The sequence below is a fragment of the Sus scrofa genome, chromosome 1 (genome assembly GCF_000003025.6).
Source record: "Sus scrofa isolate TJ Tabasco breed Duroc chromosome 1, Sscrofa11.1, whole genome shotgun sequence".
Lineage (NCBI taxonomy): Eukaryota > Metazoa > Chordata > Mammalia > Artiodactyla > Suidae > Sus > Sus scrofa.
This window is the reverse complement of record NC_010443.5, coordinates 179,750,778-180,015,972: the sequence shown is the minus strand read 5'-3', so window position 1 is coordinate 180,015,972 and position 265,195 is coordinate 179,750,778. Positions and strand designations below refer to the sequence as shown.

Below are 265,195 nucleotides of genomic sequence, written 5' to 3'. Positions count from 1 at the left end.
AAGGATCCATCGTTGCGCTGAGCTGTGATGTAGGTCGCAGACGTGGCTCAGAACCCAAGTTGCTGTGACTGTGGTGTAGGTTGCCGGCTACAGGTCTGATTGGACCGCTGGCCTGGGAACCTCCATATGCCGCGGGTGCGGCCCTGAAAAGACAAAAGAAAAAAAAAAAAGAGAGAGAAGAAAACAATGCAAAAATATGAAAAGTTTTACAAAAACGATAATTTTGTGAACATAGGGGCTCATGCAAGTGAAGGATTAAGCCTAATTAACGTTGTCATCTGCCCCTTTTGGCCCTACTGTGCGCTAAGGGCTTTCCACGCCTCGCCTCCTTCAATCCCCACACCACCACCGTATGATATAGTTACTATTGCCCATATACAAAAACGCCATGTGGAACACAAGTACGTTAAATATCCTGTCCAGACAGAAAGCCCTTTTCTTTACAAATACCTTTACTGCTTCCCACGACTGGAGTCCTTGGGCTCGAGGAGTAGCACCGACTCAGGATTGTCTGGGGAAGATCAAGAGGGGGGAGAGTGTGTGTAAAACGCAGTCAGCAAGCAGGGAAGTCTATGTGGAACAGACGCCCATTAAGCGTCCAGGACAGGGGCGCTCCTGGGGCAGGGCCCGCGCGCCTGGCCGGCGCCTCTGCCACATTCGCGGCGCGCATGCTCCGTGCAGGACTACTCCGGCTCCCAGGGATGAGTGCCGGGCGGAGGGGGCGGGCCGAGCCGCCGCTGCTGGGATCCGGAGCTCCGCGGCGGCCCTGGGGCGCTGTGCGCGGCTGCTGAAGGGGCGGCGGCGGCGGTCAGCGCTCTGCGCGCTGCAGTGTAGCTCGCTCGTTAGACGCGCACGCCCGCTCGGTCCCCAGGGCCCTCTGGAGGTGACTCGGGCGGGCCGGGCCGGGCCGGGCCGGGCGGCGTTTGCCGGTTGGGAGGGCGGAGGAGAGGCGATGAGGAGACAAGCCGCCGCTGTCGCCGTAGTTCTCCGCCCGCCGCGGCCGTAGCGGGAGTCCGAGCAGGGTCCAGGCCAGCTGAACCCCCGCCGGGCTGCGAACGCAGACAAAGGAGGAGGAGCCGCCCGAGAAGCGGGCCAACGCCGCCGGGAAAGGAGGCCGCCGCGCTTCCTCTGCGGACGCGGCGCGAGGCGAGGCCGCCCGGGCCGAGGAAGCCGCCCCCGGAGCCCCCGCCCGCCGGCGCCGCCTCCGAGCAGCCTCGGCCGTAGCCCCGGCCCGGGCGGGAGGCGGCGGCGGCGGCCGGCGAGGCGACGCAGCCAGAGCCCTGCCTGTCAGGCTACCGGCCCGGCCCATTTCGGCCCGCGGGCCGACCCCGATGTGGAGGCTCTGCGGCCGGGGCCATGCAGCAGGCGCCGCAGCCCTACGAGTTCTTCAGCGAAGAGAACAGTCCGAAATGGCGGGGACTCTTAGTCTCGGCCCTGCGGAAGGTCAGTGCTGGTGTCCGATCGGCCGCGGGGACCGAGGGAGGTGACGGGGCCGAGAAGGGCGCCTGGAGGGCGGGGTGCGGGCCGCGGCCCCTCGGACTCTCTGATGGGGAGCTGTACGTCCTCTCTGCGGGTCCGAGGCCGAGCGCTTCCTCCCCGGCCGGTGGCGGGGCGGGGGGGGGGCGGGGGGAGCTCGCGATTGCCTGTTGCATCCAAAAGGACGTTTATCTCAAGTTTTTGCCTGGCCCCGGAAGGAAGGTTTTGTTGTGATCATAAAACTGGATTTCATGTTGCAGTCATTTCGTCAGGCAACTTCCGCCGTTGACCAATTTGTTGTCCTCAGGCTGGATTCAGGGCAAGAGAAAGTCCCGCTGGTATTTAGTTTCTAAAACAAAAGCACATTTTCAGGCCAGGTAATTAACTTTTAATTAAGTTCTTTGGGGCTGTTCCCTTCGGCAGTTCGCTCGTGAAGGGTGTCCTCTCACTTAAGAGGTAGTCCTTTTTTTTTTTTTTTAACAATAAGATGGATGCGTTTCAGGAGTGCGAAATGTCAGTGAGCCATGATATTTGTAAAAACAATTCTTGAGGTAAGTTTAAAGTGCCTTCTCCGTTCCTGCAAAAGGCATCCCACCTGTTTACGAGCGATTTCCCCTATAAAATTCGGTCAGTTTCTTCACTGAGTGCAGTTTAGAGTTTAGAATCATTTTAAGGGGACAGAAAAGGAGCAGCTCTTAAAAATTAGTCTTAAGGTTGGGTGCATCGCTAGGGTGCATCTCTCCTGTAGATGATGTCAGTTTTCATCTGAATTTAGGTAATAATCATACTGTCATTTTTATATTGAAACCTTTTGTAAGATCAAGACAAATTAAAGACTGTAAATCAGTGCAGGAAAAGATACCAAACCTGCTGAACATGGGTTTTCCGTGCCATTGATGCAGATGCCTTTTGTGCAAAATAACTAAGAATAAATTTTAAAATAATAAGGAAAGAATAAACATTAATTTAAAAGACTGCCCTTGGAAAATAATTTCTTTTCTTTTTGTTTTTTTAGGGCTACACCCACGGCATATGGACGTTCCCAGGCTAGAGGTCGAATTGGAGCTGCACCTGCCACAGCCATGCCAGATCCAAGCTCAGTCTGTGATCTACACCACAGCTCACGACAATGCTGGATCCCTGACTCACTGAACGAGGCCGGGGATCAAACCTGCATCCACGTGAATACTAGTCACATTCGTTTCCGGGTGTGCGACAATGGGAACTCGTGGAAAATAAATCTTTAAACATTAAATTTTTATAAATAAATAAAGTAAGTAGTATATTTTAAAGTTAAAAACATTTTCCTCAGGCATTCAGAGTTTCAGATTTGCCATTATTTTCATAATTTTTGCAAAGAATGCCTTTCTTGGGCCAAACACTAATATCTTTTTAAAGAATTTGGTGGAGGTGGCTAGGAGCAGCTAGACAGTTATCATTTCAAGGTATACTAGGTGTTAAAGTATTAAATTGACCTACTTCCTCTGGACAGCCTGATTCTATAAGGAGAGGGAAAGAATGGAAAGTGTGCTGAGTGGTGATAATGAACACTGCCTGAATTAAAAGCAAAGGGGAAAATACTTAAATGGTAATTGAACCTTCCCCCACATAGAAAGAAGTGTGAGTGCAGTTATCAGGTAGGCCTGTATTATTGGCAGTGTGATGCCCGTCTTTACCTACTAGTGCTTTCTGGCAGCAAATAGTGTTTGAGTATGTGTTGCATAACTTATTTAGTAAGTAGCATTGACCCTAATCCTTTATGCACAGATAGAGATTTATATCTTCAGTTTAGGCTGGAAATAAGGCTAGGGCTAGAATCCAATCCTAATCTATTGCTTTGAGTCTAATTTGCATTTATATGTTGTGCTTGTTTTCTTGGAATTCAGATACCTTGTAGATCTCTACTGTTTTAGTCCACAGTTCTTATATATCCTTTGCTTTTGGAATAGATACAGCTAAGAAAATCTGGTCTTTTAAGGTGAAATCAAAAAGCATTTTCTATTTAATTTATTAATTTACTGTTATTCTAGAATGGAGGTATATTACCATGGAAGACTTTTTATTTTTGGAAAAATTTTGATGTCAGTAGTTCGGATTATGTTCAGTTTTGTGGTTTTTGTGGTATTGCAACAGGTAGGTTTGTAGTGCTTGCTAAGAGTTGTAGCTCTTGGAATTCCCTTCATGGCTCAGTGGTTAATGAACCTAGCTAGGATCCATGGGGTTGAGAGTTCGATCCCTGGCCTCGCTCAGTGGGTTAAGCATCTGGCGTTGATGTGAGCTGTGGTATAAGTCACAGATGTGGCTCGGATCCCTAGTTGCTGTGGCTGTGGTATAGGCTGGCAGCTGTAGCTCTGGTTTAATCCCTAGCCTAAGAACTTCCTTATGCAGTGGATGTGGCCTTAAAAAACAACAAACAAACAAAAAAGAGTTGTAGCTCTTAAGGAGCTCATGGTTCACTCTTTCTTTGTATAAAATTCTGTTATGTACCTGCCACCTGTGTCTTTGTACCGTGAGAATTCCTGTCACGTAAGTGGAGTCACTGTCTTCACATTCAAGGCATCTAGAATTTGGATTCTCTTTCAGCTGACCAGATTGTTACAGGGCATATTAGAATTAATAGTAGAAGCAGCAATAGTAGGATTTTTCTCCTCCAGTTGGTGTTGCCATTGAACATGAACATGTGTGCACTAGTTTCATTTAACATTTATTGGAGACATTTTATTTAGGTACTTGGCACCCAAGCTGAACCCTAAGAATACAAACATGAATAAAAGCAAAGGCCTTGTCTAAAGGTGATTATCACCTAGACTGAATATTCTAAACTTTGAGGTTTTGGTTTATATAAATGAGATAGTAATTATGAGCTCAAAGTTCTGTAAAGAATATCCGTGTGTATGAAAAAAGCAAGCTTGTTTAATTAGCTCTGTTGGGTTTAGTTCACTTGGACATCTTGGTATAACCTCTACAACTATTAAAATATGATTTTCAGAAAGGTAAAATCATGGCTTTTATGCCAGTATAAATGAACATGTATTAAGTTCTTTAGACCCAGCTTATTAGTGAAGATGTTAAAGCCACTTTATATGAAAATTGGAGGAGGTAGGCATTTAAAGGCAATTTAATAAAAGAATATTAAGATTGTTGTGTTGAATGCAAAATTTATTAATAACCTATAGGAACATAAGCAGTAAGTTTTGGGTTATCTTTCCTGCTGATTAAATTTTACATCTATACCAGACAAAAAAATTTCTAAGTTAATCTTACAGATTTGGAAATTAAGTCAACAGACAGTAATCAAATAAATGTTCAAGCATAGGTGCACCAAAGAACACCTAGTTAAACCAAAAAATACATATATTTGACAAAGTTACTGTTGCTGACTTTGAAAATGCAAGGGATTTTTTAAAACCAGCATTAAATATTCATTTCACTATGTAGAACATTGAGAAATAGATTTAAGGAAAAATAATTTTGGAAATAGAAATGTGTTGTTTTGTTATGCTTTTGTTCTTTGACTTTTAAAACAGACTTCACGTAGAGCTTTTAAATACATAGAGTACTATAAAGGGTAAAGTAGAGCAAGATGACGTTACTAATGGATTATATGTGCATTGTTAACCTTACTGCTAAATTATGTATCTTACCTAAAAGAGCCAGAGATGTAAATGCCTTCATCACTACTCCCCAAGAACACTGAAGCTATCATATTACTTGGAGGAAAAAAAGAGTGTGGGATGTAATTGTAAATGGAGCTTTTTACGTGTGTCTTTGAAATGCCTATGGTACTTTGGGCATGTGCTATTTGATTGTATGCTAAAAAAAAAATCATTGTAAGCGTTCTACCTATGGGAAACATCCCTTATAATCATTTCAGCAGGTTTTTTTAGTCCCTGATATTTCCCTTGTAGATGCCTTTTCTGTAAATGATACCAGGCTAGCCATGGAAAAGAAAATGCTTGTTTTTGTTTGTTTGTTTGTTTGTTTGTTTGTTTTTATCTGTAGTTACAAATGTCATAGAGAGCTGGAGAGAATTGGTAGAATTACCTTGTTCCTGAGTCTAATTTGATTCAGATTAAATACCAACTTCACACCTCAACCATTATAGTTTGCTCTTAGGTATCAGTTAAAATTCAAGAGGTGTGAGAGAATGTCTGGGTTAATTAATAATGATGTGTGGTAGGGAAAAATAGCGTGGAGCATTTTGATTCGGAAATGCTCTTGTGAGATCTTAAAGATTCTAGTGTTTATGCCTTAGTGCTAAAAGCTCTTGGAACTGTTTTAGAGAATTGCACTGGATTTTTCTTGGGGCCCAGAAGAAAAGTATAGAGGTCCTTTGAGAAAATGAAATTGGTGTCACCGACATAAGAAGGTCAAGAAAGTCATCTTTAAGGAAGTAACACTTGTGAGTTCTGGAGGGTATATTCAAATGTTTATTCTTGATATTAAGGTACCAGCAAGGCCCCTGCTCTCATAAAGCTTCCGTTCTAAATGGCTGTGGCAGAGGGGCCTGGAGCAGATAGACAGTAAACAATTATCTGAAAGATCAAGGAATTAAGGAAACAAGGGAAAGGGGAGAAAGGACTCACAAGGCCTAGGGACAGGTAGGAACATGACTTAAAGAGTCAAGACTAAGTGAAAAGAAGATCAGCTAGTTTAGAGACTATGGTGTAGACCCAGGCTAAGTTCTCTGTCTGAGAATAGAAGTCCTATAGGGTTGTTTATGTTACGAATTAATTAGATTAACTTGATAACAATTGCTTTTTTGAAAACATGACTCCAACAGAAGGAAGTAGGAGAAACTATGAGTTTTGTGACATAAGGCCTCTTCCGAATTTCCTAAAGCCACTGAGTATAACAATAGAACTCAAGGGAGTTATTTGGAATTATCCAAACTAATAATGACCCAAACTGACCCAGGGCATTTAACCAAACTGGATGAGCATAGGAATGCATTTTAGCTTGTTGCATTTAGCTTCCTGTCAGCCATGATTTAGTAGTTGTCTTTTGTTTTCAGTTTAATTTGGTATGGTATATTTGGAGCAATAATATTCCATTAAAGTGTTTTATGCAGAATATCCAAAGCATTACCTGTGTTACCACTTGATATAAATCAAGTATATATCTTTAATATTAACTATGGCCTTTCTTTCAAGGGAACAGTAGTTTGATTATATTCTCTGTTAGCCTGCATATTTGAATCAGGGAGAAAGTTTGATGGAACTAAGGGATATAGCATTATCTCATTTAGTCATGTTAAAAATTAACAACCTAAAATTCTTTTCCTTTTTTATATATAAGAACACAGTATAGTAAGTAGAAAGCTTTTGAAATATGTAAGGTGTTATACACTTCACATTTTAATGTGTAGAAATAAAGTAGCACAGTGAAAATAACATTGAGATCTAGATGTATGCACTTGTCTCCTCCAAGTTTTAATTACTCCAGTTTTCTTCATTAAAACATTTTGTGAACTCAAATACTACCTGTTACTTAATACCACTTTGTAATTCTTTCTAAATTGACCCATTAGCAGCAGTTGATAGTTAATCCCTTCCTCCTTGAAATCCTTTCCTCATTTAGCTTTCAGGACACCAAACTCTGCTAGTTTTTTCCCTGTTTCTTTTAGGTCTCCTCCTTTGTTGATCTCTTCCTGACTACATCATCCTGACCTCCCCAGAGTTTAGTCTTTGGACTTCTGTTTCTATTTACTGTGTCTGTTTCTATTTCTATTGCTAGTAGATGTCTTGGTAATACCACCAGGCCTCATTGCTTCACACGCCATCTGTATCTGACAGTTTCCAGTTTATATTTCTTGCTCAGACCTCTCTCCTGAGCTTGGATGTCCACTTTTTTTCTTGACACTTCCACAAAGATAGGGGATAGGCATCTCAACTGAAAATGAGCTCCTTCTCTTCTCCTGAAAACTTGGTCCTGTTGTAATATTTCCCCCATTAGTTAATGGCTTACTGCATCATTCTAGTTGCTATAACCCATATCTAATCTGTCAGCAAATCCTTTTAGCTCTACTTCACACTATAGCAATATTCAGTCACCATTTCTTACTCTCCCACTTATACCAGCTGGGAACAATTCATTATCACCAACCTCTGGGAGTATTAAAGTAGCCTCTTAACTGGTCTCCTCTCTTCTACTCTTGCTCCATTCAGTCTTTCTCAACACAGTAGAAATAAGGAGGATCATGTCATTCCTTTGTTCAAAACTTCATTTAGTGCTTCTCAAAATAAGAGTTCTCTCAGTGGCCTGCTAGGCCCTCTGCAATTTGATGTTGTCTTTCTCTCCACTTTACTTCACTGACCTCATTTACTGCTGATCTTTTTTTTTTTTTTTTTTTGCTCTACTCCTGCCCCCACACCAGCCTCTTCATACCTGCAACACATGGACGTGCTCTAGTCTCAGGGCTTTTATACTTGGTGTTTCTTCTGCCTAGAACAATTTTCCTGCTGTTAAAAACATGAGTGGCCCTTTTACCTCCTTTAAGTTTTCAGACATCTTCCCGAAGAGGCCTTCTCTTGCATCCTGTCTAAAACTGGTGCTACTCCTGCTTCCCGGACTTTCCTATGTAAATGTTCAGGGCATGTCCTAGTTCAAACTTATTTTCATCTTCTATAAAACTTTGTCTCCAGTATAAATGATACACTATTCAGTTCTCAAGCCAGAACCTAGGCATCATCTGTCCCTTCTCTCTCATACCAGGTTCATGTCTAATCAACATCGTCTTGCTTCTTTCTCCTAAAAGGAATTATCTAACTTTTTTGCTATGTATCCCAAAAGAATTTTGAAAAATTAGCATATTTTTTACATATTTAAAAATTTTCATCTCTAAGTTCAAATAGTTTCAGAGGATATACTTTCGTATGTATTCTAAATACTGATGTTTTAAAATAAAAGTCTTTATTTTTTGTTGTTTTTAGGCTGCACTTGCGGCCTATGGAAGTTACCAGGCTAAGGGTCTGATCCGAGCTGCAGCTGCTAGCCTATGCCACAGCCACAGCAGTGTGAGATCTGAGCTGCATCTGCCATCTCCACCACAGCTCACGGCAATGCTGGATCCTTTAACCCACTGAGAGTGAAGCCAGTGATCAGACCCACCTCTTCATAGATACTAATTGAGTTCTTAACCCAAGCCACAATGGGCACTCCCCATTGGTCTTTTAAATGTACCCAATGAAATCTAAATACTATAACAATTTGATACACACCGTTCATCCTTTTACAATATACATGACAGTGTGCATTTTTAATGGTTGCAAATTTTACATTGTTCTTTCTTCTCTGTGAACTTTTCTTTCTACTTCCCCCTCCTGATTATATTCATTATATCTTTAGGTTTAAAAGTCTTTGATCTCTCCTTTGTATTTGTACTTATTTGCAACAACAAAAATGTGTATATGTTGATTTTTTAAAAAATTCCCCAGTGATCATAAAGCTTTTTAAAAAACCTTCCTTTTGGTTATTAGTAGTGCATAGTTGAGCAAAATAACAAATTATCATGAATTTTGAAAAACAATCATAAGGCTTTATTGAAGCACATTGCTCAGTGACATCTATATAGCCTTTTTTTTTTTTTTTTTTTTCTTTTCAGTCTGGGGGAACCAGGACTTTAGTGCCTCCTCTTTTTTTTTTTTTTTTTTTTTCACTTTTAAGATTTTTTTCCATTATAGTTGACTTACAGTGTTTATGTACTGTTTGCATTATGTTTAAATTAGTTTATGTTTCATAGGTAAATATTATATACTGCTAAAACTAGATAGATTCTTGCTGTAGTGAATCAGTTCAGCATCAGTTCCATTCCTGTTTTCCGTTTCTGTAAATAAAAGTCCTGAAAATTTTAAAGCAGTCAAACTCATTTTATAAACTTCTTCAAATTATATGCCAAAATTGTATTGTGATCTATCAAAAAATTACTCTTAATGATCTTTCAGCCAGAAACTCAATTAGGTTTTCCTTCAGTTTTGTTTAAGGCAAAAAGTTGGAAAGCATCTAACTTGGAAAATGATTTGTTATCTGGTCTTTAGAGGGACTCACTTTTTCATTTTCTAGCTTTTCCAGGACTTGTCAAATGTGAGTAGTTATTATTCCTCTTACTTTTTCACTTTTTTACTCAGAGGTACTTTTTTTTTTTTTTTAAACATTTTTTGTTGGTTTATTTGTTCTTTTTAGGGCTTCACCTGTGGCATATGGAAGTTCCCAGGCTAGGGGTGAATTGGAACTGAAGCTGCCAGCCTACACCACAGCCACAGCAAGCCACTGAGCAAAGCCAAAGATTGAACCCACATCCTCATGGGTACTAGTCAGGTTTGTTACTACTGAGCTATGACAGGAAATCCCACTCAGAGGTACTTTTTTAGCCCAATATATCCAAGAAAGATTGGGAAAATAAAAACAGTATTAATGTCAGTATACCTTAGCTGTGTGACAGTATTTATTCATAAAATGTATTTTACCTTATTTCATTCTTTAAATATATTTTTATTAAATCTTTGGAGTTTAAGAACTAGCTCATTTTATTAATTTTCTGCTGCTGCATAACAGATTATCAAAAACTTCATGGCTTACTACAGCACACATTTATTATGTCACAGTTTCTGTAAGTTAGCAGTCCAGATATGGCTTAGGTGGATTCTTTGTTTTGAGTCCCATAGACTGAAATCGAGGTTCTAGCTTGGGCGTAGACTCATCTGAGGCTCAAGGTCCTCTTCTAAGCTTATGTGGTTATTGGCGGAATTTGTTTCCTTTCAGTTTCCAGAGACTGCTGCCATTCATTGACACATGACCCTCCCTCCCTATAACTTGTTAGTTTGCTTCTTCAAGACCAACAGGAGTGCATCTGCTGCTGTTAATGTATCACACTTGTAAACCTTCTTTTAAAGGATTCACCTGGTTTAAGTCAGGCCTACCCAGAGAAATTTCCCTTTTGGTTAGCTCAGAGTCAGCTGATCACAGACCTTAGTCACCTTTGCCATATATGGTAGTATGATCATAGAAGTGATATCTGATGATATTTACAGGTCCTGCCCACATTCAAGGCAAGCGAAGTATACAGGGCATGTATACCTGGTGTGGGAATCTGGGAGCCACCCAGCCACCTTAGAATTCTGCCTACCAAACTCATTCATTTTCTGGGAAATATCCCCACATAACCTAATTGGTAAGGTCAGTTTTAGTTGTCAAGCCACCCAGCCTATCATATTTATCTTCTTTCAGACAAAATCTGACTTAATTTTTCAGTTCAAATGAGTATGTTAATACATGTCACATGCCAACCATGTCACTTCTGAATTCTAATTATAACATAGAAAGGTAAATAAGGTGTGAAAACTTGCTTTAAGTTTTTTCTCCTGAATAAAATGAGGTAATATTGCCTTTATTTAGTATTTTTTAAAGGTGGAGAAAAAAAAGTCTTTATTCTCCTGAGCTTTTTCCTTCATTACGGTGTATTTTTTGACAGTAGGCTAATGAATTGAAGAAGGAAGGTGGTACTTAAATGAAAGATATTTATCATTGTCTGTTTTGTGCCCTAGAATTTATTTATTTACTTTTTATTGCACTGGAGGGTAGCACACGACAATGAAACTGAGGATAAGCAAGAGATCTGCCTTTCTTCAGTAGAGTGGGAGGAGGGCAGTTGTGAAGGAGAAGTAGACAAGGAGAACGTGCTTTATTTATTCCTTGAGTACAGGCACTTTGCAAGCAGATGTTCTTTAAGAAAGAGTGCATGTGGTAGTTTTAGAAGTATGCTAAATAAAGGTCATGGGTATTTTTCCCAGGCAGTCTAAAACTTTGACTGAATAAAACATATTTAGTAATAGTGATCTTTTTCCCAGGTCACAGGGGAAAAAAAAAAAACAGTGTTAATTTTTTTTTTAAATTTTACTTTTTTCTCCCAGGTTTTTCTTAAGTCAGTGGTGCCTGCTGCAATTTACTTGCTAATGAGTAGTGCAAAATTATAAAATAAAGGAACAATGGAGTTCCCGTCGTGGCGCAGTGGTTAACGAATCCGACTAGGAACCATGAGGTTGTGGGTTCTGTCCCTGCCCTTGCTCAGTGGGTTAACGATACGGCGTTGCCGTGAGCTGTGGTGTAGGTTGCAGACGCGGCTCGGATCCCGCGTTGCTGTGGCTCTGGCGTAGGCCAGTGGCTACGGCTCCGATTCAACCCCTAGCCTGGGAACCTCCATATGCCGTGGGAGCGGCCCAAGAAATAGCAACAACAACAACAACAACAACAACAACAAAATAAATAAATAAAATAAAATAAAGGAACAAGAGATAATACAGGTTTTATGGGGTAAACAGCTTATGATACTTTTGTTTACTTAGAAATATGTGCCTATAGTTTTAAGTTTTATAGTCATTTTTATTAATATTCTTGCTGTCTGTGATGAAGGATAACTATCTTAATATTTCATATTCTTCTAGGAGCACTGTGACTTCCAAATGCTCTGCCACTAGAACAAGTTGGGAACCTTTGATTTAGCCTGTACTTTCTTGGCTTTACAGGCTAATGGCCTGACTGTATGGAAAGGTTCTTAGAGATCATATACCATTTCATTCCAATCAAGGAAAGTTTTAATGACAAAACTTTAAGTTTCAGTTAATAGTCTTTCCTGCATGTTTTGATTATTTTAGGGTAAGCCCTTACCTGATATTAAGCTAAACAGAATGAGATTCCTAACTTGTATTTTCTATATTTTAAATAAACCTACCTTGAAAGCTTGTCAAGAAAGAACCTATGTAAGAACACTAAATCTAAGTGAGAAGTGAATGTTAGCGGACAGTGGGAATAGAGGAACGTAGAGTGGGAATACCCTCATTTCTAATGTTATATAGAATATCTGGGTCTCTGGGTACATATCCAATGAAATAAAAACAACTTTTATGGAGTTATTAATTTTTCTCAGTCTGCAGGTATCAGCAAGTCTAAGAAATCTGTTTGTTACCATGAATTATTTAGCAGCTATTTACTCAGTGCTTTCTTTATGCAAAGCATGGTGCTAAATTACCTGTGTGTTAGGAATAAAGGAGTGTGGAAATAGGAAGAAACAAAAAAACATAAGAAATATGTTTATGGTTTACAACTGTGGTTTCATTTTTTGATTATATACCTTTATCAGGAAAATGCCAGCTTAGGATATTATGTTTTTATATTATTTTAAATAACTTAATTGGGAATGTAATTGACATACAATAGCTGCACATATTTAAAGTGTTTAGTTTGGTAAGTTTTTATGTATGTGTACTTCAGTAAAATATTTATAATAAAGATAGTATATCCTTCATCCCCATAAATTTTCTCTTGACTGTTTATAATTCTTCCCATCCTCCTGATCCCTTATCTACAAGCAATCACTGGTTTTCATCCTATCACTGTAGATTGCTTTTTTCTAGAGCTTTTTAAGTAATGGAATCACACAGTATATATTCTTTTCTTGCTTGCTGCCTTTGACTCAGCATAATTCTTTTGAGATCTGTTCATGTTGTTGCATATAGCAATAGTTCATTCCTTTTGATTGCTCAGTAACATTCCAGTGTGTGGATATACTACCTTTTTTTTTTTTTTTTTTTTTTTCTTTTTCTTTTTTTGGCCACCCCTTGGCATATGGAGTTTCTGGGCCAGGGATCAAATCCACGCCACAATTGTGACCTACGCTGCAGCTCAGCAATGCCAGATGCTTAACCTAATTGTGCTGGGCCAGGGATTGAATCTGCTTCCCAGTGTTCCCATCCCATTGTGCCATAATGGGAATTCCTATTGCTGGTTTTTTTTGGTTTATTTGTTTGTTTTTAAAGTCCATTCAGGTGGTGATGTACATTTGACTTTCATATCTTGGCTATAACAAATAAAGCTGCTCTAAACATTTCTGTACAAGTCTTTGTAAGGATAGATATTTCCTTTTCTCTTGGGTAATTACCAAAGAGTAATTGGATCAGGTAGTAGATGTGCTGTTTAACTTTTTAACTATCAGTCTGTTTTCTGTTCAAACTGTTGTACACTTGTACATTCCCAACAGCAATATATGAAAATTTCAGTTCCTCCTGCCAACACTTGGTATTTATTTTCAGTCATTCTAATGGGGAATACTAGTATCTTATTGTTTTAATTTGCATTTCCCTGATGACTAATGACACTGAGCATTTCTCATATTTTTATTTGCCATCTGTATGTCATATTTGGTGAACTGTTTGTTTAGATCTCTTGCCCATTTTTGTTGAGTTGTTTTGTTTTTTTTATGGCCTCACCCACGTAATATGGCTCCTGGGCCAAGGATTGAACTTGAGCTGAAGCTGCAAGCTACATCACAGCTCTGGCAACTCTAGATCCTTTAACCCACTGTGCTGGGCCAAGGATTGAACCTGTGCCTCCGCTGTGACACAGTGGGAACTCTCTGTTTAGTTTTTTTATTGCTGAGTTTTGAGAGTTCTTTATGAGTCTGAATAAAATCCTCTATCAGATAATTGATCTACAAAGATTTTCTTTTAGTCTGTAGCTTTTTTATTTTTTTAAAATATTGTCTCTTTTTTTAACAGCAGTGAATCTTTATTGGGATTTTTGTCTCCATTTTTGGCCACCCCATGGCACATGGAGTTCCCAGGCCAGGATCAGATCTGAGCTGCAGTTGCAACCTAAGCCACAGCTGTGGCAACACTGGATCCTTAACCCACCGTACCGAGCTGGGGATCAAACCTATGTGTCCCAGCACTCCCAAGATGCTGCTGATTCCATTGCATCACAATGGCAGCTCCAATTGGGATGGTTTCTTTCCTTTTTTTTTTTTTTAACAAAATAATTTTTAAAAACAAAAAACCCATATGTAAACAAGAAAGTATAAAGTATACATCCAAGAATCAAAATGAATTCTGGGTTAACATTCCATAATTCTGTAAAATATTTTTGATCCAGCAGTGTTGAGGGTAATTAATGGAAGCTTTTCTTTGAATACTCTAAAACAGTTTATGGATTATAAACTATATATAGTTTAGGTTTTCATTCTTCCCATGAATCCACCTGCAACGTATATACTAGTCCTAACATGTTTATGTTGTTAGTACTAGTCCAAAATATCTGTCATCTGAGATTAAGTAGGTTACAACTATCTGATCTCCAGAATTTTTATAAGGAAATATTCTAGAACCCATATACTACAACATCATTTTTCAAAACTAACTTAATTTTAAATTCTCTCTAACTAGTCTGCAGCCTATTTATTTCTTCTCGCTTTCTATATATGCATTAAATACCATAGCAGCTTTACCTTTAAAAGTATAGCTAATACATTAATACATATTTAGGCAGTAATTCCTGATAAAGCTGTTTATTTGACAAGAAAAAAATGCTATTTTTTAAAAAATTTATTTCAGAGTTTGCATTATAGCTCAGCGGTTAAGAACCTGACATAGTGTCTGTGAGGATGAGGGCTCAAGTCCTGGACTTGCTTAGTAGGTTAAAGATCCTGTGTTGCCACAAACTGTGGCATAGGTTGCAGATGTAGCTCAGACCCAGAGTTGCTGTGGTTGTGGCATCATTCGGTACCTACAGCTCTGATTTGACCCCTAGCTTGGGAACTACCATATGCCAGAGGTGCAGTTTTAAAATAAATAAGTAAATAAATAAAAAAATAAAATTTACTTCAACTATTGTCATACTAGTGTTATTTATTAAAAAATGATGGCTTCAATTTATAGGATTCAGTATACACATTAATATAGTTTAAAATTAAAGATATTAAGTTATAACTCATATGGAAAAAAGCCTCAGTTCTTGAAAGACCAAAATGCATTGTTTTATTACTATAAAATGTTATTAATTCATCGGTTTTGCCGATTATATTCAGTTCATTCTTGGTATTATCTTTTGAAGAGCAAAAGTTTAAAATTTTTATGAGGTCCATTTTATCCATTTGCTTTTTTACAGACTGTTCTTTAGTGTCATATCTAAGCAGTCTTTGGGTAATCCAGGGTTACAATATTTTTCTTCCTGAAGTTTTTTAGTTCTGAGTTTTACATTTAGATCTATAATCTATTTGAGTTAATTTTTATATATGAGGAGATAATTTTGCATACATTATGGGGTTTTTTTGCATATGGTTATCTGCATCATTTATTGAGAAAGCTATCCCTTTTCCTTTGCTAAAGGCCCTTGCACCTTTATCAAAATAATTTGTGTGTGGTTTTATTTCTGAATTCCCTGTTTTGTTCTATTGATCTTTTTTGCTTATCTTTACATCAATACCACACTATTTTGATTATTATAAACTTTATAAAAATCTTGGAATTAGGTAGCTTTAGCCTTTTGACTTGTTCTTTTTCAGAGTTGTTTTGGTTATTCTAGGACCTTTGTATTTTCATAGGAATTTTAAAATTATCCTGTCAATTTCTATGGGAAAAAAAAAACCTGTTGAAATTTTTATTGGGATTGTGTTGAATTTATAGATTATTTGAAGGGAATTGACAACAATATTTGTCTTTCAACTCATAAAGTTGATCTTTTCATTTATTTAGGTTTTTAAAAATTTCTGTCAGCAATATTTTGTAGTTGTTAGTGTATATCTTCAGAATGAAATTTATTGCTTTTTCTTTTTAAATTGAATTTTAACTCTTTCGTAACAAACAAAACTTCCATTATTCTTAGCTGGTGTTGAGGCACTTGCAGAAATCTTGGAAGTGGAGTAAAGAATTTGGCATAAATAAATGCACACACTGTGTATTGAAAGGTATTTCTACATTGTACCAGAAACTCTAATGTTAGTTGATTGAACAAGTACACTAGCATGATTTTTTTATTTGATTGTGAATATAGGGAACTGAAATATATATATATTGGGAAATAACATTTCCAAAATTTGTCAAATCTAGTGTTTATAAATTTAAAAAATAAAGTTTTATGCTTTTATATGTGTCTGTGCATGAATCATTAGTATTATGACTATTTTTACAGCATATGTGTAAGAAAGTACATTCTGGTAATGCGAAAATACATTGTAACTAAAGTATAGATCTGACTTGTTAATCTACTGTTAAAGACTGAAATTTATTTTAATTGCTCTTTTTCTAACCTTTCAGAAAAATATGAAAAGTGGGTTTCTTCTGATGTGGTAATTTTATTTTACTGTCTGAGGGTGCTGAGATAAATTCTGTGCAAGTGCAAAGTATGGCTAATTTTCTTTGTCATATTAATGTCCTTATTAATATTTATGGGAGGAATTTTAACATTGTATAGTTGTTTTATGACTTTTCATATCAGAATCTTTTTCAGGACTTCAGTGGATTGCATGAGGTCCACCCACATTGGGGAGGGCAGTCTGGTTTATTCAGTCTACCAATTCAAATGTTAATCTCATCCAGAAATACCCTCACAGACACTCAGAAATAATATTTAACCAAGTATCTGGGTACCCAGTGGCTTAGGTCGCTTCAGAGGTGTGGGCTCAATCCCTGGTCTGGTACAGTGGTTAAAAGGATCCAGCATTGCCACAGTTGTGGCCTAAGTTGCAACTTTGGAGTGGGTTACAGTCACAGCTTAGAATCAGTCCCTGACCGGGGAACTTCCATATACCATGGGCATATAAAAAGATAAATAAAGTAAATACATAAATAAAGTTAAAGATAAAAACCATTTGGAAATTAGAAGTTATTTTTGAATGGATGACTGCAAAAATTTCCCATATCAAGATTTCTGAATTTTTTACAAATATAGTTTTTAGACAAAATGTAAATATTACAAAAGAAGAAAGGTTGAAAATGATGGGCTAAGTATCCAGCTCAAAAAGTTAGAAAAAAAGAATAAAAAGCAGAAGAAAAAATGAAGATGAAACATATAAATAAAATATAAAGCAAACAAAGCCAAAAAAAGTTGGTTATTGAAAAGATTAATAAAATTAATAAACCCATGAGAGACTGATCAAGAAAAGAAAGAACACACAAAAATAACTGATATTGATGAAAAAAAGGACTCCACTAAAGATTCTATGAACTTAGAAAATGCAAGAGACTATAGTGAACAATTTTATGCTAAATTTTGAGAACTTAGATGAAGTGATCAACTTCATGCTGTTTTTTTCTTTGTGGGAATATTTTTAATTACTGCATCAGTTTTCCAAAATAACTGTAAGACTATTTAAATTTTTTATTACTTTTTATGTCAGTGGTACTGGACCATGGAATAAAAAGTTAGAACAGTACTTATTTGTCTTGATCATTCTTTTTTGTTTTAAGGGTCGCACCCCACCGCATATGAAAGTTCCCAGGCTAGGGGTTGAATTGGAACTGCAGGTGCCCACCTACACCACAGCCACAGCAACACAGATCCGAGTCATGTCTGCAACCCACACTATAGCTCATGGCAACGCCAGATCCTTAACCCACTGAGCAGTGCTGGGGATTGAACCTGCGTCCTCACTGACACTGGTTGGGTTCATTACTGCTGAACCGTGATGGGAAATACTCTTAATCATTCTTTCAATAAATACTTACATGATACCTATGATAATGCTAGGCACTATTTTTTACCTTTTTGTACCTGATGTTCAGTTTGACTAGCTTATTTTTAGGGTGTATTACTAGGTTCAAACTTTAAGAAATTTAACAATGAAAGAGCCCAGCACAGCTATGTGGTGAGAAAAAAGGAGCATATTTCACTATAAAAGCAGTGTGACTAGCACCTACTTCATAGAGCACCTTCGTCACTTGTTAAGTGATTTTAATTTTTTCCGTTGTAGCTGGTTTACAGTGTTCTGTCAGTTTTCTACTGTACAGCAGAATGACCCAGTCACACATAATGTATACATTCTTTTTCTCACATTATCCTCCGTCACTTGTAAAGTAGTATGGTTACAGAGATACCTCTGTTGCTAGGATTCATGACGTAGTGTTCATATTTTCTAGTAGGTTTATTAATTAACAAGGGGTATCCATAATTCCTCTGAAATTGTGTAGAATATTTTGTGTGTATATTCTTTTTAACCATTCTGGTAAAATACTATTAATTATATATAATATTCTCTAATTTTTGTTCAGTAAATATCCTTTTGCCTGTACTTATATTGAGAACTTTTTCTTTAAGGTTCAGGAACAAGTACATCCCAATCTCTCAGCAAATGAAGAGTCTCTCTATTATATTGAAGAGCTGATTTTTCAGCTGCTTAATAAATTATGCCTGGCCCAACCAAGGACTGTTCAAGATGTGGAGGTAAAAATTATTTTGTTACTTCAAAAAGTCATTGAATTACTGTACAAAGTAATTTTTATATCTAAATCTATATTATTCTAAATTATTATGGAAACTAAAACCATTGAAGTCATATGGGGGATATATGGTCAGTTCATTATTATTTTTTTTTTAGCTGCACCCATGGCGTGTGGAAGTTCCTGGGCCAGGGATCAAACTTGTGCCACAACAGTAACCAGAGCTATAGCAGTGACAATGCTGGTCCTTAACCCACTGAGCAACCAGGGAACTCCTGTGGTTAGTTCATTTTTGTCAAAATGTCAAGGCAGGAGTTCCTGTTGTGGCTCAGCGGGTTAAGAACCTGACTGGTATCCCTGAGGACAGGAATTCGATCCCTGGCCTTGCTCAGTGGGTTAAAGATCTGGCATTGCTGTGAGCTGTGATGTAGGTTGCAAATGTGGTTTGAATCTGATGTTGCTGTGGCTATGGTGTAGGCCAGCAGCTACTGCTCCAGTTTGACCCCTAGCCTGGAAACTTCCATATGCCACAGCTGCAGCCCTAAAAAGCAAAAAAAAAAAAAAAAAAAAAAAAAAAAAAATTAATTCAAGATGTATAATCTTAAAAGCTAAAACTATAAAGTTTCTGGAAGCAAATGCAAAAGAATATCTTTATAAGCTGGGGTTAAATATTTTTTTAAAGAGGACTCAAAACATGGTATCAAAGAATAAAAGAATAAAATTGGTGCAAAAATAAAAAAGGTGAAAGTCACTGACTCGGAGAACATGTTTTCAATATGTATTCCTTACATAGAACTTATATCCAGAATATGTTAAAAACTCCTACAAATCGATAATAAAAAGATACCCTGCTCACCCAAATAGGCAAAAGTCTTGAACAGACACTTCATAAATGGGTATATACTTATGGCCAATAAGCATATTAAGGTACTCAAGCCCATAATTTATCTGGAAAATAGAAATTAAAACAACAATAAGATACTATTTCACACTCACTAAAAGGAATGAAATTAAAGACTGATAACAGAGAATGTTGATGAGATGTAGAGCAGCTAGAAGTCTCATACATTGCTAGTGGCATAACCACCTTGGAAAATTGTTTGCAGCTTCTTATAAAGTTAAAAATATATCTAACCTATGATCTAACAGTTTTACCCCTGATTATTTAACTCAAGAGAAATGAAAATATAGCTTCACAAAGAGATTGACACATAATTGTCCAAGCAGTTTTATTCATAATAGGCGAAAATTGGAAACAACTAAAATTTCCATCTGTAAGAAAATGGGTAAACAAATTGTGGTAGATTTATAAAATGGAATACTACTTAATAATAAAATTAAAGAGCAAGCTATTGATATACACAGTAACATAGTTACAATCCACAGATAACACATAGAGCAAAAAAAGTTATACCCCGAAGAGTATATATGGTGTAATATCATTTAGAGGAAAGTCAGATATAGCTAAAAGTAATGGTGATAGAAATCAGGATGGAGGCTGCCTGTGAGATTAAGTTGATAGAAATTTTCTGTAGTATTGATTAGGCTTATGGTTACACAGGTGTGAGCATTTTTTAAAACTTGTTCAGTTGTTCACTTAAGATCAGTGCATTTTTACTCCATATAAATATTACTTCAATAAAGGACTAGTATAAGGGTAATTTACTCATTGATTAAAAAAAAAATATATATATATATAAGAGATCCTGTGTAATTTGGTGCTGAAATAGCTGTTTTGGCCCAGTTACATGAGAGTATTTCTAGATTTTTACAAATATCTGTCAGTATAGCTTTCAGAAGTTACTTTGACATTTTATTGTTTATATCATTTTTCTTTTGAAGGTTGTTCCTTACTAGGCAGCAACTTCCAATATAAAAGGAAATCTTAATTTAGAATAATAAATCTATTAAGATTTTCAGGGACTCTGCTAATTAAAGCATTGGTTTCCCTGTTCTCTGCTGTAAGTGGATATAAATAAATATAATAAAAGCATACTTTTCAGAAGCTGAGAATATAATTTTAAAAATAGGAAATCCTGGTAAATTCGAGGTTAATTCAGTTATTACTTTTCATTATTCGTGTCAATTACTGGTTATATTTTAAATTAGATGAACCATGATAGTAACATAAAAGACTTGGATTATTTTTGCCAGGAGATGTATTTCCTTAAGCCATTCTGAGCTCTTCCATGCACTTTGTCCTCTAAGAGGTACATGAAATTTCTTCTTTTTAAAATTCTTTTCTATATTTGAAGCTCTGAGATTAGCAGGAGAGTGACTGTATAATTGTTAATAACAAGTTAACTTCCGCAAGGTAAACAATTTTGACCTTAGGAACTTTGTTCTTAAAATCAATGATAGAGTATTACATGCTTGCTTTAATCTCTTCTAATATTATTACTTTTTCCAGTTTTATCTTAATAATGTTTACATGTAAAGTTTTCTATTTAAACTTTACCTTTTCTTTACCCATGGGAATTATGTGGAAAAATCTTGATAGGTTGATCTTTTTTTATAAAAATTTTATTTATTACAATAATCAGAACATGTTATGTTACTATTAATTGCTAGTGTTAAAGATGGTAAAAGTTTAATTTAAATGAATTTTCTGTTTATGAGTACCTGTATTAACAATTGTTCTGCTGTGATCTGAACAGGAACGAGTTCAGAAGACTTTTCCTCATCCAATTGATAAATGGGCTATTGCTGATGCACAGTCTGCCATAGAGAAACGAAAACGAAGAAATCCTCTCTTGCTGCCTGTGGATAAAATCCATCCTTCATTGAAGGTTAAAAAAAAAAAAAAAAATTCAAAAAAACCACCACCACCAACAAAAAAAAAACAACAGAAATACCATTGCGGAAGTTCTTAATAACAAATAATACTTTATGTAGTATTTGTATATTTATATATAACATAGCCTGTGTTATTGTATATGTGCATGTGCACTTGAATGTGTGTGTACTTGTATATACACATACATATATAGAAAGATTTCTTCATATGTGTATAAAACAAAAATAAATTTACTTTCCTAAAGCCAGATTGCTTTTCAAATAATATTAAAAGTTAGCAATAAGAACACATCTTCGTGGCAGTCTGATGACTGCTTACCCTTCACTTTCAACTTTTTGTTGATTAAGGAAATATATAATACAAAAGCTACTGAGTTCAGAAATGTTTTAAAATTAATCTGTATCAGATAGTCTTTTTTGTGTGTGTGTGTGTCTTTTGAGGGCTGAATGTGCAGCATATGGAAGTTCCCAAGCTAGAGCTTGAACAGGAGCTGCAGCTACAGCTGCCAGTCTATGCCACAGCCACAGCAATGCCATATCTGAGCCATGTCTGTGACCTACCTACACCACAGCTCACGGCAACACTGAATCCTTAACCCACTGAGCGAGGCCAGGGATCAAACTTATGTTCTCTTGGATGGTAGAGTTTGTTACCCCTCAGCCACAATGTAAACTCCTGTATCAGGTATTCTTACATACATTGGAAAAGTAAGCTAGGAAATATTATTTAGTCTGTAGAAAATAATTGGTGTGCATGGATTTGAATACCTCTTGAGAATAATTTCAAGACCTGTCTAAGGGAGTTCTCTGGTGGCTTAGTTGTTAAGGATCCAGCATTGTCTCTGCTATGGCACAGGTTTGATTGCCAGCCTGGCACAGTGGGTTAAAAGGATCTGGAGTTGCCATACCTGTGGCATAGGTCTCAGCTGTGGCTCAAATTCAAACCCTGTCCCTGGAATGTCCATGTGCTTCAGGTGTGGCCATAAAATAAAAAGAATTACACAACTTTCTAAGTCAACTATACTGCAATAAAATTTATTTGGAAAAAAAGAATTAAAAAAAAAGACCCTTCCCTCAATAGAAACCATTGTAATTTGAGGCTATTAACTAGATTAACCCTTGAACATAGCAGATATTTGACAAATGGATTTTGGATAATGTATCAAGAGGTTTTCAGTGAAGTTCAGCCTAAGATTTCTGTCTTAGAATCAACTATCTCTTCTTGTTTGATACCAAAGGCAGATTTGTTAGATTAGATGTCTCTTTAAAACAAAACAACATCAAATCCTGACACTGGGCCAGATCAGATTTACATCCTGAGGTACCTATGAGTTTAGATATTTGGTTTACAGAAATTTCTTTTTAAGTAAGAATGTTAAATAAAAATTTTAAGTGCTTAACTGTTAGTTGACAGTGCTGCCATTTTTTGGAATTAAATTGTTTTTGTTTTTTTTCCAACAGGAAGTTTTAGGGTACAAGGTGGACTACCATGTATCCCTGTATATTGTGGCTGTACTAGAGTATATCTCAGCTGATATTTTGAAATTGGCTGGTAATTATGTTTTTAATATCCGACATTATGAAATATCCCAACAAGACATTAAAGTGTCAATGTGTGCAGATAAGGTAAGTGTTAAAAGGTATTTAAACTTAACTTGAATGATAGTGACTATATGTGACTTAGCCCTGGTTTTTATAATACGTTTTTATAATACATGATTATATTAGTGACTTTTATAATTCCTGGTGTTGGAAGACAGAAAAATGGTGGCTTTACAGGCTACCATTTACAGGCTATATTTTCAGGTTTTTTAGCATATGACAGGATGAGAGTCTCTTTTTCTTCAAGACATCAAGAATTTTTTACCTATAGGGAAAAACATCCAGAATCTCAAACCAGTTTAAGAAAGGTGGTTTGAGTTTTGTATTTTTAGAAGGAGAGTAAGTACAAGAGCATGTAGATACTTTTAAGTATAAGAGGTAATTTTGAAAAACATAGTTTGGTTTCACAGAATAGTTCAGCGGGGCACAGGTAGAAAAAGAATTTGCAATGCTAAAGTTACTTCCTTCTGATAATTTTTTTATTTACCTTCTTTCTTCCTGACTGTAAGCTACTGAAGAAAGAAATTGAATATTTCATTTTCCTCTCTTCTCCTTTTCTTCCCTATTTTTCCTCCTTTCTTTCTTTCTTTCTTTTTTGCTTTTTAGGGCCACACCTGCAGCATATGGACATTTCCAGGTTAGGAGTTGAATTGGAGCTGTTGCAGCTGTGGCAGCACCAGATCCAAGCCGCATCTGTGACCTACACCACAGCTCATAGCAATGCCGGATCCTTAACCTACTGAGCATGGCCAGGGATCAAATCCACATCCTCATGAATACTAGTTGGGAGATTGTTACCTCTGAGCCACAACGAGAACTCCTCTCTCCTTTTCTTCTTACTTTTTAAGTCAACATTTTTGAATATCTATTATGTGCCAGTCATTGCACTGAGCATTGCCAGTACAGCAGTGAACAAATCAGCAATCCTTATTTTAGAGGGAATTATTTTAGTGGGAAATAAAACTATTATATACAAATAATTGCTGCGCAATTAATTAGAACCATTATATGAATAAATCATAGGTGCAGTGGAGAAAGTGATTAATTCTGGCATGGGGGAGACCAGGAACATTTCATCGAGAAGGTGCCTAAACTAGACCTCTAAGGGTGAATGACCCCAAGGACCTGACAAGGCCAGTGGTTCTCTACTTTGCACATCAGAATTACCATCAAAGATACTGATGGCCTGCATTTCATCCCTAGTGATTCTTTTTTTTTTTTTTTTTTTTTTTTGTCTTTTTGCCATTTCTTGGACCACTCCTGCGGCATATGGAGGTTCCCAGGCTAGGGGTCTAATCGGAGCTGTAGCTGCCAGCCTATGCCAGAGCCATAGCAATGCAGGATCTGAGCCACGTCTGCCACCTACACCACAGCTCACGGCAACGCCAGATCCTTAACCCACTGAGCAAGGCCAGGGATCGAACCCGCAACCTCATGGTTCCTAGTCGGATTCGTTAACCACTGCGCCACGATGGGAACTCCATCCCTAGTGATTCTGATTTGTTTGACCTGTGTTGGGGCCAAACCAGTATTTTCAAAATTTGTGAAGGTGTCCCAGGTATTCTGATGTGCAGTTATGATTGAAAGCCATTGTACTATGCCATAGTTTCAAAAATTATTTTTTCACTTAAATTTTATAGTAGAAATTCCTTGTTATTGTGATGTTGACTTCTGAAATTATGTTTACATGGTGGGGTCAGAGGTGGGGGTGAGGGGTGGACTTTGTTTCTATCTCTGGCTTTTGGAAAAGTTGCTAGTACGATGAAAGTACTCCCCTGTGCCCTAAACCACTTGAGAGTAAGTAGTTTGCCAACATAATCTAGTGTATCCTACAAACAGAAACATTCTTTATGACCACACTATGACAGTCAAAGCCTAGGAAATGAATGCTGATACATTATCTAATCCTCAGACCCCATTCAAGTTTTGCTCTTTGTCCCAGTGATTTTTTTTTTAATAGCAACATGATCCAGTTAAGAATCATGTGTTGTGCTTAGTTGTCATGTATCTTTTTTCTCCTTGTTCAATCTAGAACAGTTCTTAATTCTTCCCCAATTTTGAATGATCTTGAAATTTTTAAGGATAATACAGGTTATCATTTAAAATGCTCCTTTAGGAGTTCCCGTCGTGGTGCAGTGGTTAACGAATCCGACTAGGAACCATGAGGTTTCGGGTTCGGTCCCTGCCCTTGCTCAGTGGGTTAACGATCCGGCGTTGCCGTGAGCTGTGGTGTAGGTTGCAGACGCGGCTCGGATCCTGCGTTGCTGTGCCTCTGGCGCAGGCCGGTGGCTACAGCTCCGATTCAACCCCTGGCCTGGGAACCTCCATGTGCCGCGGGAGCGGCCCAAGAAATAGCAACAACAACAACAAAAGACCAAAAGACAAAAAAAAAAAAAAAAAAAAAAAAGAAGTTTAAAAAAAAAAATAAAAAAAATAAAATGCTCCTTTAGTTTTTTTTGATGTTGTCTCAATAAAATTCAGGTTATGGATGTGTGGCAGGAATATGTTAGAAGTTTTTTTCATTGCATTTTCTCACATGACACAATTTTGATGTGTCCCATTACTGATGATATTCTTGATCACTTGATTAAGAGCTTATTTTCTAGGCTTCTCTACTTTAAAGGACTCCTTTCCCTCTTGTAATTAGTAAATACTTTTTGGAATGTTTTAAGGCTGTATAAATATCTCGTTCTTCATCACACACTTTAAATTTATTTATTTGTTTATTTTAATATGTATTCATTGATTCTTGTTCAAGGGGTATAACCCAGTACTTCATTATTTATATTGATATTCACATTGCCCCAGATTTGACCAACAGGAGCTCCTTCAATTTGGCTTCTCTGCCTCTGTCATTCTTTGAACACTCTTTTTTTTTTTTTTTTTTTTGTCTTTTTGCCTTTTCTAGGGCTGCTCCTGCGGCATATGGAGGTTTCCAGGCTAGGGGTCTAATTGGAGCTGTAGCCGCCGACCTACTCCAGAGCCATAGCAACGCGGAATCCAAGCCAGGTCTGCCACCTACACCACAGCTCACAGCAACGCCAGATCCTTAACCCACTGAGCAAGGCCAGGGATCAAACCCGCAACCTCATCATTCCTAGTCGGATTTGTTAATCACTGCACCACGATGGGAACTCCTGAACACTGTCTTTTGACACAAGATAGTCCAGGTTCAACTTTTTCTCTACCTGCTGCTCAAGTCTGACTGAAATTAGTTGTTTTCTGAAAAGTCCTGGTTCCTCTTAGGTGGGAATGGTATTTATTTGTTTTCAATGTAATTTGTTGTTGTTGTTGTTGTTGTTTTTAATATTATGGCCACACCTGTAACATATGGAAATTCCTGGGCCAAGGTTTGAGTCCGAGCCAGGCAGCTTTGTCAATGCTTGGTCTTTTAACCCACTGCGCCAGGCCAGGGATCAAACCCACATCTCTTCAGCGACCTGAACGACTGCATTCAGATTCTTAACCCATTCCTCCATGGCAGGAACTCTGAGAATGGTATTTAGAAACTAAGATCTTGGTGCTGCGTGAGCACATTGCTATTGGAATGTAACTGCTCTGATCTCTTAGAGGCCAGAATTAGGGAAAGCATGTGTGTTTGTGTGTATGGGGGGGGGCAGGGTTGTGTATTTGTGTGTTTGTGTATGTATACACATATTATATATCCATACACCTCTATATTTATTTCTCTTTGTTTTACTTTTGTAAATGTTATTTTTTTTAATTTTTTTTTTTTTTTTTGCTTTTTAGGGCTGCACATGGAGGTTCCCAGGCTAGGGGTCGAATCAGAGCTACAGCTGCTGGCCTCTGTCACAGCCACAGCAATGTGGGCTCTGAGCCCCGTCTGCGACCTATACCAAGTTCATGGCAACACTGGATTCTTAACCCACTGAGCAAGGCCAGGGATTGAACCCATATCTTCATGGATCCTAGTCGGGTTCGTTAACTACTGAGCCACAAAGGGAACTCCGTACATTTTTTAATGATTTTTATTTTTTCCATTATAGTTGGTTTACAGTGTTCTGTCACTTTCTACTGAAAAGCATAGTGACCTAGTCACACACATATACATAGTCTTTTTCTCACATTATCCTCTATCATGTTCCGTCATATGTGTCTAGATACAGTTCCTTGTGCTATATAGCAGGATCTCATAGCTTATCTATTTCTTATCTATCTTTATATACGTTCACAGATCCTTTCAATCCAGTTTGAATACCACGGGATTCATTTCAGCCTCCCTTTTTTTACATTTGTAACTCCCTTATCTGATGGTGAGAAATATGGCTCTTGTTTTTCTTAATATATTTATTTGATTAATCCTCCCGTATGTGACCAGTCTTCCATCAGGCCTCTCTACCTTCTGGGGTTTCTTTTTTTCCCAAACTCTGAGAAAGTGATTTTCTGCTAGTCTTGAGTATATAATTAAGTAGGTCCAATTTTTCTTTTCTTTTTAAACTATTTTTAATTCTAAAAAGTATGATCGCCTTTTTTCCTGTTGCTTTTGATATACAGCTAGTTCTTGTCTGTTGGTTGACTTCAATCCATAATAGCAATTTTTACTATTTTCTGAAATGGGAAATTGTATAGAAGTTTAATAAGCACCTGTGGATGCTTGATTTTAAGAAATGAACTCAATAGCAGTTGTTGATATAGTAAATATGTATCAGTAAAGCATCATAGTATTAATATACTTTGTGTATCATTATCGTTTTTCTCCTTTTGAACTCTACTCAAGTGCATAAAGTTATGGTAGAACAAAAAAACTACCATTTTGAATGGTATACTATTCTAGTGCCTACTGTTTGCCGGACTTAATAGTATACAATTTATGAATCTTACCTCATTGAATTCTTTTGATCAGTTAAATTTATATATAATGGATCTGACTTTCAAAAGAATAAATAACTTGCCTGAAATCACAAGTAAGTGGTTCAACTGGAATTTTGGCTCAAATTGTTGTTCTCTGAAGGAATACTCTTTTTGCTGTTACATAGAGGTGTTTATGTGTGTGTATGTATGTATATCATACACGCATATGTTTATATATACAGATACATATGTATGTGTATATATGTGTATTTCACTAGAAGATTTATTTTTTCATATCCAATTTTATTTTACTACTATCCCCCTTCAACTTTTAATATTTTTATTATTTTGAATTTTCTCTTATAAATTTAGCCTATAATACAACTCTTTTTTTTTTTTTTCTTTTTTTTTAGGGCCACAGCCATGGCATATGGAGGTTCCCAGGCTAGGGGGTCAAATCAGAGCTACAGCTGCCAGGCTGCACCACAGCCACAGCAATGTGGGATCTGAGCCGTGTCTGCAACCTACACCATAGCTCATGGCAACCCCGGATCCCTAACCCACTGAGGGAGGCCAGGGATCAAACCCACATCCTCATGAATACTAGTTGTGTTTGTTAACCACTGAGCCACAGCGGGAACTCCCTCATTGTTTAATAATGTTTTAATTCTGAGCGCTTTGAAATGGTCTTATAACAGTAAGGAAAATAAGCTTATTATTGATTTATATTTCTTAGGTATTGATGGACATGTTTGATCAGGATGACATAGGCTTGGTTTCTCTCTGTGAAGATGAACCTAGTTCTTCAGGTGAATTAAACTACTACGACCTTGTCAGAACTGAAATTGCAGAAGAAAGGCAGTATCTACGGGAACTAAATATGATCATAAAAGTGTTTCGAGAAGCTTTTCTTTCTGACAGAAAGCTTTTTAAACCTTCTGTGAGTACCGTTTTGGGTTTGAAGTTCTTTTTATGCTAAAAAGTCAGATAGTAGCTTAAAATCATAAATAGTACCTTTATATAGTTTATGTAAAACAAAAATATTTTTTTATATAGTACTGTGGGGCAAGGTTGTTTGTCTGTTTATTTTTTAATTTTTTTTTAGATTTTTAAAATTGAAGTATAGTTGATACACAATATTATGTATTATAGGTGTACAACATAATGATTCATAGTTTTTAAAGGTTATACTTCATGTATAGTTATTATAAAATATTGGCTATATTCCACTGGTAACCACTAGTTTGTTCTTTGTGTCTAGTTTGTTCTATATGTCTGAGTCTCCTTTTTTGTTATAGTCACTAGTTTTTTGTTTTATAGATTCCATGTGCAAGTGATATACAGTATTTGTCTGACTTACTTCACTTAGTCCTCCAAGTCCATCTTTGTTGCTGTAAATGACAAAATTTTATTTTTTATGACTGAGTAGTATTCTATCATATATATATACAGCACATCTTTATCCATTCATCTATTGAGAGACACTTAGGTTGCTTTCATATCTTGGCAGTTGTAAATAACACTACTATGAACATTGGGGAAATTGTGGGTTTTTTAATATGTGAATTGTTAAACTAACATTAAGTGCAGTGACAATGAAAATTAGACCCAAAACTAGGGAGATTAACTGCAATAAAATCTTTTTCTGCTGAGGAGTATTTGAGATTTATAATCATTCATTCGAGGATGGTAAAATAAAGTATGGCCTAGAAAAGAAAGACTTTGCTTTTCCCTGTCTTTTGGTACGGACTTTAAGGCAATAGTTTAAAGTTTTAACAGTGGAACTTTTTAAGAATAAAAGTTTGTAAAGAATGTCATATAAACAAAAGCAGAGCTACACTGTTGGAAAACAGGGTAGGAACGGGGTGAGTAGAATGGGATCCAGGGAGACTTGTCTTTTTATTACCTCTGTAGTTCCTAAAGTTAGCTCTAAGGAATCTAGCTAGACAAATACTGTTTTATAAAAAATATATATATATATGTATTTTTAGATACTTCTTTCCTTCCTTTCTTACATGATCTATTTTTCCTTAGATGTCTGAGTAGCTGTCTTTCACTTTAAATAGTCAGTCTTTCTTTTACTTCTTGAACTCACCCAGGTAACTATTTCATGAGTGAAAAGGAATGATGCTCATACAAAGCTGGCTGAGTGCTTAAGATTAGAAACTGATTTAGCTTTTTCATTCTTTTCCAGAAGAATGAGTTTCAGAAAATGAAAATGCTTTAATTGGTTTTTATCCCTTTTTAAAAAAACACATGTTTATTTTAATGTTTAATAATAACTCCTACTGGACACACTGCCTTAAGTATTCAACATTTTATGTTTTTCAAAGTACTATCCTATTTTGTGTGACCCTTAATAATTCTCTGAGCTAGGTAGAACAAGTATTATCATTTCTACCTTACTATTGAAATTGACACAAAATAGTTTTGACATAAGTTAGTTATACATGTTGAACTTGAATTTTGTTTTTTTTAATACCACAGTATAATTGGTATGAAGAATAAAAACTTAACAAATGCTGTTAGTTAGTAACAATTGCTGGTAGCTGATACTATCCTCTTTGCCTTTTCTGCATCCTATCAGTTTTCATTCCTCAGGAATTAATTTTTATGAGTCTGTTTTCACTGAATTTGTACTGATTTGATAGAAAAAATTTAATATAATATGGAAGGTCAAGAGACAGAATGTCTTTTCTCTATACTACGCTTTTTCAGTGTAAATGAGACTAAATTTCTGAAATAAAACCATCTAAGATCAGAGCGTAGAACTCAGTAAATATTTGATAAAAGAATGAATGACTCTTGATCTTAATTTACTCCTTTGGGGGCTACTGCTTTATCTTTAGTAAGCTCACATTTGTGGAGGGCCTAATATATGCGAAGACCATTGTGTAGAAATCAGCTCATTTAATCTTCCTAAGAACCTTATGAGGTCAGTATTAATAAACCAGCTCTGTGACCCTGGGCAAATTGCTTAACTGCTCTGTGCTCTTTCCTCATTCATGCAATAAGGATGATGGTAGTATCTATCTAATGAGCCTGTTATGAAATTATATGTCAAGTACTTACCGGTAGTACCTGGAATGTAGTAAGTGACAAAGAAATATTAGCTGTCATTATTGTTGTTACAGTCCTAATCCAGGGTCATTCATCTAGCAGGTAGTGGGGCCAGGACCTAAACTCAAGTCTGTCAGGGTCCACAATCTGTGATGTCAAGGATTGAGCCCATGCTATAGCAGGGACCTGAGCTGCTGCAGTGACAAGGCCAGATCTTTAACCCACTGCACCACAGGACTCTAGTCATATGGTCTTCTTGTGTCCAGAGGCCTTAACGTGTTGTAACCCAGATAAAATTCACACTTTTATCTTGAATGAAACCAAGCTCCTCAAATTTAAGAGACAGGCCACAAATTGCAAAACTAATTTGTGTTTGGATTGGGAGTCAGATCTTCATTTTAAGGCCAGCTTTTGTCATTAATCAGCTCTATGAGACCTTGATCAAGACTTTTAGTAACTTAGGCAATTTAAAAATACTCAAATGCCCAGATTCTTTATGTAAAGAGTTACTTAGAATCATCCACGAGATGAGATTTTAGAATTATTGAACAAAATTATTTAGAATCTATATTTTCTAATAAATTTACTCTGTGTAATCCAAGAGGTTTTTTATTCCCCTTTCTTCATGATCGACCTTTTGCTATAATTTAGAATTTATTTTACGTTTTGAAATATACTGGTATGCAGTTGGGGGAAAACATACCCTTACCATTTATAACTTATATTGTAATTTTTAAATGAAATTCTCAATCTCACATATCTTAACCTTCCTTTTGTTTTTTTCTTTTTAGGATATTGAAAAGATTTTCAGTAACATTTTAGATATACATGAATTGACGGTGAAACTTTTAGGTTTGGTTGAAGACACAGTTGAAATGACTGATGAAAGCAGCCCTCATCCCTTAGCTGGCAGCTGTTTTGAAGATTTGGCAGAAGTAAGTTTACAAATATGTTTTTGCATTAAAGTCCTAAGTGCTGTATTAAGACATTTAGTAAGACATTCTTTGTGAAAATTAGAAGATACTGTTGGCTGCTATAAAAAATATCTAAGATTTAACCAATAGTAAACTAAAATTACATTGAATTTATACTGATACTTTATAGTGTATTTATGCTTTGTAAAGTAGTAATGTTTAGGGTCTTTTTTTTTAATGATAGGTGCATTTAAGGTGAAAGAGAAGAAATTTTATTGACCATAGCTGTTTAGCTCTTGTGGATTTTAATTTCTAAAAATGAAAAAGGAAGTTTATATATTTTTCCCAAAGTGAAAATCATATTTTTGTCTTTCAAATGGTTGTAAAAATAATATAGTTCATTGTAAAAGTATTTAGAAAAATATAGATAAGTATAATAAGTCAAAAATCACTTTGTTTTTCAGTAGTCGATTAGTTACCCTTCTGAGATTTATTTATCCTTATAAATATTTGTCTATACATACATACAAACTTGTGTATATTTACAAAAATAAGATCTTACTATTTTATAACCTTTTTTATCATTCAATATCATGAACATTTTCCATGTTGATAAATATACTTCAACACAGTTGGGGTTTTTTATTTTTTTAAATTTCGTGGCAGCACCCAGGGTATATGGAAGTTCCCAGGCCAGGGATTGAACCCATACCTCCACAGTGGCCCAAACCACTTCAGTCTGATTCTTAACCCACTGTGCCATGGCATGAACTTCCTCAACACGGTTTTTAAAGTCTGAAAATATCATGTTATATGGAGACCCTATGACATATTTTAACTATCTACTATTATTGAGTGTGCAAGTTGTTTCAATTTTTTGTTGCTATTGCAAACAACACGGTAGCAAAAAATGTATATAATGCCTTCATGCCTAGTAATTTTAGGACAGTCCTTGAAGTGAAATTGTGGTAGTAATAAAGAAAAGATACATTTTTAGAATTTGAAACATTTTGCCATATTTACTTCCAGATAAGTTCTAGTATATGCAGACCACCATTTTTCTCACATCTTCACTAACTCTGGGCATTCCCACTAGTGGGGAAAAAAACCCAGCATTTCATTGTTTTTAAATTTTGCTTTTTTATTTTTTATTTCTCTTATAATGATTTTTATTGTTTCCATTATAGCTGGTTTACAGTATCCTGTCAATTTTCTACTGCACAGCAAGGTGACCCAGGCACACATACATGTATACATTCTTATTTCTGACATTATCATGCTCCATCACAAGTGACCAGGCATAGTTCTCAGTGCTATACAGCAGTATCTCATTGCTTATCCATTCCAAAGGCAATAATTTCCATCTCTTAACCCCCAATTCCCAGTGACACCCACTTGGCAACAACCACAAGTCAGTTCTCCATGTCCATGATTTTCTTTTCTGTGGAAAGGTTCATTAGTGCCATATATTTGATTCCAGATAAGTGATATCATATGGTATTTGTCTTTCTGACCTACTTCACTTAGTATGAGACTCTCTAGTTCCATCCATATTGCTGCAAATGGCATTATTTTGTTCTTTCTAATGGCTGAGTAATAGTCCATTGTGTATATTCACCACCTCTTCCTAATCCAGTCATCTTTCGATAGACATTTAGGTTGTTTCCGTGTCTTGGCTATTGTGAATAGTGCTGCAGTGAACATGTGGGTGAATGTGTCCTTTCAGGAAAGTTTTGTCCGAATATATGCCCAAGAGTGGGATTGCTAGGTCATATGGTAGTTCTATGTGTAGTTTTCTAAGGTACCTCCATACTATGCTCCATAGTGGTTGTACCAATTTACATTCCCACCAATAGTGCAGGAGGGTTCCCTTTCCTCCACACCTCCTATAGCATTTGTTGTTTGTGGACTTATTAATGATGGCCATTCTGACTGGTGCAAGGTGGTACCTCATAGTAGTTTTGATTTGCATTTCTCTAATCATCATTGATGTTGAGGATCTTTCCATGTATTTGTTGGCCATCTGTATATCTTCTTTGGAGAAATGTCTGTTCAGGTCTTTTGCCCATTTTTCCATTGGGTTGTTGGCTTTTTTGCTGTTGAGTTGTCTAAGTTGTTTGTATATTTTAGAGATTAAGCCCTTGTCCGTTGCATCATTTGAAACTATTTTTTCCTATTTTGTGTGTGATCTTTTTGGGTTTTTTTTAAGGCTTTCCTTTGCTGTGCAAAAACTTGTCAGTTTGATTATGTCCCATTGCTTAATTTTTGCTTTTATTTCTGTTGCTTTGGGAGACTGACCTGAGCAAACATTTTTAAGGTTGATGTTGGAGAATGTTTTGCCTTTGTTCTCTTCTAGTAGTTTGATGGTGTCTTCTGTTATATTTGTCTTTAAGCCATTTTGAATTTATTTTTGCGTGAGGATGTGTTCTAGTTTCATTGATTTGCACCTGCTGAAAAGAATGTCTTTTTCCCATTTTATGTTCTTGCCTCCTTTGTCAAAGATTAATTGACCACAGGTGTCAGGGTTTATTTCTGGGTTCTCTGCTCCGTTCCATTGGTCTCTATGTCTGTGTTGTTACCGTACCCCCACTGTCTTAATTACTGTGGCTCTGTAATATTGCCTGAAGTCTGGGAGAGTTATGCCTCCTGGTTTTTGTTCCTCAGGATTGCTTTGGCAATTCTCTGTCTTTGTGGTTCCACATAAGTTTTTGAATTATTTGTTCTACTTCTGTGAAAAATGTCATGGGTAATTTGATAGGGATTGTATTGAATCTGTAGGTTGCTTTGGGTAGTATGGCCATTTTCATAATACTAACTTTTCCCACCCAGGAGCATGGAATATCTTTCCATTTCCTTGCATCCTCTTTAATTTCCTTGATGAATGTTTCTTAGTTCTCAACATTTAAGTCTTTTACCTCCTTGGTCAGGTGTATTCCCAGGTATTTGATTGTTGGGGGGTGCAATTTTAAAAGGTATTGTATTTTCGTATTCCTTTTCTAATATTTCACTGTTAGTATACAGAAACGTGACTGATTTCTGAATGTTAATCTTATATCCTGCTACTTTGCTGAGTTTGTTGATCACTTCAAGTGTCTTTGGGTTGAGTCCTTAGGGTTTTCTATATGTAGTATCATGTCATCTGCTTACAGTGACAGTTTTACGTCTTCTCTTCCTATGTGGGTGCCTTTTATTTCTTTCGTTTTTCTAATTGCTGTGGCTAGGACTTCAAATACTTATGTTGAATAACAGTGGTGAGAGTGGGCATCCTTGTCTTGTTCCAGATTTTAGTGGGAAGGCTTTCAGCTTTTCTCCATTGAGTTTTACATTTGCTGTGGGTTTGTTGTAAATGGGCGTTTATTACATTAGGGTATGTTCCCTCTCTACCCACTTTGGTAAGAGTTTTTATCATGAATGGATGTTGGACTTAGTCAAATGCTTTTTCTGCATCTATTGAGATGACCATGTGGTTTTTGACTTTTCTTTTGTTAATGTGGTGTATGATGTTGATTGATTTGCATATGTTGAACTATCCTTCTGAACCTGGGAAGAAGCCCACTTGGTCGTGGTGTCTGATCTTTTTTATATGTTGTTGGATTCGGTTGGCTAAAATTTGTTGAGAATTTTTGCGTCTATACTCATCAAAGATATTGGCCTATAGTTTTCTTTTTTGGAGGTATCTTTGTCTGGTTTTGGAATTAGAGTGATGGTGGTGTCACAGAATGTCTTTGGGAGTGTTCCTTCTTCTTCCACCTTTTGGAAAAGTTTAAGGAGGATGGGTATAAGTTCCTCTTTGTATGTTTGGTAGAATTCACCTGTGAAGCCATCTGGTCCTGGACTTTTATTTGCATGAAGTGTTTTTATGACATATTCAATTTCATTTCTAGTGATTGGTCTGTTCAGTTGATCTGTTTCTTCTCGATTCAGTTTTGGCAGGCTGTAAGTCTCTAGAAAGTTGTCCATTTCTTCTAGGTTGTCAAATTTGTTGGCATTCAGTTGTTTGTAATAGTCTCTCATGGTTTTTAGTGTTTCTGTAGTATCCATTGTGACTTCTCCTTTTTCATTTCTTATTTTGTTTATTTGGGTTTTTTCCTCTCCTCTTCTTGGTGTGAGTCTAGCCAGAGGTTTGTCAACTTTGTTTACCTTTTCAAAGAACCAGCTCTTGGTTTTACTGATTTTTTTTCTATTGTTTTTTGAATCTCTAATTTATTGATTTCCTCTCTGATCTTTATGATTTCCTTCCTTCTGCTGACTTTAGGTTTTGTTTGTTTTTCTTTTTCTAATTCATTTTGGTGGTGGGTTAAGTTGTTGTTTGTGATTTTTCTTCTTTTTTGAAGAAGGGCTGTCTTGCTATGAATTTCCCTCTGAGCACCGCCTTTGTGGCTTCCCATAGATTTTGAGTGGTTGTGTCTTCATTATCATTTGTCTCGAGGCATTTTTTTAATTTGTTTCTTGATTTCCTCATTGACCTGTTGGGTTTTTTAGTAGCATGTTGTTTAGTCTCTATGCAGTAAGTTTTTCCTCAGTTCTTTTCCTGTGGTTGATTTCTAGTTTCATGCCATTGTGGTCAGAGAAGATACTTGGCATAATTTCTATATTCTTCAATTTGTTGAGGTTAGCTTTGTGCCCCAGTATGTGATTGATCCCTGAGAATGTTCCATGTGCACTTGAGAAGACTGTATATTCTGACTTTTTTGGATGTAATGTCCTGAAAATGTCGATTAAGTCTAACGTTTCTGTTGTGTCCTTTAAGATCTCTGTTGCTTTACTGATTTTCTATCTAGAGGATCTGTCCATTGATGTGCATGGGGTGTTAAGTCTCCCACTATGATTGTATTCTCATCAATTTCTCCTTTTACGTGTGTTAGTATTTATTGTAGGTTTCTGAGTGCTCCTATATTAGGGGCCTATATATTGATGACTGTAATATCCTCTTCTTGAATGGATCCTTTAACCATTAAATAGTGTCCTTCTTTGTCTTTCTTTATGGCCTTCATTTTACAGCCTATTTTGTGTGATAATGAGTATTGCAACTCCTTCTTTCCTGTCTTGTCCATTGGCATGAAATATCTTTTCCCATCCCCTCACTTTCAATCTATATGTGTCCTTTGCCCTAAGGTGAGTCTCTTGTAGGCAGCAGGTTGAAGGTTTTTCCTTCTTTATCCAGTCTGCCACTCTGTGTCTTTTGATTGGAGCATTTAGTCCATTGACATTTAAGGTGATTATTGATAGATATGTATTTATTGCCATTTTAAACCTTGTTTTCCAGTTGATTCTGTGTTTCTCTTCATTTTTCGGTTGGATGATTTCCATTTATTTTATGCTTGAGTACTTTTTAGTTATTGTGAATGTAATGTTTGGTTTTGATTTGTGGTTGTCCTGATTTTTAAGTATGTTAACCCCTTCCTGTATCTGCTTGCTTTAGCCTGATAGTCATATAGGCTCAAACACATTATTTAAAGAAAAAAAAAAAAAAGAGTCTATATTATCTTACTTTCCTTCCCCACATTCTGTGATTTTGAAGTCCTTTTTTAACATCGTCATGTTTGTGCTTTTGCTGTTCCTTGGGTTTATCATCACTTTTACAGTAGTTCCCCCCCCCCTTTTAGATCTGCATGCTGCCTTATTTAAGTGATTGTTTTCCATTTGTGGTTTCTTCCATCCTATTTCTTCTTATGTCTTTTTTTTTATTTAGAGAAGCCCTTTCAGTATTTCTTTTAGAATGGGTTTAGTGTTGCTGTACTCTCTTAGCTTTTGTTTGTTGGAGAAATCCTTTATTTCCCCTTCTATTTTGAATGATGTTCTTGCTGGATAGAGTATTCTAGGCCACAGATTTTTTTCCTTTCAGCACTTTGAATATATCTTGCCACTCCCTTCTGGCCTGTAGTGTTTCTGCAGAGAAATCAGCTGATAGGTATATGGAGGTTCCCTTATAATTAATGCTTTTTTTTCCTCTTGGTGTCTTAGAATCCTCTCTTTAACTTTTGCCATTTTTATTTTTATTTTTTTTATTTTTATTTTTTTGTCTTTTTAGGGCCGCACCCACAGCATATGGAGGTTCCCAGGCTAGGGGTCGAATCGGAGCTGTAGCCACGCCACAGCCACAGCACGGCTTGCCAGATCCGAGCCGTGTCTGTGACCTATACCACAGCTCTCGGCAATGCCAGATCCTTGACCCACTGAGTGGGGCCAGGGATTGAACCCGCAGCCTCATGGTTCCTAGTTGGATTCGTTAACCACCGAGCCATGATGGGAACTCCCCCATTTTTATTATAATATGTCTTGGTGTGGTCCTATTTGGGTTCAACTTGTTTGGGGCCCTCTCTGCTTCCTGTATCCTGATATCAGTTTCCTTCAGATTTGGAAAGTTTTCAGCCATAATTTCTTCAAATATATTTTCAATCCCCTTTTCTTTTTCTTCTCCTTCTGTAATTCCTTTTATGCCTAGAACACTTTTTATATTATACACTTTATATTATCCCATAGATCTTTTATATTGCTTTCATGCTTTTTCATTGGGTTTTCTGCCTCCTGTCTGATTGGGTAATTTCCATTATTCTATCTTCCAAGTCACTAATTCATTCTTCTGCTTTCTTCATTCTGCTCTTCAGTGCCTTTAGCTCAGTTCGTGTCTCTGAAAATGAATTTTCTAATTTTTATATGTTCCTCCTTATATTTTCCAGTTCCTTTCTAAAGGAACCTGCATTCCTTTAGAAATGCTCAATCCATTCTTAATTGCTTGATATTCAGCCTTAATTCCTTCCATATTGTCACTGCTTCTCTTTTGAACTCAGTGTTTGTCAGACTGCCGAGGTCTGTTTCATTGTTTGCTGCTTCATGTGAATTCTCCTGTTCCTTTAACTGGGAATGGTTTCTGAGCGTCTTCATCTTGCTCGTGTTTTTCTTTTTCTGTGAGTTTAGAGAAGCTAAACTGTGGTCTTGGAGGGCTACTTCTATGCAAGAGCACCCCTTTGTATTATGTAGTGGGTTACTATTTATTTTTGGTGTGAGAGTTTGAATATTTGCTGTCTCTTTCTTCAGTGTGAGCAGGCTCTTATCCCCAGGGTGCTGAGTGTGTTTCTGGGGAGAAGGAGGCAATGGGTAGGGCTGGTAGTCAGTACCTGCTTGCTGGGCTCTTAACAGCAGCAAGGACCTGCAGGAAGGTGGCACAGGCTAGTCGTAGTTGCAGGGTCCTGGGAAGTGGTAATGAGCCTTAGGCAGATTTCAAGGTGTCCAGAGGATTTAGCAGTGGCAGCAGCAGTGTGTGTGAGTTCCCAGGGGAGTGAGAGCAACAACAGATAGTGTTCCATTGCAGTGCCTTCTTCTGAGGTGATTGGGGCCACAAGTGCTACCTGTTCAGGAACCCTTAGCTGTAGCAAGCCACGCCCACCTCTGGAGTCAGTGATAATTGCAGTGGTTTGCCCCCGCCGCCTGCAGACCACCAAGAAGCACCCCGTCTCACTTAGCCCACACAGAAGGTGCTGCCCATGGTGGTCCTAGTTGCAAGATCCTGGGAAGTGACAGAGATCAAGCGTGTGGGCACTGCCCAGAGGGTTTGGCAGTGGCAGTAGCAGGGCCATTGTGCTCCCACGGGTGCAAGATGGTGTTCAGTCACAATGCCTGCCTCTGTGGTGCCCTTGAGGTGATTAGGGCTGCAAGTGGGATCCCCAGTGGTAGTGGGCCATGCTCACCTCTGGAGTCAGAGATAACTGTGGTGATTTGCCCCCCCACTTGCAGACACTGCATGAAATTCCCCATCCCGTTTAGCTCATGTAGAAGGTACTGCACAAGCTGGTACTAGTTGTAGGGTCTTGGGAAGGAACAGTGATCAAACGTCTGGGCTCTGCCCAGAGCATTTGGCAGTGGCAGCTGTAGGGTGGTTGTGTTCCCAGGGGGGTGAGAGCAATAACGTTTGGTGCTTGGTTGCAGTACCCTCTTTTTTTTTGCCAACCTTTGAGGTTACTGGGGCTGCAAGTGGAGCCTACTCACAGGCCCCCAGTGGTGACAGGCCATGCCTCCCTCTGGCCTCTGAGTCAACCATTGAGTTCCGTCCCTGCCACCTGTAGATCACGCAAGAGGCACCATGTCACACTTAACCCCTGCCCCTGCTGCCCTTAGCCCGCACAAGAGGTCCCCAGCCACCTGTAGCCTGCACAAGAAGCTCCCAGTATCCCATAGCCCAGGCAAGTGGCTTCTTGCCACCTGTAGCCTGAATCAGAGCTGCATGGGCAGGGAGATTCCGATGGTGGTCTGCCCCTCCTCCTCTTGCCCTCCCCAGAAATGGCACCTTTCCTCTCCTGTGGTCCCAGACCTTCTCCTGGGTTCCTCTGCTGTGGCATTCCACTTCCTAGCCCGTAGCACACCACTCCTACACCTGTGGCACACTGCTCCTTAGCCTCTCAGGCTGTCCCACACAGCCAACCCTACCCCTCTCCCTGGAACTGACCTCTGGAGCCTAAGTCTCAGGGTCCAGCCCCGACCAGAGCATCTCAGGCTACGGTGTCCGGAGTGGTGGTGCAGATGATCTGTGTGGCTGTCACTCTACTTTGCCCTCCTCAGTTCATCTGCTGCACTTTTCTTGGTGACTTTGAGGTCCCTCCATCTTGGCTGATCTCCCAGTCGGTTAGGTGGCCTCCAAGGATGTAGGTCGTTTTCTCTTTCATAGCTCTCTCTCAGGAATGTTAATCCTGTCCTGATTCCTTTTCTCTCTCTTTTTCCTTTTGTTCTATGCAGTTATGTCAAGAGTTTCTTGTCATTTTTGGAGGTTTAAGTTCTTCTGCCAGTGTTCAGTAGATGTTCTGTGCAAGTTGTTTTACATGTAGTTGTGAGGTTTTTTTGATGTGCTTCTGGAAGAAGGTGAACGTGATGTCTTTCTCCTCTGCCATCTTGATACGCCTCCTAATTTTGCTTTTTTAAAAAAATTAGTGATATTGAACATATTTTTCATACTTATCGGCTATTTTTATTTCTTTTGGAAAACAGGTGTTAAAAGTGCTTTCTTTATATTTTATGTAAATTTCTTAATTTTATGATCTCTTCCTAATTTTTCTATAGGTAGAGATCCACTTGTATTGTATCCATTTTGTAGAGAGTGAAACTGATAATTGTAGAAATATTCAGTCACTGATGCCTAACCAGAATATTCAGGCTTGCTCTTATAAGAAAGTTTTTATATTTTGTATATTCATAGCCTGGTTGCTTGTGTACTCTTAAAGATAATCATGTTTCAAAAACTTAGTATATTTTCTAATTTTTATTTTATTTTAGTGGTAAAACGTACAACAAAATTTGCCATTTTGACCATTTAAAGTATACAATTTAATGGCATTAATTAAATTCACAATATGATATGTTATACCCACTACCATTATCTAGTTCCGGAACTTTTTCATCACCCCACATAGAAACTCTGTACTCATTAAGCAGTAACTCCCCTTTTTTCCCTTCCCCAACCCCTGGTAATCTCTAATCTTTCTATTTCTGTGAATTTGCTGATTCTAGATATTTGATAAAGGTAGAATCATTGCAATATTCTTTTTATCTGCTTATTTCATTTAGTGTAATGTTTTCAAGGTTCATCCATGTCATAGTATTTATCAGAACTCCATCCATTTCTGTGGCTGAATAATGTTCCATTTTGTGTATGTACATTTTGTTTATCCATTTATTTGTTGATAGACACTTGTGTTTTTTCCAGCCTTTTGGCTGTTATGAATAATGCTGCAGTAAACAAACAAGTATCTGAGTCATTGTTTTTATTTCTTTTGGGTATATACTTAGGAGTAAATATATGCTAGGTTGTATGGTAATTCTTTGTTTAGCTTTTGAGGAACTGCCAAGCTGTATTTTTCACAGGGGCTATGCCATTTTCCATTCCCACCAGCAATGGATAAGAGTTCCAAATTCTTTATCCTTGCCAACATTTGTTATTTTCTGGAAAACATACTTATTTTTAATATACAAAAATGAAAAATCTTACTTCTAAGTATTGGGGACATTGATTATTATAAAATAATAGGAATTTATTTTACTATAAGCATCGGACAAAATATGGGCAGTTTCTGTTTTGTTATTTGACTGTTTATTAGTCTTTGCTTTCTTTTTCTAATTTGGAAAAAATGTAGAGTGGATAAAGCAGCAGTAGTATCACTTTTTGTTTCCTTTGAAAGTATTCTAATTGTAAACTCCTTTCAACCTAAGTAACCTTTACTGAAATTTCAAATCCTAGCCTTCTTTTACTATAAATACACCTTTTGTTTACCTGGAGTAAATGTGCATAAGCATTTTAGTAGTTTGATCCTTGTGACCACAAAGTCAGTGACCTGTTTTAAGACCATTCCCTTATATCATCTGTCGCTCGGTGTCATTACTTACATTTAAAAAAAAATTTCAAAGTAACAGCCATAGTTATTATTTGTCCCTAAAATTAAAAAAAAATATATATATATAAATGGATGGAGGACTTGAGTAAAAATTTGCCAGTAATATATGCCATATTAGTAGAAAAGCTGTTCTTTTAAATATAACATGTTTTTCCTTTTTAAAAAAATAGGAGCAAGCATTTGATCCTTATGAAACGTTATCACAGGATATTCTTTCACCAGAATTTAATGAACATTTCAGTAAGTTGATGGCCAGACCTGCAGTGGCTCTACACTTTCAGGTAAATTTAAATTGAATGTTATTTTTTTTATAAAGTAACTAAAGAAATATTTCACCAGTCCTTCAAAATCAGTTAATCGTAAGCCTATTCTAGGTCATTTTTTCTTTTCTGTCTTACTTACTTGTAATTTGTCCTTAATGTAGAACTGTTTTATAGGATTCCATCACAGATACTGGTTGACTAGAAAAATCTGGTACATTCTGTATTTGAAATATAGATATTAATATGGAGAGCTATTTCAGGATCTTATTCCCTATAGGAGATAAAACTGCAATCACAGAGTAGAGAATATCCTCCTATAGTCTCATCCAGATTTCTCTATTAGGCCAGTAATTTAAAGGAGATAGATATATCAGTGGAGAGTATGCAAGTTAATTGCTTTAGTAATGCAGTTAGATAAAACAGGAGTAAGTGGAGAGAGACAAAGTTATATTTTTACTCTCTCAGATTTAATGAAGGTTACATTGGCATTGATGACCCTTGACTACTTATTGAGAAACTTCCTGTATTTAGACTGGCTCTTCTCCTTTAGCATGTGAATATGGTCAAATTGTTATTGTCCCAAAACAAACAAATAAATAAACAAACCTTTGTCACTCTAGCTGCTCCCCCTTCTTTTTTTTTTCCCCATTTGTAACCAGTTGTCTTCATACTACTTTTTATTTTATGATTTTCCATTAATCTGCTGCATCTGTGTTCTAATCAGGATACAACACTAAAAATTGCCCTTGACAGTGAACTTCACTGCCAAATCCCATGGATATTTTGATTTCATATTTATACTGTAGTATTTGTTAGTAGACCTCTTGTCCAGTTGACTCCTATGATACTACTAGTTGTAGGTATTACTCTGATTATAGATAGTAATTTGTTTTCAGCCCCTGCTTTTCTGTTCCTCTGTGCCGTCCTTGGGAACTTTATACATACCCTTTAATTTCTCACTATTACCTATATGCTGGTGACCTCCTTTTTGTATTTTTAAGCCGTAACTCTGTTTTGAGCACTGAACGTGTGTGTATGTATACACTTTCATATAACCAGCTGCCCTTTAAAGTAATTCACTCGGATATCCCATGGGGACTTCAAAAACTGAACTTAGCATCTTCTCCCTGCCTACTCTATTGTGAATTTCCATTCTTAACATCCTCTACTTCTACTCTATTCAAAAATTTGTCAATTCGGAATATATATTACTCCTAAAAATATACTTAAATGAAGGAATAATTTTTTTTTTTTTTTGCTTTTTAGGACTGTACCTGTGGCATATGGAGGGTCCCAGGCCTAGGGGCCAAATAGGAGCTGTAGCTGCTGGCTGCACCAACCCTGGATCCAAGCCACATGTGCGACCTATACCACAGCTCATGGCAATGCTGGATCCTTAACCCACTGAGCGAGGCCAGGGATCAAATCTGTGTCCTTGTGGATGCTAGTCAGATTCCTTAACTACTGAGCCACAGTGGGAACTCCAGGAATAATGTTTTTAAGTTAAATCTTATATATTCATATAAACCATAAAGTAAACATTAGTTAAATACCTAATGATCTAAAGGGCACCATCTAGGGAAAAAAAATGTATTGAATACAAAGCAAAAAGGGTTCCAAAAGCAGGGGGTGGGGTGATTATGTTAAAAACTTTTGGAGTTCCTGTTGTGGTGCAGTGGTTAACAAATCTGACTAGGAACCATGAGGTTGCGGGTTCGATCCCTGGCCTTGCTCAGTGGGTTAAGAATCCGGCATTGCCATGAGCTGTGGTGTAGGTCGCAGACGCGGCTCGGATCCTGTGTTGCTGTGGCTGTGGTGTAGGCCGGCAGCTACAGCTCCCACTGGACCCCTAGCCTGGGAACCTCCATATGCCACAGGAATGGCCCTAGAAATGGCAAAAAAAAGACAAAAAATAAAAAAATAAAAACTCTTGGTGGCCGAAATATCGTATCTGTCTTTGTTTTGTCTGGTCATGTCTAAGAATTAAGAGGTGAGAAGGTTTGAGTTCCCTGGTGTTGCAACAGGTAAAAAGGATCTAGCCTTGTCACTGCTTTGGCTTGGGTTCTAATCCCTGACCTTGGAACTCCCGCATGCCATGGGCATGGCCAAAAAAGTAATTAAAAATTTTTTTTAAATAAATTTTAAAAAGAGAAATGAGGTGGTGTAACAAGGGTGGATATTACCTTTTAAAAAAAAAAAAATACTTTGGTGTTCCCATTGTGGTGCACTGGAAATGAATCTGACTAGGAACCATGAGGTTGCAGGTTGGATCCCTGGCCTAACTCAGTGGGTTAAGGATCCAGCATTGCCATGAGCTGTAGTGTAGGTTGCAGACACAGCTCAGCTCAGATCTGGTGTTGCTGTGGCTGTGGTGTAGGCTGGCGGCAACAGCTCCAATTAGACCCCTACCCTGGGAACTTCCATATGCCTTGGTGCAGCCCTTTAAAAAAAGACAGAAAAGACAAAAAAAAAAAAAAAGTACTTCATCATTCATTGAACATTGTAATAAAGGAGCGAGGAGCCTTGTGAAGTTCTCATATCTGAATGTACTATATTAGAAGCAGTTAGAGGTTCTTCCAGATGCTTCCTATACTTGAGACTGTGACATTAACATGTGTATTTGAATTTAAGAATGAAGTCAGACTTGCTGCAAAAATTAAGTCTGATCTGGCTATTTTATTCTGACAGTGAAGATTACAATACTATTATCAATATAGTTACATGGCATGTTTTTCATAGATTAAGTTTAAATCTGAAATTAATTTAATCATTGTTCGGTGAAATATATTTAAATCACATCTACAAGGTACTACATCCACCAAAACACATTCTTTGTACCTACTTAAACTTAAAACATTTCAAATAAAAGTAACATAAAAAATGTGTGGTGAGGTACTTACATTCAGCATTCCTTTAGGGTATGTGGAAGCCAAAGCTTTTGAAGAAAAGCTGAGAAGACTGTTGTTAAAATTATTTTAGCTATGAAAGATGAAGTGTATTATAAATTTATTTAATAACTTAAAGGAAGAAAAAGCTTGATTTACAGCCCTTTAATTTCAGTATGGAACATGCTTTCCATTTTAGTTTTGATGCATTTGTATCTTGTATCCTTTTCTTCTTGCTTTTTAGGGCCACACCGTTGGCATATGGAAGTTCCCAGACCAGGGGTAAAATTGGAGCTATAGCTGCCGGCCTGCCCCATAGCCACAGCCACAGCTACGCCAGATCCAAGCCGCATCTGTGAACTACACCACAACTCATGTAAACGCCAGACCCTTAGTCCACTAAGTGAAGCCAGGAATCGAATCCACATCCTTATGGATACTAGTTGGATTCATTTCCCCTGCACCCACAATAGGAACTCCCAAAACTAGTCATACTTCAAAATGCTGAAGGAGCCCCATGGGGCCAGTGGCTGCCAGATTGGATGGTGCAAATACAAAATACTTCCATCAATGCAGAAAGTTCTATGGGATAGTACTGATTTAACTGTCACTCTGTATATTGACAAGTTATTTAACTTCTCTAAACCTTACCTTCAACAGCAATACAAGAATAAGTAACACATACTACTTGTTTTCAGAGGCTCCTTCATGGGAGAATTATTAAATGGAATAATGAATGCATAGCCCTAGCACAGGGGGAACTCCCATTGTGCCACAACGGGAACTCCCTAGGTCTTATATTCTGCAAAGCTACTTGTGTTAGGCACTGCTGTTATATAGCCTTGATATCAGAGATAAACTGTTATGTCTTTTTGCTTTGCAGTCCATTGCTGATGGCTTTAAAGAGGCAGTTCGCTATGTTCTTCCCCGCCTAATGTTGGTGCCAGTGTATCATTGTTGGCACTATTTTGAATTATTAAAGGTAAGGTGAAAATTTCCTAAGCCAAAAAAAAACTTGCATTTATGAAACTTACAACTTTTTATCTAATGTTATATTTAATACTTTTTATTCCTAAAAATAAAGTATCTTAAATGTTATTTTGGTTTTGGAGACACACAGTAACAATACTTTAACTCTTATATAAGTAATTAATAACTTTTATACATAGCATTGTTCTGAATTTCCATCTTGTTATAACTTGTCAAGAAAATAAATTTACAGTAAAATCAAAGAGTTTCATTTCACGGATAAGATCTGTGATGTGGTCTCTTTATTATTCATCCTTTGAAGCCTTAAAGCACTACTGTCTATATATATAGATATTGTATCTGTCTATAGCATTCCTATCTTTATCTACATATAGATCCTATAACTATACTGAGTTGTTGGTTTCGGCAGCCTGTTCAGATTTTTTTTTGCAAAGGTTAGTACACATAAAAATATATTGAATTCCTAAAGGTTCTACTATATAGTATTAACTTTATTATGATATGTAACATACTTAGAAAAAAGTGTAAAAATATAAATATGTTTTATGATAAATAAATGTAATTTGTAAGCTCACCAGAAGAAACCACTGCCCTGACTTTAATAGCAGCTACTTTTTTGCTTTTCTTTACAGTTTAGCTGCCTATCTATATATAACTAAAAATATATGTAGCCTGCTTTTGGACTTTATATCAATTAGATCATAGTATATATATACTATTTTATGTCTTGTATCTCTGAATGTTATATTCGTAAGGTTCATTGATGTTATTGTATGTTTTCTAGTTCAATTTTCTTGCATTGTTTGAATAAATCATGACTTGTTTATCCTATTCTGGTTGATGAACAACAGTTTTTTGCTAATAATGATAACTCTTACTATGGACATTCTTTTTTATATCTCATGGTCCACACATGTGCATGCCTTTTGTTTCTCTAGAGCATATACTCAGGATTGAAGTTGCTGGTCATAGGGTGTGCATATTTTCAAATTTAATAGATGATGTCAGGCAGTTTTCCAAAGTGGGTTATACAGTTTACACTCCTACCAGATTGTATGTGATATCTCCATGCATATTTACGTATTTTTAAATTTCTGTCGTATGGTGTATTTATAGTATTTTGAATTTCTATTTTATTGATTATTAATGAACTTGAGAATAGGTTTATTGGTCTTTTGGATAACCTTTTATAAGGCTTTTATCTATTTATAAAATTTTTTCCATCTCACTCATTAGTAAAAATTAAAATAAAAGCCAGAATAACTCTAATAATTTGTAGGCATCTAGGCAAAGAATTCATTTGATGATTTCTTTCTTTTTTTTTTTTTTTTGTCTTTTGTCTTTTGTTGTTGTTGTTGTTGTTGCTATTTCTTGGGCCGCTCCCGCGGCATATGGAGGTTCCCAGGCTAGGGGTTGAATCGGAGCTGTAGCCACCGGCCTACACCACAGCCACAGCAACGCGGGATCTGAGCCGCGTCTGCAACCTACACCACAGCTCACGGCAACGCCGGATCGTTAACCCACTGAGCAAGGGCAGGGACGGAACCCGCAACCTCATGGTTCCTAGTCGGATTCGTTAACCACTGCGCCATGACGGGAACTCCCATTTGATGATTTCTAATGAATCCCTACCTCAAGAATTCTGTTTTTATGAAGTCTTGTTACCCATAATGAGTGAGGCTGGAGTTCACCAGCTTTTGTGCCCATATAGATGGGCAATTTGATTTTATTATATCACTATGGAGACTAATGGATCCATAAAGAACTCATAAAAAGGACTGTAGCCGTCATATGAATAATACATTTGCACCTCCAGATGTATATTTGGATTCCTAAAATTTTTTAGATTATGTTCATGTCTAATTGGAAATCCTATCTATAGTCTTATAGTTGCTTTCTAACAGTTACCAATATTTAAAAATTGTGGGAGTTCCCGTCGTGGCGCAGTGGTTAACGAATCCGACTAGGAACCGTGAGGTTGCGGGTTCCGTCCCTGCCCTTGCTCAGTGGGTTAAGGATCCGGCGTTGCCGTGAGCTGTGGTGTAGGGGTGTAGGCCGGTGGCGACAGCTCTGATTCAACCCCTCGCCTGGGAACCTCCATATGCTGCGGGAGCGGCCCAAGAAATAGAAAAAAAAAAAAAAAAATTGTGGCTTGACTACAATTGATGCTTTTTTTTTTCCCCTATTGGATGATTGGTTTTTAAAGTCCCTGAGGTCTGCGTTTAAAATCAGGATGACCTGACTCATCCTGAAGCCACAGTTTACTACCAGTTAATTGCTGTACTCCAAGTACTCTTAGCCACTGTGATTGGGACTAGTGGTTGATCATTTAATTAAAAATCAAAGCATCAGAAAGAAATATGTACAGTTTAATAAACACATAAAACCCATACGAATGGACATTTATAGGTATTTATATGCTAATTGGTTGACTTAAGGTAAAAACCCTTTTCTTTGAGTATAAATCTTGCTTGTCATAAAAATTGTCATTATGATTTCTATTATCCATTTCTTTTAGGTGGTACATAAACGTGAAGATGCTCGTAAAGTAGTCTGAGGGCAGAATCTAAGTTTTTTATAATTTTTACAAATCTTTTACTATTATCTTCCCTATACCTTTTTTAAAAAACTTGCTTTTTTTAAAAAAAGGAGTTTCTGCTGTAGCATAGCAAGTTAGGGATCCTGTGTTGTCTCTATGTCAGTGTGGGTTCAGTCCCCAGCCCAGCACAGTGGGTTAAGGATCTGGCATTGTTACAGCTGCGGCTTGGATTCAATCCCTGGCTTGAGAACTTTCATGTGCCCCAGGTGCAGCCAAAAAAAAAAAAAAGACTTGCCTTTAAAATTACTTGATTGAGTTTTCCTATAAATATCTTTTTTATATTTCTTTAACTTATATAAGGTGCAATTACATAATTACACCATAAGCACAACTGTCACATATTTGGAAACATATATTGCTGATTGGACATCTGACTCAATTAGTAGAACAGTGTAAACCAACTCTAATGGAAAAAATAAAAATCATTATTAAAAAAAAATGCTGCTTTGAATATCAATGAACAAATATGGCCTTGAGACTCTGCTTTCAGTTATTTTGGATATATGCTCAGAAGTGGAATTGTTGGATCATAGGGTAATTTTATTTTTAATTTTTTGAGAAAGCAGTGTATGATAACCCATAGCAGTTTTATACCATTTTACATTCTCACCAACAGCTCACATGAGTTTCAGTTTCTCCATGTCCTTGCCAACACTCATTATTTTCTAAATTTTTAATTTTGATAGTAGCCATCCTTATGGATGCGAGGTGGTATCTGATTGTGGTTTTGATTTGCATTTCCCTAATGATTAATGAGATGGACATCTTTTCATTTGCTTTTCATTTGCTTGTATATCTTTGGAGAAATGTCTGTTCGGGTCCTTTGGCCATTTTTTTGTGAATTTGTTTGTAGTTTGTGATTGTATTATAGGAGTTCTTTATATATTCTGAATATTAATACCTTATCATCTATATCATTTGTAGATATTCTCTCCATTCTGTAGATTGCCTTTTTGTGATACAGTTTGGGCTTAAGTACTCATCCAAAAGAGATTTCATTTCATGTAAGCTTGTTTTGGGACAAGAACCATAAGAAGGCAGTTTGGACCAGTGTGACTTAAGGCTGTTATGTCCTTTGGGAATAGATAACACAGTCCTGGAGTGGTTTTATGGTAGTTTTAATTGGAGGTGTCTGCCTCAGTCATATACCAAGGGATATGTATTTGTGGACATGGTATTTAAGTATTACTTGAATTTTCTTTCCCAGAATTAGAATTTATGATTAGCAAGATAGAAAAACAACTACATTGTGAGAAATTATAGGATTTGATATGTAGTATGCCTTAAATTATTTTACAGTACATTGTTAGATTATTATTATTTGTAGCAATATTTTAAAGTTTGTATTTTAAAAGGTAATATGTTTCTTTTTTGTTCTTTTCCAATTTAAGTCTCTCTGGGGTTAATCATAAACGGCTTTCATTTGCTTATTTTCCTCAGCTAAATTTTAGATTTTTTTTTTCAATGACCACACCCACGGCATATGGCAGTTCCCAGGCCAGGGATCGAATCCATTGGGTTTGGCAGTGCCATTTGGCAGTGCCAAATCCTTTAACCCAATGAACTGGATGGGGATTGAACCTGCACCTCCACAGCGACCTGAGCTGTTGCATGCATCAGTTATATTCTTAGCTCACTGTGCTGCGGTGGAAATTTCAGTATTTTTCTTAATATATATTTCAATCCTTATGTAAGAGGAAAAAGACTGATTTATAAATCTCTATAGTATACTTCTCATATTCTAAGCAACAAAATCTGTGTTTATCCTTCTGTTACCAAGAACATATTGACTCTCACTTTAGAATTGGTTTATTTAAAACCAAGTAACATTCTTTTATTCTCTAAATCTGGTCATTCCTTGGAAATTTAGTAATGAAAATAAAGATTCTCCTGTTAAGAGTGCTTAATCCATCTTAATTTAGTTTAAAGCTTAACAGGAAGACCTATTATTAATAACTTTAATGAGGTTCATTGGGAAATATTAGCCAATATTTCATTGAGACAGTTGAGTTTCTTTAGGTAATACTTTTAAAACCTACTTTGAGAAACACAGAAAAAAGTTATAAGAATAGTATAGTGAGCTCCCTTCATCTAGATTGACTAACTGTTAACATTATGTAACATTTACTTTGTCCCTGTCTTTGTATTCTTTTGTGTATGTGTGTAAGTGTATTCATAACATCAAGATCTTGAGATAATGTTTATTGAAAGAAATATTCTGACTCTTGATAAAGACTCCAAGGAATATTTTACTACCTAATATTTACTCTTTCATTATTGACACATCACTTAAGGACATCTGGAGGAAGATAATGTACATTTTTTAAAAGCACATAAAGAAAAGTGAGGTTTTGATGAGTTGAATTTCCCACCAAATTGCTAAAATTCTATTTTCATGAAAGTCTAGAGAGAAGTTTTTTGTTTGTTTTGTTTTTTGTTTTTTTAAGGCAGTACCCACAGCATATGGAAGTTCCCAGGTTAGGGGTCGAATCGGAGCTATAGCTGCTGGCCTACACCACAGCCGCAGCAATGCCAGATATGAGTCACATCTGTGACCTACACTACAGCTCACGGCCACACCAGATCCTTAACCCACTGAGCGAGGCCAGGAATCAAACCCACGTCCTCATGGATACTGGTTGGGTTTGTTACTGCTGAGCTGCAACAGGAACTCCCAAGAGAAGTTTATTATTCCTGAAAAAAGAGTTGATCACATATATTACTTTACATCTAGACTGAACTCCCAGCATAATGAATTAGAGACTCCTTCATAATTTATTATAATTTCCCTTGTTTTAGGTACACATATCTATAATAGAAACATCATTTTATAGAAATTCAGGAGAGGAGTTCCCGTCGTGGCGCAGTGGTTAACGAATCCAACCAGGAACCATGGGGTTGCGGGTTCTGTCCCTGCCCTTGCTCAGTGGGTTAACGATCCAGCTTTGCCGTGAGCTGTGGTGTAGGTCGCAGACGCGGCTCGGATCCTGCGTTGCTGTGGCTCTGGTGTAGGCCAGCGGCTACAGCTCCGATTAGACCCCCTAGCCTGGGAACCTCCATGTGCCACAGAGGCGGCCCAAAGAAATAGCAAAAAGACAAAGAAAAGAAAAGAAATTCAGGAGAAGTATCTAAGTATTTTAGTGAAGTCTCATAGAGTTAAGAACTTAGATGAAATGTAAAACCTTGGGCCAGATATACTTAAAGACAACTGAGAATAATGATTACCAAGTAAGCAAGGAATATATTTTTCAGTCAAGCTTGTGAGATAACGACACATTAATGAAAGATCACTTCCACTTTATTACTTAGTATAAAGCTTATATTGTAAGGGCATTTATTCTCTCCAGCGTCTTTTCCAGAGCACATTTACTTCATTTTAGTTCTTTTTTATTTTATTTATTTATTTTTTTAATGTCTTTTTTTTTTTTTTTTTTTTGTCTTTTTGCTATTTATTGGGCCGCTCCCGCGGCATATGGAGGTTCCCAGGATAGGGGTCGAATCGGAGCTGCAGCCGCCGGCCTACGCCAGAGCCACAGCAACGCTGGATCCGAGCCGCGTCTGAGACCTACACCACAGCTCATGGCAACGCCGGATCGTTAACCCACTGAGCAAGGGCAGGGACTGAACCCACAACCTCATGGTTCCTAGTCGGATTCGTTAGCCACTGCACCACGACAGGAACTCCTTTTTTTTTTTTTTTTTTTTTTTTTTAATTATTACTTTTTTAATGTCATTTTTTTTTTTTTTTGTCTTTCATTTTAGTTCTTAAACAATGTAATTATCCAGTTCGTTTTTCACCCCTTTAACTGGTGGTCATCAGATTTTGGTATAGTGTAGTATTTTGCATAGTTGTGTTTGGTGTCATTGTAGAGAGTTAGTGTAATAGTGTACAAAGAATATGAACCCTAAAGTCAGAGTTCCTGGGTTTGACTATAGATTCTGCCATTCATCTTGGGTGCCTCAGTTTTTTCATCTGTAACATGCATAGAATAGTAGTACCTATCTTACAGAGTTGTCACAAATATTAAAATAAGCTAAGGCATAAAAGAATCTGCACAAATTCCTGTTGTGGCACAGTGGAAATGAATCCCACTAGTATCCATGAGAATGTGGGTTCGATCCCTGGCCTTGATCAGTGGCTCAGGGATCCTGCATTGCTGTTTCTGTGGCATAGGCCAGCAGATGCAGCTCTGATTCAACTCCTAGCCTGGGAACTTCCATATGTCCAAGTGCAGCCCTAAAAAAAAAAAAAAGAATATGCATAGAACAAGACCTTAATAAATGTTCATTGTTGCTATTTGTCTAAATACTTAACAAAATTATTCACTCATTCTGATTACGTTATTGGGTACCTACCATTGTGTGGGTACTATGCTAAAAATGATTGAAATATATTCCCAAGCTTTAAGGAGTTCGTGGTTTAGTAAAGAAGATGAACATCAGACAGATAATTACATTATAATAAGTGCGTAACAGAAGTAGTACTGTGGGATTACTGAGGTAGAATAGTTAACTCTGACTAGGAAAGTTAGGAAAAAACTTATATGGGTGTGGATATGCAATGGTTTATCCTACCATTCTGGTATGTAGGTGTTATTTATTTGGGAGAGCCATAACAGACAAGTGTTGAGGAACTACTTTAGCTTAAAAGAGACAGTAGAAGCATGACAGCTAAGTACAGCACTTTGTGGAACCTGTATTGGGGGGAAGATTACCCTAAAGGACAGTATTGGGACGTTAACTGAATTGGGTATGTACTGTAAATTAGATTATAGAACATTACTAATATTAAATTTCCTGAAGTTGATCACTGTATCATAGAAGAATATCTTTGCTCTAAGACACACTGCTGAAATACTAAAGGAGTAAAGGAGTAAAAACTATTTGAGAATAGTTTGTGATATGTTTGAATTTTTCTGATAGTCCAAAAAACAACTCCGTTTAGCAGTGGTTCTCCTTACTCGGCAAGGAACTGAAAGGATTGTATCACAGCCTCTCTCAGATAGTTCAGGGAGGAAGTGCACATTCAGTCACACACAGAATAGTGAAGCATTTGGGGCAAAGTGTTAAAAACTGGTGACTCGGGGAGTTCCTGTTGTGGCTTAGCTGGTTACAAGCCCTACTTGTATCCACGAGGATTTTGGTTCAATCTCTGGTCTCACTTAGTGGGTTAAAGGATCCAGCGTTGCTGTGAGCTGTGGTGTAGGTCCCAGACATGGCTTGGATCCCATGTTGCTCTGACTGTAGGCCAGCAGCTGCAGTTCTGATTCCGATTGGACCCCTAACCTGGGAACTTCCATATGTGGCAGGTGGGGCAGTGAAAAGAAAAACAAATAAAAACTGGTGACTCAGAGTATACTGGAGTTACTTGTATTATTTTTATAGCTTTTCTACAAATTTGATATTATTTCAAAAGAAAAAATTAAGGGAGAGAAAGAAGGAAAAAACTTCATAGGGAGAAGGCATTTGAACTGTATCATAGAGACTAAATTCACCAGGTAGATAAGGAGGGACAGAGGCAGATATGTAGAGAGCCATTTATGTTAAAGGTCATTGCTCTGTATACTTACTTTTATCACTAGGAAGTCCTATGCTTTAAATATCCTGAATTTATTTCTCTTTGAAGACTGTAATTATTCATGGATATTTAGAAATAACATGGCCATTTATATGAAAGAATTTGACAGCCTTAAGAACAAGTGGACAGTAAAAATTTAGTATTCTCTTACACTTAAATTGAAAAGCAGTTCTCATTTTGGTAGAACCTCATTATTGGTGAGTAATTTGGAAATTCGGATCAAAAAAGCAGTAAGAATAAAAAACCTGTAACTAAATAAGCATTTTATATCATCAATACCCATATTTACTAAGGAAGTATTTTAGAATGGAGCCAAAAAAGAGTCTTTTTGTAAGAAATCTTTAAAACAGCAAACTAAATGATTTGGTAGTAATTTTTGCCTCTAGAACTCAGAATGATCAAGCGCTGATTACTTTTCAGATTTCCTGTGGTATTTTATCTTTTTTCTTTCATCCTTTCAATTTTTTATTTCTTAAATCTAAAAGATGAAGGGAGTTCCCATTGTGGCACGGTGGAAACGAATCCGACTAGGAACCATGAGTTTGTGGGTTCGACCCCTGGCCTTGCTCAGTGGGTTAAGGATCCGGTGTTGCTGTGAGCTGTGGTGTAGGTCATAGACGCAGCTTGGATCTGGCGTTGCTGTGGCTGTGGTGTAGGCCAGCAGCTACAGCTCCGATTAGACCCCTGGTCTGGGAACCTCCATATGCCATGAGAGTGGCCCTAAAAAAAAGGACCCCCCCCAAAAAAAGGTGAAGGTTTTAGTTTTGATGGTAGTCACTTTATTTATATGCAAATCTTTGATAGCAAGACTTCTACAAGTATCTTGAAAAATGTAAGATGGCTCTGTGTGCCATATGAAAAATAGTTTCTAGACATATAAAGAAAAGTAATGGACCTAGTACCTAAACAATGTCCATTGATTTCTTTGCTAAGGAAGAACTGTTGCTGAATGGTTTTCAGATTGTTCTTGGAACATAAGGAAAATTTGTCACAGAATTTCTAGAAAGGTAGCTCAAGATCACGAAATAGAGTACATTTCAAACAATTTTCTGAAGCAATTATAATTTTTTCATATTCTCACATAAATGTTATTATATCTGTATAATCTCTATAATGCTCTACTTTGAACACTTCTTTCAAATGAAACACTGGAGCATCCTCCAATCTAAATTATTTATTATAAGGTACGTTTTCTTCCATTTTGAGAGTGAGATACAAGAGAAATTTTTGGATATATGAAATAAAGCCAGAGGTGTTAGAATTAATAGTGCTTTTTTTTTTTTTTTTTTTGTCTTTTTAGGGCTGCACCCACAGCACATGGAAGTTCCCAGGCTAGGAGTCGAATTTGAGCTGTAGCTGCCAGCCTATGCCACAGCCACAGCAACGCCATATCCAAGCTGGGTCCATGACCTATACTGCAGCTCATAGCAACACCGGATCCTTGACCCACTGAGAGAGGCCAGGGATCGAACCCGAGTCCTCATGGATACTAGTCTGGGTTCCTTACCACTGAGCCATGATGGGAGTTCCAACAGTGCAGTTTTTAATTATAAATCTTACTTGTAAGGATCAGTAAGATAAGATATTAACTTTCATGATTTTTTTTTGATATTTACTAGAATAGTTGAATTTTATATTGTAAAAAATATCAGTTGAATCTTAGATGCTACCTGTAGAAAAGTTTATGGTAGATTGAAGTGCTAAAGTTAGCATAGTTGATTGTGTTGTATAACAAAGATGTGCACACCTTTAGAAATATCTAAAACTTAAGAATTTAAATATTAGAGAATGTGAAATAATATAGTTTATCTTACTTTCTCTATTTTTACCTAACAAAAGTAATTTTAATGCTTTATGTTTTACATATTTTAAACTATTTTTATATACACGAAAAATGTCCAAAGGGTTATCACAGTTGGTTTTTTTTTCTGATTTCAATGATAATAATACTTTACATCTCTATTGTATTTACATATGTAGAATGAGGGTTGGTTTGAAGGATCAGGAGGCATACATAATTATATAAATTATAGTTGTTTTAGTCAGTATATTTAAAATGAATTTAAAGTTTATTTGTTGCTGCTTCTAATTATGAGAAAGGGAAAGACTTGAACAATGGAAGTTTAATTTTTCTTTTTGATTTTTCTTAGCAATTGAAAGCATGTAGTGAAGAGCAGGAAGACAGAGAGTGTTTGAACCAAGCTATAACAGCTCTCTTGAACCTCCAAGGTAGTATGGACCGAATTTACAAGCAGCATTCACCTAGACGCCGACCTGGGTAATTGCAAACTGTTGAAAATATAATGCTTCTGCAATACTTCATTTACGTCTGATACCTAGTTTTCTAAAGAAGTGTTACTTATAGTGATAGTTGCATTCTTGAAAGTTATACTTTTGTTTTACATTTTTCTTTTGGTCTTTTAGTTTTTTAAAACTGACTTTGTTTTTTGGGTTTTTTTTGCCTTTTCTAGGGCCTCTCCTGTGGCATATGGAGGTTCCCAAGCTAGGGGCTGAATCGGACCTGTAGCCACTGGCCTACGCCAGAGCCACAGCAATGCCAGATCCAAGCCGCATCTGCGACTTACACCACAGCTCATGGCAACACCAGATTCTTAATCCACTGAGTGAGGCCAGAGGTTGAACCTGTGTCCTCATGGATACTAGTCAGATTTGTTTCTGCTGAGGCATGACGGTAATTCTCATGCTTATCAGTTTTAGGAATGACATCTAGAGTCTCTACTATTTCTCTTTCACAGTAATGAAATTGAGGCATGTATCATTTAGTGGGAAAGTTATCAGAAGAAAGTAAATGCTGTATGCAAAATCTAGTGTTTGGTTATTTAATATGTTTTTTTACTTGATTTGAAGTAGTTTATACTTAAAGCAATTAAGATTGCTTAGCCATTGAATAAGCTAAATTTATCTTGTTCTTTTTTTTAGGGATCCTGTTTGCCCTTTTTATAATCGTCAATTAAGAAGCAAACACCTGGCTATTAAAAAAATGAATGAAATTCAGAAAAACATAGATGGCTGGGAAGGCAAAGATATTGGACAGTGTTGTAATGAATTTATTATGGAAGGCCCATTGACAAGAGTTGGTGCTAAACATGAACGACATATTTTTCTTTTTGATGGCTTAATGATTAGTTGCAAACCCAATCATAGCCAGTCACGCCTTCCAGGATACAGTAATGCAGAATACAGATTAAAAGAAAAATTTGTCATGAGGAAAATACAAATATGTGATAAAGAAGATACTTGTGAGTACAAACATGCTTTTGAATTAGTATCCAAAGATGAAAACAGCATAATATTCGCTGCTAAGTCTGCTGAAGAGAAAAGTAATTGGATGGCAGCACTTATTTCTCTTCATTATCGTAGTACTCTGGATCGAATGCTAGATTCAGTATTGTTGAAGGAAGAAAATGAACAACCACTGAGATTACCAAGTCCTGAAGTGTATCGTTTTGTGGTAAAGGACTCTGAAGAAAACATTGTTTTTGAAGACAACTTGCAAAGTAGAAGTGGAATCCCCATTATTAAAGGAGGAACTGTAGTGAAATTAATTGAAAGGTTAACTTATCATATGTATGCAGGTATGTGAAAGTAATTATGTAGGGCCGAGAATCTAAAACCTTTTCAAGAATGTTCAAAAATGTTAAGGCCTTAAAAAAAAAAAAAAAGATTGCCTTTAAAACATAAAAAGAACGCTGCAGAATCAAAAGAAATAAGTAGTTATCTCTGTAATGTTAAATTCATTAATTATTAGATATAAAAATTTTATTTTCATGAATGTTGAATTTGAAAACAATCCTTTACCAAGAAACAATCCTAGAGTTCCCAGCGGAGACAAATCCAACTAGGAACCATGAGGTTGCGGGTTCAATCCCTGGCCTCACTCAGTGGGTTAAGGATCTGGCGTTGCTGTGAGCTGTGGTGTAGGTTGCAGATGTGGCTTGGATCTCGTGTTGCTGTGGCTCTGGCATAGGCCGGCGGCAACAGCTCCAATTAGACCCTTAGCCTAGGAACCTTCATATGCCACAAGTGTGGCCCTAAAAAGACAAAAAAAAAAAAAAAAAAAAAAATTCTTTATCGAGAAATACCGCAATTGAGAGTTCCTGTTGTGGCTTAGCAGGTTAAGAAACCAACTAGTGTCCATGAGGATGCATAATTAATCTCTGGCCTCACTCAGTAGGTTAAGGAGCCATTGTTGCCATGAACTGGTGTAGGTCACAGATGCAGCTCGGTTCTGGTGTTGTCATGTCTGTAGGTCCATCTACAGCTCTGATTCGACCCCTAGACTGGGAACTTCTGTGTGCCATGGGTACAGCCTAAAAAGACAAAAAAAACCCAGAAATACCACAATTGTCAGGAAGCACAACAGTGGAAGGAGCCAGAATAAAAGGAAAAAGGAAGGCCTCCAAAATATGCTACTTTGAATTAATTAAACTAAATAAATTGAACATGCAACTTGTTTTATGTTCTGCCTTTTCAGATCCCAATTTTGTTCGTACTTTTCTTACTACGTATCGTTCATTTTGTAAACCACAGGAATTGCTAAGCTTACTGATTGAACGGTAAGAATATGTCACATCTATTTGCTTTTGGTTAAAATTTAACTATTTTGTACCTTGCAAAGTGCTAAGAACCTAGTATATATACTCAGTTTTTAAACATAATTTATTTGACTTTAAATTTGCAGTCAAGTTATTCTTCTCCTCAAACAGTTCACTTACTGAAATCCCTGTTTATAACAAAGATCTTTTCAGGTCTTAGCAATTTTTATAGTTGTAATCAGAAAGACCCAGTTTTAGAGGATTAAAAAACTATAATTTCAATGAAACTTTTTCCTTGAATAAAACAATACTTCCTTAAAAGAGACTTTTTACTATTTAAACAAACTTTTTATTGTGGAAAATTTCAAAACATACATAAGAGTAAGTAGAAAAATATAATAAATCCCATTTGTCCATCATCTAGCTTCAGTAATTACCAGCTTGGAGTCCTTTTGTGGCTCAGCGGGTTAAAAACATGACATAGTGTCCATGACGATGCAGGTTCAATGCTGGCCTTGCCTGGTGGGTTAAGGGTCAGGTGTTGCTGCAAGGTGTTGGGTAGGTCATGGATGCAGTTCGAATCAGGTGTTGCTATAGCATGGGGCCAGCTGCTGCAGCTCCAATTTGACCCCTAGCCCCAGGAATTTCCATATGCCTCATTTGTGGCCTTTAAAAAATAAAAAATTATCAACTCATGTTTCATCTGTTTCCCTACTGGTTTGAACACCCTGACCCCTGGATTCTTTTGAAGTAAACCTTTGACAACATATTTCTTTCATCTGTATTTCTAAAAAAATAAGTGTTCTTATTAAAGGCATAGTCACAATATCATTATTAGACCTAAAAAAAATATTTCTTTTATTTCGATTTTATTTTTAAAATTAAGTTTCTGCTTGAGTTTTTCCTTTTTAATGAGTGTATTAGTGGTACTTTAAATGCTTTATAGGTGTCAAAATACAAAATCCAGACTTCAAAATAAGAACATTTTAAAACTGACTACCAGAATTTTATCTTGACGTATGTCATTATGTTGTTCAGTGAAACTAAGTATACCAGACTGAGTCAGTATAATGTGTTATGAGGATTTACTTCATTGCCTATCCATGTCCAAAATAAGGAAAGTACATGGTAGACTTATATTTTAGCTATATTTTCTATAGTTGGGAAAGGGTTTTTTTTTTTAAACTTTGATTTTTTTTTTTTTAACCCATGCACTTAGCTATCTTTTTAAAGTATTATTTAAAATTCAGTGTGGGTCTTCTTTATGGATTAATATTCATTTATTTAAATAAATGTATATTTACTTTCATTTTAATAAATATTAAGGACAGATTATTAGATAAGCTATCTCTGTTAGGTTCTTTAAAAATATCATACTCTTAATAGATTCTTTTCTTGAATCTTTGCCACTGACCTTTTCTGTGTTGGTCAGTGTTAGTTATCGAAGTTTTTTCTCGTAAAAGTAAGAATATAAAGCCTTAGGACTATATAGCCATAGGGTGATTTTTTTTATAATATGTAATGCTTTAAAAGAAATTTATCAGTAATTGCATTTGTCACATAAGTGGTAGGAAGTTTGCTTAAAGTTTTTTCCTGCTGTATTTAAAATCCTTCCCATTTCTACATATAAAAAAAAATTTCTCTCATTTTGCTTTTCTTCTTAGATTTGAAATTCCAGAGCCAGAACCTACTGAAGCAGATAAATTGGCAGTAGAGAAAGGCGAGCAGCCTATCAGTGCAGACCTTAAAAGATTTCGCAAGGAATACGTCCAACCAGTACAACTTAGGTTTGGCCTGAATATTATATTTTTTGTGTACCATTTAATTTTCAATATATAGTTAGCATAAAAGTTCTTACCTCTTAATTCGCATGAAGGTATTATTGTTAATTTCATAGCAATTAAGTTAAACTTCCAAAACTCTTTCTGAATGAAGCTACTCTTAATTTCTTGAAGAAATATAATTAAAATATACTGTGTTATGCATCAGATTTCTCTAGCATGTGGTGGTATGCTTACAGACTAGGATGCCTATTAAGTAAAAATTTTTAAATTTCATATGAATTTGTCTACGGTCAACCTCCCCCCTCCCCTTTTTTTCTTTGTGTCCAATTATGATCATCTAGTAATCCTGGGCTTTTCTACAGTTTGTAATATTTATGAAAGTTCTAGTTCTTTCCCTACTCTTCTCCCATAAGAGAGAGATATACTAGTTATTTTATTTAAAACGTCATTTCAGTAATTTCTAAAGATGTATTTGGTAACAGCAGCTGCCAGTTGTTAAGTTCTTCTGTGTGTCAGAGTGCTTTATCTTTTTTATCTTGTCCTCACAACACAATTACCATTTCCACCTTGTATAAGAAAGACTTGAAAAGGGAGTTCCTGTTGTGGCTCACTGGGTTAAGAACCTGACTAGTATCCATGAGGATGTAAGTTCAATCCCTGGCCTTGCTCAGTGGATTAAGGATCAGGTGTTGTCATGAGTTGTGGTATGGTTTGCAGACGCTGCTCGGATCCTCAGTTGCTGTGGCATTAGCCTGCTAGGGCTCTTCCAAATGCCATGGGTGTGGCCCTAAAAAGGAAAAAAAAGAAAAGAAAAAAAAAAAGACTCGAAATGTAGCAGGATAAAGTAATTTGAAGTAGGTCATATAAAGGGAATGGTAAGGTAGGATTCAAATCTTTAACTAATTTCCTAAGCCAGTGCTTGCTTGCCTGCTTGTTTGTTTGTTTTACCACTAAGCATTGAAAGTTGGATGCTGCTGGAGTTCCCTTTGTGGCTCAGCAGAAATGAACCCGACTAGTATCCATGAGGACTCAGGTTTGATCCCTGGCCTCACTCAGTGGGTTAAGGACCTGGTGTTGCCATGGACTGTGGTGTAGGTTGCAGACACAGCTCAGATCCCAAGTTGCTGTGGCTGTGGTGTAGGTTGGCAGTTACAGCTCAAATTCAACGCCTAGCCTGAGAACCTCCATATGCTGTTGGTGTGGCTCTGAAAAGACAAAAAAATAAAAATAAAAAAATAAGAAATTTGGAAGCTCCTTTGATTAAATTTATTTATAGTCCTAGTGAAAACCAAATATTATCTACCCTTTTCCATGGAAAAACTGAGATATCTTATTAATTGTATATGATCTCAGTTTTTTTGTCTGTAAATGTTAGGTTAATTAATTTTGTCCAATAAATTGCAATTTTGAAATTGCATATATTAATTATTTATTTTCCAGGATAATTGCTACAAACAAATGCAGTTTTGTTTTTTTTTTTAATTTTTATTTATTTATTTATTTATTTTTGTCTTTTTGCCATTTCTTGGGCCTCTCCTGCGGCATATGGAGGTTCCCGGGCTAGGGGTCCAGTCGGAGCTGTAGCCGCCAGCCTACGCCAGAGCCACAGCAACGCGGGATCTGAGCCGCATCTGCGACCTACACCACAGCTCACGGCAACGCCGGATCATCATCCCACTGAGCAAGGGCAGGGACCGAACCCGCAACATGGTTCCTGGTCAGATTCATTAACCACTGCGCCACAACGGAAACTCCACAAATGCAGTTTTAGAGGAATGATAGTGCTCCCAGCTATATGTCTCTCAGCCAAATCTTTTAATATATCATTCTTTGTATAGAAAGATGACATTATTTACCCAGGAGCAGTAAAGAAGTAATTAATTTTTTTCTGTTAGCTATGATGCATTTGTACTACTCTACACTCAAATTAAGCCCCTTAACATGAGGCATACATTTACAAGTTTGCATATTAGGGCAGAATATAATCTTAGACTCTCAGCCATGTATGTTCTTTATTTCTAAGCACTTTATGTGTTCTCAGTTCTGTACTTATAACTATGGTGAATACAAAAATAACAGAATATCACTTTGCCACTGTGATATTATGATTTTATTGGAGATAAGGGTACATGAATAGTTATATATTATTTTACTTTAAAAGTTTAAGTGTTTGGGAGTCCCTGGTGGCTTGGCAGGTTAAAGCTCTGGTGTCACTGCTATAACTCAGGTCACTGTTGTGGCATAGGTTCAGTCCTTGGCCTGGGAACTTCCACATGTAAGAATGGCCAAAAAAAGAAAAAAAAGTTTAAGTGACTTAGAAAAATACATCCCTGTAAAATTTCAGGAATACCTAAGATTAGGCTAGCATAATTGTGGAAAGCATTTTGGAAGAGGTAAAACCTAAAATTGCCCCCAAAGAACATATGGGATTTAGATAGACAGAAAGGTGATTGTTGATCTTCATGGTCATGGGAAATAGTATGAACAAAGGCAAGAGGGCAGAAATGAGAATAAGTGCAGAGGAAATAGGTAAGGAAAATTACTCGATGAATGCAGACACTGTATTGCTAATAGTAGTGAATGAGATTACTATATGGAATGGATAGAGTTGACAGTGGTTTTAAAATCCAAGCCAAGGTGTTAAATTTGTTAAATTGTTAGCAATGATAGTAATTTTTATAATGATAGTAACTTTTTACAACGTTGTGTTACAAAATTTTAAAGTTGAAAGAATTTTATAGTAAACACTCATAAATATACCACCTAGATCTGCTGTTAATAAATATTTCAGTATTTTTTATTGTTCTCTTGTTCTAAAATGTGTATATAATGAAACACACACCTTAAGTGTACTTTGATTTTTTAATAAATATATCTCTACAATCCAAAGTCCTGTCAAGGTATAAAATGTTACTATCACCCCAGAAAGTTCCCTCATGCCCAATCTAATCAATTTTTGTTCTCATTGCCCAATACAGCTTTCGTCTTCCTACGTAGATTAGTTTACCTGTTTTAGAATTTTGTATAAACGGATTCATATGTACTCTTGTTATCTGACTTCTTGTACTCAACATGCTTTTGAGCATGTTGTTTCTTGTATCAGTATTTGTTTTATTTATTGCTGAGGTGGTATCCTATGAATATACCACAGTTCGTTTATTCACTTTCCTACTGAAGGACACTGGATTCTTCTTAGGTTTTGATTATTATGAATTAAGCCATTATAAACTTTATTTTTTTAAGTCTTTCATGAAAATATTTTTCATGTATCTTAGGTAAATAACTTAGAGTGTGATGGCTGGGTCACAGGGTGGGTGTATGTTTCATTTTCAAAGAAACTGCTAAATCTTTTCCCAAAGTGATTATACTATATATTACACTTTCATCAACAATATTTGAGAGTTGCAGTTGTTCTTCATCCTTACCAGCATTTAGTGATGTCAATCTTTATACCCTAGATAAACAGGTAGGGTATAGGGTATAGTGGTATCTCTTTCTTAATTTGTGTTTTTCTGATGAATAATGAAGTTGAGAGCTTTTTATTGTCTGTTATTGGTTGTTCATACTTATTTTGTCAAGAATCTACTGAAATCTTCTGCCTATATTTTTGAGTTGTGTTTTCATTATTGAGTTGTAGTAGTTTGTTGAGTAGGATTGGATGCCAGTTTTTGTTAGATAAATGTTTTGCGTATATTTTCTCCCATTTTCTGGCTTGTCTGTTACCTTTTTTTTTTTTTTTTTGGCTTTTTGCCATTTCTTGGGCCGCTCCTGTGGCAAAAGGAGGTTCCCAGGCTAGGGGTCCAATCAGAACTGTAGCCGCCGGCCTACACCAGAGCCATAGCAACACAGGATCCGAGCACATCTGTGACCTACACCACAGCTCACAGCAACGCCGGATCGTTAACCCACTGAGCAAGGGCAGGGATCGAACCCACAACCTCATGGTTCCTAGTCAGATTCGTCAACCACTGCTCCACGAGGGGAACTCCCCCCCCCTTTTTTTTTTGTCTTTCATCTCTTTAGGGCTGCACCAGCGGCATGTGGAGGTTCCCAGGCTGGAGGTTGAATCCGAGCTGTGCCACAGCCACAGCAATGCGGGATCTGAGCCACATCTCAACCTATACCATAGCTCACAGCAACACTGGATCCTTAACCCAATGAGCAAGGCCAGGGATCAAACCTGTGTCCTCCATGGATGTTAGTGATATTCGTTTGTGCTGAGCCACAGTGGGAACTCCAGGGGTGTGTGTGTGTGTGTGGTCTTTTTATGGCTGCACCTGGGGCATACGGAGGGTCCTAGGCTAGGGGTTGAATCAGGGCATCTCATGGCAATACCAAATCCTTAACCCACTAAGAGAGGCCAGGGATCAAACCCACTTTCTCATGGATTCTAGTCGGGTTTGTTACCGCTGAGCCACAACGGGAACTCCCTGTTACTTTTATTTATTTATTCTTTTATTTTTATTATTATTTTTTTGTCTTTTGTCTTTTTAGGGCCGCACCCATGGCATATGGAGGTTCCCAGGCTAGGGGTCGAATTGGAGCTGTTTCCGCCGGTGTACGCCAGAGCCACAGAACTACCAGATCCAAGCCGCATCTGTGACCTATACCACAGCTCCTGGAAATGCTGGATCCTTGATCCCCTGAGTGAAACCAGGGATTGAACCTGCAACCTCATGGTTCCTAGTTGGACTCGTTTCGTTGTGCCATGACAGGAACTCCTATTTATTTATTCTTGATCACAGCTGCCGGCAGCGTGTCCATAGCAGCAACCCAGGCTACTGCAGTGACAATGTTGGATTCTTAATCCACTGTGGTTTAAGGGAACTCTCTGTCTGTTACTTTTCTTAACAATATCTTTTGATGAACAGAAAGTTTTGATTTTGATGAAATCTAATTATCAGATTTTTTCTTTTGCATGATTTTTAATTTATTTAATTGGACTTAATTTGATTCCAAGAAACTAGGAAGTAGAGAAAGTGGAAGCAAAGTTATTTGAAAACTAGTGCTAGCCTAGAAGCAGACAATTTTGTGATTTCTTTGAAATATTCTCTATGTCACTGAGATAACCAAGCACTTGTTTTATTACAGTAAAGCATTGGTAATGTAAATTTTTTTTTAGTCTGGGAGAAAAACTTGTCTGACAGTTGTGGGGGTGATGGGAAGCTAACCTAGAAATAATCATTCCTTGAAATAATGAAGGAAAAAAAATGCTAATATAATTCATTTACACTGATGTGGTGGAGAATGGAGTGTTTTGTTTAGATTGCTTAAATCTCTGTTTGCAAGGTTATAAGTCATTATTTTTGAGGCATTGCAGAACCAAATAGCTCTATGTCAGAAATATTTTTGTCTTTTGAAATAATTTGAACCTATCTTCACATTACAAAGAAATTTGATAAAAGTACTTGAATTTAGATCCAAGTACACTGAATCTTAGTTGGTTTTCCATTTTATGTGGGAAATACATCAAATTTTAGATCTTTAAAAAAATCCTTTTACAATTTAAGAACTTAAAGTAGCTTTTATACTGAATAAAGTATGAATTTTCTGTACATGAATAAAGAAAATACTTTTCTGGAACATAAATGGATAATTAAGTACAGAAGCCACAATTTTTATGCTTATAAATTTTTTTGAAAGTATAATTTTTGAATATTAAAGTCTGGAGACATGCTGTCTTCCTATTATTGAAGAACTTAAGGTATTAATTTAATACAAATTAGAGACTCTTGAGTTTTATGTTCGTCCTTGTGTGTAAAGGTATCACCACGGCATTAGAGAAGTGAAAGAAATATAATCTAATGCTTGAGTTTCTCTAAAAAGTGTTTCTTTCCTTTTTGTCAGGATCTTAAATGTGTTTCGGCACTGGGTTGAACATCATTTTTATGACTTTGAAAGAGATTTGGAGTTGCTTGAAAGACTAGAATCCTTCATTTCAAGTGTAAGAGGTATATTATTTAAAGGTTTGATTAACTCTTCTGTTGCACATGAGTTTTTTAAAAAATTTGTGACTTTTAATTTAGGAAGCTAAACTATTTTTCACTTTTATTTATTTATTTATTTGCTTATTTATTTATTTGGTCTTTTTTTTAGGGCTGCATCCGCGGCATGTGGAGGTCCCCAGACTAGGGGTCGAATCGGAGCTATAGCTGCCAGCCTATGCCACAGCTCACGACAACGCTGGATCCTTAATCCACTGAGCGAGGCCAAGGATCGAACCCATGTCCTCTTGGATACTAGTCAGGTTCATTAACCACTGAGCCATGATGGGAACTTCTATTTTTCACTTTTAAAAAGCAGAAATAACATTTGGAATAGCTTTTATAAACTCCAGGAAGCTTACATATGAAGTAAGTCTGAAGTCTTAGAACCTTGCCCTTTCAGGTTTTTTAGAAGAATCTTTTCAAGAAGTAAAAACTCCTCTTTAATAAATTTAAGCCTTTTAATTTTCTTTCATCTCATGACTATCATTCCTTTAATTAAATATTTATGTAATTTTATGTTTTATTATCCACCTTAATCTTATTCTTTAGTTTTAAATGGTTAACAGTGTCTTAAATAATATTTATTTCCCTTGGACAAAGTTTTTGGTGTATTTTTGGAGTTTTCTACCTAAAATTCTAGAATACAGCCCATGAGATGAAACTGTAGGCAGGGAACATTACACAAATGTACATGTTATCAAATGTATGTGGTTGAATCAAGAAAGTTCATGTTTTCTCTGGTAGTATAGTGCATTAATTAAGAATATCATTATTGGGAGTTCCCATTGTGGCTCAGCAGAAACGAATCTCACTAGTATCCATGGGCATCCAGATTTGATCCCTGGCCTCGCTCAGTGGGTTGGGGATCCAGCATTGCCATGAGTTGTGGTATAGGTCACAGACCAGGTTCAGATTCCACTTTGCTGTGGCTGTGGTATAGGCCAGCAGCTGTAGCTCCAATTTGACTCCTAGCCTGGGAACTTCCATATGCTGCAGGTGCAGCCCTAAAAAGAAAAAAAAAAAAATCATTAAGTCTAGCTTATTTCATCTCCTGCTTGTTTTTAAGGGGAATTTAACTTAACATAGAGATTGTGATTCCTTTGTTTCAATTTTGAGATGTTTAAAACACATTTTTATCATGTGTCCTTTAAAATTGTTTATAGTACTAAGTTAATTTTTAATTGTTTATAGTACTAAGTTAATTTTTAAATAATATTCTTATTGAAAACACTATATGTGGTCTAAGAGGCTTCTAAAATACAGAGTAAAACAAGTAAATGTTTTTTTAAAAGCCTGTCTTATACAAGTTATACCTCATGATAACCAAATAGTCGATAAGTTTTTATAGAAGTATTGCAGCTAATAAATGAAGAAGGTATGATAGAATATTACCATTTCTCAACTTCTAGTAAAAAGAGAGACATTGTACCTTGGGTTGGAAACATTCTTACAAACATTCTTACAAATATGTTAAAAGTTTATCCTGGGCCAGATCAAATCCCTCTGTGTTAATTTACAGAAAATACAAGGACAGAGAAACATGGCAGATGACTTCATAGGGATGGAATTGGCAAAATTCAGATGGGAAACACCGCAAGTGATTGAATTACAGCAAATAAATTACAAGCATAGGAGTTCCATTTGTGGCTCAGCCAATCATGAACCTGACTAGTATCCACATGGACATGGGTTGATCCCTGGCATGCTTAGTGGGTTAAGGATCTGGTGTTGCCATGAGCTGTGGTATAGGTCACAGACACAGCTCAGATCCTGCATTGCTGTGGCTGTGGGGTAGGCTGGCAGCTGCTTCTCCAATTCGACCACTTGTCAGGGAATTTCCGTATGCCATTTTTTAAGATGTGGCCCTAGAAAAAAAAGACAAAAAGATTACAAGCACAAATGAGAGATAAAAGGGGAACCTGTAGATTAAAGGAGACCTGGAGACACATTGACTCAATGCAATGTGTAGATCTTGTTCAGAACCTAATTCAAATAAACCAACTATAAGAAAACAGAAGTTCCTGTCGAGGCACAGCGGAAACGAATCCGACTAGAAACCATGAGGTTGCGGGTTCTATCCCTGGCTTCGCTCAGTGGGTTAAGGATCCAGAATTGCCGGGAGCTGTGGTGTAGGTCACAGACGCTGCTCGGATCTGGCGGATCTGGCGTTGCTGTGGCTCTGGTGTAGGCCAGCAGCTACAGTTTCAATTAGACCCCTGGCCTGGCAACCTCCAGATGCCCTAAAAAAGACAAAAAGACCAAAAAAAAAAACCGAAACAGGAGACAGACTGAGAAATGTGAATACTAAATTAGATATTTGATGATATTAAGAAGTTATCATATTTATATGTGATATTTTTTTTTAAGTCTTTAACTTTTAGATTTCATGCTTAAATGTGAATGAAATGATGTGACATCTCAGACTTGCTTTGAAATAACAAAAGGAGTGGAAGGAGGCTATGAGTGGGGTTAGAGGAAACAAAAAGTGGCCATGGGTTGATAATTTTTGAATGTGGATGAAATTTAAAGATTGTGTGAAGATTTGAATTTACATCTGTCAAATAAAAGGCATTTTTGTCTGTCTTTTTCTAGGGAAAGCTATGAAGAAATGGGTAGAGTCAATTGCTAAGATTATCAAGAGGAAGAAACAAGCTCAGGCAAATGGAATAAGCCATAATATTACCTTTGAAAGCCCACCTCCCCCAATTGAATGGCATATCAGTAGACCAGGACAGTTTGAAACATTTGATCTCATGACACTTCATCCAATAGAAATTGCACGTCAGCTAACACTTTTGGAATCTGATCTCTACAGGTAGACAACATTAATTTGCTGCTCTGTTTTCAAAAACCTTGAACACCTCTATTTTCAGAACATTTTGAAAATTATTCATGAGTCTTTTTTTTTTAATTCATAAGTAAAAATATCTTTCTTGTGGGCTGAGAAGAAAGCTCATAGCATAGTATTTAACTACTGTCTGTTCTGCAGGTGAAAGTCTTATCACATGTTGGTTTTCTGGTTTTTGGTTTTTGGGGGTTTTTTTTGTCTTTTCTAGGGCTGCACCCGCGGCATATGGAGGTTCCCAGGCTAGGGCTCTAATTGGAGCTATGCCCACTGGCCTACACCACAGCCATAGCAATGCCAGAACCGAGCCGCGTCTGCAGGCTGCACCACAGCTCACTGCAACGCCAGATCCTTAACTCACTAAGAGAGGCCAGGGATCAAACCTGTGTCCTCATGGATACTAGTCAGATTCGTTTCTGCTGAGCCATGATGGGAATTCCACAAAATTCTTAAAGGAGTAAGATTTCTTAGATTTTAAGGAATCTCAAATACTTTATTTGAAGTCAATATCTACTTTAAAGAAAAGTATGTTTTTTCTACATCATTTAAGTAGAATGATGACAAACCATAATACTGAAAATTTCTGAACTATTTTATTTGTAAGGATCACTAGAAATACTCTTGGCTGTTTACTTTTATCTGTATCCCATCATTTGTCTTTATATATAAAGCAGTTCTGGCCATTGCCCTGTGTCTACATGGGTCACTCATTTACAACTTAATCTTTTAGTTTCATGGGTTTATCACTTCCAGTGACATTCTCTACTCCAAGTCAGGCACAAAAAGTGGTCATATTCTAAATCTTACCATCACGCTAAATTTTATTCCAAAATTGCTAACTCACACATCTCATTCCTTTCTAACCACAGTCTTCTCTCTTTTCAGTTTGCTTTGTCAGCTTGTCTTTTTTTTTAAATACTTTCCTTTCCCAGTGCATTAGCCTCTTTCTATTCTCTCCTTCCTCCTAACTTAAGCTTTCTTCTTTCATTTACAACCCAGGCTCCTGTGAAGAGTAGAAGCCTTGCAAAAAAAGAGGGCAAGCCTTGCAGATAACCGTCTGTCAACCCTGGTCGAAAAAGAAACCTGTAACACTATCATTCTACCAAAAACTTTTCTGCATTCAGGAGCTCCTTTTAAAATAAAACACTGGGAGTTCCCTTTGTGGCTCAGTGGGTTACAAACCCAACTGGTGGGTTTGATCCCTGGCCTCACTCAGTGGGTTAAGGATCCGGCATTGCTGCATGCAGCACAGGTCGCAGATGCGGCTCCGATCTGGCTTGGCTGTGGTGTAGGCCAGCAGCTGCAGCTCCGATTTGACCCCTAACCTGGGAGCTTACATATGCCATGGGTGAGGCCCTAAAAAGACAGAAAAAAGAAAAAAAGAAATTAAACACCCTTAAGTTATCCTGATTAGCATCCATTTCTTTTAGAGTTGAGATAACACAGGGAAAAGCAAGAATAAAGTTGAGTGTTAACAGAGATTGTAGGATGGCACTAGATGTAAAACTTCACCTTCTTTAAAACTGGGTTTCTTGAGTTCCTGTCGAGGTACAGCAGAAACGAATCCGACTAGGAACCATGAGGTTGCAGGTTCGATCCCTGGCCTCCCTCAGTGGGTTAAGGATCTGGCATTGGCCATGAGCTGTGGTGTAGGTCGTCACAGACTCGGCTTGGATCTGGCATTGCTGTGGCTCTGGCATGGGCCGGTGGCAACAGCTTGAATTAGACCCCTAGACTGGGAACTTCCATATGCCACAGGTGCGGCCCTAAAAAGACAAAAAGATAAATAAATAAATAAATAAATATTGGGTTTCTGATTTCCTCTGGCTGTGCCATTCAGAATTTAGCACACACGGTATAGGTTGTCAGGATTTGATTCAGTGTCATGTTGTATTTTTTTTTTTTAATTTTTTTTTGTCTTTTTTTTTTTTTTTTTTTTTTGCCATTTCTTGGGTCGCTCCTGCAGCATATGGAGGTTCCCAGGCTAGGGGCCTAATCAGAGCTGTAGCTGCCAGCCTGCGCCAGAGCCACAGCAACGCGGGATCCGAGCTGCATCTGCGACCTACACCACAGCTCACGGCAAAGCTGGATCGTTAACCCACTGAGCAAGGGCAGGGACAGAACCCGCAACCTCATGGTTCCTAGTCGGATTCGTTAACCACTGCGCCACGACGGGAACTCCTCATGTTATAGTTTAAATAATTTGTAGTTTAGGTGTTTTTCGTTGGTATGGTTAGATTTTTTTTTTTAAAAGACAAGAACAGTTTTCTTAATTATAGTTGATAACAATATAGTTTCAGGTATATGTTATAGTGATTCAGTATTTTGTGGCTATTTTATTTAAAGTTATTATGAAATACAGGCTGTATCCCCTGTGCTGTACAGTATATCTTTGTGGCTTTTTTATTTTATGCATATTACTTTAAAAACTTTTTATTGAAGTATAGTGGATTTACAATGATGTGTTATTTTCTGCTATATGGCAAAGTGATTCAATTTTGTATCTGTGTGTTCTTTTTCATATTCTTTTCCATTATGGCTTATCACAGGATATTACATGTAGTACAAAGTAGGACCTTGTTGTTTATCCATCTTGTATATAATCGTTTGCATCTGCTAATCTCATACTTCCAATCCTTCCCTCCACCACCTGTCTTCTCCCTGGGCAACCACAAGTCTGTTCTTTCTATCTGTGAGTCTGTTTCTTTTTCATAGATATGTTCATTTGTGTTTTATTTTAGATTCCACATATTGGTGATATCTTATGGTATTTGTCTTTCTCGTTCTGATTTATTTGGCTTACTCTGATAACCTCTAGGTTTATCCATGTTGCTACAAATGACATTATTTCATCCTTTTTGGTGGCTGGGTAGTGTACTATTTTGTGTATATATTTCATCCTTTTTGGTGGCTGGGTAGTGTACTATTTTGTGTAAATATATTTCATCCATCACATCTTCTTTATCCAGTCATCTGTCAGTGAACATGTAGGTTGTTTCCGTGTCTTGGATATTATGTGTAGTGCTGCTATGAATATTTGGGTACCTGTATCTTTTTGAATTATAGTTTTGTCTGGATATATGCCCAAGAGTGGGATTGCTGGATCATATGACAATTCTATTTTTAGGTTTTTTTTTTTTTTTTTTTTTGGGTCTCTTTTTTTTTGCTATTTCTTTGGGCCGCTCCCACAGCATATGGAGGTTCCCAGGCTAGGGGTCAAATCGGAGCTGTAGCTGCCGGCCTATGCCAGAGCCACAGCAACGTGGGATCTGAGCCGCGTCTGTGACCTACACCACAGCTCATGGCAACACCGGATCCTCTGTGACCTACACCACAGCTCTCGGCAACACTGGATCCTTAACCCGCTGAGCAAGGGCAGGGACCGAACCCGCAACCTCATGGTTCCTAGTCGGATTCGTTAACCACTGCGCCACAATGGGAACTCCCTATTTTTAGTTTTTTAAGGGGCTTCCATACTGTTTTCCATAATGGCTGCTTCAACTTACATTCCCACCAACAATGTAGGAGGGGTCTCTTTTCTCTACACCCTCTTCAGCATTTGTTATTTGTAGACTTTTTGTTGGTGGCCATTCTGACCAGTGTGAGGTGGTACCTCATTGTAGTTTTTAATTTGTATTTCACTGATAATTAGTGATGAGGAGCATCCTTTCATGTGCCTGTAGACCATCTATAATATACATAGTATTTGTACCTCTTAATCCCTTACTAACCCTATCATGCCCTACCCTCTTCTCTCTCCTTACTGGTAACCACTAGTCGGCTATCTATACCTGTGAGTCTGTTTCTGTTTTGCTGTATTCATTTGTTTGTTATATTTTTTAGATACCATATACAAATAATAACAGTATTTGTCTTTCTCTGTCTGACTTGTTTCACTAAGCATAATACCCTCTAGTTTCATCCATGTTGCAAATGACAGAATTTCATTCATTTTTATGGCTGGGTAATATTCCACTGTATGTAAATATCACGTATTCTTTATCCATTCATTTGTTGATGGACGTTTAGGTTGTATCTCTGTTGTGGGATTTACGATAGGTGAGAATGAAGGAACTTATTAGTTCGAATCAGAATCAAAATTTTTCCTTATTGTGTTACATGAATGGACATTAGGGGGGAAAAAAGCACTTAGCCCTATGTGGACAAACTTTCAGAACATAGATATACCTTTGTTAAGTGGTAAATGTATTATGAAAGAAGCACACCATACATAAAACATGACATTGTTTGTAAACTAAATTTTTTAGTGAAATAATAGTAAAACTGTCCCCATTGTACTCAAATCTGTTGAACTCTGTTATTATTATTAATACCCAAGTCTCTAGGACATTGATGGCGATGCCACTGGTTAATTTTTTTAAAAATTATGTTATCCCAAGTCACTGTATACAATAATTTAATCTGCTCTTTGATCTGATTTTTTTTTTTTTTGTCTTTTTAGGGTCGCACCTGCAGCATATGGACGTTCCCAGGCTAGTGGTCCAATTGGAGCTGTAGCTGCTGGCCTACCCCACAGCCACAGCAACACCAGATCTGAGCCATGTTTGCGACCTACACCACAGCTCATGGCAACACCAGATCCTTAACCCACTGAGCAAGGCCAGGGATCGAACCTGTGTCCTCATGGATACTAGTCAGATTCATTTCTGCTGAGCCACGACGAGAGCTCCTTGGTCTGATTTTTTTAATTAAATGTTTAAATATTCAGAAAATGTGGAAAATGATAATGAGGATTCATGAACAACAAAAGCATTATAAATAAAATTGAAATCCTTTGTGTAATTCTCTCCAATCCTATTCCTTTTCTTCTTCCCAAAGAATAGCCACTATCTTGTATTTAGTATTTACTGTTCCTATATATTTTTTATAATGTATATACATGTACACATTCATGAACAATATGTAACATTATTTTGCACATTTTAAAGCCGTGTATACTTATGCATCATTCTGCACCTTGTTTTTTACTTAAATTGTTTCTGGTATTTGTTTGAGATGATGAGTATAACTAACCCTTGGTTTGTTTATTTTAATTGTTGTATGGTATTCCATTTTATGAATACGCCACAGTTTATCTAGTCTCTTGTTGATTAACCTTTAGGTTATATGGGGTTTTTCACTCTTGCAAATAGTGCTTATGTGAATATTCTTGTAAATATTTTTTTATAACCTGGTGATCTAGAGTATACCCAGATGTAGAATTGCTGGATGATTTAGTTTGTGTACCTTCAGTATTACGAGATGTGGTCAAATTATTTTACAAGGTGGTTGTATCAGTTTTTCTTGCACACCCCTTTTTTTTTCACAGTTTTATCCATTTGGTGTTATACTTTTGTTAGACCAAAGGGAATAAAATGGGGTTTCATTGTGTTTTAATGTTCTTTTCCCTGAATAAGAGATTAAGTATTTTTTTGTGTTCGGGGCTATTCAGTTCCATTTCTTCTGTGAATTACCTGCTTGGATATTTGTTCATTTATCTTTTAGGCTAATTGTCTTTTTCTTATTAAATTTTAGGAGACCTTTAAATAATTTTGATACTTATCTCTTGTAGGTTAAGTTGCATTGATTTATTTTTTATTTTTTATTTATTTATTTTTTGTTCAACAGGAAAGTCCAACCTTCTGAACTTGTAGGGAGTGTATGGACCAAAGAAGATAAAGAAATAAATTCTCCAAATTTATTAAAAATGATTCGTCACACCACAAATCTCACCCTCTGGTTTGAAAAGTAAGTTTTTACTTTGTCTTATTACTTAATATTATACTTCTATAATATTGTCATATATAAGCTAAAATTCTGTCTGAAAATATATTCTTCTTTTTATGTGAAGCAAGGAAATCGCTCTCTAACCTGTGACTTTTGTTTTGTTAGGTGCATTGTGGAAGCAGAAAATTTTGAGGAACGGGTGGCAGTACTGAGTAGAATTATAGAAATTCTGCAAGTTTTTCAAGATTTGAATAATTTCAATGGTGTATTGGAGATCGTCAGTGCAGTAAATTCAGTGTCAGTTTATAGACTAGATCATACCTTTGAGGTAAGTTTTAGGCTTAAATATTTTATCCTTTCGGGGGGAAATAAAATTATTGTGGAAGAGATTCCTTCTACCACAGATCTTTTTGAGTAAGTACTTTATAAATTCATTTTATTCTTTAAACACAGTGACATCATCATGTTAGAAAAACACATCACTATATACTAGTAAGCCTAGAATTCATCACAGAATATGGATTAGTGACTATTTAATTTGCTTATCTAAATGTACTGAAGTTCCAAATGAATTTTCTCAATGGTGCATTTGTTGATAGTTTCATATAAATTACAAAGAATTTTAAACATAAATATGCAAAATACTTTAATCACCTCTCATGTATAGCCAAAGAAAGAGTAACATGGAGAGAACCCTCGATAAAACTTAAATAAGATTTTTAAATTATAAAGTAGTCTCTGTTTAGTATTTGTTATCAAAAATTAAGACGATACAGAAATTATAGAAAAGTTAGAGACTTAGCCATACAAATATATTGCCTTTGGGAATGTGAACTTTAAAATCTTAGTGGAAAGTAATCTGACAGTCTAAAATTAAAATACACAGTTTTGGACTCAGAAATAAAAGCACTGCACTGTAAAGTTAAGGCACAGAGATCTAGTTTCTGCAGCATTGATTGTAGTAGCAGAAAACTAGAAGCAAGCTGTATGTTCACAAATAGAACGAGTGACTATGTTATCCTGTATCTATGGTGTAGAGTATTGATCAGCTACAGAAAAAAAGTGAATAGGATTTATATGTATTGTCTGGAAAGAATAGTTGTGATATTTAGGGGGAAAGTCATTTAAAAAATCTTTGGAATAATGAGTATTATGTAATTTCATTTTGATGTAACAAGACAGAGTTGAACAAGCATGGAGAGGAGTATGGAAGGATTCTTTTCTTAACATTGTTCTTTTTTTCCTTTTTTTTTTGCTTTTTAGGGCTACACCCACAGCATATGAAAGTTCCCAGGCTAGGAGTTGAATCAAGAGCTACAGCAGCTGGCTTATACTACAGCCACAGCAATGCGGGATCCGAGCTGTGTCTGTGACCTACACAACAGCTCACGGCAACCACGATCCCCAACCCACTGACTGAGGCCAGGGATCAAACGCACGTACTCATGGATACTAGTCAGATTCGTATCCACTGCACCACAACGGGAACTCCCTTAACATTGGCTCTTACAGTGGATTGTGATTAGAGGGGAGTAGAGGGTTAAATTACTTTCATGTATGTATTTTTCTGTTTGGGTGTTTGCATTTTATTGATTTGTATGGACTTATGTATTAAAGATATTAATAGTCAAATATTAATTATTGTCTAATAGACTAATAATTTCACATCTCATTTAGAAAACTGAATATATTCATTTTGAGAGGTTAAGCTTTAATTTCTTAAAATGTCAAATATAAGACAATATAAAAATATGTAGATGGTATAAAGAATAGAAATACAAAGAACACCTGAGTATCTGCCATCCAGTTTAAGAACCACTCCCAATTCCATCTCCTTCATTGCCACTTCAGAACCAACTACTGTGCTTAAGTTTGTGCTTATCATTCTCTTACATTTTTCTGTAGTTTTATTCTTAGTATCTCTAAACAGTATGTTGTTTCATTCTGCATGTTTCCTAATTATATATGAATATAATTCATCCAAGACTTTTTTCATGCAACATTATATTCCTAAAATTATCCATGTTGTTTCTTACAACTGTAGTTCATTCTTTTTCATAGCTATATCATACTATAAAAATAACCTTACCAAAGTTTATTTACTATTAATTAATGATCATATGACTTATTTCCATTGTGGGGTGGTTATCAGGAATATTATCATGAACATTTTCTGCATATATCTTAGTATATAAGTGCACAAATTTCTCTTAAATTGTAGACCTAAAAGTACGATTATAGGATGATAATCTAGATAATGTCAAGTTGTTTTCTCAAACAACTGTACCAGTTTATACTCCTTCCAGAAACATGAGAGAGAGCTCTTAGTTGTTCTCCATTCAACCCTTGATATTATCAGTTCTTTTAATTTTTCCAGTCTCATGGTTTGGGGTTATAATTCCTTGATTTCTAATGAGTTTGAACCTCTTTTAAGATACACATTGTCTCTTTGTATTTTGGAAGTTTTAAAACTTTTTTTGGTTGAGTTTTTCTCATGAATTTGTGTGAGTTTGGATTTTAATTCCTAGTTAGTTATAGGTGTTGTAAATATCTTTTCAGATTGAAGCTTCTGTTTTCATCATTTTTATAATGTCTTTTGATAAAAACATTCTTAATGTCACATTTACTTATTTTTTCCTTTGTAATTTGTACTTTTTGTGTCTTGTATAATAGATGCTCCTCTGTTATCTTAACATTTTCTCTTTTTCATTTAGTCCTTAATCTAGCGGGAATTGAGTTTTGAGTATGGGGAGAAGTTGGAGTCTGATTTCATTTTTTGTCCTATTTGGCTAGCCAATTGATCCCACACATTTATTGATCCATTCTTTCCCCATTGAGCTATAGTGCTAGCTGTGTCATAAATTGAGTGTCCAGAATATGTGGGCCTGTTTCTGATCCCTCTGTCCTGTTCCTTTGATGTATTCAAGTATTCCTGTGCTAGTGCCAGATGTTTAAATTACCATATTTTTACATTAGTTCATGATAAGGTATAATAAGGCAGGTCTCCGCTAATCATTCTTTTTCAAGAGTGACTTGCTCTTGACCCTTTGCTCTTATAAATTTTAGAATCAGTTTAAGTTTAGGGTTTTTTTGAGTTGTAATTTTAATAGGAATTGTAGTGATCATAATCATTTATGAACTGACATATTTACAATAATGAGCCTTCCTAACTGTGGCCATAGTACATCCATTTATTTATTCATTTAATAAAGTTTTATGGTTTTCTTGATAAAGATCTTACAGCTCTTTTGTTAGAATTATACTGTTTTTATAATGTTTTCTTTATTGCTGATATGTAGAAATGCAGTTGGCTTTTGCCTTTTGGTTTTATATCCAGCAACATTGCTAAATTCTCTCATTAACATTCTATATGTTGATTTTTTTTTAAGGTTTCTTCATGGACAGTGATTTCTTCTGCACATATTGACAGTTTTTCATTTCAGTCCCTAGACATTTATTTATTTATTTTTTATCTATGATAGTTAGGTCTTCTGTATCATGCTAAATAAAAGTTACAATGCAGTCACCAAAACTTAGAGGAAATGAATTCTATCAAGTATAATGTATGCTGTCAATTTGTGTGTGTGTGTGTAGCTATCAGGTTAAAATAATAATTTTAATAAGAAAATGTAATAATGAAAGATAAAATAAATGCTTATTTGGTTTACTAAATTTTTGTTCAGTTCTTATCTTCCTCCAAAAGCCTACTCTTTACCAAAACTTTATTATCCTTAGCCCCCAAAGGTGTTTAAGTGGAAAAATATTTGAATGCCCTGTGATTATGTTTTACTCCTATAGCTGTAACTTGAAACTCTGGCTAATCAAGATTATAACTAATAAGGTTCTGAGGAATTTTTTATTATTTAATCTCTTATTTATATTAGAAAAAACTAAGTTTTAATGTTTTATATTTATAGATAAATCATTTCTAGCAAATGCAGATAAGAATACTACTCATCTCTTAATTTTAAAAAATTATTTTTCAAGTATTTGCAAAATTTAATAGATTTGAAAGCTCTGCATCTCTAAAACATGACTGAATTGTTAAAAAAATTATACTCAATTTATTATTTTAAAGGCATTGCAGGAAAGAAAAAGGAAAATTTTGGATGAAGCTGTGGAATTAAGTCAAGATCATTTTAAAAAATATCTAGTGAAACTTAAGTCAATCAATCCACCTTGTGTGCCTTTTTTTGGTAAGTTACTAAATATAGATATATATTTTGAGGGAGTGTATGTTACATAGCCAAAAGATCCCAACCTTTAGAAGCAAATTGTCCTGATTTTAATATCTGAGCACATCCACTTTTATCATAGCTGTCTATATTGATGAATGAAACTTAAATTCTATGTGTAAACTTTATAAAATGAAGATTATGGTAATTACCTCATGGAGTTGTAAAGAGCTCTGTGGGGGTCTCGTCTGTAGGAGCAATAATCTCATTCATGAGGGCTATCCCTCATGATGTCAACACCTTTCAAAGGCTTCACCTTCTAATTGTCACATTGGGCATTAGGATTTCAACATATGAATTTTGAACATTCAAACATTCAGCCAAAGCATACACCCCAAAATGTCTCCAGACAGTCCCAAATATCTGTCCTCTTGGGGACAAAATTGCCCCCAGTTGAGAGCCACTTATTTAAAAGAAGCAGCAATTAGGAATTCCCACTGTGGCTCAGTGGAAACAAATCTGACTAGTGACCAGGAGGACACAGGTTCAATCTGTAGCCTTGCTCGGTGGGTTAAGGATCCACTGTTGCCATGAGCTGTGGTGTGGGTCGCAGATTGGCTCGGATCTGGCATTGCTATGGCTGTGGCATAAGCCAGCAGCTGCAGCCCTGATTCAACCCATAGTCTGGGTACCTCTGAATGCCGCAGGTGCAGCTCTGAAAAAAAAAAAAAAAAAAAGGCAGTGACTATGAAAGAGGAACTAGAAACTTTCTTCATGTCTCAAAGTGAAGAATAATTCTTTTTCTAAGTCTGAATTTCAGACTTCGGAAGAGCAGAATTAGTTTATAAACCTGTGGTCCTATTAACTAGAATTGGCTTAAAATTAATTTATTGATGAGTAATCATTTAAGATCACTGGCATTAACTATTTATAAGTAAATATTAAAATGGTCAGATTAGATTTAACACATAAATTAGGCTTTGCAAATGAGTCATCCCTTTTATTTCATACTATTAATCTAAGAAATGGCAAATTAAGCTCTTTATAAACCCTAATTTTCTTTCAATTTTGAATTGTTTCTGTGTAAAAAAATATTCTTAATGTAGAATTAATTATTAAGTGTATCAGATTTTAGTAGTAGAACTGCTGGGTTATAGGATGTCTTTCAACTTTACAAACAGTTGTTTTCCCAAATGGTTAAGTAACCAATTTAAAAATTTTTTTAAATACTTTTTTTACTAGGAATATATTTAACAAATATTCTGAAGACTGAAGAAGGGAATAATGATTTTTTAAAAAAGAAAGGGAAAGATTTAATCAATTTCAGTAAGAGGAGGAAAGTAGCTGAAATTACTGGAGAAATTCAGCAGTATCAGAATCAACCTTACTGTTTACGGATAGAACCAGAAATGAGGGTAAATATTTTCTTTCCTGTCTTTAAAAGAAAATGTGTTAAAAACTCTGCCCTCTCTAAGAAGTACCATAATCACACATTATGTGGTATTTTACTATGAAAATAATGTAATGAATTAATAATAGGTAGAAATGTTGAAAATTAGATATTTTGCACTAACAATCTGCAGTTATCAGTGGTATAGGCAGTTTGTCTTGACACAATTGCTTCTTTGTGCAAGTGGTTTAACTAACACTTCCCAAAAGTGATTGACAAGATGGAATGAAAGAAGCTTTCTAATGACCGTGCAGGAAAAAGAAACTCTACTGTCACTGATTGATAGACATTTTAGACGTTTTCATATCCCAATATATACATTAGGTAATTAATCCATTTATAAGACTGTGTTTAAATAGGGGAAGGGATTGGGAGAGTGGTGTATCATATCATATATATCATATATCAATGTATGCTAGTAAAAATGATTTTTTAACATTCTCAATATTCTATTTTGAGCAATATTTTATTGGTTCTGTGGGTACTATAAGATGTAAAATATCTTCTAAATTAGAGTACATTATGGTGTTATATTTGTAGTAAGTGAATTTTACTGTATTATACTTATTTGAAATTCAGAGTATATTAGAATAAGTTCACTTTTTACATTAAAAATGGTGCTACACTTTGAGATGTAGTGTGCAGGTTGGGCATGTTGAGTGAAAATGGTTACCATTGCTCCCACCTCCTAAATTGTTAGATGGTAACTGTTCTTTGTTCCAAGTTCAAAATAAAGAACCCTAAAGTCCTAAGAAAGAGTGACCCAAAATACACCATTATGAAAATAGAGACAGATACTTTTTCTAAAGAAAATGGTCACCTGTTTCATCCCCTTCCCTCACCATTTAGCCAGCCCTCTGGGATGTGGTGCTTCATAACGTTAAGAAATGTTCTTAAAGCCCAGATTAGAGTTCACACAGTACTTCCTCCCAGAAATAATGTTAAATTGTAGTTAAGTGTAATGAAATAGTTCTTTTAGCATTCATGTCTCAGTAATTCCTAAGGGTTTTGTGGTCTGGTATAGACTTCCTACCATCATTTAAAGCATTCTTTTGAGGGTGAGGGGTAGAGAATGCTTTCATTATGATTGACCCAAAGTAAGTTTAAAATGTAGATAAATTAGCTATTCACTTTCAAACCATAGTTAACCAAATTAAATAGTGTTTAAAAATAGAGCAAAGGATGAGAAAGTCAAGATTATAACTTTATAAAAAGTCTTTCAGTTACTCTTGGTTCATATGATTTAATTAGCTAACCTGAATATTAGAACAAATTGTTGCAGTATTATTAAAGAAGTAATATAATTTTCTTGAATTGGCAGAATGTCTGAAAAATGGAAGAATTTTATACTAGAAGTTCTAAAGCTCGTTTTGCCTCTGCTGCTAAAGCCTAGAACTTATTTTTATATGTGCTTCTAAACCACTTCAAAATTTAATCAAGCTAAATCTAGTAATTTGCTTCTAAGGATTTTTTCTAAGAAGGTCATCAGAAACGTACAAAAAATTTTATATACAAAAAGGTGATAATAACAGTAACAATAATTATTATAGCAAAGAATTAGAAAGCACCTATATGTTGGAGTTTCCATCGTGGGTCAGTGGTTAACGAATCCAACTAGGGACCATGAGGTTGTGGGTTCAATCCCTGGCCTTGCTCAGTGGGTTAGGGATCAGGTGTTGCTGTGATCTGTGGTATAGGTTGCAGGCGCAGCTCGGATCTGGCGTTACTGTGGCTCTGGCGTAGGCCAGCGGCTACAGCTCCGATTCGACCCCTAGCTGGGAACCTCCATATGCTGCCGGTGCGGCCCTAGAAAAAGACAAAACAAAAACAAAAACAAAACAAAAAACCTATATGCACACCTAAAATAGAGATTAGTGAAATAAATTCTATTTATTTATTTATTTATTTATTTTTGTCTTTTTGCCATTTCCAGGGCCGCTCCCGTGGCATATGGAGGTTCCCAGGCTAGGGGTCTAATTGGAGCTGTAGCCACCAGCCTATGCCAGAGCACAGCTACGCCACAGCCACAGCAACGCCAGATCCTAGCCGCGTCTGCAACCTATATATACCACAGCTCACGGCAACACCGGATCCTTAGCCCACTGAGCAAGGCCATGGATTGAACCCGCAACCTCATGGTTCCTAGTCGGATTCATTAACCACTGAGCCACAACGGGAACTCCAATTTGTTTTTTCTTTTTTCTTTTTTTTTTGTGAAATAAATTCTAGAACACCCATTTAATGAAATACTATAGAGTTAAAATTTGTGTTAAAGTAAATAAACCATATGAAAAAAGTAACTGAATATTTTTAAAAGGTTAGAAACTATCTTGTGAACACAATTTTGCAGGAAAAAAATTGCAATGTATGTATATGTGAATGTATTCACACATATGGTTAAAACATTGGAAAGATATTCCAATAATAAAATGTTAATAGTGAGATCTCTAGTTGGAGATATTGTTTATTTTTCTTATTGCACCTTGTTAAATGATCTAAGTTTTCTACTTAAATACTTAAATTAGAAAATCTTTTTTTGTTTTACTTTTTTTTTTTGTTTAAGACTAGTTTGGCTGCACATAGAATTTTGAGTTGACAGCGTTGTTGTTTCAATTCGGTTTATTTTATTTTATTTTATTTTTATTTATTTATTTATTTATTTTGTCTTTTTGCTATTTCTTTGGGCCGCTCCCGCGGCATATGGAGGTTCCCAGGCTAGGGGTCTAATCGGAGCTGTAGCCACCAGCCTACCCCAGAGCCACAGCAACACATGATCTGAGCCTCATCTGCAGCCTACACCACAGCTCACGGCAACGCCGGATCATTAACCCACTGAGCAAGGGCAGGGACTGAACCTGCAACCTCATGGTTCCTAGTCAGATTCGTTAACCATTGTGCCATGACGGGAACTCCCAGAAAATATTTTTTAATAAAGACAAAATTACTTTGCTAGAGGCTAGCACAAATATGTTTAAGTTTGAAATTATTCTTAAAATCACTTTTCAATAGACTTTAACCCGATTTATCTCTACTTTTTTTCTAATCATCAAAGTTTCATTGTGGATTATACCTGTAATACTGTGCAAGCACTTTTGGTAGCTAGCTTATTGCTGATGATCATTTTGTTGTTACAAAGAATCAGAATGTTAACTGGGTGATACTGAGCCATTAAGATGGTAATGATGAAAACCTGTTCATCTTCTTATTAGAACTTTAAGACTAGAATATACAAGTTTCATGGAAATGATATGGTTTTATCTGAAAATAGTTTGGAATCAGTAAACCTTGGGGACTTTTCAGACATTAGGATCTATCTGTTAATCTGTTGATATGAATTAAACTGATGAAGTAAACGTTTGAATAAAATTAAAATATGTACTTATGGATATATATTTCATTCCAGAGGTTCTTTGAAAACCTTAACCCCATGGGAAATTCTTCTGAAAAAGAGTTTACAGATTATTTGTTCAACAAGTCACTAGAAATTGAACCCCGAAATTGCAAACAGCCACCTCGATTTGTAAGTCCATTACAGTTTTGGAAAAATTTGTTTTTTAAAACAATGTTGGGAGTTCCCATGATGGCTCAGTGATTAACAACCCCAACCAGTATCCATGAGAATGCGGGTGTGATCCTTGGCCTCACTCAGTGGGTTAAGGATCCAGCATTGCCATGAGCTGTGGTGCAGGTCACAGATAGGTGTCGGATTCTGCATTGCAGTGGTTGTGGTTTAGGCCAGCAGCTGTAGCTTCCATTCCCTAGCCTGGGAACTTCCATATGCCGCAGGTGTGGCCCCAAAAGACCAAAAAAAAAAAAAATGTTATCTTTAATGTTCAACAGACTTATTTCCATTAAAATTGTAATATACTTGAATAGCTATTTTTAAATGTTTTGGTTTGCATTATTATACTATTCTAAAGTTACATATAGGGTGGGGGGAAATGTCAGCATTTTAAAAAAATTTGGTTTATCCTTTATCTTAATGCCACTTAGCTATCCATTTTTTAGAAAATTTTTTTGTTAAAGTATAGTCGATTTACAATGTTGTGTCAGTTTCTGCTGTACGACAAAGTGACCCATTCATTCTTATATACATTCTTTTTCTCATATTACCTTCCATCATGTTCTATCACAAATTGGATATAGTTCCCCATGCTGTGCAGTAGGACCTCATTGCTTATCCACTCCAAATGCAATAGTTTGCATCTACTAACCCCAAACTCCCAGTCCATTCCACTCCATTCCCTTCCTGCTTGGCAACCACAAGTCTGTTCTCTATGTCTGTGACTCTGTTTCTGTTTTGTAGATAGGTTTATTTGTGCCTCATTTAGATTCCACATATAAGGGATATCATATGGTATTTGTCTTTCTCTTTCTGACTTAACTTCATTTAGTATGAGACTCTCTAGTTGCACCCATGTTGCTGCAAATGGCATTATTTCTTTCTTTTTCATGGCTGAGTAGTAGTCCTTTGTGTATATGAACCACATCTTAGTCCATTCATCTGTTAATGGACATTTAGGTTGTTTCCATGTCTTGGTTGTTGTGAATAGGGCCACTTTGAACATAGGGGTGCATGTATCTTTTTTTTTTTTTTTTTAGGGCTGCACCTACAGCATATGGAAGTTCCCAGGCTAGGGGTCAAATTGGAGCTGCACCTGCTAGCCTACACCACAACCACAGCAACACCAGATCCTAGCTGTATCTGTGACCTACACCATAGTTCATGGCAACGCCAGATCCTTAATCCACTGAATGGGGCTAGGGATTGAACCTGCATCCTCATGTCAGGTTTGTTACCACTGAGCCACAGCAGGAATTCCCCCATCTATCTTTTTGAATTGTAGTTTTGTCTGGATATATGCCCAGAAGTGGGAGTGATGGATCATATGGTAGTTCTGTATTCAGTTTTCTGAGGAACCTCCATACTCTGTTTTCTGTAGTGGTTGTGACAATTTATATTCCCTCTGACAGTGAAGGAGGGTTCCCTTTTCTCCACCCACTCTCCAGCATTTGTTATTTGTAGACTTATTAATTATGGCCATTCTGACCAGTGTGAGGTGGCACCTCATTGTAGTTATTGGTCCATTTTTAATTCTTCCTAGTATATGGGGAAAAGCCGTGCGAAAGGGGAACCTAAATGACAAGTAGCTGATGGAACAGAAAGTGAAAAGACCTGGGAAGGAATAAGGAGATATATTATGGTTCTTCTGGCTTGACCATGATTCTGAGCACCACTCTTCGTAGTTACCACTGGAACCCACTTCTTTCCCTAAAATTTTCCACTGCAGTTTCTTGCTGCTCTTGGGTTTTCAGTGACACCAGAAGTAGTAGAAGAGCACTTCTAAGTAGCTGAAAGCAAGCATGATGTGGAAGGAGGTAAAACATTTATAACCCACCAACTTTAGGCCAGGCAATTTCATGTTATCTTATCTCCACAACAACTGTATGATATTGATCTTACTTTCATTTTACAAACATAAAAACTGAGGCTCAGAGGAGATAACTTTTTCGAAGCTGCTTAGCTAGATATGGGTACGCTTGAGGTTTTAGCTCAGGTTGTCTGAATTTTATGCATTTTCATTAGGTTATTACCACTGTGAGAATTTTTTAAAGGGACCTAAAGTTGAAGGTGGGAGACAATGATAGCAATTTTTTCCAAAGACTTTAAAGTGCCATTGTAGAGGTGGGTCATTTATTATTAGGAAGAAGAAAAGGTCTTTTTTTCCCCTAAAGCACCTACCATAATATGTTGCATATATTATGCCCACAGTAAATATTTTAAAATTGATATCATTGTCCTAAAGTTTAGGTTCAAGTGTTTGGGGAGCAGACTGTTGTTTTCAAACAGATTTTCTTTCTGCAGTATGAAAAGAGGTTTTCTTATATTCAAGTCTAGCTTAAAATCAAGCCAATCAAATCCAAAGTGTTCTAGTAGAATGTTACATACGGTCCTTGCAGAGTGGCATTTATTGTAACTCTTTTAACTATATGCTAAGTATTAGTAAGATAGTGCTAAATCATAAAATATAAAGTACATGCAAATTAGTAATGGTAATTGTATTTGCTTTTCCTAGCCTAGGAAATCAACTTTCTCTTTAAAATCTCCTGGAATAAGGCCTAATACAGGCCGACATGGCTCTACCTCAGGTACTTTACGAGGCCATCCAACACCATTAGAAAGAGAACCATGTAAAATAAGCTTTAGTCGGATTGCTGAAACAGACCTTGAATCAACAGTGTCAGCACCAACCTCTCCAAACACACCATCTACTCCACCAGTATCTGCTTCTTCAGACCTTAGTGTGTTTTTAGATGTGGATCTCAACAGTTCCTGTGGTATGTATTTGATATAAACTATTTGGCTAAAAAAAAAAAAGGAATCTCATGTTTCAGATAATTCTTTTCATTATTTTAGTGAGGAAATTGTATTATCCTTTGCAGACTATATTAGTATGAAAAGCGACATCTAAATATGAAAATAGTGATTAACACAGGGGAGTAAATATGATTTGTGCATTGTTTTTACACTTTGTTTTCTAATTCATTCAACAAAGATTTATTTAGAACCTTTTGGGGCCCCACTTCTACTCTAAAGGGAGCAGTAGACAATGAAAAAGAGAATGAAACCAGTAAGTTCTGTGAAGGAAATTTAAAAAGAGACTGATAGGGAACTATTTCTGCTGAGAAAGGAAAAATATTCCTGGTACAAAGTATACCAAGTTCATTCTTTAAAAACTAACACAGCAAAAGATGTTGATGAAATTCCGGACTCTGTATATTAATATATATGTTACTTAAAGCAAATATTTTAAAAATAAAACCAAATTAATTTTTCTCATTCCAATAGGAAGCAATAGCATCTTTGCTCCAGTCCTCTTGCCACATTCAAGTAAGTAAGAATTTGAGTTGAGTCTAATGAAATGACTATAAAGATAATAATTGAGTGATTAAAATTGTATGTGAATATTTTTGATTTTAGCAACATTTTAAAAATTTAAGAAACAAATGAAATTCTTACAAATGAATTATTTGCTTACAACTAGGTACTGTTTAAACTCTACTGTAGTTTGTTTTCATTATTTTCTAACCTATCTATGTTCCAGGGGTTGTATGACATTGAACAAATTCCTTAGCATCTCTTAATTTAAGAATCAAATGAGACAAGTATGTAGAGCACCTAGCATACTGAATGAGCAGCGATTTCATAGCAGTTGCCTCTCCTTTTCCCCACTACTTCTGATTCATTTTCCTGAATGGATAATACTATGTTAATCAATTTCCCAAGATAGCCTTGATTACTTATTTCTTTTCATGAGCCTTTTAGATTAAAGCAGCATTTCTGCTTTTAACTATCTGCCATTCTTAATTATATCATGACATAAATACCGTCACCTCAGAGTTCCCATTGTAGCACAGTGGAAACAAATCCCGCTAGTATCCATGAGGATGTGAATTCAATCCCTTGCCCTGCTCAGTGGGTCGGGGATCCGGCATTGCCATGAGCAGTGGTGTGGATCGAAAACTCTGCTTGGGTCTGGTGTTGCTGTGGCTGTGGTGTAGGCTGGCAGATGTAGATATGATTCGACCCCTAGCCTGGGAACCTCCATGTGCCGTGGGTGCGGCCCTAAAAAGCAGAAAAAAAAAAAAAAAAAATACTGTCGCCTCTTTTCCTGTGGTCATTTATCTAAAACAAAATAACCCAAAGGGACACAGCAGCTTCAGGAATAATTCCCATGGAGAACTTCTGCTTCTATCATAGTAAAATGTGTATCATTTAGATAGTATCAAGAGAGTGCCTGTTTTGTGAGAAAAGTAAGTTTATTCTTTTAAATATTTAATTCTTTTTTTTTTTCCTTTTTAGGGCCACACCCAAGGCACATGGAAGTTCCCAGGCAAGGGGTCAAATCAGAGCTACAGCTGTCAGCCCATGCCACAGCCACAGCAATACAAGATTCAAGCCACATCTGAGACCTACACCGCAGCTCATGGTGACGCCAGATGCTTTACCCACTGAGCAGGGCCAGGGATCAAACCTGCATCCTCGTGGATACTAGTCAGGTTCATTACCACTGAGCCACAAGGGGAACTCCTAAATATTTAATTCTTTAATTTTAAAATGTTTATCATGATGATATATGTGTTGAAAAGGCAAATACTGCTAAAAACTTGAAATTAACAGAGGAGTTTTCTACCCCGTGTCTCCTCACCACTTTTCCTGTTCTCCAGTGATACTTCCACATTTTTAAATTATGTTTTTATATTTCTCTTTCTCTTGAATCATTTATTTTAGGCAGTATTTACCTGTTTCTTTCTGTGATATATGTGTATTTCACTCTTTAGTATATTTACCACATTTGGGGAAAATATTATTCATTGCTCAGTCAAAGAGTGTATATTATGATGATGCTTCATTTCTTATACAGCTGTGTTTCCTGAAGTTAAGAGTAGCTTCATTAATCGTTAGGATTTTTGTTTGTTAGTTTTTTTTAAACCTCTGTTGCTAAGTCCTTCCACATCCTCTTACAGCACAGTTTTCCATTAAGTCAGACCATTTAAGGAAGTTTTCAAGATTTTTTTTTTTTTTTTTTTCTTTTTTGGATGCCCCTCAGCATATGGAGATCTCAGGCCAGGGATCAGATCTGAGATACAGTTGCAACCTACATCACAGCTGTGGCAGTGTCGGATCCTTTAACCCACTGTGTGGGCTAGGGATCAAACCTTCATCTTGGTGCTGCAGAGATGCCAATGATCCCATTGCCCCATAGCAGGAACTGCTAGCAGGAATTTTTTTTTTTTTTGCTTTTTAACTTGGAAACTTCCTTGCTGATACTGTGTTATCATCCTGCTCCAGTTAGGACTGGTTGCTATCCTGTCCTCTGACCCAGCTGAAATCCTTGAACTTTCTTTTGTTGTCATCCCAGAAATTCCCTTCATCTCTCTCTCTCGTGTTGGATCCTTATTTTGGTAGGTACATCCTCCGGTAGCTACTTGAGAAAGGATACATAGAATATAAGTTTTTAAGTTCTTACATTTCTGAAACTGTAATTACACATTTAATTATTAATAGTTTGGCTGGATATAGAATATTAAATCATTTTCACTCAGAATCTTTAAGGCATTTTCCTGCCATCTTCTACCTTCCATACTTCCTGTTTAGAAATCTGATACCAGAGTTCTCGTCGTGGCTCAGCAGTAATGAACATGACTAGTATCCGTGAGGATGCAGATTTGATCCCTTGCCTTGCTCAGTGGTTAAGGATCCAGCATTGCCATGAGCTATGGTGTAGGTCACAGATGTGGCTCGGATCTGGAGTTGCTGTGGCTGTGGTGTAGGCTGGCATCTGCAGCTCTCATTTGACCCCTAGCCTGGGATCCTCTATAAGGGCAAAAAAAAAAAAAAAAAAAAAAAAAAAAAGTCTGATACCATTCACTCATAAACTGTTCGTGCATAATTTTAAATGCCTATTATATGCAGGCACTGTTATAGGTATGAGAGAAATGGCACTGAACAAAATAGACAAAAATCCTTTTGTCAATAACCTTACATTCTTTTTTAAATTATTTTTTCAGATTATAGGAGTTCTCTCTTGGGCACAATGGGTTAAGAATCTGACTGCAGCGACTCAAGTTGCTGTGGAGCTGCCATTTTGATCCCTGGCCCGTGTAGTGGGTTAAAGGACCTGATGTTGCCACAGGTGTAAGTCACAGCTGTGGCTCAGATTCATTCTCAGACTAGGGAACTTCCATATGCCGCAGGTGCAGCCCTAAAAAGAAGAAAAAGTTATAGTAGATTTATATCATTGTGCTAATTTTTGCTGTACAGCAGTGTGACGTAGTTATACATATGTATACTTTTAAAAAAATTCCTTTCCATTATGATTTATATTAGGAGATTGGATATAGTTCCCTGTGCTATACAGCAGGACCTCGTTGCCTATCCATTCCAAATAAAATAGTTTGTATTTACTACCCTCAAACTCTGTTTAGCCCTGTCCCTCCCTTTCTCCCCCTTAGCCACCACAAATCAGTTCTCTGTATCTGTGAGTCTGTTTCTGTTCTGCAGATGGGTTCATTTGTGCCATATTTTAGATTCCACACGTAAGTGATATCATATGGTAGTTATCTTTCTCCTTGATTTATTTCACTTAGTATGAGAATCTCTGGTTGAATTCATGTTGCTGCAGATGGCATTATTTTGTTCTTTTTTATGGCTGAGTAGTATTCATTGTGTATATGTAATCTGTTCATATTAATGGACATTTAGGTCGTTGCCAAGTCTTGACTGTTGTGAATAATACTGCAGTGAATATTGGGGTACATATGCCCCTTTGAATCACTGTTTTGTCCACATATATGCCCAGGAGTGGGATTGCTGGATCATATGTATAATCGTACATTCTTAATCCTCTTTTTTTGAAAACTGGAGTTTACTTACTGTAGTAAAGGGACCCAAAAATACAGTGCCTTAAATGAAATAGAAGGTTATTTCTCAGAATAGCCAGGGCAAGTAGACAAGTCTGCTTTATAAGCTAGCAGGGCAATCCAGGATGCTCAAAACGTGAGTTCCATCTCTGAGTCTTAAGCAACTGATTCAAGTTATTACCCTTTTCCTTCCATCAGGAACATGGAGGGCAAGGAGTTTTGTTAAAAAAAACTTGATCTGGGAGTTGTGCATATCACTCTTGCTCTCATCCCATTGGGTAAAACTTAGTCACATGGGCACTGCTACAAGGGAGGCCTTTTTGTCTTGCTAAAATTCATGGCATTCTCTTACTAAAAGAAGAAAGAGAAGGGTGTGCTGGAGGACAGAAGTCTCTGCCACATTATATTCAAGGAACTTTTAGGATCTTTTCTTTATTTGTAATGATCTATATATATTCACAATGATCTACTTTGATGTGGGTCTTTTTTCATTTTGTTGCCTATTTAATGAACTATGTATGTATGTATTTATGTATGTATTTAATGGCTGGCCCCATGGCATATGGAAGTTCCTAGACTAGGGATCAAATCCAAGCTACAGCCGCAACCTGCTCTGCAGCTGTGACCTGTGCCATGGCTAGGCAATGCCAGTTCCTTAACTCACTTCACTGGGCTGGGGATTGAACCTACACCTTTGCAGTGACTTGAGCCACTGCAGTCAGATTCTTAACCCACTGCACCACAGTGGAAACTCCTTAATGAACCTTTTATATTTAGAGATTCACATCTTTAATTTCTAGAAATTGTTCCTGTATTGTTTTGTTAATAATTTCTTCCTTGCCATTTTCTCCGATTTCCTTTTTGGAGCTTCTTTTCCTTACTGTACATCCTAGATTAATCGTCTGTTTCTTATCTCCTATTGTCCATCTCTTTGTTCTGTTTTCTGGGAGATTTCTAGAAGACTACAATAGCGATAGCACCAGATCCTTAACCTGTTGAGCCAGCAGGAAACTCCATGCTGTTATTATATCATCCTATTCTGGTGTCATTTTTCAGTTTTTTGGTGTTTTTTGTTTATTTGTTTGTTTTTTGTCTTTTGTCTTTTTAGGGCCACACCTGCGGCACATGGAGGTTCCAAGGCTAGGAGTTAAATTGGAGCTGCAGTTGCCAGCCTGCACCACAGCCCACAGCCACAGTAATGCCAGATCTGAGCAGCATCTGTGACCTACACCACAGCTCACTGCAACGCCAGATTCTTAACCCGCTGAGCGAGGGCAGGGATCGAACCCACAACTTGATGCTTCCTAGTTGGATTCGTTTCCGCTGGGCCACGATGGTAACTAGAAAAAGTCCCTTTTTCAGTTTGTGAAAAAATGTTGTTCCTGGGGAGTTCCTGTCATGGCTCAGCGGAAACAAATCCAACTAATATCCACGAAGATGTGGGTTTGATCCCTGGCCCCACCCAGTGGGTTAAGCATCTGACGTTGCCATGCTATAGTACAGGTTGAAATCTCGGCTGGGATTTCATGTTGCTGTGGCTGTGGTGTAGGCCAGCAGCTGCAGCTGCCATTGGATCCCTAGCCTGGAAACTTCCACATGCCACGGGTGCGGCCCTAAAAAAAAAACAAACAATTTGTTTCTGGTATTGTTTCTTCTCTGAGTTTCTTTTCTCTATTAGTTATGGTCTGTTGTCTTCCATATTGGAGGCCTTCCTTTCTTGTTTGGTATTCTTAGCTTTCTGTTCATATTTTAGAGCGAGGCAGTATAAACTGATGGGAAGTGCTATACATGGGCAGAGCTTGTTGACTTGTGCATTTCACTGTAGAGTAATACAGTGATGAGAATTTTTTTACTTAGGTAATCCCCAAATGTCAGAATCTATGAGACCTTTTCTCTAAGAGTATTTAGTTTCTCCAAAGAAAGATCTCTGGATCTTCTGCCTGAGAGGTGTCTGCATTTAGTTGAAAATCTGTGTTTTCAACACAAACAAGTATTCCCAAGTCTAAAATTTCAATTGTCCAGAGAATAAAAACCCCAGCTTTCTGCAGTGGTAGAAACATGGTGGTTTCCTGGCCTAAGTAGAGAATATGGATTTGGGTTCTACTTGCCCCTTATATAGACTTAATCATGTCTTACCTTTTCATACCAATGCCTTCCACTGTCCAAGTGCCTTTAATTCCTGATCCCTCTTTTGGTTCTATGGGGGTAAATATGCTGCTGTTTGTTGGCCCCACTGACTGTAGACATTTGGGCTTCATCTTCCTCCATTTGTCTCCTTCATGTACCTTGTAGTCCACATTCATGTATTAAAGCTTTGGGATTCAGATATTTCCTGGCTTCACTGAAGTTTGTGTATGTTTCTTACTTCCCTTGTTGTTTAGCAGTGGAAATATTTTTGTTATATATGTTAGTTCCTAGTGTTTCTGTAACAAAGCACCACAAACTGAGTGGCTTAAAGTCTAGTTCTCGTGGCTGGAAGCCCTAAATCAAGGTATTGGCAGGGCCATACTCCCTCAGCAGTGTGTAAGATAGAATCTTTCCTTGCCTCTTCTGGCTTCTGGCATTTACTGGCAATCTGTGGCATCCTTTGGTTTGTAGATATATCACTTTGATCTCTGCCTTTATTGTCACATGATCATCTTATTCTTGTATCTCATTGTCTCTTCTGTTTTATTAAAGACCCAATCATACAGAATTAGGGCTCACTTTCATCCTAACTTGATTACATATCTATAAAGACTGTATTTCCAAATACAGTCACATTTATAAGTACTGGGGTTAGGATTTGTTGCGGGGAGAGGGGACGTACAAAATTCAACCCGTAACACTATGTCGTTTTATTTTTAGGTTTTTTTAAATTTTTTAGAAAATATAATGATTTTTTTTTTTCCATTATACCTGGTTTGCAGTGTTCTGTCAATTTTATGCTGTACAGCAAGGGGACCCAGTTACACATACATGTATAGATTCTTTCTTCTCACATTATCATGCTCCATCATAAGTGACTAGACATAGTTCCCAGTGCTACACAGCAGGATCTCATTGCTTATCTATTCCAAAGGCAATAGTCTGCCTCTATTAATCCCAAGCTCCCAATCCATCCCACTCCCTTCCTCTCCCCCTTGGCAACCACAAGTCAATTCTCCAAGTCTATGATTTTCTTTTCTGTGGAAAAGTTCATTTGTGCCATGTATTATATTCCAGAGATAAGGGATATCATATGGTATCTGTTTTTCTCTTTCTGACTTACTTCACTCAGTATGAGAGTCTCTAGTTCCATCCAGGTGGCTCCAAATGGCATTATTTTGTTCTTTTTAATGGCTGAGTAGTAGTCCATTGTGTATATACACCACCTCTTCCTAATCCAATTATCTGTTGATAGACATTTAGGTTGTTTCCGTGTCTTGGCTATTGTGAATAGTGCTACAGTGAACATGAGGGTGCATATGTCTTTTTCAAGGAAAGTTTTGTCCAGATATATGTCCAAGAGTGGGATTGTTGGGTCATATGGTAGTTCTATGTGTAGTTTTCTAAGGTACCTCCATACTGTTCTCCGTAGTGGTTGTACCAGCTTGCATTCCCACCAACAGTGCAGGAGGGTTCCCTTTTCTCCACACCCCCTACAGCATTTGTTATTTGTGGATTTATTAATGATGGCCATTCTGACTGGTGTGAGGTAGTATCTCATGGTAATTTTGATTTGCATTTCTCTAATCATCAGGGATGTTGAGCATTGTTTCAAGTGCTTGTTAGCCATCTGTATATGTTCCTTGGAGAAATGTCTATTCAGGTCTTTTGCCCATTTTTCCATTGGGTTGTTGGCTTTTTTTGCTGTTGAGTTGTCTAAGTTGTTTGTATGTTTTAGAGATTAAGCCCTTGTCCGTTGTATCGTTTGAAACTATTTTCTCCCATTCTGTGTGTTATCTTTTTGTTTTTGGTTTCCTTTGCTGTACAAAAACTTGTCAGTTTGATAAGGTCCCATTGGTTTATTTATGCTTTCATTTCTGTTGCTTTGGGAGACTGACCTGAGCAAGCATTTGTAAGGTTGATGTCAGAGAATGTTTTGCCTATGCTCTCTTCCAGGAGTTTGATGGTTTGTTGTCTTATATTTAAGTCTTTCAGCCATTTTGAGTTTATGTTTGTGCATGGTGTGAGGATGTGTTCTAGTTTCATTGATTTGCACCTGCTGAAAAGACTGTCTTTTTCCCATTTTATGTTCTTGCCTCCTTTATCAAAGATTAATTGACCATGGGTATTTGGGTTTATTTCTGGGTTATTTATTCTGTTTCATTGGTCTGTATGTCTGTTTTGGTGCCAGTAGCACACTATCTTGATTAGTGCAGCTTTGTAATATTGCCTGAGGTCTGGGAGGGTTTGCCTCCTGCTTGGTTTTTGTTCCTCAGAATTGCTTTGGCAATTCTGGGTCTTTCGTGGTTCCATATAAGTTTTTGGGTTGTTCCTTCTATTTCTGTGAAAAATGTCATGGGTAATTTGATAGGGATTGCATTGAATCTGTTGATTGCTTTGGGTAGTACGGCCATTTTCATAATACTAACTTTTCCCACCCAGTAGCATGGAATATCTTTCCATTTCTTTTTTAAATTTAAATTTAATTTTTTTTATTTTTAATATAATGATTTTTATTTTTTTCCATTGTAGCTGGTTTACTATGTTCTGTCGATTTTCTACGGTGAAGCATGGTGACCTAGTTACACTTATATGTATACATTCTTTTTTCTCATCTTTCCATTTCTTTATATCTTCTTTAATTTCCTTGATGAATGTTTCTTAGTTCTCAACATTTAAGTCTTTTACCTCCTTGGTCAGGTGTATTCCCAAGTATTTGATTGTTGGGGGGTGCAATTTTAAAAGGTATTGTATTTTCGTATTCCTTTTCTAATATTTCACTGTTAGTATACAGAAACGTGACTGATTTCTGAATGTTAATCTTATATCCTGCTACTTTGCTGAGTTTGTTGATCACTTCAAGTGTCTTTGGGTTGAGTCCTTAGGGTTTTCTATATGTAGTATCATGTCATCTGCTTACAGTGACAGTTTTACGTCTTCTCTTCCTATGTGGGTGCCTTTTATTTCTTTCGTTTTTCTAATTGCTGTGGCTAGGACTTCAAATACTTATGTTGAATAACAGTGGTGAGAGTGGGCATCCTTGTCTTGTTCCAGATTTTAGTGGGAAGGCTTTCAGCTTTTCTCCATTGAGTTTTACATTTGCTGTGGGTTTGTTGTAAATGGGCGTTTATTACATTAGGGTATGTTCCCTCTCTACCCACTTTGGTAAGAGTTTTTATCATGAATGGATGTTGGACTTAGTCAAATGCTTTTTCTGCATCTATTGAGATGACCATGTGGTTTTTGACTTTTCTTTTGTTAATGTGGTGTATGATGTTGATTGATTTGCATATGTTGAACTATCCTTCTGAACCTGGGAAGAAGCCCACTTGGTCGTGGTGTCTGATCTTTTTTATATGTTGTTGGATTCGGTTGGCTAAAATTTGTTGAGAATTTTTGCGTCTATACTCATCAAAGATATTGGCCTATAGTTTTCTTTTTTGGAGGTATCTTTGTCTGGTTTTGGAATTAGAGTGATGGTGGTGTCACAGAATGTCTTTGGGAGTGTTCCTTCTTCTTCCACCTTTTGGAAAAGTTTAAGGAGGATGGGTATAAGTTCCTCTTTGTATGTTTGGTAGAATTCACCTGTGAAGCCATCTGGTCCTGGACTTTTATTTGCATGAAGTGTTTTTATGACATATTCAATTTCATTTCTAGTGATTGGTCTGTTCAGTTGATCTGTTTCTTCTCGATTCAGTTTTGGCAGGCTGTAAGTCTCTAGAAAGTTGTCCATTTCTTCTAGGTTGTCAAATTTGTTGGCATTCAGTTGTTTGTAATAGTCTCTCATGGTTTTTAGTGTTTCTGTAGTATCCATTGTGACTTCTCCTTTTTCATTTCTTATTTTGTTTATTTGGGTTTTTTCCTCTCCTCTTCTTGGTGTGAGTCTAGCCAGAGGTTTGTCAACTTTGTTTACCTTTTCAAAGAACCAGCTCTTGGTTTTACTGATTTTTTTTCTATTGTTTTTTGAATCTCTAATTTATTGATTTCCTCTCTGATCTTTATGATTTCCTTCCTTCTGCTGACTTTAGGTTTTGTTTGTTTTTCTTTTTCTAATTCATTTTGGTGGTGGGTTAAGTTGTTGTTTGTGATTTTTCTTCTTTTTTGAAGAAGGGCTGTCTTGCTATGAATTTCCCTCTGAGCACCGCCTTTGTGGCTTCCCATAGATTTTGAGTGGTTGTGTCTTCATTATCATTTGTCTCGAGGCATTTTTTTAATTTGTTTCTTGATTTCCTCATTGACCTGTTGGGTTTTTTAGTAGCATGTTGTTTAGTCTCTATGCAGTAAGTTTTTCCTCAGTTCTTTTCCTGTGGTTGATTTCTAGTTTCATGCCATTGTGGTCAGAGAAGATACTTGGCATAATTTCTATATTCTTCAATTTGTTGAGGTTAGCTTTGTGCCCCAGTATGTGATTGATCCCTGAGAATGTTCCATGTGCACTTGAGAAGACTGTATATTCTGACTTTTTTGGATGTAATGTCCTGAAAATGTCGATTAAGTCTAACGTTTCTGTTGTGTCCTTTAAGATCTCTGTTGCTTTACTGATTTTCTATCTAGAGGATCTGTCCATTGATGTGCATGGGGTGTTAAGTCTCCCACTATGATTGTATTCTCATCAATTTCTCCTTTTACGTGTGTTAGTATTTATTGTAGGTTTCTGAGTGCTCCTATATTAGGGGCCTATATATTGATGACTGTAATATCCTCTTCTTGAATGGATCCTTTAACCATTAAATAGTGTCCTTCTTTGTCTTTCTTTATGGCCTTCATTTTACAGCCTATTTTGTGTGATAATGAGTATTGCAACTCCTTCTTTCCTGTCTTGTCCATTGGCATGAAATATCTTTTCCCATCCCCTCACTTTCAATCTATATGTGTCCTTTGCCCTAAGGTGAGTCTCTTGTAGGCAGCAGGTTGAAGGTTTTTCCTTCTTTATCCAGTCTGCCACTCTGTGTCTTTTGATTGGAGCATTTAGTCCATTGACATTTAAGGTGATTATTGATAGATATGTATTTATTGCCATTTTAAACCTTGTTTTCCAGTTGATTCTGTGTTTCTCTTCATTTTTCGGTTGGATGATTTCCATTTATTTTATGCTTGAGTACTTTTTAGTTATTGTGAATGTAATGTTTGGTTTTGATTTGTGGTTGTCCTGATTTTTAAGTATGTTAACCCCTTCCTGTATCTGCTTGCTTTAGCCTGATAGTCATATAGGCTCAAACACATTATTTAAAGAAAAAAAAAAAAAGAGTCTATATTATCTTACTTTCCTTCCCCACATTCTATGATTTTGATGTATTTTTTTTTTAAATATCTTCATGTTTAGATCTGCATGCTGCCTTATTTAAGTGATTGTTTTCCATTTGTGGTTTCCTCCATCCTAATTCTTTGGTTTTTTGTTTGTTTGTTTGTTTGTTTAGAGAAGCCCTTTCAGTATTTCTTTTAGAATGGGTTTAGTGTTGCTGTACTCTTTTAGCTTTTGTTTGTTGGAGAAATTCTTTATTTCCCCTTCTATTTTGAATGATATTCTTGCTGGATAGAGTATTCTAGGCCACAGATTTTTTTCCTTTCAGCACTTTGAATATATCTTGCCACTCCCCTCTGGCCTGTAGTGTTTCTGTAGAGAAATCAGCTGATAGCTATATGGGGGTTCCCTTATAATTAACGCTTTGCTTTTCTCTTGCTCCCTTTAGAATCCTCTTTGTAACTTTTGCCATTCTTATTATGTCTTGGTGTGGGCCTGTTTGGGTTCAACTTGTTTGGGGCCCTCTCTGCTTCCTGTATCCTGATATCAGTTTCCTTTAGATTTGGAAAGTTTTCAGCCATATTTTCTTCAAATATATTTTCTATCCCCTTTTCTTTTTCTTCTCCTTCTGGAACTCCTATTGTGCGTATATTGGCCTGTTTTATATTATCCCATAGATCTCTTATATTGCTTTCATGCTTTTTCATTTGGTTTTCTGTCTGCTGTCCTGATTGGGTGTTTTCTATTTTTCTATCTTCCACGTCACTAATTCATTTCTCTGCATTATTCCTTCTGCTCTTTATTGCCTTTAGCTTTGTTTGCATCTCTGCAAATTAATTTTCTAGTTTTTCTTGGCTCCTCCTTATATTTTCTTATTTTTTCTAAAGGAATCTGCACTACTATTCATATCCTCTCTTAAGTCCTTGATATTCGGCCTTAATTCCTTCTGTATTTTCACTGTCGCCCTTTTGAATTCAATGTCTTTCAGGATGCAGAGGTCTGTTTCATTGTTGACTACTTTAGGTGAATTTTCCTGTTCCTTTAACTGGGAATGGTTTCTGAGCTTCTTCATCTTGCTCGTGTTTTTCTGTGAGTTCGGGGAAGCCAAACTGTAGTCTTGTAAGGCTACTTCTATGCAAGAGCACCCCTTTGTATTTTGGGGGGTGTTACTATTTATTTTTGGTGTGGGAGTTTGAATATTTGCTGTCTCTTTCTTTGGTGTGAGCAGGCTGTTATCCCCAGGATGTTCAGTGTGTTTTCAGGAGAAGGAGGCAATGGGTAGGGCCAACAGTCAGTGCCTGGTCATTGGGCTCTTACCAGCAACAAGGACCTTCAGGAAGTTGGCATAGGCAACTCCTAGTTGCAGAGCCCTGGGAAGTGGTAATGAGCTCTAGGCAGATCTACGAGGACCAGAGCATTTGGCAGTAGCAGCAGCAGGGTGTTTGAGTTCCCAGGGGAGTGAGAGCAACAACAGCTTGTATTCAATTGCAGTGCCCTCCTCTGAGGTGATTAGAACTGCAGGTGGTGCCTGTCCAGGGACCCCTGTTGGTAGCGGGCCATGACTCCCTGGAGTCAGTGATAACTGTAGTGGTTTGCCCCCACCACCTGTAGACCTTGCATGAAGCAATCCATCTTACTTAGCCCACATAGAAGGTGCTGCATAGGCTGCTCTTAGCTGCAGGATCCTGGAAAGTGACAGAGATCAGGCATTTGGGTACTGCCCATAGTATTTGACAGTGGCAACAGCAGGGAGGGTATGTTCCCAGGGGTTCGAGTGCATCAACAGGAGGTGTTTGGTCACAATGCCCTCCTCTTTGGTGCCCTTGAGGTGAATGGTGCTGCAAGTGATGTCTGTTCACGGACCCCTAGTGGTAGCAAGCCACTCCCACCTCTGGAGCCAGAGATAACTGCAGTGGTTTGCCCCCGCCTCCTGTAGACCATGCAAGAAGGACCTCGTCCTGCTTAGCCCCCACAGGAGGTGTTGCACCAGCTGCTCCTAGTTGTAGGGTCCAGTGACCAAGTATTTGGGCACCACCCAGAGCGTTTGGCAGTGGCAGCTGCAGGGCGGGTGTGTTCCCAGGAGAGTGAGAGCAACATCGTATGGTGCTTGTTGCAGTGCCCTCTTTTTTTCTTTTTTGCCAACCCCTGAGGTGACAGGCCTGCAGTGGTGGCAAGCCACGCCTCCCTCTGGCCTTTGAGCCGACTCCTGAAGTTTGTCCCTGCCGCCTTTAGATCATCAAGAGGCATCATGTCGCACTTAGCCCCCTGATGCCCTTAGCCCACACAAGAGGTGCCTGGCCATCAGTGCCCTGCTCAAGTAGTGCCTGGTCTCCCATAAATGAGCAAGAGGCTTCTCGCCGCCCATAGCCTGTGCCAGAGCTGCCCTACCTTCTGAGATCCCTCCGGCACGTGCACTCACACACACTTGGGTGCAGGAAGTTTCCTATGGCGGTCTGCCCCTCCTCCTCTTGCTCTCCCCAGCAATGGCACCTTTCCTCTCCTGCAGGTGTGGACCTTCTCCCGAGTTCCCTCTGCTCTGGCATTCTACTCCCCAGCCAGTAGCACACCACTTCCCCACCCGTGGTGTATTGCTCCTTAGCCCCTTAGGTTGTCTCCACACCGCCAACCCCAGTCCTCTCCCCAGGACTCACCTCTAGAGCCTAAATCTCAGTGCCCAGTGCCACCTGAGCATCTTAGGCTATGGTCCTAGGCCAGTGGTTCAGATGATCTGTGAGGCTCTCATTCTGCTTTGCCATTCTCAGTCCAGCTGCTGCACTTTTCTCGGGGACTTTAAGGTCCCTCTGATTTGGCTGATCTTTCCGTCAGTTAGGTGGCTTCCCAGGATGTGGGTTCCTTTTCTCCTTCACTGCTCCCTCTCAGGAATGCTAGTCCTGTCCTGATCGCTTTTCTCTCTCTCTCTCTTTTTTCTTTTGTTCTACCCATTTATGTCAAGAGTTTCTTGCCCTTTTTGGAGGTTTAAGTTCTTCTGCCAGCATTCAGTTGATGTTCTGTACGAGTCATTTTATATGTAGATGTGTTTTTTTGATGTGTTTTTGGGAGAAGATGAGCGCAACCTCTTATTCCTCCACCATCTTGCTCCTCCTCCTCCACTATGTCATTTTAGAACCAGGAGTTCTAGACATTATTCTGAACGGTTATTATTAAAATACACTTGCCATGTGATAAAGAAAATTTTATTTTGAATTTTAGTAGAAAATACTGAGAATAACTGTATAAGATTCTGAATACCTGAAAGAAACTCTAAGTATGAGATGTGCTCACATAGGAGATAAACAGCAAGACTCCATTAACAGTGGACGTGAATAGACAGTTTACATCTAAGTATGAGCAAGCCTGTGTTAAAAGGTGCTCTCATAAGTAAGGTACCTTACTTATCCCTTGCAGATTGATGTATAGTGTGATCCTTTTGGAAAGAAATCTAAAAACAACATAACAAAGCAAAATATGTTGACACCCTTTGGTCTTATTCATTCAATAGCAAATTGATTATTTTGTACCAGCTACTCTGCTAAGTACTAAGGATTCAGTGGCAAACAACAAAGACAAAGCTTCTGCCTTTGTTAACACCAAATGCCAAAAAATTTTTGTGAAGAAAATGTATACATGAAGATCACATTGTTCATCCCACTCTCTTGGTTTTTTTCTACTTTACTTTTAGCTCCTTAGTTTCTCTTGCTGGGTCCTCTTCATTTTCCCAACCTATTAATATTGGAAGGCCCTAAGCCCCTGAATCTTTTTCTTCTCACTCACTTGGTGTCTCATTCAGTGTTGTATCATCTATATGATGATAATCCCCTAGTTTTTTTCTCTACCCTAAACCTCTTTCTTTACCTTGAGACTTATCTATTCAATGACCTATTCACTATCTCTATTTGGATATCATCCCCTCTAAAGTCGTCCCTCCCGTTGCCTCTTCTTCTCAGTTGTAATCATATTTGTCTAATTTTTTAGGCCAGAAATATTAGAGTTTTCCTTTACTACTTTTTTTTTTCTCTTACCCCAGATGTGATCCATGAGCAAGTCTTATTTACCTTCAAAATATATTCAAGACCTAACCATCTTAACTGCTACCGTCCTGGTCCGAGCAACCATAATCATTTACCTGGCTTATTATAGTAGCATCCTGACCTCCCACCTTCCACACTTCAGTCTGTTTTCAGTGCAGCAGATAGGTCTTTTTAGTATGTAGGTTAGACTTGTCGCACCTATACTTAAAGCCAGTGGCTTACCAACTTTGAGTAAAAGCCAAAGTTCTTTCAAAAAGGACTCATAAAGTGCTATGCAGTTTGGCCTCCTTTGATCTTTCAGACTTCATCACCTACTGTTCCCTCCCATCACTCACTCTGCTTCAGCTCTCTGGCCTCCTGAACAAAACACACTCCCACATCAGGACTTTTGCTCTTGCTATTCCCTCTGCTTAGAGTGCTCTTTACCCATCTGGCCTCATGGCATGCTCCCTCGTTCTTCAGGCTCTTGCTCAGGGTAACCTGAGTGAGTCTTCCCTAATTACCCTGTTTAAAATTATTCCCCCTTTCCTACCTAATAGTTGTTCCTTTATTATAGCAGTTATGCTTTTCCTTAATTATCTTATTCTTTCTTATCAACCTAGAATGTAAGCTCCATTACGACATGAATTTTTGCTTCTTGTTTCCTACATATTACTAGTGGCAGGCACTATAGCAGAGTCCCAATAAATATTTGTTGAATGGATGGATGAATGAATGGTAAAATATTGAAAGTAACTTACACAGCTACCTAACATTACAGAAATTGTGTGCTAAAATGACTTTCACTAGTTTGGAATACTGAAGTTATTTTAAATGTTCACAAGACTTTTATAATCTTGTGGAGAAAGGCTATTTAATAAAAAATAAAGTTGAAGTTCACACTTGAACAAGGGTTATTGAGTGCCTTCTATGGAGAAACGTATGTAATGATTAAGTGGTCTGACTGTAGAGTCAGGCTTAGATTCAGAAATGTTTGTAGCTGTCCCACTATCATTATGATATTTTCTATTTCCACAAGTGTATGTGCTTCTGTTAAGGAAGAGAAGACTCAACTCAGTCTGCCTTAAATACTAAGAAAGTATTCTAACTCAGGTAATTGGAACTCTGGAGGAAGACTTCTTTAAGTCTGGTTGATTCATTGGTTCCATGATATTAAAGACCAGGTTTCTTTCTGACTCTTCATTGTTTTATCCAGGTTATCAGCTTTATCTAAAGCTGTGTTTCCTCAGGATCGTAAGAGTGGTGGCAGGAGTAATAAAGATTATGTACTTCTTTGTTCAGTCAAGTAAGAAAGAAGAGGGAGGTAGAGAGAAAGACTGACAGACTTCCGAAAGAGCAAGGAACTTCCTTTTCAGCAGCTTCTAGCAAACCTCCTTTCAGATTTCAGTAGTCTGAATTAGGTTATATGCCCATAGCTAAACCAATTACTCTGGCTGAGGGAATGCTAATCAGGCCCCATCTCTGGAGTTAAGGGGTAAGGTCAGCTTTTCAATGAAGTACATGACTGCATGCATGAAAGAGAGGTAAATAAACATCTGATCATGTTAGGAAAGTGAGAGGTCCTTTGTCCACTTGACTGGAATTGGAGTACTCTGCTGGAATTGGCTGACTAAATCATATGGGATGGATTCATCATCATCAAAAGGAGTTCTCCAGGTTCAGGCGTGGCCAAAAAAAAGTTCTTATTCTTTGTCTGATTGGCATATTTAGGGGTGATATCTCCTCTAATGCTTTTATTGTTTGGTAAATTTCCTTTAATGTGGTTGTATATTATCAGTGACAGACTTGCAAAGAGAAAAGTTCTGTGGTACAACCCTACCCTATGGAAGGTTTTATTACCTGTATAGAAATGTATCCAATAATAGCTGCTTCAGAAATGCATGGTCTCCCTTTATGAATGATCTTTCTCTGGGATTTACTACAGTTTATATAGACAAATATACTTATTGTGTCTGTTTTAGATTATAAAAAGATTTGGATCTTAATTAAATAGTGTATCTTCATTTAGCTTAGTACCTAACATGCACTACCACTGTGCTGGATGCTACAGACATGAAAATAAGTACACACTGCCCTCAAAAAGCAAGCCTTCAGCTTAATGGAGAGGATGGCTAAACCAATAGTCAGCTGCAATACAGCCTGACTGAGGCCATAGCAGAGGTTGGCCATAGTGGAGGTTGGTTGATCAAAGATTGAAATAAAGTTTTGTCTTATAACTGCTTTGTGAATTGTGGTTAAACTAATCTTTTTTTACCTCCAGAGTCTTTCTTCAGTTCATGTGGTAGTTTACATAAACTAAGTGAAGAGCCACTGATTCCTCCTCCGCTTCCTCCTCGAAAAAAGTTTGATCATGATGCTTCAAATTCCAAGGTAGTCAACAGGACTTAGGTTTGCCTTAACTTAATCAAAGCTGTGAATCCTCAGAACTTGCTTGTTCTTATAAAGAGTCTGTCGATTATACTTTGGCCACCCTTTATGGTTTTTAAACATTTAGGTGGTTTTATTTTAAAAATACTTTAAATAATTGTTTAATCCTCGTAATACTCTTTCTTAAAAAGAAGCTGGGAAGATTCACAGATACTCAGAAGTCCATTTATTTCTGATAGAGATGGAAAGAATTTTAGTATTCAGAGCGTTCGCCAAACTTTAGTCTGACCGGAAGTACCTGAAAGGCTTGTTAAAACCAGATGGCCAGAGTTTCAGATTCAGTAGATCTGGGGCTCAAGAATTTGCATTTCTTTCCTTTTTTTTTTTTTGCTTTTTAGGGCCTCACCTACAGCATATTGAGGTTCCCAGGCTAGGGGTCTAATCGGACCTACAGCTGCTGGCCACAGCAGTGCAGGATCCGAGCCATGTCTGTGACCTACACCACAGCTCATGGCAGTGCCAGATCTTTAACCCACTGAATGAGGCCTCATGGTTACTAGTCGGATTCGTTTCCACTGAGCCACCATGGGAATTCCTGCATTTGTAACAAGTTCCCTTCTAGTGCTGATGCTGTTGATCCCTGGATCATATCATATTTTAAGAACTCCCACTTTGGAGTTCCTGTCATGGCTCAGTGGTTAACAAACCTGACTAGGAACCATGAGGTTGTGAGTTGGATCCCTGGCCTTGCTCAGTGGGTTAAGGATCCGGCATTGCCATGAGCTGTGGTATAGGTTGCAGACGCAGCTCTCAAATCCCGCATTGCTATGGATGTGGCATAGGCCAGTGGCTGCAGCTCTGATTGGACCCCTAGCCTGGTAACCTCCATATGCTGCGAGTACAGCCATAAAAAGAAAAAAAGAAAAACAACTAAAAAACTCCCACTTTCAGCCTCACTGAGGATAGTAGAAGTCAGTGACCAAAAACTAGAATTTGGTATATTAAGATATTTTTGATATACCAAATAAGGTATATTTGGATACATATTAAGTCCTCTTGATATCATGTCCTTTCATGTCTAAAAAGCTATGTATTCTTTTCACTCACTTGCCCATTATTATAATTAAAATACATAAACTTATAAACTGTGTATGCAAAACAAGGTAATCTGAGGCTTTATGTTCTAAGATTTCAATTAAAACATCTCATATATAAAAATAGTAAACTGAGCCTTGAGTGAGGCTGGGAGTAATTTATTCATAAATCTGAACATTAAACCAGATTAATGTATTTTGGACTTTCTAGATTTAACTTGCAAGAATTTTTCAATCTTTTTAAGACTTTTTCTCACAAATTTTTCAGGAGAACAGAAGTATAATTTAATATTTTTGTTTTTGAGGGAAATATGAAATCCGATGATGACCCCCCTGCTATTCCGCCAAGACAACCTCCTCCTCCAAAGGTAAAACCCAGAGTTCCTGCTCCTACTGGTGTGTTTGACGGACCTCTGCCTAGTCCACCTCTACCACCGCCAAGAGATCCTCTTCCTGATACCCCTCCACCGGTTCCCCTTCGGCCTCCAGAACACTTTATAAACTGTCCATTCACTCTCCAGCCACCTCCACTGGGACATCTTCACAGAGATCCAGACTGGTTCAGAGATGTTAGTATGTGTCCAAATTCTCCAAACACTCCTCCAAGCACACCATCTCCAAGAGTACCACGTCGATGCTATGTGCTCAGTTCTAGTCAAAATAATCTCGCTCATCCTCAAGCCCCCCCCATTCCACCAAGGCAGAATTCAAGCCCTCACCTACCAAAACTGCCACCAAAGACTTATAAACGGGAGCTTTCGCACCCCCCATTGTATAGACTGCCTTTGCTAGAAAATGCAGAAACTCCTCAATGACCTTAGCCATATGTAGTCATTGACACTGGAATGGTATTTGTAAAGTTTTTTTTTAATTTATTCAAAAATGCATAGTATTTTAGTACTTTTTAAAAATAATGCTCTTACAAAAATGCTACTGATCAAATAAGCTTTTAAAAATTGGAAAAATGAAAATACAGAAGTCCTTTACCATTATCCTCAGGTGATCAGTAGCATTGCCTTGTCTTAGATCCTCAGTGCTGCCAAAAGGCCAGTATAAAGAAATTATATTTGCACTGTAGACTCTGCTAAAATATGGTTTAAAGTGATAATTGATTGCACTGAAAGGGGATAGTGCATTTGTGGAATTTTTCAAATTTGAGTAATAGATGACTTTTTAAGGCAGTGAATTTACACACGTATGGGGGGGGTGAGTGATACTGATTTTTTAAGCCTCTTTGACCATCTTCTAGTTTTTACATCTAGTTTTTACATTTAGGAAAATTGTGAATAACACCCACTGTTCTTAAACTCTTTAATGCCATGTCTTAAATGCCAGAATTTGCTGCTGAAGACAAAAATGAAAAAGAGAATGAAAATAATAGAATGCACTGTGTTTATTATTTTGTCAAAATGTAAACAGACTACCTAACCCAATCATAGAGGGAAAAAGGGCATATATCTTATACAGATGTGCCTTTTTGTTTTTGCAGACTATGATGTCTTTAGCTAACGAGTTGCCTATTGTTTTGGGATGTAAAGTTAATATGCCATATATGTACAGTTTTGTTTATATTGTATATTTAAAGACAGTGCTAATAATGTATATAAGTTTATGTGACTTAAGGCCTATAATACAATCTGCTACTTTACTAATTCATGAATTCAGAGGACAAGTTTCTTATGGCCTAGGAACCAACTGCATTGCCTTGAAAACCTAATAACTTTCCCTGTAAATCCTGTGTTAATAAAATTTTTTAAAATATTTTTTTAGATTGGTAATATTTAAACCAGCATATACTTAAAGCTTTATTAAACTTTTTAATCAGAAAAGTGAGTAAAACTTTTATTTGCCATTTGATTTGGACTCCTTCCCTCAAAGTGATGAAAAAGTGTGTTTTGCTCTCAGTGCCACAGCAGCAGTTGTAAAGTAGTCAGAAGCCACGTTGTTTATTTACTGGTCAGTGGCCTTTTACTGTGCTTTGTATCAGAGTTTCTAACAAGATTAATAAATCACCCAAGTCTTAATTTTTTAAAGACTTTTAAAATATGTGTTTTCATTATATGGAACAAGGGGGTAAGATTGTTGAGTTCTGTAGAAATAAATTATTTTCCCTATTTTGTGCAATTAAAATTCCATAATCCTAAAGAATTCAAGTGATGTAAACTTTGGAGGGATAACTTTACCTTCACTGTTACTGCATTCAGATGAAAAATTAGCATGTTAGAAAATCTTATCCTCCTAAATTTAAAATTAGTAGGATGATAGCTATCCTCGGTAGAATCTTGGAAGCTGCCTGGATTTAAGGCCGGCAAATGCTGTGTGAATCAGTCTCCAACCAGGTAAAAATACTCAGGTTGGCTTTTTTTTTTTTAAGAGCAGATTATAATACTAGCTTTGTCCGGAAAATTGATCTAAACTGTCAGTTCTTGAAGCCAGACTTGAAATTTTGGGAAGAACGTGTCAGTTCCGCTCCTAGGGGAAGCCCTGGCCACGGGGTAGGCACTTTGGTGGAGCCTTGCCTTCCGGGCTCTCTGCCTTCGCGCATGCGCTCTGGCGCCAACACCTCCGCCAGGAGAAGCGGGGCCCCAAGCCAGTCGAGGAGCGGGGCTGTGCGCATGGTTGTGATGTCACTGTGTGCGCCACATCTTGTTGCCAGGCAGCGATGGCGGCTACTCTGGAGTCATCCGAGGAGGACACGCTGCTGAACTTTGTGCGAGTTTTGGAGAAGCGAGATGGCACGGTGTTACGACTGCAGCAGTATGGCTCCGGCGGCGTGGGTTGCGTTGTTTGGGACGCTGCCATTGTCCTTTCTAAATACCTGGAAACGCCCGGGTTTTCCGGCGATGGGGCCCACACTCTGAGCCAGCGGTCGGTGCTGGAGCTGGGCTCTGGCACCGGGGCGGTGGGGCTCATGGCTGCTACCCTCGGGTAAGAGCTGGCGGGAAGGGACGGCGCTTTGTTGGAGAAACCGCCATTACCGGCTTCCCAACCTTGTGCCTCTACCTCAATCAATGTTATTTTATAGGGCAGATGTCATAGTCACCGATCTTGAGGAATTGCAGGACTTACTGAAGATGAATATTAATATGAACAAGCATCTTGTCACTGGTTCTATTCAAGCCAAGGTACTGAAATGGTTTGTATGGCCTTTAAGCTTTTTTTAGATAACGATTTGTAGTTTGCTTTAAATTGTGTTTCACTGTAAGTACGGTTAATTCGAAGGGAATTTTCTGGGTCTTGTTTATAAAACAAGAATATTTTAAGTTATTAAAGCAACAGTGAAAAATATTTGGTTGACATTTTTAAGGGGGGAAGAAATAGAAGACTTTCCTTCTCCACCAGACTACATACTGATGGCTGACTGCATATACTACGAAGAGGTGAGTAATGAGTGAAATTTCTTCGTTTAGAGGTTGCATACACCGTTTTCCATGGGTTCTAAAGCACACATGTCTAAGCATTTTTACATCTTTTAATGCAAATTTATTCTGTAATTGATGATACAGTAAAGAGAAAATAAAAGTCACCACGGACTACAACTTACACACTCATGATTTTAACATAGAGGCCCATGAAGCATTTTGAGAAAAGTGTTATATGCATTTTACTAGAGGCTTCTATAAAATTTTTAAAGGATTTTGCCTTTTGGATCTCCTATGTAAGGCTAAGATTTTTTATTGTTATTTTTTTTTATTTAGCTATTCCAAGTAAATTTAATATGACATTAGTGATTTTAACTGTTAAGTTGTATTGTAAAGAATTCATTGTTCTGTGGCAAAATTTATTACATTTATAGGATTTTTTTTTAAATATCAGTTTGTGTATATTGTAGACATCACTCATTTTTTAAGTAATGGGCATTGAGCCAACTTATGTTCAAATTAGGGTCAGAATTATAGGGAAATTATTGATTGTTAAATTAAAGAAAAAATTTTTTGTTTTGTTTTTAGTGGCCCCACCTGCACCATATTGAAGTTCCCAGGCTAGGAGTCAAACTGGGGATGCAGCTGCCAACCTACACCACAGGCACAGCAGTGCCAGATCCGAGCCATATCTTTGATCTGCGCCATAGCTTGTGACAATGCCGGATTCTTAACCTACTGAGTGAGGCCAGGGGTTGAACCCACATCCTCACAGAGACAATATCAGGTCCTTAACCTGCTGAGCCACAAAGGGAACTCTAGTAAATACAGTTTTTAAGAGTGCAATTAGGAGTTCCCATCACGGCTCAGTGGTTAACGAACCCCACTAGTATTCATGAGGATGCAGGTTCTATCCCTGGCCTTGCTCAGTGAGTTAAGGATCTGGTGTTGCCGGGAGCTGTGGTGTAGGTTGCAGACAAGGCTCAGATCCTGAGTTGCTGTGGCTGTGGTGTGGGTCGGCAGCTACAGCTCAGATTTGACTCCCAGCCTGGGAGCCTCTATATGCCGCACAAAGACAAAAAAAAAAAAAAAAAAACTGTACAGTTAATTCCATTTGTTTATCCATGGGTACTCCAAAATTCAGTCACTTGCATCCTTTCTCTGAAAACTGAAATTGATACAATTGGATAAATTGTAGAGGAGTTATAATTACCCCTCCACTTCCCCTACCCCTTTTAAAGTAATATAAATTTTTAAAAGTCATAAATATTACATTCCTTTTGAGCAGTCTTTGGAGCCACTTGTGAAAACCCTAAAAGATCTCAGTGGATCCGATACTTGTATTATATGTTGTTACGAACAACGAACAATGGGAAAAAATCCAGAAATTGAGAAAAAGTATTTTGAGGTGAGTATTCTACTAGTTCTATCTTTGTAGCGATTACCCTTCAGAGAGGTTATATGTGATTTTGTGTTCAGGTATATTGTGGTAATTTTGAGTAGGGTTCATACTGTTTGTATGAACCCAATGAGAGGATTCTTCATAGCACATTGTTCTAATAACCCTCCCTCCCCATTTCTCACCTTTTCTGACCTTTTATTTTTCTTTTCTAATTTGTTGGTCTTGTATCTGTAAAACAATGTAAAATAATAAGGCCACACCTTTGTCTTTCCAGAGAAAGTTTTCAGGATTTCTTTATTAAACATGATGTTGGCTTTTGGGAACATATTACTGATGTCTATGTACTTTTTTGGAGACTACATCATAGAAACATGACAGATGTTATGTTTTTATTTCAGTGTTTTCCACTGTATTTTTATGATAGCTTTACCCAAGATATTATACCTCTTTCGGGGTTTTTCTTTCCTTTTTTTTTCTTTTGAATTAAAGGCCCATAGGAAGTTGCAGAAGTAGTATATAGAGTCCCATTTATCTTTCACTCATCTTCCTCCAGTTGTCACTCAAACCCTTTTTATGGGCAAAAATCCATCATATTACAAGTGACTCCTTTTAAGGGTCCATGTGTATAGTCCTGCAGTTTTATCCTGTGAGAGAATTACTTTGGGTAAAGTGACTCTTCATATTATATGGTGAAATGGATTTTTATTCTCATGTTTTTCTTAAATATGAAGAATGTTCATGAATTTTTGAAACAGTGTATAATTTTAACTTTTTATTATTAGTCAGTTTCAATTGAGTTATAACATGGAAAATGCACATGTATCAAGTGCTTAGCTCAGTTTTTCATGTGCTCCTCCTCACTCGGTACTCCAAAGGTAACCACCCTTCTGATTTCTAGCACCACAAGATAGTTTATGTTACTGAATTTGAAATTTATCTCTTTTAAATTTATAGCTCCTTCAATTAGACTTTGACTTTGAAAAAATTCCTTTGGAAAAACATGATGAAGAATATCGAAGTGAAGATATTCACATTTTATACATCAGAAAGAAAAAATCGGTAAATACATTTTCGGCTCTTCATCCTCTGAGAAGATTTCATATGCTGGATGCTGTCTCTGAGTTTATGTGTGATCTAGATGTTAATTTTCTTGTTTTTTCCTTTTTCCTTTTTCTTTCTTTCTTTTTTTTTTTAAAGGCCATACCTGCGGCACATGGAAGTTCCCAGGCTAGGGGTTGAATTGGAGTTAGAGCTGCTGGCCTACACCACAGCTCACTGCAATGCCAGATCCTTAATCCAATGAGCAGGACCACGGATTGAACCTGCATCCGCATGGATACCAGTTGGGTTTGTTACTGCTAGCCACAGTGGGAAATTCCCTCGATGTTAATTTTCATGTGGGGAAATAGCTATGATGATTCCCTGAACTCAGGCACTAAGTCTCAGGGTTAAGATTGCCTAACCTACCTGGCTTTAGGTTCTACCTTTAAAATAAGGCAGCCCTGTTTTGCCCTTTTCAGCTATAAATTATATATACAGCTTTATAATTGAGCATTACCTTAGACAAGTGACTTAGCTATTTATAAGTTTTTGTTATCTCTTAGAGGTTTTAAAATGCCACTTCTGACCTTTGTGAACTTTATCCAACGAGATTTTTTTGTTTTGGTTTGGTTTTTTGTTTTTTTGCCTTTTCTAGGGCCTCACCCGTGGCATTTGGAGGTTCCCAGGCTAGGGGTCTAATTGGAGCTATAGTTGCCGCCTACACCACAGCCACAGCAACTCGGCATCCAAGCCATGTTTTCGACCTACACCACAGCTCATGGCAACACTGGATCCTTAACCCACTGAACAAGGCCAGGGATTGAACCTGCAACCTCGTGGTTCCTAGTCGGTTCGTTAACCACTGAGCCACGATGGAAACTCCTCCAACCAGATTTTTTAATAGTCAAAGTAAACTATAACAAGCAGATTTGTCCAGTAAAGAAAAATGTACTCAGTTAAATAGAATTGATATGTCCCCCTTTTTGGTTGCTTCCTGTTATAGTAATTACATTTTATGCATGTTGTATCTCTGATGCCTAGAGTTTGAAGCTGAAAGAATTTTATCTCCATTTTTGTATCCTAGCACTTCCTGAATATGTGACTGGTATAAGGCAGGGACAAGAACAATTTTATGAATTGAGAGTGCTAAATTTAATAAGTTCCGCTTGTTTCTGTTATCTTTCCTTTGGTTGAATTTGTTTGTGATGAAATTTTCTGATTACGTGAATTCTAGCCAAAAGCAAACAATGTGTAATTTTGGGAATAAAGATTAGATACTGGGACTCAAAGGAACGAAGAGCTGTGGGATTAGTAATTCAAATCGGCCATTATGTGGCATAGTGCTAGAGATAAAAAGATAAATTTAAAATGTTTCATGTCTTAAAAGAGTCAGTTTTAGCTGAAGCTGTTGTGTAGTTTTAAAAGTTGCAATTTTTTTTTTGAGGCATAAAGATTTTATTTTTCCTAAAAACGAAGGCTTTTTTTTTTTCTTGCAAAGAGTAATTTACTTTTTAAAAAACTTAATATAATTTACATATCATAAAGTTTACCTTTTGAGGAGTTCCCCTGTGGAACTGTGGGTTAATAATCTGGCTTGACTCTGAGGAGATGCGGTTTGATTCCTGGCCCAACACATTGGCTTAAGGATCCAGTGTTGCTGCAGCTGTGGCATAGGTTGTAGCTCTGGTTCAGATTTGATCCCTGGCCCAGGAATTTGAGGGTGCAGCTGAAAAAGGGAAAAAAAGGTCTACTCTTTTAAAAAAGTTTACACTTCAGAAAATTGGGCAGCCATTAGCACTTTTTTTTTTTTTTTTTTTTTTTTTTTTTTTGGCTTTTGTTTCTTTAGGGCCGAACCTGCAGCATATGGAGGTTCCCAGGAGCTACAGCTGCTGGTCTATGCCACTGCCACAGCAATGTGGGATCTGAGCCATGTCTGACCTACACCACAGCTCACAGCAATGCTGGATCCTTAACCCATTGATTGAGGCCAGGGATTGAACCCGCAACCTCATGGTTCCTAGTCAGATTCATTTCCACTGCGCTATGACGGGAACTCCCCATTAGCACTTTTTAATTTTAAACATTTTCATCACGCCAAAAAGAAACTTCATACCTGTTAGCAGTTACTTCCTATTCCTTTTTTAGTTGAATAATATTCTTTTGTATGGATTTACCTCATCTTATCCATCCATTCATCAGTTCATGGGCAGTTTCCATTGTTTCTACTTTTTGGTTCTCATGAATAATGCTGCTCTGAATATTCATGTAAAATTTTTTTGTGTGATACATTTTCAAATCTCTTGGGTTTATATATATTTACCTAGAATAGAATTGCTAGCTTACAAGGGAACTCTACTTTTAACTTATTGAGGAATTGCCAAACTATTCCAAAGCTGCTATACACATTCTGTTCCCATCAGCAATGTCTCAGGGTTCCAGTTACTTCATATCCTCACTAACATTGATCATCATCCATCTTTTTTATTGTAGTTACCTTAGTAGGTACTAAGTGGTAATCTCATTGTTTTTATTTCTCTAATGGCTAATGATGTTGAGTACCTTTTCACGTACTTATTGGTCACTTATACATTTTTACCAAAAGCCTTTGCGTATTTTTTTTTTTTTCCACACCTATGGCATGTGCAAGTTTCTGAGCCAGGAATTGAACCTGTGCTATAGCTCTAACCAGAACCAAAGCAGTGACAATGCCAGATTTTAACCTGCTGAGCCACGGGAGATACGTCATCCCTTGCCTGTTTTTAAATTGGGTTATTTATCTTTTCAGTGTTGAGTAGTAAGCATTCTTTATGTATTCTGGATACTAGGCCCTTATCAGATACATGACTTCCGAATGCTTTCTCTCATTCTGTGGCTTTTCCTTTTATTTTCTTTATTATCTGTCCTTTGAAGCATAGAGCTTTTTGATTTTGATGTTGTCCAGTGTATCTGTTTCTTCTTTGGTTGCTCATACTTTAGGCATTAGCAAAGAAACATTTCTAAACACATTGCGTGGCTGTCTTTGAATTGCATTTAGCCATTACTTGGCATATTACCTAATATTAAGTACCCAGTTTAAAAAAAATTAATCTTTTAAAGTTTCCATCTTTTTCTTATAGAAATTTCCATCATGAAATCTTCTGGTAAGCAAACGATTTGAATGGAGCATGTGAATACAACATGGGAAGATTGTGTTTACAGATTTTTCCAGCATGTCCTTAGGGATCTGATACATAGACAACCACCATGGGCTGCCTGCAATACAAAAGATGACTGCCTGCCTGCCTGCCTACCAGTGGGACTGAAATAGCTCAGCATCAAGTTCTGTTTAAAAGAAACATTGTGTGTCAGCCACTCCTCAAATAAAAATAGGTACTGAGGTTAGCCTAAAGTCTGCCAGAAATCGACAGTGAAATAGCATGGTTGACTTGGCATATTTTCAGGAAACTAGAGATAAGTTGATCCAGTTTCTAAAGAGAGGTATCTAGTACTATTTAATAATGTTTAAATTCAAATCAGTAAATTTTAGTTTGTCTTCAAAATAAATTTAAAAGAAGGTTTTCAAACATGTATACAATGCTTTTTATCAAATGTGTCTTCCACTTCATTGCTTTTAAGATAGCTTTAATATTTAAGTGTTCTTTTACTTAAAAAAAAAAAAAAAAAAAATTTTGGCCAAAGTTCTTTTCCTTTCCTCCACCATACATGTCTATGTGAGTTAGTAAATTATACTGTAGTCAGTTGGAAAAGATGAAAATAAGAAATCAGGAGATTGAGAGGGAGGAGACAGTATCTTTACAAAATTTTTTATTTGAGAATAAAAAGCCCATCTTCAGGCTCTTGCACTTTTGTGGCTTATGCACTTTTTCTCATGTATACCTTCCAGGAAAATGTGGCCCAAATCACTAGTGTTAACTTGTGTATGTGAAACCGAGAAAGGTTTTTAAGTAACTACAAGTGTAATTCTTATACATTTACCAAATGATTTTGATTCTGTGTAGTCTGTTTTATGTTCTCGTGATAATCATCTAATCACAGACTGATCTATCAAGATTTCAGTAAGACTGGTTCCAAAGCATAATAATAACCAGATGGAATTCTTATACTTACAGGCATTAGTGCTAGGTGGCACATACTATGTGTTAAAATAAACATTGTTTCTTGAGATCCTGTGACTTTGTGAATATTTCAGAAATAGCTTTGGAGAAAATGAACATTTAAAGCAAGTGACTGCTCTTCAGAAAGAGCAAAGCAGCCCTACTTAGAGAAATTAAAGGTTAACATCAAGAGAACAGCTTTTTTTCCTTCAAGCTTGCTTCAATCTTTAAAATTTGTTCTGCTGGGGGCTTTTTGTTGTTGTTGTTTTTAGTTTTTGGTTTTTTGTTTGTTTTTCAAACTGCCTTTAGCTTTTGACAAAGCGGCATATTACTAAGCAGTTAGTGTAACCTGAGTATATGATACTGTTAGTTACAGATGATGTCAGGTATTATTAGTGAAGTCTTAGAACAAATGATTATTGTCTAGCTTGTTTCATAACAGAACTTGCAAGAAATTAGTTTGACATTGACCAGCTATAGTAGTCCATTCAGATTCCTCAGATCCCTTTCATCCTCCTCCCCTTTTCACTGTACTTCTAAAATGCAGAACCTGAAGGTCTTTGGCCTGGAGTGCCTCTTGACTTTCCTGCAGTGAATGCCCAGCCCCTCACTTTGACAGGAGCACCTTATACTTCAAAACTCAGTGGAGGAGTTGGGCTGAGGTCAGCCTCTGTGCACAGTCACTTGCATGCATGCATCACCGTTGTTTCTGGGGAATTGACTTTGCTGACTATAGAATTAAGTAATCTCTAACAAAGTCAAGTGTAACTTTTTTCTTATTCTGGAATTAGGCTGAATTGGAGGTTAAAAAGTACCAATTCCCACATTATAAGATCAGAGAGCCACATCGGTAGGACCAGAGCTACGCAGGGCTTACTGAGGGTGCCAGGTTATATTATACACCCTGTCGCCAACTAACATCGCAGAGACAGCTGGTGAGGCCCGGAAGTGGTCTTTTGGAGAAATGCGGTGTTGGCGAAAGGGATTTAGTCCTTTGAAGGAAGGAACAAGGTGCGCTTGTACTCAGAAACCACAGGAGGGAGGCCCAAGGAAATAATTCGAGATCCAGGATTCCTGCAAGAGAGAAGACTAGCATTTTTTCCACCTGAGAGTGTTTGTCTTTACCCAGCAGATAAACACATCTGTCATTTAGTTCAGGAGCGTGGGAATGGAATTGGAGAAGTAGTGTAAGACTGTCAGGCAGAGAGGTGTTAAAAATGGATCCTACCATCCAGAGAAGTGATAGATGATTTGGAGGCTAGAGAACTTCTGCAGCAACATGAGGAGGTTGAAAGGCAGGTGAGAAGATGAGTGAGGTGGGATGCCATTGGTTGGAGGTCAGCCAGAGTATAGCTGACTCACAGATTTTAAGAGACTGCCAGTACTAGGAGGGACTGCTCAGGAATGAGTCTCTGGTCTCCCAGACAAGTAGGAGTTGCCAGTGTACACAATAAACCCATGAGCCACTTAGCACAATGCAGTGATAGCTAATTAGAGAGGCTCCCCTACCCCCAGTAAGGCAGTGTTTCTCAAATTAGCTGCATATGGGAAATTAAAAGCAAACAAAAAGCATGTTCAGGCCCCATCCAGTCCAGTTAAATCAGAAGCTATTTTTGTTAAAGGGCCCTGGATGATTTAGCCTAAATTGAGATCTGTTGCAATAAGGAAACCTCTTTTAGCATCTACTTCCCAAGAAGAGAACAAAGAAAAGGTGGGAGAAATACAAAAACAAACTGTGGTTAGAGTGGGTCTATAGTATAAAGGGAGGGAAAGAGATTTTGAATCTGATGTGAAATCGTCTGCAAAATGAGAGGTTTTAAAATAAGCAGGGCTGAGCATTAGAAATCAAATACTTGAAAATTTTGAGAATCTGGCCAAGAAGGTAAAGGTAATGCTGCTCAAGAGGAAAGGAGTTCCCTTGTGGTGCAAAGGGCTAAGGGTCTGGTTTGTCACTGCAGTGGCTCAAGTCACTGCTGGTGTGCAGGTTTGATCCCTGGCCCAGGAACTTAAGCATGCCACAAGTGTGGCCAAAAAAAAAAAAAAAAAAAGCAAATTCATGAGCTGGGAAAAGAAAATTGTTACTGGTGTAGCCTCCAATGATGAATCTCCCCTTTATATCAATTATATCTTTCAAGGTGTTTGAGGTAACATAGCTTTAAATTTTAACCTGCTACAGTTCATAACCAGAAGTCCATGGATCATATGTGTGGTGAATTTGGGAGTGAAGTTAGGTTAAATTATTTTAAAGAAGTATTAACAATCCAGAATAATTGTTAGTGGGGTTTTTTACACAGCACCTTTTTAACTTGTTGAGAAAGGTTTTTTTGTTAAATGTGGCCAAATACAATATTAACTCAGACTACAGGTATTGTATTCATTTAAGAGTGTGGGTCATAGAAATGACTGTTGTTCTAAAGGTTCCCTGTAGATGGCATTGCTTGACTTCGTCTTCAAAGTTTATAGACAGGAAGTTGTTAAAGCAATATTTTGAAAAGGAATCACTTGAATTTTAAAGGCAAACTAAATTAGATTTTTAAAGAATGAACCTAGTTATGAGTTGCTTTGAGAATATAACGTAGTCGTCTCAGTTCGTTTGGGCTGCTCTAACAGAATACTATAGATTAGGTGGCTTATAAACAACAAAAATTTATTTCTTACAGTTCTGGGAGGCTAGGCAGTCCAAGATCAAGTGCCCACTTCCCCATGGGCAGCTGTCTTATTGTGACCTCTCATGGTGTAAGTAAGTGACAAGGAATCTCCCTGGGGTCTTTTTCATAGGACACTAATCCCATTTATGAGAGCTTCACCCTCATGCCCTACTCACCTCCCAGTGCCCCAGCTCCAAATACCATCACATTGGGGGAATAGGTTTCAATATATGAATGGAGGGTGGGTGGGTACAAATATTCAGACCATATCAGTAGTCTTAGTGAAACTGTTTTTTCTTACAAAAGTGTATTTGATTTATCTTTCTGTTTATTGAATTCTGATACACCTGAATTTTTGAATGTTGTTCATAAAGCTACATAAATTGCAATTTATAAACCATTTCTCTGCTATTGTCCTGTGAGAGACAGACATTTAGAAGGCGAATTTAGTTCAAGTTTTGAAAATTAAATTCACCTTGAAAGTGCCTTTTATGTAATGCATGAAGTACTTGAAACTTCTAATTAATTTTAATTAGTTTTTCAAACCAGTATACCTTCTTTGCTAGAGTAGTAAGTAGCTTTCCTATCAAAAGACTGAAGCTCTGTCTTTGGCTATATCACAGTTCTATAGCTTAGGCCACTTCTATAACTTTCAGTTTTACTTTTTCCTCAAGGAACATCAGGATTTGAGAGAATTTTTGATTCATTGATAATACCATAGTGATCTTCAGGCTATATTTTAATTAGAAAAAGTTTGTGGAACAGAATTTTACTGAAAATTAAGTAATGGAAAAACAAATTTTTCACTTTAAATGATTTTGGGTAGAAAAGCATAAATCCTGAAACCCGGTTAAAACTCTTAGGTATCTGGAGTCATTTACAACATTGTGTTAGGTCCTTATGTGTTGTTGAAGTTCTAGTGAAGGCCTGGTGAGTCCATCAGTTGTGAAGAATATTTTATGTAATTCATTATTAATAACAGGATCGTTTTCAAGTAATAGATTTATTTATTTATTTATTTATTTTTGTCTTTTTGCTATTTCTTGGGCCGCTCCCACGGAATATGGAGATTCCCAGGCTAGGGGTCTAATCAGAGCCCTAGTCACCAGCCTACACCAGAGCCACAGCAACGCGTGATCCGAGCCGCATCTGCAACCTGCAGCACAGCTCACGGCAATGCCAGATCGTCAACCCACTGGGCAAGGACAGGGACCGAACCCGCAACCTCATGGTTCCTAGTCGGATTCGTTAACCACTGCACCACGACGGGAACTCCTTCAAGTAATAGATTTAAAAACATGTTAGAGCAAATAATCTCTATGATAATGTTTTTCTCACAGGCATTCTGAAAACTGTATCAGAACACAAACTTTGAGACCAGATTATCTGGATTTAAATCCAAATTCTGCCATTTCCTTAGCTGTGCGTCTCTGCCTCGATTTCCTCCTAGGTGAGGTGAGGATCATAATAGTTTGCCTCATGGTTTGCCATGTAATACACATGCGATACATATTTAACACATGCAACATACTTAGGTACCTGGCACACAGTAAGCCTCCAATAAATGTTGTGATTATAGAAGAGATGGGATTACTTATGTGTGAGTACTGGGAAAATGTAATTAATAATGCAACTCTGTGTTGCAGTGGGAAAGCTGGGCACATTTCTGATAGCATAGGTAGGGCTCATGTGAACATCACTGCCCCATCATGATGGGAATGGCCCCTGGGGTGGGAGGAGTCTGAGAACACTGTTCCAGGGTGCTGTTAGTTGAACAAGCACGTCTAGAAAGAAGAAAACAGGTAGAGGAAAACCTTTGCTGTTCGTTTTTTACAGTTCTAAAGCAAGTGCCATGAGCATTGAGGCCAACAGAAACAGGAAAAACTCACTTCCAAATAAGGAACCTGGGTTTGCTGGCTGGAGCACCAAAATTCCACCATCCTGGACCCTTAGCCAGTTCTTCCTTCTGTGGTTCCTACCTGTGTTAAGCTGAGACCAGATAAGTAGCAGGTAATGTACAGCACCAGGTCATTTTTCTGAAGTCTGGAGCTTGATGTATCTGCCTAATTACTTTCAGAGTTTTTTATGTATTCTCTCTAAAAGAGCAAGGGGCTATAAAATAAATACTTCTGTCACAGCTGCCTCCTAGATAAATGATCTTTTACTGTATGATCAGTATATATGGTGGGATGCAGGAGCTTAGCTTAACTAATCCTTCAGACCGACTCTGTCTGTATCAACAGATAAGAATGAGTCAGAACCATAAATTGTATCTGCTTCTCCATCAGCATAAAACAGCACAAGTGCTTAACTGCATTATATTAAACTTTCAAGGGCTTTTTGTTTGCAATTGATGGAAAAGATTGTCTTGGACACTATGTAGCTGGTCTTAATTTTTAGAAACATTTATTACCTACAATACACCAATTTACTTCGAAGGATAGGTTCACACTTTTTAATATTCACAAGGATAGAAACAATGATATTTCTTCTTTGCAAAACAAAACTAAGGCTTTTAAAAAAGCTGTTCTAGATGCATTTTTTACAGGGTTAAATGTTGAGTACTTAGCACATTTCCTGCATGTCATTAGCTCTAATGAAGTATCACTGGCAGTCTTGAACCTTTGATGGGTCAGTGCTTTTAAACACTTTTGAGTAATTTTTAAAAAGTTAACTTTTATTTCCAGTTTTAATCTACTGAAGTCCAGGCATTAACAGTCTGAGTTCCAGGTCCACATGTTGGCTCACCAGTGCTTTGATAAATCATTGCCAGAGTTATGTGTGTGCAATACAAACAGTCCACGTATCTACATTTAGTACCTGACCTTGTTCTTTTAGGAATGTGTCCTGAAAACCTGCTTGTACTGCATGTGCAGTACAGCTGCAGACTGGGGGGCACCAAATATAACCAGCATGTTTTATCCAAAACTTAGATGAGAAGCTTTATATTTACATTCCAAATAAGTGTAAAGAGTAATCTCATCACATACAATGACATTGAACATGGCATGGCATCTTGAAACTTAAAAACAGGAAAAACAAGTTTTACACTCCCACAGATAATAAATGTTTAACCAGAGAATTCAGTGGATTTCATTAACATTTATGAATACAGGTACAATGTACTTCTAAAGTAGCTGTCATCTTTCTAAATCTTGTCATGAGGATTTTTTTTTTTAATTCTGTCGTTCAGATCTCTTTTTTTATGCTCAAGCATCTCTCCGACACCCACATTCAGTCTGTTACTCTGTCTGAAATAAGTGTCTAGTTTTAACCTGATATTCCAAGGAAGAGAGAAGAGTAAAGGTTTAGAATGGCCCGTAGGAACAAAATTCCCAGTTAGCTCTAGAAGATAGCCCCAGATCTGTTCTAAATCCACTCACCTTCCCTTCTGCTCCCACTCGAACATTCTGCTTTTCTCCCAAGGAGAAAATGGCCCACTTGACTGCCCTCTAATCTCACTGTATGTCCTTGGGCAAGTTAAATTCTCTGAGTGTTAGTGTTCTCTGTAAGACAAGAAGGCCATCTATTAGATAGCACTGTGGTGATGGTTAAACCAGATAATACATGCGGACAAGGGTAGGGAAGAAGGATCTCCCCAGAGTAAGCCTCAACTTTGGGCTCTGAAAGTTCAGACTGGTAAACACTGGCAAACTAGAGGTGCAAAAGATGTCATCCTGAATAAACAACACATAACGTGGTCCAGGAAAAACGAAAGTGTTGACTGTCAGAAAGGAGGGATTCCCAGTGTAGCAGCATGCCTGGCATTTATTCTGACTTGTTCACTTCCTCTTGAGACTCCACCTTCATTACAGGAAGGGAGTAAGAAGTCACAGGGGAAAAGACACGAAAGGTTACTCTTACCAAAAATACCCTGTAAGATGTTAGTAAGATGAAAGGCACCGCTGATTTGGTACTTCCCAGCAGAATGTAATACCAAAACAAAACAGAACAAACAAACGTAGCAGAGAAATAGCTCCCTTCAAAAGAGTCCCCATGCAGCAGACTAACAGAGGCCACAGAGGCACGAACAGAACTTGGCAGAGAAGTTCCTGGAGACTCCTCAGGATACTGTAAAGGGGACAGCAAATGAAATAGAGCTCGTTGCTCTTAAAGTTCTTCCACACTTAACCTGAAGCTGAGGTCACATGTGTAAGGTGACCTCACCTAATGTAAAAGAGCCTTAGTACATTTAAATTCTCTTTACTTCCCTCTCAAATCCACCCTCCATGACTACTGAAACATTTGACACGTTTATTCACTCTTTCAATTTAGTTAAGAAACAGGTACTAGGGCAGGTGTCCTAGATTTACAGTGGTGCTCTACTAGGTGCTAGGAGCAAACAAAATACAGTCTGTATGCTTAAGCTGCTCATTCATCCAGAATGTGGTAGACATATGCAGAAATAACTGCAACTCTGGGGAAAGTGCAGTAATAGAGGTATCAATTACTTACAGCAGCAGTACAAAGGACAGTACGGTTAACTCTGCCTGGGTTGATCAGGGGACATTTTATGAAGGAACCACTGAGTTAACATTTGAGTGATGAATTGGAATCCATTGGACAACCTGTCAGGTGTTCTAGACAGACACATGCAACTGCTTCAGACGTGGTGGTTTCTGTGTTGTGGAAACATAAGGTGTGTGCAGTGAAGGACGTGGAGAGTCTTGGATGCCACATCCATGAGTCAACTGATAGTCTATAGGCAAGGAGAGGATATTAAACAAGTCACTGGGTCAAATCATTTTAGAAAGATTTTGGCAGCAGTCCAGAGGGGGAAAAACATAAGGCAAAGGGATCAGGAAGGAAGCATTAACAACAGTCCAAGCTAGATAGATTGGGGGCAGGGGCCACGGGGAGTTCTGGACTCAAGCAGTAGCAGTGAGAATGGAGAGGAAGGGATGGATTCAGGATCCATTGTGGACTCAGGATAAACAAGAAATAGTCATGTAGGTGTTCCTGGAGCATCCTGGTGGAGTCAGGGCTCTACATCGTGCCCTTGTGCACATCAGAAAGGGTTCCCTTTCTTTAAAATGCTTCTCCCAACTCAGTGATGAAGACCAGATTTCTTAGAACCCACTGAACTGACCCCTCTGCCTGCCCCATGACCAAACCAGCAGTTTAGGGGTAGATGTCACAGAGCCCTCCTGGATAAGAGGCACTTCCTCTTTTCTGGAGTCATTAATGCCAAGGATAAAATAAGACTTCAGCTGCCCCTGAATAAAATCAACACAGACAAGCAGAATCTAGATGCAAAGAGAGAAATCGGAACACTGTCCTGATGATTCAGTTTGAGCCTCTGAAGCCAGCCGTGCCTGAAGCCAACTCCATCCCCTGGACTGTTATATCCCCAGTTATATAACCTAATTACCTTTGTTCTGCTAGTTTGAGGTTGGAGTTCTCTTCCCTGCAGTGGAGCAGGTCCTAACTGGTACAGCCATTAAACTTTTCTGCCTTTCACACTCTACCCCTATCTTACGATCTTCTCAACCACTCCTTTTCCAAAGAAGTAATCTGCTTTTTAAGTCATGATTTTGCCCATAGTACAGCCAAATCATCTTAGCAGTTGATTTACAAGCTTCTTAGAATAATATTGGTCGCTGATCATACTATGGAAATCTCAGCTTATCAAACTACTAAACATCATAAAACCACTCAGAAAGCTAAAATGAAGAAATACAAACCCATTGTGGGAGTGATTTCACTGTGTTACAGAAGCACAGACCCACCACCTTTGCACCTGGAAAATGTTCAGGCTTCCCCCTCTCCATCCCCATAATAGGGTTATTTAGAGTTGAGATGACAAATTGTTGAGAAATTTAATTGCTTAGGAGAGCAGGTGGTTTCTGGGGCAGGACTGACCCCTGCGGTTAAGGGGCTGCCTGAAAAGTGGAGGGGGAGTTACAGTATGTATTAGGTGAGATCTGAGATCTTGAGAGCAAGATTAGGAACAAAAGTTGTAATCTATGAAAGGTTAAAAAACTTCCTTGCTACTTTCCTTGGGTACCGGGAAAAGCCTTCATTTAGTGTAGCATTTTAACTTTGACCTCTTCTATTGTAATTCCCTTTAGTTATACAGCTTTCAGGAAAGCCTGACACCTGGGTCTAGCCTACATGCGTCAGAAAGTGAAGAGGCCAGTGTAAGAAACATACTTGCCCCACTTTGACCCTGCCCACAGGAAGGGAGCAGCATCCTCTGCACTGGGACAGGTCTGGAAGGCCCAGCAGAGCTCAGCAGATAGGGCAGAGCTGGAAAGGCCAGGGAGGGTACCAGCTCTGGAGGGGCCACTGAGAGTAATACTAATGCAAAATAAAACCTCCCCTTCCAGGCATGTGGCAGAGGGGGGCTCTGAAATGGAACAGAGCTGACCCTAAGGGTGCAGACCTTATACGAGATACACGTTTTACTGAACTTTAGATGCAATCATCATGACAGTAAGGGACTTTAAAAGACTGAAGTGAGCCTAGTTTTTTTTTTTTTTAATCACCAGAGTTGAAATTGTCAATTATAATTTATATTCACATCCTATTATTCCAAATAAATGGATAAGATTTTTAAAATTAATTCTTGACTTCTTGTATGGGATATCCAAGGTCCTTATGTTGTGACTATATAGCATCCTAAAACCAAGTTGAGAAAAAAAAATCTAAAATAAGACCATGAATTTTAAAATTTTCTAGAATGATCTCTGACTCTTGCAGGGGCTAATTTATGAAAGATATAAGACAACCATTCACTTACTGCTCCCACAATAGAGACCTTGGTTGATTTTATTTTATTTTATTTTATTTTATTTTTTTACCACTGCATGTACAGCATATGAAAGTTCTGGGGCTGGGGTTTAAATTGGACCTGCAGCTGCAGGCCTATGTCATAGCCACAGCTACACTGGATCTGAGCTGCATCTGTGACCTACACTGCAGCTTGTGGTAACACTGGATCCTTAACCCACTGAGCGAGGCCAGGGATCAAACCCACATCCTCAAAGACACTATGTTGGGTTCTTAACCTGCTGAGCCACAATGGGAACTTCCAAGACCTAGGTTAATTTTAAAGACCTGATTGACAGAAAATTGGCTGTAGTTGTAGGAGAATTAAATTAGCAACAAAGAGGAAACCAGATTAAATGGTGGGGTTGCGTATGGATGGGCTCAGGACTATCAAATTTGATGTCAAGTTCTATCTTATGTGATCATGCTTAATGTGATCAGGGCTAACATAAGACCCAGGCTAATAGCTAATATTGTCACTTGGAGCTTTGCTTTAGATAAAGATCTGTTCCAAGGCCTGTGAAATGTGAGCAGAGAGTAGGATAGTGTGTGTGTGCATAAGGCAGGGTCAAGGCTGTTAAGTAGGTTTGTAATTAATTGATAAAAGGCTGGAGAAATTCTACGACTTTGTCTTACCAGTGTCTCTAGAGCACAGGTATAATTTGCCAGATAGCCTTGAAAAATGAGACAGTTATTCTGTAACAAAAAGAATGGCACTATTGACTCTCCTTCCATGTGGAGCCGGGCAAGGAGAGTGTGACGAGAGAGCCCAGGCCTCTGGCCTGCTTGGCCTTCCCTTGTAGGAATGGGGATGAAATTGCTCCAGTTCATCAGTCGCCCCAGAAGCACATCTCCAAGCCCAGGAGAGTCCCATGACTTCCTGGACTCATCTGTGAGATCCAAGGAAAAAGGTGGCCCAGCCAAGCTGACATATAAAATTAACCCTCACAATGTCTCTGCCCAGAAAAATCAAGAATGTTTAAGAGAGCGCTTGTGTACAGCATTCACCCTAACCCCTCCTGAGATGCACAAAATAAGGTTGTGTCATTGAGCCCTAGTCTCCCATCCTTTCTCCTTCAGAAGAAAAATGCTGTGGTGAAATGAGTTGCTTAGTTTTATTTTCAGTCTGTTCACTTGTATCAGGTGGGTAGGGTGATAGGGGAACTTTTTTTTTTCTTCTGTCATTTTGATATGGTTGCAATTTTTAATTGTATATTAACTATAAGCTTGCATGCAACTTAACTGGGGAAAAATGTGTTTATAATTCCCACTTTAATTATGGTACTTGCTTAAGGTTTGCTTAAGCCTAGCTCGTTTTTTTAAAAAATCAGTTTTATTGTGGTAGAACTGATGACTTCAAAAATAGACTTTTTAAAACACTCTATGTAGAGATGATATCATATGAAAAGATACTTCATAAACTGAAGTATCACCATCTTGAATATTAAGGAAAGGACACACCTTGGAGACTGGTCTAAAGCACAGGAGCAAAAAGCAGCCTCTTAAGTGTTAGAACTACAAAACAGAAACCGTAAGGCAACAGCTTTGTGGCAGTATTAAGATTATTATAATTATGGGAGTTCCTGTTGTGGCTCAGTGAGTTACGAACACTACTAGTACTCATGAAGACTTGGATTTGATCCCTGGCTCCGCTCAGTGGGTTCAGCATCCAGTGTTGCTCTGAGCTGTGGTGTAGGTCACAGATGTGGCTCGGATCCCACACTGCTATGGCTGTGGTGCAGGCCCAGCAGCTGCAGCTCCAATGTGACTCCTAGCCTGGGAATGTCCATATGCTATGGGTGTGGCTCTAAAAAGCAAAAAAAAAAAAAAGATTATTATAATTATTAGGGAGGCTTGCTAAAGTCAGTCAGTAGCAATTCTCATCTAGTATACGATGTAAATAATAATACTCTAGGAATGCTCAGCTGGCCAGATAACCTGAAGCATGTCAAAGGAAAGACTCTAATAAAAATGAAATACCTTATGTTTGCATGACACGCTAAGGTTTTTAAAGATCTATTGTTTACATTAACCTGATCTGATCTGTGCAAACCACACCATGCTGCAGGAAACAGTTCTCCCCTGAGGCCCAGAAAGGTTCTAGGTTATATGGCTGCAAAGTGGCAGGGAACAGAGCAGACAGATGGGCTTTCTTCTGCACCATCATCAATCTAGGATATTTGTGGGTGCCTGGGGCACATAGTCAGGATGCAGGGGTGGGTGGAGGAGAATGATGGACAAAGCACAAATTGTGGCCATTCTTGCTAATTGGCCCACTTCAAAGAAAACTAGTCAGTTCAAAATGGCATTGCCTGTTTTGATTTCAAGAATTGGCATCATATCACTATGCAGGCCTGCCCAGAACTGGTAAAGACAGAAGAGAAAAAGAGAAGGAATGAACACTTCAACACAATTTACAGACTGCTGCCTTTCTCACCACCACCAACAAAAAAAAATCTCCTGAGCCAGGAGCAATGGAAGTAGAGGAGGGGGAGGGGAGGAGCGATGCTGGTGACAGGTTTTCTCCCCAGAGAGGGAATCACACCCTCAGAGTTGTGAGAAATGATCATGTCTTCCCTATCAAGGCTTTGCACAGATTTTCTGGGAAGCTTGTCACTGACGATAAGATAGAGATGACTGTCCTTTTTGATAGCAAAGCATTTTCTGGAGGGAATGGTATAAATCAATTTTGGGATTAAATTGCAAATTAAAATGAAGATTAAAGATGTGTTGTAAGTTCCCATCGTGGCTCAGCGGAAATGGATCTGACTAGTATCCAAGAGGACGCAGGTTCACTCCCTGGCATCACTCAGTGGGTTAAGGATCTGGCATTGCCATGAGCTGTGGTGTAAGTTACAGCTCTGATCTGACATTGCTGTAGCTGTGGTATGGGCCAGCAGCTGTGGCTCCAGTTGGACCCCTAGCCTGGGAGCTTCCATATGCTGTGGGTGCGACCCTAAAAAGACACACACACACACAAAAAACAATGTGTCATGTGGCTTTATGTGCTGTGTTCACATTTTCAGGAGGTCAGCACAGCCACATAATTGAAAGAGAAAATGTCAGATTTGATTGCAAAAGTGTAAAGGAGTGACATTTTTTGCCTAACTTTCACTCTAGGGTAGGGGTCTTCTCTTCAAAAGAGCAGTGAAGAGTATCTATGCAGCCCCTCTCAGTTTACAAAGTACTTCCATGTGCATCATTGTATTTAAGCTTCACTAAAGCAGATTTATGGGGCCTAACTTACCTACAAGGTAAGATAACTTAAGGTCACAGCTGAGGGCACACACCAGTGGGCTTCTAGCTCAAAGGCCACACTCTGTCCACTACATCACTAAGTGGACCTGTCAGTCTAAAGGTTGATGTGATTTCTTGTTGGCCTTATGTTAAGATGACCGACATCTCAATATGCTTGAGACTGAAGGGTTTTCCAGGACAGGGGAGAGTTCTGGGAAAACTAGTCACCTTATGTTATTATGTTTCCAAAAGTCCTCATAGGAGACACTTCAAGAGTCACATTGAGTGCTAAGATTTTTAAAGAGGACACATCTATATGTGCATGAGATTTGCATATAATTTTCTTCTACTCAATATTTGCAGTTACTTTAAAATTTAACGTTTGGCTTTTCTCCAAAGATTGTCATTTTGACTATTTTTCCTTTCTCATTTTTTCTAACTTCCTCATTGTTGTCTCAAATTCCCAACTGGTACATGGGGAGGAGGGGTGGAAATAAGAACAAAATAAGAAAGTCGGAGTTCCCATCGTGGCGCAGTGGTTAACGAATCTGACTAGGAACCATGAGGTTGCGGGTTTGATCCCTGGCCTTGCTCAGTGGGTTAAGGATCCGGCGTTATTGTGAGCTGTGATGTAGGTCGCAGACGAGACTCGGATCCCGAGTTGCTGTGGCTCTGGTGTAGGCCGGCGGCTACAGCTCTGATTGGACCCCTAGCCTGAGAACCTCCATATGCCACTCCCTTGAGTGCGGCCCTATAAATTAAAAAAAAAAAAAAAAGGCTTTGCCTCCCATTTTTTAATTTTTTTTTTTTTTTTTTTTTGGTCTTTTTAGGGCTGTGCCTATGGCATATGGAGGTTCCCAGGCTAGGGGTCCAATCGGAGCTACAGCTGCCAGCCTACACCACGGCCACAGCAACTCAGGATCCAAGCCTCCTCTGTGACCTATACCACAGCTCAGGGCAATGCCGGATCTCTAACCCGCTGCACAAGGCCACAGATTGAACCTGCATCCTCATGGATTCTAGTCAGATTTGTTTCTTCTGGGCCACAATGGGGACTGTCTCCTATTTCTAAAATGTGGTTTTGGTTGCAGTGTGTTGAGGACTAATCTGTAATAGTCATTATCAAACTTGACAGTGGTGGTGGACAGCCTCTAAGACAGCCCCCAAAGATTCCTGCCTCTCAATATGGATAATTTCTCTTAGTCTGGATTTGGATTTGTCTTAAAAAGTCTCAGTCTCTCTTTCTCTCTCTCCCTCTCTCTCTCTCTCTCTCTCTCTCTCTCTCTCTCTCTCTCTCTCACACACACACACACACACACACACACACACCCTAGCTTGGGGGAAAATCCAGCAGAGCCATGTGATGGGGAACCAATGTTTTCAGCTAAAAGTCAAAAAAGACCTGATTGACAGCAGCTTCTCCAGCACAGGCACAGTCTGGAAGTGTTTGCAGCCTGAACCAACACCTTGATTACAGCATCATGAGAACCCCTTAGCCAGAATCCCAAAGCTAAGTCAATCCCACCTTCCTGATGTATAGGAACTTTGGGATAATCAGTGTTGGTTGTTTTTAGCTTCTGTGTTTTAGGGATATTTGTTAGGAAGCAATAGATAACATACACATATGCATCAGAAGCACCTAGATTCTTGGTAAAATGTGTATTTCTGGGTCTTACCACATTCAGTGGATGTGGCCTGAAGTCTTTGCCTTTTCGCCAGGAATCCCAGGAGAATCAGAAGTGAAAACTTTCTGTATGAGCACACACAGCAAAAATAAACACTCCCTGGAAAGGCCTGGGGGGAGAGAAGACTAAGGGGAGTATGGTTGCCAGATAACTTACAGGACACCCAGTTCTATTTGAATTTCAGATAAATAACAAAAAAATGTTTTAGTATAAGCATGCCCCTTGCAGTGTTGGGGACATATTTATACCAAAACATATTTGTTATCTGAAATTCAAATTTAACTGCGTGGTCTGTATTTCTATTTGTTAAAAACTATCTAGAAGGAAAGCCCCACCCAAGTGATGGCCCAGACGGAAATAAAGTGGTGCCTTCTTTTCACAGATGGCAGGATTTTAATCCCTGAGGGATGAGGGGTTTAAAGGTGCTTGGCTGGGCCCTGCCCCTCTTCCACCTGGAAGGCAGACTGCAGACTTAGGGCCCTTAAAATGTTTCTTTGGAGGGTTGGGGTTGGGGGAGGAGTGGTGTGGAGTAGGAGGATGGAGAACTGCTCTGGAAGCCCTCCTCCACGGCCCCGCCCACTCCGAGATGCTGGTGGATCCAAGGAGAGAACAGGATGCAGGGTTGGGTCCAGCCCCTGGTGGCCCAGTGCACCCAGCTCCCTGGAGAAGTTGGTCATGTCTGTGTAGATGTCCCTGCCTGATGGGTTCTACACATGGTGCTGGGAACAAGCTTCTCTGGGTGCAGATGGCATCAGGTTCTTCCAGAGCAGTGAATGAATGCCAGTCTTCCCCCACACCCCTCCAGGAACTCAGATGAATGCAGCTGCTCATAATAAATGTGTGCCTTTCTCATTCTGAGTATGTCTGAGTCTCTGACGAGTTGTATTTATTGTAGCTCTCAGCCTTGTAAAGAGGAGGATGGTTTCAAAGACATTCCCTAATGACTGAGGTTTTAAGAACTCTGGCTTTCACTTCTGTATATGCTTTATTGTCACAGGGAACCGTCTTAATTTTGATGTGTTTATTTTCAACTATGAAACATCTTCAAAGAGATGGGGAATGAATGAGAATATGTGTGGGAGAGAAACGGGGAGAGAGAGAGAGCTTGGCTGGGTAGACTGAAACGTTTAAGGCAGGGATGGAAGAGAATGGCGCAGAAAATGTGCAGCTGCAGTAGAATCAGAGCCTTAAATAAGTGCTTTGAAACCAGACACCAAAAGTGAGGTCACGTCATTCCGAGCTCTGGTTCAGCCTTGCCCAGCGGCCTGACGCAAGCTGAAAAGCCACAGGAGGGGAACTCAGCTGAATCTCTCTCCTGAGTGAAACTGTGGAGGGGACTGAGTTTTTTTTTTTTTTTTTTTTTTTTAGAGGAAGGGAGGAGGTTTAAATCAAATGTACAGAATGTGTTCCCTGGAGGCTCTCAAGGTCTCTAAGCACCTTCACAAGCTGCTTCATAAAACCAGCATGGCCAACACAAAACAAATTTGCAAAGTAGAAGGCCAAGGATGATGTTGCCATTTCATACTTTGTATATCAGGGAGAACCCCACAGGAATTGCTCAGTTCCAGGACCACCACCCCAAATGCGGCTGACTTTGGGGGAAAATGCAATTGACTCTAGACTACAGATGGTTTAAAGCTGGAAGGGGCCTTACCCATCCAGTCCAGGTTCCTCTTTTACAGAGAAGAATCTAGGCTCCCACTTTGGCCTTCCGTTTGGTTCTCTCTGGGTATTTGAAAAATTAATAGCTACCTCAAAGATTTATTGTGAGCATTCATGTAACGATGTATATAAAGCACTTGGTACTTAGTAACTGGGATCTGTTATTATTATTTCACCAGGTCTTTGTATTTAGGCATGTGGCAGTGTTAAGGTCAGAGGGGAGTATTTCAGCATAGGTTAAACAAAACAAAACAAAAAAGAGCCCAGCTTCCTGAGACAGGGTTCATATCTTTGTAGTCTTTTAGCTTGGAAAGAACCACTGCACCATTTAATTCAATTCCTTTGTTTTAGAGCTGATGAAACTCAGGTATAGACAGGTAAGGGCTTGCTCAGGATCCTCCAACTACCTCCTTTTCTGGAACCCCATATCCTGCCAGCAAGGCAGGGAAACTGCCATGTCCTAGAAACTCGACTGAGAGGGTATCTCTTTTCTGCAGGAGCAGATGGGAATTTCTGACACATCAATTCCAATGCTCTGTTGGATTCTTTCAAGCACTGCCACTGCCGCCACCACCAAGGTAAATGAGTGAAAGTGCTACATTCTCAACTCCTGAGAGAAGAGGGAGTAATTAAGTACAAAGGCAAGTCTGGGTTTGAAATTAATGACTGTGGGATTCTGAAATGATTTTGAGATAAAATGAATAGTTTACATTAATTTGCATTGCAGTAGACAACATGGCTAGGAAAAACTGCTCTGTTGAATTTAGGAGACAAAGATCATGTCCATTATTTTCATTCTCGGCCTCAGGGAGCTTGGAGAGGGAGGAGCAGTGAGAGATTTAAAGCTTTTAATGCTCACTGTTCAGAAATATGATTTTTTTTTCTGAAACAGATTAGCTTTTAAGGATATAGTAACATTGGTTAAGTAGTGGTATGTATTTTGTCTGTTTACTTTTTTCATCATCATGGCAAATTTAGGAGATAGGTGCTGGAATTATGTCCATTTCACAGATTAGAAAAGTAAGACCAGAGAGTAACTTAGTCAAAGTCAAATAGCTAATACATGATCATCACCAAGACCCAATCTTGGAAGCTGGCTGTGGAGCCTTTCTCTTAACTCACTATGCTCTATCGCCTTGAGAGAGTTAAGGTACCAAACCCAAGAGACTAGAAACTATTTTGACGTCCCTCATGAGAATATGCTTTTCATCACATTACTGTTCCAAGGTTAAGTGTATGGAGCTGAACCTCATGGTCTCTAATGCACTGGTCCAGCTGCTTCCACCATACTCTTGGTCTGGAAATTCCCTGGAAACATAGGTGGAATCTTTTTCTTTATATACTCTCCCGTATTCACCCCTTAGTTTACACTGCTGGATGAAAATTAGAACCCAGCTGTTTTTCAGCCCACAAATGGCTTAAGAGCTCAGCACCAAACTCAGTATTATAGATTTTTCAAAAGCATACAACCCATCCCCAAGAAGCCATCCGTACCAGCTTAAAGGGAGTAGGATATTTCAGTGAGGAGGATAATGAAGGGACGCGATGGTAGCAATTCTATTCCATTTTTTTTCCTGAGGGTATAAGGAGGCACCAAGATCTTAATCCCCTTTCTCTTTATTTTGACTTGGAGATGATGGCACCATCGCTTCTTAGACCAACATAGATAAAATCTATAATAAACCCAATAAAAGTAAATACATGGAGAGGAGGCACTTACCAGTAATTTAGTTTGAATAAATGAGTGAATGCTTTGATACCTTTTTATATACAAGGAAGCAACTATATGCTACACATACTGTACAGGCTGTACCCACTCCTTTTTCACTTAAGGTATCTTGTAACACATTCCGTATTGAATATTATCACGTACAGATTTACCTCATTCTCTCTCATGACTTTATAAAATCTAAATTTTGGTTGTATCAGAGTTTATTTGACTATCATCTGTTAAAGAACATTTTAATTGTCAGGTCCTGTGCTCTTCCAAATGATGCTGAAAGAAATGTTTACACATATATGTGTGTATTTTTGTTTTGGCTTCACTTTTTTGTTGTTATTGTTAACATTATTATACATGGGGGAGGAATCCTAGAAGTGAAACTGTTAGGTCAAAGAGATTTGTTTTTAAATTTTAATCACTGTTTCCAAACTATCCTACAAAAAGGCTGTACCAGCTTGTTTTCAATGAGAAGGAGTTTGAAAGGCTGAGTCTAGCACCTTTGTTATCCAACTAGATTTTCATATAAAATATGAAAGCTTTGGGAGTTCCTATTGTGGCCCAGTGGGTTAAGAACCCGGTTAGTATCCATGAGGATGTGGGTTCAATCCCTGACCTCACTCCAGCATTGCTGAGATGTAGGTTGCAGATGCAGCTCAGATCAGGCATTGCTGTGTATGTGGCATAGACCAAAAGCTGCATCTCCAATTCAACTAGCCTAGGAACTTTAGTATGCTGTAGGTGCAGCCATAAGAAAGGGGGAAAAAAAAAAAAAAGACTTCCCATCATGGTGCAGCAGAAATGAATCTGAGTAGGAACCATGAGGTTGCAGGTTCGATCCCTGGCCTCGCTCAGTGGGTTAAGTAAGGATCTGGAGTTGCCATGAGCTGTGGTATAGGTCACAGACAGGGCTCAGATCTGGAGTTGCTGTGGCTGTGGTGTAGGCCAGCAGCAACAGCTCCGACTGGACCCTTAGCCTGGGAACTGCCATATGATGCGGGTACAGCCCTAAAAAGCCAAAAAAGACCCCAAAAAAGGAAAAAGAAAATCAGACTTGTGGTCCCCTTGTAAATTTCATTGCTTTTCCAAATACTCATTCATAGCCATGCACATCTATTCTTTCCTCTCTTTGCCCTCCATATTTTAAAAAACCCAGATCTTTGCTGTGTGGTATGACAGGTAAGTCAGGTGATGATGAGTAGTAATCAGAAATGGAGTGGACGCATTTGTCAGAATTTTTGGAATTGCTCTGTGGGCTGAAGGCTGGGAGTCTGGTAGACCCCTGGCAGTGACACTCTCCTGCAAAGAGAAGAATCAGGTGTGGCTTTTGTGTCTGGTAACTGGCAACTGGTCACTTGTGTAGGACATTTACCATGTTTCACTGAGACCTCCTAACGCCATACTCTTCTATCTACACCCAGGTTGGTAAAGGGAATATCTATGATTCAAGCTTGTACACTTTCCTGATTATGTCAGATAAGCACCCAGAACTCATCTCTATGAACTCCACCTTCCCCTCTGAAATGCACATCTTATACAGAGGGCCAACAAACACATGAAAAAATGCTCAACATCGCTGATTATAAGAGAAATGCAAATCAAAACTACCATGAGATATCACCTCACACCAGTCAGAATGGCCATCATTAATAAATCCACAAACAATAAGTGCTGGAGGGGCTGTGGAGAAAAGGGAACCCTCCTGCACTGCTGGTGGGAATGTAAACTGGTACAGCCACTATGGAGAACAGTTTGGAGATACCTTAGAAATCTATACATAGAACTTCCATATGACCCTGCAATCCCACTCTTGGGCATCTATCCGGACAAAGCTCTACTTAAAAGAGACACTTGCACCCGCATGTTCATTGCAGCACTATTCACAATAGCCAGGACATGGAAACAATCCAAATGTCCATCGACAGATGATTGGATTCGGAAGAGGTGGTATATATACACAATGGAATACTACTCAGCCATAAAAAAGGATGACATAATGCCATTTGTAGCAACATGGATGGAACTAGAGAATCTCATACTGAGTGAAATGAGCCAGAAAGACAAAGAAAAATACCATATGATATCACTTATAACTGGAATCTAATATCCAGCACAAATGAACATCTCCTCCGAAAAGAAAATCATGGACTTGGAGAAGAGACTTGTGGCTGCCTGATGGGAGGGGGAGGGAGTGGGAGGGATCGGGAGCTTGGGCGTATCAGACACAACCTAGAATAGATTTACAAGGAGATCCTGCTGAATAGCATTGAGAACTATGTCTAGATACTCATGTTGCAACAGAAGAAAGGGTGGGGGAAAAGCTGTAATTGCAATGTATACATATAAGGATAACCTGACCCCCTTGCTGTACAGTGGGAAAATAAAAATAAAAAAATAAATAAATAAAATAAAATAAAATATCTAAGGTTATTTCACACAGAAAAAAAAAAGAAATGCACATCTTTTTTTAAGCATTTTTAAAATTGAAGTATAGTTAATTTACAATATTGTATTAGTTTCAGGTGTGCAGCAGAGTGATTCAGTTATACGTGTATGTGTGTATGTATTTGGGGCCAGGGATTGAACCCACGCCACAGCAGTGACAAGGCCGGATACTTAACCCTCTGAGTTGCCAGGGAACTCCTATTTGTAGGCTTTTTAATAATGGCCATTCTGACTTTCACAATGGTGTGAAGCAGTACCTCACTGTAATATTGATTTGCATGAAATGTACATCTTAAGGTGTGCATTCCTAGGTCAGGTTAGACTGAAGTTACTTGACTTTCTTCATCCAAGGCACCTGAGAATCCAGCAATTCCATTGACTCGTAGGTAATAAACACCCTGGGGCTTTCTGTCCTCACTTGAAGTTGTACAGCAGTAGGGAAACAGACTGGCTATAGACTCGTCATGGGAGATTAAAGCTGTTGGCCGTGGTAAGTGCTGTAGCTTAGCTCTCAACTTTCTGTGGAAGTTTCATCCTCACCCTTCATTACTATGAATGGTAACAAGTCAACCGCATTACAACCTACTCTGGACCTGGTATGATTTTACTGCATCCTCTCAAGGCGCCCGCAGGTGACACTGATCAAAACTCATATTTAGATGCTAGAAAATAATTTCCTACTGCACCAGACCTATATCATTCTATTAAGAAAATGTTCTAGGAGTTCCCTGGTGGCACAGTGGGTTAAGGACCTGGTGTTGCTACTGCTGTGGCTTGGGTTCAATCCCTGGCCCAAGAGCTAATGCATGTCACAGGTGCAGCCGAAAAAAAACAAACCAAACCAAAAAAACAAAACCAAAATGTGCTTTGTGTCTACTCCAAGTTCAATTCTGAGCCAGGCACTGAAATATAAAGTATTGGACACAGGCAAATTGCAGCAGAAAAGAGCAGATGCAGAGAATAGCTTGGAAGCTGTTACTCCTACCCAGGAGGGAGCTGGCAAAGGCCTGGGCTAGGGTAGCACTAGCCTAAGGCAGCAGAGAAGCAGCAGCCTGGGAGTCACCAAAGGAAGCATAAATCAGGCTGAGCAGCACCGCCAAGAGCAAAGAACTCAGGTTGGTTCTGATCTCTGCCTTACGGCTGTGTGGCCCCACAGCCCTGGATCATTCTGAGTTTGGTTTTTCAGCTGTGAAATTGAGACAGTAATACTTTCCCTGACTCACTGGATTATTGAGAAGATCAGTGAGTTAGGATCCAGCCCCTGGTCTGCCTCATCATTGTGAGGGCTCAAAAATGTGTGTTCCCTTCCTCACCTATCCAGATCTATAACTCCCCCCCACCCCTGATCTTGTGCTCAGAGATTGACTATAGAGGCCAAGCAGTGACGTCTTTCTAGGGGATTCTGTTAAGCAGATGGAGAAGGTTAGAAAGGGGAACTCTTTAGAAGGGGGAGCTAGGTTGATGTTTTTAATTCCAGAGTTTGACGCGATGGTGGTATAGTCATGTTGATGGCTAGAAACCCAAAGGCCGAGAGCTGGCAGCAGAGGACAGGGATGCAGGAGTCCTGAGCTGGGACACCAGGGTCATTCAGCCCACATGTCTCTGAGTTCCTAGAAGAGGCAGCAGCAGCCATGGTTGAGGTAAGCAAGCCAACCTGAGACCTTTGAAGACCCTGAAGAGGAACTCAACATCGCATCACAGTCCAGACCTTGCGGAACCCATGGAAAACTAGACACCCAGCTGAAGGTACCAGCACCACACCACTCTCCTGGCTGCTTGGTTACAGATTTCCATCCATTGTTTTTTTTTTTTTTTCTGTTTGTTTTGTTTTTCATTTTTTTAGGGCCGCACCCAAGGCATATGGAAGTTCCCAGGCTAGGGGTTGAATTGGAGCTACACCTGCCACAGACACAGCAATGCCAGATCCGAGCTGCATCTGCAACCTGCACCACAGCTCACAGCAAAGCTGGATGCTTAACTCCTCTGAGCGAGGCCAGGGATCGAACCTGCATCCTCATGGATTCTAGTCCAATTTTTAACCAACTGAGCCAGAGTGGGAACTCCCTCCATCTGTTGTTGAGTTGACAAGAATGAAGAGACTAGGGTCCAAACCCACTGCTTCTGCTTTCATTGCACATCAAAGTGTGCCTGTGGGTCCCCTGGATTAAGTCCCAGAAATAGGTGTATTTTATTCAGTTGTGTATATCAAACAGGTTTCCTGCTGAGCTAGGGCCAGAAACAAAAAAATCATTCTGTTCATTTAGTGGGTTCCTCCCAGAGGCCAAGCACCTGGCTCCCACAGGCATCTCTATGTTTGAGAACCGGCATTGAAGGAGGTTGTGGGAAACTGAGAGAGGGAAAGAAGTGCCCAGACCATCCCCCAGGAGCCTCTGCTGATAAGCTGGCTGGCACGATGCTGGATCTTGATTACACCATTGGTCTCAGGTAAGAGATCCCCCAGCCGCCAACTCCCTTGAAGACAATCGGGTTCAGTCATGACTCCTGACAGCAGCTGATGTCAACAGAAGGGGCAGCCCAGTTAGAGCGCAGGGCTACCACTTCCTAGGCAAGTTAGTCTCCCTGAGCCTCAGTCTCCTCCTTTATACAGCAGCACAGAGATAGCCCAGCTTTGTGGCAAGGCTCAGTGAGCCACAGGAAAGCATTCTGTATGATGGGAAACTCAGTGAAGACAGTAATTAGTGCTGAATTCCAGGCCCATCGTGTTTGCCCTGAGGGAAACTGAGTCATCCCTCTGCTCAGAATCAGCAGTAGGGAAGGCTACTGGGAGAAAGTGGAATTTCTTTCCCATTCGCAGTGGGTTGAATTGCAGCCCCGCCACCCAAATACATCCAAATTCTATCATCCCCACCCCTATGCTCCACAAACCCGCGACCTTATTTGGAAATAGAATCCTTGCAAATGTGATTAAGTGAAGGATCTTGAGATAAAATCATCCTGGATCCAGGGTGGGCCCAAGATCCAGTGACTGCCCTTATGAGGGAAAGGAGAGGCAGAGATTGGAGCAATTTGTCTACAAACCTAGGAGCCCCAAAGGTGGTCCGGAGTCACTAGAAGCCAGGAGAGAAGCATGCAACAGATTCTTCCTCAGACCTTCCGGGAGGAACCAGCCCCACTGATACCCTGATTTCAGACTTCTGTTCTCCAGAACAGTGGAAGAATAGATGTCTGTTGTTGTATAGAAGTCAGTAAGTTTATTAATTTATTACACCAGCCCTAGGAAATTAATAAACCGTTCAAGTCAAGAAGCCTTGGCAGGTAAGTTTGCTGAGTCACCTGGGCTGTCCACCCCCATCCATCTGTCCCTGAGGGCCGAGGTCTCCCTCAGCTTCTGCTGATGCCTTCGGCAGTTTTTGCACTCTTTCTAAGAAGTTACAGTGAGTTCCACTTGATTCCAAATCACATTTAAGCCCATTCTTACAGGCTTCAAAGTTTTGGTCTTGAGGGAAAGGCCTGGACAGTCTCATTATCTGGAACCATCAAATTGATCTTACTTGGTAATAAACACCACAGATGTGTGATAGCTGACCAGGCAAACAGGGCGCCTGAGGATCTGTCCTCCCTAGCTTGCTGCTTAGAGCGTGAATCTCAAGCTTTAGGGCACATAGAATCACATGGAAGCCTTGTGAAAATGCAGATCACTGGCCCTCTTTGCTTCATTCCCCTCTCCCCCAACTAGCTTCTGATTCAGTAGGTCTGGGTTGGGGCCAGAAACTCTCAGGTCTAACAGACTCCCAGGTGATGCCAATGCTTCTGGACCTGACTACACCTGAAAACAGTAAGAGCTCAGAGCCGTGGTTCTCAAACTTTGCTAGACATGGGGATGACCTGGGCAGCTTCTAAAAACCCCATGCCTGGGCTGTGGCCCATGTGTATTAAATCAGAATCTCTGAAGGTAGATCCTGAGCATCAGTAATTTTTTCCCTTTCTTTTCTTTTCTTTTTAGGGCCACACCTGTGGCACATGGTAGTTCCCAGGCTAGGGGTTGAATCATGGCTGCAGCTGCCAACCTACGCCACAGCCACAGCAAGGTGGCATCTGAGCCACATCTATGACCTACACCACAGCACATAGTGAGGCCAGGGATCGAACCGATGTCCTCATGGATACTAATCAGGTTCGTTACCACTAAACTATGATGGGAATTCCTGCATCAGTAATTTTTAAAGCTCCTCAGGCAATTTTGATACACAATCGAATTGACATTCAGGGGGCTCAGAGGTAGAAGAGAAGTTGGGAGAGATGCCTCTCTCACAGCCCAGCCTGGCGCGCCCCACTCTGGGAGCACAGGAAGGAAGGATACAGAAGCTGGGGTCCTGAGGAAGTATCATCGCCCTGTGGCCACAGCCTAAGAGTGCCATCCAGGACCCAGGAAGAGGCTGAGTCTATAGCTGGGCTCCCACAGGCCTGGGCAGAGACCTCTTTCTGGCACTTTACTTGCTTCATGAATCTGATCAAGTTGCTTCACTTCTCTTGGCTCTGCTTTCCTTATCTGTAAAATGTGGGTAATAAAAATACCTACCTCAAAGTGAAACTGTATAAGATTAAAGGAAAAACTATAGAGTTTAAGTGCCTGGCCCAGGTGCTGTAAATGACAGACACTCAGCCTATGCTCATCGCCCTTCTGCTCGTTTCCTCCTCATTCTCTCACTCGAACCGACAAACTGACGTGGAGAAACAGAGGCCTGGGGGCTGTCCCTTTGTTTCTACTTTCACTACCAGAGGTCAGGACCTAACATCTTAGTCACACTGTTTTTGCTATTAAAGATCTTTGGGACTCCTTCTTTTTTGTTATTTTATTCTTCCAAGATTTCTTTTAAATATACATAGCTATCCCCCTTTCCAAGTGGAAGTATACTTTATACCTTTTGTCCACTTTCCTTTTTCCACTTAACTTTATGTCCTGACTGTGACTCCATAGCAATGTTTGGAAATAGTATCTGTCTTCCTCCACAGAGCTGCAGTTGTGTGTGTGGTTATAGCAGTTTATTCACTTAGTTCTCTATGCATGGCCACTAGGGTTGTTATTAGCCCTTTTCTGTTACAGCAGGGCAGCAATGAACGTGCTTGTGCACGTTTTTCATATTTTACCAGCATATCTTTGGGAGAGATTCCTAGTGCACTTCTGTTCTGTGGCCTCACTTCTGCTCTGGAGCCCCTCTGCCTGGCTATGAGATGCTGAAATGCTAACTCCAGCCTCCATACCTCCTTTCCATTGGATTGATTGGCCAGGCCTGTAGAAAGGGCGACAGGAAGGCGGCCTTGCTTCATTTTTGTCCCCCAGTCTCACACTACAGCGGCTTACCTCAGGGACCTGATTCCTAACCAGAACTCCAGCTGGAAAGGAATCCGAGAAGTGCAGTTTTCCGTTTTCTTGTCGCTGCCACACAGGACAGCTTGAAGAAGTGGGCTGGGTGCCAGTCACCACATCCAGCTCCCCACTTCATTCCTTCGTTACACACATGAGGAAATCGAGGTTTGGGAGGGCTGTGTTCCTTGCTGTGGCTCCCAGCACTGGTTCATGGCTAGCAGCTCCAGTGTTTCCCCTCACCTTCCAGGCCAGTGGGGGTCCTTGTGAAATGGAGTTTTATTGAATCAAATAACTTAGAAAAGCAGAAGCCACTCCATACCCTGTGAACTTTTACTTTCCTCTATAAAACAAAATACCGCCCAAGACATTTTTGGAGGTATTCTTATAATCATTTAGTAACTGTTGTGGGCTGAATTATGGACTTCCCCCAATTTATATGTTGAAGTCCTAACTTCTGGTACCTGAGAACATGACTGGTTTGGAAACTGGGACTTTATAGAGATGCTTAAGTTAAAATGAGGTCTAATCCAGTATGACTAGTGTCTTTACAGAATGAGGTGTGGACACAGATGGGCTGAAGCAAGATGCTGTGAAGATGCAGGGAGAAGGTGGCTGTCTGTAAGCCAAGGAGAGGGGCCTCAGAGGACACCAGCCCTGCCGGCGCCTTGACCTCAGACTTCCCAGCATCCATTACTGTGAGAATAAACTTCTGTTGTTTAAGCGACACTGTCTCCTGTACTTGTTACAGTAGCCCTAGCAAGCTCATGCAGTACTGAGGTCTGATGAGAGAGAAGAAACATGCTTTGGTAGGAGACTAATGTCTCTCCAGTAAGCTGATCCCCTCAGTGTTTCTCACCATATGCCTTTCTCCAGCTGCCCTACCTCTTGATGCTTCCGCCAAGCCAGATACTCTCTAGCATCTTACCCTGTGAGCAGAAGTTTTTTGGGAAAGTGCTTCCTCCATCTTGCACAGTTCGGGAGTCTCTGGAGTGGCGAATCGGCTGCAGTTTTAAATGGTGACAGCCACCAGGCTCCACAGAAAGACCAGCCAAGCCCCTGAGAACTCTCACCTCATTGGGCACTCAGTGAGGACTGTCCCTCGCTTTTCTAACCCACCCTCCCTGGGAGCTGCGGCAATCTGGCCCTGAATGTAATTTCTCCCCATTTTCATTGGAGGTAAATGTGGCATGCAAAATGCATTTTTAGTGACTGAGATCTGCATTTAAGCATTTTTTCCCATCTTTGCTGGGTCATTAAGCCTTTAAATTCATCAATATTTCAATGATTTTTGTAGTCTAGTGATGAATAGAGTTGTTTAGGTTTTCATTCTCTCCATGCTCCCTTGCCTGTAAGATGCTTCAGCAAGAGCTCACCAAAGGGTAACTGAACACATGTGCTGTTCTGAATGGATTCTTTCCTGGCAGCCCAACTCCAGCAGATCGCATCACACCCAGGCTCAGGATCTAAGGACTGTGAGGATGGTTCCAGTGACCCTTGGAAGTCCAGTCAGAAGTTGGCATGTCATAGAGACCGTGACACCATTTCTACCAGGACCACCTTCACTCCTGCCCCTCCTCCCCCAGCCCCGCCCCCAGTGTTAGCACAGAGTCTTGTCTCTACACTGGATCCCCAGGTGAAGGACTGGCCTGTGTCTTAGGGGCTGTGCTAGAGCTGCACTAAGTCTGGCTGGTTCTTTGATGAGAAGGAGGCGGGAGCCAAGACCCACCAGGAACAGCAGATTCATGTCCCTTCACTGAGTGGAATAGCAGGCAGAATTGTCGGCATGATATAAACAACTCTTTCTCTCTGTTAATTTTACTTTTGTTGAACACATGGCAATTTACAGCATGGCTGGACACAATATGGCAGATAGAGCTGCAGATTGGAGTTGCAAAGTCAGTTCAGCCACAAGCATTTTGGAGAATGCTAAGGCAAAGGGACATAGGTCAGAGACTTTTTTCTTTTTATTTGTTTCCACTTGGTCCAAGGCTTGGGCAAGGGCTCCAGGGTAGTTTAAAAGCTGCCCAGTGGCTGCAGCATGAGGCACAGGCAGAAGACCTGACACTGGAATGGGGGGGTGGGAGGTAGGAGTTTGGGGTGCACAGGGGCTCCCCAGAGCTCCCTGGGCTCAGGAGGCTGCCAGTCATGCTTGAGGGTGAGCCTTTAAAGAGCTCCTTGCTCAGCCCCACCTGGATGCTGCCAGTCTGGGAGATTAGTCACCTGGCCGCCCATCTTCTTGATGAGTTTCACCTGCTCATCTAGGACGAGGTTCTCCAGGAAGTCAGAGCTGGGGCTCTGCACAGGCAGGACCCAGGGCAGGCAGACCCAAATGGCCAGGTTCAGGTTCTTCTCCCCGACTGTGGTGGCTTCCATGCTCCATGCTGTCTAGGCTTTCACCTCACTCATCTTGGGGACAGCTTCTGCACGTCCTGGAAGAGGGTGAGGCCACTGTGCTGGTTTTGCATCTTTGAGAGACGCTCAGGGCCCTTACGCTTCTCCTCGACTCACTCATGGAAGAAGTGGCCCAGGCCCTCCAGCACCACATCATTGCGGTGGAAAGACGCCCATGGAGAGGTAGGTGTGGGAGGCCCACATATACCCGTTGACCAGGCGGTTGGCAGTTGGTGACGGCTTTCTTCTCGGTGGAACAATTCTGATGAATTTGGGAGCTCACGGTCGATGGACAATAAGGAACTAACCTCAAAAAATGGTGCTGTCTGGTCCTGAGGGCAGAGGATGTATATTTGGTTGATTCTGAAGGTTGCAACTGGAAAAGAGATCGAAGGCTGGTCGGAGGCTGAAAGAAGGGGCTTGATGGGATCTTATCTGTCCTAACACTGTTGAAGCAAGAGACAGTTCCAGGACACCACCAGGCACACTGCCAGTGATAGACTCTTAAAGCAAATAGAAATTGTTACTTTCGCTTTGGTTCCATTTCCTCACCTGTATGATGTGTGCTTTGGGCTGGAGGTTCCCTTCTCGAGCCCCTGACATTAGTAAGTTTAGGCTCAGGGCTCTCGGCTGAGAAAGACTGGCCATGTAGGACCACCTCAATAACCCCATGGCTTAGGAAAGCAGCAGCCCCTCCCCACTCTACCTGGAAATGACCTAAAACAGAGTTTGGTAATGGAAGGAACAAAGATGAGAAATGGGTTACGTAAGAAATGTCTGGTGGGTCACACTGCTTGCTTCCAAGCAGATCTGAATTTAGTATCTGGTAGGGACAGAACAGGTGCTCTGCATTAGAAAGGTAAAGACAGGAGTTCCCATATCATGGCTCAGCAGAAGTGAATCTGACTAGTATCCATGAAGATGCAGGTTCAATCCCTGGCCTTGCTCAGTGGGTTGGGGATCTGATGTTGCCATGAGCTGTGATGTAGGTCATGGATGTAGCTTGGATCTCACGTTGCTGTGGCCGTGGTGTAGACTGGTGGCTACAGCTCCGATTAGACCCCTGGCCTGAGAACCTCCATATGCCGCTGGTGAAGACATAAAAAGACAGAAAAAAAAAAAAAAAGAAAGATAAAGACAAATTGTTCTTGACATTGTAGAACTCCCAATCTTGGTATAATGTTGAGTGTTTTATCATAAGGCAAAAGCTGAGCCTTTGGGTGGGGTACTATTGAAATCCACTCATAAAAACTTTGATGTATCAGAGCACCTCTTAGCCTTTAATTCCTAGATTCACATGTCTTCAAAGCTGTGACAGTCATTAATGCTGTTCACCAAATATTTTCAGTTCTCCTACTGAGCATGTAGGTGAGCCATATTTTCCTGAGCCACAGAATTGTGGTTCTGTGACTTGCTTTAGCAATGAAACATTAGTAGCACGGTAGGTTTTGCTTCCAGGCAAAAGCATTAAGTATCATCACATGCCACCTCTCCCCGCCACACTTCCAGGGTTCTTTTCCTCTTCAGTGTACCAGCAATGCAGCAGACAGCAGAAGCTCACTAGCCTGTGCCTCTCAGAGAGGACAAATGGGAATCTCTATGGTGGGCATATAGTAGGAACAAGAAACAAAATTTTGTTGTTCTAAGCCATGAAGATTTAAAAAAAAAATTATTACAGAAATTTTCAAACATATGAAAACAGAGACTATAGTGTGTTGAACCTGCCACACCCCTTACTGTAGCTTCAACAGGTATCAAGATAAAACCACTCTGAGCTGGGGTTTGTTTGTTACTACAGCACAACCTAGACTAATCCTGCCTAAAACAGAGGGAAAAGATATTATTTCATAGAAATGCTAAATGAGTGATGGGTAAAGAGAATGGAAACACAATTTATGAGATTCTCTTTTTATGCCATATTTTTCTTAAAGTTGTTTATGCTTTTGCGAATTCAGGCGAGTTGAACAGCTGCATGGATTAGTTGAAGTAAAAGTTGCTGGACACTTAGAATGGGGCTGCTTTGTAGAATCTGTCTTTCATTTCCGCCTCAGTCCCTCTCCTTTTTGGCTCACCCTCCAGCTCCTCTGGCAGGTGGAGCTCACCTTCTCATCAGCTGCCTGATTTTCATGTGGAGAGGGCTGGTCTCCTGTGGTTTTGTGTCCTGGACTGCTTCAGCTTTCTGGGCCTCAACAGCTTACATCTTGTGTTGTTGCTGCTGCCTTTGGGAGGCAGGTCCAGAAAGTTAAGCCTGTGGACATTAAGGGCTATTCTCTTCACAGGGACATTTTCACATAGTTCATTTTGAGTCATGCAGGGACCTCAGGTTTCTGCTATCAAGGCTGTTCCTCAGGTGTGCTTGTTACAATGGTTAATGGGGTCACAGAATATCCCAAAAAAATTTAACTCATGGCTAAACCTGCTGAGGTGTGTTTTTATGTGATGTTGTGATATGTATATATAACACATACTGTCTGTAAGTGTGTTGCAGTGTTTCTTATTCTGTCCCACTGGTCTCTGTGGCACTGAGCCAGTACTCAGCTCTGTTATGATGGGTTTGTAGCCTGTTGGATTGAGCCAGTCTCCCTTCTTTACTCTTCTTTTTAAAAGTTTATTTATTTGTTATTCCTCAAAAAGAAATCCAACTGGAATTTTGATTGTGCTGAATTTATAGGTTAATCGTGAATTCAGTTAGGTCTTTATAGTCACCCAAGAGAGGTCAGCCTATCTTAGGGCATCCAGTTCAAACACATGGAATGGGCTCTATTTACTCAGGTCATTGTCTATTTCCTTTATGAGAATTTTCAAAGTTTCTGTATGGAAGTTCCTGTATAGAATATTTTGTAGTCCTGTTGCTGTCACAAATGGTACCTTTTCAGTAATATTTCCTTGCAGGGATGGCTGGGGAGAGATCCTGTCGATTTGTACCTGGTCGTTTTATATCTGGCAAACTTACTGATCCTTATCAGTTCTAATTTGTTGGAGCCTTCGTTTTTTGTTTTTTTTTTCACGTTGACCTTTTGCTTTTCCATTGCTGCAATAAGAAGAAATCCCCCCCCCCATTTAATATCTGGGGTGGGTGGATGACGGGCAGTGGGGGGATGATGCAGTAGGAGTGGAAAATGTTTCTTCCTCCTACTGTGGGGCGGGGTCGGGCCTCTAGGAGGTGACTATCTGGGTCTCCACAGCGTCACAGACCTGGAGTCAGGCCACAGACCCTTGTGGTGGGAGAAAAGGGGGCTGAATGTTCTGTGGTGACAAAAAAGGGGAGGGGAGGGGATTCTACCCAAAGAGAGAGGGAGGGATTTAGGAGGAGGAAGACAGCGGAAAGGGGAAGACTCTTTTGAAGGGGACTTTGAGGGGGTAGGAGGTCAGTGAGGGGCCCAGAAATTCTCAGAGACAGTATATGGCCAGAGTCTTCAGTGCCAGAAGGGTAGCTGGACCACAGCCCCACCATCCAGTAGTATTGCCCAAAGCCCTGGGGACCACTGGTCACCTGACAAAGGATGGGGGAGGAGCTCAAGCACCTGGGAGCAGCCCTTCCCAGCAGTGGCCCACACTGACCAAGTGGTAGATACCCAACCCCATGCCACCCTCATCACCCACGCTGCTGCAACCCCAGCACCCAAAGCAAGGGGGCCCAGGAACTCCTGGGGTCTGGACCTCCAGGATCCCTAGGACTCCTGTGAGTCAGAGGTAGATCCACAAGGCACAGCCAGGGTGACGGCCCCACACTTGATCCTGAAAGGAAGTTGACAGAGGGTGAGTCGGGTTGAGAACGTTTTAGCCCGGCTGGTTTGCCTTGTTTGATGAATAACTGTGGCCGCCTGTTAAAGTCACTCTGGTTTGGAAACTTCTCCGCACACCTGAGAGGCGGGGAAAGTGGGCTGCCTTCTGCCCCGCACAGCATTTGACAGGCTGCTGGGGCAGGCAGGGCTTAGTGACCCCGATTCCAGTTGTTGGCAAGTGAGGAAGCCCCCCTCCTTCCAGGGCTTCCCCAGGACAGGCTGAGCAGCACGGCCAGGGCACTGGGCTAGGCTGACCTCTGTGCTCCTACTGGCCCCTTCCCTGCCTTTCCACATCCACACACGTGAACTTCAGGAATCACTCCTAGGACTTGCTTTGTTCACACAGAGATTGGGGTGAGCAGAGGCATGCAGGCCAGGGTGTTCATGTGGACAAGTAGCCAGATGCCCTCAGTCCATTCAGATGCTGGATCCCTTGGGTCTCAGAGGGAGATGGGCCTGGCCCTGCTTGTAAGTAGGCAGTGAAGAGGCCAGACTTCCTTTGGAAGTTTATAACCCCAAACAGAGCAGGTTATTTTGGAGGAAAGAAGCCAGAAACGGGGTCAGTGGGATGAGAGCAAGAAAACCTGGTCCAGAAACGCCAGTGTCCTGAGCCTGTCCAGGTGCTTCCAAGAGCGGAGCAGCCGGGCCAGGCTGGACCCAGGGCGTCCCCCCGGCCTGCGGGTGGGTGAGGCCCCTGTTCCTGGGCGTGCTCCTTGTTTCCTGTTACAGCCTGTCTCCACATGCTGGGTGGCTGTGAAAAAACGGCTGCCGTGACTCAGCTTTATAAATAGGACATTCACAGTGAAGATGGTAGGAGATTCCCAAAGTCTTCCTCCTGGGCTTATTTTAGGTGTGCAGCTTACACAAGTGAAGTCCCAGAGACCCTCCTCCAGCCTCCTCCCCACAGCATTCAGGCCTTCGGCTCTGTGACTGGAAACCTCCCCAGGGTGGCCCGAGAGGCACCAGGAATGGAGATGCCCAGTCCCCGTCCTTGTTCAGACACTCCTCCGGAAGAAGAGCTGACCCTTTTCTCCGCTGCTCACATGCTAAGCACGGTGTGTTATCTCACCGATGTTCACTTACTCTCAGGAAGACGTGTTATTCTTCCTGTTTGGTAGATGCAGACTCTGGAATCCAAACCCATGTCTGACTCATTCCAGAACTCAGAGATAAACCACAGACTCAACTTCCCCTGAACAGAGAGTGAGAATGACAAAGGATCAGAGTAAGGAAAGGGGGCCCTCTGTTCTCAGGAGAGAAAGAGAGGAGAGGGTGCCAGTGGGCCGGCCTCTGGTTATATTTCCCTTTCCTTCTTTCCTCCAGTAACACATTTCTAGGTCCCTGGCTGTTTCTGGAAAGCCAGGCTTGAGCTTTAAGTGGCTTGACAGCCCCTGCTGTAGTGAGGCTTGAAGGAGAAGTTGAGAGGGTGCCTACCTCGGGAAGGGGGCTCTGCAACTGGGGGTGCGCAGGTCTTTGAGTTTTAGGACAGAAATGCTGTTAAAGGATTTGCCCAGCAAGTCTCAGTGTACTTTGTAACGAGTAGCCCTCACTGAGTCATTGCTGGCTGAGGCATTAAACAGAAATGTGGATGCGTGACTTTTAACGTCTCCAAGCCACTGCGCCTTCACACCCAGCCAGGGTCTCTCTTCCCCGTCTGTTTAGTTCCCTGCAGTGAAGAAGGGTTCCCCCATCCTTTTCTGATTTCATGAGGTTAGTATTTTTATGGCATAGCCCTTGGTTGGATTTGTTTTTCCTCATCATTAGAATCAAGCTATATGTTTTTTATTTTACTGATTTTTAAGGCCTCATGTACAACATATGGAAGTTCCCAGGCTAGGGGTCAAATCGGAGCCACAGCTGCTGGCCTTTGCCACAGCCACAACAACTGCGAGATCCAAGCCACATGTGCGACCTACACCACAGCTCATGGTAACACTGGATCCTTAACCCACTGAGCAAGTCCAGGGATCAAACCTGCATACTTACGGATACTGGACAGGTTTGTTACCACTGAGCCACAATGGGAACTCCAAGCTATATATTTTTAAACAAGAAAACAGATGGTATTGAGTCTTCTCAGGGCCTTACACTAAGGGCACATGATGTCACTTTGTCCCATATTGGTTGCGTAGGTTGACCCCTTAGTGAACATGGTATTGGCCAGATTTCTTCATTATAAAGCTAGCAGTTTCCTTCAATACTTGGGAATAATGAAATAAATATGCATGTTTATGTTGCTTTCCTGGGCCCCAGTTCCCACAGGTCAATGTCAAGGGGGCCAGTGACACCTGAGAAGGCGGTGGGTTATATTACAGGAGGGAACCCACATATTTCATAATGGTCCATAGGTCCCGACCTCTTCTACAGATGGAAATGTTATCTTTATTATCCTGGACACTCAACACCCCTGCACTTTGCTCCACAAGGAAACACTCTGTCTTCCAGGAAATTCGCTTTACCAGCATCCTTACAAAGATAGTCCAGAAAAAATGCAGCTGGTTTCTCTGCTCATAGGACACCCACAAACATGAGTGACCCATGGAGTCTCAACAGATCTATTAAAATTATCTTTCTACACACAATCCAATCATGTTATTCCCATACTGTGTCTGGTTATTCCCCAGTATCCATTCTCTGCACCTTCAGTAACGGACTTCACTTCCCCACAAGTAGCTGTGCACATGGCTTTTCAGAATGATGCCTGCATTTCCCGTCTTCTCTTGCGGCAAGGTGTGGCAGCTGTGTGACTAAGTTTTGAGCAATAGGCTTTAAGTGTAGTGTGTAACTTGTGGAAAGTGCCCTCAAAGAATGCAGAACATGCCATTTCCTTCTCTTTACTCCTTCCTACAACATGAAATAGCAAGCTCCCTCTTCCATGGTGTTACCTCATCTCTCCTCTGCCCTTTTTTTTCCTTCATTGCACATAAAACCATTGACATACTATTTATTTTGCATGTTTGCCTCCTTTGTAATGTAAATTCCATGAACAGTTCTGGTACATCACAGTATATTTGCACCAGTTGTTAAAATATGCTGAAATCTTTCTGTTACTTGAGTAGCCGCTGCCCCAAGTGCCAAGTCCCCAGGTACCCCCATGGCACCTCCCAGGTATCCCACAGTCTGGTCTGCTCAGGCTGCCACAGCAAAATCCCATAGATTTGATTTCCTCACAGTGCTGGAGCATTGAGAAGTTCAATATCACAGTGCTGGCAAGTCAGTTCCTGGAGAGAGCTTCTGGAAAGGGTGCTCTTCCTCTCTTCCTGGCTTGCAGGAGGCTGCCTTCTTGTACACAGACACAGACACACACACACACACACACACACACACACACACACACACACACACACACGGAGGATGGAAGGAAGGGAGAGACAGAGAAAGTAAGGGAAAACTCTCCAATGTCTTTTCTTATAAGGGTGCTAATTTCAATGGACCCCATCTAATCCTAATTCCCATTCCTCCCAAAGGTCTCATCTCCAAATACCATCACATTGGAAACTGGGGCCTCAACATGTGAATTTGGGGGGAACACAAGCATTCGGTCCATGACACCAACTGAACAGGCATTGATTCATGCAGTTGGGGGCTTCCGGATCCTGCTTGTGCAGTAGGGTCAGGACCTCCTAGTTAATCAGTTCCCAGGCTATGCCCCTGAGGTGCTGCATAAAGACTCACTGAATGAATGCATGGTTGATTCTACAGTGGCCGCAAGGCTTTCCATTGTCCATCATGAACTCAAGAGGAACTAGAGGCAGACATTTCAATAAATAAAAATTGGGGAGACTACCAACCAGCAGTTCTCTGCTATTTTAAAACAAAGAACTTCTTATATCTTTTCTCAAGTCCTTCCTGCTCCCATCCCACCCCAGGAGAAAGTGTGTCACTGAACAGAAACATAGAGGGAATCATTCTTTTCTTCTTGAGACAAGGACCTTCCCTCTGTGCACCGAGAGAGATCGGAGAGGGCAGGAGAGGCAACAGCAAGTGTGAGGCTGGGGAAGGAACTCGGGCGTCAGTCAGCTCAGAGCCACACTCTTCTGCTCACTTACCTTGTCTCCCTGGAGGTCCCCTCTGTGCCAATGAGTGACTTAAAGGGCTGTATCAGTCACTCTAAGAAATATACAAGCCCTGTGAACAAAACTATTCCTTCAAAGTGTGATCTGAAGAAAGCAAAAAGAACAGTTTAGACCTACTTTGGGGAGGGAGCAGGGCAGGATGATCTGAGGGGTGATCTGTGAGCTGAGACCTGCAGGGTGAGAAAGAACCACCCATGGAAAGAGTGGTCCAGGCAGCGGCTCAGGGAATCTCAGAGGCAGAGCTGGCTGTGAAATGTGGTAAGCCTAGTGCAAATGAAAATGCAGGCCCCCAGCCAGGGGTGGGACAGGCAATCTCCCCTTCCCACAGGCTCCCCTCCCCACCCCACAGCGATGGGAGGTCCCCAAAGAACTGCTACCTCTGTCCCAGGACAGGCTTTATACAGGGATGCAGATTGGAGGCAAGACACCCGTCATCACCTGTTAAATGTGCTGTGGGGCTGCCAGCCTTGGTGGAGATGGCTGCTGCATTGTCACATTAGGAGCCTGTCTCCAGCCCCCTCTATTGTCCTGCTCAGGGTGAAGGGTGACAGCAGAATGTGGGCCTCACCTGCCATTGTACTGATCACTGCTTCTGGCAGAAGGTGACAATGGCCACAGGGAGGAAGAGGAGAAGGGGAGCAAAGGGGAGGCCTGGTGGGACCTGGAGACCCTCAGAGCAGGGAGGCAGCAGGGGTTGGGACCAGAGGAGCATTGAGGCTCTAAGCCCAGTGCAGATGGTGTGTTCTATTGTCCCATCAGACTTCATTTATAAAAGACAAATTCAAAGACAGTAACTAAGAAATTCAGGGAGTTCCCATTGTGGCACAGTGGGTAAAGGATCCACGTTGCCACAGCTGTGATGTAGGTTGAAGCTCTGGTGCAGATTCTTTCCCTGGCCTGGGAACTTCCATATGCTATGGGTGTGGCCGAAAAAAGAGAAAATGATGGTTTTTAATAATGGGGTATGAAATGGAAACAGACTTGCAGACACAGAGAACAGACTTGTGGTTGCCGAGGGGGAAGCGGGGTGGGCGAGGGAAGGACTGGGAGTTTGGGATTAGGAGATGCAAACTATTACATATAGGGTGGGTAAACAAGGTCTCACTATATAGCACAGGGAACTATATTCAATATCCTGTGACAAGCCACAATGGAAAAAACTATGAAAAAGACTATACATATGTATGACTGAATTACTTTGCGGTACAACAGACATAGAAGTCAGGATGGTGACCACAGAGCATTAATCCCCAAGCACCAGGGCCCCCTTTCTGAGTACAGGGCCCTTTGTGTCTGCACTGGTCACAGACCCATGAAGCCACCCCTTCTCAAAACTGGTGGGAGGCCAGCATGACTGGGCATAGTGAGCGGTGGGAAGCAGATGACAGGCAGGGGCCAGATAATGCTAGGATATATGGGTCACCGTACAGATTTCAGAATTTGGTCTTCGGCCAATGGAAGACCACCAGTGGGTTCCAGGCAGATGACATTTCAAGGTCACACCAGTTGTGGTGTGAAGAGTGGACTGGCCGTGAAGAGTGGAAGTGTGGCTGACCATCCAGGCAAGAGATGGTGGGGGTTAAATTCTGGCAAAGACCATGGAAGTGGAGAGAAGTGGATGATAGCAGACATTTTTTGGACATGGGGGTCAAAGAAAGGGGAGACAGAGATGAGGGAAGTGAGAATCCAGGGTGTGGAGAGGCTCAACCAGGCAGCTATCGAAGCCACAGAGAAGGAGGACATACTGTGGGGTGGAGGAGGGACTACTAAAGCCTGTGCCAGGTCCATCACAGGCCTGCCTACAACCCTGGTATCTGGGAACCTCAGTTTTGCAAATGGTACACATGGTGGTGGTATAGTTCTTGTATCTGGATGAATCAGGTAGAATGAGCTGAGCTCTTCTCTGTCATCCTAGCAAGATGGACGTCACCACCCAATCTGTCCCACCAGACACTAGCCCAGCGGCCTCAGCTTGTCAGCTTGCAGGACATCTTGTCTGAGGAAGCCAGCAGTGGCTGAGGGTGACTGGCCTTCCCTCCTATGCCTGCATAACAGCCTTGCCTCTTAAAACCCATGTACAAGAACAGGAAAAATGGTGAGCCCCCAGGAGGACGAAGGATGAACAGGAGAGAGAACAGTGTTTGTATCTGTGAAACACTGTGTTTCTGTTTCTGTCTGTGACCAGCCTGAGCTTTGGTCACCTCAAATGGAAAGAGTGGCCTTCCTGCTGGCCCAACCCCTGCCCTTTGTGATTCTGAGGACCTGCCAGGATGCGGGACCCCCCACCCCCCACGCCCCGTTTTCTCCTAAGCAGAGGGCTAAGCTGGGTTTCTCTTTTCATTCAAATATCTGTAACAAAGAAACCTCAAGGTCTCCTTTTTGTAAACTGGTTAGAATTGTCCAACAACAGGGGAGGAGGCACAAAAGAGAAGTGGGGGTGGGAAAACCTGAGGGTGAGGGAGGAGAGGAGGAAATCAAGGCTGGCAGAGCTGAGTGCCTTGTGAGAGCTGCCTGCCAGCTGTCCAGGCTTCTGACAAGCCTTTGAGAAGTAAGGAGAGCATCCTTACGGGCTTTGCTGCTCTGACGCGCATGCAGAATGGGAGGAAACGCAGTCCTGGCTTGACCTCACCATCAGTCCCTCTTTATTTTAAAATTGATTTGATTGAGGTATAGTTGATTTAAAATGCTTTATTGGAGTTCCCTGAAAGCCAAGTGGGTTAAAGATCTGGTGTTGTCACTGCTGTGGCTCAGGTTGTTGCTGCGGCACAGGTTCAATCTCTACCTTGGAACTTCCTCTGCACGCTATGGATGCAGCCAAAAAAAAAAAAGTGTTAATTTCTGCTGTACCGAAAAGTAATCCAGTCATACATATGTATATTCTTTTTCTATTCTTTTCCATCATGGCTTATCACAGGATATTGAATATAGTTCCCTGTGCTATATAGTGAGACCTTGTTTACGCATCATGTATGTAATAGTTTGCATCTCCTAATCCCAAACTCTTAGTCCATCTCTCCTCCACCCTGCTTCCCCCTTAGCAACCACAAGTCTGTTCTCTATGTTTGTGAGTCAGTTTCTGTTTCATATCACTGGTCCCTCTTTAACCATTTTTAAAAGCCATCATTTTATTTCTCTCTGGTGGCAAGGTTAGTGGAAAGAAATGCAACTAAAAGTGATGTTTTAAACCTGTTCATTTGGAATGGCCAAAAAACAAAAGGAGCCTGCTGAAGACGGAAAGTGCCTGCCTTTATTTGGATTAACGGAAACTCTCCCTTTCAAATTGCAGCTGTTCTCATATTCTCTGGCATTCACACAGAGCACTTTCACCGAGGACAAACAGCAAGGTGGGATCCAGGTTTTCTCAGCATGCCTGCAGGAAGTGAATCAGAATTCCCAGGAAAAATAAGTTTGGGAAGCATTGGGTTCAAAGAAGTAAAGTGGGTTTCTCTACTCTTAATTATACAAATGTGTTGTGTGGCTCTTCAAAAAGGGTTTGGAAGACCTGGTTGATTTCCTAATCAGTACCCTTCCCATCCCACTTCTTTGCTCAAATAACCAGGAGTTTGTTTGGTTAGATACCTGCCTGTGAGCTTTGTGATCTCTTCCCCAGCCCTGGGAGGAGTGCTGGTTTAGCCATTCCCTTGGACCCTTTGCTTTATGAAGGGATGTAAGGCATGGGGACTTCAGGAAGGTCTTCCTCATTCTCAAAACAAAACATAAGATGAGTACTTGAATCTTCCTATCTTTGGACATTACCATGGGTAGACGTGACATTGGAGCTGCTGCAGTCATGTTGGGGTCATGAGGGGAAAGCAGAGGAACATCCAGAGATGCTGTTCTCAATCCCAGGCATTATTAACTCACTGCTTTAACTCTTTGGGTTTGTTTCTTCTTTGTTCAGGCCATGGGTATTCTGTGGTGTTTGTTTGTTTGTTTGTTTAGCTCATAACATCCTAAAGCCAAAAGGGACACAACATGCAGATATTCTCAAATTCTTTCCACCACAGGCAGTTCCTCTGATGGGCGCTTACTGAGAATGCTGTAGGAAAGGCCCCTGAGGTGAGGGACGTGGGGCTGGAAGTCAGAAGCTCGGGTTCTGCTTGAGGTTCTGACAGCTGCATGAGCTCCTCAGTCTCATTCTCACCTCTGGGAGAAGACTACATAAGGCAAGTGCCTTCTCTCCTGCCTGGCACATAGGAAGTGTGTCATAAATCCTGGTTAATAAAATGAGGGTGGGGAGGAGGAGAGGATCTCCCTTCCGCCTAGGAGTTCTAACCATTCCAGAAGTAAAGTCTGTGTTCTCTGGCCCCGTACAAGCTCCCAGCACCTTCCAGCACTGCGCCCAGCAGGAAAAAGATGAGATAGACACATAGATGTCCTAGGCGAGCCCCCAAGCTCCAGGGCCTGCAGACCCTTGCTCTTCTGCTAGAGGAAGCTCTGGTTCCACTGGGCAACATCCCTCTGTGCGTGCTGATGGCTCCAGGACACTCCTCGTGGCCCAGCCTGCCCCAGAAGGACAATCGCCAGAGCAGACACTCATGTGGATGCCGAGGGACTGAGTCCCCCCTCGTTCAGAGCTCTGGCTGCAAAGCTGCATTACCCTTCTTGTTCTGGCTGTTTTAGCCGCTGGCAGACGGCGGACCTGGACTTGGCCCCCCTCTCTGTTTCTCCATCTCACTTGTCCATCGGGACATTTTATTTGTATTTGCATGTTACATCCCTCACAAAAGAACCCCAGGATTCTCCCTCCTGTGTACTTTCATCTATAATGCCAACTGAAGTCATTGCTACAATGAAACCAAAGGGATAGTGGCAGATGGTCCTGCTGTTACCCAATGCAAGTTTGCATGCCTGACACACAGTGAGGCCAAAGAAACAGTTGGAGTTTGGAGCAGAGAAAGGTTTATTGCAGGGTCAGGCAAGAAAAACAGGTGACTCCTGCTTAAAAGCCGCGAACTCCCCAACGATTTTCAGGGAGAAGTTTTTATAGGTACACACTTGCGTTTGTTTCTATGTGGGGCTGCGGGGTGTGTGACCTCCCTCTGATTAGTTGGTGGTGGGTAACAGGGCAGTGCTCCTAGACTCGCCCTCAGCTTGAAGTTGCATCCTCCACCTGGGTGGGCACCAAGGTTCCTGTAGAAAAAACTCAGAGATATATTTTTCCATATATTCCTTGAAGAGGAACTGGGACTCCATTTTATTGCACTATTGTTTCTTGGCTGCTCACTCTTTGTTTCTGCATCCCTCCCTTCCCCAGTTAGCAACTGTTTGAATCTGCCCTTTGGAACTCAGGGAAGGTTTAGGAGGCTGAAGCCTTTTTCCAACAAACAAGAAATGGGGGCCATGGGAAGGCTGTTGTATCCAGAGGGGCCCCACAGGGTCCTGCCTGGTTTCACTTGTTCTAGATCTTTGGCTTACACATCACATCTGGGGCTCCACCTACACTTGTTTAACATGCCTTTGAGGCTCATAAAAATGTTCCAGTTCTGTGACCAAATTTGCCAATGTAACTAACCATGCTTCATCATCACAGTTAGAAACCGGGCAATGACTGTGAAGTATGACCTTAAAAGAACCTGGTGTTTGCCTTTCTTTTTGGCATTGTCAGTGCTCTTGAGAGCGTCAGCCTGAACGTTCGTGGGCACCTTTATGGCAACATGGAAGGGTGATGGAAAGACTGAGGCCTTGCTCTGTTTGGTTTGGGCCAATGAATGGCACCGAGAGGGAGCGTGTGTGTGTGTGTGCGCGCGCATGCGCGCGCATTTATGTGTGTATGTACACACACACTATATCTGGGCCTAGTCATGGCTCAGCAGAAACGTCTCATGGAAGGAGTGAGGTAGACTAGGAAAGTATTACTATTTGTCTTTTACAGACCAAGAACTAGAGGTTAAGAAAGGCTCAGGGACATGCCCAAGGTGACATGGCAGTGAGTGGCAGAGCCTTTTATGGGAACAGTACTCTGGCTCCCATGCTGTCTCTCTCCCCACACTGTGAAGAATGTCAGGTGGTCAGCAATGAGCAGGACCCTTGCCATTCAAAGTTAGAGAGGCAGACACGTCAAGAAGCATTTCGACTGCAGCCTGGGGCTCTGACCCACCGAGGGCACACTTCTGTCTGCCCACTCTTTGAGGACAGAGGACACCATGGCACATGGCCAGGTTCTCAGGAGAAGAACTGCATCACCTGAGAGGCCAGGTGAGGCAGGGGACCCAGATGGGTTGGGACCACCTCCTGTGGGGCTGAGCACCGGCAGAGAAGAAAGGGGAGAGAAGTACCAAGACAGGGAATGGGACCATGAGAAAGACAGTGGTGTCCCCTTGACTTTAGGGACACTTGGGAATTGAAATTTCTCTTTGAGCAGTACTTTAAATATGAAAGTTCTCTGCAGCTGGACTGTGGGAATCCTAACTTGTGAACTGTTACAAGTGCATCATGGTGATGCCCAAGTTAGTTTGGAGGAAGAGTGATGGAGGTGTTTCAATCTAGGAAGATTTCCTGGAAGATGTGCTTCTGGAGCCAAATTATAAAGTTGCGCTTCTTCTGTGAAGTGCATAGAAATCACCTGGGGTCTGATCCAGTAGGACTGGGGTGGAGCCTGCAATTCTGCATTTCTTAGAAGCCGGGTAATGCTGAAGATTTGAGTAGGAAGTTGCCAAGTTGAGTAAGATTTACTGGTACTGAGCTGACCTTGGGTCTGCTTGCCTGCTGCAGAGCAAAGCCAATTTTCTGACACTAGGCTGTGGTGAAGGAAACTATGGCATTCATGCAGGTGCCAAGCAAGGAGAACAAGCAGCTGGTGCTCAAAAGATGCAAACTCCCTTATGGCTTTCAGGGACGACTTTGTTCTGATTGGTTGTGAGAGTGATATTTGTAAATCTGGATCATCAACCTTTGGTATCTGATCAGTCTGGTCTATGTGTATGTGGTCAGCACGTAGTCACTATCTTCCACCTGAGTGGTGATGGGAGATATCTTACTTTCTGCAGAACAACTCAAAGATACATGTCAGATTGTTACGTGTATCTCTTGAGGAAGAACTGGGACTCTGAACTATCACTGCTTTTCTTGCTTGACTGCTTTTCCTTTGAGTCTACATCCTCTCACTTTCCTAACTAGTAACTACTTGAATCTGCTCTTTGGAACTCCAGGAAGGCCTGGGAAATTATAAAGTCTTTCTACAAACAAGAAATGAGAACAGAGGGGCTTTTGTATCCAGGAGGGCCCCACAAGGTCCTGCTCAGTTTGCTACTCCTTAGTCCTGAGGAGAACAGGAGCAGGATAAGAAAGTGAATAAAGTTTTGGATAGAGAGGCTAATCATAAACTCAGCAGGGGAACTCAGTTTTAGAGGAATTCGGTGGTTTCGTTACCCAGAGGAATCATTCAGAGAGGACGTTCTGGAAACAGGCAAGACGTAGCCAAGGTCAAAGACGAGAAATACGTTGCACAGCAGGGTGGGTGGGGAGGGAGGTGGTGGGTGAGGCAAGGAAGTGGCCATGACCACACCTATGAAGGAAGGGGACATATGTTAAAGTGAATTAGGAGCTTGGATTCTCCCAGGAATCAAACTGTGTCTTAGGGTGGATCTACCTCAACGCTACCTGAATCCCTGGAGAATTAAGAATGTGAAGAATGTGCATCCCTTTGCTTCATTCAACAGATCCTGGATTTATCAGGTCTGGAATGCAGCTTAAAGCTGCATTTTTAAGAAGTTCTCAAGGTGATTCAGATGCAAACTAAAGTTTGATAACCTGGTTTGGGAAGTTGAAGAGTTTCAGATGGGATGGGACAAGATCAGATTTTCATTCCAGGCAGATCCCCTAGAACCCAGAGAAGGACAGGCCCAGAGCAGGGAGGCTGGTGAAGGGGCTGATGTGGTTGTACAGGCAAGAGGTGCCAAGGCCTTGGGCCAGGATCCTGGCAATAAGAATGAAGAAGAGAGTGGACTCAAATACTTATGGGTGACTCGTTCAGTCACTGATGTACATGATAAGAGAGATGATGAGTGATTTTAGACCTACCAAGCTTGAGGGACATCCAGGAAGAGAAGTCCATCAGGTACTCAGATTTCTGAGTCTGAAGTTCAGTGCAAGGACCAGGACTTGATATAGATTTGAAAGTCAGCAGCTCGTAATATTTACCATTAAACATTACAGTGAACTTTATGTTGGCAGCAGTAGGATTTCAGACTCTCCCAGCAGAAATGCAGCCTGAATTGTCCCAGCAGTCACTACCCTCCTCAACAATGATGTAGATACACTGTGTGTACAGAGGGCAGATCCCTCCTGGAGAATCATGAGCACAGGGGAACTGAGTTCTTCCCTTTTTCAAGAGGTGAGTCTAACCTCCCAGAATTGCCCTGGGAGAAGGGGGAACTCTGTAAAAGTAAAGCAGGAGGAAAGGGGGCAGGACATGACCCTTAAAGAATTAAATAGCCATTGAGAATGTAACAAAAACTGAGTAGAACCAACTAGGTCCAAGATGGCGGAAGATCTGACCTCCAGTGGACCTTGAGTCTCATTACACACTCATTGTAACACATTAGCTGAGTGACACAACCCCGGTGGCACTGTGACAGTTCTGAGGCTGACCATAAAAGGCCAAAGAGTGGGCGGCAGCTGGCCCAATTCCTGAAAATCCCCACCCCTTCACCAAAACAGTTGGAATAATCCTCCCACTCTTTAACCTATGAAATTACCCAGTCCATTAAAACTAACAACCTCATATTTGGGGGCCTCTCTCTTGCTTTTTGAGATGGAACATACTCTGCCTTTGGAGTCTGCATCTCAATAAATCTACTTCTTACCTATCACTGTGCCTCTCCCTGAATTCCTTCTGCGCCGAGACATTGAAAAGCTGAACTTCGGAGTTCCCATCACGGCTCAGCAGTTAACGAATCTGACTAGCATCCATAAGGACGCAGGTTCAATCCCTTGCCTTGCTCAGTGGGTTAAGGATCCGGCTTTGCAGTGAGCTGTGGTGTAGGTCACAGACATGGCTCGGATCTGGTGTTGCTGCGGTTGTGGTGTAGGCCAGTGGCAACAGCTCCGATTAGACCCCTAGCCTGGGAACCTCCACAAGTGTGGCCCTAAAAAGCAAAAAACAAACAAACAAACAAACAAAAAATACACCAAAAAACCAACCAAACAAACAAAAACAAAAAACAAAAAACAAAAACCCTGAACTTCAGTAAACTCTGATACCAGGTGTGTGATTTCAATGAAAATACAGTGAGTTCAAGCACTAATCTGGCTTTTGGCTGGGTTCAAGTCCCAGCCATGGGTTCAAGTCCCAATCTGAGTTATGTGGTTTCAAAAGGGTCTATCATATCCATCTTTCTGCTGTGATTTGACCTTGTAATGCCCGTCTTCGGATCCAAGGGATCATGACAAACACGATAGCATCAGCTCTCTTAAATTTCTCCCTCCCTTCACTTCACTAGCGCTCTGCTAGGTTCCAGACCTCAAGGCGCCCATACTCAGTTGGAAGAGACAGACAAGGAGGTGGACATCTGTGGTGCCCTGTGCTAAGTGCACAGAAATCTAAATAAAATTGGGGTTTTAGGGAAGGCTTCTTGGAAGTGGTGATACCTGTTAGATTGAAGGTGGCATAAAAGTTGGGTGGATGACAAATGGAGGTGGGTGAGAAGAAATATTCTGAGAAGAAACAGCATGTGCCAGGCACAGAATCATCAACTAGGATGTATTCAGGGAGCAGCAAATGGTCAGATAAGGCTGGAGCAAAAGGCGAATGTGGAACAGGGACTGGGAACAAGTCTTAGTGGGGAGAGGAGCAGAGCATGTGATGAAGGGCTGGCTCTTATGCAAAGATTCAGAATTTAAAATAACCTTAAAAACTTTAAGGTGCTGTTTAGGGAGGGGCACTAACCATGACAGCTGGCTGTGGGGAGCATTGGTGAGGAACAGGCAGGAGGCTTTTGCAGTGATCACCCAGTCAAGAAGAGGACCTGAACCAAGACAGAGAAGGCTCTTGCTGATGGCCCAACCCCCAAATATATCTCCATTCTTCTCCTCTCCACATCCAGCAGCCAAACAAGCCACCATCTCCTGGTCCCAGATTCCACAGTAGCCCCCTGACCAGTCTTGCTGCTTCCACACTTGCACTTCACCACCTGTTCCCACATAGCAGCCAGAGGGACCTTTTTGTAAGTTGTATCAGGTCCCTTCTCTGCTTAATACCTTTCAATGGCTTTCCATCGACTCCTCCTGGAATAAAATCCAACCTTCTTACCCCAGTGCATTCAATCTGGCCCTTCCTACTCGTCCAACTTCATTTCTAGTCACACACACACCCTGTCATTGTCTATACTCCTAACACATGACTCTACTTTCTCTTCCTTCAACACACCCAGCTCCTTCCCATTTAGAGCTTCCTCCTGCCTGGTCCTCACACAGCTGGCAATTCTTGCCTTTCAAGTTGGAATTTAAATATTTCTTCCCCAGAGTTCCTCTGTGGTGCTGGGAGTTAAGGATCTGGCGTTGTCACTGCTATGGCCTGGGTTGCAGCTGTGGCACAGGTTTGATCCCTGACCTGGGAACTTTTGCATGATAATGGGTATGGCCAAAAAATAAAAATTAAAAAAAAAAATCATTTCCTCAGACAGACTTTCCTTGAAAACCCCCTCAATCTACAAGAGCTACTCAATGGTTCTCTGTCAAATCAACTTGTTTCAATTCTCTGAGCAGCTCTCATTACTATCTGGCGTTTTTCTGTTTACTGTCTCTATGTCTACCATCTCCCTCCTCTGTAGGTGATAACCTCTCCAAATGGCCACCATAAATTCCTTCTTTCACTGTATGTTTATGCTGCTCCACTGATTAAGAGATGGGATCTGATTCTCCTTCCATTGAACCTGGACTGGGCTTTGACTTGTTACTTGCTTTGACTGATGGATGCAGCAGGAATGATGCTGTCCAAGTTCTGGACCTAAATTTTAAGAGGCCTGTCAGCTTCCACTCCTGTGTAACAAGGCTGACTACCCTGAGGCCAGATGCTGTGAGGAAGCCCAAGGTTCCCTGTGGAGGAGCCCTGACATCGTCACATAGTGATGCCTCCTGAATGTAGATGAGCGAGTGACTCCAGCTGACACCTGGAAAGGCAGAAGAGTTGTGTAACCTCGCCCTGTCCAATTTCTGACCACAGATTGTGAGACATAATAAGTCTTTGTTGTCTGAAGTCACTAAGTTTTGGAGCTTTGTTATGCAGCAGTAGGTAACTGAAGCATCTCCCTACTTGAGTGAAGCTTCATAGGCTTTGCCTGGCAGGACCTGCCATATGGCTAGACTCAGGAGATATTTGTTGAATGCGAGAATTTGGGGAAAATGGAGTGGACCATTGGCCAAAAGTCTCAATAAAGTAAAATGTTGATGTTTGACCTTGTGAGTGCTGATAACCAACTTTAGGGAGGTTAGGTTTAATATTTCAGTTCTGGGTTTGGAGAACATACAGGATGTGGACATGGTTGAAGTGGGGAGAGTATAAGGGTCCCTGAGGTCGAGGAGGTGAACAACTTTAGGCTAGGACACCCATAAGAAAATTCAACTTCCCCAGTAAGCTGGCAGGAGTAGCAGTGGGAAGAGGCACAGGAAGTTTCCACTTGAGAATTGTGGGAGGGCCACAGGGAAAGGTGGTATCCTTGGAAAGATCTAGTTTCAACCAAGGCAAAAAGGAGTCAGTGAAGAATCTGCCCACTGAAGTAGGATGGAGAGGCAGTTCTCAGGAGAACGGGGTTGTCAGGAAAGGCTGCACTGGGAGACAAGCATGTGGCAGCAGTGGGGGTGGGGTGAGGGGTGAGAGAGCAAAGATGGGCTGAGAGCTGTGCAGAGCACAGACAAGGCTCTCACTCTGGGCAGAGGTGAAGGATGACTGTGATGAGATCATGAGGAAATTAACTGCTTTCCAGATTTTGGCTCCCCTGGAGGTATACAAATCTGGTTTTCCTGCCAACATATCCAGAGGATAGATAATGTTTGCTGTTGGCAGTAGAGTCAGCCATCTGAGGATATGCTCAGGATTCCAAAAGAAATGTGAAAGGATGCAGGTGGGGTATGGTTAGGCCCAAGTCATTTAAACACAAGTGGCCTTGGTACAGCCCCTCTGAGTAGAGAGGGCCGCAGGCAGGCTAAGTCCTGGCTGGGGGAGAGCAGGGCTCACCTGGAGGCAAGTACCTTGCAGGGCTTGGCTTTACAGGAAGACTTAGCCTGGCTGGTCAGTCACCTGTATGAAACTGTCAGTCACCCTCCCAGTCTCTGGAAAGTTGAAGTGGCTTGAGTGGTGTCTTTTCAAATCCTTTGAAACCATAAACTTTATTATTATTCTTTCCTAATTATAAAAGTCACAATTCTTAGCATAAAAAGTTTGTTTTCATATCTCCAGAGCAAAAAAGCCTTCCACCCGCTGCTCCTCATCCTGTCTCCTTACACACAACACAAGCAAGTGATACACTCTTAACCTATTATTAAATTCTCCTTTTAATAATGCAGTCACAGTCTCCCTGGGCTATTCTATTTCTTGCTCTGATTCTCAAGTCAAATGGAACCAAGCGAAAAGAGCAATAGAACTAAAGAGTGGATTCCTTCAAGCTCTGCAGGTCTATTACTCAAACTGAAAGGTATTTATTAAGCTCTGACCCATTAGTCAGGACCGTTTTGATTACAAGTGACTGAAACCCGAGGTAAGCTGGTTTAGGCCAAAATGGAAATTTAGTGGTTTAGACAAATAAAAAAAGGAGAAGTCCAGAGGGTCAGCTCAATCAGCTGCTTCAATGATGCTGCCTAGAAGCTCTACCTTCAGTGCCTCATCCTCTCAGCTCTGATTTTTCACTGTCACTTCATTGTAGGCAGGATTTCCCCAATTAGCAAGCCCCCAGGGATTCTCAGCTTACTTCCTGCAGACTTAGCAGCAAAAAGATACCTTTTCTCCTATAGCACAATTCTGAGGTACCAGTCTCATTCGCTGTGCTTGGGTCACGTGCCTTTCCCCAACCAATCATGACCAGGAGGATGCAGTGCTCTCATTGGCCAGATAGGAATCACATGCCCTCCTCCTCCTTGGTCCCGTACATGTGGCGTAGAAATAAAAGCTGCCATTACCACAAGGAGGGGCGTGGCATGCAGGGCTGAGACAAACTGCAGGTAGCTGCTAACACAGGCCAACTTCACAGATGTGTGGTCTATGTAGTCATGCAGGGCCCAGTGCTTGGAAGGACCCTGTGCTTGGTTTGAGGGCTCTGCTGTCATAAGTTTGAACTTCTGAGTGGCTTTGAAGTAGGGGCCTGGTAGAGACTGTGACTGTACATTTTTTCGTTTTCCGCTGAATCCTACAAATTATGCATCTGATCTTGCTGCTACACTGCTGTAAGACACAGTCCCCTTAGAGTAAAGGAGACAGGGCACATTTGGGGAAAAACAGATAGTTTGTGCTAATTGAAATCTATAAGGATATAGTGAAAACTTCATTCATTCATTCATTCATTCGCTTACTTATTCATTTAAGACTTTATTGAGGATGTCCTGCTGCTTCTAAGGAGCAGGAAGAAGAAAACAAATGACTCTAAAGACCCTCCAGAGAGTTCCTGCTGTGGCACAGTGGGTTAAGGATCCAGCATTGCCACAGCTGTGTTGTAGGTTGTAGCTACCACCAGGATTCATCCCTGGCCCAGGATCTTCCATATGCTGAGGGTGTGGCCAAAAATGAATGAATGAATGAGGGAATAAATACCCTCTGGAAGCTGAGAGTCAGCTAATAGCACAGGAGAATAAGGGTTGTGATAAAAATGAGTACAGAAAGCTTCTGGAGCACTGAGGGGACACCACTGCCCAGCCAGGAGGTGGGTACAGTTGTTGTTGTCCCAGTGGGGCCAGGGTCAGGGGGCGGGGGGTGATTGACCAACAGAAGCCACAGTCACAGAGCAGGTTAAGCCTCCTGCTTGGCAGTTGCATGGAGATGGTTCCACAGACCATGAGACATCATGTGACATGCTTCCAGGTGGAGCTTGTGGAAGAGCCATTGGAGGGGGATGCACCATACTCCCCAGGACCACCAATGATTCCCTCAGCCCCAACCCAGCCACTGACTCTCCTTCAGGCCTGATTATTCCTGCAATCTAATGACAGACCTGAGTGTCAAGATTTTTGCAGTTATCAACTCGGTAAAGTATTTCTTACATCTCAGGCAGACTCTAGTAAACAGCTAGAATGATCCAGTAAGGAGACAACATTGAAAAAAATGAAACTCCCCAACCCCTGAACTCTTCTTATATATGAACCATCTTGACTGTGTTTTAACAAAAAAAAAAACAATTGACTCCCATATACTCCTTTCTTTTACGGAGAGTCCAGGCACCAATTGACTCACATTGGGCCGTGGGACATTCCTCCAGCATACCTGACTCTTTGTCCATTTTGAGAATCATTACAGACTTAGGCTTTTTACAGACTCATCATATTCCAGCTAGTTATGATCACTATTTTCCCAAAAAATTACAATTCACTCAAAAAGTTTCAAATGAGGAGTTCCCATTATGGCACAGTGGTTAACAAATCCAACTAGGAACCCTGAGGTTTCGGGTTCAATCCCTGGCCCCGCTCAGTGGGTTAGGGATCCGGTGTTGCCGTGAGCTGTGGTGTAGGTTGCAGGCAGGGCTTGGATCCTGTGTTGCTGTGGCTTTGGTGTAGGCTGGTGGCTACAGCTCCGACTAGACCCCTAGCCTGGGACCCTCCATATGCTGCAGGTGCAGCCCCAAAAAGACAAAGACAAAAAAACAAAAAAAGTTTCAAATGAAAACAGGGCCCCTGACCTCAAGAAACTGACATTCTGTTTGGAAAAATAAGATTTAACATAAATGGAAAATATAGTGAACTGAACAAGGCAGCATGTGATTATAAGAGGCTGTTCTGTCACAGAATTTGTCCTCCCAAATGATTCATTGAAAGCACTTGAATACTACTGGGGAGCTGAGAAGTTCCTTCGGGAAAGAAAACTTGAATTTGGTCCACAGTTGTATTCAGAGACCTACACTCATATCGGGGTGAAGGGTACCTGACTATACACGGCTGGGAGGAAGAAGCAGCATGACTGAGAGTCCAGCTCGTGAGTGAGGTCCAGGATCTCCTGGATGAGCATGAAACTCCTGAAAGCAACAAGTAAAGACTTCAGAGCAACAAATCACAGGAACAACAATTTTAAGTTACAATAGTAACTTTTTTTTTTTTTTTTGGCCTTTTAAGACCACACCCGTGGCATATGGAGGTTCCCAGGTTAGGGGTCCAGTGGGAGCTACAGCTTCCAGCCACCGCAATGTCAAATCTGAGCCACGTCTGTGACCTATACCACAGCTCATGGCAACGCCAGATCCTTAACCCACTGAACGAGGCCAGGAATCAAACCCGCAACCTCCTGGTTCCTAGTTGGATTTGTTTCTGCTGTGCCACAACAGGAACTCCTACAATAGTAACTCAAAACAAAAATTATTTTATTCTTATCCCTGGTGCTTCTGGGGATTGACTGGGATCAGTGATGTGGTTCTTCTCAGGGCTTCTGATCTCCAATTTCTATGGTTACAGTCAGATGGTGGCTGTGCCTGGAGTTGGCTTTTCTGCTGAGTGTTGGCTTACCCTTCCACCAGAACACAGCCCTTCGGTGGCCAGGTTGCCTCACAATGTGGCCTCTGGTTTCCAAGAGTGAGGCAGGGTTGAAGTGCTGCCCAAGCTTCTGGAGGTTTGGGGGTATCTCTCACCTATGTTCTCCTGATCAGAGACCAGATCCACCGAAAGGTGACATGGAGCACTTCTTCTAGATAGGAGGCATGTTGAAGAACTTGGGGGTCACCTTTGAAAATGGAAGCATTAAGTTTTTTGAGTGCCAAGTGCATTACATGAGTTCCCTCATTTAATTCTCACAAGTCTTAAGACCATTGTATGCATGAGGAATTGGGTACAGAGGAGACCGAGACTCTGAGGAAGCTAGTGACTTGCTGAAGATCACACAGCATGCAGCTCTGATGCCTCTGTGTTTAGCTTCTACTCTGTTGGGTTCCCAATACCTGGGGAAAGAGGAATCTTCAGGGGCTGAGACCTGAGTAGATGGGACCCCCGAGCAGTGGTAAGCTGGGCACTGATGAGACTGACTGGCCCAGAAAGTGTTCCTTCAGCTCTTGGGTTGGCTATTGCATGACGCAGCCTTTTCAGTGGAGAGGGATTTGGTGACAAGAAAGACATTGGTGTGGGCTGCTCTGCCCATGGAGGATTTTGTGGATACTTTCTTTGGCTGGACCTTGCAAGGCAGGGAGGAATGGAAAAGAATTATGAAGGTGATCTTGTCAGCACTCTCAGGTCCTGGGCTTCAGTCATTTGCTCCAGGGAAGCACCCTTTTCTGACATGGGCAGCCCAGCAGGATCTCATGTCAAAAATAAGTTATTCCTTCCTTACTTGTCTTCATTTGGGGGACACATGACTTGCCAAAAAGGCATTACATTCCACTAAAACAGCCTTGGCCTACTACACACAAAGCTTAGTCATGGGTTGTGTTAATATATGGTCCTGTCACAGAACACAAAGAATTTTCCACAACAGGAAACCTCAGAGGCTTATTCTCTCTGTGTGAGGGTCTGTTGAAAAGGGCAGGGAGTCATCTTGCAGGAAAAAAATTGGAAGTCCCAACTTAATTCTGGCATGATTGTGTGGTTGGGAGGTCAAAACAAAAACCTGCAGTCCTACTTTTTGCTCAAAGTTCACTAGGAGAGATTTCATGAGACTCTTTGATCTTGTGTATCAGGGCACAGAGGCCTCAGGGCTCTTGAGTTCATTTTGTGGTGAGGCTGCTGGGTTTCGGAATAAAGACCTATGGTTAGAGTGTAATTTCCTGCCCTGTTCTGTGCAGTGTGGGCAGGGTCTGTATCACCCAGCAACTCTGGAGAGAAGGAGCATCTGTGACCATGGTTTTCCAAAACCATCCAAATTAGGACCTCAAAAGAAGAGATTTCTGGGGCCCACTGGTTCTTTGCGGAAAACCTAGAAAACATTATAATGAAAAGGCAACTTCTTCTGTAAATCTAGAGAAGTCTGGAATTCCTTGTTTTTTGTTTTTTGGTTTCGTTTTTATTTTTGGCCACACCTGTGGCATGTGGAAGTTCCCCAGGCCAGGGAGCGAATCTGAGTTGCAGCCGCAACCTACACCATAGCTGTGGCAAAGCTGGATCCTTAACCTGCTAGTACAGGTATCCAACCCATGTTATGGAGACAATGCCAGATCCTTAACCTGCAGTACCATAGCAGGAACTCCTGGTTGGCCATTGTAGTGGCTCAAGTCACTGCTTTGGCACAGGTTTGATCCCTGGCCCAGGAATTTCTGTATGCTATGGACATGGCCAAAAAGAAGAAGAAGAAAAAAATTTTTTTTTTTTTCTGTGAGTGGAATTGAGCCTGGAAACAGTGCGAAGGGCTTTAGCACTGCTCCCTGTGGTAAAGATCAAACAGATGTTGAACCTTAGCTCCTGACCAGTAGAGCATCCAAGGGACCTAGATTTCCTTTGCACACAATACACTTACACCCAGAGAGAGCAAGGCCAGCCTTCAAGTTCAAAGGAGACCCACCCATTTCCAAAAGTGTACTTAAAAAAAAACTTTTTGAACTCAAGAAATATATGCTGATTGCAGAAAAACATGAAACTGTAGAAAAGAGACATTTATAAAGAAGCCATCTATAATCCTAATACCAGAAATAATCACTGTTATTTTGGTATATTTTCAGACTCTTTTTCTATGCATATATATTCATATATAAATGGTTATATTGTGTTGTTACTTGCTCGTTTTCACCTAATATTCTATCATGAAGGTTTTTCATATCAAGAAATACATTTCGATGATATTAAGTGTCTAATATTTCTATTCAGAGCTGTACTATTTATTTAAAGAATCTTCTACTAGGTTCCCAGGCTGTGGTCTTCATGATTAATGCTGTTTACAATTTTTTTTTTTTTTTGCTGTTATAATTAATACTGTAGTGACTATCTTAGTTATTTCCTTAGGAAATGTTCCAAAGAATGCAATTGCTAGGTCAAAGCTTATAGATATGTTTAAGGATGTTGATACTACATCAGTGAGAATAGGATAACACCCCCAAATCTCAGTGGCTTAACACAGTAAAGATTTACTTCTCTCTTAAGTTGCAGTTCAATGCAGGTGGTGTGGTTGGAGGTGGAGTCATCTGGAATCAGGATTTGTTCTTGTGATGGCTCCCCACTTCCCATCACCTGGGAGTTCTTTCCTGGATCCTCTGATTTCAGCCTATAGGCAGGGGGAGAAGGAGAAAATGAGGGAGAAAGGGTGAGAGCTAGCCATAGCATGGAGAATTGCATGGGTGGTTTTAGGGCCAGACTTGGAAGTGACGCATGTCACTTCCTCAGCTACCTTGTTTTTGTTCTGAACTCAGTCAGATGACCATCCCTAACTGAAAAGGAGGCTGGGAAATGTAGTCTTCATGTATGTCCAGGAAGAAAGCCCAGAATTTGATGAACACAGAGCCTCAGACATTCCCTACCAACTTGCCAACCAAGTGTTTCTAGTTTATATTTCCATGGAAATATAAACAGATTCTGTTTATAACCTGTTTAATACAATATAAGCAGGTTATGAGTAGTCCTATTTCCTTATGCCTCAATAATTAAGAGGATGACGTTTTTTGCATTTGCTTTTCTGTAGATCTGCATGTGACATTGTTGCTTCTCTGTACCTGTTTCTCTTTTTGGAGATAATCTCATAGTGATCAGGCCCATGCCCTCTGGAGAGCCAGGGCTCTGCCCTCCTGAGGGCTTTCAGGAGAGCAGCCCGCATCCCTGTCTCGCAGGTTGGTTCCCAAACCACAGGTGGATCTGTTCACCCATGTGCAGTAAAGCCAATCGACTGACACTAGGTTGTGGCAAAGGAAAGTGCAGTGATTATCACAGGGTGCCAAACAAGGAGAATAGGCAGCTAGTTCTCAAAATGCCCAAACTCCTTGATGGGTTTCAGAAAAGAATTTTTAAGGCCAGGTAGGGAGGAGAGTCAAAAGTATGGGATCAGCTCATGCAGAATGTTCTGATTGGCTGATTCTGAGGTCACAGGGCAGTGTCACAGGGGTTAACATTATCCATCCTTAGGTAGCAGTAGGCTTGGGTGTGTTCATGGTCATCACATAGTTAATTTCTTTCATTTGGTGAGGGTTTTAGCATCTATAAAACAACTCGAGAAATGTGTATCAGTAGTTCCCATCATGGCTCAGTGGTTGATGAACCTGACTAGCATCCATGAGGAGGTGGGCTTGATCCCTGGCCTCTCTCAGTGGGTTAAGGATCTAGCATTGCTGTGAGCTGTGGTGTATGTTGCAGATGCAGCTTGGATCCTGTGTTGCTGTGGCTGTGATGTAGGCCAGTGGCTACAGCTCTGATTTGATCCCTAAACTGGGAACCTCCATATGCCACAGGTGTGGCCCTGAAAAGCCAAAAAGCCAAAAAGAAAGAGAGAAAGAGAGAAAGAAAGAAAGCGAGGGAGAGAAAGAAAGAGAGAAAGAGAGAAAGAGAGAAAGAGAGAAAGAGAGAAAGAGAGAAAGAAAGAAAGAAAGAAAGAAAGAAAGAAAGAAAGAAAGAAAGAAAGAAAAAGAAAGAAAGAAAAATGTGTATCAGATATTGTCATCTAGGTACTTCAGAGAGGAGCTTCGGCAGGGTATATGGGGAGGGGTCTGTCCCAGGAAAGCCTCATAGTGTCCTGCTCAGTTACAGGAGTCTTTGGATCTTTTTCTGCCTGTTCTTCCCTCTCCTCTTCCCTCCCCTGCTGTAGAAGATGTGGTGTGCAGGTGTCTGCAACATGGGTGACCCTTTCAGTGACCCTGCCCCAAGACCCTGGTCCCAGCATCTTCCCTTAATGCCCAGATCACTCAGGGGCATGGGGCAAATATTGAAGCCCTGCATTTTCTGTACCATCTCAGGTGTGTTCCAGTTTAAGATACATTTTCACAGGAAAAAAAAAAAAGGTTATAGAATGCAATCGAAAGGCAAAAACAGCAGTCCAATGCTGACGTGGCACATTGACCTTGACTAAATCATTCTCCGGCTCCTCCTTAGTACTCAGTGTTTCACTGGAGTAATTTCTCCATTGAGTGGTGGAGATCATGAACAAACTGCTTAGACGGCAATAAAATTGTTCAAAGTCCTGTGCCTGTCTATCTTCAAGTGAACCCAGGATGCTGAACACCAGCACACATCTAAGCTGTGGTTTCCTCCTTTTTTTTTTTTTTTTTTTTTTTTTTTTGGCTTTTTGCCATTTCTTGGGCTGCTCCCGTGGCATATGGAGGTTCCCAGGCTAGGGGTCTAATCAGAGCTGTAGCTGCCAGCCTACGCCAGAGCCACAGCAACACAGGATCCGAGCCGCGTCTGCAACCTACACCACAGCTCACGGCAATGCCAGATTGTTAACCCACTGAGCAAGGGGCAGGGATCGAACTCACAACCTCATGGTTCCTAGTTGGATTCGTTAACCACTGCACCACGACGGGAGCTCCTGTGGTTTCCTCCTTGTTGTGAAATTTGGTTTCCATGAGAGAATGCTTGTGAATGGCGTCTTGTTCACATTTTCTTCAAGGAGTCCTAGCCATTGCCTGATGATTATCTGGCAGGCTTGGCCCCTTGGAAAAGCAAGGTTTCCAAAGAGGCCTTTGCAAAGAGTCTTCCAAGAGTGTCCTTGTCCAGTCCCTGCAAGGAACTGAATGCCTGGGCATCAGCACAGCAGAGAAATGCAAGCAAGTCACAGATTTTTCCAGGCAGGCCAAGCTTCTGGGCCTTGGCCTCCTGGAAAGCCAAGGACAATATGTGTGTGTCCCAAGTTGCACCCTCTGAGATCTCCCTGAGAGGCAGCCATGGTCTCTCAGAGGAGACAGGGCTGGGCCTCCTGGGTGAGTGAATCACACCAACTGTAAGCCTAGCTTATGACTTAGAAATGGAAACAGGAAGTGGGCTTAGGTAGAAGAGCACAGCTGAGGCAGGACTACAGTAGAAGTCTCCTCAGAGGAGATGTGTACAGTGGTCAGAGGAGGAGCCTGATGTTGTGTCTTTCTGGTATCACGGCAGGGCTGGACTGTCTGGAAAATGGGATGTCTTCCTGGGGATAGGGTACAGGGAGAAGAGGGAATGTGTGGAGCAGGAGTGAGCCTCTCTGTGGGATGCTGTAGCCCCTTGCCACCTCATCTTTGCAAGTAGATTTGAGTTGCTGAGACGAGTTTTGCTAGGCCTTGTAAATCTAAACTCTTAAGGCGCTTTCAAGAAGCACAACCAATTTGACGGCTTTCAGTTGTTCCCAGAGGGTTCTCTGAGTCCACGGGGAGGACTTCTTTGCACCTGTGCCCAGAGACAAGTTCACTGTCATCCCTAGATTCCCAGAGGAGAAGCCTGGGTGCAGAGTCTGCCCCTGTGCTGGGCATGGCCCTGAGGCATTCTGGCTGCAGGTGGCTAATCCATTGTGGAGGGGAGGGTCCCCCTTAGGGGTCAGTCCATCTACAAAATGCCTCCTGAGCTCCCTCTTTAGAGCAGTTTTTCTCAAATGTGGTCCTCAGGCTACCAGCAGCAGAATCATGGAGTAGAAGTGGGGGCCATTTAAAAGGCTGGTGCTTGACCACTTCTGCAGGCCTCTGGAATCCAAATTTCTCTGACAAATTCTAGAAACCCATTTTTTCTGGAAGCACCCCCTTCTCCAGATTGACCAATAAGGTGAAATTTAAGAACCTCTCTCTACTAGTCCTGGTCTCCTTTATTATCCTAGTCATGAAAAATAATTTGCTTCCTTTTCAAAGTTTTGTGACCTCTGAAAATGAAATCTGAAGCAGAGGGATCTGCTTACATAGGAAACATCACCTGTGGCCTTAATTGGCTGGTCTGGACTGCTGATTTTATCAGGGGATTTGAAGGAAGCCAACCTTTGGTGATCAGGATGCCCATACCTACTTTTCCATTGACTTGTTGCCATTAAAGGCACCACCCCAGGTTTTCCTTCTCTTGCTGCTCTAAAAGGGGCCTGCTGCCCTTGGAAGCTGTGCTTTTGGAGCCCTTTAGCAGAGGCGCAGCTGAAAGCAAATGTCTTCACATTGCCTGGTGGAGCAGCAGAGGCAACCATAGATGTTTCCACAGTGAAAACACTGACCCCAAAGAAATATCTGAAAGCCAAGGATGACATACGTTATGGAGATGTTGGGAAAGCACCAGCACCCTTAGCACTGCTCACGCTATGGTCCCCTTGCCACCTCCCCCAGCCCCCTCGGAGCTCCTCCTGCATGAGTGTGTGGCTGGGAAAGAGCTCTCAGGAAGAAGAAAGAAAAACCCTTAATTTATAGTATTTGCCAATTTCCACAGCGTCAATACACCCACCGTGGCAGATTTCAAGTCACCCATGCTTTAAAAATAGGCTCACAACATACTCAAACATTCTTCCATCTTCAGCCCTTGCCAACCAGGAGGAGACAACTCCAGCATGTAATCCTCTCAGCCCTGCCCCAGAAAATCCCCGAGTCAGACCAAGGGCAAACATTGCTTTTAGCTTCTTAGTCAGAAGAAGTGGTTGGAGGACGTCCAGCTTGTGATGACTAATTTCTTCACGGTGGCTGGAGAAGGACAGGGCACAGGGGCGACCTTTGGCCTGACAGCTCGGAGCCAAGTTTTCACTTCTCCCCTCTCGCCCCACCTCTCCCAGGTCTGGGGGTGCTTGGAGGGGGCCCAACAGCATCATGACCCGTAAGGGCTCTCCCAGGGCCCCCCACTCTCTTTCCTGGAAACCCCCTGGTCCCAGGCAGAGCACAGACTGCCCCTCCCTCAGAGGGGAGGCTTTGGGGGCCCTTCTGGAGAAAGGGTCCTGCCCGTTGGCTTGGGTGCTGTGGAAATAGACTCCATCTCAAAAAGATGACCTCAGGAAGACTCCCCACCCCAAACCTCTCTCCCTAAGCCTGAGCTGATGTCTTCTTGATTTTAGGAAGTCTTGAAAATGGTGAGGGTGTGGCAGAGTTCTCACAAAACTGAGTATGATCCAATTTGCCTGCAGCCCGGGACGCCAGCCACCACACAACCCTTCCTTCCCCTTTAGAGTTGGGGATGATGTGGGATCAGACCAAGGAGAAGACAGCAGTCTACTTCTTCCCAAATGTAAGTGGGCAGCGGGTTACATTTTGAAATCCGAAGCTCACCTGCACTGCAGCAGTTTCTGCTACCCTGCCCTTCTGGGTGTACTTCTGGCCAGGGCTGGCTTCTTAAAGTGGACTTGGGCATGGGACGTCTCCCCAGAGAGGTTGGTCTGACATCCCCAATCACATCCCTTCCTGATGTGGCTGTGGGCACTCAGGCTGCTGCCCAGACCCGGGCAGGTGGGCAGCACAGGAAGATCCAATCCTCCCTGGTCTCAGCCAAAGTCCATTAAGGGAAAGTCTCATTGGACTTGAATCTGGGGCCCCTCTTGTATTCTAATCACTCAAAGGCAGTCAATTAACAAATATTTATGGAGGGTCTGTGGAGGGGTTCAGAACATGTCTCGCCAAAATATGCCGCTTGCATTGATTGTTTTGAGCTGAAGTCACCTGAGAAAGAGCAAGTGCAGGAAGGGCTCTCTGACCTACCCTAAAAGCAGGCCACAAAATTTTCCCCCAAGAAAGGTGCTCTCTTTGCTCCGGGAAGAGAAGAACATTCTTTTTTTTTTTTTTTTTTAATGTGTAAATTTTTATTGTGTCCTGGATTAAAAAGAACTTTTTTTTTATATAATTTTTTTATTTTCCCACTGTACAGCAAGGGGGTCAGGTTATCCTTACATGTATACATTACCATTACATTTTTTCCCCACCCTTTCTTCTGTTGCAACATGAGTATCTAGACAAAGTTCTCAATGCTATTCAGCAGGATCTCCTAGTAAATCTATTCTAAGTTGTGTCTGATAAGCCCAAACTCCCGATCCCTCCTACTCCCTCCCCCTCCCATCAGGCAGCCACAAGTCTCGAGAAGAACATTCTTATTACCAGAGACTGGGAGAAGATGCCAGAACGGACCTGTACAAACAATTCTACTAAAACGACCCTTATCTTCCACTATTTTGCCCATATATTTTCTAGTTACTGGCCCACAGTTTCCTGCCCCCAGCCCAAACCCCTTTGTCTTGTTACATCCCTACCATGTCTTCTTCTTTGTTCAAAAAGTAGTATGCTTTGGAGCCGTTGACTTCTTCAGGCCTTTGTTTCCCTTTTGAAGGTTCCTATGTACGTGTAAAAATATTACAACAAATTGTCTTCTTTTCCCCTGTTAATCTGTCTTATGTCAGTTTAGTTCTTAGGTTCAGCTACAGAACCTAAAGGGATAGAAGGAAGTTATTCCTTCCCTACATCAACTACAGAGATGATGGCATGCAGGGCAGAGTCGCTACCCTTCTAGAGCTTACGGTCTAGTTTATGGTCCAGTCCTTGCACAGTTAACTTCAGCTAATTCAGTAATGACTAGGGTGCAAAGGGCTTTGAAGGAGAAGCACGAGGTGCAATGGGAACATAAGGCAAGGAGGCTGATGCAGGCTAAGGGGTAAGGGGCGGATTCTTTGAGGGACTGAGGTTGAAGCTGAGACCTGAAGGATGATTCAAACACAGTGAACTGTGAGGTTGGAAGGAGATGCTCCAAGACACAAAGAATTTATGCTGCAGAAGCATCCTTTTCTCAAGGGTGGGTTTGGGAGTTTAAATGATAATTATTTTCCCTTCCTATGCAGTGAGATGGCGAAGACCACTGCTTGCCCTCCAACCTTCTTTCTTCTTTTCTCAACAATATATTCACAGTTTTTTCTAGGTATGTAGCTACCCAGTGAAAAGATTATATGGTCACCTTACTAAGTAATGTGTAGGGTCTCTGAGAGGTCTTTTTTCTGTTATCTGGAATCTGGATGTGATGATGGCTAGAGGCTGAGCTGCTATCATGAACCGTGAGGAGGCAGGCTGAAGGTGGGGGAGCAGTGTAGTAAGTGCAACCTGGTTTCCTGATGATTTCGGGATTGCCACACCAGCCTTGTATTGCCTATCTCCAAACTTCTTTTACAGACTTGAGAAATAAAGGTCAATCTTCACAAAGCCTCTATTATTTGGGGATTTTCTGTTATACAAAGCCAAATATAACCCCAGCTATTACACCCAACTTCCTTTTAGCCTAACGAAGAGATTATTTATAGGTACTATCCACAAACTATTTTATAGAAAAGTCTATAATAATAATTTGTCTTTTCCCAGCCTCCTTTGTCCCCTCCCTTGTCCCCTTATCCTGCCCTTGCTCCCTGGGCCTCCTCTATTTCCTGACTCCCACACCAGAGCTAAGCCTGACCTCAGTGTTTCTGCCTTCATGAATGACAAGCTCATAGCCCAAACGTTCTCTGAGCTCTTTCTACCTTCCCTTTGTGGCTCCTGGCAAGAGTCCCCCTGCAGAGTCGAGGGAAGGCCGGGGAGGCAACCAGCCTTCCTTGCTTCTTCTCCCCTTCCCAAGGAGGTGCAAAGAGTTAGAATAATCAGGCAAAGCTGAGAATGTGCACCAACTTGGAGAAACCACAAGAATCATTAAGAGACCCTCCCTGCATTCAAGCTGGGCAGACTTTAATTGGTTTCTCTCCTTAGACTCTGGCTGAGTCCAAGAAGTCAAGATGCAAAGGGAGAAGGTCAGTGTGTCTGGTTATAAAACTCAGGGACTGGCCAGGCTGAGTGCAGATCTTGGCCCTCAGCATGCGGAGGCAGAAGAGTGACACCTGATATGAGTTGAATTAGGTCCCTTCCACCAAAATATATGTTGAAGTCCTAAACCCCAGGTGCATTAGAATGTGACCTTATTTGATGTTAGACTCTTTATAGAAGTAATCAAATTGAAAGGAAGTCATTGGAGTGGGCCCTAATCCAATATGATTTGTGTCCTTATTTTTAAAATGGGAGGTGGGATTTGGAAGCAGGACACCACGTGGAGATGAAGGCAGAGGTGGGGGCAATTTCTCCAGGCCACAGAATGCCAAAGATTGCCAGCCACACAACCAAAGCTAGGAGAGAGGTGTGGGACCCATTCTCCCTGCCAGCTCTCAATTTTTTTGACAAGGAGTAATCATACCTTGGATAACCTCATGGGCCACTGTGCAGAGCTTCTCACAGCCTTCAGGAGGAACCAACCCCACTGACACCTTGATCTCAGACTTCTGGCTTCCAGAACTTTGAGATAAAAAATTTGTGTTGCTTAAGCCACACAGTTTATAGTATTTTGTTAGGGCAACCCTAGCAACTAATAAAAGGTCCCTCGACTGTCAGAGGCATTTGGTAACAGCCACTTGTCTCAAACAATTTCTCTTGTGCTCCAGCCAGGGTATGAAGACTTTAGGAGCAGCTGTAGTCTCCCTTGGTCATTGCTCTCAACAGAGAAGCCAGGGAGTCCTCTTTCCCCCTGAAGGCAGACAACCAGTGGCAAAGGGAGTGAGAGCTGAAGAAAGGGCATGTCTGCTCTCCTCCTGAGTGTCATTTAAGCAAGGACCTTTCCTAAGGGTGATAGGTTTATTATTGAACTCGGGTTCAGCTGCTCACTGCTTGCAGGCTGAAACACAAGAGGCAAGGGCTGGTTGGAAAGGAGAGATTGCTTTCTTTAGGAGGCTGACATGCTGGAGAGAAGGTGGACTCATGTCCAAAAACCAATTTCAAAGATTCTCTTCAACCATGAAAAGTTTTAAACAGGAGAATCATTTGGGGAGGGGGTCAGAGTCTTAACTTCTGGTGTTTTAGGCTTTCTTCTGATGGGTTGGTGGTGAGGTAACAGGGCGGTGCTCCCAGAATCTTGCAGCTCATCCTGAAGTTACCATCCTCCATCTGGGTGGGGTCCTCAGATCCTGCAGAAGAACTCAAAGATATTATTATGGGTGTTCCTTTGGGAGGAACTAGGACCCTGCCCCCATGGCCGCACTATTGTTTTGTGATTGCTCATCCCTTGTCTCTGCTTCCCCTCCTTCCCTGATAGGCAACTGTTTGAATCTGCCTTTTGGAACTCAGGGAAGGTCAGGGAGGCTGAATGAAGCCTACTTCCTACTAATAAGAAAGGATTTGTACCTGGGAGGACCCCAGAGGGTCCCGTTCCATTTCAGGCTGACATTAACTGACAAGGCCTATTTGTGAGTATCTACCTACCTACCTACCATCTCTACATTGTTTCAGTTTCCAGCAGAAAATCAATGTCTAGATGGGTAGGAATCCTTTGAGTGGTGCAGTCAAAGCCTTTCTCTATTGAATGATTCTTGTGTATGTGCAAACACACACATGAAAAAACTCTGTGGTCTCTCCTGGCCCTGTCTCCCCAAACACTTTGCTTTCTGCTCTAGAAATTAGGCAGAAGGGATCAGGGAAAAGGAACAAAAGACATCCAAAGTCTCTGCAGAAGCAGGTGGGCCAGCCAAGCCATGTTAGCTGGCTCTTCTTGTCTGCTCACTATTTGTCTCATATCACCGTGCTCCAGACTGAGGCTGCTTGGAGCACCTGGGGAATTTTGTTGAGTGGAGTGAAGACTTCTTGCTCCTAAGCATCTGTGTTGCTTCTTGTTCTGCCCATAAGCCTTCATTTTCACTCTTTACCCCTTACTATAACTAGATGTTAACTCCATTTTTATGAGGCTGAATCTGGGGCCCAGCAGTTCACACCAAGGGACCTGAATGTGAGGCTAGGGACTGGGCTACAGCAATTCTGAAAAGCCCACTTTGTGCCCATGGTCCACAGCATACTGATTAAGGTCCCAGAAGTCTGTGCCACGTGGGCAGAGAGACTCCTTCCTGGCTAAGATATTTGTATTTCCTTTCTCATCTTTCAACAATAATGCTTTGGGTTGATTTTCTAGCATTGGGTACAAAGAAGATGACAGTGATAATGATACAAAACTATGTGGAAATTGATGGAAAGCCATTGGCAGAATTCATATGGTGGCCTGCACTGTGCCAGGATCATGGAAAACACAAGGGCACATTGTTTTTGAGGGGCCTACAGTCTAATCAGGAAGGTCAAACTAAAGTTGTGGGAAATGAGTTGACAACTGATGTTTCTCTAGACTCAAAGTGGCTTTATTCAAGATTTCCTGATAATGAAGACAGAGACACCCCAAATCGTCTCAAGGAAATAGGAATTTATCCTGAGTCCATGTGGTTGGCACTGGCTTGAGATGGCACTGAGGCCTGGAGTGCTTTCTCCTACTCTCATGGAAGGCCCAGTCCCCTCTCTCTGTGTGCTTTTGTCCCCTTCTCCTCTCTTTAATGAGCTGAGTTTCAGTTCTCTCCTAATCTCAATTTGCCCATGGCTTCCACCTGCTGTGACTCCACCTCAAGGCATCCTTTCAGCTTTAACTGCCATCTTAAACAGTATATTTTTCTATATTTGGTGGTAATTTGGTGGTTCTTTCTACATATATTGACCCAGTTCCCAGGCCTCTCTGAGCCTAGATTTGGCTGTTCTTGGATCACTTGCCATCCCTGAAAGTCCAGTCAGCTGCAGCCAGAATAGTGAATCACAAGGTCACCTAAAGGGCTATGGGCAGATAGACACCTAAAACAAATCTAGGATGAGGGCTATTTGTTATAGAGTCAACCAAAGGCCACAGAAAAGAGAAATCTCTCTGAGCTAGAGAGACTAGGCTGGGTGGTGCGATGGCTGGGGTTTCAGCACATGGCATTTGAGTCATAGCAGGGAAACAGAAAGATGAAGTGAGCACTGTGGAAGATTGTAGCGGTATTCACAGTTATGTTTCCCCTCCTTTTGGAAGGATTATACATACCTCCCCAGAGGACAGCAGACTTGGAGATGTGATGTTTTTGCCAATGAAATGTGAAAAAGAAGGCAAAGATTTCAATAACTAGAGCATGGCTCACCACGTTCTCCTTTTCCTTTGCTTTGAAAATATCACTGTCCCAAACAGGGCACACTTCATCAGCTTGGATCCCAAAATGAGAACAACTCGGGGCAGAGCCAGAGCAAGTTTGTGATGGATAATATACATAGTGTAAATAAGACGTAACCCTCTTAGTGCCCTCAGTGTTAAGGTTCTGAGATTGTGGACTCATTTGTAACTGCAGCATAGCCTAGTCTATCTTAACTGATACAAAGATCAAATTGTGTTCAGATACATGGGTGAGAGAGAATTGGAGGTGAAGAGGTGGTAAGAGGTAGAGACAGGAATCCAGGTATCAGAGGAGGAAGATTTGAAGCAGGGTAGCAGGAGAAGACCTGGAAAGAATGAGGGGACTTCCCATTTTGAAGGAAGATGTTTGAGGTTTTGGTTACAGGTTGGAATAGGGACTAAAGGAGAGTAAAGGGTAAATCAATACATAAATACTTTATTTACTAACTTATCAGAGTGGAGAGTTGGAACTATTTTGAGAGAAAGATATCCTTTTTAAAAAATTTGATTTAAAGGACGGTGGACATCTAGTTAGTAATTTCTAGTAGGCACTTGGGATTGGGGTCAGGGCTAGTTGGGTCAGTGAGTTTTTGGAAAACAGTCTCTTGATCTGTTAATACCACAGGTTATGAGAAACAGAACACAGATACCACCTTTGTAGAGAGAAAGCAAGACTAGATGGACTGAGGGAAAAGAAGGCACTAAAACCGAATCTAGCAGCATCACTCATCAGCTTTGCAGGACTAGTAAATCTGCCCACTGGAGATTTCTCATCATTTGGTAGGGCAGGGCTCTCTCAGGCCTGGCAATGAGGTCTTAACCTGGTGTGGGCACATGACAAGACTACCCCTACTGACCCCGAGTCACTGGAATATTGATGTAGTAGATCCGGCACAATTAAATGGATTATTTTGCAGTTTTCAAACCTCATTAGCATATATTATCTCATTAATGTCTCACTAAAAAAAAAAAAAAAAAAACTTCATAAAGTACATATTATCTCTGTAAAGCAGATGAAACAGAGGCTAGGAGAAGCTGAGGAACTTTCTGAGGCAGGACTCAAGTGATATGCTCTTATTAGCATACTACATTGCCTCTGTGACTAGTCCTTGGCCTCCCTCTGAGAAGCCCCAGGGTCACATCACACACCCAGGACCCCCCATTTGGAGATTTGGCAGAGTTCAAAGCACAGTTCAGGCAAGTTCAAAGCACACATCAAGTAACAGCTTCCCAGCTCTGAGGGGCTCCCCCTTTCCTGGGAGGTTTGTAGCTGTTTAGCCTCTGTCCTTGGAAGATTTCCGGAAGCTTTCCCCTTAATATTAAGGGGAAAGCATGGCTTTTGCATTAAGAAAGGTTTGCACTGATTTGGAGGAAACTTCTAAAATACAGATTTACATTTTCTCTCTCTTAGAGAGGTCACCCAAGAACTGGCCACTCCCTAACTTTTCTACGGAATCTCTCTTTTACTGGAATGGTCTCCCAGATCCTTCAGACTCCAAAAGACTGCATCCAGAAGTTCCCATGGGGCGGTTCTCATGAGGTCACAGTGTGTGCATAATTCTATTATATGCTCCTGGAGAGCAGTTGCTGCCTGGGTGAGAAGCACAATGGCACCCATTGTTCTGTTGGCGGAAGTTGACTTCTGGCTCCAACTTCTTCATTTTCTTCTACTTCCTGGTCTCCTTTAGAAGACCAAGGAACAGCTGGAGCGATGAGGTTGTTGGCTCCCACACAATAGGTCCCGAGAGCACCTCCGGCCCTGCCCCAGCTGTACCAGATGAACCAAGCGCTATCTTGTGCAGTAAGACACCAGTTTGGTGCAGAGCCAGCACTGCCCACACTCACCATCTCTAACTGACCCAGCAGAGCCAGTTGGGCCCACTTCTCTGGCTTGTCTCCTTCCAGGGTGTGGAACTGAAATCCCTCCCGAAAGGAAGGTAGCAACTGTATTCTTGTTGGATCTTTAAAATAAGAAGCTAGGAAGTTTCCCAGAGGCTCTGAATCTATACTTCAAGGACAAAAAAATAAAAATAAAAAGGCATTAACCTAGTTTAGCTATATTTTAGGAAACAAATGCTGGGCACTTGAAAGCCTGTTTTGCTTTGAGCTATAGGTTTTCTGGAGAGAACACAAGACAAAGCTCACCTCTGAGCACATAGGCTAGCATGCATTAGGGTAGAGCTGTTGCTTAAGGATCCTGCAGTTTTGGATCCTCCAATGAATGAGTCTATTAGAGGGACCATTTGGGTGACCATATTCTGTTGGATATAGGCATTTGTAGCATGCTTTTTGCCCAGGCACCTTTCAAAGAGCCTATTCTCTTGGTGGTGTGTATACGGTAGACAGAGCTGGGCTGGTCTCCCTTGAGGGTGAACAGAGGAGGGGAGGGGAAACTGAGAGCAGCCCCTGTCTTTGCTGCAGCCTCTGAAAATGTCACATCCCAACTGGGAAGCTATACTCATGGGAAATCACCTTTAAATTGGGGCATAACCCTTAAATCACAGAGCAATCACCAACAAGAAACTCTGCTTGTAAAGCTCAGTAAGGTTTATACATAAGGCATCATATGTGGTTAGCATTTGCAATGGCCACATGTTCATAACTTCTCTAAAGGGAGTGGGTGCATTCTAGCAGCCCCCTGGCTGGAATTCTTTCACTCAGGCCTGGAAAGACACTTGATTCTGTGCCTATGAGGCTCTTACCACAGCCCTCTGAAGAAGCTTTCTTTTTTTCTTTTAATTTGTCACAATTTCACAAATACCCCCCCCCTTTTGTTTTGGCTGCTCCTGCATTATGCAGAAGTCCCAGGCCAAGGATAGACCCTGAGGCATAGAGGTAACCCGGGCCACAGCAGTAACCCCAGCCACAGCAGTGGTAACACTGAGTCCTTAACTGCTAGGCCACCAGGGAACTCCACAATTTCATCTCTTAAATTTGTGTAGGACAAGGCCTTGTTGATTGCTAAGCTGGGATTTTTGTCTCCATCTATTTCTCCCTAAGAGGTGAAGAAAAAAGAGAAAAAAAAACAGAAAAAAAAAACAACCCAGGATTTTTATCTACTCCTATGTAAAAAATTACTCTTAAAGTTAACAGCTGAAGCAACAAACATTTATCATCTCACAGTTTCTGTGAGTTAGAAATTTGGGAGCAGCTCAGGTGGTGGTTCTGACTCATGGTCTCTCATGAGGCTGCAGCTAAGCTGTTGGCCAGGGCTGCAATCATCTGAAGGCTCATCTGGGGAAGGGTCTGCTTGTAAGCTCAGCCACATAGCTATCAGCAGGCCTTTCTTCCCCACTCGTTGCTGGCCAGAGACTTCAGTTCCTCCCAGTGTGAGTATCTCATAGCCTGCCTGAGTGTCCCCATGAAGCGGCATCTGTTTCCCCCAATACAAGTAATGAGAGAGAGAGGTAGAGAGAGAAAGCCTGAGGTGGAAGCCACAGTCTCAAATATAACCTAATCCCAGGAGCGACATCCCGTCATAGCTGCTGTAATCTTTTATTTTTCTTCCACTTTTATTAAGATATAATTGACATGCAACACTGATAAGTCTAAGGTGTACAGCATAATAATTTGACTTACATATATCATGAAGTGATTACACAATAAATTTAATAAACACCCATCATCTCACATAGGTACAAAATTTAAGAAATTAAAATTTTTTTCTTGTGATGAGAACTCTTAGGATTTAGTCTCCTAACATGTCTGCTATATGCTATTGGTCATACAGACCAACGTTGACTCGGAGGAGACGGGGCTCTGCCAGGGTGTGAATACCAGGGGAGCAGGGTACCTAGGAGCGATCTTGGAGGCTGGCCTCCACACTCTGTTGGGAAAGAAAGAAGGGGGGAAGAGGGTCATGCACTGAAAATGTTCATGGTATGAAGTGGCTAATGAGTAACTCTTTTATCAACTAGATGACTGTCCTTCAAAAATTAGCATCTATCCTCATCCCTGGGCTTCTCCTATAAAGTCAAGTGTTGGAGTTCTCAGGGTCTTTAAGTTCCACAAGGACTGTGATTCTAGTCTTTTGAGGTTGGTGACGAGAGGAGTGAAGAAGGGAATGAGCAGGGAGAAAAAGGAACTTAGGTCTCATGAAGCAGCCCCACAGCCAAAGCCCTGAGCTGGCTCCAGGCCCAGGGTGTCTGTGTCTCAGTTCCAGCCTGGTCCTGGAACTGAGGGAGTGAGGACATGGGAATGGGAAGCTCAAATGCAATGGCTGTCACTCTGTTTCCCTGAGATTGTCAGACCTCCTCCTGTGAAGAGCAGTGGGTACCCTGAAGGTGCTCTGAGACTAAGAGGGTCTCCCTGGTCTCCAGAACTGGTGCTGGTTTGTGCATAAATAGAAGGTGGTTCCTTATGAGTGGCTCTTGAGACCAGCATTGCCTCTTACTTCGCGTCCATCCCAGCTGTTCCAGACACTTCCGCGTATGAATGAACTTTAGGGAGCATGTCACCCAGGCACATGGGAACCTTGAGGTGAATGTGTCCTTGAAAGTCTTCGATGGGGCTGGCTGCAGTTTGGGGAGCTGCCTGCTGAAAGAGCAGGGCCATCCTTGCCTCAGTCAACTTGCCTTCCTTTCTTGGGTTCAGCATAGGGAAATAATAGCGCCTCAGAATCAGAGCTGCATGGACTTCTGCAAAATTCGAGCTGAAAGACATGTTCTCAGAGATGAGTTATCTCCCTCAGTAACCGTCTCGGGCATTCTCTGGAAGCTCCCAGGCTTTATGATTACCCGTGTAATTTCTTGGCATGGCTGGTGAAGCCTGAGTCATCCCAGGAAATGTCCCAGGTGTTTATTCCCAAATGCCGAGATTTATTCCTCAAGTTTTGAGCTGTTCCTTTGGGAAAGCTTCCAGTTTTGTGGTTCTCATTATAAAACCAGAAACTTTAATTGCTTCAGGAAGCCCCCAGGGCTGAGGGGGAAGTGCCCAAGACTGTCAGACCCTCAAGCAGACCCTCTCGACTCCTGCAGCGCTGGGGCAGCGGGGCCAGGAGGAGCGGCAGTTGGGTTCTGGTTTGAGCCAAAGAGACTAAATGCTAAATCCTCAGCAAGCTCTCTGTCTGAGAAAAATTAGAGAAGCCTGTTTGGAAAGAAAGTGCATTATCTCAACAGCCAGGCAATATTAGGGATTGCATTCTACTACACTGAGAACATCCATCCCAACATTTCAGACACAAGTCTGGGGCTGTCTGCTGCCATTTGAATTGTCTTGAGATAAAACAAATATTGTGTTTCTATATCATGAGTCATATGTCTTGTCACTTGGACCAGGGTATGAAGGCCCATTTCCCAACCCTGGACATAGCTCTCCAGGAGTGGGACTCCTTATCTGGCCGAGCTCTTCCCAGGTTTAACACTCATTCTCTCTCCCTCCCTCCCTCTCCCCACCCCCCTTCCCTTGCCTTCTTTGTTCTCAAAAGGACATTAAGTGATTCCAGATTTGGAAGTTCAGGACATTCTTAAAACTAGAATCTAAGACATAAATGAGGTCTTAGCAGTTATCTCGTTCACCCTCTCCTCTAATTCAGAAAACTTCAAAGATTTGGCCTCTGGCAGGCACTTTATGATAGGGACAAGCCTGTGGCACAAAGCCATTCATTATCTTTGGATGACTCTATTATGGGGGAATCCATTTTCACAGACTTGCTTAAACTGAAGTCTGTCTCTCCAAAACTTACGTTGACTCTTGTTTTGCCTTCTAGGGCAAAATAGGTGATAGCTCCTTCTCTGTAGCAGTCTTTCAGATATTTGAAGAAAATTGCTATGAGACAAGGTGATGATGTAGCCAAAGCAAACGATCTGGATCTGGGTTGAGTCCCAAATCTGCCACTATTGGATGTGTGTGATTTTGAGGAAGTCCCCTAACCTTATCTGCATGCAGAGATGGTGTCTACTGTGTACGATGATGTGCTGGAACCAGGTAATGAGCATGACTCCTCTTATCTCTGCACCCAATGATCTCACATAGATCCCTTCAAATGAGCCATGGTGGTGGGCATATTGACATCATGAAAATTGACAAATGCTATCAACTGGGGTTTTTTGTTGGTTTACTTTTTTGTTTTATCAGCACACCACTGACCATCTCTCATCTTAGTGGTAAGAATCATATTAGTTGGTGCAAGAAAATACCTGTGTGAACTATAAAGTCTGTAGAAGTAATAGATATTGGTTACTTTGATCGGCTGTTACAAAATAGTTGTCAGTGAATCACACTCCTCAATTTACACTATTACATGGTCTCCTTTCCACATTGTATCTTGGCTGGTCTTCTGATGTGCTTGGTTCAGTACAATGTGACAAAAATTCCAGTGTGGCCTTGAAAAGCCTGGCAGCATCTACTTTCACTGGCTTGCTGTCCTAAGACTGACCTGGGCTTTGTGGCCCAGCCTAGTCTCCTTGAGAGTGAGGGGCCATATGGAGAAGGAGAAAGAGCAGGATGAGAGAAAAGAGGCCAGTCCACAGCCATTCCAACCACCCCAGCTAAGGCAACAGACATGTGAGTGGAGCAATCATGGCCTCCCAGCCCCAATCACCCTGCCAGCTGGCTGCAAATGCATCCATGAGCCCAGCCCATGCCACTGCACCACGTGGGGCAGAGAAAAGAAAATCTCTCTCGCTCAGGCTGCAGAATCGTGAGCAAATGTGTGGTTATTGTCGGTTTAAGACATTAAGTTTTAGGTGTGGTTTATACGCTGTGATGGATGACTTATTACAGTTAAGACTGTTCTGGGCCCCTCCATGTCTTCTCTTGTCTGAGTCAATCTTTCCCAGATCTCTGGATCTTCCTCTGGATGGGCTTCATGTACCGGTCCTGAGATGAACACAAGGCTGGCTCTCAGTGCTCTGCCTGTGCACAGAGGCTGGACTGTCTGCTCTCTGTTCTGGATCCTAGATAATCATCAAGGCCAGAGGGTGAGCCAGAGCCCCCGGCACTCACACCTCACTCTGTGAGCTCATGCTCAGCCTTTGTGGTCAACTTGAACCTCCAGGCGGTGAAACTGTGCTCCCCTATCCTGACATATCCTTTAAAAAAAAAATCTAAGTACAAGGTTTACAGTCACTACCATTAAACATGCCATTTCACTTTCAACATTACGATTTCAGCCTTTCAAAATCGAGACTCTGGTTTGATTTTAAATCTTGCAACATCTCTAGGACTTTCTCCCAAGCACATATTCACCCCCATATCCAAACACACATATATCCAAACTCACGCACCTCCAGATACACACACACACGTAACAAAAGACAGAAGTGCATTTCAGGGTTCACAGCAGCTTCAGTGTCTGCTTCAAGGTCATAGCCCTTCACTGCCAGCCTGCCACCCTCTTCCCAATGTCATCTCCTCTTTGCTTCCCATTTCAGTAGCAGAATCCACAGCTCTAACTGTGACGTAACCAAGTAGGGGTTATTTTTCTCAAGCAACAAGGAGGTCAGAAGTCAGGAATCCAGGCCCGTGGTGAATATCAGAGATCCAGCTTCTTCTGTGTTCCTGTCCTGCCATCCTTCACAGCATCTGCCTGGTTTCCAGACCGATGGTCCACCCCTAAGGGTTATGTACAGGATCCAGGAAGGAAGGAGGTGGGAAAGGGGAAAAGCAAAAGGCAAGGGCCACAGAGCCTGTTCCCTTTTTATTAAGAAAATATCAGCTCTCCCAGAGGCCCTGCCGGGTGACTTCTCATTACTTTCATTGGCCCATACTGGGTCACATGTTCACCCCAGCTGTTAGGGAATCTGGGAAGGTGCATATTTACAACTGGGCACATTGCCACCCTGAAAAAAAAAGAGAGAAATGGCGAATGAATAATGAGTAGGGAACTAGCAGGGTTTGCCACACTTTCCCACACATACTATGAGTTGTCCTCTTTGTGTGCTAGACACATACCAAGTTTATGGGGGAAGAAAAAAGTTATAGAAAATAAAATCTGGTAGATTGCAAAAAAAAAAAAAAATAGCCCAGAATTCCTCTCATTCCAGTACAATCCTTTTTTTTTTTTTTTTTTTTTTTTTAATGGCCACACCTGTGGTGCAAGGAATTTCCTGGGCTAGGGGTAGAATCAGAGCTGTAGCTGCTGGCCTACCCAATAGCCACAGCTGTTCAGGATCTGAGGCCATGTCTATGACCTACACTACAGCTACACGGCAATGCTGGATCCTTAACCCACTGAGTGAGGCCAGGGATTGAACATGCATCCTCATGGATACTAGTCAGGCTCATAACATGTTGAGCCACAGTGGAAATTCCTGGTTTGTTTGTTTTATTTTTTTATTTTTTTCAGTTCTTTTCAATGAGTCTTGAGCTGGTCTTGTGACTTGCCTGACAGGTAGAATATGGCAAAATTGATGGCATGTGACTTCCTGGCTCACACCTCAAAAGGCCTTTCAGCTTTAATCCTCACCCCCTTAGAAGTCAGGGCCACAGAGGGAGAGTCTCAGAGCAGCTGTCCTAGGAGGAACGCTCCTACAGAGCTCATACAGGCAGAAGCCCAGCCAGTGGCTGCACTGACCACCAGATTCGATTCGATCAGGAGGCTTAGACTGGCCAGCCCCACCCAAGTTCCCAGATGAAGGCAGCCACATAAATCACCCTGGGAGATGTCCCCCTGCTGAGCTCAGCACCAATGGCTGACCCAGAGAATTGTGGCGGGGGGGGGAAGATTGAATAGACACTGATTTAGATCATTTTGTGTTGTTGACATTGAGCTATTTCTGTTAATCTTTTATTGTTTAGTTGATTGAATCTGTGATTTCTTTTTCTTTTTTTTTTTCTTTTTGTCTTTTTGCCTTTTCTAGGGCCGCTCCCGCAGCATATGGAGGTTCCCAGGCTAGGGGTCCAATTGGCGATGTAGTCACCGGCCTATGCCAGAACCACAGCAGTGAGGGATCCAAGCCTCGTCTGCAACCTACACCACAGCTCACGGCAACGCTGGATCCTTAACCCGCTGAGCAAGGCCAGGAATCAAACCTGAAACCTCATTGTTCCTAGTTGGATTCGTCAACCACTGTGCCACAACAGGAACTCCTGAATCTGTGATTTCTTTTTAAAAAGAGACCTTGAGCCAGAATATCTCTCCCAGGGGCTGTTTCAGAACTGACATGTTTAAGGAGCAGGAAGACAGGCTGTGCTGTAGCCTTGGCTGCTCTCAATGCCCCTGAGACGGTCAGACATTACCACTGTCTGCCTGAACCTCTCCTCCACCAGTAGATGTGGTACAGGGGTTCTGTCAGTCATGATACCAGCCCAAACTCACCAGAGATGAGCCACCAGCAATCTCCCATGCACCCCAACAGCAGTGATTGGCCCAAAGGACATGCCAGCCTTCCTTGTTGCCAATGTGAATCATGCTCTGTGTAATTCCAGAATTTTCTCCTCTAGAGAAAATCTCTCCCCTAGTGAAAGCCTGCACAGCCATAGCATGAGGGTACAAGCATAGCTTGGGGGTACAGCCATGAGATAAGGGTGCAAGCATAGCATGGGGGTACAGTCATAGCATGGAGGTACAGGTGTGGACTCTGGAGCCAGAAGGCCTGGGTTCAAATTCCAGTTCTACCAATGAGTAACTGTGTGGCCTTGGGAAAGCAGCTTAACTTACCTCAGTTTCTTCATTTGCAATGGAGACTGTGATGGAATGTAAACCATAGGTTGGTTTTTTTTAAAAACAGAGATTAAATAAGTTACAATTTGTGACCTGCTTAAAACAATGACCAGCTATTTAAGTGCTGGGTTCAAAAGAAAACATTTCTCAGCTCTAAGACTCATGACCCACATGAGGCCAGCATCCTTTTCTGGGATTGATTTTCAGAGGTAGAGAAAAAAACTCTTTTTTTCTACTAGGATTAAACATTTTTTTATTATAGTTGATTTACAATGTTCTGTCAATTTCTGCTACACAACAAAGTGACTCAGTTATACATATATATGTGTGTGTGTATATATATATATATATATATACACACACACATTCTTTTTCTCATATTATCTTCCATTATGTTCCATCACAAGTGATTGGATATAGTTCCCAGTTCTATACAGCAGGACCTCATTGCTTATCGACTCTGAATGCGATAGTTTGCACCTACTAACCCCAAACTCCCAGTCAATCCCACTCCCTCCCCCTCCCCCTCGGAAACCACAAGTCTGTTCTCCATGTCCCTGAGTCTGTTTCTTCCTATAAATAGGTTCATTTATGCCATATTTGAGATTCCACATATAAGTGATATCATATGGCATTTGTCTTTCTCTTTCTGACTTACTTCATTTAGTGTGAGAATCTTTAGTTGCATCCATGTTGCTGCAAATGACATTTTTTTGTTCTTTTTTATGGCTAAGTAGTATTTCATATGAATATGTACAACATCTTCTTAATCCATTCATCTGTCAATGAACATTTAATTTGTTTCCATGTCTTAGCTATTGTGAATAGTGCTGCAATTAACATAGGAGTGCATGTATCTTTTTGAATGAAAATTTTGTCCAATTATATGCCCAGGAGTGGGATTGCTGGATCATACAGTAGTTTTATATTTAATTCTACTAGGATTTTTAAATTGAGGCTTCTGATAGTCATGATCTTCATCACATGGCAAAGGTGTGTCTGCTTTTGAGAAGAGAATGTGGGCAACATGCAAGGATACAGAAGACAAGCAGATGGGGAGCAGGGGTGGGTCCTGCAGTTGGGGGTTCCTGAGTCCTTAGGTGCCTCATGTCTGCAATTACAAATTCAAATGCCAGCAGATGCCAGGAAGTCCAGCGTGGAAAAAATCACTTTTGATAGCTAAGGGCAACTTTCTCTACTGCAAGAAAAACAGCAGTGAAAGTGCAGTGTAAGTAGCTGAGTGTGAGGGATGTCATGGGCGTGGAGAGGGGTGCGAACGATCAGGCCCGAGCTCTGTGTAACCAGCACAGACCATTTTGCTACAATATCTCAGTTTAGAGCACCTCAGGGTTCCCCCCAGTCCCCAGAGAAGCTACAAATCTGTGGCTCTCTCAGTCTATAAACACTAAGTCAAAATTTTTTAACAATATTGGAGTTCCCACTGTGGCGCAGTGGGTTAAGCATCCCAAGTTGTCTCTGAGGTGGTTCAGGTTTGATCCTTGGCCTGGGAACTTCCATATACTGTGGATGCAGCCCCCCCACCCCAAATTATTTTACAATATCATCCAACATGTCTGCAAGAAAACGTGTCCCAGGGATGCCAGTTATGGCTGTAGCAGCTCAGTTCCAGGGTCTCTGGGGAGTCCTTGGGCTCCAGGGCTGCAGATCAACCTCCAGCAGAAGGTTTCTGGGTTTCTCTCCTCCACCTGCACACCGAGGCTGGGTCTATGTAAAAGGATTCCCTGTAGTCTGTTAGATCAGTCCACTCTTCACCACTATCCTAAGTGCTTCTCTTTGGCTTCCATGCCTCTGTCAAGCCCCATCATCAGGCCTGCTCTACTATGGCATCACCCCTTAGAACAAGATGGAATAAAGGGAAATGGCTGCTTTATTTTATTTTTTTCATTTTACGGCTGCACCTGTGGCACCTGGACGTTCCTGGGCTAGGGGTCGAATCAGGGGGCTGTGTTTACTGGCCTACACCACACCAATGCCAGATCCAAGCCACATCTACAACCTACACTGTAGCTTGTGGCAGCACCAGATCCTTTAACCCACGGAGCAAGGCCAGGGATCAAATTCTTATCTTCATGGATGCTAGTCAGATTCTTAATCTGCTGAGCCCCAACGGGAACTGCAAGAGGCCAGATATTCTTGAGCGGTCTTGTCAAGGCTGACTTCCTGTCGTTTTTCAAACTAAAGAGTTTCTGGGATTATGAAAGAGATGTGCAAAGCTTGAGCCCAGACGAGAGAAGTTACGGCTGCATTTGGAACCCTCTGAGTTTTTACCCTAATTTAGAACTACCAAGAATATTAGCTTCTGGGCAGCAGGCTGTTCTTCTGCTCCCTTCTCTCATCTTGATCTGTCTAAATCCTTCCCATGAAGCCCAGCTTCAGTAAATGCTCACAGAATGCTGCTGAACTGAACTGGAGTAAGAGGCCCAGGAAAGGAATTCATGTGTTCATCTGCTGGTTCATTAAGTGCCTCTGTGTGCTAAGCACTGTGCTGTTGGAGTGGTTTCAGGCCCCACTGGGGATTCCATCTAAAGGGCACTCCTGGAGTTGTGTCACTCAGCACAGCACTGGATTTATGCCCCTCCTTAACTGGAACAGGAACATCAAGCTTATGGCAAACTGGAAAATTGAAGATGGGCCCCAGGGGTACAAAATCTTGCTGCTGCTGAGGACACAGTTTCACATGGGCTGCAGGCATGAGGCAGGGAATTTCAGCCCACCTCCTGCCATGATTTGGGGGAATGTCAGAGTCTCGGTGGACCTCCTAATGATGTCCACCGGCTAAAACCCTAGGCCCTTAATTCCTTGACATTCCACAGTGCTCCTGTAATTCTAGCAATATGCACCTGCTCTGTATCATGGTCACCTTTTCCAAGGATCTCAGCCTGCTTCCTCCTTGAACTTCACTATCTTACTCCCTAACCACTGCCTCTGCCCTTCCATCTTCCTCTGCTTTTTGAGACTATACCAATTTCCCTTCCTGGTCCTCTTGCTTCTGTTCTATAACTCCCCCACCTCCTCTAACTTCACCTGATAATAGTGTGAGGACCATTGGCCCACTGGAATGGTACTTCCCAGAACATTCAATTCTTTGCACCCCATATCTTACCCCTACCTTACCAGGGAACTCTCACACACAGATTCCTGGTTTCCAGTATCAGCTGAGTCTTCATATCGTTTAAAATGACTAGTGATACTTGGAAGGAGGGACCTAAGATGAAGATGAGAAAAATGAGCAGTGAAGTAGGGGGAATGGATGAGCATAGCCAGACACAGAAGAAGGGAGAAAGAGGTGTGTGTTCAGAAATGCACTGGGCTTTTGGGATGGAAATGCTGTAAAATTGGGTTTTGATGATCATTGTACAGCTATAAATGCAATAAAATTCACTGAGTAATAATTTTAAAAAAAGAAATGTCAAATGCTGCACAGAATGAGAACTGAGGAAAGGCTATTGGGATTGATCTTCGTGTCTCTGACGACCCTTGGGGGGCTGTTTCTGCAGAGATTGACTGCAGAAAGCAGACTTCTGCAGGCCAAGGAGTAAGTGAGAGATGAGGAGGAGTTCTCTTGTGGCTCGGCGGGTTAAGGATCCGGCACTGTCACGGCAGCAGTTTGGGGTGGCTGTTGTGGCACAGGTTCGATCCTTGGACTGGGAACTTGTGCATGCCGCAGGCATGGCCAGACAAATAAACAGAGGTGAGGCAGTAGACACATGAAAAGGAACTTCTTTAAAGGAATTTGGTTGGAAAGGGGAAGAGAGTGTTTAATAGCCTGAATGCAAGTGAGGTTCAGAGTCTTAGAAGCAGGTGGACCTGGAATCCCAGTTTTATCCCTTGGCAACTGCATGGGCTTGGGAATGAATGTCACTGAATTGCTCCAAGCCTCCATTTCCTCATCCATAAGTGGAAAGCTTATCTCCTGCTTCATTGGGTTGGTGCAGGGATTAATCAAGACACGGCAGGTAAATCACAGTGCACCTGGCACATAGTAAGTACCCAGATCATCCTTTTTCTCATATTTGCAGCCTCATGGGAATCAGATAGTTGGAGAAGGAAAAGTTAAAGATTTTGGCAGAGGTGGTAACTGGTAGGGTATGTCCTAGAGAAGATGGGAGGGGATGAGGTCAACTTCCAAAAAGAAGGAGGAACAATGCTTCTGAGATAGGAGGACATGAAAGGGCACAGAAAATGCAGATCACATTTTGATGAGAAGGGGCTGCAGGTTGTGATGTGATAAAAAGGGAGCCCTTCTTCCATCCAGGATCCCTTTCCACCTGACCAAAATCAACTGCTTGAAGGAAGTTTTCAAGTCCATAAATAGACTGAACATCAGTGGTTTCTCACAGGGCGTGATTTCTGCACAAACACCAGCCTCCTGAGGGATTGTTCTGATAAGTTAAAGTGTGACCCAGAACTGAGCCTTAACGTTTCAGATATGGCCCTTTCCTGTGACAAGCCCAGAGGCCTCCCACCTCCCTCGCTAAACACGCATGACTCTGCCAACATTGTCAAGTGTTGTTCAGGCTTCCAGCTGCTAGATCAGCCAGTGATTCACAGAGCTTACCGCCAAAAGAACTCTCTAGATTGTTTCACACACAACATCATCGAGACGGGATTCCTTCTTCTTTGTCATGTTTCCCCCCTTTTAATCACCAAGTACAACACTCTACTTTGATTCCTTAAAATCTTATCTTTGGAGTTCCCATCGTGGCTCAATGGTTAACGAATCCAACTAGGAACCATGAGGTTGTGGGTTTGACACCTGGCCTTGCTCAGTGGGTTAAGGGTCTGGCATTGCCATGAGCTGTGGTGTAGGTTGCAGATGGGGCTCGGATCCCCGTGTTGCTGTGGCTGTGGTGTAGGCCAGTGGCTACAGCTCCAATTCGACCCCTAGCCTGGGAACCTCCATATGCCGCAGGAGCGGCCCAAGAAATGGCAAAAAGACAGAAAAAAAAAATCTTATCTTCAATTTGACCCATCCTTCTAGTTTTTCGGATTCTATTTCCCTGGCCCCAAAGGGGGAAGTTACATTTCAGACCTGTCAGGTGACTCAGCCCCAAGGACACAAAGAGCCCTTGTTAGTTGAAGCCAAGTGGTTCCAAATTCCCTGGGGACAACCCAGGGCTGTGCAAAGATGCCTCTGGGTCTTCCAAGGAGGTGCATGGAAATGGGTGTTTGGGGCCAGGATGTGTACAACTTCTTTGGGGAAGTGGTCCCCTCCCTGAGAACACAAGACACAGCCTTCAAAAAAGGTTGTAACATCTACTTTCAAGTTCAAAACCACTCTTGGGAGATGAAACTAATTGTACAGAAAAGTCAATGCAAACGCATACCCTTCCTGGTAGCAAATGGAGGCAAGATTTCCAGGTGGCACCTACAGGCACTCAATAAACACTGAATAAATGGAGAATGCATAAATGAGTCGAAGAATGAATGAGACATAAATGCAGACAATTTTGCAGCCCCCATGGATGTAGGTTACAGTTTGCTGAGCACACACGCTTGCAGTGCAGTGAGGAGGGCCGTGGCCCTGGGGTAGGGGAGAGGGCTGCCCAATGTATAGACCTGGGGCACATGGCCCCCAGAGATCAGAGGGCTCTCTGGTGGCAGAGGAGCAGACTCTGGAAATGGTTGACCTTTCCCCAGGTCTTCTGGCATCTTGTTTTACTCTCCCATGGGTATTTTATGCTGCCTTCTGTCCTCTCCCTCATCACATTTCCTAGGAAGAGCTCATGTGAAGATTAATATAACCTGAACCAGCCACTTTGAAAAGGCAGTTGTTCCACTCTGTCATTCCCAAGAAAGACTGGATGTAAAACCAGTTCTCAGGAAGGGCCACACAACTCAAAGCTATCACTGCTTTCATCAGCACAGAGTGCAAGGGAGGGAGGGGGTTGGGAAGACACAAAGGTCCTCGTTCTCTCCTTGGAAGCAGAGGCTCAGCTAGGGAGTGGAAGGTGACAGATGAACAGAAGGCACCACTGCTACTGTTTCCACGTGTCTACCTGCAGCTCCCCAAGCCCTGGTCCATGTGAAATACTTCCAATCTTCATTATCACTTCCAAGAGAGAGACACTGGGATTTAGAAACCAGCCTCTTCAAAGACACCTAAAATTACAAATGCAGGAAGTAGGATCCTGGCTTCTCTTGATTATTTTTTATTTTGTTTTTGGTAATTGACATGAAATCAACAGTCTTTTGATGCACTTCTTATCTTCACTACCAGACAATAAATTCCTTGGGGGCAAGGATGTTATTTTTTTCATCTCTGTGACCCTCTGTGGATCTTAGTGAGGTCCTTTCTATATGGTAGATGTGTAATAAGTATTTGACAAAATCATAATAATGACTAATAAGTGTTTTTCTCACCCAGAAATACTCAAGTCCATATTCTATTAATATTTACTGAGCCCCTAAGTTCCACCCAGTCTTTTAAGAACTTTGCAAATATTAAGCAGTGAGTGAGGAGGTTGGATTTGTTCCTTCTGACAGTTAGTTGCCTCACTGTGAATGACCTGCCAATGTGGCCACATCTCTCCCAAGCTACAGAGGAGCCGAGGGGTCCAACAACTTGTGTGGAATTCCATGGTCCACTTAGTCATATCAATTGGGGGTGAAACACATCAAGAAACTCTTCCCACTTTACTTTTTCATTAAGAAACTTGCTATTGTGTGATCTCAGCTGAGACGGGGTCAAGTAGGGACACAGCTCCTGGCCTGCTCCCTCGTGTCCTGGAAGTTTCCTAAGACATTTCTACGGCTCCAGGAAGTCCAGCTGTCCTTAAGGAATTGAGATGAGACTTGAGGCCTTGCTCCCTAAGGGCAGAGACCCCAGAATGAGCAGGACAAATAGTGATGAGTGGGAGAATATTTCCCCCAGTGGTCCCAGGCCATTGCTTAGTGTTTATAACAGGAGGGCATTACACATACAATTGATGCAGGTGGAATTAATTATTCTTTTTCTCAGTGGTCTTTGTTACCAAACTGCACTTGATTCCACTGGCCAAGCAGCAAACCCAATTTACTGACACTGGATTGTGGTAAAGGAACATACAGCGTTTATTGCAGGCACCAAGCAAGGAGAAAGGGCAGCTCATGCTCAGGAGAACCTAATTCCCTGATGGCTTTCAGGGAAGGGTTTTTTTAGGCATTTGTGTGGAGGGCTGCAATGTAGATGACATTCTTCAGATTGTGATGAGGTAATAGGAATCTCAATCATCAACCTTCTAGTTCCAACCAGTCTGGGGTTTCAGCAGGTAGTTACCATCCTCCACCTGGGGGTGGGGTGTCTTAGTTTCTGCAAAACAACTTAAAGATATGTGTCAGAATCTCATGTATATCTCTCGAGGTGAAGCTAGGACTCTTTTTAATCTCTGAACTATTTATTGTCATTACTTTTCCTACTTAATGCTTTTCCTTTGTGTCTGCATGCCCTCACTTCCCTAATTAGTAACTGCTTGAGTCTGCTCTTTGGAACTCCAGGAAAGCCTGGGAGATTATAAAGTCTTTCTAAAAAAAAAGAAATGGGGAAGAGCACAGAGGGGATTTTGTATCCAGGAGGGCCCCAGAGGGTCCTGCAAGGTTTCAATCCCCCCTTTTCTTTACTACTCCTCAGTCCTGAGGAGAACAGGGGAGGGACAAAAAGGGAATAAAGTTTTGCATAAAGAGGCTAATTGTAAATTCAGCAAGGGAACTTGGTTTTAGGGAACTTGGTTTCACCCTCACTGGCATCACTAGCAGCAGAGCAGTTCCTGTGAGGAGTTTGGCTGTGTCCCTTTATGGGGTAACCTATATGGCAGAGACTCCTAGTGTCCCCCAGAATCCATTTGACCTCTCCTCTTTAATAGTGAACCCCCGATATTTAGCGGGCACACAGAGTAAAGGGTATGTTTCAGCCTCCCTTGCTGGCTGTTTGTCCAATGATGTGAGCAAATGTGGTGTTTAGGGGTGGGAGGGAGAGTGGCAGGAGTGGGATAACAGGAGGCATACACCAAAAGCTGAGAATGATGAGAACACGAGAGAAAAAGATATGTGTTCTTGACAGCTTCCTGAAGCTAAAGCCCTGACTTTCTTTACATGAGAAAGAAATAGATTTCTGCCTGGTTTTAACCATTTGGGGGTGGATGGTGGGGTCGTCAAAAAAAATGACATCTAATTCTCACATGGCACCTGGTTAGAGCATAAGGCTGCTTTTTCCCCTGGGGATTTGAAAACTTCTGGTCGTGGAACACTTACTCCAAGAATTATTTTCCAAGTTGTAGGTGTGGATCCAGATCACCATTCCCTATGGCCACTGCCATCAGCTCCAAACAATCTCTGGAAGGATTCATACAAGGGATCCTTGGGGAGAAAACCTCACTCTGGTCCAAAAATTCTGCAGGACCAGAGCACGCCTCTCAGGATCTCCTTTTCAAGAGTGTGTTGCAAAAAGCACAGTAGAGCCAGATTACATGGTAATGATGGAGGAAGGGGAAAGGTTTTAACAAGCAGCCTTTTACAGACCCCTGCCTCTTCAGCCAGGTTTCTCTTTTATTCTTTCCCCATACCCTTCTTTTCTCTCCTTTACCTAGAGAAACACATCTTCTTAGATGGATAGAAATTGCTGTAAATCTCAGCCAGCCAGCACTCAGGTCTCTAATTGAAAGTAATATAAATTCCATTTCAAATGGACCTAAACACAAAACAGTAATTATTAGCTCATCTAACTGGAAAATCCAGGGGCTCTGCACACAGCTGGATTCAGGTGTAAAACAGCTGAACAGCCATCAGCACTGTCTCTCCGTTTTGCTCCCTGTCCCCAGATGGCCTCCTGGAGCCACAGGATCACACAGCTCCAGCCTACGAAGCCCTGTAGAAAGCCAGAACCTCCTTTCCAATAGTTTCAGTACAAATCCTGGGGACTAATTTTCTTTGACTGGCGCCTGGGCCTATCTCTGAAGGCACAGCTGATTGACAGGGTGAATTGTCTATGCTGAGCAGCCTGCCTGGGTCACCAGGTCCTATCCTGGGTGGGGTCAGCCTTCACACTGAGTTGGGAGGGGTGATGCTCCAAAGAAAACAATCAAGCAGCCCAGACAAAGTTTTTAAATCTGCTACATTCAGCCTGCCTTCTGAATCTCCATGGTTTATGTGAAATCATGGCCAGTCTCTCGGTGAGCTTGACTTAAAAAACAGTTAGTCAGGGGTGAGGGGCCTGGGCTAGATGTGTCCAAGGGGAACCTCACTTCCCTGCTGATCTGGATCAGCAAGATGGGCAGGTAGGTCTCCCGCATAGCTGGGTGGGGAGCACAGCCATCAGCACCCCCTCACCCCCACCCCCACAACTGCCTCAGGGCTTGGAGGCCTCAGGGAAATGCCTAGATGCTCCACCTCAAGGGAAAGGCTGGGGCCACATCTGCCAGAAGTCTCTGAAAGTCATCCCAGCCCAGGATCAAAAAGGCAACCCCTGCCCCTCCCCAACCCCCATCCCCCAAGAAAATCATCCACATCATCATTCTGTGTCACCATCACCTTCTGAAGCTGGCATTCTCTCTCAAGAAGCAAGCTGGGACTTAGACCTGCCATTTAAGGGACTTGCACAGGGCATCACAGTGACAACCACCCCCTGCCCCCAAAGAAAAATGACCAAATCTGCCCTGAAGTCACCAGCACTGGCACTGGTCCTCATGGAAGAGTGGAAATGGCCAGGGTGAAAGCCCCACTGCCTCTGTAAACTTCTGTGATCTACGGAACACAGGTGGGTTCACTTCCACACATGCTCCTGGCCAAGGCTGCCTGTCTTACCTGCCGCTTGGCCAGCTGAATGTGCCCCACCTCCCGAGAGAGTAGCTTCTGCACCAAGCCTGAGAGGCCAACCCTTAGAAAAAGGTGACTCCTTTTCCCTTCCACCTGCCAGTTTGGGTGCTTAGACACGTGAGCTTAGAGGCTTGTTGGGAATTTAAGTTGTTCTGCAGTGGGGCTAAGAATTTAGGGTCAGGTCTTTGCATTCACGGCACACTTCTTACAACATTTTTCTGAAGTCAGTTAAAATTATAGTCCTCTCCCAGAAAAATCAGGACTGTGGACCCTCCAGGGTTCAACCTAGAGGAGAAAAGATATGTTGGCCTGGAATAAATAAAGAATAATCCTGATTTTAAAAAATCAAGACCCGAGGTCTCAACATTAAAACTTTACAGACTAACAGAATCTGAGCCACAGGGTTAAACATATCAAACACTCTATAGTAACAAACATTAACGATATGTTATAGAAAAGCATCAGAAGCAGCACCAGAAATTTGCTGAAGCCACCATTTAATGAATACAATTTGAACATGTGACTTTAGTTACATGTGATTCCAAGCCAGAGGCATGAAAGCCAGCATTGGTGGGAGAGACAGGAGGAAAAGCTGCCAGTGCAGACTATGGAGCCAGGGAATGGCCTTCTCCACCCCTGCCCACCCCAGGGTTCATCAGCACCCATCCTTCTCTTCTTCCTGAACCAACCCAAATCTTAACACTCTACTTGCAAGATTGTGAGCTCCTTCAAAGCATGGATATTGCCTTGTTCATTTTATTTTATTTTGTCTTTTTTGCTATTTCTTGGGCCGCTCCCGCGGCATATGGAGGTTCCCAGGCTAGGGGTCCCAGAGCCACAGCAACGCCAGATCCGAGCCGCGTCTGCAACCTACACCACAGATCACGGCAACGCCGGATCGTCAACCCACTGAGCAAGGGCAGGGATCGAACCCTCAACCTCATGGTTCCTAGTCGGATTCGTTAACCACTGCGCCGTGACGGGAACTCCCCGCCTTGTTCATTTTAGAATTCATGTGTGCTTGCGAAGAGAATGAATGAGTGAATGAATGACCAAGCAGAAATGAGTGGAGGGATGCAGAGGGGAAGGGAAGCTCTAAGCAGGGAAATTTACTCTTTCCTAGACGACCCTTAATGAACCTGGAGAGAGCTGACTGAACAAAAGGTAATAAAAAGTGCTGCATTATTATTTAACTTATTTGAGAAGGTAAGTCAGGTCTTAAACTGGAAGGAGCAGTGATCCATTGTTTCCTTAAGCATTATAGGGTTTATTTTAAGGCCACACATAGATAATGAAGTAAGAGCCGTAGACCAAATGATAGCAGTAATGGCAACCCAAAACAAACCACACAGAACCTGTGTGGAGCCTGACAAAGCCACAGACATAGTTCAGGAACCAAGAGGTCTTTCAAGATCAAGCACAGCCCTACAAAACAGACACTTTGTCATCTTGCCAGCTGAGCAGCAGGTCCCATCCATCCTTACCTTCATGCTTTGTCACTGGGGCAAGTCAGGACATGTCTGCTGCTTCAGGACCTCACATATCCGCTTTGTCTGTGTTTCCTCTACTAGCAAGTGTTTGCTCTAAGTCTCCTGGTCAAGTTCGCCAAGATAGGGCATCTTATTGGTGGTCTGGGCTGAGCCTTCACTGGCTGGCCCACAACTAAGTGGACAAATGCTTGGACTAGGTTCAGGGCCCAGGGTGGTGGGGTCATGGATATGACTCTGTGTGTGTGGGCGGAAGTGCGTTGCAGGGACTGAAGGTGTAGCAAGTATCCTGAGGTCCAAGCCCCCAGACCCTGATCAAAGATGCAGCATGATTAAATTGTGAGAGAGGAAGCGGGGAGATTACTGGGAGTAATGTGTTATTTATATATTTTGACAGTTCTGGTGTGTTTCTGACAATCATAGAGATTTCTTTTACTCTGCAAAGTTGCTGAGCACATATCCCTAGATCCCCCTGATGTCACTTGGGTCAGAGAATCAACGATAGGTGTTTGGTATACTTTTCAAACTGGAAGTGGATTGATGGAGACTCTAGAGGAAGAGGAATACAAACACATTGACAGAGATGGTGAATATGTGCCCATGATTTCATTTATTTTAAGAGAGAATGTAAAGGGGTGACATAGCTGGCTTATAGAGGATATGAGAACAAAAATCTGGGGCACTCAGAGAACAAAAAGGAATGCTGAAGTAAGAATGCAAAGTTAGATACAAAATATTACTCTTGTACACCAAAACTAGAACTAAAAACTAGAACTTTGGGAGTTATTTTTTTCTACCAGATAGAAATCATTTGCATCTCTACTCAACAGAAAAGTCATTTACATTTTAACAGTTTCTACATAGTCTCATCTAATTTTACAGAATTATGCACATCTAGACTTTGAATAAATAGTAGATAGTTAAGTCAAATTTACCTTCCCCTAGAACGAAGTTACCTTCCCCTGGAATAAAGTTACCTTCCTCTAGAACTAGTAAATAGTAAGTCGAAGTTTCCTTCCCCTAGAGAGCCAGGTGACCCCCAGATGCTCCTGAGACACTGCTTTCATTTAATATTGAAAGGCCTAAATATGAATATATACATATATAAATAAAATTATTAATCAAAATAAATTGAAATGTGTTTATAAATATGAATATATACATATATAAAATTACTAATCAAAATAAAAATTGAAATGTGTTTATAAATATGAATATTATACATATATAAATAAAATTATTAATCAAAATAAAAATAATATTAAAAGGCATTTTTGCCCCCACCTCAAATTAATCATTCTTCTTAATAGGGAGAAAAATCAACATTTTACTTCAATGGGTATTAAATAGTGAATTGGGAGGCTGAATGCCCAAGGAATGGGGCACCAGGGTTCTCTCCCTGGCTTGGCAGTTTATTCTCAGGGTGACCTCAAATTTGACCTCACTCGATCTCGCGGTCCATGTGCATAGAATGAGGCTCTTGGGCTGCACACTTGGCAGGACTTTGCACTAAAGGTCACTTTTGAAATTAAAAACACGCTACCCATCACGCACACTAATTCTAAGAGAAAAAAAGGAAGGGGAGAAACAGGCACAGAAGCAATTTATTTACAGCACTGTCGGAGACTGAAAGAGGATCATTTTGAACTGCTTCAGAGAACACCATTCAATCATGCATATTTACAGTGAGAGATGCAGGAATGGGACTTGTCCTGCAAGGAGCAAATTTACAGGCGTTGCTTCCCTCACTGAGTCAAACTGTCCCCCATCCCCCCAGGAGTGGCAGCCGCCCTCTGGCTACTGCCCTTTTGCTCCCCCTGGGGCACCGCCCTTGGCTCAGGGCCCAGCCCCGAGGCCCCTCCCTGCATAAAACCCCCGTAGCTCGGCAGAAACCCGCCCCGCCAACCCCAAGAAGGACCTGCTGCCTCGTGGGCCCAGGGCCAGAATCTTCCTGGGGTGACTGTCAATCAGCCACCCTACTTTTGTGAAATACATTCTGCGTTTCAGGTAACACCAACCGGTTGCCATGGGCGTTTTCTGTTTTGACAGAAGCAGGGACAGGCCGAATCCCCTGACTTTGTGTTGCAGACTGGGGACCCGGGGGAGGTGGGGGGCGGTGTCTCTGCTCCTTGTGCTGCCGGAAGGGTGGAGGGCTGCACCCGCCCTTCTCTCCTCCCTTTTCAAGTCACCTGATCTTGGCTAAGCGCCAGGTGTTTCCTCTGAGGCTTGGGCCATGGGGCACCTTTACCCCAGCCACGTGAGGTGAGGAGAAAGATTTTCAGGAAAGTGAGCTCCCTCCTCTTTATCCCCCCAAGATCCACTTGAACACCCCCTTTTTTATCCCCAGAGTAGCTAGAACTGTGGAGCCCTGCCCTCTGCTTGCTTTTGCCAGACCCAGAAAAGGGGTGAACCCTCTCCAGTAAGGCCATGCAGACATGCCCATGAGAGGAAGCAAGGAACCAGGGGACCAAGAAGATATCCTCCAGGTGTTTGGACCTGCAGATGGAATTTGGAGACTCAGAGCTGAGCAGTTGTCCAACCACTGCTGGTGTGTGGGATGGGGAGCGCCCTGGGCCTTTGGGGGAGGACTTCTTGGCTTAGTGAGGCTGGGGCTGCGGGGCAGGAAGTGTAGCAGGACTACCCCACCCCCACCCCTGTGCATTAACCGCCAATGGCACCGCCCTCTCTTTGTGACCAGCCCAACACCACCGCCTATGTCCAAATAAATACTCCTTAGAGATTATGCCTGGTTAGGTCAAAAACCACTGTTAAATCATGTCCTAAACTGTATTCCAAAGATGATCATTAGTTCTTGAGATGTCAGTTTGTATGCTATGGTAAGGGGCTGTGGTCAATTATCGAGGTGGGTTTGGGAAATGGTGGGTTAAAAAAGGGGGCAGAATTTCTTTATGACAGGATTTTTCAGCAGCTTTAATATAAAAACGTGTTTTGAATGACCGGGTTTCCCCAGTCTGACTGACAGAGGACTTCTCTCTCTTGGGTCTCCCTTTGGGTAGACCCATCTTGGATGACTCTTAATTGCCCCCCTGCCCCCGCCCCCTGCCAGGACTTATGCTTCCTCCACAGTGTGAGGCACAGAGCTGAGTGCTCAGAAGACCCTTGCATTTTTCACTGAATTGAACACCTTCAGAACTCAGGCAACGTAGGACGTGTGAAGCTACCAGGAAGGAGGCCAGAGTATCTGGAACCCCCTGCAAAGATGACCCCATAAAGCAACCAGCGTGGTGGGGCTCCCAGAGTGCTCGAGGGGATGTGCCCTGCCTCAGAGGGAGCAGGCCACCCAGTGCCTGGGGCTGGCATGGTTCAGGGGAACCAAAACAGCCCAGGTGGTTGGAAGAGGAGTGTGTGTGGATGCAATGATTCAAATGCTGACAGATGGATGGAGGTCTCCTCTCCTGCTGGCCTGGCAGCCTCTGTATGGAAAGCTGTGCCCAGGAGATGGGTCCCGGCTGCTCTGGTGAGATGGTGGAAATATAAGCCCAGCAGATCTAGCGGCCGTGAGTCACAGTAAACCGCCAGTCGTCAGGTGCCCAGGAAGGAAGCCGAAGCCAGGAGACTAGCTGAGCTGAGCGAGAAGCAGGACCATCCTGTTGTGTAAAACACAAAGAGCAGAGTGTTCAGGCCTGAGGATCAGATTTCCCATAATGGAAGCCCGATCTGTACACTGAGCTACAGGCTGTGCTCCAAGATGGGGGGACAAAACCCTGCCTGTCCCCATCCAGGAGGATGCCACCCAAGCATGCCCATTCCTCCCCAGGGCATGGCCCAGGGCCCAGGGCCAGCAGGGGCCTGCCTTTTCCCCAGGGAAAACCGGGTGAGCAGCACCTCAGCCGCAGCCTCTCTGGCCTGGAGATCCGGGCTCCGCTTTCTGTGGGTGCTCTGTGCTGGTGAACCTTCTGTCTGAGCAGTTACAGGCCTTCAGCTCTAACATGTTGCCAGTTTAACTGGACTGGCCTGTGCCTGAGGCCCTTGTTCAAGATCTCAGCACTAAAAATAGAAATGAAAGGAAGAGGCAGGCAGTCCCTCACTTCTCCAGGGCTCCAAATGCCCTACCTGCTGGATTACACAGAGTGATTGGGGTTTGTTTTTTTGGGGGGCAGGGTGTTGTTTTGTTTTGTTTTTTTGGCCTGGGCAACTTTTTTGCTCACAGGTCACAGTCAAGCTTATTAAACTTGGATGACAGTAAACCAATGACTAACTGGATAATTAAAGCCACAAGTCAGGAGGCCTGGGCGGGCCCCCTCATCTGGAACCTCCAGCCGCTTGTTCCACAAGCGAATGCCCCTTGCTCTCCCCACAGCAGAAATGCTCTCGTGAACTGAAAGCCATCTGTGGTGACCTCCACCTCCTCTCAGGTCATCCATGGCTTCTTCCCTCCCCCGACCCGCCTCCTGGTCCTGTCCACTGCAAGAAAGGAGGAGCGCTAACCACAGTCCCCCCCCACCGCTGCCGCTGCTGTGACGGGGGAACACGACAAAGGTTTCCAACTAAAACCAAAGTTACTCAGAGGTGCTTCCTGCCAGGCTGACATGCTAGAGGGCATGGCGTGCCTCCTCGGCTCTTTCTATTCTGCCCGGCTTCTCTTCTCGGCTTCGGGCATTGGAGAGCCTCCCTGCTTCCTTCAAAGAGTGGACGGACGAGAACTTCAAAGCAGCAAGGCCGCAGAAGAGCTGGCTTGCTCTGCTCCGTCTGGAGCTCTCAGTGACTGTCTCACCCCCATTTCTGAAACTAAATGAAGAGCTGATGAGGTTTTCAAGGTCCCCAAAGACATTTTTTTTTTTGTCCCTCCCTCTAGCCAAGGACCCCTGGGCCTGCACAGGAAGGCCTGTAACCTCCCCTTGTTAGGGGTGCTCCTTGCGGTTTACACCCCTTCGATGCCTCTGCCCTCTTTCTGCCTGGCCCTCTGGCTGTCCCTGCTTCCTCCCTCTTCTCTACCTGCCCTCTGTCCCTCCTGTATCCTTGTCTTAAGAAGCAGCACCTTTTCTACTGAGGAGACATGGGTGGAGGAGGAGTTGCAGTTGGGGCTGGAAGGGCTATGTGGTGTTTGTACACTACTCCAGGATAAGTTTGTGATTATTTTAATTAAGAAAATAATTATCGGAGTTCTCCTGCAGCTCAGCAAGTTAAGGATTCGGCATTGTCACTGCTGTGGTGTGGGTTGAGTCCCTGGCCTAGAAACTTCTACATGCCACAAGTGTGGCCAAAAAAGAAAAAAAAATTAATGTTCCCTCCAAATCCTTGAGGATCTTTGATTCCAGGAAGTTGCAGACTGTGCTAAGCCTGTGGCTCTGTACTGTTACCCTCCTTGGAAGGCTGCTGCTTTACCCGGAGATATAAGGACCCTGATATGAGAAGCAAGAGTCATTTGGATTTTCAGCAAGAATCTCTTTCCACTGAAACTCCAAAACTGTAGAGGGCAGAGACTCTTTCACATTGAACCTCATGGTCTTGCGCTAATGCCTGGAAAATAACTGTTCTCAGACGTCATGAGTCTTGTTTTATTACTATCATTCCTTGAAAAAAAAAAAAAAGATTAAAGAAGTCACTCTGTTCTCAAGATGCTAAGATGCTGCATATGCAAGTGTTGAGGCCACGTGCGTGTTGAGAAATTGCACATATATCGTCTACATCTCATACCACCAACAACTGACATTACCAAACCTCTTGTCTCATCCACCATCTTATCATCTGTGTCTAGCCGACTAAGACATGGCTGAACAGACCAGCCTTCAGGAGACCTGCAGACATTTGAGACAAAAGAATCCAATGGAGTTCTAAACCCAAGTGAAAAGCATAGAGATGATCCTGCCGTGAAGTGCCCCAAGCCTCAGGCCTGCCCTAGTTGTCACCAAGTGCCTCCCGCCTTTGGGGCCATTGAAGATGATCAGCTCAGAGGCTCAGCTGTGGCTGGACTTCCTGGCCACCCAGGCCCGGGGTGGGCGGAGGCGGAAGCACTGTGGGTGAGCTGGGTGAGGCCAGGCAGGGGAGCATGGTGCACACCCAGCGGTGACTGCAAGGAGGTGGCTTAGGACAGGTGAAACCACGGTGAGGACCACCCCCTCTGCAGCAGTGGCTTTCTGGTCCCCTCATTCCCCAAACATACTCTCCAACTAACAAATAATAATTGTGCATGCCTCTGAAGGCAGGTCCACACCTGTGTGTATGTCTATACCTTTGTGTATGTCCTACCAGATTCTTTTGTTCCTGGGGAGAAACTTAACCTACAAGCAGGAGTTCCCTGGTGGCTCAGCAGGTTAAGGATCCGGCATTGTCACATACGTAGTGCAGTTTCAATCCCTGGCCCCAGAACTTCTGTATGCTGCCAGTGAGGGCAAAAATTAATTAATTAATAAAAAGCTACAAGCATCACATGACTTTTCAGTGTTGAATTACTACTGCTTAAAAAGTCAAAGGAAAAAAGGCAGTCAAACCATCAGTGAACAGATAAATTTAAGCAAGAACATTGTGAGTTCCTGCCAGTTCCTGATGACTGGTGTTCCGGAAAGGAATGATGGGCTGCGGAGACAGTTATTAAGGGTGATGACAACCACCAACTTAGTGAAGGGTCAGTGTTAGGTTTGTTCATTTGTTTATTTATGTTTGGCCACATCCATGTCATGTGTAAGTTCCCCAGCCAGGGATCAAACCTGCATGGCAGTTGCTACCTGCAGCACAGCTGTGGCAACACCCAATCCTTAACCAACTGTGCCACACAGGAACTTGCTGTTTAGTTTTAAATATTGAAACGTCCTGAGTTACACATGGATCCCTTACTTAAAATAATACCAAATAATAACATGATGGTGGAGAAAAAAATTCAACTACTTCCTGGCAAGTAGTAAATGTTTCATTTGATTCTACTTTCTAGAGTTAGTTTAGAAGTCACTTCAAAGTAAACTTTTCTCCAGGTTTCCTTGAGTGTGTTGATCCCAAGAAGGGACTCAAAGGCATGTTCCCCTGGGATCCACTCTGACCAGTGGAGTTAAGTCCCTGTCTCCCAGGCTATTTGTGGCCAACAAGCCAGGTCACGGGACCTGGAGGGCTAAATATTGGTCATAATGAGCCATCTGGCTGCCTGTCGGAAGGAGCCCATGGGAGCAGGTGTCTAGGACATTACTGACATTACCACTGACCTTTGCCAAAGAACAGGTTTGGTTTTATCTAGAATGGCTCAGCCTGGTGCTAAGAATACGTCCTCTTGGTCCAGGACACTTTCAGGTATTAGACTTAAGATCCTCAACTTCCAAATTGAATATTTTTTTATAATTAAGTATTTTTAAACTGAAGTACAGTTGATTTGCAATATTATATTCATTTCAGATGTATAACAAAGTGATTTGAGTGTGGTTGTTTGCAGATTATATTCCATTATAAATTACTACAGAATATTCATTATAATTCCCTGTGCTATGCAGTCAATCCTTGTTGCTTATCTGGTTTATGTATAGTAGTGTGTGCCTGCTAATCCCATACTCCTAATTTGCCCTTCTCTCTCTCCCTTCCTGACCCCTTTGGTAACCATAACATTTGTTTTCTATGTCTGTGGGTCTGTTTTGTACATAAATTCATTTGTTTTTTTATATTCCACATATAAGTGATATCATAGAATATTTGTCTTCACTAAGCATAATATTCTGTAGGTTCATCCATGTTGCTACAAATGGCAATATTTCATTCTTTTTTATGGCTGAATAACTTTCTATTGTGTATGTATACCATATTTTTTAACTATTATAGTTGATTTACAGTGTTCTGTCAATTTCTACTGTACAGCAAAGTGATCCATTCATACATATATATACATTCTTTTTTTCATATTATCTTCTAACATGTTCTATCACAAGTGATTTCATATAGTTTCCTGTGCTATATGGCAGGACTTCATAGCTTATCCATTCTAAACGTAATAGTTTGAATCTACTAACCCCTAAATCCCCGTCTATCCCACTCCCTCTCTGTTCTCCATGTCTGTTCCAAGTCTGTTCTCCATGTCCATGAGTCTGTCTCTGTTCTGTAGATAAGTTCATCTGTGCCATATTTTAGGTTCCACATATAAGTGATATCATATAGCATTTGTCTTTCTCTTTCTGGCTTGCTTAGTATGAAATCTAGTTGCATACATGTTGCTACAAATGGCATTACTTTGTTTTTTTGTGGCTGAGTAGTATTCCAATGTGCGTATATACCACATCTTAATCCATTTATCTGATGATGAACATTTAGGTTGTTTCTATATCTTGACTGTTGTGAATAGTACTATGGTGAACATAGATGTAGGTGTATGTATCTTTTTAATTATAGTTTTATGAAAATATATGCCCTGGAGTGGGATTTCTGGATTATATTGCAGTTCTATATTCAGTTTTCTGAGGAGCCTCCATACTGTTTTCCATAGTGGATGTACCAATTTACATTCCCCCCGACAGTATAAGAAGGTTCCCTTTTCTCCACACCCTCTCCAGCATTTGTTATTTGTACATTTATTAATGTTAGTCATTCTGACCAGTGTGAGGTGGTACCTCATTGTAGTTTTGATTTACATTTCTCTAATAATTAGTGATGTTGAGCATTTTTTCATGTGCCTCTTGGCCATCCATATGTCTTCTGTGGAGAAATTATACCATGTCTTCTTAAGCCAGCTGTCTGTTGATGGGCACCTGAGTTGCTTCTATGTCTTGGCTACCATAAATAGTGCTGCTATGAACATTGGAGTGCATGTATCTTTTTGAGTTAAAGTTTTCATCTTTTCTGTTTATATACCTAGGAGTTAGATTGCTGGATCATGTGGTAGCTCTATATTCAGTTTTTTAAGGAATCTTCATACTGTTTTCCATAGTGGCTGCACCAATTTACATTCCCACCAGCAGTGTAAGGGGGCTCCCTTTTCTTCACATCCTTTCCAGCATTTGCTATTTGTACTTTTGATGACAGCCACAAATTGAATATTTTCTTGAGCACTAGGATTCACACTGCTTTTCCTGGGACTCCCTCCTGCCCATCCCCCTCCCCAGCTAGAAGAAGGGGGGTCTCCACCTATATTGCTGTCCTTGCCCACGTCCTGACCAATCACAATGGCAGGGCCAAGGCCCCGCTTCCAGATGTTTTCTTTGTTTTTTAAATAAACGTGCAATTTAAGCATAAAGAGAGTTTAACATACAAGGTAGCCTTAGCTATTCCCTTGCTTCCAAACAAAAATGCCACCTCAAGATTTTCCCACTGGAGCCACTACTTACCCAATAGGATATGTGTCATGAATGATTTTTTTCTGCTGGTGTACCAAAGTACATAAATGATTAACCTTTAAAAGCTCGGTGAGGGAGTTCCCATTGTGGCACAGGGGAAATGAACCTGACTAGTATCCATGAGGATGTGTGTTCGATCCCTGGCCTCACTCAGTAGGTTAAGGATCCCGTGTTGCTGTGGCTGTGGCTGTGGCTGCGGTTGGCAGCTGCAGCTCTGATTACTACCCTGGGAACTTCCACATGCCTTGGGTGTGGCCCTAAAAAGCAAAAGGCCAAAAAAATAAAAAATAAATTAAAAAAAAAAAAACTACTTCAGTGATAGGCTGAGGCTATCTTTTCATGTTATAAGTTACTCTTGCTTTCTTTGGGTTGGAATGTTTTTCTCGGTGGGAGAGGAGATGGTCTGTATGATGAGTGTCATGGCCAGTGATGTCCAGGAGTAGGTTGTCATTAGGAGTTGTTGGGAACAAGGGGCAGAGAGGGTGGGAAAGGGGATGGATCTATACAGCAGTGGAGAAAGGGCATTTCTAGAGCCTTGGAAAACCAGAGCCTTCCTTTGCCTTTCACTAAGGAAATCACCGAGGAGGGGGATTTAGCTCTTCAAACTTAATAGCCTCCTTTAAGGGGTTCTGATTCTTTGGAAGCAGAATATTAGAGCACACCCAGGCCAGTCCTTGAGGCCAGGTTTTCTACTCAGAGTCTCAGACTACGGCTAGAAGGTATATTTCCTTGGTCTAAGGGATTTTCTCAATTCAAGATGTCATCATTTTAAAATTGGGAGAATTTAGTAGTTCCTGTTGTGGCTCAGTTAAAAACCCAACACAGTGTTACTGAGGGTGTGGGTTCAATCCCTGGCCTCACTCAGTGAGTTAAGGGTCTGGTGTTGATGTGGCATAAGTCAGAAGCTGCAGCTCCAATTCAGTCCCTAGCCTGGGAACTTCCATATGCTTCAGGTGCGGCTGTAAACATACATACATACATACGTACGTACATACATACATACATAAATACATTTTAAAAAATAATAAAATTGGGAGACTTCAGGTAAAATGGAGGCTGCTGACTTCTTTAAAGAATCAGAAGGGTTGCCCACAATAGGCCAGCATCCATGCATAGCAATGACAGCAAGAGCAGGTGGTGGCTGACCTCACTGGCTAAAGCACACCCTCTCCTCCCCCCGCCCCAACACACAGCCACGCAGCCCGCCTCCTGCTTGGGTGCTCTGCAAGGACCACCTCGCCCCTGCTCTCTCTGCCACTCAAAGGCAATCTAGACACACATTCCCGGATCAAAGACAGCCCTGAGAGCCACGAGTTATTCCTTCCTAGGGTCCCCCACCAAACACAAGAACCTCCTCTCCATTTACTAAAGCCAAAGAATGTCAGGATTAACCCCTAATTGAAGCTTTTGAAAGAAGAGCTAAAGGCAGCTCTAGCCTTAGCATTCTATAACTCCTCGTTAAAACACAGGCATTTTTGTGACTCTGGGGCAGTTGGAGACTCATGACAGAATTCAAAAGCTCACATGTAGGTCGCGGGCCCTTAGGGGATTGCTCTTTGGACTTGGGGCAGCTGTGTTGGATGTCCCAGACAACAGCACAGGGGCGAGAAGGCCTGGGCCCTCAGGAACAAAGCAGTGGATGATCGCAGTCAGGGCCAAAATTCCTCAGGCTCCAGGGGAGCCCAGTTCACAGGCTCCAAGGTAAAACCAGCTAAGAAACAGGCCTAGCCCTGGAACCCTCTCTCACACACCAAGCCACATGCTCTGCTGCATTGGCTGCTCCCTGGGGTTACACACTGAGTCTCCCATGGGAGTTCACTATGAGGGCTGACATCTCCTCTGGGTGGAATTGTGTGGAATTGTGCAGAATATACTAAAAGAAGATTTGGAGTCAGAAAACACTAGAGCCCTAAGAAGCATCTTAGCATCTGCTCCAGGGTTCCCAGCGGTAACTGGTCTTGACAATCACCTTGAACACATTCAAAATACAGATTCTGAGGCTCCAGACCTCACCTCCCCACCCTACCCCCAACACACTGCTCTCCTGAGCAGTCAGGTTTGGGAACCACTGGTATCATCCAAACCCCTCGCTTCTGTTTCTGAAGTACAATCCTAAGTTAAGTAACTTGTCCAAGGTCACAAGTGCTGATTGGGCAGGACTGGGGTTAAAGTACAGGGCTCTTGAATAGAATCCAGGGCTTTTCCTGTAATACACCGCCTCCTGGATGTACCCACCAAGGTACACCACCACCAACCCTGCTTGAGGGTTTTGATGAGGAAGAGAGTGAAAAGCATAGTCTGTGCATATAAAGTCACCCCAGATGGCTTCCCCAGTATTGGCTTCCTTTGTGGTTTCTGACCCAAATGCCTCAGCCTCTCGTCATCTGGGCAGGAGATTCTCCAGCTCTGTAATTAGCCCAGTTTCACTTGTCCTTTGAGAGGTCAGGGAAACAATTGCACCCGAGTGTGTAGGCTTCTCCGTGCCTCAGTTTACTGCCATAACAAAGGGAGAATACGGTGGCACCCTTATGTCTGCCTCACTGGAACTTGGCAGACCCATTGCATGGCCACACAAGGGCATGCTGTGACCCCCTAGGCAGAAAGAAACCTTCTGTACCCATACAGAGCTAGTCTCAAAGTCACAGCTGCTCTTGCCACATTTTAAATAATGCTTATGTTGAAATACCACTGTGACTCCTCAGGCTACACTTCCTACCCTCCAGAAAGGGCTGCCTGGCCTCTCTTGGTCTCTGGAGAGCTGCTGAAATATTCCTGGTGGGTGATCATGGGAGGAGCCCCAGTTTTGAAGGACTTTTACAAGACAAAAGGTGAATTACGAATACTACTGGTAAACAGCTAGCTTTGAGTTGTTATGAATTTCTAGCCATTCTGCCAAACATTTTACACACATTTAATACTCACTATGGCCCTCTAAATGAAGCATTAGGAGTATTCTCATTTTACAAAGGTGGAAAACGAGGCTCAGAAAAATGAAAGAACTTGCCCAAGATCATGTAGCTGCTAAGTGATGGAGCCAGGATTCAGACCCACCAACTCCAGTCTCCAGCGGCAGAGCTCTGATAAAGGGGACTGATGACAGGTCACTTCCGTCATGAGGCTGACCTTCCACGTAGCAATGCCTGGTAATTCCTAGTAAGATATCAGGCGCCGATGGGGCTTAAGCCAAGGACATCTCTGCACCGCCGCTGTGTCTCCTGGGAGGTCCAGAGCTCCGTCAGTTCAGGGACTGCCTGACCCAGCCTGACCAAATTAGAGCAGCTAATGGATGTGACATAATTTGACATGTACATTGTTAATTGAACCCCACGGGAGATGATTTTAAATAGAGACAATACCACGCTGTGAACTATTTGGGTTAAGGAGCCCTTATTCTCTAACTCTTACAGGAAAAAAGAATTGTGTCAGGATAAATGGAAAACCCCCAAGAAGCTATCCCAGGGTCTGGAGAGCAGCAGACATGCTGTATTGGCAGAGATTCTCCCTGGGAGCTTCAGGAACTTCTCCCTCATTTCCTGGCATTTTATCCCCTAAACATTCCCAAAGCCCAAATTAAGCACCACTAACTCTACCTATCTTCCTCCCAGAGACTCCTTACCTAGAAGGATTCAGAACCCTAGTTAAAATCCAGCACTGGGGAGTTCCCACTGTGGCTCAGTGGTTAAGAACCCGACATAGTATCCGCAAGGATATGACTTCAATCCCTGTGCTCCCTCAGTGCATTAAGGATCAGGTATTGCCATGAGCTGCAGTGTAGGTTGCAGATGCAGCTCTGATCTGGTGTGACTGTGGCTGTGGCATAGGCCTGCAGCTGCAGCTCTGATTTGACCCCTGGCCCAGGCACTTCCATACCTGCAGGTGCAGCTGTAAAAAAAAAAAAAAAAAAAAAAAAAAAAAAAAAAAAAAAAAATTAATTAATTAAAAAAATTTTTAAATAAAAAATAAAATAAAATCCAGCACTGGTAAGTCACCACTTGAGGTCCCTATTTTCACCCCCATCCTGCTTTCCCTTCCTTGGGTGCATAGAACCAGTATCCTACCCAGGGGCCCTGTCTAGGGACCCACACAGGTTCACTCTCTCTGGGCATCATCCAGTGCCCAGCTCCTAGTCATAGCAAGACTTACCTGTCCTAGTTGCCATGCCTTCAGACTTGCTTCCTGACCTTCATGAAGAGTATGTATGTCCCTGTGTGCTAGAGCCACTGATCCCCATGACTTAATATGTGCTCATCCCCTCAGGCAGGACTTGCTGAATGTATATCCAGTACTCAGGAAACACTTACTTCTGAATTAATGAATGAAAGGAAGAGTAGCAAAGTTTCTCTGGCAATCCCATGCCTTACTCCCAACCAGTAAGCCTAATATTGGCGTTCAGGCTAATACAAATGAATCTGGAAGCAAAAGACCTTTGCCTTTTATAAAACTGAAGCCGTTGAAATAGCACTACATGGTAAGAATGGCCAGGAGAGATGTAGAGCCATTGGTGGCCTCCCCATATGCATTTCCTTTTCCCCTTTCTTAACAGGGCCCCCTCCTTCCCAGCCATGCAGTTGAGAGGAATTAACCTAACCGAAGTTTTCTGGGTGGAGTTTGGTAAGTACAAACCATCCAGAGATTCTAGTGTGCTAGCTACCCTAGCCACAGTGACTGGTTTGGGGAGAGCCCCCTGGTCCAGATATAAGGAGACTTTGCCAAGGGCTTCTGGGCTTTTGTGGTCAGTAGATGAGACAATCTAAGAAAAACCGTGGGAGACTCAGAAGAAATGGAAAGACACTGAATCTTGGTTGGCTTATCCAGCTACTAGAGATGGCCTTACCTAAGCCCACCCAACTTCTGGATTTCTCAATTACATAAGCAAATAAAACCCTCTTTTTGTTTAAGCCAAATAAATACATAATACAATAATATATAACCCCTTGATTCCTTTTATGATAGAGCTCAGAGACTATTTTTTCAAATTAAAACACTTTTATTTTACAGCCTATTTAACTTAAAAAATAAACAACCAAAAACTAAACAAATAAAATCCCTAATTCTTCACTCTTTGTTTGAAACCTTCCAAAGATCCCTAGGCTTGTGATGTCCCAGGTGAAGGAGGAAATAATAGTAGCTTCAATAAGATAATATCTTATTTCTCATACAAAGGAAGGCTGAATTCTGAGTGGTATGGGAGCTACAGAGTCATCAATGTTCCAGGTTTCCTCTATCTTTTTGTTCTGCTGTCCTTAGGATATGGCTTCCATTTTCAAATTCACTACATGACTCAATAGCTGAAGATCTAACCATCACATTGATCTTTCGTTTCTAGGAAGGCACAGGAAGAAGGGAAAAGGGAAAAATACAAGTATGTTAGTATTCTATCACCTCTTCACAGAAGAGCGCCCCCCACCCCCCGTGCAACAACCTCCACTTATAACTCTTTTTTAAAAAAAATTTATTGAGATGTAGTTGATTTACAATGCTATGTTAATTTCTGCTCTACAGTAAAGTGATTCAGTTATGCATATGTATACCATATATATTCTTTTTCATATTCTTCTCCATTATGGTTTATCACAGGATATTGAATATAGTTCCAACTTCTGTTTATACCTTAGTGGCCATCCCAGCTGCAAATATGACTGACTAATGTTGTCTTTCAACTGGGCACCTTGTCATCTAGTTTAAAATCTGGGTTGTGTTACAATGGGGAGAGTAGATACTGGTAAGCCATTAGCAGTTTCTGCCCCATCCCACTTAACCAAGCCCAGCTTCGGTGTTCTGTTCCTGTTGCTTGGTACCTACTCTTCCAAGGATGCCCCCAGTTCAAGCCGCAATTACACTCTCTGCAGACCCTTAACATCCCAAGCTGGTTGCCTCTGCACCTTCACCCGCCAAGGATCCCCTGACCAGCATCTTCTGATTTATCCAGTTGAGAAGCATTTGCTGAGCACTTGCTGTCTTTTATTAGAACACCTTAATCTTTCATTAGACTCTTGGCTTCAGGAGTTCCTGCTATGGTGCAGCAGGATCAGAAGTGTCTCTGGAGCCCTAGCACTCAGGTTCAATCCCTGGCCTGGCACAATGAGTTAAGTGGGTTAAGGGTCCAGCAGCTCTGGCTGAGATCTGGTCCCTGGCCCAGGAACTCCATATGCCATGGGGATGGCCAAAAAAAGAGAAAAAAAAACCCAAAAACCTTGGCTTCAGCTTAACATGTGGTACTTTTGACCTTCTTCTCTGTCATGCTCTAGTCAGCCCTCATTCATACTTACCCTTCTTCATTCACCAGTCTCGCCCTAGAACTGCATTCATTCCAACACAGGTCTGCTCTTCAATATCAATGTCTGACCTCTTCCTGGCATTAATATTCTCAATCCCATGGGTAAGGGCCTGGGGGGCAACAAGGACGAGGGTCAGAAACAGCAATTTCATGAGGACTAGTCTCCAAATCTCCATGGATGACAGGGCATGATTTTTGGTGACTGAGTGAGGGCAGGGCAATGACTTCTTTTTCAATTCTCCCAAGGCCTTCTGACTCTTTCTTGTACATTTTGGACCCCACAGACAGCATTGCAGGCCTCAGTTAGCAATGAACAGCACACATAAGGCAAATCAATAATAAAGAAGTGAATTATTGTCTCATCAGAGACAAAACATCTGCTTCTTCCTACCTCGCCTGCACAAAAGCAGAAAAAATAAGAAAAAAAATCAATATCTGATAATGCTTATAAAAAGCGTTACCTTGAATCCTCACATAAAGGACACCTTTCAAAAATATCTAGGTCTTTCACTTGAATTTTCCCATTTTGATTTTAATTATAAACTGAAAGCTATTGTAACTCAAAAATGTACATTCTCCTATGTCTTTTCCAATAGAAACATCATTAGGCAGATGTGAACAATTATCCCCAGTTGGATTTTTTAAAAATTAAAGTCTTTAGAGGAACAGATAAATTATTCTTTAAATCATTCATTTAAAACCAAACCAATGAGACATAATATAGGTTTAACCAGGAGGGCTTGACTTTGGATTTAGAAAGTTTGTTAAATGATCTAGCCATCTTTTTCTAAATCTATCCATATTTTTTAAACCAAATAATTATATAATAATGCATATTTTAAAGATAGAAGCATTCATCATTTGGACCACTACATGTTCATTGGTGACAAGTTTTGAGATCTAAGAGGCTCTGTTACTATGTTGAAAGGGCAGGTAAAGAAATTCCAAGCGGTAGTTCCCATTGTGGCGCAGTGGAAACAAATCCAACTGATTTCCGTGAGGACACGGGTTCCATCCCTGGCCTCACTCAGTGGGTTACGGATTCAGCATTGCCGTGAACAATGGTGTAGGCCGGCAGCTGCAGCTTCGATTCAGCCCCTAGCCTGGGAACTTCCATATGCTGCAGGTGTAGCCCTAAAAAGCAAAAAGGAAAGAAAAGAAAAAGAGAAATTCTGAGGGAATGTGTTGGCATATGTTACTTCTGCCTTTCAATTTCCAACAGCAGACAGTGACATCACAATTCCAAACATTTCATACCTATTATTTGGATTAAACACAGCTTGATTCTCCAGGGGAAAGAGGCAGTGTAAACTAAAAAGAGGTGCATGTGGCTGAAAAGCCAGTCTGTACTCAGGTGTCACACTGCTGTCAGCATGACAGGATCCCTGCAGACCAGCAATGCTGGGAGGGACTTCACTCCCCTAGAAGCACCATTACCAGAACCTGAGGATGTCAGGGCGGCAGGCTGCATCTCAGAGGACATACCGAGGAAGGCAGATGCTGAAGCAGACAGGACTTCTCTCACAAAGGTCATTTGAAGGAGATTTTACCCAAGAATGATATTCTCCTCTGTCTTGGAGTAGAAGACCAGCCAGGTCCTGGCAGCCCCACAGCCCAGGCTCCTTTCCAGGGCTGCAGCTCCCCCACAGGCGATTAAGCAACATGCTCTGGGCAGCACAGAAACCCTGGACGGGCCTCTGAGGCTGGGGAGCCTGACTGATATCTCACTGATGAGCCATTGCCCTGTCATGGGAGGCATTGCCTTGCCTGGACTTTAAGAGCCTCCCTTGTTTTTCTCCCTTTGGTATATCCCAGCCAGATCTCCCCTCCCTTTCCTGCTGTAGCATTTTACCCTGAGAACGCTGAGCCACAAAGCTAGAGGGGGGCTGTGTATCTTTTTACAGAAGAAGCATCGGTCCTGTACAATTAGCTGTGTGATGCTGAGCAAGTCACCAAACTTCTCTGTGCTTCATTTGCCCCAACAGTAAAGCAGGGACCAATGCTAGCATTTCACCTGAAAGGACTGTGAGGCAACCCTAGCAGAGAGCACTGAGGAAGAGTGCCTGGCTCACAGAGCTCCATCAAGGCTGGCTGTCAGTTTAAGTGACTGGGGAGGAGTTTCTCCCTGGATTTCCACTCTACCAACACGTTTGGCCCTCACAATACAGGACTAAGAGGACAAGAAAGTGAAATATCTCACTTGGTCTCGGCATCCTTTAATTCCTTCGGTTGTTCCTGAGATATCAAAGATATCACTGTGTGCACATGTGTGTGTAGGCAGATTCCTTTATTTATATAAAGTCTATGATCATTTGAGTACTTTTACATCTATGAAAGGCTATGTGTTCAACTGTTAGGGCCCCCGGCTGCTTCGGGAACATGTGGCTAAAATGTAACCAGCGTTATCTTGGTTCAAATTCCGTTTTTGTGACCAACTGTTGTCTCAATGAACCTTTGCAGGGTTTTTGTTTGTTTTTTCCTTAATCACAGCAGAGAGTAAAATAAACACATCCAGAGCTTCTCACACAGAGATAGGTCGGTGCCAAATCAGGTCTGTGGAGGCCTCATTTTGGCTCCCCTGGTCCCCTCACTGAACAGATTCTCATGCACGTTGAAGACAGTCCATTAATTCTTGGCAAGGAGAATGGAGTTTTCAGGGCTACTTTCTCCAACAAGCCCTCCCCACCCCCTTCTCACACACAGAATGTTGCTGAAGAGGGGAGGCGCTCCCCCATTTGTGGAGATGAGAAGTCAACCCATCTGCAGTCACCCCACCACAACCTTGACAGTCACCTCCACAACACCCCCAGATTCTGCTCTGTCATTAAACTCCCAAGGCACCGCCCAGATTAAAATCTCTTCTTCCTTCTCGGGAAAGAGGCATTTTTATGTCAAAATCATACCATAAGGGCTTTGAAAAGTAATTTGCAAACTTCTCTGCCTCTGGGGGAGGCATGTCCATTCACATTCAAAATTTTCCCTCAGTGCCTTAGGTGTTGGCATGGACTGAGTTCCTGAGCTATCAGAGTGCAGCTAAAAAGGAAACAAAGAAGTTTTGCCTCTGTCTGCTAACGGTGGAAACCTAAGCCTTGATGCCAGGGGTCAGGCCAGGGTTCTCAATGGAATCTTTAGACTGGTTCCTGGGAGGAAGAGCCAGTAGGTGTCTGTTATAATACCAAGCGCCACCCGGCATGTGTTCCTGGGTTCTGAGCAGGGCCTCCATCCTACAGGGGAGTGAGCACCTAGGAGAGGTGCTAGGGATCAATATCCACTGGCAACCAGCATTTTGGAGCATGGTTACTATAGTAACGTTGTCAGCCCCAAAAGACTGTCATGAGGTGAAAAAATTCTCTTAAAATAAATGAAACCAGAAAAGGTGTATTTATAAACCTCTTACCAAACACTTATCTGTTTGCAAAGTAGAACCTGTCTCTTAAGCTATAGATACTCAAAGACTGGGAGAAATTTCAGGACATAAGCATTTTCTTAAATGAAAAGAATTGTTATCCTCACCCCCCCTAAAAAAGACCTATAAAAATAACGAATACAATTTTTTTTTTTTAATGGGGAAAGTTCTAAGGAGTCACAGGCTTACAATAAGTTGTGACATTTCAGTTCTGCACTAAACTACCAATGGTTCGTTTGAAATTTGCAAAATGATACTTGACTGGAGTTTTCTTCTAAGTTGTACAAATTCCTTCCGGCAGGATCAATAAAGCATCATAAAAAAGCAGGAAAAAAGACATTGGCTACACAGATAAAAACACAGTGGGGGGGAGGCACAGTTCTCTCCCTGCTTGTGAGAAGCTCCATCTCTTGTTTTCCTTTCCTTCTGAACAGGACCACTGTTTTGTTTAGAGTATTGCCCTGGGAGAATACTCAGTTTCATAGCCTCCCAACAGTTAGAGATGGTGCCATGATATAGTTCTGGCCAGTAACTTATAGGCAGAAGTCAGGGGAGGATCTGGTTGGGAGATAGTTCTCCATGGTCTTTCTCAGTTCTGTATACCTTGCAAGCAAAGGCACTTACTGAGCACCAGGGCTTATCTTCCCAAGGATGCTTGAATAGCACAAGGCCTTGGAAGACAGAGACACGGTCTTTCCAGAGCAAAGGGCAGGCTTGCCTGCTGCCCATTGCGTAAGATCTAGGGTCCCTGAGTTCAGGCTCCTCTCCCATGAGGCAACCCAGTGGGTGTGCAGGCATTCCTGTGGGCCTATCTGGATGGCCCTTATGGGACTTGAGGGCAAGGAGAACTACGGTAAATCGTGCTACTGGCTGCGTGCTGAGTAACCAGGGTGGCTGCCTCTCACCCAGGAGTCTCATGACTTCTGCCAGCAACCATGAAAGCACAGCAGGCTAACTTCTTAGCTGGCAAACAGGATGAAACCTTAGATCCTTCATTGTCCTTGGCTGGATAAAAAAGAAAAGTAGGAGGAAGCTCTTGCCCCTTGACCCTTCTCCTTTCTTCCTGCCTTGAGGTACAGCAACCATTTGGGGACCACGAGGTGAGAGCATGAGGACAAAGGTCTACATGCTAAGGATGGTAGAGCAGAAAGATGACGAACCTGGATTCCTAATAGAGAATTACCAAGCCAGCCCTGGGCCTCATAATTTCAGGCTTCTTGTTCTAGGAGATAAATGAGCCTCTCTCTACTGTGGAAATCCACATTAATTCTTTTTCTCCAAGCAAAGGAATCCCTAGATTTGTGTCAAACAGAGTAATTATATAACAGTAATTGTGTCAAACATATGCCAATTAGGGCAAGCATGTTTCTACCTTTCTTACTTGATCTGGATTCTACCTTTCTATATATTAACAATATTGTATGTATCTTTTATAAGCTAGCTCAAATCCTTTTAGGACAATCACGTAAAAGTCAATTCAATAAGTACAATCTGATCCTGGGCCAAATTTATCTCTGAAGTTTTATGAGCTATCCTTTAACTTATTAGTCAAGAAGACTGTAAGAACAATAGACATATCCCTTTCTGGAAATGTCCACCACATGCCAAGAGGTCTGTTTAGTCACCAGTGTGTGTCCAGCAACTAGTCCAATGGCTAGCTCATAGCACGCACTCAAATTCTTATTAACCAAGTGTTCATGAAATCTCTCTCTCTCTCTCTTTTTTTTTTTTTTATGCTTTTTATGGCCACACCTGCAACATATGGAAGTTCCCAGGCTAGGGGTCAAATCAGAGCTGCAGCTGCCTGCCTATACCACAGCCACAGCCACGCCAGATCTAAGCCACATCTGCAACCTACACCACAGCTCAAGGCAATGCCAGATCCTTAACCCACTGAGCAAGGCCAAGGATCAAACACACATCCTCATGGATACTAACTAGTCTGGTTCATAACCCATGAGCCACGACAGAAACTCCTGAAAGATCTCTCTTTATCAAATGTGTCGATTATGCCTAAAGAAAATTAAGATTTAACAGAGTATTTCAATATATTAGGTCTGTCATTGGACTATAACAAATGTTTTAAGAAAAGACCACACAGGTCAACTTCAAAGAAACAGCTTCTTATCTTTGTTCCTTATGACTATAAAATGCTGCAGAACTTAACAATGGAATGCAAAGAATGTGTTCAACCTTGAGAATTGGTGCAATAAGGCACCATATGTAAGAACAGTCGTCATCAGAGATGAACACATCTCTGAATGTCATGTACACAAATTATTTTTAGAACACTAGATAAAATTTGAAACTTACATCAGGAAGAAAAATTAAGTAATACACAAGAAGAGTCTATGGGAGGGCAATTTAGAACCTCACACCAAAAACAGGATAAATAAAAAGATACTGTGAGCATTCAGATGAATTACAAACATCCTTATCATTATTTTCAGCCTATGTTATGATTCTTAGTTTCTGTTCAAAACCTAAATTATGTGAAATTACCTAAAATACATGCCCTTGGTATGACTTCTGTTTGAAAATCTATCCAGACCACAGTGAAATACCATTTCACAACCATTAGGATGGCTTTTTTTTTTTTTGGCTGCTCCTGTGGCACGCAGAATTTCCTGAGGCAGGGTTCGAAACCATACCTCGGCAATGACCAAAGCTGCTGCAGTGACAACACTAAGACCTTAACTACTAGGCCACCAGGGAACTCCAGGATGGATATTATTTTTGAAAAATGGAAAACGGCAAGTGTTGGCAGGATGTGGAAAAACTGGAACCCTTCTATGTGCTTGTGGGACTGTAAAATGGTACAGCTGCTGTGGAAAACAGCTTGTCATTCCTTAGAAATTAAACACAGAATTAGCATACGATACAGCAGTCCCATTCCTAGGTATATACTCAAAAGAATTGAAAATAGGGACTGAACGAGACACTTGCACACAAGTGCTCATAGCAGCATCATTTACAAAGGCCAGAGGTGGAACAACCCAACTGTCCACCAGCCTATGAAGGGATAAAGAAAATGTAATACTGGAGTTCTCTGGTGGCTCAGTGGGTTAAGGATCCAAGGTTGTCACTGGTATGGCTCAGGTTACTGCTGTGGTGTGGGTTCCATCCCTGGCCTGGGAACTTTCTGCATGTCATAAGTATAGCCAGAAAAAAATGAATACGGGTATAAAATGTTACTCAGCCATAAAGATGAACAGAATTCTGACACTTGCTGTAACATGGGAGAACCTTGAAAACAGGATGATAATTGAAAAGGGCTAAAGATTTTTTTTTTTTTTTTTTGTCTCCCAAAGGACAAAGATTATGTTATTCCCATTGTATGAGGTTCCTGGAATAGGCAAATTCCTAAAGATAGAAATTAAAAGGATGTTTACCAAGGACTGGTGGGGTAGCGAGAGTGGCAAGTTGTTGCCTGTTTGGTACAGAGTTTCCGTATGGGTTGATGAAAAAGTTCTAGAAATAGTGGTGATAGTTGCAAAACACCACACATGTACTCAATGCCACTGAATTGTACACTTAGGCATGGTAAAAACGGTAATATTTATGTTGTGCGTATTTTGCCACAAGGGGAAAAAAAATCTATGAAACAAAGTTAAACTGAAAAGATAGGTTTTGTTTGTTTAAGAGGAGCAAGCAGAAGACAACTTTAAATTCCATTTGGGTTTCGTTTTGTCTTTGCTTTCTTTAAGCACTGCCCGCCTGTGCTAGGAAGCAGAGTGACTAAGATGACCCAAGACGTTGCCCAAGCCTTTCAGGCTGTGGCTTTGTGTGGTCATGTGCCTCAGAAGGTCTGATGTCATTCAGAAAGTTAGCCAGTTCGGCAATTCTATTTCAATTCTTCCACTCTCAGAAGTGCGGATTATTGCAGTTCCCCCACCCCTCCGGCGTACGTTGGGCCAGAATTTGTTTGTGAAAATATTATTTTAGGATTCTTTCCACTCCTATCATCTGCTTATTTTTCCTTCCCGCATATTTCATAATGTAGCATAGAGATTTCTGATTCAGCAGTTAAAATAGTCTGTGCATTAGTTATCACTTCCTTGTGACCCACTTTATACACAATTACTCATTCTGGCATTGAAAGTCCAGATTTCAAAAAAAAAAAAAAAAAAAAAATCCTGGGACTCAAGTATGTATCTGTGGGAATAAAAAGGAGGGAAAAAGATACTGACTGAATACGTCTTCAAAGGACCCCAAAGTGGGCATCCCAAACCACCCTCGAGATTTCCCATCTCATCTACTCTCTGGCAGAAGCTCTCAAATTATACCCTCTTCCGTTATTCCACACCCACGTTTTCTACCTCCTCCACTTTCATTTCCTTCTAAAGAAAAACATCTCTGCAGGAATCCACCAAACACTAATGCCTGCTGTACCTCCCAGTGCTCTGTGCTCCGGGGAACTCAAGGAGAATGTGACAGTCCTTGCTCTGAGGAGGTGTAGGCACCAGAGCAGTGTCCCTGCCCCCAACTAAATGCTTGTGACATGCCGATTCCTGGGCCCCCAACAGACAATCTAAGTCAATTGGGCTGTACTTTTTCTTTTCTTTTCTCACATCCACACCTGTGGCATATGGAAGTTCCCATGCTAGGAGTTGAATCAGAGCTTCAGCAGTGACCTACACCCACAGCCACAGCATCACCAGATCCTTAACCCACTGAGCAAGGCCAGGGATCAGACTTCATCCTCATGGACACTGTCTGGTTCTAAACCTGCTGAGCCAGTCTGCACATTTAACAGCTCCCCAGAGACCTCTGCTTGGGACCCTAAGAATATATTTTGAGAAACACTAAGGCAGGCTGGAAGGCGGTAGACTCTCTTCCAAACTGTATGAGGTAGCTCCAGCCCTGCAAGGGAAGAAAGAAAAGAGAGGCAGAACTGATCCGAGAGATTTGAGAGAAGGCTTCCTGGAAGAGGTGCTTTCAAGGAAGAGCTGAAACTGGACAGGCAGGAGGCGCAACAGGCATTGTCATCTGCTATCACCCACCCCTAAAGGTGAGGGCAAGACTTTGGATCACATGCTTCCCACCCAGGGTTTTTGATGCCTTTGGAGAGGACAGGAGACTCTGGGACAAGGGGTATGCTCATCTCTGAGAGGATCCAGGTGGAGGATGCTTTTTTCCTGGGATTTCCTTCCTCCACACTCACTGAGCCCCAGCTCCAGAATGACCCGGACAAGGTCCTTCCCTTCTCCATCCTATTTAGTGAAGGATAATGTTATCTGCTTTGTAGGCCTGGTGTAGGAATGAGTCAATGTAAAACCCTTGGTACACAATTAAAATTCAATACATAATAGCTAATGATATCTTATCATTTTAGTTTCTCCTTTAGCATAAATTCCTACAAGTGCGATTACTGGAGCAGGAGTGTAAGTGTTACTAAATGGTACATATAGAAACTATGTGTACAACTTTTGAGTTTTATAAGTGTCTAAATTTGACTGCTAGAGATAAGGATGTTCATATCTATAACACTGGGTGCTTGGGAGGATATATGCCAAGATATTAGCAGTGGTCATCTCTGGATGGGAGGGACAAAGGCTACTCTTGCATTCTTCTTGCTGCATTGACAAATGGTAGCCACGCTCTTCCTCCTCCTCCTCTTCCTCTTCTTCTCTCTCCCTCCCATCACACACACACACATGCACACACCAGCTTGTTTTAATGTCTAGAAATGAACACTCCCCCTCCCCCAGGAGACTCCTATTAAAAATGCAAGTATGTTACTTGGGAAAAGCACTACATTCAACTCAGGACCTCGCTAACACATCCCTCCCCCAGGCTATTGATCCAATCAGCTAACCGTCACCTGACCCAAAATGAGGACAGATAGAAGGACTGGGTCAGGGCTACCATCCCACAAGGGCAAGCCAAGAATAAAAGTGGTGGCAATGAGGGGTCCCCAGAACTAGAGGGCACATCAAAAAACGATCAGATGCTCAAGAAAAGGAAACCAAATACCAAAGCAGTGAGCAAGTTTCCCTAGGAGTGCTTGATAGAGAATGGCTGCCTGCTTTCTGAGATGGTGGATATTCAGTCTGGAGGCAGGGGAATGAACCAATGGAGGTTTTGCTCTCTCCTGAACAACTGAGTGAAAAGAAAGATCATGAGAATGGAGATTGCTCATTTGCACATACCTGTTCTTCTTGGCACATATTTTAGAGCAGAAGGTTATGGTTTATTCAGGCGAGTTCCAAAGCGGCTGGTAAGTAAATCACTCCAAAAGCAGTTCTAAGATCTCAGAGGAGATAGATGCCACAGCAGTTTGGAATGAGTCATTAAAATGCTTTCTGTATGAATACTTTCCTTTCTTGCTTATCTTATTTCATAGCTCTAATGTTCCCTCCAATATATTTTCATTCCATAATTGAAATCTACATTTTTGGAGAAATGCTTTGAGAAATTGATATTTCTGAAATGCAGCTTTGTTGTTTTGACTTTTCTCACATTCTCAATTCCAATTTGAGACAGAAACACTTTTTCCCCCCCTAGAGCTCAGAGCCATTCCTGCCCAAATCAGTCTAAACTTCACATCAAAATTCAAAATGTGAGAAACAAAGAGATTTCCAGGGACTGGGTAGAAAAGAGGATGCCTAAGTTGTCAACGGGGACAATCAAAAGCTGATATGGCCTTGCATTTATTTATTAAGAAAAAAGGGGGAGATGGGAGGCTGAGGCAAAGGGGCCAACTAGACAATTAACTGCCTTATATACTCTTCCTCCACATGGCAGCTCGTGCAGAGGGGGCTCTGGGACTGGCCTTTATTGTGCTCTGTTCTTGAAGGAGACAGGCCCTGGGGGAATTGCTGGGCCTTCTGCTTCATGAGTGAGAATCTCAGTTCAGATCTGGTGGTGGAAGAAACCCTTTCTCTCTGGCCCTTTTAATAATTCTGGAGACAAAGGAGAGCAAGCCATCAGACAGGCCAACCGGGACAGCAAATAGAGAACAGGATGGGCAAGGGCTGGAAGGACTGGGCCATACAGTGGGGAGACCAGTGAGGGGAACCCATCACAGCAGGTGGCTGGGGCTGGCCATTCTTTCTGCTCATCAGAGGGGAGGGCCGGGGGTGCTGCAGAGCTGGAGAAGATGGAGCTTCTCTCTCTGCATGACAGGATGCTCCACCCTGGTCTATCCAGCCTCCTCTTTGCTATTCTCCTACCTGCTCTGCCTCAGAGGATCTCACCTCCCTCTGCAGCTCCAATCTGCATCTGTGCTGAGGTTTCCCAGATCTCCTCCCTGGGGTCCAGACTCAGGCATCCATCCTCCCCCAGGACATTCCACAGGCATCTCAAGCCCAACCTGTCCTGAGAGTGATCTTTTCACCTCCTCATCTAAATAAGTCCTCCACTTGGATTCCCTTATCTCAGCCACTGGGGGTGGGGTTCCCACTCACTCACACCACCCTCCTGCCCTTATCTTGTCAATTACCAGGTCCTAATTACCAGCCTGACTCCTAAGCCATCCTAACCTGGGATGTCACCTGGGATGTCAGGTCACTGTCACCCCTCAGGGGATTGGTGTGGCAGCCTGCTCACTGACCTCATTGTCTCTACTCTTGTCCTCTTCATATCCAGCCTGGGTGATTTTTCCAACAATCAGATCTAACTCCACTTCAAGCCGCTTTCTATATTCCCATTCCCATGCAATATGTTCAAGACCTAAACCTGGCATTGGCGGCTCACAGTTCTATTCAGAATGGCAGCTTTGCAAAAAGTTACATTATGGACAATTTTAAACCCACAAAAAGGCATAAAAAATGTAACAACACCCATACCTATCCCCTAACTTTAGAGATAAAGCCTTATCTCTAAAACAGCCAAAGCGCCCCACAGATCCCCCCCTTCCCTATCTCTCCCACAGAGGCAACTGCCCTGCTGCATCTGTCACTTTTCCTATGATGTCTTTGTAACTTTACAGAACGTGGTTCTTTATTTCATTATAACTTATTCTTCCTCCAGAGCCTCTCTTGCTGGTTAATTTCAGTGATGTCCAGGAAGTGCTATGAGGAGACCATTTAAAAACAGTTGTCCCTTCAGGCACAGTCTACGCTTCCCCTAGATGCTCTCCAATGCAATGTCTGGGTAGTTCACTGGGTGGGAGGGGCTTTGTCTTTTGTGACCCTGGTAGGTGAGAGTTGGAAGGGTAGAAGATAAAATGCTCAAATCCCTATCACATCCTCCAGATTCTCACTGATTCCCACTGTGAGGCGGCTGGACTCAACTTGCTCATCTTCCCTGCCATTCTGACCCCAAGGGCACTCTGCCATGCTCCCCTCCAGCTCCTGACCTGAGAGGCCCACCCAGCTATTGCTGGGAGTTCTCCTTGCCCCCCACCACCGTGGACCCCTCTGATTCTCAACTCAACCATCTCCCGCAAGACATGGGAACCACGGCATCTGGTCTAAACCACATGGAAACTGAAGGGGGTTCAGAGAAACCAAGCTCCAGCCCTTCCTCTCCCTAATCACACTACTCTGTCTGTTATATTCTGATAAATCGGGGCAGTTTGAGAGGTATTTTCCTTTCTGATCCCAAATATGAAGCAAGGCAAACCCCCCAGGTCAGGGTTCACATCAACCTACCCGACAAGTGGACCAGTTTGTCCTTCATCTGCATCCTTCTCACCTCTGTGATAGGTAGCCGCCAAAGAGAACCACTGTTAATTCATCTCTCCCTGTGTGTGTGTACTGCTCCTCCCATCAAGAAATAGAAGCTACATCCTCCCCCTACTCAGGCCTAGCCTGTGACTTGCTTTGATCAACAGAGTGCAATGGAAATGATATTCTGGTACTTCTGAACCCACACCTTAAATGCACTGGAAGCTTCCTCTTTCCCTCAGTTGGAAGCCATTTGCCATGTACCCTGATTTCATAATGCTAGGAGGAATCCCTGTAGCTATCCACATGAAGAGGTGAGAGAAAGAGAGAGAGCCCCATCTCTTCCATGTATCCCAGTGGAAGCCCCAGATTTGGAAGTTAGAAATTTTTTTGGATGTTCCAACCCCAACAGATATTCCATGAACAGAATATCTAGCCAGCTGAACTCAGTTCAGACTGCAGAATTACCAGAAATGATAAAATATAGTTTTAAGCCACTAAGTTTTGGGGATGGCTTATTAGGCAGCAACAGCAAAATGGAACATCCCCCCAGCTGCAATTTTCACCACTGCCTGCCTCATACTTTATTCTCCAACAACTCATAGCAGCTCCCTGCATATGCTATAGCTCACTTCCATACCTTTTATTCAAGCTGTAATCTCTTTTCCCACCTCTCTGCTTTGCCTGGCTAACTCTTGTTCCACTTTTGACTCTCTGTCTTTTGTTTTTATTTTGGCATCCATGATACCCTAAGCAAATCATATTGGTATACTAGTGACATTATACTATAATTATTTCTTTATGTATCTGCTTCCCAAACTCGGCTTGAACTCTTTAAGGCTGGGTACTATGTCTCATTTAGCTTAGACTCACCACTTTATACAGAAATGCAAGCAAATCCCTTAAACTCCTTTAGCTCAGTTTCCCTGCATCAGTAAGGGATGGTATTTAGTTGCCGGTAGCAGAAACCCAATGTTACTGTGCTGCCAAATCATGTTTTTTTTCATATAACAAATCTGAAAGTAGGCCACCTGTGGCAGAAACAGTGGTTTTGCAATGTCAGAATATCCCAGTTTCCTTCTCTCTTCTTGCCCTGTCACCCTCAGAATATGGCTGTTTTCCTTATGGTTGCCCAGAGGTCACAAGATGGCTGCAGCACCACCAGCCTCATACCCACATTCCATGCAGGGAGAAGGAAGAAACCAGGAGGAAGGGGCAGTGTCCATATCAGTATATTTTTCCTGGGAATCCCCAAAAGACTACTCAAGTCTAACTGGCCAGAACCATACCACATGGCCATCCATAGCTGCAGGAGAGACATGATAAGATGTTTGCAACATGATAAATGTCTGCAGTAATCACCTAAGCATGAAGCAGAGACTTCGAACTAGAAGCAGTAACCACATGGGGTTATCTTTCAGTAAGGAACCCCAAGGAGAGGATGGATATTGGGTAGCACCTGGTAGTGTCTGTCTCATTCCCTACCTGTAAAATAGGATTAGGACCTTCTTCATAGAGTCGATGAAATTAAGAAAGAATGTAGGTGAAATATTATTCTTAGTACCAAGGACATAGTCAGCAGTCAATTAAAGCAATTATCCTCCACATTTCCAAATGTGGCAGTTAATTCAAACATCCAAGAGTTTTCCCTGAAGGGGCAGAGAATGAGTTGGCTCAAGGCAATTGGAGCACTCTTTGTCTGCAATGCTTCTGGGGTGAATTTGCTTCTGATGATTAACAAATCTTTTCTCAATAGTCTATTCAACTGTTAATGTATCCAAACAGGATTATCCTTATGACTCTTCACTTACAACGTGTGACCCAGAAAAAACAGAGCTTGGAGAGACACAAAAGGCAAACGAGCTGTTTCCATTGCTTTGTGGCTACAGCACTACATATTTCATTTCTGATTCATGGAAAAATATCCAGCACACGGGAGTCAGCTAGATTGGTGAGAGGCCTCAGACCAGGGGGGTTAAGAATAATGTCTCCAATATTTTAGTCACTGAGACCTAGAAATGTTAGCAACAGGAAGATCTCTTTGTGCTAGGAACCTGCTCTGTAAATCTGTGACACCATTGCCCCACTGGGGTTGTTTGTTTGTTTAAGCAGACTATTTAAATTCTTCCGTATTGGTTAGGATGTTTGTGTTTTCAAGGGCTAAGCACAAAATGACTTACTAAAAAGTGAATTTTTTAAAAAAGTGAATTTAATGGCTGAAGTGACTGAAAAGTCCTAGGTAGAGTTTCAGGAGGCACAACTGGCTCCAGGTACTCAAAAATCTCTCCATCCTGCAGGTTCTCCCTCTGTGGTAACAAAACAGGTCTTTTGCAGCTCCTAAATAATATCCTACCAGCTCAGCAACCCCAGCAGAGAAAGGATGCCTTTTCCCCAGTGGTTCCAGAAAAGCTCCAGGATTGGCCCAACTTGGGTCACATGCTCACCTCTGAACCAATAACTGTGCTAAGGGGATGTGATTCTCTTATTGGCTAATCTGGGTCACACACCTGAGCCTGGAGCCAGGGGTCTGTGGTGATCCCCATTCAAACCACTTGGGTTGAGGACTCACAAAACCTTTTATTAGAGTTCTGAATAGATTCAAAAGCATTTAGATATTATTGAATGTTAGTTAATACTCTAATAACACTAGCGACACTCTTTGCCATCTGTCAAAATTCTACTCATTTTTCTGCCTCATTTCAAATGTCACCACAAACAAATCTCCCTAATGAGATTAATTTTCCATCAGCTCTTTGTTTATTTTTCCCTCATGGAACCGTACCATTTCTTGCCATAGATTATGGTGAATTCCACACCCATTTGTCTCCACTCTGGGGCTGAGCAAGGCACGCCTCCCATTCACCACTCTGAGCCTGAGGATGAGGACTTCCATCCCAATGTGACTGGGCCCTGGAATGAAGAGAATGCAGGATGGTGAGGAGGGGAGCAATCACATGGCCCCCTCCAAGGGAAAAAAAAACGCATCTGCAGGACAAAACTGGATTTTTAGAAGGGAGGCTGGCTTTTCTTTTTTTAAATCACATGGGAATCATCTTTTTTAAAAAACATGCCTGTGTGATGAAAGCTGGAATGAAGCTGAAAACACATTCTAACCCTGAGATGGCAGTAGTCTTGGAAATATCGTGTCCTGAATGAATTAGGGAGAGAGAGAGAGTTATGAGATGTCCTCCTCCCATCAACAAACAAAAATGCAAATATCCCAGATGCCTTTTACACCCTCCCCAGGGTGAGCAGCTCATTAATCAGTTCAGAACCTTCTCCCACTGCTCCTGGTTTTTTTTTTTTACAAGCTGTCTGTTTCCTCTCCTGTCGTTGGTGGCTTCATTCCAGGGACACTCCTCTTGGGGGAGAAGGCACTGATATGCTAAGATTCTTCCAACATCACCCTTGCTTGCAGGCACCTGCAGATTTCCCTTGAACGTTTCCTGTTCAGCTCAACAGGTTTGAATTACGTGAACTAATATTTGCTCACTATTAAACCATGTTTACCCTCGTAAAAGGCAAACTCCAAAGGCCTGGGATTAGGCAAACCCAGAAAGAGCTGAACATTTGTGTCAACGTGCTCATGTTTCCCACCACCTCACATTTTCTTACTGCTCCATCCTTCTGGGGGTTCTGCATCTTGGTCTTCTCACTTGAAACAACCGATCATGAGTGCTCTCTTTTCAATTTCCACCTACCCTTGGTGGACGCAGGACTAAGTTCTTCTCCTACAGACACCTCATTTTTCTGTACAGAAATCTCCTGCGTTGGTTCCTTAGTAAAGACTTACTCTTTATGACCCTCATGGTGCTGGCAACGGTGCTTCCCATTCTGTGGCTTCTGGGCTATATTGCTGAACCAAAAATGAAAGGCTGCCTCAGAAAACCTGAAATGGGTCGTTTCTCAGTTCTTGTCAAGCGTATCACATAGTTTGTTCCACTGCCAAGTTTCTTCCTCATAATTCTGACATGTTGGTCCTAAAACACACTCATTTCTCATAACCAAAAGAGCCTGAATGGGGGTGGGGTGTGGGCAGGGAGGGATTTTACAATGCAAGAGATATAAAATGAAAGCTAATTATGTGAGACTTCATTTATGTTAGTGGCACCACAAGAGTTTCTAATGCATTGTTTTGGGTTGTTGTTAGAGTCTGATTTTCTTATTTTGAGCTTAGACAATGTAAGGTCCTTCCTCCCCCACCCCAAACATGCACAACAGGCTGTTCACATGGGGGGTATATAGGGAGCATCTTGCGAAAGGAAATAAGAATGAAGTCACACAGTCTGTCAACCAATGAGAAGTTAGCCATTTTATGTACAAAGTAGTTGAAACAAGATTGATGACACACCCTTTCATCTACCATAAAGCCTGTGCATGGATCATGAGCAGTCTGACCCACACCAGAAGTTCTTGCAGCAGATATTTAAGAAGGCGAAATACACGCCCTTCCTCTTCTCTAAATCAGCTCCGTGATGGTGGGGGAATGAAAGTCTTTGGCTTTCAATACACATCACTCTGATATAAATAACCACCTCTGAGGGCCTCCAGCTTGACTTCCTCAAAGCTCAGGTCTTTACTTCCCCCACTTCCCCCAGTGTGTGGTCAAATACACCTGTTCCTGCAAAAAAAAAAAAAAAAAAAAAAGACACATTGACCTCTTCAAAGTAAAGGATCCTCTGATATTTCTGAGGCAGGATCCTCTACTTAGTGAATCAGCTACACACACATGCAAAATGGATCCATCACGTTTCTTCAAAGATGCCAACCTACATATACAAAAAGACAATTCTGGAAATCAAAACCCGCCATACACCACAATCTTTGATCACTGCCAGCCTGTAAGTATAAATAGTTCTGCTGAAAACATACCTGTGCAGACAAGCCCATGTATTCTGCACTCGCGTGTGCACACACGTGCATGCACACACACACACACACACACACACACACACACACACACACAATGCTATGTGTCACAAACAGGAGAAAATTCCATACTTTTAGGACAGGCACCAACCAAATCCTTAAATTGTGAAACTAAGAATGCAGGCAGCAAAATGAGTGATTTCGGGCCACTTTTGCTTACATTTCTGGGTGCGTGGCCAGCAGAGCAATTTCCAAGCAAACGAGCTCAGAGGGTTCACAGTTGCATGTGCAGCTCACCAGCCTGAAACCGAGCTCTTTGTCAGACTGAGGCAAGGGGGTGAGGTGTGTTTCTTCTCCTCATCCCAGCTCAAGATCCAGACTTATAACACTCAATCGCAAGTAATCAGCCTTCCCAAAAGCGTGTAAAGAAAAAGGTTTCAAAGAGGATGGGCCTCCAGAACAAAAGCACCTCCCACTGAGAGCAACTGGAGAGTCTGCGAATAGCCAGACAATTCTGAGCACCACCAGTTAATAGGCACAATGAGCCAGTGCAGCATTTCAGACAAGAAGGGGAGAACAGACTGAGTTCAAACACACTTCTCCATATGTGACCCTATACCCATCATCCAAGTGGTCAGTGAAATTGTTTCTCTTAAGTGGGCAGCCTTATTTGAGGAAGTCATGTCTATAAACAAAATGTGACCCAGGGGATTTGTGACAAAGTGTATATACCAGACCCCCTTCTGTACTGAGGATGGACTCAGAGCACATAACCTCTTTGGAGCATCTACTCCAATTGAAAGGATCTGGAGCCTCAGGAGGGAAGAAGCAGCTGTGGTTTTCCTGACCTGAGAACCCAGAACCAATGTGCTTCAGGTTACCTGGAAGATTCCAGAATGTAGTCTTCCTCTTCATTAGACACAGAAGTCCATAGGAACCACACTGTAAAGATCCATAAATAGGAGTTCTCACTATGGTGCAACAGGATTGGTGGCATCTATGCAGTGCCAGGGCACAGGTTGGATCCCGGGCCTGCTGCAATGGGTTAAAGATCCAGAATTTCTGCAGCTGTGGCCTAGGTCACAACTGTAGCTCAGATCTGATCCCTGGCCTGGGAACTCCATGTGCTATAGGGCAGCCAAAAAAACAAAACAAAACAAAACAAAAAACACCCAACAACCCCCCCCCAAAAAAAACAAGATCCATAAATACACAATAAATGAATAAATAGTCACTGACCATTTGTAAGCATGGCATTTGGGGTAGCAACAACTGATATAGAATATTTGCCCCATTTAAAACCTAACTCAGGCTTAAGCTAGGGAGAACTCTTCCAAAGAAAAAACATTTTTAAAAAATTTTTGGCAGTGACAATCTTGTCTCTTTGATGTTATCACCTATGTTGAAATTTAAAAAAATAATATATCAGGAGTTCCTGCTGTGCCTCAGCAGTAACCAATCCAATGAGTATCCATGAGGATGTGGGCTCTATCCCTGGCCTCACTCGGTAGGTTAAGGATTCAGCATTGCTGTGAGCTGTGGTGTAGGTTGCAGAGGTGGCTCAGACCCTGCATTGTTATGGCTGTGGTGTAGGCTGGCAGCTGCAGCTCCGATTGGACCTCTAGCCTAGGAACCTCCACATGCTGCATATGCGGCCCTAAAATGCAAAATTAATTAATTAATTAAATCTAAAAATATAGGCAGCAAATGGTATAATTTCATTCACCTTCTAAATATTGGATAATAATTAATCTCTGACTCTCACCCTCATAAAATCCATGCTGATTAAAAACCCTAATGTGAGAATTGGAATGAGTATTAGAAGGAAATGAGAGAATATTTTACAGTCTTGAGATAGGAAAGGACTTTCTAAGCAAGATATAAACTCCAGAAGCTATAAAGAAAAAGATTCATAGATTTGACTGCATAAAAGTTTTAAACTTGGTGAAATAAGAGGCAATATAAATAAAGACCAGGAGAAAACATTTAAAACAGCGATAGCACAGAATTAACATCCAGAGTAAATAAGAACACATAAAAACCACACCATAATTAATGTGCAAGGAATAATCATAGTAAATTTACAAAGATAACTGGCCAAGTTCATAGAACTTTCCTCATGACCCCAAAATTTCATTCCCAGATATATACCCAATAGAAATGTATGCACATGTATTATAAAAGACATGCCTAGAGTTCCCGTCGTGGCGCAGTGGTTAACGTATCCAACTAGGAGCCATGGGGTTGCGGGTTTGATCCCTGGCCTTGCTCCGTGGGTTGAGGATCTGGCGTTGCAGTGAGCTGTGGTGTGGGTTGCAGATGCGACTCGGATAACGAGTTGCCGTGGCTCTGGCGTAGGCCTGCAGCTACAGCTCCAATTCGACCCCTAGCCTGTGAACCTCCATATTTCGAGAGGGCTGCCCTAGAAAAAGCAAAATAAAAATAAAATAAAATAAAATAAAAGACATGCATAAGAAACTTTACAGCATCATTATTTGCTAATAGCTAAAAGTTGGAAAGAACCCAAATGTCCATCAGTAAATAAATTGTGGTATATTCACATAATAGAATATAATAAGCAATGTAAATGCATATATTATAGTTATGGGCAAGTACACGAATGACTCATAATGTTGAATGAAGGAAGCCAGACGTAAGAGTGCATGTTGTATGATTCCATTTATATGAATTTCAAAAACAGGCATGGCTAATCTTTAGGAGTTAGGTTACAGGAATGTAATTACTTTGGGAGAAGGGGGGAAAAGTCTGACAATATTCTATTACTTGACCTGGGTGTGGTTACAAGAAGAGCTCACCTGTGTTAATTCTTTCAGCAGTACACTTAGGACTTGAATACATTTCTGTATTTTTATCCTTCAAGAAAATGCTCCAAAAAATCCAAATGGGGAGTCCCCACTGTGGCACAGTGGGTTAAGGATCCAATGTTGCCGCAGCTGTGGCATAGGTTACAACTCGGATTTGATCCCTGGCTCAGGAACTTCCACATGCTGGGGGTGTGGCCAAAAAAGAAAAAAAAATTCAAATTGTCCACAGACATGAAAAGATGCCCAGTGAAACTGGTAAATCAGAGAAATGTAATTTTAAATGTCACAGCTTTTTCTGCACATGATTTTGGCAATTTTTTAAATTAATAATGTCCCAGTATCCTGAATATTTTAGTGGCTATATAAATTAGGACAGAATTTTCAGGGAGAAGCTTTGATATTATTTACCCAAAATTTAAATGTGCATGCCTTTTGGCCCAGAAATGCTACTTCTAGGAATACATCCTTCAGGAATATTTATATATAAGCACACAAATTTGTGTACAAGAATGTTTTTTGCAGTATTGTTTGTCATGCTGAAAAATGGCAAACCACCTCTGTGTCCTTCAATAGGTAAAAAAACTGTAATACAGGGATTTCCTGTTGTGACTCAGCAAGTTAAGAACTCGAGTTTGTGTATGTGAGGATGCAGGTTTGATCCCTGGCCTCGATCGATGGGTAAGGATCCAGCATTGCCATGAGCTGTGGTGTAGGTCGAAGACATGGATCAGATCCCTAGTTGCTGTGGCCGTGGTGTAGGCCAGCAGCTACAGCTCAATTAGACCCCTACCCTGGGAACTTCCATGTGCCGTGGGTGGGTGTGGCCCTAAAAAAAAAAAGAAAAAGAAGTGGTAATATAGCTATATAATCTGGAAAGAATATAGTCGTTAAAGAAAATGGGGAAAGCCTCTGTGTACAAACACAGAAAGAACTCCAGGGAACACTGTTAGGTTAAAAAAGAAAGAAAGAAAGGCAGTCACAGAACAGGTTATATGATCTTATTTACGTATAAATGACCTGAATGGAAACTTTTAAAACAACAAAGCAAAACTTAAATCTGATGCAACTCATAGGACATCTTACAAGTCCTATGACAAAATAAACTTAACTTCTCTCTGGAGGTAAAAAGTCCTGTGTGAGAATCCCCTGAACCATCTCTCTGCTCCTGGGATAAATCCTGAAAACAAGGCACCACATTCTGGAAAGAACTGTTTCTTGTTCCACAGCCTCCCAGGGAGCGCCTCAGTGTCTCAGAAATGCCAGCTCCCACACATGCCTGAGCAGCAGCCCATGGAGTTGCTCCAGGCCTCTGTGCTGCCCAAGCACTTTTCAGTAATTAATCCGCCTAAAGGGCGGGGTGGGTGTGGCTCCCACAGACTGCTCACCCTATAGTCAGCAAAGGCATCCCTTAGCAATGGCTGTTCTTTGGCCCCTGCCCTTCCTCAGCCCCTAACCTCAGGAAGAAGTGGGGGAGGGGCTTCATGGCCATTTCTTCTCTCCGCATGTTCCCCAGGAAGAGATCCTGTTCTCTACCCTCCTGGCCTGCCTCCACCTATGAGGAAGAACATTGCAACAGGCAGTCAGAGAAATAACATTCTAATACTGTCAATTCAACTCTGCCATATTTTGCTCAAGGATCCTAGGAACAACAGAAATACACAGAGATCCTTTCAATTTCTTATTGCACAAATAAAAAAAAATAGCAGCAGCCATCTCTGTCACCATATCTTCAGCCAGTTGACATCTGGAGCAAAGGTTTCCAGCCTTTGGAGATTTACAAACTAGTAAAATTTTATAGTTTGGGGGGAGTTATTTTGCCAAGTACAGATGTTTTAAAAAAAAACAACCTGACTCTTGTCACCATAAATGAGTGGACACCTTAATACCTAAACAATGTTGGTCATGAAAAACTCAGATTTAAAAACAGCAATTTAAATTTAGTACACTTAGGAGTTCCTGTTGTGGCTCAGTTGGTTAAGAACATGACATAGTGTCCATGAAGATGTGGGTTCAATCCCTGGCCTTGAACAGTGGGTTAAGGACCCATGTTGCTGCAAGCTGTGGTCTAGGTCGCAGATGAGGCTCAGATCCACAGTGTTGCCGTGGCTGTGGTTTGTAATCCTGCAACTGCAGTTTTGATTAGACTTCTCTCCTGGAACTTCCATATGCTACAGGTAAAAAAAGAAAAAATAAGATTTAATACACTTAATAAAAATAAAAATGTATAAAATAAAAATGTATTCCTCATTGACTGGTGAACATTTCCTCACAGGCTGGTGTCAGTTTCCTTGGCAGAAGCTGACAAAGATTAAATCCTAAACTTCCAAGGCCTGAGAAAGACAAGAAGGTATTTAAAAGAAAATGCAGGATTTCCCTGATGGCCTAGCGGTTAAGGATTCAGCACCATTATTGCTGTGCCTCACATTTGATCCAGGGCCCGGGAACTTTCTCATGCCTCCAAAATAAAGAAGCAGACTCTATTCTAGGCTCCCACCCCATATTTACTGCATCAGCCTTTCAGTCTCCTTAAGAGTGAGGCTCTGGTATGTGTATTAAAAAAATTTTCTTACCACGATAAAATATTCTTAATATAAAACTGACCATTTTACCATTTTTATGGGTACAATTCAGGGGCATTAAGTACATTCACAATGTTATTCCATCATCACCACGGTCCATTTCCCAAAAGTTTTTTAATTATCCCAAAATGAAACTCTGTAACTGCTTTAAAATCACCCCACATTTCTCCCTCCCCCACCCCTATCTCCTGGTAATCTATATGCTACTTTCCAGGTACCGTATATAAATTGACTCATACAACACTTGTCCTTTTGTGTTTGGCTTACTTCACTTAGCATAATGTTTTCAAGGTTCGTTTATATTACAACATGTATTAGAACTTCATTCCTTTTTATAACTAAATAATGTCCATTATGTGATAGTGTCCTACCACATTTTGTTTATCCATTCCCCTGTTGGTAAACAGTTGGGTTATTTCTACTTTTTGGCTATTGTGAGTAATTCTTCTATGAACATTGGTGTACAAGTTTCTGCTTCAGTGCCCGCTTTCAATTATTTGGGGGTATATACCAAGGAGTGGAATTGCTGAATTACATAATAATGCTCTGTTTAAATTTTTGAGGAACTATCAAACTGGTTTCTACAACAGCTGCATCATTTTACGTTCCCATCAGCAAAACATGGTAGTTCCACTTTCTCCACATCTTTAGCAACACTTGTAATTTTCTGTTTGTTTTTTCATTTGGGGCGTTTTGTTTTGCTTTGTTTTGACAATAGCCATCCTAAGGGGTGTGTAGTAATATCTCTTTGTAGTTTCGATTTGCATTTTCCTCATGACTAATATTGAGCATCTTTTCCTGTGCTTATTGGCCATATGTATACCTTCTCTGGAGAAATGTCTCTTCAAGCCCTTTGCCATTTTTCATTTCAGTTGTTTTGGTTTTTTATGCTATTGAGTTTTAGGAGTTTTTAATATATTCTAAATATTAAGCCCTTATCAGATATATGGTTTTCCAATATTTTCCCCAGTTCTATTTACTATCTTGATAGTGTCCTTTGATGCACTAAGGTTTTTAATTTTGTTGAGCCCAAGTTTGTCTATTTTTTTCTTTTCTTGTCTATGCATTTGTTGTCATATCTAAGAAATTATTGCCAAGTCCAGTGTCATGAAGACTTTCTCCTATGTTTTCTGCTAAGAGTTTTATAGTTTAGCTCTTAAGTTTAGGTCCTTTTTCCTAAACAAAGTTGATTTTTGTATATGGTATAAGAAAATCCAGCATGTGGATATCCAATTTTTCCAAAAGAAAAGACTCTCTTTTCCCTACAGAATGGTCTTAGCACCCTTGCCAAAAATCTTTTAATCTTACATGCAAGGGCTTGTTTCTAGGATCTCTATTCTACCCCAGTGATCTATATGTCTGTCCTTATGTCAGTACCACACTTCTTTGATTACTGGAGCTTTGTAGTAAGTTTTGAAATCAGGAAGTGTATGACCTCCAACTTTGTTCTTCCTTGTTCTTCTTTTAAAAGATTGTTTTGACTATTCCAGGTCCTTTGAGATGCCATATGAATGTGAGAATGAATTTTTCTATTCTGGAAAAAAATGCTGTTTGGATTTTAATAGAGATTGCATTGAATGTATAGCAATTTGAATAGCATCTTCATCTTAATATAAAATCTCCCAGTACATTAACAAAAGATGTTATTTATTAAAGATGATAAAGATGTTATTTATTTATTAAATTAAAGTCTTTAATTTCTTTCAGCAACATTGTGTAATTTTCAATGCTCAAGTTTTTAGCCTCCTTAGTTAAAATTTTAGTTCTAAGTATTTTACTCTTTTTGACACCCTGGTAAATGGAATGATTTTCTTAATTTCCATTTCAGATTTTTCTTTGCTAGTGCATTGAAACGTAGATGATTTTTTTTTTTTTTTTTGCATGTTGCTTTGTACCCTGCAACTGTTGAATTTTTTATTAGCTCTAACTGGGTGTGTGTGTGTGGGGTGTAATCCATAGGATTTTTTACATATTAGATTGTGTCACCAGTGAACAGAAATAATTTTAGTGTTTTCTTTCCAACTTGAATGTATTTTCTTTCTATTGCCTAATTGCACTGGCTAAAACTTCTAGTATTATGTTGAATAGAAGTGGGCATGCTTGTTTCACTCTTGGTCTTAAGAGAAAAGCTTTCAGTCTTTCACCATTGAGTATGAGGTTAGCTGTCGGTTTTTAACATATGACCTTTATCATGTTGAGAAATTTCCTTCTATTCCAGTTTATCAAATGTTTTAGTCACTGAGTGTTGAATTTGTCAAATGATTGACAGCTGATCATCTATGCATCAGCTGAGATGATCCTATGGGGTTTTTCTTCATTCTGTTAATGTAGTATATTATACTGATTGATTTTCATATGCTGAACCACCCTTGCACTCCATGAATAAATCTCATTTGGTCACAGTACATAATTCTTTTAATATGTGGTGGAATTCAATTTGGTAGTATTTTTTTATATCTGTATTCATAACAAGGCCTGCTCTGTAGTTTTCTTTCCTTGTAGTATCTTTTCCTGGCTTTGGTATCAGGGTAATGCTGGCCTCATAGAATGAGTTAAGAAGAATTCCCTTTTCTTCAATTTTCAGGAAGATTTTGGTGGTGGTGGGGGAGAATGGTGTTAATTCTTTAACATTTTGGTAGAATGCACCCATAAAGCCATCTGGTCCTGGAATATGTATTTCTAAGCCAACTTCTCCCCTTCTCTGTTCCCATGACCTTAATGTATGGTTGAGTTTAGGACTAACTACTCCAAATACCTGATTTTAACACTACTCTTGGATATAACTTTTGATAAACTAGTAACTATATTCAAAAAGAGACAAAAAGTTTTCGGTAAGAAATGTACTCAAGCCGCCCAGCTCCAGGGGTGCCCACAGGAAGGAGACAGGTTAAGCGAGCCCCTGAGAACAGGCAGAGCAGTGACAGCCTCAGGAGGAACTGGGTGCCTGATGTACAGCTTCCACCCTTCCCCTGACTCCAGCTGCTTCCTTCCAGATAGCTCCTCCCACAGTCGTACATGGCCTGTAGCCACCAGAGTTCTGGGCAAATGCTTAGCCTGAGAGAGGGTGAAGGGAGGAGGTGTTATGTACGAAATGGGACTCACAGGAGTCAGATGACAAGGGGTCAGGTCCCTCTCTGAGCTCTAATGAGCCAAGTGGATGGTGCTGCAGCAGCAGGAGGAAGCTTCTTGGCACAAACTGAGGAACAGGAGTTTATTCTATTTTCTTAGTCTACTTGCACACAAAGGTCATGGACAATGGAAAAGTGTCACAAAAATTGCCACCAGACAGAAAAGCTATTTTCTGTAGGTCCCTTTGTCTTTTCACCTCAGTCTCCCTTTTCCCCACCCCCATCTTTCCTCAGGCAGGAGTCTCCATTGCCAGTAAAAACCCGCTTGGCCACTTGTGTAGAAAGAGGAATTAATATTTGAATACTCAACTGACTGGTTCTTCTTGGGAGCAAGTAGCCAAGTAAATAACCAAGGGAGAACAAGGGAAGGAACAAAATGGCAGCAAGCCCAAAGGAGACATGCCTCAATCATCCTGCAGCACCCTGGACGTGGCCATGGGATGACATCCTCCCTCCAGGTGAGTCACGGCCTCCTCACCCAGCAGGTGTAGAAACACCAGGCTGAAACCCGAACAAAATGGTAAGAAAAAGTCGAGTATGTAAAACATTCCCTGGCTATCAATTTGATAAAAACTTCAACCCTGCTTTGAGTTGGAAGACAGAAGGAGGGTTATCAGCAATACAGGGTTTTATACAATCCCACCAAAACTAGGGATCTGCAGTTAGGCTTGAAGATATGTGGTCCCACAGATGTCCCCATCTATAAACACAAGGGAAGGGTGCATGGGAGCTCTGAACAGAGGTTTTATGGGTTTTGTTCTAAGGAAAGGGGAATTTCTATAGTGCTCTAGACCTTGAGCAGGTGATAAAAGATGTTTTGGAAGATCTGAGTTTTCTCTTCAAAATCCAAGATATAGGGAAACACTGCAACTATTCTTATTTCTATTTCTATTCCCCTTACACCTCGGACCCTTGAAACAGAGAAGGGAAAGTGATAATAGCATCCCAGCCACTCAGAACTGGTTCAAGAGACCAAAGGGCCTAAAAGAGATTGTAACATTAGCAAGAAAATTTGTGATGAAAACCTTAAGACCTAACATTCAAATAGTCTTAGCTACTATTATATCAGAAACATTATTTCTCAAGATGGAGAAGAAACTTTTTGTGCCTGGAGTTCCCATTGTGGCGCAGCGGAAACGAATCTGACTAATGACCATGAGGTTTCGGGTCCCATCCCTGGCCTCGCTTAGTGGGTTAAGGATCTGGCATTGCTGTGAGCTGTACTATAGCTCGAAGACACAGCTCGGATCTTGCATTGCTGTGGCTGTGGCAAAGGCCAGCATTTGTAGCTCCGATTTGACTCCTAGCCTGGGAACCTCCATATGCTGTGGGTGTGGCCCTAAAAAAGACAAAAGACAAAAGCAAAACAAAACAAAAACCCCATGGGCCTGCAAAGGTGTGAACTTACCTACAAGGCTGCAGTAGCCCAAGCTCCGATCTTAATGAGCACAGGTGTGCCTCTTTATATAGCTAGAAATTGTCCCAAATAAACTTGCACTAGGCCATTTCATCACTATCGTGATGTTTATTGTCAGTAAAAACTTACTCAGATCCACTTGGCTAGCACTAACCTGACCAGACCTATTTCAACTCCCTTGAATCATTACTTGGTGAATATATCCAAGAGCACTGTTTCATCACTGTTTTAGAATTACACCGTTTGCAATTTTGATATAGATATATGTTGCATTTGACATAAGCTCTTATTGTAAGTAGGCACTAAAATACAGGCTTATAATTAGCTCTCTAGGGAGGCAAATTTGTGGTAGAGCAGAGCTCACTCAACAGGAGAGAAGTCAGGCAGGTACTAAGGAAGCAGCGCCTGAAAGATGGAAGGTTAACTTGAAGTGTGGGCAGTGCCACTAAAGTAGAGGAAGAAACCAGAGTCCTACTGCTGCAGCTTTTTCTAGTTATTATTTCCGCATATATTAGCACATGGTTCTGAAAGTGTACTTGCCATTTACTAACTCCGTCCAATCTTGGAAACCCAGTGAACTGGGGTGTAAGATACCTGATCCTGGACACATCACATCTCCCTGAGGGCCGCATTGCGTCCCCGGCCCCACGGCTGGCACCGGGATGGGCTCCCCAGATCGTGTTTCTTGAATCGCATCCTTCCAGACCGCCCCCTCTGTTACTTTCTTAGCCTTTTGATATCTAAATTTAAGGCTGGAATTGAACTTTAAACCCTTCTGTCTCTAAATTTCAAGCGCCCTGCCATGGTACACAGAACGAGCCTCCGTGCGGGAGGAAGGATACTGGCTGATTTCGGCTGTGCCTGGTCCAATCTTGGCTTACCTCAGACGGAGTTCTGGCTGCCTCACTTTCAATATGTTGCCGCCTTCCCTGAGAACTCAGAGAGGTCACATCCACATCAGGACTTCAGCGCCAGACCCTCCCACTGCCCACCCTTTGCTACCTTTTCTCTCACTTTGTACCGACTCCTCTTGCTAATTCTCCTTTGTGTGTTTGGAGACCGTCTCTCACCACTTTCACTCAGATGACCTACTAAACTATTTTCTCTGCTCAGGTTGTTAAACTAGAAGTTACAGTGGTCTTGAGTCTTGGTTAAGCTTGATTAAGATTAAGCTTTAAGTTCATCATAGTCTATGCTGGTTTAAGTGATGAATACAGATGTGCCCCCAGAGTGGCCAAGGGCTGTGCCACGAAAATAATATGCTTTTCAGGAGCGCATCTTCTCCCCCCTAAATATGTGAGGATGTGTTTGCACCAAAGATAGAGCAGGGTGTTCAGGGCACAGATCTGATGGGGAGGATCATGTTCAGGAAAACCACCTTTAGAGCAAACTCGCGATTCTATCCAGTTCTCCTTACACCTTGTTTCCTCACAAAATTAGGCAAATTCTAATAGCTATAGACTTTCGGTAATTCCTTAGCCTTTCAGATTTTGCCATGTAACAGTGTGATTTCTGCGTTAGCCTGAGTACAGTACTGCATTCCCTTCTGAGCCTGAGGGGACACCCATATGAGTCTTAAATTTCCAACAAGTGACACTTTGCCTGACTCTACTCTGTTAAAGACTCTTTTGGAAATCAATTCTATAACGTAGTGTAGTACGTTATAGAATTCTGGTAATTAGGAGTTCCCACTGTGGCTCAGCACTAACGAACCCAACTAGTATCCGTGAGGATGAGAGTTCAAACCCTGGCCCGGCATTGCTGTGAGCTGCAGTGTAGGTCAAAGACTGGGTTCGGATTTGGCATTGCCATGGCTATGGTGTAGACTGGCAGCTGCAGCTCCAATTCAACCCCTAGCCTGAGAATTTCCACATGCCACAGGTGCAGCCCTAAAAGACAAAATAATAATAATAATAATAATAATAATAATAATAATTCTGGTAACTATAGAATACTCAAAGATAAAATCCAAAAGCTACTAAAATCTGCTCAGAGGACGTTAACACACAGAAAAATCAGAGTGAGTTGTATTTTTCTTCAATCTAGCCCAAGGATGGGCAAGAGGGTGTAGGAATTTGACAACGTCGATGCTTGGCCAGAGGAACCCCCCCCCCGCCCCCCACGGCCAGAAGCCACCTGCTATGAGAGTTCCCAGGTGCTATGCATTTCCTTTATTTGCCTTTGAGACTCCAACCCTGAGGAGCTCCCAAAGGCTTTTAGATAATGAAGACATTGCTGCATTCATCATTGATCCCATTCCCCCAAAACAGCCACATTTCTAAGTTCAGTGGCAGGAGAATAAAATATTCATCCCCTTCTGTCATTCCCAGAAGGAGTGCTAGAGAAAATATAACCAACAAGGGGTGACATTGCTGCACTGAGCGGGTACACCCACAGGTGAAACGGATTCACAGCAGGGTGTAGGAGGTAATGAGCAGAGCTCCAGTTTGTGGGGAAGTGTTGTACTTCAGAAACTGCTATATTGTAACGAAAGAGCTGATAATTATGTCAATGAACATTCTACCTTCTCTTTACTACACTTATATGTTCACTTCCAAAAATAAAACTTTAGATGTTCTTCCCAAAGGCTATCTATTTCTGCAAAAGGTAAAAAGTTTCACTAAAAGGAAAACTGGGGGAGTTCCCGTCGTGGCGCAGTGGTTAACGAATCCGACTAGGAACCATGAGGTTGAGGGTTCGGTCCCTGCCCTTGCTCAGTGGGTTAACGATCCGGCGTTGCCGTGAGCTGTGGTGTAGGTTGCAGACGCGGCTCGGATCCCGCGTTGCTGTGGCTCTGGCGTAGGCCGGTGGCTACAGCTCCGATTCAACCCCTAGCCTGGGAACCTCCATATGCCGCGGGAGCGGCCCAAGAAATAGCAACGACAAAAGACCAAAAAAAAAAAAAAGGAAAACTGGGGGAGTTCCTGCTGTGGCACAGTGGGTTAAGAGCCTGATTGCAGTGGCTCCAGTCGCTGTGAAGGCAAGCCTCCCTACTGACTGGTACAGTTCAATCCCCACCTGGTACAGTGGGTTAAAGGATCCTGCATTGCCAGAATAGGTCATAGTGGCTTGGATTCAATCCCTGGCCCCTGGCTGGGGAACTTCCATATGCTTCAAGTGTGGCTATAAAGTAAAAAAGAAAGAAGGAAAGAAAACACTGAGTTGAAGAAAGCATATTATTTTCATAATGTTTTTGTTCATACGTGTTCATTCATCATCTTTATATGAGATAGGTTGTTCAGGTAATTATTTTTATAAAATTAAAATGCAGTGTGTAAGAGGGAAATTGTAGTAAAGAAAGCAAAACTACATGCTGTGGTGAAAGTACCTAGGGAAGGAGTTCCTGTCGTGGCGCAGCAGTTAACGAATCCGACTAGGAACCATGAGTTTTCGGGTTCGATCCCTGGCCTTGCTCAGTGGGTTAAGGATCTGGCGTTGCCGTGAGCTGTGGTGTAGGTCTCAGACATGGCTCGGATCCCACGTTGCGGTGGCTCTGGTGTAGGCTGGTGGCTACAGCTCCAATTAGACCCCTAGCCTGGGAACCTCCAAATGCTGTGGGAGCGGCCCAAGAAATGGCAAAAAGACAAAAAAAAAAAAAAAAAAAAAGAAAGAAAGAAAGAAAAAAAAGAAAGTACCTAAGTGAGGATGTAAATTTTAGCTCACTAGAAAAGCCTCTTTTGACTCCCTTTTAGCCAAACTTTATCAAGCACCCTATGTGCCAGGATACTTTAGGAACAGAGGGTAGTAGGATAAATGGTCCATGCCCTCAAGGCATTTTCAGTTTAATTGGAATGAGCAGTGATATGTAGATGTAGATATAAAAATCAACACATCTAGGACATGAGTTGTGCAGTGGTCAAGAGTACAGACCTGAAGCCAGACTGCCTCAATTTGAACCCCCAGCTCTACACCTTAAGGCAAGGATTAGAGTGAGACACTCACCGAGGGCAAAAAACTTAAAAGGGTGCCAAAAATTTGGTAATTAAGATACCTAATATTTTAATGCAATATTTAAAGAATCAAAATCAATGCAAAAAAACTCATGATGGACAAAATAGCAAAAGTTTAAACTCCAACAATCCTGTGTCAAGTTATCCTGGTGCCCAGAGCAAAAAAAAAAAAAAAAGTGCATCCTTACAGAGATGTTTCTTGTATTTTCTAACTTTTTTTTTCCGGGACATTGATATAGTTGAGAAAATATTGAAAATTTAAAAGTAGGTTTACTAAAAATCACATTCTTTTAAGTTTAGTAGTTTATTTTTACCCAACATAGTATTTATTATCATTTTACTTTCCTGGCTTTCAAGGAAGCAAACTCATCACTTACTAGCATTGTAAACTAGCTTTGCAAATTTCTTAAACTCTCTGTGTCTTAGTTTCCTCTTCTGTATAAAGGGTGGTAGGGGAAACAGTGCCACCTCACAAGGTTGTTGTGAAGGCTACATGAGTTACTACGTGTTAAGTACTTAAAATAGCCAAACTGTCTTCAAGGTAAGCCTGTGCTGTTGCTGTATATTTATTGTAGAAACAGTGCAAGTTTTAGAAGAGCAGAGACAAGAGACCGCCGTCTGCCAAGATGGTCCGTCATTACCTGATACATCACCCCACAGGGATGCATGATCCAGGGGGACCAGGACTCGGCGGCTTGCACACACCTTATACTCTGGTCTGTGATAGTTAAGGCCCAGAACAGGCACTTGATACATATTATTTTATTGGGTGAATGACAATCAGAAATTGCTTCACAAAGAAGAGAGGATTTGAGTTTGGTGGTCTTGATTAAATATGGGAAATAGGAGTTCCTGTTGTGGCTCAGCAGTAATGACTCCGACTAGCCTCCATGAGGATGCAGTTTCGATCCCTGGTACCTGCTCAGTGGGTTAAGGATCCTGCGTTGCCATGATCTGCGGTATAGGTCACAGACTTGGCTTGGATCTGATGTTACTGTGGCTCTGGTGTAGGCTGGTGGCTATAGCTCCAATTGGACCCCTAGCCTGGGAACCTCCATATGCTGCAGGTGTGGCCCTAAAAAAGATAAATAAATAAGTGAGGGGAATAAAGCTGGAGAGTATGAGGGAAGGTATGATGCCTTTAGTGTGCTGAATCTGGGTTATTAGCAATATACCCAATTGAAAATATCCATCAATCTGAAAGAAAGAACCAAACTGCATATTGGGGCGTAATTCACATGGTTGCTATAGGAGCATCGCATAAGTAGCTGCCCGCTCCAGAGGAGTCAGTGTGTAGAGACCACAGTGAAGAGCAAAGGACAAAGATGCTGAGACAGTGACTGGAAGAGCCTAAAGAGAAGCTGGGGAAGATGTCTGAGAATCGGGGTGACCCTCAAGAAGTAGGAGCTTCCAAATTATTTAACATGGCCTCACCTCCTAAGACGTCTCTGACATAGGTGAAAATGATCTGGATTAAGAGAAACCCACATCATTAAGGAACTCATTCTACATTATTTTGTTACTTTTGAAGATTGATGAAGGTTCAAATGAAACATCTGGCCATTAACATCATACATTCGACCTACATTCCAGAAAATTCATTTACAACCCATTTATTAGTGCATGGGGGATAAGCTGGCATGATGTACATACACTGCTGGTTGCCTGTCTAAATCTACCCCTTCCTTCCTTGGGAAACACTGGATTTGGTCCCCATGGCCAAGTGCCATGGAAAGAGCCCAGTGGGTCAAGCCCTGAGGCAGTCCTCTCGATTCACTTCTAGCCAATGAGACATGGGGAGAAATCTGCTGGGGCAGTGGGGTGGGGGGGCACCATTCTGGGAGAAATTCTCTTGCTATTAAAGAGTGACGGACAAGCCAGGCCCCACTTCCGTAGTGTAGTGGTTATCACAGTCGCCTCACAAAGAGTGACAGGCAACAGTTAACCATTCCTTTCCTCTGACTCCGGAAATCCTGCTGGGATTTGGTTCTCAGAAGTGCTTCAGTTGTTGCGGGACCATAAGGGAGGAGCCAGCACATAGATGGTGGCAGAGAGGACAGATGGACAGAGTGTGGTTCTTCCAAGACGTCACCGAGCCCCTGGATTAACCGATGCTAGAACCAACCCATCTATGGCCTTTTAAATGGAACAACAGGGAGCATCCTGGTGGCTCAGTGGGTTAAGGAACCAGTGTTGTCATTGCCGTGGCTTGGGTTGCTACTGTGGTATGGGTTCCATCCCTGGCCCCAGATCTTCTGCATGCCGCAGTTGCAGCCAAAAAATAATAAGCAAAATGATAAATGGAGAGTTCCTACCATGGCTCAGCCGAAACAACTCTGACTGGTATCCATGAGGACACAGGTTTGATCCTTAGTCTCGAGCAGTGGGTTAAATATCCATCACTGTTGTGAGCTGTGGTGTAGGCCACAGATGCAGCTAAGATCTGGCATTGCTGTGACTGTGGTATAGGCCAGCAGTTATAGCTCCCATTTGACCCCTAGCCTAGGAGCCTCCATATGCCACAGGTGAGGCCTTAAAAAGACCAAAAAAAAAGATAAATGGAACAGTAAATCTGCCTATTGTTTAAGCTCATTGAATCAGAGTTTCTGTGACTCAAAGTCAATTGTGATTATGGCTTTATGAAGACTTGACCTTCCCTCCTCTAGTGATTCATCAGTTTTACCAGAATCCAGCCTTCATAGGTATGGAATGAATTAGACCTGTAAGTTTTCAAAATGTTACGTCTTAGCTTCTCAGAATTAGCATCTGTAACAAATAAAAACTTTTAACATCTGCCTGTTTTTAATGTATCAGTTAATTATTAGGGCTCATATGCCAGCAGAGATACCTCCACTAAGCTGCCTTGCTACTCAAGATTGGAGAGTCTGTAATGAGTGCACTCTATTCAGAGAAGCAGCTTGAGCATGGGGCTCAGGAAGAAGCTCAGTTGTGGATTATATGCTCTTTCATTTGTAACACAAATATTTGTTTCCAGCTGGAGTAGAAGTCCCATGTTAATGTTAATGTGAGCTAGAATTGCTGACTTGGTGTACAGAAGAAAGACAAGAAACGCTCCTCACTCCTCACCCTAAAACGTTAGAGTGGGAAAGGAGGTGATGACGTTATTCTTACCAGAAGAACTTAGAGATGAAGCTGCATCACTTGGGAAACTAGGGAATCACAGAAGGTAGTGACACCAAATACAAAACCAATTAACCCTTCTATTTGGCAGATGATAGCCTTTCTGCGCTTTTGTTTTCTTTTTCCCCCGCATTAATTTTAAATGCTATTGACAAGACTTTTTTAACCTATGAATTTATTTTTATTTTTCTCCCACCCCACAGTGTCCCCCTCTCTCCCTTCTACAATTTGAGCAAAGAACAGGTTCTTTTCTTCCCCGTCTCAAAGGACGCTTGTGGCAGAGAGCAAAGCGCAAGTTGTCTGCAATGTATTTTCCTTCTTGACTTTTGTTTTCAAAACCTTAAGCCATAGATTAATTTGTGGAGTGTGTATGCAATGGGGGATTGTGGGGAACCTATAAAGGAAAGATGAAGAAAGTAGAATGTTCATCAAAATAAACAATTCCCAGAGACAGGAGAAAAGGACAGAGGTCTACAGGTTCCTCAAGAATCAGGGATGAGAGCCATCCCTGTATGCCCTGAGGAGGTGAACAAATCTTCAAAGACTTAGCTTTATGATACACCCAAGGAGATAGACCTCTAGGTAGCAGGCTTACCAAAGGTCCCTGTGCTTCAAGTGCTTCAGGAGGAGAAAGAGTCTGCAGGTTTGTACTGGCCAGGACAGTGGGTGTCTCAGAGGTCACCAATATAGTCCAAGGACTGAAGACCAGTGGGCCTTCCCCAGTATCTTGGCAGTATGGGATCCTGGGCTTCTAAACAGCCCTTGAGGTGTGAAGGATCTGTAGGTGATCAGGTATGCTTGTGGATACATTTCCCTCTTGCTGTGTATGAAAAAGTGAGGTGAAGTTAAGTTGACTTAAATACATAGGGAGTTCCCCGATGGCCTAATGGGTTAAGGATCAAGTGTTGTCACTGCTGTGACTCAGATCACTGCTGTGGTGCAGGTTTCACCCCTGGCCCTGCGACTTCCACATGCCATAAGCATGGCCAAAACAAACAAAACAGAACAAAACTACGTGAAAAAACTCAGTTTTCCTTGCCACCAAGGTCTGTGTCTTGGGATTCATGCCTGCAAACACTGACTATTTAAGACCCATACTCAAATTTCTTTCTACATGAAGCTAGTTGTGTCCACTTTGGGAACATGCCAGAAACCCTAACTCTAGATTTCTCTTCAAATCAATAAATACAGCTGCTGTCCTGTGAAGGGGCATACCATGCTTGCTTGCCAGACCATTCTAAATAGAGACCAACTAGCAGCACGGGAAACATCTTTTTTTTTTTTTTTCCTATTGAAATATAATTGATTGACAATGTTGTTTTAATTTCTGCTGTGCAACAAAGTGATTCAGTTTTTTATATATATGTATATATATATACACATATAAATTTATACACATCTTTTTGTATTCTTTTCCATTATAGTTTAATCACAGGATATTGAATATATAGTTCCCTGTGCTATACAGTAGGCCCTTGTTGTTTATCCATTCTATACATGATAGTTTGCATCTGCTAGCTCCAAACTCTCAATCCATTCCTCCCCTATTCCCCTCCTACTTGGCAACCACAAGTCTGTTCTCTCTATCTGTGAGTCTTTATCTGTTTCATAGGTAAGTTCATTTGTGCCATATTTTAAATTCCACATATAAGTGATATTATATGATGTTTGTCTTTCTTTTTCTGCCTTACTTCACTTAGTATGATAATCTCTGGGTCCATCCATGTTGCTGCAAATGGCATTATTTCTGGGTTTTTATGGCTGGAGTAGTATTCCATTGCATATATGTACCACATCATCTTAATCCATTCATCTGTCAATGGACATTTAAGTTGTCTCCATGTCTTGGCTATTGTAAATAGTGCTACTGTAAATATGAACAGAGGGGTGCATGTATCTTTTTGAATGAAAATTTTGTCTGGATATATGCCCAGGAGTGGGATTGCTGGATCATACAGCAATTCTAGCTTTTTTAGGACCTTTCATTTAGTGGCTGCACCAATTTACATTCTCACCAGCAGTGTAGGAGTGTTGCCTTTTCTCCACACCCTCTCTAGCATTTATTATTTGTAGACTTTTTAATGATAGCCATTCTGACAGTAAGTGACACTTTATTGTCATTTTGATTTGCATTTCTCTAATCGTCGGTGATGCTGAACGTCTTTTCACGTGCCTGTTGGCTATCTGTATGTCTTCTTTGGAGAAATGTCTATTTAGTTCTTCTACCCGTTTTTTTGATTGAGTTGTTTGTTTGTTTGTTGAGTTTTGTATATTTTGGAATGAGCGTTTGTATATTTTGGAAAGCCCTTGTTGATCACATTATTTGCAAATATTTTCTCCCATTCCATAGATTGTCTTTTCATTTTGTGTATGGTTTTTGCTGTGCAAAAGCTTGCAAGTTTGATTAGGTCCCATTTGTTTACATTTGCTTTTATTTGTATTGCCTTGTGAAAACCTTGGTATGATTTATGTCAGAAAATGTTTTGTCTATGTTCTCTTCTAGGAGTTTTATGGTGTCATGTCTTATATTTAAGTTTTTAAGCCACTTTGAGTTTATTTTTGTGGAAACACCTCTTTAAATCTGAGACAGGAAGAGCAGATGGCCCAATCTACTTCTTGTTGCAAGCAACAGAAGATGGCCTTGTTCATTTTATCCAAGCTGGAATGTATTGGGAGGATATTGAAGAGTTCATAGGATGAATGGGAGGGCTGGAGAACAAGGCTCAGAAAATTGTCTGTACACCAAGAGAAGAGGAGCAGTAGGGACTACAGCCAAGGTCATGCCTCAGCTAGTACCCCTGCTAGTACCCCCACTGCTGCCCACAGCACAACACTGTCACCACAAATGGTTTCTCAACAATCTTTGAATCTTTGCTTTACTGCCTTGATATTCAAAGTCCAGAAGGGGAGGGTCTGACTGGCTAAGCCAGGGTCCTACCCTAAATGTCCGGGGTTGGAAAGGGGGGGGTCACCTTGATACATGGTGGAGCACTGCACCACCCCAATAGGACACATACGGGGAATTGCCTCCATGTTGAGCAGAAAAGAAACACACTGGACAAATGTCCACCACATTCCCAACCACTTAATGGAGAACAAAATTTGCTAAAGTTCTGAAAGCTTTAGCTTTAAATTAACTACTTTGGAAAGGCATTTGCCTTATTTCCTGGAATCGAGCTCTGTAAAAGCTTTATGCAGGCTCATAATTTTCTTCCCTGATCAATTTGTAACCCATGACCCTGATTTCTGCCCTGTACTTGGCCCTGGATGGCTTCTTCTGTTGATTTTAGATTACCGCAGCAATTCCCCAGCCCTCGCCAGACACCCATGTTCAGAACAGCACTTCCACTCAAGCTCTCAACCCCATACCTCCACCCTGATGCACAAGAGTCCTGTCAGCCACCTGATCAGGTTAAGAGGGGGGAGATCAGCTTACGGACCATAAAATTAGTATGCTGTTTTCACCTGCCTGCTTAGAGGCTGAACAAAATTCTCAGAAAAAGAGGAAAATGGCCTGCTTTTTAAGTTCTTCAGAGGGAGGAAAGTACTAGTCTTGAGAAGTTCAACAGTAAGTAAGACACTGCTGGTGTTTGAAGCTTCAGGAGAAAACAGCACTTAATAAAAATGGGAAGGAAGATGCACATGCCCAGGAGGCAGAGGCTGTCCATGGAATTTTATCGTCACCATAGCCATGACAGCAGCTTGCTGCCTCTCCAGCCTTGGATGGTGGACACAGTGAGTAGACAGAGTCTGTTAGAGGCCGAGGTCTTTCCCATCTGTCAGCACCAGAGGGAAAAATCCTCAGGATCTGCGTCTGCAAGAGAATCTCCTTTTCTCTAGAGGTTCATCAGGATTCAGGACATGGCAGAGGAGACAAATGCCACAGCGAGTGGAAAACTAGATGAGGTTCAAGGGCACATTCAGACCTACACTACAAAGAGCACTACAAAGCCATAGAAGGTATTTAGAGGCCATAAGTGGCCAGCACCCATAAATGCTAATTAGTTGATTTTCTTTTAAAAGGAAAGTTGGGGAGTTCCCATCGTGGCTCAGCAGTAATGAACCCCGCTAGTATCCATGACGATGCAGATCCAATCCCTGGCTTTGCTTACTGGGTTAAGAATCCAGTGTTACCATGAGCTGTGTTGTAGGTTGCAGACTCAGCTCAGATCTGGCGTTGCTGTGTCTGTGGTATCGGTGGGCAGCTATAGCTCTGATGCAACCCCTAGCCTGGGAACTTCCATATGCCATGGGTGAGGCCCTAAAAGGACAAAAATAAAAAATAAATAAAAATCAATTAAAAAGGAAAGTTGGGAAATTTTAAGTAAAGGCAACATTTTCCTATTACAGCTTCTTGCTATAATTTTCCATAACTTTTTCACATGGTTCACTCTATATGGAAGGGTCTTGCGTTGTTAGTTTGGCCAAAGGAAGGGCCGAGTCACCCCAGACGGGGCCCCCTCCACCTCCCCCACCCTGTGTGTAACTGAATGGACCAGTGAACAGGACCTGGAGAGCTACAGCACCAGTGGCTCCAAAGTTGGCCACTGGCCAACAATAAACAGGTTGTGGCAGGCCATTCCTGAGGTTTGGCAAGCTACTTTGTACCCAACCCTGAGGTGCGGTGTGAAACCCAGACAAGAACAGGCAAATTCTGTGATTGGGGGTGGGGGAGCCTGCTCTAGGCTTACTCCAAGTTAGGCTCTGAAGTGGAAAACCCAGGGCAAAGGTAAAAAGTCCCAAAGGAAAACAGAGCAAGTTTTAAAATTCCAAGGGCTCCACTGAGATTCAGAAGCCTATGTTTCCTCCCCCGTCATTCCCCTCATGGCTGATTACTCTGCTAAAGGGCTTTCTGCCTTGTGTAGCAGCAAGTATGTTGAATCAGAGAAGGAAAGGGAAACTACATACTTGCTTCATTTCATCTGAGGTGAAACTAAGGTATATAGCAATTGTGAATATTAATATAAAATATCTGATATTGAAGTTCCTTGCAACACTTTCTTGAATGTGATTGACAGCACCTGAAGGTCATGGAATGTGGTTTCTGTGTGACTCATATTTATTTCTTTCCGTTTCTTAGCTGTCACACTCACCCCACAATAAAAGGCTTTCCAGTCTATGATTACTGCAGGAACACCAACATTTCTCAGGGGAACTCCCTACCCCAAGGAGTTTTTCCTGCATCTCCGAAGATACAACCTTCTCAAAGAGTGAGTCAATTCATCAGGTTAGTTAAGGCACAGATTACTCAGCCATCAATCAGATCTGCAGAAGATCTGCATAGATTTGCTACATTAGACCAGCTGGTCAGAAAATTCCTAGGATGAATTTTACAAACAGTGATGGGGACCCTCATGCTTCCATGGCTTCTGGTGTGAGTTGCTGACTCTTTATCATGATGTTTTAGGCTCCATAAGGAATTGAAAAATGACTTTGATTCCAAAATGGAAATGTAACATATAAGTTCCACAGGCTCTATGTACACCACATATTTCAATTTATAAAGATGCTTCCAAACTTGACCAGTGTTCCCTCATACTCAGTAGAAGAGCACACCTCCTGCTTCATGAAGAAGGGGAAAGACACCAGGACTGAGAGCTCTTGCCCTTTCTCTCCATTCTCCTTCCTAACTGACATTTTCACTCACCTCCTTCCTTCCAGCTGAAGGAATGTATACCCACTTCCAAGACCCACGGGGTGTTTCTGATGCCATGACCAGAAGTTCCTATCATGGCTCAACGGAAACGAATCTGACTAGCATCCATGGTGGTATCTAAGACTCCATCCTCAGACCATCTAAGACTCTATCCTTTCTTCTTTATCTCCCTTGCCAGTAATTCCTCCCCCACCCCTGCCCCAGCCACCCTGTTTCTCCTTGAGAAACATGGCCAATGGTCTCCATCCTGAAAAAACTCTCAGTTCTGCTTCCCACCTTCTCACTGCCAATCTCCTTGAATACAATATCCTCCTGACTCTCCACTGCCATTCACACCTCACTAGCTGCACTTAGAAAACCAGCCTTTTCTCAACTTACACTTTATCCTTCACATATTTACATCTCTTCTCATGGTTTCACAGATAACTTTAAACTGATAATTCCAAATATTTATATTTAGCTCTGAACTTTTGTCTACGTTAAAGGCCATTTCCAAGTGTATCTAGGTCATATCCATGTAGGTATACTAGAGGCACCTAAGTAAATAAATCTAAATCCAAACTCATCCACTGTCTCATCTCTTCTCAAACCCATACTCTTAGTAAATGCCTAAATTTTATCAACCTAAGAGTTATTTTAAAATATCGGAAATTTCATAAGAAAAGACTGGGAGTTCCCATTGTGGCTCAGCAGTAATGAATCCAACTAGGATCCATGAGGACGCAGGTTCAATCCCTGGCCTCGTTCAGTGGGTTAAGGATCCAGCGTTGCCATGAGCTGTGGTGTAGGTTGCAAACTCAGCTAGATCTGGTATTGCTGCGGCTGTGGAATAGGCCAGCATCTACAGCTCCGATTTGACCCCTAGCCTGGGAACCTCCATATGCCATGGGTGCAGCCCTTAAAAAAGAAAGAAAAGACTGCATACGTGAAATAATCCCAAAGATATAGAGGAATACGGGGAAAATCTATGACACATAAAAACAAACAAGCAAAACACTAAAGAGTAACCTAAAAGATTATTGAATAAAGAAATCCCCAGAGGAATACAGAAAAATATATTAAAATAGTGAATTAAAGTGGTATATTAGAGACAACTGATAGGAATCAGGCATCTAATAATTAAAAAGTCATTAACCAATGCACTCGCTTGGATTTAATTTGCTTAGGCCTACCCAACTCCAGTTGGAAAGAACAAAGGACATCATTACCTGGAGTATAGTATTACTGTGAGCAGAGTGGATTTGCCTGCTGGATATGCCCAACACGGCAGGAACCTGTGCTTCTAGTAGGAAAGTAAAGGTGTTTTGCAGCTTTCCATGCTCATTTATGGTAGGAACAGACATCATAGTAAGGAAGCCCTGGAAGCATCAGAGGAAAGGCCAGCAGAAGATGGGTGTCAAAAATCTACACTTATTCGCAGTGCTAAACAAAGTTACATACATCGCAAATTACCGTCCCTTCCTCCAAGTGACACTGAGATACAAGAGAACTGGATTCTAATCAACATCCATTAGTCTCCAGCTCTAATGTGTACACTATTCAGTGACCTTTGGCAAAAGACTTAAATTTTCTGAGATGATTTCCAGATCTAAAAAAGGACTGTCACACAGTTATAAATCACTTGACAAAATCAAGCTCAAGCTCAAGCACGATAGTTAAGTGTTCGAAATTCCCAGTCCTGCCAAGTGACTCGTAGAATGTTCAAATACAACGTTCCTGTTGCCAAAAAAAAAAAAGAAAAAAAAATGGAATCATGTTAGCTTACATTTCTAGGAAATGTCAGATGAGGCAATTTGGAAAAAAAAAATCCACCTGCTATGCATAAGCTTGAATCTAAAACAATAAACGGTCCATTTTTCTCTGGAAGTTGAATTCTACTGAATTAATCTTGTAACAAGATGAATGCCTCAAAGTAAATATGATGAATCACTCCTCCTCCCAGGGCTGCTTGTGGTGCTAGCACGGCTCCTCACTTTCTCTCCATCACGGCTCTAGGCAGGCGCCAAGCATCCGAGGCAAAGTGTGATCAACAGATGCTCGTTTCCATAACTGGCATTTTTCCAAGAGCCAACCCCAGATTTAATTAGCCACTTATCTGGAGCAGAAAGGGATTTTTAAAGCATTCTAGTAACCTGTGCTCATTTTTTCCTCTGGTCCGTGCCCCAGCCCCTGGTGCCTCCTCACCCAGAAGACTTTGAAGCCTGCACATCAAGAATAGGATGTGTGCTAATTCTCCCTGTAAATAAACAGCTCTCTAAAAATGTCCCTGAGATTGTTCTACTACAGAGAAAGAATAATAGTCCAGTGAGCTAAAGACCACATATGGTACATGGGAAAGACACTGGAAATGAGGCTACACAGGTTACTCAGTACTAGCAGGTCAGCATTTTATCTGGGATAACTCACCACTAGTCCACTGTGACCTGCCCAGCACTGGACTCCCTCCAACTTGAAGCCAGACCCCACATGGTTCCAGTCACCACATTCACTGACTGCCTTCTGGGCAGTACCCTCACCCTGCTCTTTGTTCTGTTAATCTCATATTCACTGAATTCTGTCATAGCTCCAAATCTCTGGGAACAAAGAAACTGTCCATACGTTGTCCCCTTGACAACTATCTGGTGTATGATGGGACTTCCAGGAATTCTTGTGACTTCACAAACACCGCAGAGGGTCTTGTGGGCTTGGAGGGCTGGTGTCAAGCTGGAACAGAAGGTATGGATGCCCACAGGATGAGCATTACGACCTGTAGCTACGACCCTCTTGTGCCCAGCATCCTTTGCCCTGCTTGCAGGGAGTGAAAGCCCTCCTGGTGGTGGCGAACCCATCCAGGTGGTTCAGTCAGCTGACCCTCCCCTCCCCCCACCCCGCCAGAGCATCCCCCATTCGTCCAAGGCCACAGTGGACGTGTGACCCAGGTTGAGCCAAACCTCTTAAAATCCAAGTTCTCAGATAAAACTTTCTCTCTGGTCACTGAGCTAGAAGAAAGTGGGTCTTGCTCACCCCTTGTAGAGAATCTGTCTACCGCGTGGAGGCAGGGCCTTCCCCTCCAACACCATAGAGCTTTGCATCCAGCCCCGTCTGGAGCCTGGATTTCACTTCTACAAGCTAATCAGGTCCCATTTTTTGCTTAAGCTACACAGGATGTGGTTCTTTCCCTGAAATCTTCCCTAAGAGACACCCAACCCCATCCCATCCCCAGCTTCTGCCTAACTTTTTTAGATAATTATCTTCCTTTTATAGTCTTTGCCTAAAATTTTCCATATCCTCCCCTCCAGCCCTTTAAACTCAGATCAGAATCTACCTCTTAAAGAGACACTTCTTGGGAGTTCCCTTCGTGGCTCAGCAGTTAATGAACCCAACTAGTATCCATGAGGATGCTGGTTCAATATCTGGCCTCTCTCAATGTGTTAAGGATCCAGTGTTGCCATGAGCTGTGGTATAGGTCTCAGATGTGACTTGGATCCCGTTTTGCTGTGGCTGTGGTGTAGGCCAGCAGCTGCAGCTCCGACTGGACCCCTAGCCTGGGAACTTCCTTATGCCAAAGGTGCGGCCCTGAAAAAAAAAAGAAAAAAAAGTATGCATACCCAAAGAAAGTTGAAGATGGTTATCTCAGGAGAGAAGGAAATCTACACACACACACACACACACACACCACCCCCATCTCTACTCCACAGATGTAAAAATCAATGTTTTTTTGTATCAAATTCTGCAGTACTTGGGTAGCCAGCCTCTGATTCTTGTCTGGTGGTATTCACACACTTGTGTAGTGCTCTCCCACAGTGAATAGCCCTGACCCATGTAAACAACAGCATACATGGAAAGAATGGAATGGGGTTTCTGAAGCTAAGTTATTAAAGACATTGCAGTTTCCATCCTGCTCTTTTGAGAATTGGTTGATCTAAGAGAGGCCAGTTATTATGCCATGAAGATATACAAGCAGCCCTATGGGGACACCCATGTGGTGGGGAACCAAGGCCACCTGCCAATATTCAGCACCAAATTGCAAACCATGAGAATAAGCTGCACTTTGAAAGTGGATCCTCCAGCTCAGTTAAGCCTTCAGATGTCTGCAGCCCTGGCCAACATCTTGACTGCAATTTCATGAATGACCCAGAAAGACCCCAGAACCATCCAACTAAGTTTTTCCCAAACTCTTGGCCCACAGACTATGAGACAATAAATGTTTCTCCTTGTTTTAAGCCACTGAATTTTAGGGTAATTTGTTATGCAGCAGTAGATAACCAATACAAAAACTGTGTAACTCTACATGATCTGCTCATGTAACTTTTGATTTTAAAAATCCAAACCTGGAGTTCCCGTCGTGGCTCAGTGGTTAATGAATCCGACTAGGAACCATGAGGTTGCAGGTTCGATCCCTGGCCTTGCTCAGTGGGTTAAGGATCCGGCATTGCTGTGAGCTGTGGTGTAGGTTGCAGATGTGGCTCGGATCCTGAGTTGCTGTGGCTCTGGCGTAGACTGGTGGCTACAGCTCTGATTCGACCCCTAGCCTGGGAACCTCCATATGCCGCAGGAATGGCCCTAGAGATGGCAAAAAGACAAAAAAAAAAAAAAAAAAAAATCCAAACCTGTTGCATAAAAATATTTTCATATGTTTTGTGGTATTCCTAACCAATGCCAAAATTCAGGACTGTGAACAAAAGTTGTAAATCCAGCTTGTATGTGAAAGAATCAGAACTCTTTAGATCTTGTTCTGACATATCAGTACTTAAATCCCAAGAGAATGATGAAATGAGGACTCTCTTTTTCAGTCTTTCAGTCCTACTTTTTTTTTTTTTTTTTTTTGCCATGGCATGTAGCAGCTTGATGTGGAATCTCAGTTCCCAGACCAGAGACTGACCTAGGCCAAAACCATGAAAAAGCCAAATCCTAACCACTGGACCACCAGGGAACTCCTTAGTCCTACATTTAATGTTTTAGTTTAGCTTCAGCCTAGTCATATTGGCCTCTGTAATAGGATGTCTGTGTCCTGAAGGCGTAGGTGGGGGATGCATATGCGCTTGCATATCCATGACTGAAGGAGAAAGATCAGGGTTTAAAAGTATAAAAGTATGTTCACTAAAGAAAATTAAAACATAGGTAGAAGAAAATTACTTGAAGCCCAGGCCCTAGCAGAACAGGAGGTTGCCTTGGTGTTGAGTTCCCTCCCATCTTTTTGCTTACCCAGGCTTGCTTGTTCGTGCAGCACCAGGAGGTCTTGACAATGACAAAGGATGAATCAGTATTCAAACCTAGCCTTGACAACCCTAAGAAAGGCTTTGCTTGACTACATTTTTTTTCCTCTTAAGATTCATTCTCAACTGTCCAGAAATGAGTTATAAAAATGTATGTGTGTATAAATATGTGTAAAGTGCACTTCAGTAAAATACTTCACAAGCACTTTCAGCACTTCCTGTGTACACCACACCAGAGCAGCTGTTTCCGGGAAACCTACAGAAGATAGTTTCTGCCCTTAGCATCTAAATCTTACTTTATGCTGCTACTCAGCTAACATCAAACCATTTGTTTTCTTATGAGCAATTGGCTATAGTGTTCTGATTATTTGACAAAATAGATGATTTTCTAAAAATGTAGATCCTCTGTTATCCCATAATGCATAGAGACCTTGAATAGAATCTTCGTATATAAAATTATGTTTTATTTCTAGTTTTCCTCTCACTGCTAGAGACAGGAAATGTCAAGCTGGCTTAAAAAGAATCAGGTCAGAGGCTTCTGTCTTCAGTTAACAGTGAGAAAAACAACTCTTAGTTTAGGGCCTACTTCGTCCCAGCATTTTACACAAATTATTTTTAATCCTTACAACAGGGTTAGAAAAATATTAGTCCCGTTTTACAGATAGGAAAAATGTGCTTCAGAGCAGTTAACTAACTTGCCTAAGACCACCCAGCTTGTAAATCCTGGAACCTTAACTGAAAGATTGGTCTTTACCTCCAAAGCCTTTGTTCTTTTCATAGCACCACCTGACTTATTAAACAGGGCTCTCATTTTTCCATCCAATCCCCAGGCTTCCTGTTACCTGAAACAAAATAGCTTTATAAGTCTTGCCCACCTCCCCAACAGGAAAACTGAAATAGCTCACAAGGAGTAGCAAGTTGAGGTCTGTGGAAAGGAAGGGGGTTGGGGCTTGAGGGGAGACACAAACAAGGCCACAATACCCCAATGGGCTTTTCCACACAGACAGAGATGGAAGCCAAACATCTAATTGTTAAAAAAATCCTAAATTCTTCCTAAGAAAGAAGGGAGAAATTTTACTCACAAGAGTGAAAATATTTACAGAAGAGATCGGATACAGTAGCTTGCCCATATTAATCTCTTTCATTTTTGCCACATGCTTATTTCCTCGACCAGCAATTTTTATTTGCTTGCAGAGTCACAAGTTGACTTTTCCCTTTTAGAGTCTCTCCATTCCTTGGTGATCAGTACCTTACCCTCCCTTCTCTGTAGTTGGAATAAGGGGTGCAAACATTCCCACTCTGAAATAGCTTCCTGAACTACTCCGATTCCACTAAGAGCTACAGAGCACCCACACGCCAGACACTGTTCTTGGAGATTTGAGGCTTTTTCTCTCTTGAATGCAACTTCCTGTCTTGTAGATATTGAGGTGAGGATTCAAGTTGGGTGTCCTTCCTACTACACAACTTCTCTAATCATTAATTTAACAGTGGTTTCTAAATACCTACGAAGCACTAGGCTAGTAATTCTCAGTGTGGTTAGTCAGTAGCTGCTTCTGTGCTAGCTTGGCTGCAGGTCCAGGGAGAAAATGAACAAAATAACTAATGTTTGTCATGATGGCTAACACTCCTACAGTGCTTCAGGTGGACCAGACAGAGTTCAGAATGCTTTATATATGTTAACCCATTTAATCCAACACCATTTGATCCCATTCATTTTCCAGTTGAAGAAATTGAAGCACAGACAGGTTAAGAAACTTGCCCAAGCTCACACAGCTTGTAGAACCAAGATCTGAACACAGTGCACATTGGCTCTGGTGTGATTAGGTTAGTGGTAGCCCAGGAATGTTGTTATTTTAAAAGCACATAAGGAGTTCCCGATGTGGTGCAACAGGATTGGCGGCATCTAGGGAACACTGGGTCGCAGGTTCAATCCTGGGCCCAGCACAGTGGATTAAGGATCCAGCATTGCCTCAGCTGGGGCTTAGGTTGTGACTGCAGCTCAGATCTGATACCTGACGTGGGGACTCCATATGCCAAGGGGCAGCTGAAAATGAAAATTAATTAATTAATTAAAAAGCACACAAATGTTTTCCCCAAATGCCGACCCCAGCAAAAATCATTTGCGCAACTGTAATTTACTGCTCATTGTCCTAAGCAAAGAAATGGTTAAAATGAGCGTCTTCGTGTGCTCTGTAATTCTGAGCAGTTCTGTATGTCGAATGCATCCATTACTTAGCAGAATGTAACTGCTGACTCTGCCATTCAGAAGAATCACAGTGCAACTGAAGTGGTAATAATTCAAAATTGACAAGCTTGGAGAGACTTGAAAAGCCAGACTTGTTATTAGCATTTAATGAAATTAAGTATTTAGTAGGCCATAGTAGAAAGTATTGTAAGAATAAATCTCAATAAATCAGCAGATTCCAGGAATATTTGGAGGCTACAATTTTTTTTAAATATTTCATACATAAGAAGTGGTGGTTATTCCTGGAAATGAATCTGTTAAGTTGACAGAATAGTTTTAGATTTCTTAAAATGTTTATTTTTAGAAAGGTCCAACTAGAGCAAAAATAATCTAAACCTTAAAAAAAAAATGTTCCACTCTACATAATTCTAAAGATGAAACACAGACTTGTTAAATACTGAGAAAAATAAATATTACCTTTCTAATTATCATATAAAGAAGTATGACACTGATTGTTATATAAATGTAAAAAATCATTACAATTGTGTATCAGCTCAATATGATCCTTATGAAAGATTTTTAAGTCTCCCTGTAGTAAATTCTATTAGTTCCTACCTATGAATTAGTGTTGGTTAGAACTGGCATGCCAGGTTGAGACTAGAAGAATAATTTACTGAAATAAGTACTAAAAATTGTGTACATTCCTTTCTATTTCAATTCAATGTAGCAGTGACTCCTTAAAAATGAGGGAGAACAAAGGCATTCCCAGTTGGGAGATGTCACATAAAATTGGCATTTCTGTCATCTCTTGAAAACCAAAGGAAAAAGAGG

The 265,195-nt window shown here is 41.3% G+C and overlaps 2 protein-coding genes and 3 long non-coding RNA genes across 8 annotated transcripts; 4 read left to right on the top strand and 1 right to left on the bottom strand.

The window, feature by feature from the left end:
* On the top strand, positions 1,032-108,395 carry SOS2 (SOS Ras/Rho guanine nucleotide exchange factor 2). The gene is made up of 23 exons (XM_021101439.1): positions 1,032-1,443; positions 18,556-18,681; positions 21,335-21,466; positions 22,935-23,099; positions 28,624-28,827; positions 31,739-31,882; positions 42,411-42,521; positions 46,272-46,370; positions 56,706-56,833; positions 57,496-58,151; positions 59,051-59,132; positions 60,776-60,898; positions 66,743-66,846; positions 69,475-69,697; positions 75,356-75,475; positions 75,620-75,782; positions 79,533-79,650; positions 80,872-81,044; positions 84,483-84,599; positions 87,157-87,418; positions 87,930-87,971; positions 105,162-105,271; positions 106,668-108,395. Exons 1-23 carry the CDS (start codon positions 1,357-1,359, stop codon positions 107,175-107,177), a joined length of 3,999 nt encoding a protein of 1,332 aa, XP_020957098.1. The 5' UTR covers positions 1,032-1,356; the 3' UTR covers positions 107,178-108,395.
* On the top strand, positions 108,534-116,331 carry VCPKMT (valosin containing protein lysine methyltransferase). Its single transcript, XM_021101519.1, has 6 exons — positions 108,534-109,290; positions 109,388-109,498; positions 109,670-109,742; positions 111,013-111,132; positions 112,081-112,185; positions 115,284-116,331. Exons 1-6 carry the CDS (start codon positions 109,025-109,027, stop codon positions 115,296-115,298), a joined length of 690 nt encoding a protein of 229 aa, XP_020957178.1. The 5' UTR covers positions 108,534-109,024; the 3' UTR covers positions 115,299-116,331.
* Positions 120,087-138,276, top strand: LOC110262125. Of its 2 annotated transcripts, none has more exons than XR_002346707.1 (3): positions 120,087-120,919; positions 132,762-132,842; positions 137,907-138,276. It is a non-coding gene; the product is annotated as an uncharacterized LOC110262125 (long non-coding RNA). The 2 variants fall into 2 exon arrangements; XR_002346706.1 differs by lacking the exon at positions 137,907-138,276 and adding an exon at positions 135,406-135,637.
* On the top strand, positions 142,510-245,987 carry LOC110262124. Its single transcript, XR_002346705.1, has 4 exons — positions 142,510-144,332; positions 215,668-215,735; positions 243,055-243,278; positions 245,031-245,987. It is a non-coding gene; the product is annotated as an uncharacterized LOC110262124 (long non-coding RNA).
* LOC102159522 lies at positions 215,674-235,307 on the bottom strand. 3 transcript variants are annotated; one of them, XR_002346701.1, is made up of 5 exons: positions 235,170-235,307; positions 233,121-234,040; positions 232,202-232,329; positions 217,394-217,511; positions 215,674-216,446 (listed from the first exon to the last, which is right to left on the bottom strand). It is a non-coding gene; the product is annotated as an uncharacterized LOC102159522 (long non-coding RNA). The 3 variants fall into 3 exon arrangements; XR_002346700.1 differs by having other exon boundaries at positions 215,676-216,446; positions 233,213-234,040; XR_301182.3 differs by lacking the exons at positions 232,202-232,329; positions 233,121-234,040; positions 235,170-235,307 and adding an exon at positions 218,887-219,174 and having other exon boundaries at positions 215,685-216,446.

Coding starts and splice junctions, on each gene's coding strand:
- VCPKMT (XM_021101519.1), top strand. CDS start 109,025: ATGGCGGCTACTCTGGAGTCATCCGAGGAGGACACGCTGCTGAACTTT. Junction 109,499..109,669: donor CAAGCCAAGGTACTGAAATG/GTTTGTATGGCC, acceptor GACATTTTTAAG/GGGGGAAGAAATAGAAGACT. Junction 111,133..112,080: donor TTGAGAAAAAGTATTTTGAG/GTGAGTATTCTA, acceptor TTAAATTTATAG/CTCCTTCAATTAGACTTTGA.
- SOS2 (XM_021101439.1), top strand. CDS start 1,357: ATGCAGCAGGCGCCGCAGCCCTACGAGTTCTTCAGCGAAGAGAACAGT. Junction 23,100..28,623: donor TGTCAATGTGTGCAGATAAG/GTAAGTGTTAAA, acceptor TATATTTCTTAG/GTATTGATGGACATGTTTGA. Junction 87,419..87,929: donor GGATCTCAACAGTTCCTGTG/GTATGTATTTGA, acceptor TCATTCCAATAG/GAAGCAATAGCATCTTTGCT.